Raw genomic sequence first — 213,239 nt, 5'->3', positions numbered from 1 at the left:
ATTTCTAGAAAGGGAACTAATAGGCAGGACTCTTCCCTGGGATGGAATGTAGCAGCCTCAGGAAAAAGAAAGAATCTGAAAATTCACCTGTGAGTGGAGCTTCCCAAGGTGAACTCTGTATTTATGAGATCTCTGCAGCCACAAGCCCAAGGTGGAGAATGCGGTTTCTTTGCAGGTTAGAATAAGATTTATTCTCGTGCTAGACCATTTACATTTCTTTCAGCTTAAACCAGAAATAGTTCCGTTTGGTCTGTGGTCAGTTTTGCACTGAGCATTTCAGCTCTACCTGAGAAAAAGAATAGCATCATGTTAGCTCTTTCATCCCTGTTGTCTGGGAAAAGCCATCACAGCAGCACGGATGGTGTTTCGCATGGACACAAACTGCCCAAGCTGGGTGCCCACATGCTGCCATGTCCCACCTGACCTAACAAGCTCAGAGATGGGAAAGTGGCGATCCATTCCCCTGGTTTGGCTTCGCACAGCTCTGCTCTAACACCATAATGTCGTGGGACAGAAAAGGATAGGGATGGGCACCCATGGGTGGGAAACAGGAGAGGTGGGGAGAGAGCTGCTTACAGCAGTTTAAGTGTCCCCATTTCCACATGTGCAATCACAACACTATCCTCAATTAGCTGCAGCCTATAAGAGGCGGTAGTAGGGTCCTGGAGCCCAAATCTATTTTCAAATCAACATATAATCATCCCGGACCTGCCACTACTCCCAGCCCCACAAGCTCAACCCTTCCCTGCTACCAGTGCCAGGTCTCAGCTCATCCTCCGCCGGCAGGTCACCGCAGGAGCTGCCGGGTGTCACTGCTGGCATGAGGAAGCTGTAGCTACAGGCACCCAGGGCAGAAGAGAGGGTACAATCACCATGGGTAGCTTAGCACAGCTGAAGCAGTATTGGAGCTGCGGTCATTTTTCAGGGCAGGCTGAGAGCAGTGGTAATTGCTGGAGCGCTACTAACTGCAGGGGAATTATGGCAATTTGCACCGGCTCAGCTCTGCCTTCAGCCAGTGGAGTCCTCAAAACCCAGCTAACAGGCTGCCACGTTGCTGCACTCCCGGCAGGGTGTCATTAACTCTTCTTCTCAGGGAAGCCCTTTTTTTCTTTACAGTTCTTGCTCTGAGTGTTTTTGATCTGGTGTCACTGTAGGCATGTTTAGACACTTTCTTGTTTCTTATGCCAAACTCCTGACCCAATTACAACTGTATTCACAGATTTACAATATGTTAAGCTAACTCTATTAAGACCCACCGTACAAACATTTACTTTTGGCACATTTGGTCACTTAGTGGATTACTGCTTCATTTTGAACCTGTGTACAGTTACCATCTCTGTTGCCTTCTCAAAGGAGATTCACTCCTTCCATGAGCAGATGGGCAAACACACCTTGGGCTGAGCCCTTGGGATGCTAATGAATTTTCACTCCAGGGAGCCTTCCTGTATGGGAAAAGCACACCTCCTTGACAAAGGGATTTTAACACAGATCTCATCTGGTTATAAACCAACAAACACAGAAGTAGAAGGAGTACAATTATTTGCCACACTAGCTTTGCTTTTTTTTTTTTCCTTCCAGCCACCTTCCACGACAGTGCTCCACTGGCCCAAATTGGTGCATGTGCCTCAGCTGGGTTGTTTCACAGTGCCCCAGAGGCAGCCTCCAGACATTTACCCCCACCTCTGAAGGGTGTGGTGTCACACCAGAATGAAGAGGGAACCTGCGATGAATTTCAGCAGGAGAAAGAGGACACCCCAACATCCTCCCCTGCTGCTGGAGGTAACCATAGGCAGTTTGGAGGAGTAACCTCACAGGGATCTGGCAAAGTATATTTCCTCGCTCTCCCATGCCTGTTTGCTGCTGCTGGAAGGCATGAAAAATACCCAAGTATTTTTGGTCTGTTACTCTGCTGTTTCCTAGATGCAAGCCATCAGGTCTCCTTGGTACTTTTAACAAACCACACAGCTACGGCTATAGAAAGAGAGAGCACACACCTGAGGGCGTACCTGATCCCAGATGCACTCTTCCCCTTGCACACAATGTAGAGCTCTTATGGTGTGGAGTTTGGGTTTACCGCAGCTCCATGCTCTCTCTTCTGGCCCTCATGCCACATCTGATGCTCCTCTGCCTGCAGTGAGCTCCTCCGGACACTTAACCTGCCAGAAAACTCTTCCTTTTTTCAGTAGAACTTGTTTTCTCCTGGTTTATCTGCCTAACCTGGCTCTTTGTAGTGTAAAATGAATGGTGAAACACCAAGGGTTGCAACATGCAGCTGAAGGTATGGCAATAGCATGGGACAGAGTCTGCCCTGACTCAGATCAGCCAAACCGCCATGAACGTTTCCCAGGCCAGGGCAGCCTGCACGCCTCCGCAGTGCCACCTCGGGCTCTCCCACAAGGTGCTGAGCACTATTTACTTCCTCTGACCTCAGGGATGCTCAGCACTTCTGGGAAGTAAGCCCTCAGTGCTTGGCTGACTTGGGACCAAAGTGACAGCAGACGGGCAGCCACAGCTGGAATCTGCGCACTGAAACACATGGAATAACTTCATTAAGGGTTTATGTGTATGTGGAAATCACAGTGAGGAGCCAGAACGGCCAAGCAGGTGGAGAAGAGCTGCCCCATAAACTGCATTTACAATGTATATATATTTTTAATTGGCTCAGCACAGTCCCTTCTCTCAACCCTTTCCCCAATAAGAAAACAAAACAAAATCCTGGAAATGCTGCAGTACTGTACTCTGATGTCATCTTCCATAAATCAAAGTGTTAATACACTGGGTCGATACAATGAGTATCAAACCAAGAATAACTGAACAGAAAGAAAATATCTCCTAGGTTACCACTTTCTATGTTTGAATCTACAAAGGAATCTCTCAAACCTTCCAGACAGAGGCAGCTTTTTGTTAGTCTTTCTTGCTTATCATGACAACCCACTGTTCTGCAGCTATTTGTTTAGCAACAGGCATGAAATATGGTCTCCTTTCATACCTGTAAGTTACCTTCATTCTGCTGTTACAACAGGAAATATGCAAATCATTTCTGCCTCTTTTCCTCTATATGTTTGCAATCAGGAAACAATTACTGGAAATAAAATAAATGAAAAACAAGGCAAGTCAGAGGCTGACTAGCAGTTGGACATACTGCTGAATATACCATGCTACAGATACCCATTTATTTTTGCCGTGAAAGATTGCAGCCCTTTCCTTTGTCTCAGCTTGTTAACAATGCAGTCTCTCCTCTTATCTACAATTTATCCTAAGGAACTATTAAAAAGAAGGATTGGAGGAGGCTTCCTGCTGCTCTTGTCCCATTTCATCTCACAGAGACATAAGGAATTGCTGGTCAGGGAGAGGCCACTTGGCCAAAGCAGCCTGTGCCCCATAGGTTTATCTCCTCACTGCCAGCGCAGCTCCCTCCAGCGCGCTGCCCTGTCACGGGAGAGCGATCACCTCTCAGGAGTGTGAAGATAAACAGATTTGAAGCCTTCAAGGCATGTTCCCAGCACCTCCTCCCCCTCACATGCACACAGGCTCGTCCTGCAAACGCCCCCACGCACAACGCAGCTTTGGGGATTGATACCGAGATGTTTGAGGGGTCACGCAAAGCTGTGACTTATACCAGAACGGCTTTACCAAGAATTCGGGCTGAACCGCTAAAGGCAACACTCCGGTGCAAGGAGCAAGCCAAGGGGGTCAAACCAAGGGGAGCCAAAAGCTGGGCAGCACAGGGGTGATTTCTTTTGATGCCAGAATTACTGCCTCCATCAGCTGCAGTAGCTGGGATTTTATCTCAGCTGGGCTGCAAGAGTCACTTGGGAGCCCATGGGGATTTCTCATTTTTTAGAGGATCTGGAAGAGCCGTCTGCCTGGTGCTGAACAGGAGTTGAAGGCAGGAGGCATGGCTGCATCACAGTGCCCTGTGCGGCCCGTGGGACTGAGGGGAAATGGAGCAGCCCACCCCCATTCCTCTTTTCCCCACATTGTTACTAACCTGGCTCAGGTCTCTGTCTGGCCCCTGCCCAGACACAGCAGGGCAGGAGGAGGAGATCAGAGGCTCTGCTGGAAGCACATCCACAGGCACCCTCAGTTTGTTCAATGCAATTCAGCACTTCGCAACTTGCAGTGCCTATGTTGAGTTGGTATGAGAGCTTGCCTTGCCAAGCGAGGAATCAGATCAGAGAAATGATCCTGATGGAAATAACTTGGGGGGTAGAAATACAAGGGGTTTTTTGCTGGAATCAAGTCCCTAGTTGAGTTTAGCATGTGGTATACACAGATGTGCCTGCATAGCGCATCAGGAGAGCAACCAGCAGTTAAGGCTGCTGGTAGTATAACTTGGTTTCAGCTGTGCTGTATCCAGCATCTAACCATTACCCCAGGATTACGTTTGCTAAATGCTAAACAACATTTTGCTGTCATTTATGTTCAGATACCTCTAGAAGGTCACAGTGGCCAAATGCTGGCACATGATAGAACTTGTATTGGGCAAATAATACATGTACGGAATACACACCATGTGCATGCCAAAATGTTCATCCTAAGCAACTAGGGAAAAAAAAGGGGGGGGCAGGGGGGGCGGTAGTTTTATGACAAGTTAGTGAGTTAAATTGGCCTAATGTGCTCAGTTGAGGACCAGGCCAGTGCAAGTCACTGCACGGAAATCCCATCTGGGGCGGCTGGGGCCACAGGGGCATCCCGTTCAGCATCAGCAAGCTGTTGCAGCATTGAAAGCATGATGCCTTAGCCTAACTAGATAAAAGAAAACCTTCAACGTGCAGAGAGCAGTCCAAATCCTCCCCCGAGTATTAAAACTCCTACTGGCTTCAGGAGGGGCAGAGATGGACAAATGCCCTTTCCAAGGCATCCTGAGCAAGCTGCAGCCCCCTCCCCATTAACACCTCCAGTGCAGGATAACCCAAGCCACATCCTGCAGCTCAGCTCCCCGTCACATCCCATCCTTGCTGCAGCTGCAGTCCAGTCTGTAGCCCCAGATCAACCCATTTAGCTGTTCAGTCTTCAAGTTAGATACAGCATGATTAGGATTAATTTCTTTCTACAGTGAGAGATCAACTGATCCAGCCTGTTTGCACTTTAAGAGTCAATTAAATAGGTAGACTTTTTCCAGTACAAAAAAGTATTTAGATGACTGAAATGTTGTTTGCTTTCCTAATTCAGGTTTACGTAAGCATGCAAAAAATTTCAATTTCACCTCTTTTTTTATCTTTAAAAAATTGTAGACTTTTATATAAGTGAAATTTTGATCTTAGAATGGTTTACAGTCAGACTTTGAATTCTCAGTGTGGAGAATAGTAAAAATGAATTATTTTGAAAAAAGGCATAATTTTTAGCTACATGTTAATAGAGCTCAACTATATTATTTTTGCCTTGGATGAAACAGCACCTCTTATGTTTTGATAGCTAACTTTCAACTATACTAAGAGAAGAGCAGCTGTAACATTCTGATAAAGCACAGAATTATTTTTTACTAACCTGTGAAGTAATTATTCTGTGAGTCTTCAGCACAGGATATACATGATTGCTTAATACTTTTTGCACAGGATGCCTATAATTATTGGACTGAGACCCAACATACAGCTTCTCAATCCCCTGGTTTTTGGTCCATTTCTGTAAGCCTACATTGAAAAGAAGGTATTTATTTAAAACTCTGCATTACAGCAAGCAATAGGGCATGAACAACTAATGAGAAATACATCTATTAAGGATTGACAACTAATTGCTGGGCAGCAATTCACAGAATGGGGGGGACAGACACTCATAACTCCACCAAACACTTTCTGCAACTGAATTTATTATATAACGTATCAGAACTAGAAAATAATGTGTTATAGCTATTCAAAGTAAAGAAAATATATTCACAGAAACCACAACTTCAGCTAGAGGGTAATTTCTAAGCTCTTCTATATAGCAACCACCCAGAAACTCTATTACCTGGGCAAAGGAAGAAAGCAGGTTTTCAGAACAAAGGGATGGCATGGCATGGCATGGCGAGGGTAACCTCTATTAAAGTGGCATAGTTTGTCATATCTGACAACCCACTGAAGAAAGTTATCACTAGTTAAGGGCCTGACCCTGCATTCCTTAAGCAGACAAAAATCCCTTTGAAGTCAATGAAGCATCCTGCTCAGATAACTATATCAGGATTTGGCAATTAATGAAAACTTTTAATTTCTTAAGTAGATTATGAAAGGTTTTCCCTGAAAAACAACTATTACATGTTACTCACAGCAACTCCTCAGCAGTGTGGGTTTGTTTCCGGCAGTTCTTGCAGCACAGTAACTGTTTCTCACTAACCAGGAATTACCAAAAGTCAGAACCACATCATTGTCTATTTGCATTGATCTGCCTGAAGTGTTCTTCTCTAGCTGATGTCTAGTTGAAGGTTTTGACAGCTTTGCATTCAAAAGGTCAGTAAGCAGTCCTCAGGGCAATTTGATTTAAACCTTTAGGATTTTGCATACTCCCAAGCAACAGTGCATAGCAGGACATGTGTGTTCACAGCCTCCGAAAGGTCATACTTCCCAGCCCTCAAAACAAAACCCGAGTCAAATATTTCAGCCTGTAGAAAATATCAGAAAAGCTATCAGACAATTATGAAAACATTTTCCATTAAATTAAACTCAAAAGGGCTTAAGAAAAACAAATTGTGATGTATGTTTTTAGACTGTGGTGTATGTCAACAGAAAGTTTTACATTCTGTCATATTTAGGAAGGCTGCCTTATCTGTCTTTCCTCAAGAGGCATGCTTGCTTACTTAATGCCTGTTCAGGCTTCCCAAGCCACTTTGCCTCCCCCCTCCCCAATATCCCAAGCCTCTCTCTGGGATGAAAACCTGAAACCTACAATGCAGAATTTGTTTGAAGTCTCATTAAGCAAGAAACCTCAAATTAAGGACAGCTCAGCAAAACAAAACATTTTTCTACAGAGTCACGTGGATGTAAACCGAGCACTGCAGGGAAGTTCTCCCTCATTATCCCCTTTGCGAGCTGTTTGTATTCTGATTAGCATGCTAATGATATATGTTCCACATAGAAAAAGCAATTAAGTCTCCACTTTAAAGAAAATGAGTACCAAAGCTTGTACTTGCATCTCCTACTGATTTTGTGATGCCACAGAGCAACACGGCAGCTGTTAAATGCTTAATTCCCATTTATAACAATGGAAGATGGTAGGTGTTGGTTCCCTTTTAAACATACGGACGTTTCAATAAGGTGCTTCTATGGCACCAGAGGTATGGATTCTTGTTATTGGTGGTGGTCTAATTGCAGATAAATAAGTAAGCTCCTCTCAGTTCACATCGTAAGAACTGCACGTTGATTCTTTTAAAGAAATCGTTCATTAAAAAGGGGAGATATTAAAATAAACAAACTGCCCTAAAAAAGCAGAATCTCATACAAAGAAAATCATTTGATAAGACCCTATGTGAAGAACCCAAGCACCACAACAAACTAATTAATGAGAAACAGAAAGGAAAACACAAATGAACAGGCAGCATGAAGAATGACAGACAGAAGAGCCTGGTCTTCTAACAATCGACATTCTTTTTGACCACACAAGAAACAGGTGAAATGAAAACAGTATTTAAAACTACACATATACAGTTTTAATTACTTCATATGTGTTTTAGCATGTTATCATCGTAATTATGTAATTCCCACTCTAGGGAACTGATAAAAGTATCATGTATTTGCTAAGTAACATTGAAGTTGCACTGAAAAAGGTACACAAGAAAAAAAGGAAGTCTGTGCTGATCCAGGACACGTTTCACATTGACAGTATGCCAGAGGCATCTGTGGATTTCAATGAGACACAGGCTGATTTTTGTAAAGACACCGTCAATTAGTGAAATAGCACAAAACTGTGCTATGGATTTACAGAACAAATCAAATGCCAAGGCACTAGGTAGCTTGCAAAGTAAGTTTATGTATGAAACGATGAGGTTAGAGAGGGAAAAAATAGGATAGAGAAGGAAAATGAGTAGCCTACGTTCATATATTTTGCCTAGGTTTGATGCGTAAGTACTCAACCCTGCCTCTAGTAAAAAAATAATTTGTTTAATATGCTACAGATGTGACTTAGTAATTTGAAATAATTTATTTAAGTCGTGTCCTTCGAGCAGCGTAAGTGAAGGCTCAGTGGCACTTAAAAGAAACCGTTGTTTTAGCTTCCTACTAACCCACAGCTCTGCCTCATGTGATGCAACAAGAATGCTGAAGACCCACCTGTAACACCCTGAGAAGTGAAAGATTTGATACAAGTAACACCCGGCCTAAAAATCTGTCAGTTGAGAGAAATGAATTTCGAAGAAAAAAACCACAGCAGCCACTGCCCTAAACCTCCAAGTTATTGTTGAATGCTTCTTGTTCATACCAAAAGTCTCATTTCTGTAACACCAGACTGCAAAGCATTTCCACATACATAATCACCTTTGGAATAAATGAAAAATTTTAGAGAAAGACCATTTCAGACCAAAACCCTTTAAGTCAATACAAATCAAATTATTGATATCGATCGAAAAAAAATCTAAGAGAACCTCACCCACAGCAGTCTAAGTAGACCTTTAAATTATAAACAGTTTATACTGCAAGCCTTCGCTGAGGTTAATCTATACACTTTACCTTTTTTTAGGCTAAATAAATTCACTTCTTTGACAGCATCATATTCATTTATTCAGAAACAAGAACACCATGCACTACACAACGGCAATAATTAATACACTAATAAATGTCACCACCATCCTTACTACACGTGAAACAAAAACGGTTTAACTCTGCCAGAAAAGTTAAGCCCCTAAAGTTTCCCAGAAGTTTTACACTGTCCTTGGATGATGTAACCCCACCTCGTAAGAAGCTTGCTGCCTGAGCCACACCCCTCTCCTTCCCGCCCCGCTCCCGGGAACGGCAAGAACCGGGTCTCGTCACGCCGCTGACTCGCCCGGGGGTCAGGACCCGGGCCGTGGCTGCTGGCGGCTGTCGGGGACGGTCCCCCCCCCGCGGGTGCCCCGGCACGGCAGCCGTCCCCGCGGCGGCGCCACCTGGCGGCCTCGAGCGGCTGGGACGGCGGCGGGCGGGAAGGCACCACGCAGCGGCCGCGGTATCGTGCTAGAAGGAAAACGCTCAAACACAGGGCAGGTGTTCAGTTCTCTTTTTCAGGCTCTAGTAAAGCCGGTTTGAATCGATCGGCATTTACCTGCAGAAGCCATAATCAATGGCAGGAACTGCTTTGCTTACAGCTCTCAGGCTTGGAGCGGCCCAGAAAACTACTACCAACCCACCCCCCCACCCCCCCCCGTGAATTTTCAGTGCAGTGTTTTTAAAGCTGAAGAAAGTGAAACTATTCCTCTTGCAGCCATCCTCTCCCTCATGTTACAGCCCAGTCCCTGCTCTAGAATTAGCATCTTGCTTGTCTCCCCTCAAAAAATAAGTTTTTTCACAGATCTATGCTTTTTAACCCGATCTGCACAAAATCTCTTACCAAATGCCAACTCTATATACTCCTTTTTTCAACAGATTGGTACATTTAGCTCTTACCTACCTGGGAAATTTTTCTGCCTTACCCCTCATCTGACACTGCTGGGTGTTGAGAGTAATGAAATGACAGTGCAACAGAGTTGGTCATTAACACACAAGGAAGCAGCTGTTAAATTCTCATCTGCAATGCCATGGTAAGTGGTCTGCAGCTGGCACACAGCCGTACTAGGAACAGTGTTCCTGGTGAAAAAAATAGGTAAGTGTTCATAGTAGCATCTTTGGAGTTGCTGCCCCCCAATCTAAGTGTATATGTTTCAGGGAATACAGAGGTGTGATGTGCAGAAAATACAAGTACAAAGGGACACGCAGCAGATCTAGGAGAGCATCACCCTGGCTGGCCAAGCCAGCACCCTTGTTCAGTTGTTCGTGACACCCTCCAGAAACCTCCTGATTGCATCCCCTCGCGCTGCCCTTCCCGCAGACATCAGGGTGTTTAGTCTGCTGTAAGAGCCAGGGTTTGCAATTTCAGGATTCCTTGAGCTGCTTCAAGACCACTCTGCCCACTTCCTCACAACAAACAGGTGGTCTAGGACAAGTCCTCACCAGGGTGCTTCCCATACTGGTGTCTCCCCTGACCCAGACCCACAAAGGTCTGTACCAGCCTGTCACCCCTTCCACAGGTCTCCCCAGAACCAAGCAGCTCCAGCCATATGAGCCATGTCTCTTGCTCCTTCTTGTCTTTCCCTGGCTGCCTGTGAGTGGGTTCAGGCACATGAGGTGGGCCCCCTTCAGCCTGTGGCATCCTCCACAAGGGCTGCCTCACTCCCATCACCCTGCCCCAGTACTTGCACCATTGACCTCTCTTCTCTTACTTAACCACAAGCTGTTATCACCATTCCCCAACAAACCTAGTTTAAAGCCCACAGAAGGGACTCTGCACTCTATCACCCACCAACTCTCAGCGTGAACGCTTGGTTCAGGCCCATCTGGCTCTGAACCCTTCCCCTAATGCAACTTGTTCCTTTCTTTGTCTATTACAGCACCATAGCAATTTTGTAAATTCAAACCCAAGGGTGGAGAAGCTGCCTTTCTTCTGATGCCACAAGTCACAAGCTCCCAAGATGGGTGAAGCTGGAAAATGTCCATCTACCAGCTGCCCAAGTAGGACCTCCAGCTGCCCCTTCTTACTCCCACTGCATGGTTTGGTCTTTTGCCTCTACAAGGTCTCTGCAAAGACCCTTATGACCTCTTGCTGTTCATCCTCCCCGATGCTACAAGTCTGCTCACTTCCCCTGTAGCTCTTTCATGGGGCAACTCAGCGTCTTGCCCACAACAGAGCTCCTGCAGGCAAGGCCAGCCCTGCCCTGGCTCCAGGGAGAGGCAACAGGTACTCCCTGCGGCCCGAGACCTGGCAGCAGCATCCTCCTCCAGGAGCTTCCACCCATGCGCCAGGGCTGCTTCCCCCAGCTGGCACTGGGGACCAAGCCCTGCGGCGCATCCCCATCACTGCTGGGCAGTCCATGCTGCCTGGAGCAGAGTTTCGGGGCCCCTTTCACACCTCTGCCGCACTCACCACTGAAGTCTGTTGGCTGCGCGCCTGCTGACCAATTGAGAAGGGTGTTCTACTGCAGGAGAGGAGCCTGACCCTCCCAGTAGCAGTCAGCTGGCATTTCTATGGGGCCTCCACATTTGCCCGTCTGCTGTGTAGTGTTTCTAGCCTGGCCATACAATGAAGGCTCACAGCAACCTAGAGCTTTTATAAAAACATGGTATTAATTTTTCAAAGACTGCATGTCTTGGGAGCAGAATGCTAGAAAACAGCGCTGCTGCACCTCAACACCTATATAGAAGTACCAGCGTATTGTGGTGGAACTGCTGCCCTACTGCCCTACTCCTACTACCTAGGAGTATTAAAATTACTGAATTTTTGCTATTTCAAGACTACTGATTTGCACTTCAAAGAACTGAGTCACAACTTATTAGAATAAACTTTTATTTACTGCTCTCAGGATCCTTATTTTATACTTCAAAGTATGCAACAAAACCTGCTACATTCAAATCTATACAGATTTACTGATATATCATTCATGTTTTACAAAACTGCATATAGATTTGGGAAATTTGTATAAGTTACCTTTATTTACATGTAATATTCTCAGCCCTAATGACCTAGTCAAAGAATAAAACAAAGTGGGATTTTAAATATCCCTTAAGACCCATTACATTTGTTACATAATTTACATATCTGTAGAGAGAGGTGTGCTACACTTCCTTCCTGCATATTTATAAAGACTGTGACTAAACGGAAATTTGCTGGCCAAAGCTAGGTACTGTCATTTCCTCAGATCATATTGGTAATAAAATGTTAAAATTAAAGCAAGCCAGGTATATAAACCAATTTTTTTCTTTTAGAACCAACTTTGCTAATGATTTTAACCAGCACTTGCTCAAAAAAAGTGTTAACATTAATACAAAAAATACCCACATTTACAAAAGAAGTCAAACTAATATTTATATGACAAGTTGATCTACAATAAATTGCACATTGTTGGTTATGACTTTGGTTATACTGTATTAACAAATTTGGTTTCTAGACTAACAGTGGAGAAAAAAAATATAAAAATGCAGCTATAGAAACTAGCATAACCTGTAAACATATTACAGAACCAAATTCTGCACCTGGTTACATGCGCATAACCTCCATGCAGTTCAGAGAAGTTTGCACATATCAGACGGCTGAATTTGGCCCAGAAAACCCTGTAAACATGTTCTTTATTGTTATGTAGTGCAATACTGCAAGAATGGATAATAAAGGCCTCTAACTACCAGTTAACTAATACTGATATCCATACAAATTTCACTTTAAGATTAATTCGTTGCAAAAGGCTGAATTGAAAATATTATCCATTGTTGAACTACAAATTTATCAAAAAAAGTTATGAACACTCAATAAACCAACGACAGTATACAAATTCAGACAAAAAATGGATATAATTTCTCATTACAATTCAGAATTATGCTGCTTGTCTGTTTTATATAAAAATCTTGGTTTCATTACACTGTTTTAACAAAAGCAAGTTAGAAACAGAAATCTAACAAATAAAATGTGTCAGCAAGTCAACGTTCTGCAAACTGATGGTCCTGGTTTTGTTACACTGTTTTAACAAAAACAAGTTAGAAAGAGAAATCTAACAAATAACAGCAAGTCAATGTTCTGCAAACTGATGGCTGATTATGCAAACAAACGCTTTCCAATGTTTTACCTAATATGCTAAATTATAAGGTGCTTTGGGCAGATCTGTAGCAAACGGCCTGAAGCAGCACAGATTATGATATTGCATTACATGAAGCTTGTTGTTTGTTTTTGTTTTAAAAACAGTTTAACAATTTCAGTTGTTCCTCTTAAAGCAGCAATTCAAATTTACACCCTCTGCAAAGATTTCTTCACAGTTTTACTTCAGCAGTTTACTGCAGGACAGTCTGTCAAATACTGTAGAAGAGGCAACTGCTTAAAACATTTTAGTTTTTTACTTACTTGGCACTGGCCCATCCAATGTGTGTATTATAGTTATTATTCCACAAAACTGTGGAAATGGTAAAATGCATTTTCAAAAGTTAGTGAATTTTTAATACTTACTTATTTTACAAGTGATACTATGAAGATTCAATAGCCATGTGACTAAATACAATGGTAGTCCCTGGAAAAATTCAAATTAGTTTGTAAACCCTTAAAATGAAATTGCAGCACTGGACTGACATAATTTATGTCTGTGTCTTAATCAACCCCATCAAACCCCTGAGTATTTTCAATTGCTAGAAGAAGTTTATCCCATAAATCTTCAAACGAGTCATATGGAGGCAAATCCAAGCGATTAAAGCTGAAAAACAGATGAAAACTCTTAAGTATTTTATCACTCTTACTAAAGGTCATAATTTACTTAAATTATATACTCACCAGGTATGAGCTCTCGGCAGTTTTTCAGGGGTACCCCACTGTTCAACTGTAAACAACTGTGGTCCATTTGAACCTGCAGAAAAGAATACATCAATTTTCACCCCATTGAGGTTCTTTTATAATTAGAAATTCAAATTATGAAATATTTTGTTTTTTTATAATCCAATTCTGACATTAATAGGACCTATCTATATGAATCTGTATTTACAGTCTATACTCAGTAATGGTCAATAATCCCAATTCACTTGCATTTTCAATTATTTCTTGCTATATCTTAATTTCAAGAGACTTTTACACCTTAAGCTCAGAAGTCTAAGACCTAAATGCATATGTGTAGTAGTTGGCATTGAAAATTTTATGCAGAAGACAGTTTTATACTGTGTAAGTTTTGCATGTACAAATTTAGACATGTTTATCACAATGTGCCAAGTTATATAACCTCACAGAAAGTATTCAATGTCCACCTTTACCTGTGCAACAACAAAGTAGAGTGAGAACTTTCTGAAACACAGTGACCATATGTGTACTCCAGGGATGCACACATGCACCTGAGAGAACTTTTTTGGCTAGCAAGTGCAACTCCAGCTACGCCTGTGCCTTCAGCAACCGTCCTACAGCATGTCATATCTGAAAGTTTCTTGGACCTCTCAACTCTCGCCAAGTGGATGCAAAGGGCATTTTATAACCATTTCCTTAAGCTGTTGAAAGCATTTGTGTATGTCTGGAGAAGACTGTGTAGCTTCAAAAAAAAAAAAAAAAAAAATCACTATCTTGTCAGAGAACAGGAGATTATCTCTGATGGTGGGTGTCCTCTGACTGTTCTACAAGGATACTATCAATACAGTTAGAGAATTGTATTCCAAGGCAGATGGCTACCCAAGAATGAGTAGCCTTCTGCTTCTGAAATGGAAGATGTGAAACATGTTTCAGATTAAAGATGAGCAGCAGTAATGAGAACAGGTTGATCTATGAATACAGCTGAGGTATAAGTGCTTGCGTAGAGTACCTCTAGACCAATGAAATGAATTTGGTTTTATAATGCAGACACCTTCCCTTTTTTTAATGACTCCTCCAAAATGTGGGGTTTTTTACTATATAAGTTATAATTGTCAATTAAAAAAAGAGTTCATTTGTGGTTTTATGGACACATGAAAGAAAGAAATGTGTACATATTCATAATAAAATGAAATGATATTATGATAACATGTAATAATGCACATTGTAGAAGTGGATTTGGAAGAAGATGTTAGCCAACTTATATACAGAGAAAAACAAACAAACCAACCAAGACAATTCATCCCACAGACAAAAATAAAACAAGAGAAGGAGAAAACCCTTTCACAACTACTAATATACACAAAAAGGTAGGAAATACCAATCAATGCACAGAAACTATGCTTCATACAAGTCTAGCGAATGAACTAGACAGATGAGAGCAGACACTGATCACTTCATCCTAAAATATTATCGGTGAGACAGTTATGTCAGTAGTTGTGGAAACACTCCCAGCTCCTCTTCTTTACTTTCTTCTTTGGGTTACATGTTTCTTCAACGCAGAAGGCTGGTTAGAGAAGGTAACTAGTAAGAATGCCTGAAATAAGGATGAAGCAGGGAAGCAGCTCTATGACTGACGGTACATTCTACCATGTGACAAGACAATAAAACTCCCTTTTAATAGCTAAGTAAGAATAAGTCTTTATTTTAGCTATCCAACTAATTAACTAGAGGATGACAAAGCAGGGTGGGGGGAAGACAAGAAATACCAGAAAGCCACATCTGTTCAGTGTCCTAGTTCTCAAACTGGGGTGGATTTGTCCCCGGACACCAAACACTCCCTTTTTATGAGCAGAAATGCCTCTCTGGGCCACAAGGGGGAGATCTCCCACTAGAAAGCCAGCTCTAGGACTGCAGCCCGAAGGTGGGAAGGGAATAACCACAGGGGCAGCCCGGTAGCAGCAAAAAGCCACGTACCAACACAAAGCACTGAAGAACCACCTACAGTTCTTCAAATACAAGCAGGTACTGGAAATGTGATTGTGATCATTACTGGGGTTTAGTGAGGATGGCATGCCAGCCACAGTAAAGTAGAAATAACTAAGAGAAAGAAACAAAGCACTGTGCAAGACAACTGCTAATTGTATTTTTCATTAATGAGTGAATAGAACTACAGAAACTGGGGCTTGGCCAGAAGGGAGCCAAAAGCTTCAACAGTTTCTTTCCCTGTATCATTCCTTAGTTCTATCTCTGGTAGTGTTTTTAGACAAATAGACAAAAATCTGGAGGCAGCAGAATTCTGATCAGGTTCCACTGCAATGAGCATGTGCTGTAACTCCCAACAGTACCAAGGTTCAGGTGCAACAGCAGACACCATGGTTCATGTCTGCTGAGGGCACTGTCCTTCCCATTGGAACTCAACTCATTTCATTGATGGAACGGAAAAAATAACCAAGTATTTACAATAAAAATGAAGAGGAAGAAATGGGGACACATGGTGGGTGGTATTTAGTCACAGTTCTAGTGTTTTATAAACAAATTACTGTCTTGTTTACAAAGAAGGAAATGTTTATTCAAATACACAAGTTAGGCTATTCAGTCATTTGCATATGATCTCAAGCCCTTTTAGCCTTAATAAAGTAGTCTAGCAGAAAACATAATAGCTGATGGCAGCTGAAAACAGACTTCCCATAAGCAAAACACCCCACCCTTTATGGGCTGTTCTATCTGCTTGCCCGCGGTCTTTCCACAGTGGGTTTTCTGGCTTTGGTATGAAAGTGTGCTGCCCGCTGCCATCTGCTTGTTTCAGTCTCTGCACTGTAGGTTCACTACTTTTCTTTTGGCATTATGTTTAACTCGTATCATTTCAGTGGTCCTCTTTAAAGTATACCCTTACAAAAAATTGTATCTGTACAACTGTGGCCTGTGAGCAGATAAAAGCAGTTGGGGAACTTATAAGAATCTGAAGTTAACTGCTGGTGCCACCATGTCTTTGTAATCAGATCTGAGATAACTCAGAATTTTCTTCAAGCTCAATCACGTGTTAAACAGGGATTTTTGCAGCTCTTTAGAACTTCTAAATCCACATTCATTTGAGAAGTCCTATACATTTAAAACTTTCAAAAACAGAATTAAAATGAAGCATTTATAGAACATGGGAAACGTGTGATCTAAGTGACTCTTCTCTAACTTTGCTTCTTATAACTGCCAGTATATAGTCATTTTTAAAGCAAAATTTGAAAAATAATGTGCCTATGTTTGAAGTCAAACATCATGACATTGTCAGTATCGTGTGCTGTTACTTAATTGTGAACATAATCATAAGTACTCACCATACAGCTCAGCAAACCCATTCATAGGTACGCGTGACGTGCCAGTAACAAATTGAAGTAATCTTATTCTCTTTTCAGAGTCCATCATTAAGACTGCCTATGTATGATAATGATTACAATTAAAGATTTATTTTTAAATTAAGGTTTTAAGCTAGCACATTTATGTAACAGTTTCTAACTCTAAATCATTATCCTTTATATATATACATTTTTTTTTTAGTGACACACATAGTCCACTTCTCTGCCTATTGCTAAAAGCTATGGAGTCAACAATTTTTCGATGGCACTGTAACAAGAGTATGGCTACTGGCTTAGCAGGCTGTTAAAATACTTCCCTTTAAGATTTGGCCCCTACTTTCTTTGAAGTTTCCTGATGTTATGAACTAGCAGCCAAATTCCTGTAATTTATTAAACAGAAGAGTTTAACACCTCTTTAGTGTAACCATGCCAGAAAAACCTACACAGAAATATTTTTAACCCCAGTCAGACATGGATTTTTTCATAAAAGCAAGTATCAGTAGCGTATTTACATTCTTACCATGCATCTCATCTTTAGTTTTCTTACTGTCTTTTCTCAGGAGTTTCAATGGCCAAATATTTACCTACCTATTGATGAATCACACGATAATCTAGCATAGCTGAAAGGCAGCAGCTTTTGAAGAGGTTTTAAGTAAAAAAAAAAAAAAAAAAAAAAAAGAACTTCACAATACCTTCCAGAACCATTGTATTACTTGATGGTTTATGTTGTAGCCATTTTTGTATTTTGTATGTAGTTTCCAGTCAGCCACATCCACATCTCCCAGTCCACACATTAATAACTACACAGATCAAAAACAAACAACCACCAAAGTTTAAGTGAGTAACATTAAGTTTCAACATAATTTGTTTTCTTTTCCATGACACACTTACCTCTAGCTCATTTTCATCAAAAATTTTAATCAGATCCTGTGGTATTAGTTCAAAAAAGCCCTAAAAAGACGAGGGAAGCTTTTAGAAATCAAGTCAACATTATTTAAGCATTTTTGTTCACTGAGAATGATATTCAGATGCTTTAGTAAACAGAGCCAAAGCAATACATCAAATACAGACGTTTGGACACCAGCAGTCCCCAGTTTGGTGATAGTACTTTTCATTCTGACTTATCTCACATCTTTATTGTGCTACACTGAAAGGTGTATATATAAGCCTGAATATCATATATGTAATATCATTTATGCAAATAAGGATAAACCAGCTAGTTTAATTTAATTCTGTTAGTTTGATTTAACTTTCATTTCTGCAAAGTTCATTAAATAGTTTGCACTACAGCTAAAGCTGTCAGCCAGGATTGATAAATAAGCAAATTTTTCAGTATGAATTAAACATCTCAGTAAAAATATACTAAAAAGATTTTTAAGTCTGAAATAATTCAAAGCTGACACTACAAACAGCATCACTGCCTTTTTTATAGCTGTAACAACATTATCTGTGGGTCTTCAGGATGTCCAAAAAAGCTTGTCTTAAGATTAGATGCAACAAATTCTGAGAAGAATTTCTTTTGTAATTAAAACTATACCTCTTTAAAGGCTGCCATTTGTTTCTGTACTCTGCTCACAAATCTCCACTGAATTACAAGACTGTAAAAAAACAAAACATTTAAAATAAAAGCAATTTATATACAAAGCAACAACTTCCTTTTGTTAATACAACTAACAAACAGCCCCTATCACCAGAGGGGCAATCCAGTGAGATACATTGTACATAGTGACCACTACTTACTGAATGTAGTCTCTCTTGTTCTTGTTGGTGACAACTATTTCTGATCCACCACTTTTCAGTTCATGTTGATGGGTCTAAATGCAATACATAGAATAGGTAGGTCTTAGATACATACGTAACAGAATTCATATGTTAATATTAGGTAATTTAGTTAACTCTTGAAGACTGCAGAATTTGAAAACTATGAGAAACAGAACCAGTTTCACAGGTCACCTGAATAAATAGAATTTGGTTGATTGTTTTAAAAAATGTATTATTCAGGGATGCCAGACTGCAATGGGGCAACCTTCATTTTTTCTGACCTGCTACAATAAGTCACCTAAGTTTGCACACAAGTTCTCAGTGATGTGGACTTCACTAACTGCATATTCAATGACTCACTATTTTTTCCAAATCTCAAGGAAAAACACTTACAGAACAATTTCAGCAATGGTCCCAGTAAAGAAGTGAATCAATATGCATTTCTGTTACATAGTTATTTATTCTACTAGAACCTCAGTAGACAAGTATCTGATTTTCAGTTCATTACGGATATACATTTTCACACTCCTGCTTAGGATCACTTTAGTTACCCAAGACCACAAAGGCTACTATCATACCTAAATCTAGTTGGCATCTGTAATTTGGAATTTTTGTTCAAGACCTGTGATATTTCTACATGACTTATCATTGATAGCTTTCTACACAAACTTGTTTATTCCATAGTTTTCTAGTACATCTTAGAGAAAAAAACCCTGTTGTTATCTCCCAGTGAAATTTATGATTCCAACCATTTCTAAAAGAGGTCATCCTTTCCAGCCAATCACATAAAACCAACCTCTACTCCAGATTAAGTAATGGGACTATGGATATCTCAGTCTCAGTTGCATTCATAGCAACAGCTACATTTCAATACAAGTATTATTTAAGAAAAAAGCACGAGCTATTTTTTAAAGCTCTGCTTATTTCCAAGTCCTTTATCACATCAGCCAGGCTCACAGAGCATTGCATGAGCATGTGCCAGCTAAAAGAAGCAGCTGAGTGAACAAACCAACACGACTGTGAATGAAGGGTTTTTCTTAATACCATACAGATAAAATCAGCTAATTTCACAGGTCAAATGTACATAAACATACTAACCTGACCAAAGAGTTCTTCATCAACTATAAATCTGAGGTCCAGTTCTGCTGGATCATTTTCAAGAATCCATCTCAGAGAATTGTAATATTCACTATCCTAAGAGAGAGAATCACAAAATAGTAAATACAAAATAGAGTAGCTATCCTTTAAGCCATAAGAGGCTCCATTACAGCCCAGGGAACGCTGCTACCTAGGATAATCCTGTATTCTGGATACAGAGGCTCTGCAATTGTACAAAGCTACAAAGACCCTTAAAGATGTATGAAACCTGAAGACTCAGCAATCTCAGGACTAAAAATCTCTCACGCAGCAAAATGGTGATAAAATGCCACAGCATTATCTGAAGTAATGTATTTTGGACTCTCCTGTCTCTCGTTCTGTATTTATCTTCCCTGTATCGTTAGGCATTACTACAAAGAGCCTTAGGAAATTAAAATTAAGATAAAGCCAATCGCATCCTGGGCTGCATCAAAAGAAGTGTGGCCAGCAGGTCAAGGGAGGCGATTCTCCCCCCTACTCTGTTCTCGTGAGACCCCACCTGGAGTACTGCGCTCAGCTCTGGGGTCCCCAGCATAAGAGAAAGACATGGACCTGCTCAAGCAGGTCCAGAGGAGGGCCACGAAGATGATCGGGGGGCTGAAGCACCTCCCCTATGAGGACAGGCTGAGGGAGTTGGGTTTGTTTAGCCTAGAGAAGAGAAGGCTCCAGGGAGACCTTATAGCAGCCTTCCAGTACTTGAAGGGGGCCTACAGGAAAGATGGGGAGGGACTCTTTATCAGGGAGTGTAGTGATAGGACGAGGGGTAACGGTTTTAAACTGAAAGATGGTAGATTTAGCTTAGATAATAGGAAGAAATTCTTTATTATGAGGGTGGTGAGGCACCAGAACAGGTTGCCCAGAGAAGTTGTGGATGCCCCCTCCCTAGAAGTGTTCAAGGCCAGGTTGGACAGGGCTTTGAGCAACCTGGTCTAGCGGAAGGTGTCCCTGCCCACAGAAGGGCGGTTGGAACTAGGTGATCTCTAAGGTCCCTTCCAACCCAAACCATTCTATGATTCTGTAGTACTGGGAAAAAAAAAAAGAAAAAAAAATTCAGGACACATCTATAAATCTGTTACTCAGAAACAGATAGGAACTATATTCTCTATTCTTACAGGACAGCAAAACCAGTAATAGATTAAAGAGACTGAATAAAAATCACTCTGCACACAACTACTCTAAATAAGAATCATTATCAGGGAAACAAACAAACAAACAAACAAACAAACAAACAAGAAAATTGTAAGGACCATGTTTTCCTCTAAAAATGTTACATTGTATCACTCATGAATATTTTCAGTCTCTGAAAGTATAAGAATACATTTCTTTTTAATAATCAAAAGACACAAACTAATTTAAAAAACAGGCCAAGACAGGGATCCCAAAGATAGTTTATATTTAATTTTAAGAACCTTAGTGTCTAAAAATATTTTAAGAAAACATCATAGAAAGTTTAGAGTCAAGTTTTCAATAACAGCTTAACTGACTTAAACCAGAGTCTAAGTGTCTCTGATTTTCATTGGAAGTTTTAATTCCCATACAACTTACAGACTTATAAAGGACGCAGCCTAAAATTTCTTTGAATCATGCACTTTCCACCTTCACAATGTCATTAAAGATACATAAAAAAAAATTAATATGTACCTGAAACCCTAACATACATGATAAAGCAAATTACATACCACAGACTCCATATCATGAAGTGTTATTGGTTTTTGGAGCATCATCTTGTAAAAAGGACGAATAAAAAAGGCTTTAAAAGAAGAACAAATAAATTGAACAGTATGTAACTTAAAATTCAAAATATGCACAATATTAACCTAAATATCGTATTACATAAAATAAATACTAACCATCCAGAAGTTTGCCATGGTAAACTGCCATTCCAGCTACACGACCTATAAACTTGAAATAAGAGAGGTGATCTTCATTGCAAAGTCCAGAGTTTGGATTGATCTGCAGAGTATAGTTATCTCTGAAGTTGAGAGAGGGAGCAGGGAAGAGAAAGAAAAACAAAATGTTGTATTATTGGAACAGTCCCACATTTGAAGTTCTGAAAGACATCACTGGTTAAATCAGGTATTACTTTTCATGAAGTTGAAAAAATAATCATATTTGGATTAATAAATCACTAATCTAATATTAAACAATACTCAATAGAAGATTCTATTAGCATAGCAGAAATAACAGTTTTGAAACACCACAAACTACCTTTGTAAGTCAGGCATATGCCAAAGAGAAGGGCTTAACTCCTATTAAAGTAGTTAGAATAACATTCTCTGCATTATTTGTTAAATACTGCCTCTTCTGTAAGTAGTAGAAGGTTGCAAGCATACGCTTGTCTATGCAAAGATGACATGGCTTATGTTAGACTGCTGAAAAAAATAATACAGGTATTGTCTCCACATTATTCTTCTGTCAAACACAGAACTAGGTGCAGAAAGTTGCAATTATTAACAACTAAACCCTCCTATACAGTTTGGGAGTGGGCGGGGGGGCGGGGGGCAGTAATTCCATTCTTAAAGTAGGTATGAGAAATACAATTGATCTGCTTTCCCTAACTAGTCTTCATGTCTTTCAGACCTGTATTACTTACGTAGCTGAGTATTCGAACAATCCATAATAAGGATTAAACATTTCTTTAGAGAGAAGGAAGAACCATTCCCTGGCTACTCCTCCATAGTCTAAACCTTTTTCACCATCAAATTCAATCCAAAGTCTTGCTTTAAGGAAATCTGCTCTCTTTACAGCTATAATCCTTCTATAAGAATCTTCGAGGATTGTTGTGCGATGAATTTTCATTTCAAATCTATTTGGAATATCACTCTACAAAAAAAAAAAAAAACAAACCATACATTAAAAAACCCCAGAATAATAGAACAAAAACCACCATCTTTTAGTCTTGTAGAGTATGCAGATTTTGTAAACAGACAAAGAATGGCACACAAATCCTTTTCTTAAATAATTTGGAAACATAACACAATATGATTGACAAGAGGCTCTATTTACATACAATTCAACCAGCATGGAGAGTTTCAGATACTAAGTTCTATTTCATACCAAGAAAATAGGGTTGAAATAAGTTCTTAGTAGTAACAGCATATGCTCAGTTGTTCTGCATACAGCAAGGCATGGAATCCTTTTTAAACACTGAAAATCCATCATATTATAAGCTTGATTTAAAAAAAAAAAACAACACAAAAACAAAACCAAACCACCTCAGAGTTTATAAATAAAATTATTTTGCAACGATTTTACCTGACTTATTTCACCTTCTAGTTCAATATTCTAACTATAAGACTAGGTGTCCCATTCTCTTACTTAAGACATACATGACAAACAAGTATTCCTACAACATTAAAATAAAAATCAGTCCACTTAAAATTTGATGTCACAGGAACAAATCACAAGGTTTATATTTACTATCATGTAGGAAAATACTTAAATAAAAATGAGGTTTTTATTAAAAAAATAATTTATTATTTTAATTATTATTTTAATTATTTATTATTAAACTCTGAGTTTTCAGAGTAAGCCCCTAATAAACCAGGAATAAAACTTTGCTGAATTATTAAATCGCTATGTGAAAACAGAGTATTTTCTTGATTTCACTTGTTCTCAGCCAGTTTATTTCAGCAATAACTTCAGGCAAAATTGAGAAATTCAGTGAAAGTGGGAACAGGAAATTTCAACCCGTGTTGCTCTATGACTAGATTAGGATCATGCAATGAAACTCAATATATTTCAAATTTCAAAAAACTAGTCACACACTGAATAGAAATAATGAATTTCTGAATGCAGAAATATTTAATAAATCAATCTGAAGAGCACATGTTCAGATATGCTTCCTTTTTATTTTCTTATACTCCTTAAATAATCTATCCGAAATGTCCCAAATAAAAAAAAAAAAAAAACCACCAAAAAACCAACCACCCAGAATGCTGCATTTAAATGTAATGCCTATTTATATCCAACAACAGCTTGATCCAAACTGCAAACAAAAAAATAATTCCTTGGGGTGGGGGAGCACATTATTTGTCATTTTCCAAGTTGCAAAATACTGTACAATATTATATCTCTAATTTATATGGTGGCTGAAATATATAGGTTTTTTTCATCATTTCAGAAAGCAGTAAATATCCCTAAATTTAAATATATATATTCATGTTTTTAGTTGCAAATAAACTTTTCAGAAAAAAAGTTCAAGCAATAATAAAATCAATTACTAAAACCAAATGTAGCTGATTAAAATAGTATTCAATAATTAAATCTCAATATAAATCAATCCATTACCCTAATTGTCATATAGGTATTTGTGAATGCTTAAAAGGCAATAATAATGTATGCTTTAAAATCTACATGTGTACTTAATTCTTAAATTACTACGATTATATTGTGTGGCTGAGTTGTCTATCACTTCAGATTAGGATAATGACATTTGAATGAATGCCAAGCTTGTTTGACTAGGAACACAAAAAATGAGGTGCATATATAATTGTGTGCAATTTACATGTCAGCTCAAAAAGCATAGGTTTCAGAAAAGCTAGAGATAGACTTGGTAGGTAAAAGGTGAAGCATGGGTCTAAACTCAAAGGCTATTATTATGTATATCAAATATCTCCCAAGGATACCAAATTTGATTGCAGTTGTGCAAAGACTCATTGTTATCTGGATATCCAGGCGCTATTTACAGTCTTTTATGCTATGCGTTATAAATACATCTGGCACTGCCACTTCAAACTAGAACTTGCAAATGAGATTCATAAACTTCAGATTTTAAGGCTGTAACAATTTATTAGTCATCTAGCCTGATCAAGATGACAGTACAGATTTCTATCTCAACAGTCTAAAATCTATTCTGAGAACTTCTATTTCCATATTCTGAGTTCCAAAAACTATTATATGCTAGATCAGCGATTTCCAAACTTTTCTGTTGCCAGCCTACATCCAGGTTCACCACTGTTTTAACCTTTTAGAATTTCTACTTTTTCAATTAGATTGCTTGCAGTCTTATCACTGCATAAAGTCACAAACCCTGCTATTAGATTAAATGCTAATTGTTACCAAGTCGCCGCTTCACAAATGTATTTGTGATCAGACAGTAAATCTACCTTCCTTAAGCAGATTACAAAGTTCAATTTCCTTTCACTGTAACCTAAGCTTTCCTTTGTTTAGGGGCATAAGTTTCTTAACTTTCTGCTGTATTCCTACTGATTACTAACCTGTTTCTTCAATTTCTTCCTGAAGAACTCATACTTCCGCTTATAGTCCCTGGAGTAAGGCACAGCCTTTGGGGGTGGGGGGGGTGGGGGGAGAAAAAAGAAAGAGTGCTTGAGAGACTCTAACAATAAATGTAATGTAAACTAGTCTATATTTGTGAGACATAGACAATGCCTTTAAGTTCTGAAAAAACAGGAATACATGTTTTACTAAGCATCAGGGAAGACTTTCAATTTATAAATATATGGACAGTTGAAAACATCTGGAATGAAAAGTACTTCTTTGTTCAGATCATTTGTTCTGATCAGTTCCATAGAATTTATCCTGTACTTTACTATTAGCTGATGTGACTGACTAAGCTCACTGACTGGCCCAGATCAAAGTGACCAAAATGCCTCTGGTGACTTACATAACGCATAGTCTTTCCTTGCTGTATCATGACAGACCTGGCTACAAACACCTCTGTTTTTCACGGACAGACAAGGTTGTTTACATATGTGAGCTATTAATAGACACAGGTATCAGCTGAACACTAAAACCCATCTATAATTATAATGTGTACCGTCTTCGCAATTAGTCCTGGTAATTTTGCACTTCAGATTAAGTATCAAGGCTAGATAATTATTTTTCAGTTGGAAATGAATTTCATTCCTTTAAAAGTAATTTTCTTTTTCTTTTTTTTTTCCCCCCCTTCCTCACCACCCTCCCTTCCCCCCCCCCCCCCAAAGTTTACTTCATGAACTGAGTTAGTTTTATTTTGGACACTGTGGATAAAAAAAAAAAAATAAAGTTTCTTACCCACTTCAAATCCCCTCCCAGTCTATAAGGAAACTTTCTTACTGCTATGGGAACTGAGTTTTCTTTCTGGCATTTAAAGACCATTTCCACAGAAAGCTTTCTAAACAGTCTTTAAAAAGAAATAAAAACGCCTTGTTCAAGCACCCCGGAAGTTTCAACTTCTAGACTGAGTACCTGATAAAATGACAAGAATTTGTTTGGATTCTATTAATAATATTCTTGAAAAATACATAAAGCTACATAAGAAAAGCTTACTGGTCCAGTTATTGCCACATTCTGCAGTCGAGGATCCTCCCATTGTGTTTTCTTTGTATCTGCAAGACATTTCTAATTAGTTCCATTAATTTAGATAATGTTCAGAAACAAAAAGATGAGTGGGGGAGAATACTATACTGTACATACTGTGGTTTATGAAGAATATTCTTCCATCGGTGTGAGTTCTCTCTTCCCACCCTGGCTGTAAGAAGGAGACACTTTTATTATGAATTTCTGACCGTATAGTTTGCATAGAACTCAACGTGATCTGCAGTTGGGGGCACTCCCCCTCTCCATCTACTCTCAGCACTGGAATTTAAAATAGATTATTTTTTGTATGAAAAAAGCAGGCTGCATTTTCTCACGTGCAAGTTTAAATACTTAAATTAGCACTATCAAAATTGTTGTATCTGCAAAACAAGTATAAAACCGTTTACTTACTGGTAACGGGCCCAGGTCTACTGGATCTAGGGAAGTCTTTCTCCTCAGATGAGCAGAAATTTTCAGTCTTGGATCTTCCTTTGAAAACAAAACAAGCAGCATGTTAAAATCCTTTTGTTGTTTTGTATTGCTTTTAATTCTTTCCTCTTTATTAATGACTGTGTAAAGAATATGCCTAGTACCAACTAGATAGTTGTTGTATATTCTGCAGCCAGGTAGTTCCTTGGGGATTCTCAGTCCTCCAGTAGTTTACAATCATCTTCTAATGACCTCTCACTTTTTTTTTATATATATATATATATAAAAAATCCCTCATTCAACTCAGTTTTAGCGTAATTGAGTCGAATTAATCTTTCCACATGGTTTCTGGCACACCTTGTGCTTCTTGGGTTTGGTGGTTGTTTTTTATTGTTGGTTGGTTGGTTGGTTTGGGGGTTTTTTGGGGGTAGGGGGAAGGTGTTTGTGTTAAATGAGGTCTTTCCATAATCCTGAAGAAATGAATATTCATTTTGAATCAATTTAATGCATTCTCTGTTTCTCTTTCACCTGACAGTAATACTGACCTACTCTTTAAATGCTTAAGTCCATCTATTAGCACTGTCTAGTGGTGTGCAGTGCCACTCTGTGGAACTGTAGCTGTACAACTCCCTCATCCATATTGTAGCTGCACCTGGCCTGCTTTCTTAAGAATTCACAGAAATTTGTGTTGTGCGCTGTACCATGTGACAAATTCAAAGTAATGGATTTCCTGTCGAAGGTAAGTTTACAAAACTGATTTCTGTTAACAGCGCATATAAGCTATCACAGTTTTACAGCTATGACAGAAGTGTCATTTAGGAGATGCTTTACATCTGCAAAACAGATTCCTATATACATCAGTGTTTTCCTCCTTCCAAGCTAAACTTTCAAGTACCAATACAGTTTGTAAAGTTCATATTTGTAAAGTTCATAATGTTCTACTCATGATAGGTATTTTAAATGACTTTGCATTTTTATTACATATGCTCCTTAACAGACATGACACAGCTATCTTGGCACTGAAGAAATCTACAGAAGCTTGCTGAAAGCAGCAAAGCTTTGACTTGAGAGGAACTAGAATTTCAGTCCATGAGAGCAGTTTTCCATTACCCATGTTGTAGTTTTGGTATTGTGGTCAATAAAGAATGGTCTCCCATTGGGTGCATGTCGGACTTCCCAGCCTTTAGGGAGAAATCCTTGCTCCATTTCAGGCTGCTGCTGAGAAGACTGTTGTGATGAATCACTTGATGTTGCTTGTGGTTGTCTTCCTATAGAAATACTTTGCACAGCTGACAACTGACCTGTTTCCATAGCAATCTATGGTAAATGACACACACACACAAAAAATCAAAGCCCTGTAGAGCAATATATTTTTTCTATTAACATATTTTTTTGACTCATGAAAGCAGTTTCATAAAGCAAGTGCCAGACAGTACATAGATTTGTTTAGTCTAATATCAACAACATTGACTAACAATCACTGATTATGCTACTGAGGTTAAAAGAAGTCTTTCAGGCTTCTCAGTCAGCTATCACTCTCCAGAAGGCTTTCTTAACAGTAGAGTGACTTGCCATAAATATTACTGTTCCTAACTCTCATTGCATTCTCTCAAGATATTTTATGTAGTGCTTTACCAGTTTGTGCCTTTAGCATGTTCTATTTCAAAGAGGTCTCTAAACTTTACTTCTATTATTTGAGATGTTTAAAAGGTTAAATGAATAAAAACATTAATAATTAGAAGATAGACAGTACCTGTACAACTGGCTTTATCCACGTAGTGGTTCTAGAATTGTGATCTATATAATATGACCTCCCTTTTTCATCTTGTCGTTCTTCCCAGCCTGGGGGTAATCCAGATGAAGTAGGCAGTAACTAAGTATTAGTGGTAACAGAAAAAAAACCAGTTAAGAAAACTATGAAACTGACTGTGAAAAGGCTTCCTCTGTCAAATTAAAACCACAAAACAAAACTATAATCCAGAAGGTTCATGATTTTCGCAAACTGGATAAAATAGAAAAGCAGTATCTAAGTCCTTACTGAATAGTATGATGTGACTTTTTTTTTTTTTTAAATTCAATCTCCTCTTCTAAAAGGATTCATTTATATACCTGGTTTAGGCATGGCTGATCCAGCCTAGTACTTCTGGCTATGAGCTCATAGTTTGCACTGTCACCATGAAAACATAATGTAAGGATGGTGGTACAGCTTTTAATTATAAAGCAAACAATTTGAAAAATAAACTTCATATCTTCATGGGAAGACTACTTCCTTCTGCGGGCTCTATCCATGCATTAAGCTAATGTTAAACCAAAAACACAAAGTTGGAACACGAAAGCTTTACAACTGAACTCCAATTTTACTAGACTCATAATTGCAATTTTGTCAGGATGGCTGCCAGAAGCAGAAGGCCAAACCTCATTTAAAATGTCAGCACATAATACATAGTTTAAAAAAAAAGTTTTACATGAAGAAAATCCTTCAGCTTCTCTGCCACACAAGCCTGTGTTTTTTGGAAAATGACGTACCACTGGATGTGCAGGCTGCTCTTCAACTCTGTATGTTTGCAGACTACCTCTTCTGCTGGAATGGTTCTTGAAGTAGTGAAGAGGAATGACATTATTAGCTATTATTGCAGCTTTAAGGATGGCAGCAAACAGTCAACAACGGTTATCACACTTTAAACTATTACAGGTTTCATCTTGAACAAAATGTCTTACTTGTTTTGAAACATCGATTTAATACAGTATTTTTGAAACTACTGTTTTAACGCTGCTAGAAACATCAAGTTCACAGTGTCTATTACAACCTTAAAACAGAATAATAGAGGCTTGTGAAAGTTCTGAAAACCCTAACAATAGATGTTTTAGCACATAAAACATTAGTTAATTGCACCCAGTTACATTACAATTGAATTTACAGTATAGAACTTACTGCGTTATCTTGTCAGTAGACTAAAGCCTGTGATATATCAGATCTAACACAACTTTTCAGAGAGTAGCTTAAGTTAATAACGACAAGATACGAGAGTCTGAGACATCCAATTTGAGAAGATCAATCAAAAGATTCAATCCGGGGACTTTGCATAAGCATCCACCTTTCTGCCTGGAGCCATATTTAGATGTCATCTGCTACAATTAAGCAACTGTATTTCATCTTGCTCCAGAATTTCCCCCATTTGAAGGATTTTTCCCTATCTAGTACCCTTTTAGAATACTTCAAAGAAAAAGCATGATTAAGTTGTTTAATATTTTTGGAGGGGTGATGGAGGTGAAGAGAGGCAAGACTGTCAATTCTAGCCAGCTCTTGCGAAAAATTTGAACATCTGCCTCTTCCTTTGCTTAGGCCACCCAAGCAAGCTGAAATAAGTTTTCTTGCTATCCATAGGATTCTGAATAGCAGAGATCAAATAAAGTCTTGTTACTCTCACTTTGCTCTTTCCAGCAACACTAGCGATGCCTTTGTACAAACTTAGAAGAAAACATAGTCAATTCCAAATTTACATTTGGAATGGCATTCTCAGCATCACAAAAGCTAATGATTTTATTTTAAATACCAAAATCTTATAGACTAGATGGTCTGGGTCACCTCTATAGGCTTTCCTCAATGGACAGTGGGTTTCTCAAGACACATATCAGGTTACAAGGCTGTTCGTGGAGCTCGGGTTTCACAAGACAGCTGAGCTTATTTAATTGCTTGCTACCACCAAAAAGACAAGTCTCACTCCTGGCTATGTACTCTGCTGCTGCTTCCCCTTTGCCACCATAGTATTTGTCAGACAACCTAGCATGCTGTTTCAGCTTGCTAAAACTGCAAAAAAACAGAGTTGGGGGAAAGAGAGAATAGTTTTCTGCTGGGTTAGCAAGCTGAACAGACTCACTGAGAGGTCAGACAAGTTTCATAACTGGCCCAAGGGCTGTGGAACTGTATGAGTGAGGTCCCTTTTTCACTGCCATAGAGTCACCAGGTTTACTCAGCCCAATCATAACACCTTATCCCAATATTCACAATGAAAAATGAGTTATCTTAAAACTTGTCCTAGTGGAAAAAGTAACCAATATAGCACAACTCCCTTAAAAATAAGCTTTCAGGATACAGACAGCTTCCTTCATCTGTAGTTTCAGCAGCACTCAGTATGACACTAGAATAAGGTAGATTTAGAGACGGAAAAATAGTTCATGCAAGTCTGTCAATCTCAGGCAGAAATTCATATAAGCAAAGTGGGGAAGAATAAAATGTTTGCATAGATGGAGTTCTACAGTAAAATGATTAAATTTTCTGCATTTGAGATGAAATTAAAAATATAATTGTTAATATGAAGTATTTATGCATCTAATTCTATCAGTAGTAACATTTTGTGCAAAATATTATAGGTATTTCTGTACATTAGAACAATGACAAAAATAACTTACAGTGTAGGCTGCTGACTGGCCAGTAGCTGAACTTCCAGAGGTAGTAAGTCTGGTATTCAATTCTTCTGCAAGATGAGTCTGTATATCACAATTACTCTGAGAGAGAGGTATTTGAAGGTTCTGATTGCTATACATTGTTGCCTCGTCTTCAGTTATAATTTCCCAGCTCTTTAAAAAGAAAATAAAGAAAAAACATTTTAAAAAAAGTAGGTCCAAGTTACAAATAGCTAAGCTTTTTGACTACATTAAAAAGTTACTTGCATTTCAGAAACACTTAAAGATTGTTTTTACCTCAGGGGAATCTCTGTTGTCTGTATTTTCTGTATCCTCTGATATCTGTCGCCGATGAGTGAACACATGCTGGGCCTCCAACTGCACACTACCAATATCTGCAACAGCTACATTGTCCCTATTGGGGGCAGGGGGGGAAGTCAGCATACAGTAGCCATATTTTATCTTTCAACAGTAAGCTAGGCTAACAGCAAAAACATACATTATAGTCATTTTGGCAGAAGAAAAAGAAACAGTCATGAGCTATAAAAACTAATGTAAACTGTTTAAAAAGAATAAGCATTCATGTCAACACGAAGTGTAAGTTAAACTAAAGAACCAGAAAGCATTCCAGGTATTCTTTTTGTAATTCACATGCTGGGGGGGGGGGGGGGGGGGGGATCTGAAAAAAAACAAAGTAAATAATTTAATGCAGTTCCTTCTGGGAAGGAGGAACCAGGCTCAGAGCTGGAAAATAATTTCCTTTCCATTACTATAGTTATTATCTCTTACAATTGCAACCAGTTTCTATTTGAATGCATACTTCCAGAGAACAGGAGGAATACCGTGCAGTTAAAATGACCACTAGCCAGTGATCATTACACATGGACTTGAAGGTTAAGCTATGGAAAGCTCTCTATTAATTCTTAAGCTGTTCACTTTCTAGTTCTCCTTGTTTTTAACGTAACTAGAGTGAACTAGTTACACTAGTTAATACAAGACTTGAATTTTCAGGCCAAAAGACATACTGAGCAGTTGGTCTTTTCCACTGTGTTCTTCTGAATTCATGATTGACATAGTAGGTCCTGCCGAGGATGTCTTGCCTTTCTTCCCAGCCTGAAGGCAGCGGAGGAGATTCCTGCTGCTGCTGTTGTGGCTGGCTAGCAGCATCTGGTTGGTCCAATATAATCCACCCAGGCTAAGAGATATAATATTAACTACCTTTAATATTACCAAAGTTGAAACAGTATCTCAATTTATTAAACCACCCCCCTTTTAAGGTGCAGTTCCACTACATCTTAAGCCGGTAGGATTGGCTCTGGTTTTTATTGTGTATACTTCTCAAGAAATGATAGGACAAATTATGCATGCAGAAATCTTATTTTTAACTCAAGTTCCTTAAACACATAAGCATCAAAAGTTGTTTATTCCAGGAAAATAAACAGCATTCATAGAATAGATTAAAAAAAGGAAATAAATTTCATTTCATACATATGCTGCAAATGTGCTAGTCAGATGAGCATACCATTTTGTAACAGAAAATTTAATAATCATCATTACCACTTTTGCTGCAAGAGTTGTTTAAGTGTTGAAGAGAAATCCATTGATCTAAATTGGATGTGCTTACAAAAGATTACATTTGTAAAGTAGTTATGATCAAAACTGCCCTATAAATTGGAGAGAGTTGAAATTCTAAAACCAGCAAGATGTCAGTGTCTGGCTGGCTGGGGTCAAACAACGTTAAACAGCAGTAAAAATACTGGGCAATGATACTTCCATTAATTCTAAAACAAGAAAAGTTACATAGACATATGGCAAGTCAGTACCAGAAAAAAAACAAAAGCCTAATGTATGTTTTCTTTTTTAGATATACTAACAAAGCCACTCCTTTAGTTGGAAAAACTGCTCCAGAATTTTTATGCAGACTTACAACTTTTATGTAAGATACAAGCAATTGCTTTCAAGTGGTTTGTTTCTAAAACACTATTTGTAGCTTAGTGATTCCTAACATTCATTTTTACTGTAACTACCCTTAATAGCTGAAGACATTTGCTAGATTTTTCGGCAATAAATACATCTTTTCCCACCTCTAATTCTTCAGCCTGTTCTGTGGTTTCTTCTTCAGACCCATTGCTTTTAGGCAAGTAAGTCATTTTTAATCTAAGGTGGCCTTTAACTCTTGATTTATGGCTGCAGAAAAGAAAATAAAGTGTTCTTATTGTGCGCTTGTGAAATTGTTACCTGGAAATAAAATAGCTGAAAAAGCACAGCTAGAGGATTATCCTTAAGTTTCTCAACACAAACTTGGCTTTTTCTAGTTTAAATTAATGAAGTTTTGTAATGGTATTGAGTTTTTAGACTTCTGAGTACACCTTGTACCACAACTGGAAACATTTCTTTCCAACTAACTCTTCTGAAAACTTCCCTACTATCCAATGCATAACAATAAAGAACAAGAAAATAAGAACAATGACAATTTAATTCATATAATTATAATAATTTGACTGTGTGTAGACAATCTATCAAGCATTATTTCAACCTACACGACTACTTTTCCTAAAACTCTAAGTTACAGCAAGCTCATATACTTCAGCATCTGCCTCTCTGTATTTAGGTTAATGCATCATTAGAAGCCTGAAAATAGGATTTCCCCATATTGATTTTATTTAATATTTTCACTTGGTAAAGAAATCTACCAAATTATCTCATCTGTTTGACTACTGGTATAAAAAAAAGATAGTAAGAGTCCTGAAAATATCACTAGTGAGTTAACTAGATACCTGCACATCGTCTTATTAAAATAAAGAAAAAAAACTAACACCCCCACACATCACTAAGGTCTAATGCTTTGCTTTTTTTTTTCCGATGAAGAAAAAGTGAATTAGATTTTCTGATATCCAGAAAAACATTTCATGTTGGATTATAAACATGTTCATTCAGATCGTATTTTGGTTTCAGAAAAGCCCACATCCCTTTGAAAGAGGAAGTAACCTACTAACTAACTTTCCAATACAATAGTTAAAGTAATTAATTTCAGAGTATTAACATGTTAATAATTCTTACTCATCTTGAGGTATTGGGAAGGTAGTAACCTTATTATTAATATTCCTGTCTAAGTAAATGCAAATATGAGCAAAATTGAAGAACATGCATTAACAATACTAAAGCATCTAAAAGTTACAATAAGATTTCAAGGCAGAAAAGTGCCTGAACCTGTGGCAGTATCTCTTACTACAAAGCACTGCCAAATTCATGTGGTAGCCACTACAAGAAGAGGTCAGATCCTTGACTAACAAACAACAATTGAAGTTAATTTATGCAGAGACAATAAATATTACTTTTCATTCATTTATAGGATAGGAAATGTTAAATTCAGAAAAATAGGAGATCAAAATGAAACTTGACAGTCACTAACTGTTAAAATCATTGATCTGCTAAAAATCAAGAAGTGTAAAATACTTTAAAAATACTTCTGCTACCAACGTGGCTGAGAAAGATCTATAGATCGCACATGTTCTGATGTTATTTCTAAATTGGAACCTATTATCTGAAAAATGTTAACGTGCATTTTATGTCTTTTATTTCTAACAAAAGTTGCTAAAAACTGTTCAGATTTAGGTTAAGAATCTACATGTTAAAAACAAACATGAAACGCATAACACTAATATCAGTGTCAAAGTGTTACCTATCATTTAAAAATTCCTTGGTTTTTTAACACAGGCCTTCCTAAACTTTAAGCAGCTTTCCAGTTTAAGTTTTGTCATGCTTATAATTAAGGTCACATGAAACTGCTTACGTGAAACAGGCAAACAAAAGAGACAGGAAGGCAGGAAACAATTTCAAGTTGAAAAGGGATAAAAGAGTTATGGCATAACATTGGTCACTGATTTCACTGTTCAGCAAAACAGTAAGTTGTTCAGATGAAGTTATAATGTGAATTATGTCATGGCCTGAAGAAAAATGGTTTATTCTTACTGAATAATCTGTAAGTATTTAAACAAATGCTGACTTTTTAGTAGAACCACAAATACCTTACTCCATTGATGCTCAAATTTCTTTGACGAAAACATAAAAATTTAGAAAATATTTTCATATGTACAAGTAATTACATACCAGCATTGTTTAGATATGAAAGTTAGAATTTTTATGTGGCATTTACTAACCTTCTTGGATGAAGAACAAAATCCTTAAATGTATATGGTCTCTCCATACTTGGATTTTCTGTCTGGAATAAGACAAGTTTTTTCACAAAAAAACTGTATCAAACACTTGAAGTTAAAGAAAATTATCAGAAATTTACAATGAGTTTCTTTAAAGGCCATATAACATTTTAGAATTTAAATTATAGGTTTAGGTTCAGTAATAGCAATACCAGTGCTAATCTTAGTAATAAGACTAATTCCCCAGTTAAAAAAAAAAAAAAAAAAGTATTACCTTTCGGTGTATACATATATTACAGTTTCTAAAGCACAGAAAAAAAACCCTGTTTACCCCGAAATCAAGAAATAGATTCCCAGTTTTCACATTTAAAAGATCTAACATAACTCTTTTTCCTCCCTCAGTATTTTTCAAATATTTTTACATAGAACATACATAAAAAGCCATTTCTAGCTTTAGGACTTGGGGATAAAACATAATCGCAGAAGAATCCATTCTGAGAACATCTTTGTTCCGATTCACAAAAGTGAAGTTGCTCAACAGAAAGAAGCACAGAGGTAAACAGACATCATTTTATAAATATACGTCCCAGGTACAGGTAGAGAAATACACATGAGGGATCATTAAAGAAAACAAAGATATTTATTTTTCTGGTTAACATAAATATTTATAATCCGTCTGAAGTTCTGCAGTTCTTACAGAAACATTTGATTTTTACAATACCATATATTTAGGAACACTTGTAAATCTTTTTTGAGGTTTTTTTTTTTTCCTTTTTTAGCTGTTTGTAAATTCTGGGGAGTACCTCTAGGCTCTCATTAATCAATACATTTTAACCGTTTCAAGAAGTACCGTATAATATGAGGAAAAACTTGCAATTATCTTATTTGTAGGCCTTTTAATTAAGAACAATGGTACATGATGCAATCCTTGAAGGTTGAACTAATTCCATAATAGTATTTTCAAAAAAATATCTAATGTGTGTCAACCTTTGATTGGAAAGAAACAAAAAAATCCAGAATCTAAAGGTTAGACGTTATTAAGTTAGAGATTTTAGAATTTTATTTGGAACTGTTGAGCTTTGTTACGAACCAGTCCTAAGATTAAGCTGACTAAATTTTACTGAATGTGATAACTATTACACCGAATCTCAGAAAGAAAAATGCTCTCTTGTATTTCAGACATTTCAGTGTAAGCTCTTATTAATACAATTTAGAAATACTACATTCAAGTTGAAGTGTTCCACCTTCACTGAATTAAAAAGCAGATCTTCAATCCTGTAACGATGTATGTGTGACACTGGTGTTATCTGCAAGATCAGGTTCTATACTTATAAAATGAATTGTCTTACAACTAAGGTAAGTACTTCTTTGAAATTAAAATGAAATTAAGCTTGGGTTTTGGTTTTGTGGGTTTCGGGGTTCCCCCCCCAACATTACATTATTTCTACAAACACACACACACACTAAGACACTGTGGAAATACATCACAGAGGAGAGAAAAAGACAGATGTTATCATCTTAATCTAAGTTTTATAATTATTTTTCTGACTTTCCAAAAACAAGAGTTGCCTTAGATTCAATACTAGATTACAGTTGGATTAATACATTTTTGTTTTGGAAAGAGCAAATCCGTATCTGCCAACTATCTTACCTTGCAGATGATTTACCCTTTTTACATGTCCCTGATTACTAGCTCTTTTTAGTTTTGAACAGTCTGCATTTGCATAGTATCAAGCAAGACCAAAACTGCATGTAATAAAAAATTTATAAACTGATTTTATTTATCCAAGATATATTTACTTATGTAAACGAAAGACTCAAAAAAGCCACCTATATTTGGGCCGATAAAGTACAATGGATTTATATGGCAAGACCAAGTAATTAAGAACAAGGAACCAGGAAGACGGAAACAAAGTGGAGACAGGAAAAAGTCAATGTTTGAGGAACTAAGAAAATAGCCATGAAAATACTCAAGTGAGGCTCTATAAATTAGTTCTAATTTATAGATTAGCATTAGTTCTATGCTAAAAAAAAGAAAGGAAATGCACCAATATCTCCAAAAGATTCCAGATATTGCTGTCCAGCTTATTAGTGAGAAGTGAAAACAGGCAGTCTTCTCCAGAGGGACATTATGGCCAGTCTTTCCAACCCACCTGACTGAGGGAGAGGAGTTAGGGTGCATCCCAGTTACAGTGGGAAATGGGACATATCTGTAACTGCTCCTGACACGGTTCTTACCGGAATGAAATAACAACTGCTCTTGGAAAAGTTTTGCCATGGTTGTTATCCTGTCTTTAAAACAGTTGCTGATAAATCTGTTAGTATTTGCTAATGTTTTGAGACCTCAGAAGAAAATGAAAAGGCTTACTTATTTCAGTGTTCTTGGTGATATTTCTTTAAAACTAACAATGTGCTTTGCAAAAGGAATTCAAAAACAAAAACTTAATAAAAAAGTATGAAGCAACACTAGCTGTATTTCCCACTTACCCTCTTCTGTATCTGTTTATGGGAATAAGGAATATTAGAAGTAAATCTGTAGACTTTAAGGAAAATATTTTAAGAAATATGACAATAATTACAATTTCTTCTTGTCTCTAACACTGTTTCAAACCTTGCATTTTTATTCTTCAAAAAGCTAAAAGCACTCCTAACTCTCATAGCAGCAGAAACCAATATCTAAACACAAGGTAACCTACATTTTTTTTTTTAATAAATATCAGCACTAGAAAAACCCTAACAAATCCACAAGAGAAAAACCAAACAAAAAACCCACAGAGCAGGAGAATTTAATCACTTCTATTATCAGTACGGTTAACTTCCTTTGATGACTAATACAGCTGCATACAGAATCATTTTTCCCTTTCACAGTCTTAAAACAAAACCAAACAAACAAAAAATACAAACCGGTAGCTGATAAAGAGGAATATCCACTTGCCCAAGAAAATCATCTCGAGTCTACAGAAAATAAAAACAAACAAAAAACAAAGTTTACAGTCGCAAAGTGCTTTAAAAAACATTGTTCCAAACCCCTGGTAGCATAGTAACACTTTCAAGTGTCTTCAAGAATTTGAAGACACTCTTGAATTACAGACAATAAAACTTATTCTGTATAGAAAAAGTTCTGATTAACCCAACACTCAGAGCCCTTGAACAGTTCTGCCTTCCTCAAAATAAATGAAGTTTGAGGGAGCTGGGGGTGGAGATTTAGATTGTTTTGTAAATCATATAGACTAGTGCTAATCAAACAGGAGAGAGTTGTTCAGCATCAGGACTGAGATTGTCAGCATCTCCAGCAGAAACATCATCTTAAAGGCAGAGAGTAAAGACACTTCTTCCTCTTAGTTGTTTCAGTAAAATAATTGTCTTGGTATATGCTTAAGCAACTAAACATTCATCACAGATTAACACAGAACTAAAGACCTTCCTCCTAGGAGCGCCTGACAATTTCTATAAGCCTAGGCAGCTGTTTAAAACAGGCATATATAAACGCTTTTTTTCTTTTCAAAATAATACAGCTATTATAAAAAATAAGAGGAAGTAAAAATAAGTTTCATCTGTGATAAGTGCTTTGGAAGTTCCAGCAATTCCAGCGATCCCAAGCCTGGCAGCAGGAGCTTCAAATTCAGCATCTCCCCTTAGCCCCTGCCTGACATTCCTGTTGACATCTGAAAATGTGCCAAAATTCATTATATCTATTAAAAATACCATCTGCCTATGCACATTGCAGAGTTTAGTTTTTAAACAACTAAAATCTGAAAGATTCTGCCCTGACTTGGATGTCTTGACTGTCCAACTACGACCAGACTATGAATGCAGCAACTTTGCAGCTGGATTCCCTCCAGCCTACACTGTAATACCAGGGGAGGAACTGATAATACATGGTATCACTGTACAGTTTACTTTTGACCATTCGTTTTTGCCTGCCAAAGAAATTAAGATTTTAGTAGTTTACGTAGGTAATTTCAGTATTCACCAATAGGCATCACCAACAGTCAAAGTACTTTACTTGACTTCTTACTGGATTATTGGAGCATATGCTGAGTTGTTTCAAGTTCATGATTTGAAAGCCTTTGCAAACCTCCACAAAAGCAGGAAAAAGTTTTATATGGGTCATTTAAAATGAAGACACATCACTGACTGTGTGCAGGGCATGAAATTTTTAAAAGGTATGTATAAGCCTATGGCATTTTTCAAAAATCTACAGTATAACAAGACTACGCTTTTTGCATAGACAGAGTAAGAATCTGTGAAAGTCTTCAACAGTGTAGCCTGTGCATCCTCTGGATTTCTAGTCTTCCTGATTTTTCCAGATAACAAAAGATTTGGTGCCTATTCTTTCCTAAATCTGTTGGTGTACCACAAGCTTTTATTCAAACTCATCACCCAAGGATTTTGACGGCCTTCTTCCGTAAGACTTTCCACTATGAGGCTCTGCATCTTGCTGACATCTATTCCCTTCACCTCAGGGCAAAGCCGTGTGTTTCACCTTTCTTCTAGCATGACTATATTTTTAATTTTCAATGCCAATGTTTTACAGTATTAAAACTCCAGCCCAATTTTACTCATTTTTTTGTCCCATTGATGGCATTCTCCATTCAAACAGTTCTGACATTAAAGGCTATAGGTATTTCTTGAAGCAGTTCTTTCTTCCTTAATAATTCTGGTACCTTTTTTCTTTAGCTCTGTTGTCCTAAGTTTGTCCATTTCATCTTTAAATCATACATGTATATGGAGAACCAGTGCCTCACATTTGTATAAGCTCTAATTTTTTACACCTCCAAAAAGCACAACTAGACTGCAGAGCTTGTCATAGATTATAACATGCTAGAAACCTAGAGATACATAACTTCAAATCTGAATATAAGACATACACATTACAAATTCAATTTAAAGGGGGGGGTAGTGGAAATAAAAATAAAACACCAACCCTTTTAGTTCACAAACTGGTTTGACATAGAAAGCTACAACAGGTTTCCATATCTGAAGAGTCTGAAGCTTCCCTGAACTACTGAAGGAAAACTTTCAGCTTATAGACCACAAGCTTCTGGAAAAATATAGCTATCATTTTTGCCTATGAGGTTGTGTTTTGTTTTTGGTTTGTTTTTTTTTTTTTAAAATGGCACGGCACATACCTTAGACATGTTAAAAGGCTTAGTATTTGTAAAGTTCTTGGCAATCCTCAAGTGGAACATGCTTTTCAAATAAATTACTGGAAGGTGGGACAAAATTCTGCTGTATTTTAGAAAACCTCAAAACATTGTGTTTGTTACCAGCATTATTCTAGTACAGGCTCCTGTTATTCACTTTATTATTCTGCTGTCTCTCCTGCTATTTTTAGCAGAGCTAGCCTCGATAACCAACCTCTAACAGTACTTTCTCCTCCAGCCAGAGAGTAAAATCCTCCAGTGGAGATTTTTGTTGACCTCCAAACAACTAATACATAGATCAGATAGCAGGAATACTCTTTAGCAGTGTGCCTCACTATGACAAGCTGACTAACTGCCTTCAAAGAAGTGCCAAAGAAGCTTTGAAACAGACATCACACACATTAACAATTAAATGTCAATGGAGTTGAAACTGGATCTCTGTTTCATGACAGCAGGCATCCCAGTTTTTTCAAGACAGACAAGTGGGTCAGTTGTTCTTGTCAACTTCTAATTTCTTAACAGCCAGAGAACTCAAACTTTCTGCTTGCCAAACCATAAGTGCATAAACCTCAATTAATGATATAGTACACTAACAAAGAGGCCTTTTATTTTACTGATTCATTGGTTTAGTCTATAGAAAGTTATTAAAAACATGTGAGGACAGACAGCTGCTGTATACAATACATTTAAAGAACTCTAGTGCAATGCCAAAGTGAGTGCTCAAAGAGGAAAAGCACTGAAAGAAAGTAATCCAGTCCAAAACTAATTTTCATCTATTTAATGAATACATACTTAATAAGCCTTAACAGTTAAGATTTTGGATTTTTTTCTACAATTCCCATCAGAAGTTGGATAGAAGTAGATTTTAAACAGACATGCTTATCCGAGTCACACACTTAAGAGCAGTACTGAGAACATTACCCATAATTTATCAGGTTTGAAGACAGTTAACTGAATCTAATGCCTTTCTTAATTACTCGATTCACCACAGTGCCTTTTGAAACAGCTCTTGTATAAGACCAGGGTGTTGAAATAACAGGTATTTTCTCTACCAACTTTTGTGACTAATTTTTGTTGATGTTAGTGCATGAATTAGAACCTAAGTATATTCCCAGTCTTTTTCTGACTAAACAGACAGCTAGTTGTGCATAAGTCGGTCTTTGCACAGAAATCTACAGCTGTATGGCAAAATGAGAAAGCACACAGCTTTTATTGGAGGGAATATAAAGTATCAATTCAAATTGAAAAAACAAACAGTGATCTGGACTATCGCTGCTTAAGAAAACAAGAGCTCAATAGATCCCTTATAAAACCAACATTCTTCTTGCTTAAACACCCAAACATCAACATTAGTTACAAGTTTGATGAGAATGAAAAAAAAAACCCAAACCCTCAACCCCAAACACTTTCCTGAGCTCCACTAGCAACTTCAAGTATTTTTCTTTTCATGCTGCACTGAGTGTATTATTTCGTTCTCTTGAACTCTAAATCGAGAAAAGTGAGCTTTTTTTCCTTCCATAAAATACTGCCAGCATATGCTATTCATCATGGGAAAATAATAGTTTCAAAAAAGCAAAATTCAATTATCATGTTAAGATCTTATAAAATTAATGAATTCTAAAAGTAGTGTGTTTTCTCTATCTTGCGAAGTGATAAATACTTTGTTGCATGGAATTCATTAAAGTCCCAGTCTCTTGTATTTTTAAGGGGGAGAGGTAGATGGTGAAGAGATTTTTTTTTTAATGATATGTAGGCACTTTTTTTTAGTTGGCATCTATGATCAACTATCTGTGATACTGAGATATAAGAACCTATCAGCATTTTCAAAATAGAGAAAATACGTACTGTTAGATCAATGGTTATTATGCAACATGTTTCTGCAGGACCTTCAGCCCTGCTGGCTGCTTCAACAGCAAGGTGTCAGCATAACATGCCTCAGCAGTTTTACCATCTGTTTAACAGACAGCATTTAGAAATGACACTGAAGTTATTTTCACTAATTCTCCCTCACTTCCAAAGATATTTTCAGAGACCTGCTTCTCCAAAAAGACCAGAGCAAAAGTGTCATCTGTTTCTCCATTTATAGCTTACACTTTTTATATAGAACCAATATCTTTACAGATAGCTTCCTTAAAAGTTCATATTTAGTCTACAGTAATTTTATAACAATATTCGTATATTACTCCACTCAATGTTTGCTACTTTGAGTACTTGTGCTTAGAAGTTCATTAACAAAGCAATTTAAGATAGCTTTTTTTTTTGCATACAAGAACTTATTTTCACATAGGTCACAGGAAGACAAAAAGTCATCTAATATAACCGAAGCATACTTAAGCACAATATAAACAGAGAACAAGTCAAAAGTTAGTAATGCGTATGTTTTATTCATCAGAAATTTGAGTTCCTTTGGTTTTATGGACAGATGTGCCAAATAAGCTACCATATAAAAAGCAGGAATATTACATTTTATGAAAAGTCAAGATCCAATCCAGATTTGGCCTCCTATGTTAAACCAGCCAACGCTCAAAAAAAAAAAAAAAAAAAAAATCAGAAAACAGTACCAAGTATTTAATTAGGTACTATTTCAACAAGCCATTCCTGACATCAAGTCAGTTAACTTCACAGTAGTAAAAAAAAAAAAAAAAAACCAAAAAAAAAAAAACACCCCACACAACAAAACACACTTTTGCATCTATTTGTGGAAGCTTTTGTGCCAAATCTTAAGACTTCAAATAAAGTCTGAAAAACAAACTCTTGTAGTAACAATTCCAGGTGCACTTTTACCTTCACCAATTAACAATATAAAGCTTAAAACACTCAAAAAATGTAAAACCCCATCAAACGTTAAACTGCACGTGTAATTTGCTCCCTGAAATGTGCAACAGATAAACTAGATATGACAGATGTTAACCACACTGGCTAATTAATACACTCAGCCAAAGGACTCAATACACAGTCAACTTTTTGTTATTCAGAGCAAGAGGGAACAAACAGAATTTAAGAAGGGGAAAAAAAAAAAAACCAAACAAACAAACAATTTTCCTCCAAAAGGCAGACAGGCAATTGGAGCATCTCTGCATCATGGTCTCACTCCTGGGAAGTTTATTAGGTCCAGTACAGTGCCACACAGATACACAAAATCAGGTTGAGCCTGGAAGCTGCTTTTTCCAGCCCTAAATATAATCTTGAACAGTCAGCCCAGGCTGTACAAGTAACTGACCCCTTCTAAGAAATTTCTGTGAACATGGACCTACAGCAGGGCTGGATGCAGACTGAATGGCCTCAGCCTACTCCAAAGTTAGTCCAGCATTTTTAAAAGCATTCTTAAGTCTACTGTTCTCAGCTACCGTTGATCCAAATTCAACATCAGCACTAACTCAGGAATTGCACCAGCGCACAGCTAGCAGCCACTGCCAGCCACGCTGCAGTTTTCCATGCTCTTCTGCACTCCGCCTTAGCCTTCAGCCGCCACTGACCTGAACAGGAGCCCCAAGCCTTACCTATTGACCTCTCCCAGCTCCAAGCCTAAACCTACTGCTGCCAGTCGTAATTTTAGACACTGATGACCTGGCTACAGCAGAACTTACTGGTTTGTCTTAAGCTGTGCTATGCTCAAGTTATAAATCCTATCTGTCCAAAACCAGTCTGCATGAACTGACCTTGGATGCCTCAACCTCTATGATACAGGGCAACTACAGCACAAATAATCCACCCACAATTACTTTTACAATAAAAGCAGTATTACAATTTATTTCAGATAAGCTCAACGACATTTCTTACTAAAGTAACATTACACTTCCCACATTAGACATGGGTTTTATTGGCCTATAATTTGCTGGATGTTAACCACTTTGGATTTATTCTTTATAAGTTAAATATTTGTCCCAAATCGAACTTACTGGAAACAATGATTACTACAACAACTGGCTAAGGTAGAGACTCTATTAAAAAATAAGTAATGTTCATAATAAATTCTGGAAACCTTTTTCTTCAAAAAGCCCTTGTGCTTTCACATTACCGAACAAGGCCTTCTCCCTTATGCGAGGAAAATCACAGATTGCCAGAGAAATCATCTAGGTCTAAAAGAATCCAGTTCTGTATTTCTTCCCACATTCTTCTTACTGAGTAGCTGGAGTGTCCCATTTGCATTTTAATACGCCCTAACTTCAGTGACTCCAATACAAGTTTATATGTAATTTCAGCCAGGAACTTGCTGATGTTCTTCTTAAAATCCGTTTGCTTATGTTCCAGTCGATACAGCTGAAAGCGTCCCAAGGTCTCAAACAATAATTGCATCTATCTGTAGACTTTTAAGTTTACTGTAAAGTGCCAGGATGGAAAAAAAGAGCCATGTACTCTCTTGGAACAGAAATGATTACAGATCCATAAACTAACACTAAAATGAGCTACAAACATTTGGCTGGCTGCATTCCCAAATCAGCATGTTCTGTTTGTCACAGAGAGCGAGGAAGAAAGTTCACTTGAAACAGAGACACTTAACAGAAAGGCAGGGCAGTCCCCTTCAGACAAGGGTGAAAGTCACTCATAAGCAAATGACTCGCCTGAAAAGGCCAGTCAGTTTTGCTTGCTTGCTCCATCTGTGAAATTAATCCACTTCTGGAACACAGAAGAACACTCTCAGCCCAGGGTGAAGGGAGAACTTGAAAGAGCATTTCTACCATTTGATCCTAGGTGGCTGCAAGGGCTGAGCAGGCACCAAAGAGCCTAGTAGGCAGATTAATGCTCTGCATGGCCATGTATCCTTTCCGTAGTAATGGCCAAGAGCAGATGCTTAAGGAAATAATAAAAGCAGCAGTTAAGAATAGTACTTCCTCTGATATATCCCCCAGTTTCTAATGAATAAGTGGTCATGGACTTTTTGATCCTGACGTTAAAATACATATTGAGAATGTAATACCCTTTGATGGACTTTTCTTCAATTTATCTAACCTCTTCTTGAAATCCATTTCTACTTTTGGTATGCAAAGCATCTTGCAACAGTGAGCTCAGCAACGCATAAGAGAACATATTTCTTTTATAAGAGTGGATTCTCTGTTTAAATTCACCTCCTCTGAACTATAGTTTTATAAAACTCCCTTTATACAACTTTTTTTTTTCTTCCCCCAAAGCTGAAAAGCCCTTGGTCTACTTAGTGTCTCCTCACATAAAACCTGTCCCAATCTTGTGACCCTTCTTGGTATTTTTCTAGTTCTGTTATACATGCTTTCTGAAAAAGGATGACCAGAAATATGCGTGCCATGCACATATGTGGATTTGTACAACTCCATAATGGTGTTTTTAATTTTGTTAGTTTATTCCTTTCCTAATAAATTCTAACCTTCTGTTTGCCTTCCAACTGTCAACAAGATTCGGGCTGACATTTTCAGCGAGTCACTCACCATGACAAAATATTTCCTGACCAGTATGGGAGGCCATTACCACGCATGCATCATTAGCTGTTGTTCCTCTGTGTGCAGTACTTGGCGTTTATCAACACTGATTTTCAAATTGTCCATTCTACTGTCTAGTCACTCACTACCATGAGAATTTCTGCAACTTCAGAGGTGACAATTTAATTCTCACTTTTGTTTCTTATCTTTTAATTAGTTGTCATCAATGAGGAAGCTTTTTTCCTGCACTTATGTCTTGAGAGTATTTTTCAGAACATCTGCTAAGGGTTCTTGTCAAATATTTTGAAAAGCTCAGTGTCGTGCGTTAACCAGCTTGCCCATCTTCGCATGTCATTGCTTAGCTTGATTTGTAAGACAAAACTTCCTTTTATGAAAGCAGTGCTCAGTCTCCCTCTTTGTAAACACAAAACGTGTCATATGTCTACTAATTCTATTCCATGTACTCTTTCTTCCAGACCGACCTGTTGCAGTAGCCTGTAGTTCCCCTTTTGGTCATTTTAAAATACCGGCATCCTACTTACCATCTTCCTTCAGTAAGGGAATCTAATAGATTAAAAGATTATTCATTGTAGTTAGTATTTCAACAATTTTATATCTGAGCTTCTTGACAATTCTTGGAGGAATAGCTGCAGGTACTATTAGTTTTGTTAAGGGCTTCTGTCTTATGCTATGCTGCTTAGAAAGACTATGATTTCTACATCACCGTAACATTTTCCAAGAAATGTTTTTGTTTAACCCGAAGTGTTGATCTAATTTCTCACAGAAAGCAAAAAGGATGCGCCATTAAAAAAAAAAATTAAAAAAAAATTATAGCAATGACCATGTTCTCAAGTTATTTGGCTAGTCAGGAGTAAAGGGAAGAAGGTCTCTATCTTTTCCTCGGGAACAAGTTTTACTTTAACACATTCTTAAACGTATACTAAGCCTTACGAGACAGAATAACTATAGCTTGTGGCTATATCAAAAAAGCCACACCACCAATGCTTCCCACTCTCATGGTACATTAAAAGGACATGAATCAACCTGAAGGATGGATAATTAAGTATTTATATAAGCTGTTTCAGAAGCTCTGCTCTGCATGGTTTTGCAGTTTTAGTTTCCCCTTTTGTTGGCATAAGAAACCTACCCAAACTCAGTTCAGCTGCAGACTATAAACAGAATGAGGTTAATCATAATTTCTGCAGAACACAATCAAATACAATTCCTCCTTAATATGTATGTGTAGTGTTTGCTGGTGACTACAAAGTGCTAGAGCTTTGATCTACAGGGTTATTCAAGTATTCTGCTACAGCCCAGACACTGTTCCTTACAGCATATTCTGAAAGTTACATATGGTTCACCTTGCCAAATACAACTTGCTAAAACTGACAAAGAAAAATTTTAGGGATGGAGCTGATATCAAATAATATTATCTGATTGCTTCCTTTGCTAATGCTTCCAAGTAGCAACCAGTCACAGCTAGTCTTGGCTGTAAGGTTTATCACATCCTTTGTGTGTAATCTTTTTTCCCCCTGAAGAAGATTGCTAATCAAAAGCTAAAGGCATGAAGAAAGGTGGAGGAGAAGCTGTAACAAAACTCTGCATTTAAGCAAGATGGAAAATAGAAGAAATTAGTACAAATTATCAAAGCACTACAGGTCATTGTTATATAAAGGATGAAAGCAGGAGATCGCCTACAACTAATTATAAATTGTTAATTATTGTGATTAACAGACAGTTTCCACAGTCTTCCTTTTAATGATTTGATGTATACTTCAACTTCTAAAATTTGTCTGAGACAACATAAATAGTATTATGTGATTTAAGTCTAACATAGTTGTCACCATGATTCCTCAGAAACACACCACCTTCCTTTCAACCCCAATTCTCCTTGACTGAACTGATAGACCATGACATAGCAATGTGCCATAAACAGTCCTGTAACATGACCCTTCAAGATATGCAATACTGAACAATATGAAAATTATTAGGTGATGAGGTTATCGTAGAACAATAGCATAAAGAGATGTCAATTTGTGCTTTGCCTTGTATCGCCTCTATAATCTTTTGCTTCACCTGCCCCTTTTCCACCTCACTTCCTTGCACAGATTTGGGACACCGATACCCGTGCCGCCCCTTCAGTCAATATGCAAAGATGGAGATGGCTGGAGATAAGCCACAGCTGTCTTCCCCTCTTCTTGTCACTTCTCCCTGGTTGGACCATTATTTTCTGTGAAGGAGTTTTGCTAAGACAGAAGCTCTATACTTAAAGAGGATGCAAGAGAGAAGACAACCTGAGACTATTCAGTGCTAACTTGTGGTGCAGCACTTATCAAGGGAATCAAGGTCTTCCAGGCACAGGTTCTGGTCCCCTCAGCATGTTCAGATCAGCTGGGAAGTTAGTTAGTGAAGAGAGACAGCCTCACACAGAGCCCCCTCAAATTACTGTTTGTCCAAAATTTAAATTTAGTACTGAAAGATTCATATAGCACCTCCTTTTACAAATACAAAAAAGTAGAGTTCCAGAACCTGGTGAAAAAAAAAACTCAAAGAGTTCCAACTAAAGCTTTTCTTCACACAAACCTGACAGTAGAAAAATGTTTTGGTTATTTTACACCTCTGAACTTTTTTTTTTGCTTCAAAACACGTATTTCATTCACTAGAGACAAAACTTGAGTAAAATTACTTGTAAACAAAAGGACAATAACACAATTATTCCCTTAATTGTTTAAGAAATTATTTTAAAGGTATACAATTGCTGAAATAGATTTGCAAGTACACTTACAATATTCACATTATCTAATCAGCAGCAATACTAATGGGGAAGGAATGGCTAATGTCAACAGGGATGCCAGCATAATATTATACTTGTGGAAGAGATTAACACAGCTTTTTTTGTTTGGTTTGGTTTTTTTTTAAGTTTGTTTATGGTCTACAAGAAATGGAACTGTAGTCACTGCTTCTGCCTTCCTCTGTACCTCTTAAAGTTTACATACGTAAAGTGACATGTAAGATGACTCCTACCCTCCCAATTCACACCTGTGATGTCAAAGTGCTTTAGTTGCAGGTTTATTTCTACCCTAAGCAAGAGACAGATGCCTGAAAAAACATTAAAAACAGAAATACAAAGTCAAGGACAACCTTCAGTGCTGCAACCATGGACTACCTCTTCTTCCTGCTTCTCATAAATAAAATTCCACTATCTACTGCAGAACCTATTCAATGTTTCCAGTAAAGATCAGCAGTGGTATGTGGGCCATCACCATTCCACATTTTTCAACTTAATTAAAAATAATCCAAGGCCAGTTATCACAGAAATGGTGATTTTTTTTATTTGATTTTTTTTTTTTTTTTTTTTTTAAAGTCAGCCTTTAACAAGCTGTTGATTATAGAAAGCAGGAAATCTGATATGAGGTGGGTGAAGGCTAGTAGCTAGGCACGTAAGAAAAGAATGCATAGACCTTTCGCTGCTTCAGACTCTGGAGTCTCCGGCCAAAGCACTGATTTGATTTCATGACTGCTCTGTACAGATAGCTGACATTACTAAATGCTACTCCAGTATCAACTTGTTAAATTTGAACCCAGACTCAGCATATCAGTATACTAGGCCAGACTAACTGGAGTCAAGAGAAATATTTTGGGAGTTGTTTATTTTTAAATGAGTCACAATATACCATGATAATTAACCAGACTATATAATTAAATGATTGCCATAGAATCTATTATATTTCTCACAAAGACTGTAATAGCAAATACAATACTATTTATCTGTTTTATTCCAGTGAATTGCTGAACTGCTATAAAGTCAACTATGGTTGTTGCTTGGTTTGGTGGGGGAAGCTTTTAAATTTTTTGATAACGTGTTTTATAGGATAGTCTATAAAAACCAATTTTACATAAAGACTGAAAGGACCATTCCAGGACTGAAAGGCTCCTGTGCCTGTTGTTGCATAAAGGAATCTGAAACAAGTATACTGCTATAAAACCTTTAGTGTCCAGTTTTCTGATGTCAGAGATCTTTTTAATAGATATGGCACAAATCTAAATATTTGCAAATACATGAAAAGTACAAGACAACTACAACAATTTGGGATTCAGACTCTCTTTTTTCTATTATTTTTTATTTTTAAACTTCTCTCTCTCATCTTCTAGTCAGAAGATGAAATCTTAAGAATTCAGGAAGCTTAAAACATGCTGCCACATTAACACAGTAAAAATGCTCAACTACCACCGAAGCATGCTATCAAGTGCTTTAAAAAGTTAAATCTCCTTATATTTTATGTCCATCCACTGTACACACCGCTCCCAGGAACTGAAACAAACTATTGTCAGTCCAGTGTCCTACAAGGTTTTCTGGGAAAGTCTGCTAACAATCTAATCCAGAACTTGGATTCTATGTAAATTGAATTTATTAAAATTCACTCAGTATTAAAATATAAAATATCTTACATATCAACCACCATTAAACACAGAGGTTAGCAGTGCAAGTTGATAAGAAATGTACTTGAAGTGCACGACAACATATTTTCCTTTTTACAGTATACTTTTTAAAAATAACTAGATCCAGACTACTTAAACTATGTCATAATCTGTTTGTGCTTATTGCAGAATTTACCATCAACTTTACAGTTTGATTTGGGGATGAGGAATCACCAAACAAGATGCATAGTGATTACCTGTGATCCACTATGAGTTTTATAATGAAGCTTAAACATAGATTACAGTTCTACAAGAAGGAAAGTGCATTTTCCTTCAAACTCTTTTTAACCAAAAAGCAATACAAAACTCCTAAGAAGTAAAAAGGTGTAGAATCATCAGGCACTACTCTAAGGGCAACAACAGACTGAAAATTACAGGCTAATACCTCCAAAGTAGTTATATTACTAGTTTAGAAAGGGACTGTCATAACTAGAGATCTTTGACATAAAGCTTTTTGCTTAAACAAGCATGTTAGTTAAATGGCAGTAGTGTCAATTCACAGAGAATGAGATCTTAAAACAATTTTGGTAAACATTAATTGTTGCACTTTTATCAGCATTCACAATTAAAACTAATATATAATATTCAGGTCATCGCAAGTCTTCACAATGTTATTCAAACAAGTCTTAAAATCCACATCTCGTGTGGCTTATGCCTTACTAACAATATAAACTGCTGTAAGAGTTAATAAGAGCAAACACACTTCTGCAGTTTAGTTGGACGTGAGTTTCATTACCAAAAAAATATATTTAATATAAGCCTTCTAGACCCAAGAACTATAATTTGAACAGTAATGTTGTTGGGAGAGGTATTAAGTTACAGTGTACTGCTCAGGCTGAAGTAGCGGTTGGAAGGAAAAAAAAAAAAAAGGAGAGGAAACTAAAAATTCCTGTGGTTCAGGGTGTATACAGAAACAAATGGTATTTACAGCTTCTCTGCTCAAATATTACTTATCTTTAATTCTACAAACAGCAAACTGTTCTGTAAAATAAAGCCTATTTGAAATAAACCTAAAGGACTCTACAATAATCCACTCTTTTTCACCCATTTTACATGCAATTTTAGTAATTACTATTAATTTATTGAGAAGTAGTTATGTATTTAAAACTACAAAAATTCATCTGAAGTTTAAATAATTCCCATGTCTAGATAACTAGACAAGAAAATCCCTTTGAGTTCATGTAAACAGGAAATTATTGTTTATAATATATTAAATACAGCTATTTCACTGTAAGACCTATTCACCTATGCTACTGTATGTACCATATTCTAAGAAACAAATCTAAAACCCAAATGTTACAGATAATATAAAAATTAACTTCCTAATGGTGACAGTTTGACACCATTAGGAAATTTTGAAATCATTGCGTTTAAGTCTTGATTGTAAATTTTATTATTTTCCAGTTAAATTTCAGCTGTAAAATGCTGTCAAATTTTTCTATAAACCAGAACACTCACCTTCTGGGGCCTCCACAAAGAAGTGCTAGACATTTCCCTTTTAGAGGTTCCGTATCTTTTCTTAAAACCAGTTGTTTTTCCTTCATTCCCAGGTTTGAACTGTATGTGCAACTGAGACGTCCTTGCACTATGACACTTGTATTTAAGGCTGGATAAACAGCAAGAAACTTTTTGACGTGATCCTTCCAACGAAACACTTCTTTGCAAAACATGGTGGGTTTTGCTCATCTGTGCATTCTGTCTTTCTAGTTCATTTATATTAATCTGATATTCTGAATCTATTTTTGAGGGTAAACATGCAGATGTGCTACGTGCCAGTTTTAAATGAGGGTATTTTGCACTGGAGTTCAGATTTAACTCTGGACTGCAACAGCCATTAACCATTTCATTGCTCGATGCAAATGCTCTTTGAGTGAGATGAACTGAAATACACGAGAAGCCATCAGATACTTCTTCACAAGTTGCCTGCTCGGAACTACTCAAAATTTGACTTTTGTCCTGTAATGATGTATTCAAGTAAAGCTGTCGAATGTCTCTGACTTCGCCAGAAGAACAAACTGTTTTAGACAGTCGAAGTCCGTTGACTGCTGTTGAAAGGAATCCCTTGGAAATGATTTGATCATCTTTTTGTACCAGCTCACCAGGAGAAATAATTAGTTTATGGGATGTTTGATAGGCACCTCTATGCGGTAGTTGACCTGAGCTTATTGGAGAAGCTGGAGGAGTTCCAGAAGGACTCCTAGGGAAAATAACCAGTGATGAACAACGTCGCAGTGGAATTTTAGTTTTCTTCCTCACTGACAAAGCATCTTGGTCAAAAGTAGTATTACTTCTACACAGAGTTTCCTGAGATGAGTTGTTCTTATAGGGATTACATTTGTTTGCAGTGCTTCTGTATGAAGAATCACCATGTATAACACTACTACAGAAAGTACCATCACTTGTCGAAGGAGTGCCACTACCACTGTCACTGATGACACTGTTACTATATGAACCTCCATCACTTGTGGTACTTGCACATGATCCGTAGTCACTGCCAGCACTGCTGAACGATCCGCTGTCACTGGCTGCAATACTGCCAAGACTGTCATTGCACAGAGCAGTATTGCTCAGAAGGCCATCATTAGATTGATGATCAACCACAATTCTACCGCCACAATTTCCTTCATTACCAATACCAATGAACGAAGCATCTTCACCAGTAGCTACAGCATCACCAGACCGAAAACATCCACTACACTTTCTAGACTGTAGAGAAATGTGCAGTGAGGTGCTCTTTTTTATTTGCAATGAAGAAATAGTTGCATTTTCTTCTTGATTAATTACTTGTTGCATTACAGGTGCATAAGCAACTTGTCTAGGAGTCAGTTTCATTTGTGTAACATTAGGTGCAGAATTCTGCAATTTTTTGAAGTACATACAATTGTTACTATCCAAAACATCTTCAGAGGTTTCCGATAATGGATCTGTGTTGCTTCTTTGGGTAGCAAAATGCAATCTTAACCGTCGTGCCATTTGTTCTCATTTCCGTGCATGTTAGCAAATGAAAACAACAAAGATCCTTCAGCAGAAAGGCTACAGGCAGCTGCACAGAACCTAGAGCTAGTACATCACAACAGTAAAAGCCCATAAAAGTTGCAGTCTTTGTCCTACTTTCTACAAGATACTAGCATTAAAAAAAACTGTACCTCTTGAAATAAGTCAGCCATTCGTTGAACTGCAGTTTCTGGACCGTTTTTGCTTGCAGTCAGAAAGCATTCATTTACAAAGCACTTATGCTCCAACGACCTCAGCTGCAACACACTGACAAACGCTACTGACCTTGTTTCAATTATACCTTCTGTAATTTGCATAAATGAATACAATAACAAACTTCCAGTACTTCCAAGTTTAAAACAGCAACTCCTGCTGCAGCTGCACTAGCTGAGTCAATGTGTCCGTACTTTCCTCAGCAGCGTATGACTACTAATATTTTTACCCATAGGTTTAGAATTACAGGAAGTTGGTAGGAATGAAGTCCCATATAATTGAGTATCAAGTCTAGGATTGAATTTCCAAATAGTAACCATGCTAGCAAACTGCTGAGGTCTGAATTATGCATAAACCAGTGAAATAAGACTCTTCCACCGTAAAAAAAAAAAGTCTTTCTGCACTATTTAAATAAAACTTGGAAGAAATCTGGCATTATCTCACAATCTACACGCTGTTAACCAATCACACTTTCTAAAGATTTGCACATAGTAGAAACCTCTCCTGCCAATTAATTCATAATTTTCAGTGAGGTGCAACTGAATTATAACCACAAGTTATTATAATTAATAATTTGGCATTTATTTTCAGCCAACCATGTTAACCTTTTATTTTATATTTTAACCTTTCCAAATTACAGCTATTAAAGGTAGAAAGAAACAAACTATTCTTACGGACTGAACTACCTCATCTTGTTTGCTGAAAGCCCACAATAAACGGACATTCATTAGAGTTCAATATGGTATGCAAATATATGACCAGCTACGCAAACTTCAGAACACTGAGCTAAGTATGCACAGAGATAAATACGATTACCAAGCAAAATTACAGAAGAAAGCTATTTTGTGTAATTATATACAAACTGTCTCACTAATTTATTTTTATTTTTTAGATAAAATGATCAGCATGTCAAGAAGTTAATATACTGTCAACTCTTACAAGAGTAATGGGATTGAGAATTCCTACAAAATGTTTCATTGGCTCATATCGTCTGAAAAGGTCCTTTGCTGGCACCTAGTGGGCCTTTTGAAAAAACACAGTCTTGAATCTTGCTGTTAAGTGGGGGGTTTTGTTGTTTTTTGTTGGTTTTTTTTTTAAATAGCCAAACATTTGGCTATGAATGTACTTTTGAATACAGAAGCCATATATGATGCAGTACTAAACGCTACCACACTAACATAAAATTACTTACTGCTGCTGAAAAAGTGCAAACAGAAGAGAACACTAGGCCATTTATACTTTTATAGGTCATACTACTAGATTTTTTTCTGCTCTATATTTATTTAACCTTTACTGTATTTTAAGTTAGAAGGCAGTAAAATTAACATTTATACCTCCTTCCCAAAAAAGGGCCAAGAATCAAATTCACAGTACCCTGTTTGCAAGCAACAAATTTGTTTTCTAATTATACTCCAGGGCTTACTTAACCTCCGTTACCTGGATTCCATTATTAGAATGCAGCAATAAATGAATACTAGCTTATTCATAAAAAGCCAACAAATACAATAGTTCATTTATTTCATTATGCTTTACCAACTGGACTTCTTGTAATGTTAGATGTTGGAGGGGGACTGGGATGGGGGGGAGAAGAGGAAAGGAAAATACCATAAAAGATTCTTTTGGTCACAGTTTCAAAAAGCTACATTTGAACTCCAAGCAATATACTAAAAAAAAAAAAAAAAACAAACAACCCCAAACCAAAACCAAACCACCAAAACACAACAAAAATCCCACCTTAAGATATGTGAGTGAAGAGTAAAAAATGCATTTCTTAAAGCCCCTTTTCTCCCCAACAACAAATTTATTAGTAGGACAGTTTGTAACATGTTACTGTGATATACAACAAATTGAAACCACTTTATTAGAGATACTGCTTTTAGTAAAAGACAGCAACACTTTCTCCCCTGATCTGAAATGTTTTTCCAATTTTACTAAAGAAACCTCTAAGAAAATGATAAGCTGACATATTTTGGTAATTCAGGCTTAAGATTTAAGTGAAATTTCTCAACATGTCGCTCTTCCTTAGGTGTTAACTGTATAGGTATAATCAGCCAACTACAGCTTCCTTAGTCAACAAAATGGCTTTTAAAATGCAAAATTCTGTCTTGCTGAATTAGAGTTGACATAAAAATAAATTAAAAAATAGCAATTTTTAAAAAGTACCAATAGCTCCATTCAAATCTTAACATCATCGACTTCTTCAGTATCAATAACATTTTGGCACTTCGTTTGAAAAATATATAATTGTGACAAGTTGTTGTAAGACAGGAAGAGATAGCAAAAAGTCATCTAGTCCCTTCACTGGTCCATCTCATAAGTGATCTCCTTGTCCTTCTTGACAGATTTTTCTAATGTATTTTTAAAGACAACCATAACTGAGGACTCCACAAACTGCTCAAGTCCTTTATTCTACTAACGGTTTGCAACAAGTCAGCAGAACAAACTAGATTTAGTGTTCCCTTACCAAAACCAAGACAGGCAATCTTTGAAAAGTTTTAAAGCTATTACAGAAAGATTTTAAAACTCCAATTGTTGATGATATAACCAATGCAGCAGAACTTTGAATTTAAGCCTAACATTGAAGAAAAGTTTTAAGCCTCGTTTTCAAGAAAGCAACATCTCTTAAAAACAAAAAGCAGAGACTTCAGGCTTCAGTTTATCTCCAAAAGTTACAGGGAATAAAAGCATTTGGGACAAATTTTTATAAAGAGGAAATTATCTGTTGGGAGGATGATCTCACAAATGTAAGAGAATTTCAGATTTATCAGCTTGCTCACATCTAGAGTTTAAACAGTTATCCAACAGGTAGAAGAAAGAAAGGCTGATTAACACTGAAGCCCACTAAAATAATGGAAGATGAAACACCTTCTGATCATAGCTGCGTATCCTAGTGAAAGGCACGTATGATTTCTGACACGTGAAGATTAATTAATAGAAGTCGGGGAGCTTGTCAATGCTAAACAACAATCACAGCTAAGGCAACAATTTGACTTACTTAAAACAGCTCAAGACATCTGGGATAGAAACTCAGTGTTTCTGAGAGCAAGCTAAAGAGAAATAGGGAGACAGCCTTTTCCATTCACTGAATGAGGAGATGGAAAAGGTGAAAAATACTGGGGTTATTGTAGAACTATACAGTGACTGATAAGGTCATGCAGATGACACCAAGTTGGGCGGGAGTGTTGATCTGCTCGAGGGTAGGAAGGCTCTGCAGAGGGACCTGGACAGGCTGGATCGATGGGCCGAGGCCAACTGTATGAGATTCAACAAGGCCAAGTGCCAGGTCCTGCACTTCGGCCACAACAACCCCATGCAGCGCTACAGGCTTGGGGAAGAGTGGCTGGAAAGCTGCCTGTCAGAAAAGGACCTGGGGGTGCTAGCTGACGGCCGGCTGAACATGAGCCGGCAGTGTGCCCAGGCGGCCAAGAAGGCCAATGGCATCCTGGCCTGTATCAGAAATAGTGTGGCCAGCAGGAGTAGGGAAGTGATCGTGCCCCTGTACTCGGCACTGGTGAGGCCGCACCTCGAATACTGTGTTCAGTTTTGGGCCCCTCACTACAAGAAGGACGTCGAGGTGCTGGAGCGTGTCCAGAGAAGGGCAACGAGGCTGGTGAGGGGTCTGGAGAACAAGTCTTATGAGGAGCGGCTGAGGGAGGTGGGGTTGTTTAGCCTGGAGAAAAGGAGGCTGAGGGGAGACTTCATCGCTCTCTACAACTCCCTGAAAGGAGGTTGTAGCGAGGTGGGTGTCGGTCTCTTCTCCCAAGTAACAAGCAATAGGACGAGAGGAAATGGCCTCAAGTTGCGCCAGGGGAAGTTTAGATTGGATGTGAGGAAAAATTTCTTTACTGAAAGAGTGGTTAAACATTGGAACAGGCTGCCCAGGGAAGTGGTGGAGTCCCCATCCCTGGAGGTATTTAAAAGACGTGTAGATGAGGCGCTTAGGGACATGGTTTAGTGGGCGTGGTAGTGTTGGGTTGACGGTTGGACTCGATGATCTTAGAGGTCTCTTCTAACCTTAATGATTCTATGTTTTGATCTCTAAATATAATCATACATAGGAAACAAAGCACCATTTCCAAGTTGATGCCAATAAAATGTTTTATTGGTTCCTCTCCCATAAGCACACTGGTCAAACAACTTACCTACTCTACATTAGAGAAAGAATGCTAAGGAACTCTCTTGGTAGAAACCATAAAGAAAGCATTGGCCTTCTCCCCCAAAAAATCAGGAATCTGACTTTCTAATCATGCCTCCTCGCTTCCAGGGGGTGGCAGTAATGTTCCAATGACTAATGGACGAAGTACTTCGACTTCATGAAGAATACACTGTAGCCCATAACATCATGTTGAGATGAACATCTGAGCACCCTGCAAAATCTTATGAAAAATCGTATTTAACCTGCCATGTAAGCCACAAATGCTGGTGATTCCCTTTAAAATTGTTTTTTTAAAAAAAAGAGACACCACATTTGAAATACTTGGGACAAGTAATACCACCAGTCAAGAAGTAAATCGTCTGGGGACTGTGTGATGCCCATAACCAAGAAACAAGCCTCTTCTTTCTTAAATCTAATTACTCTAGACAGTTTGTACTTATATTTACATACATTTTCACTCTTCCCAACTTTAGCAGAGCAGCACCTCCATAAAAGATACAATGGATTACTGAATATATGCAGAAAGCATTAGGAAAAAATAGTAAGTTTTTCATAGCCAACATACTATTCAAGCACAAAGAGATCCTTTATAAAGGCTATCAGAATGAAACTGTTTGGAGTACAAACTAAAGAACACTCAATCCCTCCTATTAGTTTCAAACTACTGCAGAAGGAAAAGGTATATATTCCAGTGAGAAGGAATGTCTGTGAAGTGGCCCTAGGATGCAAGTGTCATGATTGTACTGCTATCAGCCTTACTCGTTTACAATAAAACGTACAGACAGAAAGATAGGCAAATAGACATCTTCACATGTAAAAGGAGAGCGTGGTCAGAGGAGGAGTTTTGATTTCAGTGAGAAAATAAATGCACAAGCTATCCCTATCTTACTTATGACCTGCCATTCAGAGAGTCACACCTATCTACAAGATCATAATCCACTGTCCACTTGTTAAGATTTCCAAAGAAAACGCACACATGCTTTCTTTCATGCTACTCCTCACACACTGAAGAAGCTTCTCACACTGTGTACAGAGATACCTACATTGTCAATACTACTTTGTTTGTGGGAAAAATAAACATTCAATGTGGAGCTTTCAATATCACAGAAGAACCTGGCCGTATCATTTGAAAAGCACTACAAAAGAACGCTGAAAAGCACTACAAAAGAACGCTGAAAAGCACTACAAAAGAACGCTGAAAAGCACTACAAAAGAACGCTGAAAAGCACTACAAAAGAACGCTGAAAAGCACTACAAAAGAACGCTGAAAAGCACTACAAAAGAACGACACTTTTATGAGCTAAAGCACATCAGAAGTTAAGAGTGATAATATAACTGCTTCAGAACATTACAGAGTGTGGTAATGTCAGATAAATAAGTTAATCAGGTCTGACTTTAGCTTTACGTTTCGTTACAGAAGCTAAGATTGTTTGGTGTGGGTTTTTTATCCATGTTGAATCCAGATGAACTTACTTTAATTCAAGCCTTTAATACATTGCAGTATTAACACAAAAGGACCTACCAAGCGGTTTTCATCAAATACTTCAAAAAGGAGTCTGTGTTTCTGAGGATTAACCTAGGAAAAAGAAATATGTTAATAGTTAAAATATATGCTGAATTCCAGCATTTGTCTTCAGCAAAATCTCTACGTTTATGCAGAAGGAAAGAAATACATAAGACCTAAATTAAAGAGCAAATCTACACCTTGCTGTCATTTCACTATGCAACACATTTCTTTCGGAACCAATGAGCCAAGACTGGCGCTATCCCAAACTGTTTTAAAATCCATGTTCATGTTTTCAAGCATTCATGGAATAAAGAAGATAACATCAAGACTGAAAATTTAACTCTGGCACAAATAAAAATGTTAACAAATATATTGCTAAGGAAAGCAGTTTGTGAGCCTTTCTGAACATTAATTATAGACATATTTTTTATTTTAAGCTGAAGTAGTGAGAAAACATTTTTCCTAATGTGTTAATATAATATCCAACATAGGTAATAAGGCTGTAAAAAACCACTTACTCTAAATAAGAGTTCTTCATTCCACTTTGGGTTTAAGGACTATATGTGGGGGTGGGTGGGTGGGGAAAAAAAAAAAAAAGGAAGACAGCATTGGTTATAGTGACAATTCTATATCAGTGTCTTTTTTGATGTTTTACATCTGTTTTATCCCATGTAACAATCCGCTTAAGAAGAAAGTACAAAAAGTTTTAACCTTGCTATTGCAGGTATAAGTCATCAGAGTCTTATACTGTTTAATACAATGCAGAGTGGAGACAATTTATGCAAGTATTCTCAGATTTTGGCTAATGCCATGGATGCATAGAAGGGCCCATTATACAGTGCAAATCAGTTAATTTACGGTATTTCTTCAGTAATAATCACTGCCTTTCTCCTCAGTCCACATCGCTTACATGCAAACATGTTAATCCTGAAATTATGAACTCTTAACAAATGCCAAATCTCTCAACGTAATCTAGACAGATCAGGCACAGGTGGGCCAAACACAATATAAAATATAATCTGCTCAACTAAACACATCTTTCAATTGTGGCTATTTTTAAAAATACTAGAGATACTCTGAACTCTCATCATAGCTAAACTAACAATTATCAGCGTGAAGGGAAAATGCATGAGTGACCTCGTAACATAAATCACAGCCACTATCTGAGAACAATGATTTGGAAGAGTACTTTCCCTCTCACGCATACTATCTTCCATTTTTAGTTGATCTAACATAAGTTACCAGTACTAACAGTGACTTTTTTCTGCAAGTATTCTACAGAAATGAGTACCATCATGATTCAGGTGAACTGTGCAAATTCTGATTGCATTTGATGTTCAAACACAACAAACTGTTTGTGTTTCAAACATAAAAAAGGATAAAAGTTGCTACAGCAAGGAAGAGTAAAGAGTTGCTACAGCAAGGAAGAGCAAAGAGTTGCTACAGCAAGGAAGAGCAAAAAGTTGCTACAGCAAGGAAGAGCAAAAAGTTGCTACAGCAAGGAAGAGCAAAAAGTTGCTACAGCAAGGAAGAGCAAAAAGTTGCTACAGCAAGGAAGAGCAAAAAGTTGCTACAGCAAGGAAGAGCAAAAAGTTGTACAGCAAGGAAGAGAGATTCTTATATCATTAAAGATCTCAGAAAATCAGAACAATCCAGTATTTCCATGAATGATGTAGTTTTGAATCAGTACTCGCCTTACATTCCTTAGTGTTTCTCTACCTTTCACTAAAATTATTGAAGGGAAAAATACCAAAACAATGCCATGAACAGAGAAACAGAGTAGGTCATGGAACATTCCTTTCCCCATGTCCGTTCACTCAAGTGACATTAATTCTCATACTTCCTGTAGTATTAACTTTTCCTCTAGAGTCTGACCAAAAAACAAACAAAACCACCATACCCACAAAGACAAGACGGCTAACCTTTTTAATAGTTTTTGTCTGAACACTGGTAAGGACTCCATTCACTGGATCATACACTGTCACTTTCACATATGGGTCACTGGGAGGGGGAAAGAAAGGTAAGCATGCTGCTATATACCCTTTTTTGTCAGCATTATTAGCAGTTGAGTTTTAAAAGGCTTAAATTAATAGAAGCTATGAAACTAGGAGTTACAATTACTTTATGAACACCATACACATTTGTATTTACAATCATTTTCTGAATAGTTTTAGAGGTAAAACTAATCTAAACACTGTTACTGATTATGACCATACTAGCTATGCCATTTTATATTCTGTATATCACTAATTTGATTCTCTCTCCTCCTTCACAGTTCTTATTTCATGAGAGCAAATTTAATAAATCCTCATGCATTTCAACAAGACACACATGAAAAAAATCAGCTGTGATTGAAAAAGCTTGAAGTATTACATCTCGTTTTTAACAATTTGAAACACCTGGAATTTGAGGTACTTCCTTGAACATGCAGTATTTTTACTAAGTTTCACAGAGTTTGAGTTTAACCTGAATTTTTCTGTTAATGAAGTTGTCCTAATATGGTTGCTTAAAATGGCCTCAGACTGCCTCAGATTTTTTTTCTCCTTCCTGTGGTACAATAAACAACAGATTATATGAATATCTACTTTTCATGAACAGAGTCAAGGCATTCAATTGCTCAAACAGACTAGTAACAAAAGGTGACCAAGACTGACCGCCATACAGCAAAAAAAGCATACGGTTTCCACATATTTAAGTTATTATGAGAAAAGCTACCCTATTTTTGTTTAAAGTAAAAAAATTGCACGTGAAAAAAAAAACTGAAGAGAGACTGGCTTTAGGGAAAACATGAATATCACAAGAGGATTTTTTTCTAATGCTAAACTGATGTCACACATAACAATTTTGCTAGTGCTAGAATAACAGCATTCCTGTACGTATGCCAAAGCAGCTGATAGCAGAACTAGTTCTAAACCCATCAGTACTTTTCTAGACCTTCTGTATACGGGCCAGAAGAAAAAGTAGCTTTAGTAAAAGCTGCATGCTGCCACTTGCCAGTTCTACAAGATCCTACAAAGTATTTCAATTACACAGTCTGATCTTTCCTACGGCAGATGTTAAGCCACTTTGATTGTTACTTCCCTTATACAGATTGTTAACTTTTAAATTTGTACATACCCAGTCTGCAGCCACTGGCATGGGTTTACCACATCTATAGAATTGATGGATGCTGTTCCTCTGCATATAATTTGAGTTGGAATAGTCTTGTTTTTACCAGTGTTTAGTGTTGCGTACATTCCAAGTCTTTAAAGCACAGATGAGACAATTTTGACTATACCTGAACTCTTGTTATTTTAGCTGCAGTCTGCCTGAGGTAAAATATATACCTGTATCTATCCTCCATGGCAGAACTATTTTACCCTGCAGAGAATTAAACCTTCCCACACATTGTTTTGCCAATGCATAAGACCTGTCCAAGTAACTCTTCGGCAAGAAAACAATTATCTTCGTGTTTACATAGCCTCTGATCATTTTATAAGGTTACCAATTAAAACAGTTCTGAATTTTTGAAAAGAGGCACAGCAGGATTTACTAAAATCTAAACAGCTGTGGAAAGAAAATAAAGAAGCAGCTGTCCTTTAATACATTAACGACATATATTCTTACCTGGCTCCTAAGATATCCTTCTTGGCCAGGCCAATTCCAGCTATAACCTTCACCCTGACAATTCGTGTGTTCTCCTAAAATACAAAACAACATATTGAAGATGCATTCAGATTTATTTTTCAGATCTATTTTTAATTTATAAAGCTAAAGCAATTATTTGCATAATTTTGAACTTACACTGAAAACTATAGACCAAGTAATGCAGTTTCTTTTTCTGATAGAAACAGCTCTAAGTTTCAGTAGCAAATTTATTCTACCTTTACCCCTTCTGAAGTCTTATCACCCTTGTATCCACATATGATGGCAGACACAGAATCCAAAAAAATTGATAAGTCAGTACAGTAGGGTTTGGGTTGGTTGGTTTTTTTTTTAATTAATTTTATTTTGTTTCTCAGTGTTCTAAAGGAGTGTGATTTTTATTTGAGTTAGGGTGCTTAATCCCACAGGACAGGATTGTTAACCCAGCATACAACTGTTCCTGCCAACCTTCTTTCCCAAATTCTCAATTGTTCTGGCAGCAGCAGTCACCATTTTCCCCAGCAAGCCTTGCAATACACTTGTATCAGACTGGATGCAGTACGTATGTACCGCATAGCGCACATATGAAGATCTTCTCCTAGAGCAATGGTAAGAGCAAGTTGCTATTGCCACAATTCATACAGCCCAGTGACTTCTACCCCTCACAGGTGGGAGAGCATCTGGGAGCAGCTTCCACGAGCAGTTCCCGTGTTTCTCAGCAGGCAATTCTTAGCTGTCTTTTCTACAGAGTAGGCAAGGACCTTTGTGAGAACATGCTCTGAACAGCATAGCAATTTTTGGTGCGCATGGGCATAACCTGTTGGGACGCAAGGAATGGGTTGCCATTTACATCTCACTAGCCATTGAACTGAGTTGCATTAAACACTCAGACAAATGCATATGGACCAAGCAAGTTTTCACCTAATAGTATCTCGGCATTCACCAGAGGGTGGGAAACAGACTTTGACCTGATAAATTTATTTCCTGGGGGGAATGAAAAGGGTATCAAATTTATCAGAAGAGATTAATAAAGCAGTAAAGAACTCTGGAAAAAGGCAAAAATAAAGAATTCTTGCATCTATTTTTATTTTACAGCACAGAGAGGCCACACTCAAAATACTGGGATTTCTGAAATGACATGTCAGCAGGGTATGAGATTTTTAAAAACCAAAAAACTATTTCAGTTACACATTATTCAAATTACAGCTTCACAGGAGTGACATAAGTGATTGCACTCCTCCTGTTAATTAATATAGCTGTGCAGAGTCTTACACAGCTCATCTGATAAGCTACCGAATTCAAGAAGGGGAAAAAAATCCCAACAGCTGTGACCATGTCAGAGGAAGAAGACAAATGAGCACTGTTTCTCTGGAAAGCAAAAAGCTTTGCAGATGAAGGACTGTTTGTAGACAATGGCTAGTCAGAGACACTTGTGAGAAAAGCTGATCCAACCTAGGTGGTTAAGGAGTTAAACAGATACCAAGAGCAATGGGTGAAGCAGCAGATGTTGTCCCTGGGGCCTTCCTGAATTCCACATATGTTTCAAAGTGCTTTCAAAAGGAGACCGGTAGGAAGCACTCAGAAAGTTTGCTTTATCATTGGTCTCCTATATAACCACAGGGCTGGACTCCCTAACCAATACCAATTAGAGGGGTTCGTAAAGCTAACGGAGAGAATTGCACGCTAATCCTGAGGCAGAGACTACTGGCTAACAAGGTAAAGCTGAAAACAAACCATTAAATAAAAATAAAATCTAAAAAAAAAAAAAAAAAAAAAAAAAAGAAAAAAAAGCAAGTTTCTCCCCCCCTCTATAGTTAGAGGTGATTGCCAGGGGACCGAGATGAGCATCTACAATATCCACTTACTAACAAAACAGTCAATTGGCCAAGACAATTCCAGCCAAATCACAAGTCTATCTTCCACCTTCACCTCAAAGAAAGTTGTCTCCTACTAGGAAATCTAATAGTTCAGAAAATAAAGACCTAACAACCAACCTCATCCAGCACTGACCACTAGTAGGTGTCCTAAGCTTTCAAAGTACTTAGTCATGATGAGGCTTTAAGGCACATAACGTTACCAATATGTTTTATGACAGCAAGTGAACTGACCAGATTTAAGAAAAAATAAGTATAAAACTATGTTGGCATCAAATTAAGAAGAGCCATTTGTTAATATTTTTATATATCACAAATATCCACCCCGTCTTACATTCCAAAACAGTGTCCAATTTATCTTCTATCAATTACTTGGCTTCAGTGACATCCAACATCAGCGAGTTTTGGAGGCTACTCAAGCTGAAGAGTACCACGTGTGCATTTCCGCTCTCACTGAGCACTTCTGCACTTCACTCAGTGCACCACTACCCTCTCCCAACAAGAGGAGGGTCCTCAGTCACAGCCCATGGGACCCAACTGACAGAACCCAGCTCAAGAAAATCTCACCATCTCCTTCTCAGAAAAAGACAAAGAGCAGATGTTGCTGTAGGACACACAGCCCTAAGACAAATACCTTTTCTTGAATACCTAAGCATCTGCATTTAGTTGCTTAGACCACAAGCTTTTCTCAGTTATTCAAACATGAGAAAAGTAAAGACAATTAGATACTTTTGGGCACGGGCATCTCAGAGTCAGGCTTAACAGGGCATCAATGCAGTTCACAGGGACTCAGGGGAGATCCCAGAAATAGGATCCACATTCCTCAGATCTTAAAGTTGGCTTAATCATGTGGTTTGTTTACTTGTATCATAATACAGATCTGAATTTATCTGAATGCTATTTTACAAAAAGACAAGTTGCTTTGTATGTGACCTCAGGAAACTAGAAGCTGCAAACCTGAGGCTGGCATGCTGAAGGTTGACTTAAACATGCCTTGCTGACAGAGAGAGTATTATTTGTTTGGGGTTGGTGCCAAACTAGGACAGCTACAGGATTTTAGTTAGCCCAGCAAAACAACTAAGCAAGCTGACATCTGCTTATGAACTGCCATGTAGAAATATCCTTCTAGATTAACAAACAGTTTAAAAAAAAAAAAATCTGAATTGTTCACAACAATCTTCCCCACAGATCTCCTTTTTCACTTTCACTTTTTCCACTAACCACTCCCACCCACCAAAAACCCACCACACACCTTTCTGTGTAATTTTTAAACTGATATGTGATACTGAAGGGTCCACTTCTTCCTTTTCCCAGCTATAAAGACTAGAAACTTCAGCGGGGAAAAAAAAAAAACACCACACGCTAACGTGCAAGGACAATACTTAATCACAAGAGATTAGGTTCCCCGTTCTCTGGTCACACTAGTGTGCAAGGCAGATCAGGAGAAATTCAGACAGCTCGATCCAAACGCAGTCAGAAGTGCCTTATACTGGAAGGACCCATTATGCTATGACTCCGCACATCCTGAAGAGGCAGAGAGGCCTGCTGACAGGATACGGCTCTGCGCTGTGACCATATGACCTTTTCTCCCCACTCACTGATGACAGGCAGAATTGCTAAGGAACTGCAGCTCACAAAAGCTGCCCCAAACACACTGATCTCAGACAGCGATGAACAGCCGAACAGTTCCAAGACCGTTTGAAGCTAATTTCATGCAGCCAAAGATTAGGCAATGCAAGCTCTGCACGGAGACAAAGCATCAGATACTTGATTCTGGCATCTACAGGGAACAGGTTCAAAACCAAAATTTCATGGTTTCAAAGGCAATTTTGAACCTTTTCTTCTTCATCCACCTTGCTCAAGAGATCCTTATTTGCCCCTTTTGTAGCCACTTGTACAAGAAATGGTGGACCGGTAAGTGCTTCTGTAGATCCACAGGCAGCTGCAGCCTGAGAGTGTTTTCATGGTCTGAGACACACAGGCTGCAGCCTGTACCTCTTCTTTCTATATTGACTGTAGACGCTCTCAAGCTCGGCTTCCTACTCTTTTCCACCACTGCGGTTCTTCCAGTGGCTCTGGTGGCATAGGAAGGGATAGGCACCTAGTCAGTAACCAGGAACACACAGCTACGTCTAGTAGCACTGCAGCTTGTCTAGGAAACTGCTCTCTCAGACCAATTTATCTCCCTAAGAGTCTCTTCCTGGCCATAAATGCCTACCCGTGCTTTTGCAGTCCTGACATTAACTTGAAGGGGTCAGTCTGAATTTATTCCGTCTGTACAGCTGAAGAGACAGAGTATTCACTGCTGCTTTGAACACAATAGGAGTCTTACAGGTTTAATGCCCTAGTGCCCAGCTGCTCTGTAACAGAGATGCACTTCTGAGAGACATGCACACACAACAGCCCATCAAAGGCACCAGCTCTGGGCACAGAGTTGTACATGGGTTGTTTGTATAGATGGAGAAAGCATGTTGAGCTTCTTTTGACAACATTTGACTGCCAGCCACTTTGGAGGCTGGAGGGGGGAAAAAAAAAAAGAAAAGAAGAAAAAGCGAAAAGAAGGGAACACAATAATGGCCCACAACACAGCATCATATACAAAATATAAGCAGATCATTTCACCATTAAAACTGTGAACTGTGAAGCTGTTTCCTCTGAGAATACAAGTACCCCAATATGAATCAGGTAAAAACAGTGTGGGAAAAGAAGTATTTGTTAAACTACTGAGTCTGCCAGGGAGTGACGGCATACAGATGAAGTCCAAATGACACTGAGTGTTTATATCAGTTAGTCTGCTCCTAACAAATTCAAGGATAAATTATTTTTAGAGGTTATATAATATTTTTAAAAGCTGAGGGGTGGGATATGTGGGGGGGGATAAGGCTACCACATATTACAGAGACTGAACTGTCCCAAAATTCTTGGTCTGATTACGTCAGACAAAACATCCTTTACAGAGCTGAATCAGCAAGTTAGTTATCTTATTATGAACTTCCAGGTTTTATCATTATTCTATTGTTAATCGTATTAGTATATTCTAAAGAACATGTTCAAGATTAACTGGTCAAAATAGCTGGGTCTGCTAACACATGCCATTTTCACAATCTCTAACAATGAATCTATTTACTAACAGATAGTATGTAACAAGATGATGAAATAGAAGGTTTCTGAGCTGATAATCAGTAACTTAAACCTTTAAAGGCAATGCCTGCCAGCTTGTGATACATTGAACGGATCGTAACACAGAAATCCTTTTTATGTATGCCTATTGAAATAGTTTTAAAATGTGTTCTCTGCACAGCAAAGCAAGAGTCAAACTAATAAAGTGGCACTTCCAGAAGTGGACAGTGCTTCATTTCCACAAAAGTCACTATGAATCTACCTAGATTCAATGAATATATATTAGGGTGAGAAGTTCTTGAACTGTTCATTTTGGGCAAGAAAACAGCATTTGGAAAGAAATTTCAAGCTTTTAAGGAGTTTAAAACTTGCTCACAACTTTATCAGAATAGAATGGTCTTGCCTGGGTTACAGCTGTTTATAGTCAATGACTATAAAGGACAGGTATTAACACTGTCCATTCTCACCGCCATCCTTCCCAAATTCACATGGTAGGAAAATAATGCTAATGACAACTGGGAGAGTAACTCCTACTTTAGTGCTGGAAGTCCAAGAAAGAGCAGAAGACAGAAGAAAAGGCATATGCAGAAAGGGTGAGAAAGAAGGTGTCAATAAAGAAATGGTTACATGGTGATGACTATAGTACAAAACACTGAACAAACCAGAGAACGATGATGTGTGATCCTCGCCTGAGTCCCTGAAGGCAGACTCCAGTCTGTGAGCATGCGCACGTGCATGTGTACACCTGCATGTATGTGCGTGCAGTCAGAGTGTGTTGCCAGTTCCATGGACTGTAAGTGATAAAGTATTTCCTACACAAACTAAATGTGGTAAGATTCACAACAAGATTACAACAAAGAGTTGTAACTTGTCACCTTACAAGTTTTAGCTGCTGCCTATACCTGAGTCAGGGGACGGGGAAAAAAAAGCTCAAACTTTTTCATTTTGTGTATTGAAACGTTATAATGTTACGCCAGCAAGAGGCATTTACCTTTGCCAGTCATTATTGTCTGCAACATCCAATAATTCAACTATGAATGTATTACACTACTAACTGTTCTCCTTTGCTTGAAGCGGTAAGAAAAAACACATAACATGCTATTGTCAAATTCAGTGGCTATAAAGGCTCTCTCTGATGTTAATGTAAACACTTCAAGTCCAAACAATTTTACAGGAGTTTTCAGCAAGTTGCAATCTGTTTCCCAGGTTGAACAATGATTCCTGATACATCCCAAACCTCCAGCAGGTGACTGACTGGAGTTTGACTCAGATAAACAACTATCATAGAGAAAAAGCAGTTTGACATGTGTAAGATACATATAAAATTCAGATAAACTAAAATAATTACATAACAATATAAGAGAAAGGGTTTTAGCTAGGAGTAGGGTTCTTCAGAGTACATATTTGATTACTATTGAAAAATTAATTTTATTGGCTTTCCTATTTTAATCTTTGGTTCAAGTTTTGGTTTTGCTTTTTCAATATACTTCTACAAAAAAGATTCACACAGGATGTGAGGAAACACCAAAACCAGGATGGTTAATTTAATGTAAAACATAAAATGGTAGTATCTGCTGGACTACTAAACAGCTTTTTTTGAGGAAGCCAATATAAAAATGTCCGAGTAGTCTAACAGAGAGCACACTTTGTAGTAAACAATTGCTCTAGGCAATAACATCCTGTTATTCTTTTGTTGCAGCTAGATAGGTCAAGAATCAACTACCACTAAATCAAGCCAAGAAAAGATATAGTGGCATCAAAGGACATTACAACAATAAAACAGTCAGCAGCATCACCTTTTAAGATTCTGGTAAAATCAAGAATTATATATTAAGGCTTTCTGAAGTTTCATACCATGTCTGCATATAGTGCACAGATAAAAAAGAGAACAGAAAATTCAGCTTTGCCTATGTGCAGATAAGGCAAGGTGAAATAAACATACCAATAGTTTAGAAGTTCAAAACTGAAACCAGTAAATAGCCTGGCCCATTGAAACAGCATAAAAAGGAAGGGATGTTCAACAGGCTAAACGTGTTCTACGTCCCATGTAAAGCAATCCCTCCCATCAATGTACTGAGGTCCAGGAGGTCAGTAGAGGGAAAGGAGAAGAAAAAAAAAAAAAGAGATTATCAAATATTACACAGCGTTCAGCAGTGCACTTTACACAGACTGCTGACCTCATTAAGGAACAGCTATAAACAGCAAGAAAAGTTAGGACGCTTGCATGGGTAGAAGAGCACTAAAGCCAAGACCTTATATATACCTCATATACTTAAGGAATAAGTACTAGCATAAGAGATACACACCATGAATGTATAGTTTCTTTTACAGCATGCTTCTCAAATCTGTGAGACATCTTACTCAAGGTACTCAGCTTTACCCTACTAGTAGCTTCTATTTCAAGCACAAATCATTGATTAAAGACTGACATCATCACACAGGAGGCTCTGAAGCCTAGGAGCAGCTCGGAAACTATGCTGAAAGCTACTTACAGCTACAGTGACTACATATTTCAGTTGAATAGACAGCTTCTTGCGTCTGCCAATTTTAGTAGTTGAAACTGCTGTGTTTCTGTAAGTTAAAAACCCCCTATCTTAGCAAGTTTCCTAGCCTTTATCTCCCAACCAAAAGCACTTTACTTATTTCAAATTGCATTAAAAGTTTGGTTTTTGTTTTGTTTTCTACCTTAAGATCATTAGTGACCATAGAAGTTACGTTTAAGTGTTTCACAACAAAAACAAATTCCTTAATGGCATTTACTGGAGTGATAAGAAGTCTTTTCATCTCAAATAAACCTTTCAGAGTCTGAATAATTAAGGATTTGGCTCTTCCATTACCTACACTGAGGTTAGCACAGAATGTTTTCCCTTAAGCGGTCCAGAAGATACTGACATTCTTCACCCGTCTAACCTTAAAAACAACATTTAAAAACAGACCTTCCTCATATATTATAGAGAAAGAGGTTCTAAGAATTTTCAATATAATTCTTTAGATCTTAACCAAAAAAACTCCAACACATAATTATAAGATCAGGCTAGCTAAGAGCACTTATATATGCTATATTCAGCTTGAGCAATTCCAGCAGGAGATAGATGCAAAGTTGACAGCATGAGAAATAGGCCCAATGAAGTTATTGTTAAAACCTACCATCTCATTTGAAAGAAAGCATTTCCCACAGAATGGTGAGCCTTAGCTGAAGGAAAGTAGTTCCTGCAATATTCAGACCTTGCAAGTGTGGCAGACATATGTTAGGTGACCTCTAAATGACAGTAAGTTTTGTTAGAATCACCAGTTCATTTCATCAGGAGGTGGAAAGTGGGAAGGAGACTTTGCCATCTTGACCATTCCTTCACAACCCAGAGAGCACTCTCCTCCCCCTCTATGGCAACCAACAGAGCTGAACCATTTTTCTTTGAAGAAATTCTCTCAAAGCAAGTAAAGCAAGTTTTAGATTCAGGAAGATTCCTATTACAGAACTACATTAATCAATCTTGTAAACATAATGAAAGTCACTAACTTCCACCTGCCAGTTACAGTCATCTTACTAACTCACTAAAAGAACTTAAACATTAATTGTACCATAGGAGCATTTTGTGTTTGTAAATAAGGAAGTCTCATCCTTAAAGAAATGCTGGATGTTGCTACAGATTGTATTCAACACTTCTGATTGCAAATTAAGGAAAAGATTCAAGAAGATAAGAGTCCACTAATGGAATTATCCATTTGTCAAGAGAATTTTAATTTAACAAAAAAAAAAAAAAAAAAAAAAAACACAAACACACACACACACAAACAAAAAACCTTTCCAAACCAAAAAAAACAACAACAACCAAACCACTTTTCAACATGTGCAACCCAATATCCACAACAGTCACAGTCAGTGTTTGTTAGTTTAGTGTGAAAGGCTTTAAAAAACAAACCAAACCAAACCCAGGTGCATAAGATAACTTCTGGAAACCATCAGATCTACACAAATTATATTGCTGTTCAAAAAAAAAAAAAAAAACCAACAAAAAAAAAAAAAACACACCACAACCCACACACCAACCTACCAACAAACCCAAAACAAAACCAGAAAACCTCCCAAAACCCCAAACCAGCAAGCATCAACATTTCTGCAAGTGTCTAAACTATTCCAGATACACTGGATTCCAGATCACACCTTGCAGGAAAGTCCTTCACAGCCTAGAATAAATTCAGAGCATTTCTGAAGCACAGAGGCATGCATGTCTTTTTTTTTTTTTCTATTTGAGTGCCCTATATAAGAACAGAGTCAGATGGAGCAGACATCCAGTACAGAGGTGCTGGGGAGGCCATAGGATTTGAACAGGAACAGAAGCACTGGGCTGCCTCAAGCTCAGGCGCAAACAAGCCAAACAAAATTACTGTTTTTGTCAGAAGCAATCCAGAGGAAGACTAGTCCATGTCAGTCTCCAAAGTAGTGTCTGAAAGACTTCTGGTCATTGGCATCATCTCCAAGATATAGCAATATGAGAACAGTTGAGGGGTAAGGTGTGCAGAAGTAGAGAAGACAAACCACGTATCCAAGACATTCAGTTCACCAGCAGCAAGCTAAATAACCATAAACAACCTACTCCAGTAGTATATCCTAAAGGAATACGAAATACAGCTAAAGCTGTATTCTGGAAAAGAATGAAATACCATATGCTTATGAGAAATCTTATGCAGAAAACGAACACTTTTTCTACACAGAACAGCTCTCAAGTGACTGAGCAATCTAAAATGGCAAATGCATACGAGTGGGAAGTGCATTTTTGCCTATGAGAAGTTCCCATTACTAGTTTGATCCCTGAAACAGATCAAACATAATAGATACCACAGATGAAGAGGGATAGCTAACTTATATTATTTAGGCAATATAAAAAGAGCTAAGCAAAATAAGAAAGTCCTTAATTCAGGCTGGGAGTGCAAGAACTGACATACAGAAATTTTTAAATTAAACTGGCTATGAAATATATGTATATAGACAAGTGGCACCATTTTAATAAATGCCATTCCAAAGCCCTACAATGCAAGCAGGTATTTTAATAGAAAACAGAAATAAATACATTGTCATTCTGGACAGTTCTTTAACAACTATATTTTTAACCCAGCAAACCACTGAAAAATATAATTCCTTCTGTAACCAAAGAAATAACAGAGTAGCCGAGATATCAACGATTCTTCCTTCAGTCTTTGAAAGAACATTCCACAATTACTGTTAGAAAATGCTGTATCTAGTATTGCAGTCAATTGTCACAAAAACACAGTAACTGGAAAGGAATAGCTCAGTGTCAGAAAATGCTTGATCAAAGTGTTTAATCCACAGAAATCGAAGTCTTAGCAACCTGAAAGTTTTGTATTAGAAAGTCCCTCAGCCGAAAACCCTGTAGCTAAGGACACCCCACCTCAACAAGCGCATTTAAGAGCGCCAGCAAAGTTACCGCTGCTATGACAAAGAAAAGCAGCAGCAGTTGTGTCACTCCGCTCCTGCGATCTGAACCAACACTTGCAACTACATTCAAAGGTAGACGTATCCCAAGTATGCAACAACAGCCACAGTTACCCACTTCACAGGTCAAGACAAAGTCTGCAGTAGTTAATGCTCCCAACTGATTTTTTCAAGCAGCCTGAGCCAAAGAGCACTGTAAGAGAAAGTCTGACCTGGAGGTGGGAAGTATACTTTAAGGCATTTCTTTCCTCTTTAAAAAAAGTTAATGAGAGGATAAAAAGTATTTTTTTTTTAAATATTATTAGAGCTCTTTATTTTTCTATGTTGAGATCAGCCATAGCAAGGTGTATAACCTGTTCATTTGCCTTTTTTCTATATACTATCCTGCAATGTAAAATAATTCACAATAAAAAAAGAATTCAGAAGTGTGACCAGCATTCACTTTTAGTCTAATATTGTCCCTAGAGTATATTCATTTTAGCCTGTTATTGTATATTCATCCTGTTAGAACTTTTGATGACAGGATCATAAACAATTTCTTTCTAAGAGACAGACACCTTACTAAATAAATAAAATTGGTATTGCTCACAAACTATTTTGTATTTTCTCCTGTCTTTGTTTTTCAGCATGTGACCCCAGACTTCATTTTCCACACACTGCTAAGACCCTGCTCTTGAATACAGAATTATTAGTTTTCCCCATTGACTTTTCTACTGCCCATTATTTCAATATCCAACTAAATCATAAGAAGTCCTATGGGTGACAGAAGGATACTCTATCCATTTTATAGAAGAAAAACTGAACCAGAGAAATGAAGGACAACTGCATCTACTAGATTCAGGCACTGAAATTCAGATTCCTAAATACAGCGTATACAATAACCCACCGTATTCACAATAACCTCAGCTACAGCCTCCCTTTCATCCCAGCTTCTTCTTCATTTTGTGTCAGCAACATCATATTAGCAATCCTTTATTAAGTCCAAGTGACTAATATATCATTAACCAATAAATCTGGAATAAACGCATAACTTGGGGGGGCGGGGGCAAAGAAGGGGAGGAAAAATCCACACTCTAATACTGCATTCAATTGCCTCAACAATTAGACCAACTTCTCCTCACATTCCTTCATTATTTTATTTACCATTTATTTACAATTATTATATTTACCATATAATCATATGTAATAGCTGCAACAAGTAAAGAGGTTTTGCAGATAACACCGCTTTCTTTTACCAGACAATTCTGAATCATACCCCAAGCAAATCCATCATGCAGAATGGGTCACAGAGCAGCCCTGGAGAAGCAGCAGTGTGCAGACATAAACTATGAAAAGCCTGCAAAACGAGGGCGGGGGAGGCTTTTACAGAAAACTCCTTGATGCTTCTTTCTATATGATTTGGGTTTCTGACTTTATGTTTTTGTTGTGATTCTGTGTATGCAACCTTCCAGATTTAAACTCTGGGAAGACAAAAAAAGACAATATAGAGAGGCAGAACTGTAGTTTCCATTCTAGTACCCTAGGCAAAAGCAGCTGGCAGCAGGTTTCCTATAACCCTAAGATCATTCATTTTGTCATTTGTGCATGCAGAATCACACATGAAAACTATGAAGAAAACTGAGCAATTTCTTTACATGTGAATCAATAAGCACCAACTAAATACCAAAGTCTCCAATCATGAACAAACCACATTTTTCACATTTGTAACTTGAAAAAGTTTGGCTAAGCTTTTGAATTATGGAAAAAGTTGGATCCGATAGATTTGTTACATACTCAAACTTCCTCCCCCTTCCCACAGCTGTTCCAAAGGAACATGTTCACATTCAAAAGGATGAAGGGAAGATCAGAATTGTTCAATTTTGACCAGATTTCAAAATATTTTCCCCATAGCAAGGGAGACTAAGAAACAACTAAACTGACTGAAGTTTAATAGAGAGCCTGAGGCATGGAATGTTTTAGTCCAACTAGATAGCCTCAAAAAGTTACTCGCAACTGAAAATAGGATCTTGCAATGGGAAGTGCTATGCAACCCTTGCAGCATGCTGTGCTAATCTTCTGTTAGAACTCCTATGCAATACAAATATTAAGATAAAGAAAAAAATAAAAATCATTTGAGAGCTTTATAGTTACTTCTCCAGAAGTAAAGCAAAACTTGAGAAAGAGAGCCATGCCAACAGACTAGGAATAATATTTCATAGTTTTAATAAAGTGAATTCCTGCTAAAGACACAACAAGTGTGCATTGACACAGAGATCATCACTGCCTAGACTCAAAAAGAGCTGATCAAAGACAGTCTTAGTAAAATATCCCGTTGGCTCAAAGACAACGTTACTGACATTTCACACAGGTCAGCAAACAGCTTTCACATCGATACAGCTTTTAGTCTTCCTGTACCTGCAATTAAAAAAATAAAGTGACCTTCTTTCTTCTTGATAAAGTTAACTATTCCATTAATATTCTGCCCTACGCACAAGCCACAGTTACAATGCAAAAGCCCACCCCACCTGTCTACCACTCAAGCACAGTAACAGGTACCTCAGTATCAGCCACCTTCCAAAGATCCACGTGCTTAGGAACTACGACTTCACGATAGAAGCCGCTGTAGAAATCACTTTCAGTTACCCACGAGTTTATCGCAAAAAACACTGAAATGCACACAAGATTTCATACTCTCGCTAACGGCAATGCAGAGAAAAGCACCATCGCTCAGGCCCCAAACTACCTTTTGTACAATTTTAATCCACGCACCGCTTCAGTGGTTCAAATACCATCTGTGACAAAGCCTGAAACAAAGACTTTATTCTTCAGTACTGGGGGAGGGAGCGCGGGGAGAAGAAATCCCACTTTACCCATCTAGCACCGTCACGAGGAAGTTGCCCAACGCACGCGAATTTCTCCGTCTACAGGGGGAGGCTCGCACAGCTTTCAAAAAGCAGCATAGGCACAGGAATGCCGGTGCTAGGAGACACGGCAGCCGCCAGCTTACCGCGCTCCGCGCGGCCGGACGGGGCCGGCGGGGCGGCCCGGCAGATGGTGCGCCGGCCCCGCACTGCCCCGCTCCCGGGCGGGCCCGCCGGGGCCCCCACCTCACCTCACCCCGCCCTTCAGCCCCGCTCCCCCACCCCGCCGCCACGCCAGACCGCGGCGGGCCCGCAGGAAACCCCCGCCCTGAGGGAAAACCCGCACGGCCCGGCCGACCCCAAGGGGAAGCTGCCGCCCGCCATCCGCGGAGAAAGGAAGCGGGAACCGCGGGGGGGCGGTCACAGGCCTCACCTCCTCGCCCGGCAGCCCGAACACTTCAGCAGGAGAAGCCGCCATGGCCGAGCGGCGCGCAGTCCCCACAGCCCCGCCGCCGTGTTTACCCGCCGCCACCGCCCCGCCGCGCGGCCCGCCCACAGCCCCGCCCACGGCCCGCCGCGCGCGCAAGCGGCGGCCACCCCCCAGCACCGCGAGCGCGGGCGCGCGCCCCCCTCCTCTCTCCGGCCCCCCGCCTCGTCCGATTGGCGCAGAAGCCCGCGCTACCGCCCACCCGGGAGGTGCCAGCGCCTCACGATTGGCTCTTTCTCCGCTCCCCGCCCGGAGACACGCGCCGCGCGGGCAGCCCGAGAGGGCGCGCGGCCCCAGGCGGTGGGGCGGGCCGGCGTCTCTCGGCTCCGCCGCCCTTTAGGGCGCCCCGCGCCTCAGGCAGGCGTGCCGCGCGCACCGGGTGAGGCGCGGGGACAGCACCGGGCCTCCGCACTGCCGTGCTCGAGGGGCACCCTTAGCCTGGTCGTGGGGTGAATAAAAGCGTTTTTCTAAAAATTTCCCCTGTGTTTTACATCGTCGGGGTCTTTTCCGCATCCCTGAGGGCCAGACGCAAGTTGTGGGAGCTCTTGCCTAAACCCCTCACGTCCAGGGAACCTTCTGGAATTGCAAAAATTTGGGGAAAACTGAGAGGAAAAAATAATCATTGTCAATGCGCAGAAGGGACCTTGCCCGCTAGGACGAGGTAGTGCTGCCTTCCAGGGTACTGGGAGGAGGAAGGAAGTCCCTGCCATGTAAGGAGCTGACCTGGCATAACACCCAAGCAGGGAGAATGCCAGAGGAGAGAAAAAGATAAACTGTAAAAGCCTTGTCTGAAATCAAAGTGACAATGTTGTAAAGACTACAACTACCTGAAAGGAGGTTGTAGCGAGGTGGGGGTCGGTCTCTTCTCCCACATAACAAGCGATAGGACGAGAGGAAATGGCCTCAAGTTGCGCCAGGGGAAGTTTAGATTGGATGTGAGCAAAAATTTCTTTACTGAAAGTGGTTAAGAGCCCTTGGAACAGGCTGCCCAGGGAAGGGATTGAGTCCCCATCCCTGGAGGTATTTAAAAGACGAGTAGATGAAGCACCTAGGGACATGGTTTAGTGGGTGGTGGTGTTGGGTCGACGGTTGGACTCGATGATCTTAGAGGTCTTTTCCAACCTCAATGATTCTATGATTCTATGACTTTCCATTTTTTCAAAAGAAGAATCTCCCCCCTGCCCCGTTCAAACTCACAAGCGGTATAGCAACATGTTAGTAAGGGAGCATGACAACATTTGGGCTGAATGCTTGAGGTCATTCCCAAATCACCGTTCAGTGGTGCTTTCCAGCCATCACCCACATTCCCATTGGAAGGACCTGGTTCCATGACGTTTTTGTAAGTGGCTTGAATTCACGCTGCCTTCAACAGCTGCCCATGAATCACTCAGGAGTCCGTCCCTGCCCACTGGCCTTCCCAGCCAGCAGAAGACAACAGGAAGAGCTGTGCTAAAAAAAATATAAATAAATTAGCGTTTTTTAGTCTGAGCTTTGTGGCCGTAAGCCTTTCTACAAGCCTGAGCCAAACTCCTCCAGGCACTGCACAGCCTGCGAGTGCAGAGAACGTACCTTTGTCTTAGGATGAACATGTGGAAAATCACGTGTGTCGATAACAACAAACAAATGTAGCAGCACCTGTACTGGCAGGGGACCAGTGTCTTTCGCCATCTTTCAGCTCATCCAACCTGGCCTCTCACAACCTGGGTGACCTACTTCTCTCATCACCCGATGAGAAACTCTACCCTTTCCAAAACAAGCACAGACCCAGGCTCAGCTCTTTGGACTGTGCCCCAAGCAGATCACGAAACACTCAGGTAACTAACACCTCCATGGCAGGGCTCAGGCAAGCCTGTGCCAGTTATCACGCACACTTGCACTGTCCTCCCAGGGCTAGCAGGAAGAAAGGCAATCTCAACAGCAACATCAGTTTGTGCATGCTCCAAAATCAATGTAGACTGATGATGCAACCTATGAAATACCAGGTGAGTGTCTGAGAAACAAAGTGCCATTCAGGCAAGTGTCTTCATAGTCATGATCATCTATGAATATGAACAGGTAGATTTACATGGGGAAACAATGTCTTTTATTAGACCAACTGATAAAGTTTGGAAAAAAGACCCAGATAAGCTTTTGGGTAATTCAAAAGAAACAGTCCCCTTCTGTTTCTGGATCGAGCCTCTGGACACTCAATGTTTCTCTCCAGTTCCCTTCACTCAGCCTTGCCTACAGCACTCCCCCTGCACGAGCTTAGAGGCTTGTCCAAATTTAAGTGGGAGGTTCCTGGGTGACAGCCAAGCAAGGAAAACCTGCCTAAGTTACAGCAGGCACAACTTCCAGGTCCAGTTACTTTGTGAAGCACTTGGTTCTGTGATTGAGCCTAATGTTGATCAGTAAATTGTTCTAACAGCTTGCTAGAAAAAGCATGTGGGTTTGTGGCTGTCGAGCATGAATACCTGGTTTTGCAGTGCTGCCTCGTACACTCTGCTAGAGTGTACAAACCATGTCAGACAGAAAGCATCAGACCCCCAAAAGCTTATGTTTTTTTTCAAAATTGTATTGGTTAGTCTAATAAAAGATACTGGTTTATGTCTCCCTATAAATCTCCTACTACAACATTACTGTCACTTGCCTGAACTCTGCTTGTCTATTTTTCTGCAGTCTCAGCTTTTCTGTACACTAGAAGGCTATGAGAAGAACCACTCTCAAGCATCCTGAAGTCCTGTTTAACAGAGATTTTGTTTGTGAATATTTTATTAGCACATTAGTTATTCGGGTTTTTTGTAAGACATCAAAACTCAAACATTAAATTCTAAGTAATGTGTCATTTCAATAACTTTGAAATTTGAAATAATGCCCTTTTGAAGTTTACAACAGGGCATTAGCATACTCAATTTGTTATATTACATTTTTTAAGTAGCAGAGTGTAATGCAGCCCCAAATAAGATCTCACTGATTCATTTTTTGTGTGGAAAGACTACTGATTGTCCAGAACAGGCATTACAACACAGTCAAATCCCAAATCCATAGGTAGATGACCTGCTATCAACAAGGCTTGTGTTTCTGGGTTTGTTACCCAGAGGCATCCATGTGCTAAGATAAGGTCTATGTGCATTTTCAGTGGGATCAATAGTTATCTTCAATATTCCAGCAAGACATCTAGTGGTTCACTCAAAATAGAAGAATTTTAAATTAAAATATTATTTCATTTAAAAACAGGGGAAAATAAACCACAATCTGTTTGTTAACAAACACTCAGTTCTTATGTAAGATATGTATCTCCAGCATTTAATACTTTATGGTCTTACACAATTACAGACTAATAGCGGAAGAGAGCTCTTCTGAGAACTCTTCCTCTTTCTGCAAATAATTGATTTTCAGTTGCAGAGAATAACCTGCATTTGGATCATCTGAGTGCAATGGAACACTTTAATTGTATATCAAGACCATTAAAAATCTATTAATATTTTATCTCATTAGTCCATCCCAATAGTGAGTTCTCATCTGGCAGCAAAGAAGTTTGACTTCTCTTGCCATCTAAATTAACCTTCAGTCCCATAAAAGATCGAAAAATTACAAACTTTAAAAATATTTTCCATCTCTTAGATGATTGCGTTCAGCCTGATAGACCCAATTTGTGGTCTGAATTTTATATACATTTACAATATTTGGTTTGTGTCTTTCTTTATCCTAAATGTTTTTATAAGCTGAAGAGAATCCATACACTAATACAGAACTGCTTTGAAAAAAACAAAGCACTGTTTGTTCTTAAAGGAGGAAATAATGTGGGAGAAGGAGATTTGTTTCAGAATTTCAAAGGGTTATCATAATAAAATAAGCTTAAGAATATATATTAACTATAGTCATGGTTAAGTTACAAAAGCTAGGACATCACGTGACATCAAAGCATGTTTTATCTTATTAAATATAGGATACACTTTCGCTACAGAGGATTTTAAATCAAATTGGATAAATTATCTCCACTGTTATTCCTTTAAACCAAAGGAATCAGAGGTCATTTTAACTGCAATTAAACAAAAAAATCTGGATGCAAATGACACATACAGATTTTTGTCCTATTGTCTTTTGTTCTACTGAGTCATACAATAGAAAATGTTACGATGAACCACTCACAATGTAACAGTGGCAGGTAAATGGAAAACTACATACAAGAGGGAATTAATAGAAAAAATTTATATTGCTAGTGAGTCATTGCTATGACTAAGAGAAGTAAATACCTATTGATAGCCTAGTAATCTCAATTTCTCTACTACCATGGCAATGACTCACTAATGAGACTAATGCCAGAGATAGTTATCTTAAGCCAAGACTCAACACTCTTCTTGGCTCTACAGTTACGTGCAAATACGTGCTAGATCCCGGCGCTTAACACTAGACTTCAAACACCATGATAACAAGATGCAAAATTGATACAAAGATGAAAGCTTAAATTTTGTAAGCAAGAACTTCAGTCTGGTAAAAGTCACCCCAGACTGACTGTTGTCTCTGCATTGCATTGCAGTTAGACTGCTGTTAACGAACACTCAGGTTTTCACCAGCCCCTCGCTGCTCCTTTTCATTCTCAGTTCTCCAAAGTCATTGGTTCCATTTTCCTCAACTTTTCTTCTTTCCCTTAAAAGCAATATATCTTCTGTTTGGACATGTGCTACTTTCTGCGTTGCCTGCTGCCAAGCCGCTGGCTCCAGCTGTCTCAAACCCTGCAGCCCTATTTGTCCCTGTGGGATGACAGCACAGTGTGACCGTCACCCAGGGAGAGACCAGATGTGAACCAGAAATTCTCCACTCAAGTAGCTCCTTTTCAGGGCAGCCTGCAGACAAAATTTGACGCTCCTCTCGACGCGTGGGTCTGTGTTCCCAAGGCACTAACACCTGCCCTGGGCCAGCTCCCAACGTGCCACCCCCCGCACCACAGAGATCCCTGTCCCCCAGGCAAGCTGCTGAGATCGCCAGCTCTCACAGGGGGAGGCTGTGAGAAGGGAGAGATGTAAGAAATGTTCTTCCTAATTTCTGTGACTAGTATAATAGTTTACAAGCAATTTCTTTTGGAAATCTCTCTGGCTTGATGAGCAAGCCTGCATAGTAAGAAGAGCAACTGTGGTGGAGGTGGAAAGTCACACTCATTTTGTGCATATGCATTTGAATGAAGTGGTAAACACTTGTCTGAATCACCACCACTCAGATGTCATCTTTCTCTCCCTATTTTCAGCTTGAGGGGGAGAAGAGCTGCCAGAACAGAAATCTGGAGGTGCTGGGCTCCAGTCAACTGCTGTCACGCTGTTCCCAGCTTAATTCACCACCAGCGATCCCATGGTTAACACAGTCATTGTGGATATTTCTGCTAACCCATCGCAATGTTACAGAAGTAAGATCTTTCCAAGGATGACGTATCTGGGCTTTTCTTCTTTAAATACCTTGAGGTCATCATTCTCCATATGTGTATGAAGTAGTATATGCTATATGCTCTTTGCCAGTGCCTAAAACATCGCTAAGACCAGAGGAAGCAACTGTTCTGACTGGGCTCATGACTAGGCAGCACTCATGCACTCCTACCTTTACTCCTCTCTCATTTTTCACACAAGATGCTCCTTCTCATAGTATTTATCCCTTATTCCATTAGGAAAATGGGAATAGTAAGTAATTGCCATTTTAAGTTGGTTTTAATTACTTCTGAGGTTTTTTTTAGTGCTCAATTACTTTCAAGTACACAGATTTTCAGTGTGTTGTCCTTGGTCCACTGATTGGCTTCCAATGAACTTGAAAGTGTTGCCACTGGGAATTAGTTACTGATAAGGCCAAGCTAGGTGTAATAGCACACCATCCAAAAAGTGTCCACACATCTTCAGGTCTGGCTGGTGTAGAAAGTAATCCCACAAGAAAGTACTCCTAAAAAACAGGATGTCTGACAAGGATGTAGGGCTTTGTGCATGGTGTAAAAGGATACCTATTAGTGAGAAGACTATTACCTCCGCCAAACAAAGGGAAATGCAAATATCCACTTGTATTACATAGCTACCTTTTGTAAATGTTATTTATAAAAAAATGCAACTTCAGATAATTCCTAAAGCAGCAAAATAATTCTAAAGTTATGTGCAGCATAACAGCTCTTCAGCAATTTCTTATTAGTAAGCACTGAGGTCTCCTATTTTGCTCTTGCAGAGACAGCCATTTTAGGCCCCAGCATTAGTTTTGCTTTCCACAAGTAATCCTTGTCAGAGCTGATTTTAGTTATGACACCGGCAGAAGAACCTCTGAGCAGGGCCTCTTGAGCACAGGTGCTTTGTCTCCCTTCTCATCTATACATATGTAGCAGGAGAGATTGTTCTGATTTTTCAAAGCAGTTTGAAATAGAATCAAATGGCATTTTGTTCCAGTCAGAAATAACCATTGCTAATACAAAGCTTTTTTAAACAGCACTTTTCAAAATGCCTCTTCGTGTCTCAAAGCAAGGAGGAATTGGGCTCGATCTCTCTGGGAACCGATTATCACAGCCCTTGGAACAAGTGTCCTGTTGCAGAACTGATACGGAGCAGGCAAATTGAACACTCAAGGGTATTTTTGACAAAGGAGATGAGCAAGTCCTAATCAGTTAGTTTATAATGTAATACAGTTATACAGCTGTGTTTCCCATCCATACTAAAAAACAAAGAAGGATATTTGAGAAGAGAAAGCCCAATAGCTCTCTAAAGTAAGCATTTTGAGAAGCACAGATTTGTAGCGACGGGTAGGTCAGCTACCCAAGAAGGCTGCAGGGACAGTCACTTCTCTTGATTCCTGCTAGCCACCCTCCTCCATGTGGCGCTCAGAAAACCTGAGGCTACAGATGGACTCAGCCCCAGCAGCAGCCAGGTAGTGCCCTGTTCAATTTAGTCTTCACAAAAATCCACTAGCATCAAGCTAATAACTGGACATAAGGCTATCAACTCCTGAATAAATGGAGATGTATTTTCAGCTTCCTATGCATCTCCTTTTTCCTACCTTTAAGATACATGAAGGCTTTAAAAACAAGTTTAGATTATTTGGTGTAATTTCTATACTACTCTGAAAATATTTCTACCAAAAGTGGCTACTTGTATGCATAGGTAGGTTAAAGCTTCTCACAAGCTCCTGAGACTCATTTCCATCCTTGGGCCAATTTTTCAAGTACAATTTTAATGTTTGTGCCAAAAAAAACCCCATATGTGCAACAGAGCATGCTCCAGACCAGTAGCATACTGCTAACATTATTTGAACATTATTTGAAACAGCAGATTGAGATCCACTAACAATTTGATTCTAATCGGCATCATCTAATTAGGTAGTGTGGATAGGCAAAGTTCCAATGATGCATAACTTATCCTAATCCATATGTTATCCATATCCAGTTTATTAAAAGGAAGCCGACAACAGAGGAAGGATGATCCACAGAGACAAAAATGGACCTTTTTAATGATTGCAGAGCTGAGGCATTACCAGATATAGAAAACGGGTAGGCAGGCCCAGGAAGAACAGCCTCAGGAGGAGCCACGACAAAGCCGTTGGAGAATAGATATGCAAATATTCCAAGGCAACACATCTCCAGTGTTTACATCACTAGCAGGGTATCTGCTACATATTCAAAGCACATAGCAGAAGTGTTATGACCTATCAGGAACTAAAATCACTTGGTTATATATTCTGCATTATATCAAGGTGGTCTTCTATTCTGGGTATTTAAACACTGCAGTCTGCAGAATGAAACTGCTGTCTTTTTAGCACTGTATGTTTTCTAAGCAAATTTCTCCATGTCCTCAGTTCACTTTTGACTTAATTGATCTGGCCTTGCTTAGTTTATATTTTACCCTTTTTTATTCTTTTAACAAGTTCAGCAGGAAAAGCAGAAGAGACTAAAAGGTTGGAACTAGATGATCTTTAAGGTCCCTTCCAACCCAAACCATTCTATGATTCTACCTAATGAAATTGCAAATCATAATGTTAATTACGCACTAAGAGGTGCTGGTTTGTTGGTATGATAGCAGTAAAAAAGGCACTCAGATTCTCTGAAGCATTGCTTAAAATGCCATTTGCTAGAGCTAGCACTATGAAGAGAGGACAGTAGAGATAGTCTTACATCCCTTCACATCCCCGAGCTATGCAGCACTGAACAGGCCTCTGATCCACATGCAGATCCTGCCCATGGCAGGGTTACCCCACTTTGCTCATTTGAGCTCTTATGGGATTTTCTTACAAGAAAACAAGTCTGTTCATCATTTCTACTGCCAAGCAGAAAGGATGTTCACATGAGAACGTCTTGCTGCGCTTTTAGATAAAGGCAAGGACACACAGGTGGCATAATCGCCAGCACCAAGTGGGAGCTGCCTGCAGGCTCCTCTGTTATGCTTACCTGGCCCAGTTTACTCTGCTGCCGGAGGATAAGCACAGCACAACACAGGAACAGCGCAGCGCAGCACAGGCCTGGGCATACTCAGGCTAATTGTTAGCCGTTATGTGGATCATTTAACTGCTTGATGTGTAACAGTCTTGTGGTCCGGATGATTACAGGTAACTATTAGAAACACCATGTGGATTAAAAGTTTTACATGAACCACAAAATTTGCAAGTTTTATTGCACTCCCTTATAAGCATTATTCAGAAACATCTTAAGTGTACAGTCAGGTCACTGCTCATTTCTTTAGTTTGGAATTGCTTTCCAGAGTTATTCCCCAATTTGTAAGCCTCACTATACATTTTTCTCATATTTCGTCTCCTTATCCAAGCTTAACTCGCACCATTTGTAAGAGGGGGAGGAGGGCATCAAGATCCAAGTATTGGTTATCTCTGACTTACGCATCAGAGGAGGTCGAGATAATTAAAATTTGCTGTCAAATGAATTTGATGATAATCAAATATTACGCTTAAACTTTACCTGAGTGAGAGCAGCCATGCTACACAGTCAGATCCAGTTAGGTCTACTCAACGCTCCAGCCTTGATGCACATGTTGACAAAGTGAAGTTGGAAGGAAGCTCTGGAGGTCACCTAGTCCACTCGCCCAGCTCTAACGCATTGGGTTCAGATTGAGCTTCTAGCTCTTGGGTATAGGAGAGCACCTTTTGTGGAGGCAATTTCTTCTGCGACCACCTAATAATGCAGGCCTTCTTTCTCTGGAGAAGATGGTGGTATCAATGGCCAGAGACACTGTACAGACTACACAAACCACCAGCTAATTCAACACAGCAATCCTTATGACCCTAGACAGGGAATTCTGTTTACCAGCATACCAGCTGCATTCACACATGCGGATTTCTATTTCTGGAGATGCAGTTGTTTAGAATTTACTCTGGATGTCTTTATTAAACATATAAACATCTAGTCTTTTTGAAACCTACAAAGCTCATGACTTCAACATTTTGAGGTAGTTATTTTGATCACGCATCTAGTCTGACATTTCTACCTTCTTAAGTCTTTCCTGTTAGGTCATTTCCATTCACAGTCACAGATTTGTTTGCTTTTATGACCCTTTTTATTAACCATTAAGGCCAATTCTTTCCAGTCTACTGCTGAGAGGTTCCGATTAAAACCCATTATTACTTCAGATGAACTATCAATTTCTAAAATAGCCTTTTATATCTTCTACATTATACTCTATCTCATTCCCTGTGAATTTTTAATTTGCATTTTTTATGACTGTGGAACATGGAGAAAGCATGTCCATGAATTGTTTATTGAGAACTCTTTTTAGAGCACATTAATTTAGAATCCAGTGAGATATATTAATAGCATACCCTCCAATGTAGTGTTAAACTTAATCTGTCTTTCTGATGCTCATTCATGCCGCCTGATTTATGACTCCCTGATGATCTTTTTCTTTGCTGATTTTGTGCCACCATCAAATCTGCCACCTGTCAGCTCATCTCAGCACCTCTGTAGTCTGGGATGGAACCTAACTGTTAACCAGTGCTATCTTTTTGGCATGAAAACCTGATTATTTATCCTCATCCTCATTTTCTCGTAGCCAGTTTCTGCTCTGTGGCAACACTTCTCCATCATGTTCACGTAGACTGTGCTGGGAACACTGCTGGGTTTATATACAATTTTACAACCCAAATAAAGGACTCCATAGATCAAAACAGCGTATTTTCCCCTTTATGGCAGCAAGCCAACCTGCACCGTAACACTATCTTGTATGAGTGCTTTACTAGTGTCGAAAAGCAAAACCAGCCAAGCACCGCCACCGTGGATAGCTATACCAGCAATGGTATGTTGTATGCCACAACAGCAAGAGCCACCACCTAGCCACGAAACAAACACTTTGACCAGCACCCACAGCGGGATGAATGCAGCACCAATGAGCTGCACGTGACAACAACTCTAACCAGCACGACTACCACCACCACGTTCTGAAGTACAGCCTTGGCCAAAGTAGTATTTTAGTATTGCATAGTAAATTTGAACTGTCAGGTTCAACTGTAAGCTGCAGCTGTTTTTATCCCCCAAATGTAATAGTATCAGCACCCAGGAAAGGATCCCCTTTCCACTTAAAAGGGATACCTACAGAAATGGAATACAAAGATAAAGTGAATGGTCAGAAGCCCATTACCACCAACTTCTCTCAAGAGATGACTCTGAGAGCACAGACTGATCAAGGCATCCCAGCTAGGAAGATTCACCTTCATGCTCAGCTTTAAGTGTATGACTGGGCTCAGCAACAGCAGCAAGTCGGTATCGCTGGACAGTTGTGATCTGTCTTTGCACAAACTAGAAAGCTCTGTATTTTAGGTCAACCTTAACGCACATTTTTCATATAAAGAAAAAACTCCAGAAGTCATTTTAATATAAAATGTTTTTATTGTTTTTGAAAACATTTAAAAAACAATTTTTGAGCACTTTCAATAAAAAAAATAACTGAAATGCTACTGCAATATTCCACTACTGTAGTTTCAGCAGTTCAACAGACAACAAAACACTGGGGAAGAGGGGAGAAACTGGATTTCCTGCACTAAATGAAAACATGGAACAGGGATTTTTCTTTTCTTATGGTGCAGTAAATAAAGCACAGTATAGTACAAGACTGTTATATGAAGCTCAGATGCACAAGAAACGCTTTCCTTCTTTTCAGTTCAGAAGTCAGTGCTTATTGCAATTATTTGCAAATTATTTACTTCATGAATTCTTATCATGACAAAATGATGCAAAAATGTTTTTCAACACCAGAACAATAAAAAAAGAATCCAAGAAAGGAACGTATTCAACAATAACTAAGCTGAATTAGTTAACATAAAAAAAGTAAATAACTTGTGAATAACTATGCTCACCTGGTTAACACTGAACCAGTTTCAATACAGCAAAAGAATAAAAAAAATAAAAGTGGTTACAGGAATATATCTAGTACTGTACAAGATTAAGTCATTAACACTCATGCACATTTTGTGATCATGTATTAACATGGTGAAGCAAACCAAACTTAATTTTTCCTGCTGTAATATTCTCATGTAAGAGAATAAGAAATAGAAATATCTCATTGAGATCAATGCACATTGCTACATAAGACAATTTCACCTGTCACTTTTAATGACATTTTGCCTTTTAATAATGAAACACATTAAAAAGGTTATTTTTTTGTTTTGCCTTTTTTTTTTTTTTTTTTTTTTTTAATCTGTGGGCTGTATTTCTTGCATTTATCCTAAGGAATGTGCCTGCCACAGGTTCAACAGAATTTTAGTGCAATATATGAACCCAGAAAGTTTGCTGGACTAACCAACCAACCAAATTTAAAGTGTTTGCTGCAATACTGTACACAGGGTACAAAGTCACTAGTTTGTATACTTTAGCAAAAATTGCTATCAAAATAATTTATTCCTCATGTTAGTAGGAAGCCAATAATGTAAACAAGGGGTCAGAACTGTCTCAAATTCTTAGTTTTGGAGTATCTGACACAGACAGGCTTCCATTTGTTAGAATCACAGAATTTTCCTTTGGGTATTGCATACTTTGGTGTGCAGTAGTGCTCTGTCTCAATGTATAGTAAAGAACTAACTAGCACTAAGTACAGGGACCTAATGTTATTAATTATAACACCAACACACAAACACCTCTAAAATAATACATACCAATGTACAAAGCTGCACCTGTGCCTTGGATTTTACTTGAAACAATCCTTATTGAATTTAACGCTTCTTAAATTAAACATATATTTGCTTTAAATCCACTGATTATAGAATATTTCCGCTAATTAAGTCATGTTAGGCCCAATGTAATGCTTGTACTTAAAAATAATTTTAAACGCACTTTTAAAAACCTTTGGTGATGGCTGCATAATTTAGAATGCATCAGCTTTAAATCTACTCTTGCTTTTCTGAGAAATGTTCTTAAGAAACTAGTGGAGTTAGGCAAAAAACTTATTTCCCCCAAGCCCACATCAGTCTTCGTGTTAGTGACCTGGAGGCGAGGCCAAGCATGTCATGCAAACGCATGGGCTGCTGCAGCACATGTGCGGCTTCTCCCCGCAGCACTGGCGCTTGCATCCTCCCCCGTCACTCTCCATCGGAAGGTAGGTTTCGCCTATTCACAGTAGTGCTGGCACTTCACACAGGGTCAGGGGAAAAAAAAAAAAAAACCAACAAACCACAACAGAAGAGGTGCTGAGTGTCTCTCAGACCCAGAGAAGTCAACAAGGTAAGAGGATGTTCAGCACATCTCTGGCAAAAGGCTGTGGGCAGGTACAGAACTCAAGCCCTACCTCCAGCAACTTTAGTCTAGAAGAAAAATGGTTCAAGCCTTACTGACAGACACCTGGCAAGATAACAAGCAGAAGGCTACCATGCAGTTTTTAGTCTCCTCTCCATTTCCTTAAAAAAACCCAAACAAACAAAAACTTAAAAGGGTCACTTGGTCTTAAACAGAGCAAACCGCACCATCGCACATCCATGAGCTTCAAGGAGGGATCTGAACTCTCCGAGTTTGTTCCTTACGAAGTGGCAAAACTTCTGATGCAAGCACAGTGAAATCGGGCCCCCATAAGGTGCTATAGCTTGGCACAACTGTTCGTCCCTGCAGAAGAGGCCACAGACTGGTGATGAATTGGGGCAAGAGCAAGAGAAGCCATGGTACACCAGCACCTCAAGTGCCAATGCAGCAGCACAAGTTTAATCAGCACTGCCAAAAAAAAAAAAAAAAATGACCAGTACTTGGATCTCAAGTTATTATCTGAAGAAACAGAAGACCACCAAGACACTTAAAAAAAAAAATCTGAGCATCTTCCCCTTAAGTACATCTAGGGGGGCCTGTTGTGCCTCCCCCATCATAAATTCATGACTGCTCATTCAAAGAAGTAATGCAATGTGTTTTCTGTTTTGTAAATGTCAGTTCACAGGAGAAATAATCAATTTTATACTATGCTTAAGGGATGGTATTGTAGCATCCTCAGTGCACCACTTCTTTTGTAAAAGCTTGCCTGTGCAAATCCTCTTTCTAGCATCAGGGCCGTAGCTGGTTAAGTACCTCTCTCTCTTCACCATTAGAGAGATCCATGCCATGCTGATAAAACAAAAGGTATTTTTTGGTTCAAGTGAACTAGTGAGGCAGAAGTCTAAATCTCATTTTCCAGAGGGGCAGCTAAGGACTTCTTAAAAAAAAAAAAATTTAGATTCACCAGTCCTGTCAAATCACTTATGAAAGTGGAATTCAGGCTCCTAAAACAGTAAGTACTTTTAAAAGAAGTTTTACCAAAAGAAAGATCACATCTCTTACTGCGTATCTGTAAAGTGCCTGGCAGTATTATGGCTCTATATGAAATATTTTTAGATCAACCACATTTTCTAATACTTTAATCATCTTTTGTTTGAGAGAAAGAGAACGAGCACGACAGACAGAAAGGCTCAACCTACTGAAATACAGAGAAAATATAACATCTTCCTACACCTTCCACTAGGTTAGGAAAGAGCAAGCTTAAAAAAATGCATCTTTAAAAATAGTATTTTAATGAGCTCCAGCAGCTCTTTTATTTAAAAAAAAAGAGGGGAAATACCACGTTCCTTCTCTAGAGTTGATAAATAATTAAACAGTACCTATCACTTTAAAATAGGGTGTTATACCTAGATTAAATCTCAGTGCTCAAAATCTTTTTGCATTAATTTTACCTAATATAAAAACACTGAAGTGAGAACTAAAATATCAAGTATGTCATGAATATTAATGGATAAAATAACTACATAGATTTATTTCTCTTAAATAAAAAATTTAGTGCATCTTTCTTGATCATTCCTGTTAGTTTTTTCCTATCTCTGTGTTTTACTAGCGATGTCAATGGCACCAGTGCTAGAGAGATTTTCCACAGTTCACCACCGTGCAGTGCTCAAGACAGCTACACAATGGTCATGTCACCCGGTTCACTTGCACCTACTCCCACCACCTACCCATTTGCAGGCACCCTGCATTTCAGACCTGAATGACAAAGGTCAGTAAGGATCATCTACTAAGAACTAACAAGCGATACAAAGTATGGAAAGCCTACTAGCGAGCTTGACTTAAAACCCTCCCAAAGCCTCAACCATAGCTGTCACTGCTGGCTGGCTATTAACCACTTCTTTGTTTGCTACAATAAGAAATGCTGAATGGGAAACACTATAAAATTCAAATTTTAATACTGGCTCTTTGATAGCCCATCGTCTTCAGAAGTTTGTTTAAAATTGGTAAGACTGCCTTTTCCCTGCTGAAGAATACGCAATGGGTACAGCAAACTTTTTAAAAAATGCCACAACACATAGCAAGTGTTTCTGCTGCGGGAGGCACTTCCATTAAGACAAATACAATACATCTGTCTTTTAGATACAGTGTGCTACATACATACTATAAAACAAGATTAGCCCAACATTTCAACAGCAGGATGATCCTTACTCTCCATCCACTCAAAACCTGATGTAGTCATTGAGTTAATGGATTCATTGCAGATTTGTTGAAACAAGGGGTCATTTTTTAATTCCTCCAGTGTAGCATCATCGTCTTGTCCCTGCTGACGACCTGGATCAAACAGTAGATTTGTGTCTAAAGTGTTCAGATCATTAATGCTGCCTGAGAGCTCGGAAGACAACCTGATGTCGCTGGAAAAGACAGATGCAACGTTACTGAGATCTGATGCCACCTGATTCACCAGCTGCTGGTTTGTTGGCAGACTGTCCTCCCCTAAAAGGTCTTTTACAGTGCTGCTAAAATCTAATTGCTGCTCTCCGATGTCTGATTGTGCTTGGTTATCTCCAGAAGAAAAACTGATCTGATCGGTGCTGCTGTTTTTTGTGAGGTAATTTGGTGTTTGAAATTCATAAACTGAAGTGCTGGAATTGATCATATTTTGTGGGTTGGCACCAGGAAAAGCAGCGGATGTCTCCAAAATTTGAGTGAGATTCATCCTGGCTGTGTAATTTGAGGGCATGTTGTTCACTCCCAAACCTCTCACTGCATCATCGCTATCAGAATCAAGTTTGTTTAACAACACATTGGTTATTTTTTTAGTGTTTGTTTGTTTCTGAAGAGACGGGAAGGCTGTCTGCATCATCACAGTCAACGGGACTGACTGGCTTCTTTGCGCTATGTTATTGGCACTGGTGTCTACATGGATATTAGCAAATACATTGTGAACTTCAGGAGTCACTGGACTTCCAAAAGGTGTCAGGTTAGAGCGTGGTATATTTGAAACAGGATAAACAGTGCTTCCACTGAGATTACGCTGGCGATGGACAGCAGGGCTCACACTCCGGCATCTCAGACTGTTGTTGAGAGAGGAACCGGTCCCTTTGCTGTCCAAAGGAGCAGGAACAGCAAAGCCCTCTTGCTTGGTGGTGCTACTGACAGGGGCTGCCTGGTGCTGCACAGGTGAAACAGGAGTCACGCGACCGAAGTGAGTATCATGGTGGCGCGGCTGAGACTGGTATGACTGGCCAGGAACAGCAAAAGCGTGAGGTTTCCTGAAGCGGTCTTCCACCAGCTCCTGATAGCTCGTAAGAATGCCATGGTTTGCAACCGATGAATTGCTAACACCACTGTAGCCGTTATTCATCCACTCAAGCTTGGTTTTGTCGGGATGGGTAGCCATAGGCCGCTGCATTGGCTTCACAGGGCTACTTGATATAATGCTGGCATCATGGTAAGCCATGCTGGAGCTGATGGGAGTAAATGCAAATGGGTTTCGGCATTCCACAGGACTTGGAGGGACACTGCTGCTGCAGTTCGAATGCGGTGTGCCGATGGGTGTATGCCGGCTGCTTCCTAGAGCACTGTCTACGGGAGTCGTCTGCGCCAGCCTTGAACAAGGGCTCTCTCGGGACACGTTCTGAGATCCGGCGATCATTTCGGAGGTGGGTGTTGGAGTCGGGGTGGGGGTAGGAGTCGGGGTGGGGGTAGGGGTGGGAGTGTGAATCGGAGTGCTGTTGTTATGGATTGAATGGTAAAAGTGCACGCTGCTTGGATGAGATGACACGGAAGCTCCTTGGGCTGCGGTCTGACTCTGAAGTGCCATTCCTAGACAACCACCGTAAGGATGAGAATTATTCATGGACATTTGCTCCTCCATGAGCACCAGCTCCTCCACGATGCTGTCCTGGGTAAGGTCATCATCAAATGAAAAGAAGTTTTCATTTGCCTGAGGGACTGTATGTTCAAACTCTTTCAGCTCAGACTGCAGAGGTAACTGATTTGAAGACTGTGCTTGTATTTGACCCAAGGAGGAGTCCTGGATCTGGCTCTGTAACTGCTGGTTGTATGCATCCTGCTGTATCCCTTCGCAGTGCACTGGCTCCCATGCCGATTCCTGTAAGTCACTAGAGCCAGAGTGCCCTGCAATAGTCGTAACACTGATATCTTGCTGCTGTTCACAATTCACAGATGCAAAGTCGGAGGTTTTGGTGATATGGTGCCACGTATTTGGGTTAAAGCTGCCATCAAATTTTGAATCATTTTCTATGATAAACACGTTTCCTTCCAATTTTACTTTTATATCTGGAGATGATGCTGATGCAAGCTGCTGTCCTAAAGTAGAATCACTGGTATTTAAATTGGTGCTCAAAGAAAGGTCTGTTGCTAAGTTTGCTGCAGCTGCAGAAGGTACAGGTACCTTCACAGGTGCCTTGCTGGGAACTTGAGCAAGTGTTGCTGTATTGTCACTGTTAGCTAACGATCCAACCTTTGGAGACTTCTTAACACTGTTTGCTTTTTGACCTTCCACAGCATTACCAGCTGAAAGCTGCTCCACCAGTGGTTTCTTTACAGGTGGTACCTGGGAATCCTGAAGTGTAGAAGGTTGTCGCTTTCTTGGACTTTTAGTGCATGTTTTGTCTTTAATCGTACACTCACCAGTAGGAGGTGAACCGATGCTGGTGCTGGACAAGTTTTGAGCGGCAACTGAGAGCTTTAGAATGCTTTGATTATTGCCTGCTGAAGAAACTGGTGTGATCTCATTAGATTGTGTTTTATATTTGATCCCTGCTTCTTCAGCTCCCTGATCACAGCCCTTAACTGGTTTTGCCTCCACGACATCATCAGCTGAAACCTTCGAGGTTGCAAGCTCAAAATTAATTAGTTGAGCAGGAGGCAGGTCAGGGGTTGCCTTTATGGATTTAGACACGTCAGAGCTCTCTTGGCCTTGTACTGAGTTCTCATCCAGCATTGCTTCTGGTTCCATTTTGATCTTGACTGCAGGCGCAGCTACAACAGTGCTAGGCTTGGCTCCGGGAGACTGAAGTGAAACAACAGATGCATTCTTGATCTGTGGACCAGTCCTCCCTTCTTCCACTGCTCCTGCACTACTGCTAACTGAAGGCGTCTGTTTGACGGGCACACTACTACTGCCTGGGGCAAGAGATATTGCTGTCATTTTTACCACATTTAAAGAATTCACATGTGGAGCTGGCACAACAGTCTTGATTGGGCTACTGGTAAAGAGCACCGTCGTGGGAGAGCGGATGGTGAGAGCACTGGTATTTGCTGGCTTCGGTAAGATCTGTGGGTAGCGATGTCGGGCAGAGCGGTCACCAACTGGGCTGGCAGGAACATTCTGGGGAGTCTTTGGTGACTGCTTGACTGATTGCATGTGCTGAGTGACCACCTGAACATTGAGTGGCAGGACCTTGCTATCAGATGCTCCCATAGGACTTGGAGACGTCACCAACTGCCTGGTCCTTGGCACCTGCAGAGAGAGAAAAAGAAAAGGTGTGGCAATGAAGCAAGAAAGTCCCCAACGCCCACAGACGACCTCGTCCCCAAGCATTTCAAAGGTGAAGGACAACACAGCTCAATAACACCAAAGCTCGTGAATGTCAATTTGAAACAAAACAAGCTCTTCAACTATATACAAGACAATTTCTATTTGTTGGCCTAAAGCTTGGTAGACAGATATGCAGCCTCAATATTTAAGGCATGAAGCACTGGTCTACATGCTAGTCTGCTCTTCTGCTAATGAAGGGGTCATTCTCATACAATCTTTCACCACATGGAATAAAAAGGACAGACATACAAAGGTTGAGGAGAGGATGTGTTCAAAACACTGCTCATTGTTAAGGTTTCAGAAGTGAGTTAAATACAAACCCACTATCAGGCAGAAAAATTGGGTTACCTATTGAAATCGACAACACAGCTAACATCTTAAAAACAAATAACCTTCCCCTCCCCCCAGTTTTGTATGGCTGAAACACAAAGATGTTCCATGCTACAGACATTCATGCAAAAATAAAATTGTTGCTGTCACTAAATGTGCCTGGCCAATGAAAGGCAATTTAGATGCCATATTAGGGGCTCAGCGACCCACACAACCGGTGTCAGCTCTCTCGTCTGGTTAAACTTCATCTCAAGGGCAATTATTCCCACATATAACCCTAATTATTGTAGCTGAAATCCCACTGTCAACGACTTCAAAGACGAACTTGGCCTATGCTATGTGATCAGAATTCTGCTGCTGTTGTATCGATCCCATAACTCATGTGGTATAACAGAGTCATTGGGACAGAAAAGCATCAAGGGACCCAAGCCTTTGAACAGACACCATTTTTCTATCCCACTGACACCACTGCTTAGTTACTGGCAATTTATAACCCTTTCATAAGGTGGTTTCTCTAGAGAATTGCTGGAGAACATTACCGGTATTGGGCTGGGGACAGCTGCCACAACAATGCCAATAGGCGGAGGAGACAGAATTGCAGGACTTCCATTAGATATACTGGTCACGCCACTGGTTGCAGTGCCTTCTGTTTTCTTTGCTGGAGACTCTCCTGGCAAAGGAGACTGCAGTTTCTGTTCTTGCTGCTTCTTCTGGATCTTACGCTGCAGCTGCTGCTTGGCATCAACAGGAGATGGCAGAGTTTTCACTTGCGGTTGAAAGGAATTACTTTCAGCAGTAGGTATAAAAGCTGAGGGCTGGGGGATCCCTTTTATTCCTGAATAAAAAGAAGAAGAATGAATTACAACCACACATACCCTGTCTGCTGTAGTGCCACTTCTGTATCTAACCACACAGAATATATGGCAGGCATCTCCACAACCATTCTCAGAACACCTCCTCCATGAGGTGCTCCCATCCAGTTCATGCTCAAATCTATTCCATGTTTCAGTTTATTTCCACGTTTGTGGCAAAACCTCTATCTGTTAGACAAGCTGGGCATTAGCTGCTAAAATACTATGTACTAGCATCTTGTTTCTAGTAATCCCAAATCGCAACTTTTGTGTCAGCTAAATCTAAAACCCAATGCATTTCATTTAACTGACAGTAGAGGGCAGCGGATATGTTTTAGATGAACCTTTAAAATTCATCATCTACTGTGGTGTTGTTTTGTTATGAGGCAGCTTTAAAAATGAAAAATCTTTCCAGAAAGCTGTGGGTCTGTGTCACAGAGGAGCAGCTCTGAGCAGATTATATTTTCTAATGGCTAAGGCATTAAACACAATGCATATAATATCAAAATGGATCACAACCTGCGTGTGATCAGGGATAATGGTGAAAGAAGAGCAAGAAGAGAAGCGTCCAGGGAAAAAAGAAAAAAAAGAAGAAGGAAAAGGTGAAAAAAAACCCCTATGGAAATTAGAATGGGAGACCATTTTTTCTAGAGACAATGCCTTTGCTGATCACAAGCAAGTGGTGCTTCCAGGGAGAACAACAGGGAGTTAGTCTCATCTGTGCAGCTGGTACCAATTTCCCTTACAAAAATCACATCACATCTATGATCTTTTGTTTATTAACAGTCAAGAGGACTAGCATGCTCTCTCAGTGACCAACTAACTGTTGAACTGCCTCTCTAAAAATGCTTTAACACCGTTTCATTCATACTTCACAGGTTTCACAGTTTTAAAAATAACTCTTAATTATAAATCAAATCGACACCATTTTAGGGCAAGTATTTAGTTTTAGATACCCACTACATGCTTAGGAACTGTGGTCTGGGAGCCCAGCCTCACAGGAGCAGTCTGCATGTACCATGAGAGCTTGAACACTGCAACGTGTCTCCGCTTTCACAATTCCTTATTCACAGAGCAGTGAAATGCCCCAATATATTGCAATTACCGGAAAACAAGTCACCTATGTGGGCTGAATACTGAAGACAAGTAACATTTATGAGAAAAAAAAAAAAGATTTTTCTTTGAGGGTAAAAGTTTGCTTTTTCCTCAGTTAATGCAGAGAGACACTGTAGTTCCTTGCGATAACAAGGAATGGGAATATTTTATTTGCCATTCTAGAAAAAACCTCTCCTGAAATGACTATCCAAGCCACAGAGGCTTCCCTTTTCCTTGAAGGAATCCATCTTCTCTTGAAGGAAGTAAGGGGGAGCAGCTACATGAGTTGAAGAGCTGTATATATACATATACTGTTCCTTCTAGCAGCACGGCAAGCAGAACCAATGAAGCCAAGCAACGACAGGTAAAAAAGGAGCATACAGGCAGAAAAACCTGCCACTGCCACCTGTCAGTTCCAAGTTGCAATAAAGCAAAGGCAGCTGGAAGGAGAAAGAACATGATCTGGAAGGGGATCATCCCAACCTACAGCCCTGACCACCAGTTTCCATCTGAAATTGCCTGTCTTGAGTCAAGAGATTTGCCGTGATCCAAACACATTTTGCTTGACAGGCCAGGCCTGAGCAGAACTTGCCAGAGGGAAGTCGGGAGGGCATGCTGCACTTCCCTCCTCCATCCTTCATTTTTGTAACTTACTTCATCCACAGCCACAAAAGAACACTTTAAATGATTAAAGCGACCGATTTTGAGCATCAAGAGGGAAACAACACAAAAGTAGATGTACAACCAACCACATCAAATGTAAGCTTTCCCACAGACTGAATAGAACAGGAATTCATCTGATATAGCAAAATACAAAATAACACTTCTCTTTACCTTGATCCTTAACGAAGATTTGAAATGGAGTGCTGGAATCTCAGTCACACAACTGTCCCCGCAGAAGGCTCTCCTGTCCCTCTCAACGCCCCTCAAGCCCTTATTTCTAATGTGATCAATAACAACAGCAGCTGACATGCCTGTACTACCTGACACTGATCAAACATCTCAGGAAAATTTACACCTGACAGATGAGAAATTCCTGTAGAAAATCTGCTCTTGAGAGAAAACTAAGACACACAATTGTTTCCAAATTAGGGCAAGTTATCAGACAGAAACACAGCTACACCAGCAGTTGGTCTACAAACCAGCACTGTACCAGCACCAAACTCCTGGTCTAGCAAAGTACATAAATTCAGCACAATTACTCACATGCCCTGAAGTGCTTTAAAAGACTAGGGTCCTCATCGGAGGAATGGGAGAATCACAAACTAAACCTGAGATCACTGCTTATTTTCAGATCTCTTTACCCAGACTACCAGCAAGAAAAGTAATTTGCAGCAATGTGGACTAAAATCACGTAAATGCATGCTCAACACTCAGAGTCAGTGTTTAAAGTTTGCCCTGAAGAGAAGTGCTTCCTCAAACCAAGATGTTATTACTCTTTGAAAAAAGATCCCCTATTTCATCCATTCAGCATTAAGTTATCTCATTACCTGCTGGTGCCTCTGCCATTACTGTTAAAGCTGCCATTGACTTGGTACCGATATAGTGACTTTTTACAAGGAAACGAGCCAATTCCAAGACTGTATCAAAAGGCTGGCTCAGCACTTTCTGGGCCCATTCACAAACAAGCCGGCAGGCCGCAGAGACAACTTCCTCATCAGCACTTTGCAGCTGCCCAGACGGCTCTGCCCCATCCAACTAAAACAAACAAACAAAGGAGGAAAGGTTACTTTAATTATTAAGGGTCATTAAGGCATGAAAACAAAAATAGAGAGTAAATGATGATCAGAAACACACAAAAAGTTGAATAAGTATGTTCACAGTTTTTCATGAAATTGGGAGAATGAGATAACATCAATATCATTCAAAATGGAATGTCTTAACATTAATCTACTGGTTGTTTCCAAAGGCATTATATGGAACCGACATTTCTGGAAGAAAATCGCAGAGAGAATCCTAATATCTGGACCACCAACAATTGATGCTCCCTGCATCCGGAGTCTTGTCAACTCAGCAGCCACTGTTATGCAGGAACTGCTTCTTTCATTGGGGTTCCTCTTCCCTAGCACTGACTTTTTTTTTTTTTTAAATATACAGTAAAACTAAAACAGAATCAGAGTTAAAAAGATATAACTTGTGGGTGGCAACACTGTGAAAGTCTGCTTCACCTCCTAAATTAGTTTTTTTAATAGCACTGCAATTCGTTCTGAGCTTTACAGAAAAACATCAAACAATGATTCAGAATATAAGTACTGTAAAGAAAAATCTTAAAAACTACACAGCTCTTCACTTTGTTTTGAAAACTCCAGACAGAAAAACAACATAATAAATGTTAATTTGCAGAAATATATATAAATAAACAAGTATGTATATCATACCCCATCTCCAGTTTTATGAAAGTCAAGGTTGGGCAGTGTTGGCATATGCACAAAAGCCTTCTTCCTCAGTCCACTGTAGCAATATGTGAACAAGAATTAAGGTCTAAATCATCTCTGCTTGTTAGTTGGGGGATAGGAGGGAAGGGCAGTAATTACTCTGATACCCCTTTATAAGCAAACTCAACAACAGATCTAAGAATTACGGTCATTAACATAGTCTCATAGCCAGCCAGAATCAAAAGCCTTTAAATGGCTGTGTTCTTGGGCAGGTCATTGGGCTTCTCCATCTGCGCAGAGGAGCAAGTGATGCCGAGCGTGATGAATTTCATTTGATGACTTAGAACCACCACTAAACCATGCCAAGTAGTTTCAATTAGCTACTCCATATTTAAATCATTAACATATCTTTGGACTAAACTCCCTTCCTAAACCAGGCCTAAAACGCGATGGAGAATGCATTTTCAAAAGTTAATCACTATTAAAAAATGTGTTCCCAAATTTTGGTTTTACTTTATTATGAGTTCTTCTTTTTTGCCTCTTTTTGCTAAATTTCCTGACATTTCCGTCTCCTAAGGGACTTCCACACACTGAGGAAGTTCCCCATGACAAGATAAAGTGACCGATGAGGACATTTCTTCCTAAGATTGCACACAATTTTTGTGGCTCTCTCCCCACCCATGATAATTCTTCTTCTGTAAAAATATGGACACAAATACCCAGATTTGTTCTTACATTGATATCATCAAATCAGTACATGAAAATATACTCCCTCCATTACTTTTACTCACTTGTTTATAGGTCTAATAATCAAATCAGGCTTTTTTCCTCACCACAGCATTACTCTGGGAATTCACATACAGTGTCTCTTTTCTGTGACACACAAATCCTTTTCAGGATCACTAATATTTCACATTCTGTAAATGTGTCTCTGTTTCTCTTTCCTAGACCATGGAGTTTGCATTTGCTTGCATTAACCTGGATGGAGCATAATTACAGTAAAATAAATGTAGGAAGCTAGGTATTAAGGTAAGTGTGAGATAAGGTCACATTTTAATCATTCTGAATTAGAAACTTAGGAAACAGAACTGAAAGAGATCCCCTGGGTCAAGTGACAATTACATCATATGATTTCTTCATTGAAACTTCTCTAGCTCTATCCAGAACATCACTACCAAGTTTTGGACTCCACTGCTAGGTAATCCAACACTGTATTTTATGAAACAATTTAATTGACACATAACTTCTCCATTTACTACTACATGGAAGGTTTTTGTCTCTATGGACGACAAACAATTCTGGGCTGCACGCTAGCATTTAATTCTCTCTGTTAGTGCATGCTTCAGGTGAGACCTTGGCAAAGGCCAGTATTACAGTGAGTCCATATCATTACTGATAGTTCTTTTCAGTGGTTTTTAATTAGAGCCTACAAGCACCTTCATGCCTTTTGGCCTTTTAATGCTCTCCCTCCTTTGCTAACTGCAGTGGCTTAGCCTACCCAGCACGTCAGAACGGAGCAAGAGCTGACCCTAGGGGATGCAGCAGGCAGCAGGTATTACATTACTTCACGGTGGTTTCTAAGGATTCTCAAGGGAAGGTGTAATTCTCAACTTGGAAAAGACAAAATTCTTGCTGATGAAAAAACTACTTACTTTGAAAATCACTGGGGTTTTTGGGGTTGATTTTTTTTTTTTTTTAAATAGAACACCTCAGCATGCTAAAGGCTAGACAAACCACAGCTCAGTCTCAGAAAAGCCTGAGAAAAAAAGCCTGAGAAAAATTCACATCCTTGAAGCCTTTAGACTTGATTATTGCATTTCTTTCCTAGCAGAGCTTCTTGCCCCTACACTGAAGCAGCAGAATCACCAGTGGTATGAACAGACTCTTTTGCACAACATTTGCCCCTAATTCTTCACAGTGGCTGCCTATTAATTGTTAAACTAATCTGTCCCAAGATCTAACTCTGTATAGTTCTGCCTGTAACAATCATGTCTAGTTACACTATGACATCATCAGTTTTTTAAGTACTTTAAGGTTTGTATTAAGTTACAATTAAATGGGGTAGTGTTTTTGCACGCCCTCTGGGATGGGCTATTTCTCTAACACAGGGAAAGAGGGAAGGAAGCGGATTCCAACTTTGCACACGGGGAACAAGACTCTGCAGTCAAGAGGGAGAGACAGCGCTGCCCATCCTAGAAGCTCTTGCTCCGAACTGTCTTTCCTATCTCAGGAGGTCTGTACCATGCAGAAAAGGAAGCCATCTCCCACTTCTGACGACAGGACAAACCTCAGATTATGCCTTCCAAGTCTGAAGTCAGCTTTTTTGACGACTTCCCAGTTCCCTCTTCTCTTTCAAGCAATACTAACGGTTGAGGAGAGGTAGTTTTATGAAATATCTGTAGCACAGCTTAAGAAGGACCTTTGGCTTTCAAAGAACTTTTAAATTACTGATGTGCACAAGTATAACACAAAAGCAAGAAATGTTCTGATAATTCTGAGCTGTACTACCAATAAAATATTAGTTACTGCACGTATATAAGGCAAGTTCCTTTATTCCAATATCTCCCTTTGCACTAAATGATAAAGCTTCTTTGATTCCTCGCTGCTGTGACAACTAAGCATCAGAACCTAAATTTAAGTACTTGTTTCCAAAGTTATATCTTGCAACCTAACACTACAGCAATTAGTAATTTTTAAAGAACGTTGGGAAAGTGTCTGCATTTTTTAATTTAACATTACTTCTACATTTAGCTGGTAGTTAAGCCATAGTGACAGATGTTCTCCAGGCAAGTGCAGAAGAATGTACTGAGAAGTGTTCTAGCAAAGGATATTTTGATTTGCCTCTTGTGCCTAGACGACGGGCCTTCATATTTGGAAAGACATTTTTCATGATCTTTCCAAAGTCAGCAGCACTTAATGGGTGGTAGCCAAGATTGTCACAATAGCTCCTGAAACAAAGAGAAAGAAAGCGTGAACAGAACCAAAGTTAATACAAGAGGCCAGCCTGCATGCTAGACTCCATCAAAGGTTTTCAAAAGAAAACACTTATACCCATCCATATTTAGAACCACATTTAACATTAATGAAGCTATCCACAACGAATTGAATGCATTAAAAATGTATAAACAGAGCTATTAATATCATAGTTTTTGCCTTGTTCTCCACTGAGTTCAAAGGCAAGTCATGTGAAGACATAACAAGTAGTGGTATTATCTAGAGCAGAATTAAGATTTACTCCTCAACTTAGTTTGAAGCCTATGTTTCAATTCACTTATTTTAGGACATAATAAAAACAGAGACATTGTTCTAGCCAGAAGTATAGCCTGAGTGTGGCAAGGCCTGAAGTCCCGCAGGAATATTTGAAAAGCAGTAGGTAAGAGATTTGTCAGTGTCCAGAGAAAGATTCCACCTACACAACCTCAATTTAATAGAGCTTAGCAGAACTGAATTTAATAAAACATACCTTCCCAGGGAACCAGCTTCACCTTTATACGTGTATCATAAGCACATACTGAGGACCTAGTCCTCTTACCCCTGTACCACTACTGAACTACGAGAGCTGCTTAATTATAAACATCCTTAATTATAAACATCCTTATTAACAGTCCTAAATTAACAGAGATTTCAACTGCCCCTGCAAATGAAGATCTTCATGCAACTGAGTATACAACCTGATGATATAGGGGAATAATATTTTGCTAAGTTTACTTATTCTAGTAAAATGGGCACTGTAATCTGTCTTCAGTTCTCAAAAACAGCAGAAAGAATTTTGTTTCAACATCTATTCAGATGTTTCAACATCTGAGATATTTAAAAAATATCTTCTTGAGGCAGAGAACAAGCATCTTTGATTTTGCTGCAAAGCGTGAATGTTCTGGAAAATCACAAACATGTGAAAGCAGAGGAGAAAACCGGGAACTGCTCTGGAAGGTTTACCTACACAGTAAGTGCTTAAGGCTACACAAAAGACATGAATGCCATGTTGCCTTTTGTTCAAGAGTGTTGTGGTATTTCAGAGATGTTAATGGGCTAAGGCCCAAAACATACCATTAAAGCATTCTCATTCAGATTTCCTACAGTCACAAGGTCAGCACCAGATAGCAATGACCTCCTTTCCCATGAGAAGTCCTACCAGCAGTACGCAAAAACAACCTGTGTCTGAAAAGAAGAGGTGACTGTACACAGTCCTGTGTGGGCATCAGCAGGAGAGCAGAAAAACAGTAACTTTATACACCACGTTGCCTGCTTCTCTAATCAGGTACATACATGCAAACAAATCTCTGCTCATAAAGGAAGACAGAAAGAAAGAAAAAGCAGCACTCCTGAAACAGGTGTTTCATTCCAGCATCACCTAGTAAAAACAGTAACAATTAGCAATGGCAATTGTATCCACGCAGGCCAGTCAAAATGTCTTCTCTGAAAACTGTAGCTCTATAGAAAGCAGTATATATTTCTTGAGATACTTCCATTGCGCTTACTTTCTCTGTAAAAATACTAGTTACTACAGAGCAAGTATCTGCTGCTTTTACCTTGGCTGTATGCAGGTATCCTCCACTTGGAAAGTACCACCACGAATGTAATGATTTTGACGATGATAAACAGCAAGTTTTATGCTATTTGGTTCTGACATTTCCCTGCAGAGCTTGTGTGTACCCGCTTCCCCCAGCTACCGGGCCACTCTGTCCAAACCAGGAGATGTTGCCTACAACCTGGTATACAGTCAGCCATTGGTCTAGCTTCTGTATGGGACATCAAGAAGGTTTTTATCCAATTTATATACCAACAGATTTCATTTCAATGCATGTCAGTCACAGGATCTGGATTCCAGGTATGTCCCTTTGAAGTTAATACACAGGAATACTTCTGCCTCGCTGCACCCTCTTAGGAATCAGACATTGCTTTATGTGTAATAGATAGACCTCTGTGCGCCTTTTTTTTTCCCCTTGCATCTTGTCAGGCTCCAATGGATTTTAACTTTACTCTGAAAATTCCTAAAAGGTGGGTCTTTGTTGCTTACTGATGATCATTACAGGACTTTAAGTCTCAATTAGCACACAAAGGAGGGCTCTCTGAATTTCTCTGCCACAGTATCTTTGACTGAAACTCAACAATGTCAGCAAAACAAACGAAAAAAAACCCAGCAAAACAATAGGATTAGGGACCTACCAACCAATCAACTTTAAAGTTAAAATTATTCCCTCTCTAGGAGAAAATAAATAAATAAAATGCTAAAAAAAATAATCAGTTCCTCAAGTCTAGCACATCGGTTTCAAGATAATTACTTACTAGCAGCAAAACATACAGTTACATGGTCCCCTTGTATCCATGCTGGCAACTCCTGCAAGCTTGCAATTTCTGAGCTATTATCATCATGTAATTTCAGTTTTCAGACAGATCATCCCAAAAAGCCAATGAAGACAGTCAGGCTATGCAGCCCAGCTTACATAGCTTCCTGGGCAGAAAAACCATTATGAATAGCAAATGATAACAAAGCTATCGCATGAAACAACACAAAGATCTTGGCTTATCCAATCCAGCAAAACAACTGATCTCTAAAAATGGGTTAGAGCGAAGAACCTTAGGGAAGAGCTCTTAGGCTCTCATTAAGCTGATGAACAATGCTGGCACAGAAATGAGTCCTAAAAATCAGGTAGGAGGGAAACCAGATGTCTGAAAACCATGAGAGAAATGAAATTGCAGGTCAGACTCCCAAGAGCAGCGGCAGAAGTGGGAAACAACTGCTTTAGATGGAGTTTGATTGGCTTTTAAAAGGAATATAAAGGTAGTTGCTTATGACAGAGGACTGGACTTGACAACACAATAGGTCCCATCCTGTTCCTATCAGAGTTTTATATAAAAACACTGGTTAAGTCCTATCAAACAAGATTAGAATGTACCTTGTGTCTTTTATTTAACAGACATGGCATTCCTACACCTACTGCCCTCTTCTATGCTAGCTTCTGAATATTCTTCTTCTAACTTGTTGGTTAACACCCTTAACACTTAGTGCACATAATCTATGCATCAGGTGGCATCAAGTGGCCCAGCAGCCAGTAAAGCAAGGATTAATGATTTACAGACTAAAGGAAAGAGATACAGGCTGACTCAGAGACCTCCTAATCTATATTAAGCATATCAAGTGAATCTTCAGGGCACCAAACTTCAATATGAACTACTTTCTTCCCTTGCATCACTGTAGTAGAAGCAAGATAACAGGACCCAAGTGTTTACTGAAAGCTCAACGAATAATTTTGTGGGCAAATAGGGATTTTGTCTGCCTAAGTACTGCAGGACTGCACTTATGACTCAAAATCCTAAATCTCTAAACTCAGCTAGAACTATACCTGACAGCCTCCAGAAGGGTGTTTACTAATAGGGAGAAGATACCCAAGTAAAACTGACTTACAAGAAAACATTGAAAGGGTTTGATGGAAAGCAGCATCTATTCTCTGCAGGCTAGATAGCATGTTAGGCAGCTTCTCATGAGTTCCCATATTTTCCAGACTGTATTCCCCCACAACTCCCAGAGGAAGCTGGCAGAAGAACCGTGTGTGCCCAACAGAAACACAGCTTCTTACAGCCCAACATATTCTGTCAGTGCAAGCGGCATCATAGCACCAACAAGAGAGGTGAACTAGCTCCCATCTACCTCCTTTCTGAAATTCAGCTGCAAGCTCTCAACTTTCCAAGTGCTACTGCGTTATATTATGATGGATTTTTCATTTATTTTATCCCTTTCAAAAGGGAGATGAATCCATTCACTTTTATCCCGTTAGAGACGTGAACTCACAATTAAATAGAAGAGTAAGAAAACAGAAAGAAGAGTCACTGTTGCATAAACTCAGCGAGAAAAGGTTACTGAAATGTGGAGGAGCTGGAAACACTATCAACACTTGCCAATGGTGGACTTGTGTGGAGTGCATGCTTCTGTCCTTCCCCCTTCATAGGAAAAAACCACACCACCACACAAAAGATGATGCAGAAGCCCAGTAGTTTTGCAAGATTTATTTTGACTAAATTTACAGCAGGAATTGAGATGCTGGTATGATGCGGCACTCTTCTGAAGTCTTGTAACTTTGATTTATACGTGCAGAGTGCGTAAGCTTGCTCACTGTGAGCTCATGCAACATCTGTCTTTGCACATAGAGGAGAGAAATGGTAACTTGTTAATACGGAAGAAGTGAGCTTTGAGAGGTCTTAACACCCTTAGGTAAAGAAAAATGACTAATCAAAACTAACTCCTATCTATTTATATGCCTGTTCCCCACCTCCTACTCCCAAGACTACTCTTCCTTTGGTGTGCAATAACAACTCATGAAAATATTCAAAGAAACTGAATGTTTTAAAAACAGAACAGATGCTTTCAAAGAAGAACAGATTCCAAACATTTGATATTTTCCTGAATATTTGCTTCCCACCCTTATTTTGTTAGGAAAAAAAAAAAATACAATACACAAATACTTGATGCAGCTACATACAAAAGCCATCCAAATTTCACACTCCACAATCTGTAGATGATGATTTTTCCGGGCATCTGCAGCTTGGCACAGCATGGAAGCCAAGCAGATTTGTTGCTGAAGCAGGCCATAAATTATTTAATAAGAAATATATTTAAGAATAACACTTCCATCTTTCTCCCGCACAGCAGCTGCCGCTGTTGCTGTGTCTGCGCAAGTGGCTGCTGCTCAGGGATTGGACACCCCAGCACGTCTGTGCCATTGGCTATATTTCCAGGCTGCGTCACCACTCCAGTCGATGGCGAGATTTCAGAAATAGGTGTGTGCATGTTTATCAACCCCAGGCAAGCAAATGCCATCGTGTTTCAGTTCAGAGTAAAAAACTTGACCAGAGTTAATTAAAAGGAGGTATTCGCAGAAGACAACCCTGCAGTAACAATTACTAAGGGCTGAATCCTGTAGGCACTTAGGAGGTGAAAGGACTCAGCTCGCTGCAAGTTACTGTAATCGTTCAGATTATGGAAATACTCATACTAGATCATGAATCTGTTATTCATCTTCAGGCAAGGCAACTGGGCTGAGGATGATTCCCCCCCCCCTCCCCTGGGGAATGTTTTGTAAATGAATTCAAATCCAACTTCCGTCAGACAGCTCCCTCTCCCTTGCTTCTAATTGCTTTCTTGTTACATGGTAGCTTTAAGACATGACAACACAGACTCATAGTGGCCTTGGTTACTGGTTTTATACATATTCAGATATATTGCGCCTCTGTAGAAATCAGGTTTCCTGCAGGAAGGTCCAATATTTATGCATTATTCTGGAAAGAAAGGTGTGATGGGCTAGATCTTATGTGCAAAATAGCTGCATTTCCAGGAGGAACAATTCAACCCCTCATCCTTGTTAAGGCAGTCATATACATATGTATATACAAGCAGACCAAAACGTACTGTAAGACTGGTGCTTTTTACCTGTGCTGCTCTGTTCGCAAAACAAAAACAATATTCATACAGATATTTACTTGTTAAGAAATACTTGTACCTTTCCTTCAGCATATGTAATGCACCATTTAAACATCACACGTCTTATCTTCAGTGGCAGAAATAACGAATACAGTTTGCCTCACTGTAGCTAGTACGTTCTCAGGTACATTAGTACATAAGGCCTTGTTCTGCTATAGGCACTTGTACATGTACAACAGTGGAGTACCTGTAAAGCCAGTGCCACAGAACTATCTACGCTCACTAAAGCCATATGTATGGATCCACTTGGGAGCACTCACTTGTATTCATCATAAACCTCCTGCTTGGGAAGGGATGTCTCAGGGTGCTCTTCCAAGGTGTTCCGTATCCACGAGAAGGCGTGCATCTGCTGGGCACGGCTGGATGACATGGAGATCTGATCGCTAGTGAAAGAAGAAACAGTGCCGATGAAGACTTTGCTCCACAGCTCCTCCTCAGTTACAAGACTTAATAATTGTCTGCCTATGCAGGTGGAGAGCCACCAGAAACAAGGGCCAGTACCTCACACATTTAGCTATTCCTTGAGGCGTGGGCAGCAGTTATCTCCCTCTTTCATCTACAATTTAACAAACTGACTCCACACTCCAGTTCTTGACTGATATACAGCTATGAGTAGACAGTGATGGGTGAGAGTTCACCTACTTCCCCTCTTAAATTTATTGTTCCTTACTGATCACCTGTAAGCTTTTGCCCACTCGGTTTGCCAGCTGCCCTTTGGAAACACCCAACTTCCCCAGCAGATGCTCAGAGTGCTTCCTGTAGGCACCTGTCTGCCTGTAACCATCCTACTTGGGAACATATACTAATTTTGTGATGTTGTGATCTGCAGGCTGGTTTTCTAGACCTTCCTTTAGTCAAACAGATGTTACCAGAAATACCAGTAGTTCCTTCTTTCCCCCACCATCACATTTGTGTTGCTATATTATCACTTCCTACACAAAAAGCGAAGGAATGATCACACTTAGGCTGCAAAACACTTTCTCTGATGACTCTTGCATTTTAGGAGGTTTATATTTACAAGCTATTCATGCACTAAAGATTCAAAAGTTTAAAAAAAAAAATCTTCAGGAAAAGAAGAGTCCTTAATGTTTAATAAAGGCTGCTTCTGCTACCAAACATGACACGTGAATGGTTCCTCAGCAGGTAAGTGCCACAGGAAGTAAAGTAAGTTTTCAGTACTAGCTGCTCACCTTTACACACTCACACACATACCTTTTGTCTCCATTGTTGGGACCCGAAGGCAGCTGAAGGTAGAGGTAGAGTTTCTCTAGGTCTGTAAACTTCTCAACTTCTTGCTAGATAACAAAGGTGTTTTGGGTTAAAAAAAAAAAAAAAAAGGGTGGAGGGGAGGCAGGGAGAGAAAGAGCAAACAATAAGAGTTGAGCTTGACAGCTAAAACCTGTCATCCGACAGTGTATTCCTAAATAATATAAACAAGACAATATTTACTTATGTGAAAGAATGTGACGGTGAGCACTCTGGGACTAGAAATGTGATTTTCTGTTTTGTTTGCACACCATCACATACTAGAAAGCACTGGTCACCATTACAAAATTCACATGCAACAAAAGCAGAATCTGGAAAAATATCAGTAATAGATCTCTTCTGTAACGAGACATGTAACGTGAAAACTTTATCTTCCCAGAGCACACATGAAGCACCTCTGAGAACACAGAATCAAAAAACAGCTATGCTGTAACAACACAGGATGTCAGCCCTGATCCTGTGATCCACTATATATTAATAGTTAAGCGTCACAGACTTCAATGAAGACATTTTAAAATCTATCTATATACATACGTATTTTTTTGTTTCCTTTGGAAATCAGAGTTATTGAACAGGTACCAAAGACAAGCCATTCATTTAACATGAATCTCAGTGATGCTGGACTCCTCCTCCAGAGGATACCAGCTGAGGATCAGACACAAGGGGGAGTTTTACTTGGTGTATGCAAATAGTGATTGCTACATACGAACTAGCTTTTGGTCATCTGAAACCAGCTACACGGACTTAGAAATACTAGGAAAATCAGTTGTGGTAATGTGCACAGGCCTGCTCATCAGCAGTGGGACTAAAGCCATGCAGCAAGGAGCAAACAGATTCTCCTTCTGGAAGATGCTGCAGAAGCAATGCATGAGGTGGTGCACCATCAGTACAGAGTCAAAGACTCCCATGATCCCTTTTTAAATCAGAATACAGCTTTTGGATTACAGTTAATTCTTTCTTCCTTAACTGGTGTCTTACTGCCAATGTAACCTTTTCCAAAAGGAAGAGAAAATAAGAGAGCAGGACCAACAGGTAGTGAGACCTGGCTGTTTACTTCAGCAGTGAGCAGAATAGAGAGTGGGGAAACCAAAAACCTAAACTTCACTTCAAACCGGGGCTCCCTGCCCACCCCAGTCATGTCCAGATGCACCTCGCTTCAGCTGGCACAAAATTAACAGCAGTACTAGGGAGAGGTGAGCTCCCACTTCCCCTCTGCTGGCTTTGCACCCAACGCACGGGTCCCCTCCCTGACCCCAGACTCTGGGTGAGGACCAGTGGGACGTGCTGTCCAGGGAAGAGCACTGGGAGAGCGTGGGGCTCGCTAATCCCACCGCAGAACTGCTCCACAGAACTGGGCCACCAGCGATGCGACAGACGCTCTCAGAGCCAAGAGGAACACTTCCAGCAGCAGCCAGGTAACAGACACTGGATTTGTTGCTTTTATAAGCTGCAGCAAACCACTTTTTTTTTTTCTTCTCTGACAAACTCCTGAAATTTGCTGACACCGACTTCTGAGTGGCTCTACAGCAGCTTACACAGCAGTGGTGCTCAGACCACCAAATACCCAGAGAGGTATTTCTTAATGGGTGCATTTTGTCAAATTCTCCATTCTTCCTTTCCTGCATAAATCACAGCATTTGGACTGGTGGGTTTTCCTTTGACATTATTGAAAAGATCAACATTCTTCAAAGAAAGAATTTACAGAAAATTAATCATTTATTTATGAAAAGATAGAAATTTAAAAACTGCAAGAAAATTTGCACTTGTTTATTAGACCTCCTCTTCTTCAAGGAACTTGCCGCTTTTTGTTTCAAACGGCAAATGCCAAAGCAGCACACCAAAGGACATAGTTCAGGTGAGATTACCTTGCATGGTAAGCGCTAATCCATGCGGCAAAAGCATCCCAGGCAAAACAAAACAAAAAAACTCCCGGTGACTCTGACACTGAGGTGGAAGACAACCTCTCGCCTCCAAATCTAATGTGCCAGAGTGCAACATAAAGGGCAAGGTTTTAGAACAAACATTAAACCTTTCACCAAAAAATACTGAAGTAGTCTTAGCGCCCACTGCAGTTGAAGCAACTTCTGCTGTGTCCTGGCAGAAGGAAGTGGCTGTGTGGAAGGGCCCTGCCTGAGCCGTGGAGGCTCTGCTACACAGGCCTCGTCCTTCAAACCCCCTAATTAAAAATAAACAGCAAAAACACCCAACGATATATGTGTAGAGAAAAAATTTGACTGGAATTATGTCAGCAGAGCCTTTTCCAAAGGATGCAAGCGAGCCAGCCACTGTCTCATCAGCAAAACTGCATCCCTAGAGCTGAGGCAGCTGAGGAGTATGGCTTTCTCACATCCTCAGCAGAAGCAGCTGGCCAGTGATGTTATCTCACTGTTTTCACTCAAAACTCACTCCTCTTCCGCCTGCCCCCAGGCAGCACCTTCCTGCACAACTCCTCCAGCTTCCAGTTATGGCTGCGGGGAAGCCCTAGGGAGGCAGGAGCTCCGCAAAACAGGAGAGTTAACACGCAGCCAGGAGTCACAGGCAGTTCACAGAGGTAATCTTACCTGGGTGATAATTAGATAAACCTAAGTTTATTACATGAAACTGAATCTATTTAGAGAAAGTCATCTTAAAACTGAAGAAGTGGCAGCAAAGGGATGGAGTGTGACAGTCAGTGCAAGTAGATTCAGGAAACATCATGTTTTGTTTAGTTTAAAAATTTGTTTGTCTGTTTGTTTGTTTAGGCTGTTTTATCTAAACATTTCCAAAACTCTCAAAACTTGGTTTACAATCTCTTCTTCCACCTCAGCTGACATCCACCAGTTCTCGGTGCTAAAGGTCTGGTGAATTCAGTAATAACTCTGTAACAGCAACTGTTCAAAGTATCAAAACTTTCAAGTTTCTTAACACAATCAGAAAAGAATTTGGGAAAGTGGAGGAACATTTCAGCTGGCCTACTGACCAAGAAGAAAAAGATTCATTTATCCTGAGTTTTTCCTTTGTGCTAAGTTGGATGCACATGGAAATGAATAAAAAGAAACAAGAACACAAAATATACTATAAATTTTCTCCACCACCAGCCCCCAAATAGGTCAATAGTGTGGAAAAAATAGGTGAATAGAGTGGAAAAGAATCACAGCATCAAGAGGAAGACCGCGATGCTGGCATCATCTTGGACAGATTCTCCTTTGCGTAGCCCATTAAAGCTTATGCTACAGTAGTTTTAAAACCTATACAGAATGTAGAATGTCTGGGGAATCCTCTTCCGCTACTTAAAAGGATCTAAGTAAAAATTTTGCTTGAAGTTTCCTGAACTTGATTGACTGGTTCTATCAAATAAGAGGAAGACTGTCTAATTCTCCAAAGGCTATTTATAAACCATATTTCTTGAAGCTGCATTAGGAAAACGCATAAGCATGCTAAACTGCTTGCAGGACTGAGGTGTAAAGCCATCACAAAGCATGACGTCTGTTACTCTTGGTTTTCATGCATTATATTTATCTCCTGTAATTGGAACCACATTAAATAAAGGAAGATTCAGTGAAGATGGGGAGCAAGCAGTGTTCACACTTATTTTCACAACTTGGCTTCAATTTAGCCAAAAAATATATCAAGTACTCAAAATATCTGAGTGATCTTATATTCTGAGACAGAAAAACTAAGGACAAAGAATTAGAAACCTCAAGTCACAGCTAAGCAAAGACTTTCAGTAACATATAAAGGAGCAGAAATCTCTGATATTTTTGTTTTGACAGTTACCAAATATAGATAGTTCACTAAAAAGAAATGCACAAAATATGTAGCCAACAAATTAAACCAGAGATCCATTTATATTTGCATTATCAGTGGCCACATAGATCTGCTCCAAACGAATCTGTCCTTTTGCTGCCTAAGACACAGAACAAGGATCTCTTAGGAAAAGAAGCAACTTTTTCATTCTAACAGGCATTTTGATTGAGCAAATAAACAGCTGTGAAACCAACGAGGAAGGCCAAAATGATGTTGTTGGTTTTTTTTAAATAAAAATAGCAGGTTTTGACATCTGGTTTCATTCTGAGAGACAGTAACTAGACACTGAAACTTTTCGCAGCACAAAGACAAAGATCAGTTCAACACAGAACGTGGGTAAGGACTTAATCTGTGTTACAGGAAGCAGGAGTTTATTCATGTCCCTGCTTGAACCAGAGAACCTAGAGATTTGAATGTGAGTCTCCAGAATCACAGAGTATTGTTTAAGGTTTCTTGACCTTGGTGGATTGGTTCTCTCTATCTGGTTTTCTCTGACTGCTGATCTACTGTCAGGTCACAAACGTTAGTGAAGTTTCATCCTGAAGTTGTCAAAAGGGATTACCATGGGAAAACTCCAGGGAATGTGCTTTTTCTGGATTGTTTTAAAGAAGAAAATATTTAGCCAGGCCAAACTTTAAGTAAGATAGAGGAAGAATATACTAAGGAACAATTAGCAGAGTTACAACTTCTCTAATGAACATAGTGAAAAAACAGCATTCAAATTTGAACTATTTCATACCTCCACAATGAAGGCAGAATTACAGGTTATTTCTGTCCTCGAGTTCTGGTGAAGAAGAACTGAAGGCCACGGGCACTGCTGCAAGCTTTTTGCAAGACTACTATTTTAGAGAGCATGGACTGATCTTAGTATTTCTTTCCACATTTTGAGTATTTATAGATAACTGTAATCTAAGTAAAAAAGGCTATGCCAATGGCAATGTAACTTGCACCTACTGGCAGACTGGTTCTAAAACTTGTCATACTTCAGCAGAACAAACATCTATTATTTAACAACCAGACTAAGAATAGCAAAGTAGTCAAGCAATCATCTCCCCACTTTGTGAATAGAGAAACAAGAAGCAAAGGTTAATTTGCTCAAGGTCAGATGGTTTGCTGAAAATACGATCAAGACAGAAAATAGCTAATACTTGAAACAGAACCTATTATTCTAAAAAGCTGCTAATAAATACATTTGATATGCTTTATCTGAACAGAAGCAGAAACATATTTTAGGTGCTTAATATTCCAAACAAGCCCCCAAAAAATATGGCAGCTTTGTACTGACAGTGTCCAAGCACAGCTGCCAAAGCTTCATAGAGCTTCTGCCTGTCTCCTGTAGGGCCAAAAATACAAGTGACAAGCTGCCACCTTCTCCACAGCAGGACAGAGGCACATTGCTTCAACGGATCTTAGACACTGCTGCTGCCCACACTGTAACTATTCCAGCCATCAGCAGCTTTGGTTTTCATGGCCATCAATCCAGCACTCTCTCACCAGCACTGACCTCTTTTCAGAGGACTAAGGAAAGAAACCTTAACCTCCTTGCTGAGCGATTATATGGAGCATACCATTTTAAAAATCAGGTTCAAGAGTTCACTTAGTATGTGGCAATAAATATAACAAGCAAAGTCATAAGAGAGTCTACTGCTAGACATGTTTACTACAGTTAAAAAGATGTTATAATGAATTTTTAATGGCTGTTTACACCACAATTCTTGCTAATTATCTTTTTTGGATTGCACAGCATACAATGATTTTTTTATGATCTTCCAGAAACTGACAGTATGTCAGAATGTAAGCGGTGCAGTATAACAAGTGAAAGGCAGATAACTTGGGTCTCTTGTATGAGTAATTGCAGTCCCAGTGCCCTTATACTAGCTGTTTTCCGTAGTCCTCTGCTGCTAGCTACCTCCACAACAAAGACTATTGCCATCACCTCTGTTTCTTTTTCCCATTTCTCTCTTTCTTGTTATTCCGTGTTGAACTAGGCAGTCTATGTGCTAAAGAGCATTTGTGTGCGGCTCTGTGCACTGCAGCTGTGACTGGTGCTACCGAACATAAATGGCAACAAGCGTAGTCTGATTTTTCTCTACTGGTGTTTTTTCTTTTAAGATTGAACTGATCAAGTTTAAATGCCTTAAGGTATCATCAGCACCTCCTAATATAACTGAAAGCTAGTCCCAAATCTCCTCCTTACAGTAAGAAGGGAGACAAGGGACAGACATTGTCGCTTTATGCTTCATGAGACTGATTCAAAACCCCTGAAAATGTTTGTCTGAACCAAACATGTAAGAACGTGCACTTAAAGCAAATGTTCTGACCTGCCCATAAGCTTGGAGCTGGACTCTCTGCAGGCAGCTGGTACCCCAGTCACAGGACCGCTCTGACAAACCCATACACATTCTGCCAAAGAGGCAACCTGCTCATTTACCTTCTGTAGGACAAACTGGACAGGCCTGCAAGAAAGCTCCAAACAAGTTATTTAGAGCTATACAGTCACGGCCTTTTAGTTGAACATACTTTTAGATTTTATCTTGCAGCTCACAGCTTTCCAAAAGCATGTAAAAATGCAGAAACCATTTTGCCAGAATTCAGCTTTATTTTTATTTCCTGAAACTATTCTGATCTTGGATTTTTCTTTTTTAAACTACCTGAACAGCATTAGATCTACCTTTGCTAACCTAGAGTGGCCTTTCCACTGTTGACAGGACTCCTCTGAACTCATCAGCAGGACAGACAAGGAGGCATCTGGAACAGAAAATTAGACCATCAGGACACTGCTGCTCTGTTCCAAGTCAAGCTATGGAGACTGCTTTGCGTCCAAGAGCACTACTCAGAAAAATAGCTTGTCCATCCAGTGGATGAGATCTACACAAATGAATAGGCTCATACAAACTGGTAATCCCTACCTCAGTACCCTAGGTCTGCAAATCTGCAGAATTTAATGCATGAATAGTCCTAGTGTAACTCCACTTTCTTAAAACGGATTTCCAAGAAGCAGATGACTGGTTAACCTCCTACTTATTTACTCCCTCTCAGATGCTACTTAGGAACACCTACCCCACTTGCCATTTTTCACCACAGAAAAACCTGGTGTTAAAAGAGTTTTACAAGTGCAATTTGCCCTTTTGCCACTGAAGACTCACAAAAAAATTAAGATCTTAAGACACCTGCTTTGTGTCCACAAATGTCAATGAGGAATAAAGTGGACAAAAATGACATTTTGTATCACTATTTTAGTTGGATGCATCCAAGAATTTTTAGGCATAGGCAAAATTGGGCCCAAAGTTTGCTTGCAATACAACAATACAGCTTACTTTAAACCTCTTACCACAATAAATTAAGACAACATTTTAAGGAAAGAGAATTCAGTACCATCTGAATTGGCCTTTGATAACGTGACTTTAACGAGTATTCTTATTTAGCTCAGCCATACAGCTGAACAGATTCTATTTGATAGTATCCAGATGGTTGTCTATGCCATCTTTTTATCTTACCCGCTGGTCCTTCTGGATGAAATGCCGAAGGTAGAAAGTCAGAATAAGCAGTCCCTTCCAGTCTTAAGAGTTATGAGCTCAGACTCTGATTTAAAGAAACTTGCAACCTGCTCACTATTAAAAACAAACAAATAAAACCTCTTTCTGAGTTAGCGCTAGATATTTGCTTCCCAGAAAAAAATCTCTTATCCACTGTCTAGATCCTGTTATTTTAATGCACAAAGGAAGATGATGTTTATGCATTTCAAGGGCTTTCCTTCTTCAAAAAATGATATTATCTCTCTGTCCTAAGTAGTACAGCAGAGCTAGCAGGACCTGTAGTGTTGCACATTTCTGGGAAGGTACCTGAGATGGTGTGCAACTTTTGAAGTTAGCAAGATTTAAAAAAACAAACCAAAAATCTGATAATTATGACACCTGCAAGATTTTCACAGGCCAGGACATTAGTCTTCCAGGTTTTGTGCAAACATGCAGTTCAGTCTAGTTCCTTCCTTAAAATGTAGTACCAGCCATGAATTAACTGTTTCAAGGAAACAACAACAAAAGCAATAATCATTGTCATTAAAGGCCTGAAGAGCAGTGGACCTTGAAGGCACAATTAGCTCCTTGCATACTCTGATCTGTGCAATACATAATCTTGCATTTAATAAAATCATGCTTACAAAAGCAGTAAGTCACCTTTCTGTGCTGCATCTATACTGGCAGTTCTACAAGTGGCAATCATAGCCACTTGCTGCTGGCAATGAGAGGTCAATACTTCCACAGAAAACAAACACCAATCCCACATCATGTATTTTTTGGGCAATGGGAACTAATTTTGATCACATTCAGTGGTAGTACCTTAAAGCACTGCTAAGGAAAGGCTTCATAATAGCTGTCAGTCTCCAGAGCCATCTATTTTGGTCTTGCAGTTTATTAAATATTAAAAAGCATTCTGGAGTTGTACTTACCAAAATGCAGTCCACTTTAGATTGTACAGTTTTGCTAGACGTGAGGGAAGAAAGAGAGAATAGAAATCTTGAATTAATCTAAACAGCAATGATAAAAATATTACATATTAGAATTTCTATCACTGTACTACAAGCTTAATCTCCTGCTGTGAAATATCCTGCTAGTCTACGGAAGAATACTCATCCGGCTATTTTTTTGTAGAAAGTCACCCCAAACTTAACTGTTTGTTAGAATTCTTGCTGTTTTGCTCTGTTATATAAGAGCTGTATTTTTTTTAATGAGATGTTATTGCAACTGGCAGCTACTATTCCAAGTTGCAAAGCAGCCAGGATGGATGTCATTACTTTTATTGTAAGCTCTTCCACAATTCAGAAGCATTTTACTTGTTCATCTGTAAATGCAATTAACACCCCCTTCTCCCCACACTTCAGTAAATCCCACCACTTCAAGGCATTTATTTCTAGCTTTCCAAAGAGCTGCTACAAAGCAGACAATTGGTATCCCACTGGCAACTTAGGAGTTTTCCACGTTAGTCTCACTACCTCCCAGTTGGCTTACTAAGAAGACATTGGGTGGGGACTGAATTAAAGTATGCCATAAATAACCTCAGTCCATGTGCCAAGCAGTGCAAACAGTATGGAACTTATTATACTTCATATAAAACACACCCATAAGCAGCTTTTGTATTTCTTAAGGGTGCTGTATTTCACGTGCTTGGTCTGACTGCATTAGCTGAAGGCATTTTATCATTGTTCTGAAGAGGAGCAGGAGCTTTAACATGCAAGAAACAATAGTCTTTACTGCTGGACACCTACTGAACAAGCACTAAAAAACCATTTTCGGCATTCAGGAAGCAACTCTTTTCCTAGTAGAATAAAATATAATTAAATGTCCTGTTACCACAACAAAACATCTCATTTCCAGGTATTTAACTTTTGTACAGGTGCTACCACATACAACAGAAGACCAAGTAAGGTATCTGACGGATCTACTAAAATCGTAAGTAAGAAACAAGCAAAACAAACGGCTCTAGTGTCCGGTGGTGATAGAAACCAAAGCTATTGAACCAGCACCTACTGTTGTATCAGATGCTCAAAGAGCATCTTGTTACAACACCTCATTTTGAAACCAGACAGTCTAAAAATCTGTTCTGCAGGAGCTGCTAATACTGATGCCCCTTCCCATACAAGAACTGCATATGCTATAGTGACAGAACACAATAAAAATTTTCAACAGGTAAGAATCTACAAGTCCACTGAAGTAGATACATTAGCAGACATCCACTTCAGCTGACTGTGTAGGAGAAGACAATCAGATGGATGGACACTTTGGAACACCAAGGCAGGAGTAAAGCAGAGCTGTGGGTGATTTGTGAGAACAGGGAATGCTAAGGAGGGTAAAATGGGAGCTTTTCCTTGCCTTGGGGAAGACGCTCACATCTACCATAGCAACTGAAGAAGGGAACCCAAATGTCATCTCACTCTTCAAAAACCACCATCTTACTAGAAAAGTCAAAGGACACCAAGCATGGAAACCTGCTGCTGCTGCTGAGTTATCACTGCATCCAACCCAAAGCTGACCAAGGCATGCTGACCAAAGTCATACTGAAACAGACAGCTGCTCCAGCAGCACTTCTTTCACCCTGGACTCCACCTCGCCCCACTGCCTCCTGCCCCTACCAGGGTCTCACAATCCCTGTGCTGCTACAGATCCACAGTCTCTCCTACAAAGCAGCGCTCGTGGCAGCAGGCAACAAAGCTCAGGCATATGTGCCCATTTTTGTACCTAAATCTTTTCTATGGCTTCACATGATAGTTTAGCACAGAAAAGGAGCATGGAGGATAAGGGGATGCAGGGTACAGGCAGATCAAACTTAGTCCAAACACGGCCTCTACTCTACAGACTTGCAAACAACATTGTGCACTAGGCTTTTCAGGAAAACATGCTTCAGCCAGCACGGTTTCCCGTCCTGCTAGGTTCTGCCAAACTGCACCTAAGCACAACCATTTGCATTAACATTTTCTTCGTGCAAAGAGAAAGAGGCAAGTTGCCAGGAGGCAGCTGGGCAGGAGTTGTGACCTCTGCTCCCACACCACTGATCAACAGTGTCGAGAAGCCACAGCAGAAGAGCAATAATAAGGCCAGCAAATACACTTTCTCTGTGTTTCCTTTTCATCAACTGGTGACACAAAAAGGATAGTCAAGTTCACGTCCTCCAATCTGCAAGCAGATTTTGTGTCATTTTAAAAGGCAAAGGTCCTATGGCTTCAGCAGGGATAAGCATGCTGTCTATTTTTAACAGCAATTTTTTTCATCTCCTGCTCCATGCTCCCTAGTATACTGGGAGGACATCATTAAAATTTGTCAGTGGTAAACTAAGGCTTCTTTCATCCTAACCAGAGCACAGGCTAACATGGCTTGATTCTATGAAGCCTGCGCGTAATGATATAAATGCTTCTTATTTACCTGCCAGTGAAGTTGATCCATGTCAAAGTCAAGCAACGGCAACCCTGAGGAACCAGCCCCTTGACTGGGAAGGTGCTGGGACAGTGACCTCTTATGGCCCTGAGCACTGCAGAGAAAAGCTCCGTCTGCTGACACTGCAGGATGCATCTCCATCGAATCAGGAGATAAAAGGACAAGTGACAAAGGTGGCAAAGGAACAGCCATCCCAGTTACAATGTATTTGCCACTTTTGTTTATTTCACCCCACTTTTTCCTTCACTAACAGGACAGATGTGTTTTGAAAGCTGAAATTTGGTTTACAAATAAATAAGTCTGCTTCTGTCTCTGTCAAATGCATCCCTTACCTAATTACTACTGCAATTACAGTAACTGAAACCAGCAATCCCAAGAGCAAGGCTGAATCAGGCCCTACACAGAGCCATTTCTAATGTGTGGAGGCTGTTACCCACACGCTTTGCTACACATCTAGGAACAGCTGCAGGAGAGCAGCGGGAGTGATAATGTTCTCACTAATGAAAATAACCATTTGAATCTATTAGGGACCTGAGCCCATTGGAAAACTAAACTTAGAAACCATACCGTAAGCCAACAGCCAGCGTTGCTCCTCCTGGAGAGCTGGTCCTGGGGGCTCCCTGTGACTCGCCCCTACCTAGAAGCACAGCTGACATTACTCTCTTTTGTAGCTCTTCATGCTGACAGTCTCCCTGAAGTTAAACTAGTTCACTTACACGATCAAAAACTTAATTCAGGCTACTTCAAGCAGTTTCATCCAGGACAAGAAGGTGCCTTTTCCGATTCTGAGGGTAGCTATCTCTTACGAGTCATAACAAATGTGGCTGCTTTTACAGCTGCCTTGGATTTACCAGCTTGCACCAGATACTGACCCACCACAAGAACATGGGAGCATAAAACTATATATCAAAACTTTGCAAAAAAAAAAAAAAAGACACTATCACAACCAACGATGAAACTTTTGCTAAGTGGATACCACCATGCAGACTGTTGGAATGTTAAGGCACACTGAGCGACTCAAGAGGGACGTAGCCTTGTTCTACTGTCTACAGCAATGCTCCTCAAAAATGTCAACTTGCCCCAAACACCACCAGTCTGGATCAACCTGCTCACCTCTGAAGAACTACCATCAGCCACTCAAAAACAAGAGCCCAGCTTCTATTAATTAGTAAAACAGCAGAGAAAAGAGGGTTTCTTAGCCTGTACTTTAGAGAAGCATAGCAGGGTGGCTCCCTGCAAAAGCTGCTGTGTTTCATGGAGACCCCCAGTCCTACGTCCTCCCAGGGAACACACGTTGGCTCCTTCGGGTCTGCAGCGGAAAACCTTACTGGAAAGCCTCCAGCCCATCTTAGCCTCAGCTTTTGACTTAACCTTTAGGCCCAAGACCTTTGAGAGAATCTTGAAGGTAACTTTCGAAGGCTGCAGTAATTTAAGCTCCTAAATGCTGAAGCCACGTTGACAAACTCCTGAAAGTATCTTGGGGAAGACAAGGAGGGGGGAAATCAGACTAAAGCATTTCCTCAAACTGCTCTTCTATCTTATGCCAAAGTATGCATGTCTGCTTTCCCTGACCTATTTATGTATTTCTACTCAGAACAGCCCCATTTTAACAGCCCCGACTTGGCACGGGCAGAATGAGTAGTGTGTTTTCTCCCCAGGTGTGCAGCTGGGTTTACTTTGCACTGAGGGAGAGATGGAGGGGAAAAAGCTGGGGGAGAAGGCAAGGAGATGTATTTTTTTTTCGAAGCAGCATAAAACCAGATGCTGCCAACCTTCCTGTAATTAAGCAATACTTTACTTTCAGGAATAGGTAGCTGAACTATGCTGAACAATATGGGACTATCGTATTACAAGAGGTGGCAGAATTCAGTTGCTCTGAGCACACCGAGTATTTCCTTAATGCTGCAAATAGTAGAAGCCATATAACCACAAGGGATATGAGAAGCCTTATGCCTGTGAGACCAGAAAGAGGAAGGTGATTGGGAGGGGTAAAAGAAAGCCCTTGAACTTATTAGCTACTGCCTAGTTAACTCTAAGCCTTCTCAAAGCCTGCACAGCTACTGAAACTAACCCTTATCAGCTTTCCAACTGCAGATCGTCCACTCCCTGTGAAAGCTAGCAGCATAACAAATACTGGGGAAGCGCGTGCACGTGCACAGTGAACATACTGTATGAACACCCACCCGCTGAAGCACAACTCCTGTCCTGGGACATACTGTGCAGAGAAGGATGATGGCGAAGGGGCTCCCAGTTGTATCCCCGGCAGGAGTGGGACAGCAGCACCTGCAGGACACTGCGGTTCTGCTCAGGCAAGGGACTCCCCAGCCCCAAAAGTCACACGGGACACGGCTCATCATTCAGGCACTAACAGTGGACTCAATCCTCGAATGGAGGAAGATGTCAATAACAGCAACAAGTCCAGTTCAGCAAAATCCAGGGGACAAGTGGAGCCGCAATTTATTATGCAAAATATCGTAATGGTTTGACTAGGTGGTCAAACCCAGGAAGCCCAGACTGATTTTTTCATTAAAAGTTTCACACCGTGAGTGAAGTTGCCACAGATACTCTGTATCCCCTTCAGTCCAAGACTGCAAATATTTGCATAAACTGGAACACCCTCCCCAGAACAGCCTCTGTAGCTGTGTTTCATGTGCTTGGTACATTTTGGACAGCCTAGGGAAAACATTATTTCTGCCAAACCCTAATGCAATTTAGGAAAAGGAACCACTTTCCATCACTGCTAATAGCTGTGCCATACATCACGAAGACAGGATATGACTCCTGACCGGATAGCAAGGGTTCCCCACTGCAGGGCTCCCAGTTTCCAGTACTCATGTATTATGCTACTTTATTACACGATATATAGGACACATTAAGCAAAGTTGCAACTAGAAAGGAAAACCCCAGTGTATAGTTACTTATCAGCAGCATTGTTACTAGTTACATCTCAGATGGTAAGCCACCTACCCTCTCAGACAATTAACAAAGAGAGAAAGGAGGTTTATAAAGTTCTAAAAAAAGCTTTCTTTGGAGAAGGGGAAAAACCAAAACCAAACCAAAAAACCCATAAGTTTTTTCTCTTGAGAGTTCAGCACACGACCAGCAACAACTCAGTGCAGCTCCAGAGGAGGAAAAGGAGCAGGGGCTGTTCCGGGCCACAGGAAACCCTCCCAACCACTCACTCGTAGCCCACACATATGACCCTAACGCTGTACAGCGACACTGCTGCCCCAATATTTTTACTTAGATATCTGAAAACAAGCCTTCCGTATGAGAAGGATACCCAAGACAGCAGTTAGAGCTGTCTGCCAAGGAAGAGTTATTTTGGCCACGTGGCCTTTTAAAAATTACTCGGCTCTGAAAAGCCTCCATTTCCCACTGCAACAGTCGTTCCCCCATACAATCTCTGAAGGTTGTTTGTCAAACTATTTAACAACAGGGTCTACGGGTAGTCTTGAAAGGCTGCTTCTGTGGGGAGCAATACCACATGAGCAGCATTTGCCAGGCCTGCGTCTCCCAGGCACAGGAGGTATTTGGGTGTTGATAGCACCCAGGAGCTCTTTTTCCTGTGCAGTGTCCTGCTGCCTCTTTGCCTCTTGCAAAAACCCAGTTAGCTCCTGAGGAAAGCAAGTTAGACTCCACTACTAAATACCAACAGGGACAGTTTTGACAAAGTCATCTTTCTGAAAGCCATGTTAAAATAGAGAGGGTCATTATTAAACTGACCACACATCATTTTGGAAAGATTTAGTATCTCTTCCACAACTCTGACTATATCAGGTGACATTTAAAAAAAAAATATTTATTTATACTGCATGCTGTGAGGAACCACTCAATAAAAGGATTACCAACACTATTACAGTAAATGGTACTATCAGAAAGGTACTATTATCACATCCTTACCACAACAAGCACCATGTCCCAGCGGTGCCTGCAGGATTCAGCCCTTAATTCTTAATCTCACTGAATTAATGCTTCTCTTTCTTAGACTAACAGCTCTAAATATATCTTTATATAACCTTCCATTCAGAAGCACAAAGAAATGTTAAACTGGAGCCAAGGATCATCTAAGGAGAAAATTATGAAACAGCCACCTATGTGTCCTGCTACTCAATTAACAACATATGCCGTGTTACATTGTCTGGCTTGGCTCACATTGATAAAGAAGAAAAATGGCTGTAAAAGCATTTCAATTAAATATTTAGAAAGCAGAGCTGCAAAGGGTTGAAACATGCTTGAATTAGTGAAGTGATGACTATATATACTGCTCAGCTAATGGAGTAAGAGCTTTTGCTAGCACAGGTTACTGAGAAAGGAAAGCACACCCAAGCCGGGCACATCCGCAAGTCAACCCTGGCATCCCAGAGCGCAGGACTCCCCTCCCATCCGCACCTCTCGCCCTCCAGCATGCAGGAGCCAAAAATCAGGTGGCTTCTGATGCCACCTAGGGGCTGCCTCCCTGCCTGCACTTCTCTCTCCCCTGGGGATAATTCAATGTCATGCCTTAGAGACAAGGCACTTGAACCTAGCACAAACACAAGCAAACAGAAGCAAAACATTTAATACAAGACAAATTAAATCTTCCAGTATTCAAATGCAGATATATTCTTACTCCAGATAAAAGCTACAGGGACCATAATTGCATCTTGGAAGCACATGAAGTATTGTTATTTCCCTAAAGCATAAAAAATAGCCAACAGAATTGTGTCCACTGGAAATGTAGAAAAGTGTCCAACTATCAGGCCTCAAAAAGTAAACAAAGCAAGTATTCACCAGTTTGTAAATATTGGCTCTTTCAGCTTGAAGGCAGACTCCTCCTCAATCCAAGTCAAACCACTCTTCTCAGCAAAATAAGGAAGCAACAAGCACAGCAAGCCAATAAAACAGCGCAACAAGGGTGAGCTGCAACCATTTCATCTTCCCTGTAACCTAATCTACCTCCTTCCACTCGCCGAAGAGAATAAGCCAGACCGGTTTTCCATCAGACACAAGAAGGAGCAATGATGCATCACAGTGCTGGAAAAAAGCAGCAGTTCAGCATGCTATGACATTTTAAGTTAGTGCAGGTTAAAATTTGTCAAATGCATGACTTCAACATTTGTTACTAAAATAAATGCAATTAAAATATTTCATATAGGATAAAAATTTAATCACCTTCACCATTTCTGACACTATGATGATTTTATGAGTATTAAATAATACCAACTATACAAACAGCTGAACAAAGAAGGAAGATAAGGCTGCTAATGAAACACCCGAGTCTCAGACGTACCCCATTGTAATGAACTGCCAAGAAATAATTAGCCAGCAGACATGAGAATACCTACATCTGAAATGTAGGTCTATAAACATCCCTTTTAGCTCTCGAAGAAATCTAGCTGTATTCAATGCTAGAGGCTTGTTCCACAATTCCTAAAATAACTGGGAAGAACTTGCAACAACCACACACTGCCAGGTGCTCTATTCCAGCAACAAGACAGTCATTTAAGTTCCTGGGGTTTTTTTACATTTATTTAAATACAGTATTTTGCCACAAGTTACTTTAATGAACTCTTAGAAGAGACAAAGAAAATGCTTTTACACAGCTCTCACCCTGGTTCTTTCAGCATTGCTCTGAATTAAAATCAGTGCGTATTGTTATATTCAGGTAGGACTCTATTCAAAGGATGCGATGCTCTCTGTACGTATGTGGGAAGATAATATGACTTCAGAGGAGCTGCATCCTGTATTTATTACTAACAATCTACATGGGGTACTGCAAGGCATTGTTCTAAGATCAGTCTGCAAGGGTCAATTGCCTAGAAAGGCTAAATAGAAAAAGCACAGGGTGATCTCAATAAAGCAACATGAAAAAAGACTGCTCGAGTAGGAACTTAATCTAAAATATGTCCCACTAAAAGCAGAAAGAATGGATACAGTCGCCAGATAGGCAGGTTTGTGGCTAAATGGCAAATCATCCATCGCAATGGCTCACGTATTTCACAATGAAAATTTCTGGTTTTGAAACTAATTATGAAAAAACAAATCAATCTTTGATTACTTCTGAATTCAGTCTATAGAAAGCTAAAAGATCTGCTGTGGTATTTTCAGCCATGGTCAGCAGAAGCCTAATTACAACATTATTACTTAAGGCTAGTATTCCTAGGGGTCTGAACTGGAGATGCTATAAAGCATGATGAGATTTTTCTGAAGCCTTTGTCCCACAGGGCTCTAAGAAAGGATGCCTAGTGAAACTAAAGGGGTGACATTCCTCAGCAGCACTTAAAAAAAAAAAAGGGGGGAAGAAGAAAAAAAGCACACCTACAAAACACACATGCACAAAATCGTTTCACTTCCATGCCTGCAGAGCCAACAAGACAAGGAGGAGGAAGGCAGTGCCACACTGTGCATCACAGCCTGCCACAGGGCACAGACCTGGTCCTCTGCTGCCTTTCCCTCGAGAAATGGTGGCTACAGACAGCTGACAGCAAAGTGAAACAACGCTCACACTCACAAGAAAACAGGAATGGTTGTACACTCTGCTTATGTTTAATACACACCCATAAATGTACAAATCCGTATGGGGCTATGTTTATTGTACATAGTTATACAAAGCTCAGCTGAATCCAATATAAAAGCTTCCAGTGTTAGCAGCTCTACAGCAATGCTTTCCTACCATATGCATTTCCCAATGCTGGCGCAGGTGCCCGGATGGCAGATTTAAGCCTGCCGATAAAAGGCGTGTTTCTTCTTTATTTCTCATTATTTCCTTCGACACTTCCATGACCCACAGCTATCCTAGTTACTTTCTGTTAACAAACAGGTTTGCTACTGGTTGTACCTCTTCGTTACCCTATTCATTTGGTACCCAGGGAGGTATCATCTAGTTAGCAGTGCCATAACCCAGTGCTGTCGAAGCTCTTTTGTAGCTTTACCCTGAGCGAGTGCCAGCCTGCAGAGCAGACCAGACCCTCCTGCACTGCCAAGCCCAGCGCTGAGCCCCACGCACCACTCGAGTCCCACTAAGACAAGCCAGTACTCAGACACCACACGCAGCCACCCCCTCTCCAAAACCTGCAGGGTCCCACTGTCAGCCTGGAAAGGAGCCCCAGCCTTCACACCATGCTACCACCTCAATGCTACCTGGGGCCTGACACATGCTAGGAAGCAGAGAAGCATTTTGAGGGCTGCAGTGGGGCTGGTTAGCCCTTCACAGATGCTGCACTGGGGAGGTTCAGCTTAACCCACCGGGCTTCCCTGACACACGCTTTGTCCCTCCTCCATGCTGCAGACATCCATCTATCCCCTCCACATTGAACACTTCGCCCATAGGCATCAGCCTGTCTTTCTGCAAACAAATCCAGCTTTTATCTAGCCCCCTCCTCCCAGTGCTGCTTGCAATATCCTATTACCTCTGCTTCTGCCCCAATCTCTGGATGTCTGCATTCCTCCTCGCTCCCTTTCCTCTCATGGCTATCCACCACACAGCTCCTCTGCACCCTTTTTTCCACTTGAGGAACCTGTACCCGAGTGCTGACCTTGGTAACTCCCAGGGAATGCAATCCTTGCAACCTCTTAGGTTTCCCTGTGCTGAGTAATGTTCCGAGTATCTACAAGCACTCTCCAAGCATCTGCCTACTAAAAGGGTCACTTCTTTTGTGCTAAGTGGGCATGGCTTCGCTGCCACAGGAAAGGCAACTTCTCTCCCTGACCTATGCCACACTGCTCACTGGCACATCCCATAACCCTACTCCCATCCTTGTCTTTTTGTAGAGGTGAAAATTTAAAAGCTGAACATATGCAGGATGAACATGGCACTGCTGCCTGATGGTGACAGCCATACAACCTCCCATCGCAAAAAATTCCTCCCTCTTGTTCAGCTGCCACAGGTTCCTTCAGGCCTCCATCCTTCAGCCTTGCACCTGCACCCTGGGGCATTTCTCACTGTCCTGGTTTTGGCAGGGATAGAGTTAATTTCCTTCCTAGTAGCTGGTACAATGCTGTGTTTTGGATTTAGGATGAGAACAAAGTTGATAACTCACGGATGTTTTAGTTGTTGCTAGGTAATGCTTACACTAGCCAAGGACTTTTTAGTTTTCCATGCTCTACCGACTGAGAAGGCTGGAGGTGCACAACAAGCTGGGAGGGGGCACAGCCAAACTGGCCAAAGGGACATTCCATACCATGTGACGTCATGCTCAGTACGTAAACTGGGGAAAGCTGGCCGGGGGGGCCGCTGCTCGGGGACTGGCTGGGCATCGGTCGGCGGGTGGTGAGCAATTGTACTGTGCATCACTTGCTTTGTGTATTATTATTATTATTATCATTTTATTTCAATTATTAAACTGTCTTTATCTCAACCCACGAGTTTTTCTCACTTGTGCTCTTCCATTTCTCTCCCCCATCCCACCGGGTGGGGGGGAGTGAGCGAGCGGCTGCGTGGTGCTTAGTTGCCGACTGAGGTTAAACCACGACACTCACTCACCTCTGCTTACCAGTTTCAACCCACTCCAGGCACAGAAACCGTCTGGCCTCTGCAAATAAAAAGCTGCAAGTAGTCAGAAGTCTCTTGCCTACCTCAAAGGTCAGTTCACTGAATACTACAGCAGTATAACCCATCAGTTTTCTACCCTCTGTTTCTGGGGGTAAAAAAAAAATCCTAATGAAATCTTTTAAAATGGTTTTAATCCCTAAACTAGGATCTTCAGAAAAGTTCCAAACACATGCTACTCCAATTCTCAAGGATTTAATTTGGAAAGTTTGAGCTCCCCTAGTCTGCAACCCAGGTACTTGCAGACTCAAGAGCCTGTCTAAACCTGTAAGCTGCACTTGCGTAAAATTAAAGCTGCACAAAATTTAATTAAGTTAAAGCCGTGTAAGTTCATACCTGCATGCATCTATTTCAGTTTGCACCTACAAAGCTGGGTTTGAACACAACGGCACTCACTCCTAGGTGGTATCTTAACTGTGTCAAACGAGCATCTTACGGGAGCCTGCACTGCAGGACCGGTTGCTCCAACCCAAGATTACGTTTACCAGCTCTCGGGCTGAGGCATCCATCAGGCCTGTACAGCTTCACAGCAGCCAGAAGAGACAGCTCCACTGCCAGTGTTGCATAAACTGCAAGAGGAGGGCAGATGAGCATCATTCACTCAGTCACCTTCACTCCACCCACTGCCTCCACTACTAGGCCGCCTCTGCAGCCGTGATGAATGAACGAGCAAGTCTACCAGATTATTTCTTTCCTCTAAAATATAATTTATGAATGGAAATTATGAACAGCAGGCATCTGACCAGTACTTAACACCCCATAACTTTAGCGTTCAGTACTCCGTCTCCTCGGAACAGAAGACGATGTATGCAGCCAGTTCATTGCAGGCAGACTGTGCTACACCTGGTTCTGCCACCCCATCCTACTTCTGTAGTCAACTGGGGGGGATGGGACCCAAAGAACTGAGAACTTAGCCATTTTCTTCTCAAGTAACATACCTGCTTTGCAGGCACGGCATTGTTCATAAGCATTTTGATATCTATTTTAAAATTTTTCATATTGTCATGGTTTTCTTTTAAAAACATAGCAGAGGGCATGTGACCTGTCCTAGTACAAAGTACTGAAGCCACAGCCACACAGGTCACTGAGTTTAGCACCCTATTAAGACGATTTGCAGGACACCTGCATGGATTCATTATTCATAACACGCCCATTTCAAACATCCCATGGAACTGCAAAGTTACACCACAACTTACTTAGTAAAATAGTCAGAAACAGAAAAGGCTGTCCTGGATTAAGTCTAGAACAGATTTCAGAAAAGCTGCATTAAACTTCTTACTTTCCAAAAATCATAGCACTAGAGAATTGTATTTAAGATGGATGTAGACAGAAAGCTACTAAAGCAATATTCACTGAGATAACCGTACTGTTGAAACTCACCTGTAGGCTGCAGCATGTAACTGGCTAACATCTTTCAGCATCTAACATAATTTACTGAACTATGCTTGTATAAAAGTCTCACACTAATGTTACCCACAATTACCTGTCTGATGGGTCCTTCCAGAAGGAGACATTGTCTAAGAGCACTACAGAATTGATTGGTCTGGATTTTCATTCCTGTGAACCACATCACACGTAAACATGTCAGTGGGAAAGCAGATGTCTGCATTAAGGGAATGAAAATGTCTTTTCCTGATTATTAACACAGTTTGATTTCAATTTTCAAGGTGAGCTATATGCTGCTTTGCCATTCCCTTACTGACAGCTGAACTAATCAAGCCAAAACTGCAGCTCACCTTTGAGTTTGACAGATTTAGGAAGGACCATCTCTTCCAGAAGATTAGAATGTACTCAAGCTATCTCCTGATCCTACATTGGGCCTAATTTGCCACAAAGATACTGATATTTAAAGTATTCAGTGGTCACTAAGAACTCTTCTGAAGTGACAAATAACAATTATTAGGTTCTGCACTGCAAACACCCATCATAAATATTTTCATCCTGAACATCTGGAGCTATTGATTGACATCCCAGTACATAACATGTGTCTGAGTGTTCACAGAGAGAGGGCTTCCACAAACTGAACCCCTGTACACACAATCTAAATTTTGTTTTTCAATTAAGCTACAAGTTTCATCGACTTGAACGTACAAACCATGATGGTACATGAACCTCACATTCTTAATCCCTCCAAGAGAAGTAAGCTTCTAGCAAGAAAAAGATGCAGTCCATGGGGATATGTGAAATGAAAGCCAAATGGGGACTGCTTAAACTTATTGGTACTAAACAAAACAAAAAAATTATCTTGTTTTTCATTTTTATTCTCAGCCTGAGAGATCAAGAGTATTACCACTTTTTTAGATGTTATTAACCAGGAAAATTGACTACTTATAGTGTACATTCAGGCATATAGCTACAGGGTAATCAGACACCTAGCTTCTACTCGGAAGTAATCAATAAGAGAGCTGTCTGAATACCTTCATGGATCAGGGACTTAATTATATAGGTTACCAAATTTTCAGGGTCAGCATTTTTTGCATGATAAAATGACAATTTGCAAGATTAATTTTTAACTGAAATTTCACTATAAACTGCATTTAGAAAAACTTTTGTCCAATGTAATTAAACACACACAAACCACATTTCCAAATTGCTGTAAAAAGAAAAAAGTGTTTTTTCTTATGTCTACAGCACATTTGTTGATTACTTGGGATTTTTTTATTTGACTCAGTAGGCTATCTCTAGCTGTTAACTACAACTGATGGTTTCTGTTCAAAACAACCCTTTCCATATTTTTAAAACTAGATCTGTCAATCCCACTTCATCCACTTGTTGAATGGAAGAGGCAAATACACTTCTCTCTCAGCTGCCAATTCATTTCTCAACTTTTTATGAGTTAATCATTGAACTATACCACCGGAATCAAGCATAATGAAGGTAATTCTGCAGAGCAGGCTCCTGGAGCCAAAAACTGGCTTAGCTCTTCAGCACACTGTGGTTCCAGGTGTGCAGCTTGCGATTACTGCCAGTGAGTAATTTGACTGTCTTTTAAGTATCAACTAACTAACTTAGTTTACATGACCACTAATAGCAACCGTAGGCCCCAACACAGCTCATCATTTATAATGCTAACAGGCTTAATAAAAAAGATAATACAATCAAACCATAAAGAAAATAGGCAAACTTTTTATGTACCCTTAATTAAAGAAACACCACACTTTGTCAGAGCTTGGATGAAAGGTTCCTGTGGCATAGTCTCTAACTCCTGCAAGATTATTTCAAAACGATTTTTGGCCTTTGCTTCAGACAGTCCCATCACAGCATGAAGAGCTGCAGCTTTCATGCAAGGGCTGGGCATCAGCCAGCCTCACAGGTGCCTCACCCACAGCTACCAACTTTCATATAATCAGCACAAGGATCATGGAACCATCATTTACCTTTCATTGAGAAACACTGCGAGAAGCACAAAGCATCTGAATTTGAACAGAGTGTGGGAGATGGCAGTCGTAGGCAGATGATGCTGTGTAAGTACCAACAAGCATAGCTCGTTTCGGCAGGGTACCCATCCTGCCAGACAGCCTCCCTTGAGGGTGCAGCAGGGACACCGACAGGCATCTGCCACCTGTGTGCTCTTCCAGAGAAACTACTGCCTGCACACCACCAGCACGGACAATAAACCAGTCCTGCCAGAGGATGTCCAGCCTTGAAGCAGAAGCCTTGAGTCCCAATTTCAGATTGCCTCCAGACACAGCACTCGCACGGCATCCAGAACCACCTTGCCCAGTTCTTCCCCCGGCTTAATAAGCATCCAAGCCTCTCAAGTACTTTTCTCCACTGAATTAGCAATAAAACTAGCATGTGGTTCTGGAGGAAGGAGTTATCACTATTTTTCAAAGCAGATTAAAAAAGGACTTAAAATTCCATCCACAAAAAACAATAAACAAACATTAAAACTTTTCAATTTACAGGTCTTCAAACAGTTACCACTTGTGGTACTGAGTAACCGTCTTTTAAGTCTGTATTTTAATATGGCAACAGTTCTGAAGAGGAAGGGAGAAAGCACACAGGAGTATTTTCACTGAAGTCACAAAGACTACTCCAAGTATTTTCAGGTGATAAACAAGGACAAGAAGAAGGTGAGGAAAATGCAGCAGAACAAATTGCCCATCCTACTATTCAGCACACTTTGCTCACAAGCTAATTCTTGTTTGTCCGAGGGATGCTTGAGGCAGACACTTCCAGGCAACCTTGTACTAAGAAACAGTTCATATATTGCTGTTTATATTGCTGGCAGCTTTAAAAATAATTTAATTCACTGCTTTATAGGCAACCAAAGTAATGAACTGTAATTCCTGCACTGCTGTCCAGTGCAATCCAACTTTTTCACTGGCAGGAGTCCCAACAACCTTATAATGGCACTTAGGAATCTTTGACTAAGAAATACAGATTGCCTCCATGCCTGTGAGACCATCCATCAAAAAAGGACAGCCATAAATCATGGACCTTGACATTTAACCACAAATTTCCTCTCAGGGGGAGATACAAATATGCCTCATTTAATAAACGAGTTCTTCTCAGGAACAAGATTTTCTTCCCGAACTTGAAGTACCTGACAATTGGCAAGTGATACCATCCCCAGCCAGCTCCAGGGAAAAGCTAAGCGGGATCCGTCGCTCTGGAGGAGCACAGGTACACCCCAAGATACCCACATCCGTAGACACATCCCCTACCTCCGCAACCACCACGCACTGCACCATGCAGTGTGTTTATAGGTTATAGTTAGAAAAAGGTAACAGCTCACGTAGCCTGAGCAATAGATAAAGACTAGACCACTCACCGGGTGCGGTACCGAGCAGGTCCAAAAGGAGAGCCTGGCAGGTCTGCCACCCACAGGAGGCCCCTCTGCCAGGACTCCCAGGGTGCAGGTCCCACCCACAGAGACCATCCCCGGTCCCGCCTGCAGCAACACCCAGCCTCCCCACCCTTTGACTGGTACAACGTCACTGCAGCAACCACAAGCAATTAAAAACAAGCAACAGGGAAAACATTCAGGAAGTTTTGAATGTTTTTTCCACTGTCTTAGTGATTAAACATTCAACAACAGAAAACACTTGGCAGCTTACTGAAAGCCCATTGATGGCACAGCAGCCGATAACAAGCATCCTACTTTATGACAGGTAATCCTTTTTCCATTAAATCAAGAAAGTATTAAAATTGAGATACTGGCTAACTCCATTTAGAACAAAACAAAACAAACCCTCAAAATTCCCAAAGATCTGAGGGAACACAATAAAACACCCCAGCAGTTTCAGAATTTTTAGATGTACTTAGGGGATTCTTCTCACTGGCTTTAAAGTACCAATTTGTGCTGGCCTTCTGCTTGGGCTCCTTCTGTGTGAGAGCACTGCATTTTCATCTATTCAATTTACCTTTTGAATCACCTGCTGATAACTTTTCAAACATACAGTCCAGCATTCTACCTGGACTGCTCCAGAGGCAAGCTAGAAAGCTACCTCCATCTCCTCATCTTCGCAGTTTAAAAGTAAGGAGTTCCTTATTTATATATGAGGCTTTGTAATATTAGATATTAGAAAGGCTTGAACCAAAAATCCAAATTTGGATCCTGATCTGAATTTCGCAGCTCTGGCCCTTCTCCAAATACTTCTGTTTGGCAAGTGGCAGAGTGGAGTAACAAGAGATGGGAACATACATAAGTTATGGGATCTGTATAAAAACATTAAGCTCAACCCCTGCTCTCAAAACTACACAAACTCACAAAAAGAAAAAAAAAAAGACTAACAAACCCACCCCAAGACCCAATTAATTAAAGGATTAATCAGTGCTTCAGTATAAATCTGATCACTCAAACCTGAGCAGTACTGTCATCCCACCCAGTCAGAGTATTTTTTTGTGATTAATTTATATGGCATCCAGAAAATTTTAAGGGGCGGTTCTAAGTGTTCTTTTCAGATAGAGATGTGGATTCCTGCTCACCAATGGCATACAGACACATGCAAATCAAACAGAACTGCCCCAAATGGCAAGCAACCCAGCTATGGAGGCCTGGGATGACAATCCTGCAATTCTGTGCTTATTAGGAACTCATTAGAAGTGCTGCTCTGAATCACAATGTCACACCATCTGACTTGCTTCAACGAAGGGAACTCCTGTTGTGGAAAGTAAAATGTTTATGAAACAAGGAATTGCATATGTTTGATGCTGTGAAGTCAACAATTTAATACACCCCTATGCATTTTAAATGAACAGCAGTAAAACTTAGCCAAATCTTTTATTACCTGAATATTGTTTTTCCCCCATATACTTTATTAGATCCTATTGTTTCAAGAAACAGAGACAAACAAAATCCACAAGCAAGAGTGAAAAATCCACTCTTCCTAAAAGCAGATTTACAAAGACCTTTTTTCTGTAAAGCTATTCCGTCCAACTCAGAGCCAGGATATTCAATAAAACCTCAACTCCATTCTCAAAAGGTTATATAAAGGTCAGCATTCATTTTATTCAGGTTTATTTTCTAACCTTGTAAAAATGCCTGCAGACCAAATTGGCTTCCACACCTGCTGACCTAGAAACTCCACCACCATGGTGGCCGTGCCCCATTCTGGAAAGTTGCTCCTCCTCCCGCGCCGATCTGGCACTGACTGCTGCGTGCCGCTGACCTGCCCGCTCCCGACAATCGGGGGCATGGAGGAAGGCTTTCCCAATAGCAAGGGGATGCATTTCAACAGAGAGTAGTAAATGCTTTTTTAAGCCACTTTGGTGAGAAGGAATTCTTCCAGGGGGGCTTCCCCCCAAAAGGAGGGTTTCCTCCATACAGGAATGTGTAGTAATAGATAAAAGGTGTACCTGGACCTTGTTCAAGGGAATAGAAGATCTCCAAAACAACCCACGGAGGGGATGGAGCGGCTATCCTCCGCAGGAAAAGAAGTCAAGCTGAGAAAGTGGCAAATGGTGTAGGATTTATTTCACCCAGTTCAAGAGATCTGCCCCACAGATGGTTACACCCTGGCACACAGTTTAAAATTTGTTTACAGTCAAAGAGAAATAGGCACATAAAGTGACCAGATGGATTGTTTTATGGAAACGTCTTCCCTAGGAGATGGCCCTCACCTCACAAGTGCATTTTTCTCCACGACGGCTACAAGGGAGCTACCTTGACCAACTCGTACAGAAACAGATGGAGCCAAATGAAACAAATTCCACTTTCTATTCCTATCCATTTGGGGAAGCACAGTGTGAAGGAGAAGGACATGCTGCTAAATGCTTTGCCCAAGGAAGGCTGACCTTCCCTGAAATCATCAAGAACTACTCTAAAATATGGTCCACAGCTCAATTTTTTCCTATGTATTTGACTGCCTATACACTTACACTGCTTATTGGGAAATACATTCAGGACAGGCAAGTCTCACCCTCCCTGTAAACAATGGAACCATAAAGCCAGGGAAAACTGGGTTAGTGACAAGGAATTTTTGCAGTTTTACACAGCATCTCTTAGCTGTGGGGCTCAAAGTACTTTTCCAAAAGAGGTAAACACACTTCTGATGTTACATAGATTTAGTGAAATGAGTGCAGCCTGTATGTCATTGTCAATGATAATTATTAGCTCTTCCTCACAATAGTTAGCAATCTTTTATTGAAGAATTGTAAGTTTTGCTTCCCACCTCCAACAATGAATTAACCAGGATGAAGGAGGCAATGGTGGCTGGTGCATTTTGGCCTGGGGGCACAGAATAACCACAGAGAGTCTGTAATCAGTTACAGGAAATTTTAAATTCTCCACTCAATTTTGACAGACCATTTAACAAAATATAGAGGGTTCCCCCCCCCCCCCCCCCTTATTCCCTGCCTTCTTCTCCCAAGCTACAGAAAACTGAAAAAGAGTAAATGCAGATGGATTGGTCTACAGATTAATCCAACCTGACTCAAGAAATCTGTGTTTAAAAAAAAAAAATACATAAAGGGTGTTACAGGAATTTCAACTGCAGAAGAAAACTACCAAAAAGGTGTTTGCATTTGCAAAGACCCTGAAACACATACACCTTGAGCTTCTCTCTTCATTGCCAGGTATTTTATTAAAAATATCAAGACTGTCAATCATTTTTTCTGCTGACCTAACCATACAAATAAGTAGCAATTCCTATTATGAAAAATCTCAATGTTATTTCCCAAATTGCAGAACATTTGCTCTGCCAACAGCTAAGTGACGATCCACACTTGCTGACAATGCCTAATGAGGACTGATGGATGCAATTGCAGGGGGGAGTAGGAATGATGTAAGTCATAAGAAAGAATGGAGCCTTCCAAAGGTTAGAAAATATTGGTGTTACGATCAGCTAATCTGGTTTTCTAGCATGATACCAAGAGCCCAAACCTAACAAGGGCACAATTCACCTCCTACTCCCCCTTCAACACGAGACAAACTGAGCCTTAGGACATATAATTTTGGCACTGCCTGGCCTAGCTCATGTGGTTTTCCAATGCAACTTCTAGCTAGAAGAGCGATTTGAGGACAAAAATTTTGGATCTGAAACCCACACCCGATGTCCAACTGAAATGGCTGCAAAAGCAATGCTTTGTGTTTGCCACTCCACGCCGCCTGGTCCTCAGCTCGGTTTACACACGAGATATTGGAGGGGGAGGGAGGAGAGAAATTAATCTCTCGAGCAGAATTATTATATGCAAATCCTAACAGATGCCTTTAGGACAAAAAAAGCCAAGATGCAGGCAAGGTGAAAGAAGCTAGGGCCAACCCGTGCACAGATGCAAGCACCAGATTACTATTTATAACACTAAACAAGTACTCATTGAAGAATCATCACCAGTTATTTGCAACAGTGAACAAGAAAACAAACCTACCCGTTCCTTCAATGTTCACAGCTATGGACTGGATCTTAGATTAATACAGTGAGCAGAGGGATTAAATTGCCTAAACTGTGGGTCTTTTTCTTTCACACCAGCAAGAGCAGGCCCTCAACCAACACCTTCCTCCCTTGGTCATCTCCACAGCTCAATCCTTGTGCCACACTGCTTTTACATACGTACATCGCTGGCTGTCTTCAGCTATAGGATATTCTTTGGCAACTTAATGTAATATTGAGTAGACTCTGTCTTCACCACCGTATGTTTGGGTACAGAAACATCATATACAAATAACACACATTTGGTAATACAGCACCCTCACCCAAAGAAAATAATTGAAACCCATTAGTCTATACGCGCAGACAGCTGACTAGGGAAGTTTTCCCACCTCGGGCTCTAACGTCTGGACAAAAAGCTACTAATAAATATGAAAGCTTTAATGAATATAAGGGGAAATAAAACCAGGCAGGTTAAGGCCCAGTGTCCAGCGAAGACCAGGGCAATTTACAAACCCGGCAAACCTGACACTAATCAGCCAGGCTGGGCTCCCAAAGACGTGCTCTCCCCATCTAGACTTCTAATCCATCAATGGGAAAAGACATCTAATATTATTTCTGCCCATTTCAGTGACACTGTAAGAACACATCCGACTGTCTCAGCAACTCACATACGCAACACGAAACAAAAACAGACACCATTTTGCTGGATGTGTTCAAATGGGGCAGATGGGAAAAAAAATACAGTTAGACAGTGATGAACTTTAATTATTGTAACCAAAAAGCAGTTAAATACCTGTATGTGATGTTGAAATGCAAATAAATACTTCCTGATTTGTTTTTAAGCATAGCTAAGTAACTCTTATCTTCCCCTCCTCAGTCCAAACTAATGGTCACTTTATATGAAAAACAACAACAACAACAAAAAACAGACTGGTGTCCTAGCAAGCACATTTTTAAGTCTTCAGTACATACGCTGACCATGTCTGCAATTTTAACCAGCAGGACCTAACCTAGTGTTTCATTTTAAGGGACTCCACACGTTCACAATTACTTGAGCTACTTTTGTCAAACTACATTTTAATTTAATAAACAGAATAAATTAAGTATGAGTTGAGATAATGAGTAACTCATTGTCCCGCTCGAGGCCTACATCACACACTATATTTATATTTGTCTGTACAGTGGAAGGACAAGCACAGACTTGTTTGTGATGCTCAAGTCCAGTATTTCAGTAGCTGCTATATTTTGCTATACTACTATTTTCACTGACAATACAATTTGAAGACTGAAACCCTTTTTAAAAAAAAAAAAAAAACAAAACACAAACCACAAAAAAACCCCAACCAACTAAAAACATCCACCATGCACAAATATGTGTAAGAGAAAAGAAGCGGGAGGGAAACAATACAGAAGAGTACTAATCTAGATGTGCTAAACCCTTTGGGAAGCAAAGGAGGAATTGAACACACCAACCTGCCAGCACACACAACTGGCACAGCAGGGGAAGAAGGGAGGAAGAGGAGGGAAGGCAGAAAAGAGGAAGCTCTCTTCTGCACATTACACCTAGTCCTGTTAACAACAGAGCGCTGCCATTTTCACAAGCAGCCTTCCACAATCTCTCCCACTGCTTATCCATCACCAGTACACAGCACCCACTGAACAGAATAGCAGATCCGAGACTGCAACTACAAGAGACTTCCCACTGTTTACTCCGAGTGCGGTGTGCACAACTTCCCTGGCAATGCTCATCCTTGCTGCTCAAAAACAACCACCGCATCTACATGAAGATGCAAATTAACATTAAACTCCAGCCTCAAATGAAGACTGCTTGATCGCAGAATTTCTAGCAGTCCCAGACAAGAGATTTGAAGATACCACAGAAAAGGTTTTATTATGAAAAATAACCTTATCTTCAAATACCGCATTTCAACAGTATAACCCGCAGGGAATGGATACTGCCTGAAAGCAGCAGGGAAGTCCCAGCCCAGTGCAGGGAGCAGGTAGCCAGGGAGGAACGCTTGCGCAGAGGTGAGGAACATCTGTGAAAGTACCAGGAGACAGGGCTGCAAGGTGCTGGCAAAACCTCCGCTGGTCACAGGCACTTGGCACCAGGTGAGCCACTTACACCGGGCAAAACACTGCATTCCTTCGTACCAAACGTGGGCTCTGGCTATTCATCAAGTTTACCTGAATCAAATAAGCAGCTTTCATTTAAAAGGCTAACATATGCGCTGCTCTTCCTTGAAAAGAAAACCCATAATAAAAGCAAAGGTTTTACTTAGTAGCCATTTTGTCTTCAACTTGGACATGATACCTAATCTGAATGCAATGTAAACATGCTCTATGAGGCTCATTTCCAAACAGCACGTTCATGGAAAAAGAAAAAAAAAATATAAAAAGGCCATCACTAAATACCATAATAAATTAGAAGGGTGTGAAGATTTCGTGATTTAAACAGACAGGAAATTCTGCAGTTCATATTCCTTCTCTAGGTCACATTGCAGAGAAAACCAAAACAAAAGGTAGCAAGTGTGAATTAAGGACAATGAATTATTATTTACTGTTTAAATTTAAAAAAAAACCCAACCAACAACCAAACAATAAATGCAATTTCAGTATGCCATACAATAAAAGAATTTGAAGGAAAAATCATATTTAGATTCTCTTTCTTTTCCAGCTACATCAATTCAAACCATAAAAATCTAGCTATAATATGAAGTAATATGCAAGCTAGATCAGTATGTTTTATTAGGATGAGTACATGTTTATAAATATATATGTGGTGTGTATATACACAGGAAAACATTATATATGAGTAACCTATATTTACAACTCCCAGCTTTCACAATACTTTATCAGCCCCCTCAGCCAAAAGCAGCTTTTAAAAACATACACAAAATATAAATGCCGCAAGTGACAGCCTCTTGCGGATTTTTTTTTAAAAAGCAGAATATTTTATTTGCAGGGCAAGCTAAACTCAATTTATCTCTTTCCCCCAAATGCACACAAAATAAATACTCTTAAGTAAAATGTTAAGTTTGCTATGAATTTAGTTTTAATTTTTAGGAAAAAAAAACCACAAAACTGGATTCCTGTGCAGGAACTTGCAAACCATCATCACAAGTTTCAGTCAAAATTGCATTTCAGTTGCCAGACTGGAAACTCAGAAGAACACAGAGGTTTACAGGGAGGCTGGAAAAATGCACCCTTACTGCAACGCTCTGCATTCCCTGCTGCATCAACATTGTGCTAAGGGTCTCATGTGAACGTTAAAGAAAAAAAAAACCAAACAAACCACCAACGTAAAAACAGAGGGCCGTATAAGATGCCGACTAATTAAAAGGCCTTCAGCAGGTGAGAACGTCCGTCTGAACAGAGCCACTCCGTAATTACCATTATCGCTGAACACAAGCAGGCAGCACCACTAACCCACCCCCGGCACACGGGAGGCTGCCTCATTCCTGGAAAATAACAAGTACCAGGCACGGCAACAGCCACGAGCCTCCCGACCGCCTAACCGGCACACCTGCCCACGACCACGCGTGTTTTCCGCACGGCCGCCCGCGGGGCGCGTCTAGGGGCGCAGCCCCGCGGGGGGGGGAAGCGCGGGGGGGGGGGGGGGGGGCAGGCGGCTCCGCGCTCAGCTCCGCGCTTCCCGGCACAAAGGGGCCGCGCCCCCCCTACCCCCGCGCAGCACCCCCCCACCCCGCGTACCCGAGCGCTGGCCTGGGGCGCAGCCTACCCGGGCGGCGCGGCCCGGACCTTACCAGATGGAGCTGCGGATCTTGTGTTGCAGCGCGCTGGCCTCGCCGCCCTGCAGCCCCGGCACCAGGGCCGGCAGGGCCCCGCCGGGCGCAGGGGTGCCGGCGAGCCGCCGCGGCGGCTGCCCCTCCGGCTGCTGCTCCTCGGCCATGGGGGCGCGACGGCGGGGACGCGGAGCGGCGCTGGCCGCACTAGGCCTCTGCCGCAGCCCTCGAGTGAGTTGCCTTCCCCTGTTGCCCGGGGGACATCACGGGCGGAAAGCCGAGCCGCGTCCCGCCGCTACGCCGCAGGATGGCGAGCCCGGCCCGCGGCACGGCGCATGGCGGCCCGGCCTCAGCCGCCACCCCCGCGCAGGGTCGCTCCGCGCTCCCCCGCCTCGCAGCACCTGGCCCGGCCCGCCCCGCGCCGCGCCGCCGCTCCTCTCCCCGCGACCGCCGTGCCCGCCCGGGCGCCGAGTGCGCAGGCTCGGCGCTGCCCGAGCAGACGGGCCGCCCCGCGCCGCCGCCGCCGCGGAGGGGGCCGGGGGCGCGGCCGGCGGCGGCGGCGAGCCGCAGCCGGGGGGGGGGCGGCAGCCCCTCCGATAGCCGCGGGCAGGGGCCTGCGCGCCCCCGCCGCGGGGTGGTGGGTGCCTCAGGGAGCGGCCCGGCTCTGCGGGGGCGGCCCCCACTGCGCGCCGGCGGCAAAAATAACACGTGTGTGTGTACGCTTTTTGTAGATGGAGAGATATATATATAAAAAATACACGTAGATGTGCATGATTTATATAGGGTGTACAGAGCGCATAGCTGCACACTGGGGACACGTGAATCCCGCTCCTGCGGCGGCAGCAGCATTACATCAGCTGGCTGCACCGCAGCCACCCAGCTCTTCTTGGGGTGCTCCCTGCATCTTCCCCTGCCTCCCAACGTGAGCAGTGCTCCTCAAACGCTCATTTGTTAAAAAAAAATTAAATTCCCCACTGCTTGCATGTCCCTGACGAAGCCAGGCATCGACACGGGGCTTCGGCATGCCGGGCCATCGCTTGCCCTCAGCCTTCTCGTGTGTCCCCTGGACATAAATGGGGTCGTGGTGCCATTAGTCCCATGGGCCTTTACCCCCAGCTTTCTGTGAACAGCAAAGACAGCTCAAGCTGCCCCTGTGTTGCCCCTCTTTTCCCATCACTCCAATTCTGGTAGTGTTCTGATGGGAATTCACAATTTTTGCACTCAGTCCGCTGGGGCAGCACTTGGCAAGGGGATGGACGTGCAGGCACCCTTTCTGATGGTGGTATGCAAGGATAAAGCAGTGACTTCCCAGCCTACGCTAATCACAGAAAATGTGGGCCTAAAGACTACTGATAATGTAAATACACACATGGAGACATAGCATTGCTAAACTTAGGAGATGAGTATTTGTAAATTACCATGTCGCCAAAGCGAGACTTTTCAAAAATAAATCTTCGCTTACGTTTCCACTGCTCCAAAATCAGAACATTAATGGCTATGACAATGATGGTGATTTTCTTCTCCTTATAAAACCTCTCATCAGAACCACAAAAACTAAGCTCTCTTGTTCCTGCCTCTTATTAAAAGCATTTTTTTAACTTTAATTGGAAATTTCTGAAGGACATCCAAAAAAAGAAGAGAAAAATACAAGTAAAAATTGTCATCAGAAGTAGACAGAAAAGCAATCAATTTGAAATCCCTAACTGCTATGCTTTTTGCAGGAAAACTGCATCAATATGCATGTAAACTGGCACAGGAAGACAAAGGTGAATGTCCTTGGAGATATTTTGTAGTTTTGTGGCAATTTCCACTTAATACCAATTGTATCAACACAGCCAGGGTTGCCTCTGTTGAGATCTTTTATTGGACCCTGTGACATCTGCCTGGCCAGAGCTTAACCCACAGGGATCCCAGCCATAAAAATGTTCTGGCCGATGCATATCTATCAGTCCCAGATTGAAATCGATGGGCCTACACATCAGAATAAAGTTCAACAGGTGTGCATCATGTTTGCAGGATCATAGACTATTACAATACATTGGAAAAATATACATCATTTCAGTGTTGCTTTCAGTCCAAACCAGCAGTTGGAAGACAAATTTATTATTTAGTTCCTCGTTAATTTAGTTCCCAGCCATGTCAAATTGTAATCACGCTTATTTACAGCTGTATGAGCATCATATGACCAAAAAAATAAATTTGTCACATCTCTTCTGCAAAATCTGCCACGCCAGGCACAGGCTGGCACCCCAGGGCCACCACTGCCACCCCATAATTACTCCAGGTGTTTTAGGGCAGAATGTGATTAAACTGGCACAGAAATTAAATGTGGTGGAAGTGGTCAGTGGGCCTCAAAAGCTATGTCTGTACTCCCATATCTCAACCATCAATTCACCTGTTTTTGAGAAAAAAAACACTTTTTTTTTTTGTGCGTTTTTGGTGTGAAGCCTTTCAACTGTAAGCCAGTTTCTATTGCTGGATTTGAGTAGTAGGCCCAAAATAAGATTGCACAGAGATCAGGGTCGCATTTTGTATAAAGAAGAGATTTCCTCCTCAGGCCTAGCAGTAAAGAAGAATTTAACATTTTTTCCCAGCATGATACTTGAAAGAAATGGGGCTGTGTTATGAATAGCTACAGCAGAGAGGCCCACAATCTATTCTCCAAGAGCCTTTTCCATATTAGGAGTAATTCCCCCCTGGTGCTTTCCTCGCGTTCCCTCAGTGCGACTGAGCGTGGGGTTTGGCGCAGGTTTGTTACATGCCTGTTTTAACACAGAGTGAGGAATTTTTCCCTTTATGCAGTAGGTAGGCCCATAAATGGAGGCCATTTTAGCTGACTCCTACACAACCAGCTGAACTTGCCTTGTGTTTTCTACAGTCTCTGCACCTGTGCAAAATGGCTGAAAGAAAAATGGCAGCATCTTATACACAGTTTACATGATTATATACAACTAAAGCAAAGAACAAGTAGATCCACAATAATTGTGTAAACAAAGAGCTTGTGCTGACAGAATTAACTTGAAGACACTGAGGGGAATTACTTAACAGCTAAGAGACGAACCTCAACTCAGATGAACTGACTGGAGACCTCCAGGGAATATCCACCGAGGACCACTACAACCGTCTGCTGGAGTTCTTGTACCTAATGGCTCTGAACACTTTCATTTGACGCAGAGATTGAGCTCCTGGTCAGCACTGTATGAAAACACACAAAAAGTAACACAAAGGAGTTAATTTTAAGTCCCATTACTGTAAATGAAGGCATGCATGAAAGTTTAAGCATGTCAGAAACCTGACCAGTATTTGCAGGACCAGGATCGATCTTGTTCTTTCCCATTTTCCAAACGTCTGTTTTTATTGAAGAGCACAGCAGCTGAGCTCAGAGCAGGTAGGCTGGGGGCTTCCTGTCCTCCTCTCCCTTTCTGCAGACAGATTTTGCTCATCTAGAAACTCATGTTGCTGTATTGCTAAATGTTGCTAAATGTTGCTGATGTTGCTAAAATTCCTGCCTTTTCTAACTCAAAAGCTCTGGAAGCCTGCTGCGCCGGACAGATATATTCAGTTAGAGGATGATCTTCAAAAGAGAATGAAAGAGCCGTTTTGGGGAAAGAAAGAACTGGCTGTCTGCACGAAGACAATCTCCACCGTGTGGTCCTGTGACAGGTGGGAGCTAACTCCATTTTGCAAGGTGAATTCCAAAAGCTGTGTTTATTTTTTCTCCATTTCTGGAGCTTAGGATCTAACGCAAGCCCTCTCTGAGGGGAAAAGTTGTGCTTAAATACTGTCTAACCTATTTTCCAGGATTTTCTCTACTGTGCTTTAGTGTGGCTTTGTTTTGTTTTTCCTTCTCTGTTATGAATTGCCTCTGGCAGTCGGGAAATATAGTGTCTCATGCTTTCAAGGAGAAATGCCTTGCTGCCCTTTCTCCAGCTAGCAGCCAACACTGAGGGGAAGGCGCTTTTCCCTCTCTCCTGTCAAGAGAGGGATCTGCCACCCCTTGTCCAGCACAGGGCCAGAGACCTGCACGCTCAGAGACTAACCTGAGGTATGAGGCAGATAAATAATGAAATCTCACTATCTTTATCCTCAAAACAAACATAAAACATATTCTGTGAGGATAATTGACTTTAAAGGCTTGCTAAAAAAAGACACTTTCCAAAAGCTTTAAACGCTGGTTCAGTGAACTCCATTTTGATGCCTTTTTGCAACTCTCCTTCCCTAGGGATGTCTGTCTCCATGTATCCTGAGCTATGCCCAAGACATCTCCCTCTGGTTCTCTTTGTTTTGTTATCTCCGTTCATCTGTACAACCTGTAAAATGAAAGTGCAATAACTAGTAATTCACCTAACCAATTTTAACAAATACTTCAGCTTTTATGGTTTCATTTATTTAAAAAAAACCAAAACAGTTTACCTAGGAAACCTTCAAACTCATATCATACCAACTGACAGGAGCAACCAGGCTGTGTTCAAACCTGGCAGTGAAAAGGGGACTATTTTAATTATAATGAAAGCCTGCTTGGCCAGAAGTTTGCCAAGCTTTGCTGGGTCTTGCAGCATCTGTTTGGAACAGCTGCAAGTGTTGTGTGGTGGGCAGTATCGCAACCTGGCAAATAACAGGAAACATTAAAAAAAAACGTTAGGGAAGTCTGAGGTAGTCCCCGTGATCATGAGTCCTTCTCCAGCAAAGAAAGAGTGTTAGCTACCACTCTGACTAGTTACGGAAACAGTTTTATCGGCAACCACAGCTCCAGTTCTCTGTTTTGCCATCCATTTAGTCATTTATATCTCTGCAAGGCGGTTTTAAGGTGCTAATGAAATGGCCCAGGCTCACACAAGCCTGGCTATAAGCTTGCCATGGTTGGTCAGACGAGGAGTATGGTGTTTTGCTGGGGTAATACACAGATCATTTGCATTCTGTAAGTCATGATAACTAGATTAAACTCCCAAGGTCCATCCAGGTTCTTTGATGATACGGACAGTTTGAAACTTTTCATTTCTGTAGACTGCCTCCTCTACAGTACAATAAATCTTTGTCTCAATGTAATGTCAAATGGGCTTAGCTGCTGAGCTTGAAAAAGTTATGAGTATGGTCTTCCTATATACTGCATGCTTGTCTTCAAGCTGGAAGAAGTCAATAAGGAAGAAAAAGGCACCAACTACCACAGCCTAAGAAAACTTGGAAGGGGACAGTGGGTCATGAAAGTGGTGATTCAGACTGTCCTGTACAAGGCTGATGAGTAGGAAGGAAGAGCTGTCACTGAAAAAAATACCAAAGTTTGATACTTGACCGAATGAGGTTTTAAACAGAGACATCCTTCCATTTTCAGTGTTGTTGAATATTTGATGCTCCTGCAGGTAGAAGTTAAGGGAAAAATATTTTCAGTCAGACCACTACGCAGATGCCTGATCTTGTCAGTTGCCTCTTGTGCTGACCCAGAGGCTTGATTTTAGGGAGATTCTGACAGAATCAAGGCCAAGGAGAGAGAAATACATGCAAGTTTCACGTAACAAAGCAATCAACACTTCAGTCTTTCCTTGATTTTTTTGCTTTTGAGATCCAGTAGTAAACTGGAAAGGCACAAGCATTCAAAACTAAACATTGCCTACCTGCAGAATGGCTTGAGTGCAAGGAGGGGGCCAGCTCCAGTTCGCAGGGGCCTTGCCACCTGCACAAAATCATGACCCAAATAAGCCTCACACAGTAATGCAGTGGCTCCAGGTATCTGATAACAGAGGATGGGAGAGCACCAAATCCCCAAACGCAGAGCCACGTGGCACAGGAACCATGAGTTTCAGCTACGTTGGTCCAAGCTCTGGATCCCCAGATAAACTATGGACGTCCTTAATCTTACTGCTGCCTGAAGGAATCCTGGAGGATTTCCAAGTCCTACGGCCTCCTGAGAAATTTGTTTGCATTTTCTCCTGTATGCAAATTAGCAAGGCAGTGATCCAGCAATACACAAGTGCTTGCGATTACAGCATTGCCTTTTGATTCCCCATCTTATGAGCATGCGGTGTCTTGAAAGATCAAACACCAGCCTGAGGACACATTACGGATTTTTGTTCTCAGAGAAGTTGCCCCCCAGAAATGGGGGGAAAGGAAAATGCTACCTGCATATTGTGCCTGTAGAGCAGACAGGCAAACCCACACAACAGTACGATGCCATAGCCTCCCATTTTGTCTTTCTTCTTTCAGCTCTCTATCCCTGATAAGACAGTGGGGTCTCCTGTCAAAGATGAAAGCAATCACATCTCATCACTACTGGTTTATGTCCATCCGGTTTTAACACTACAGTTGTTCTTGGTCAAAACTCCAGCCCTCCCCCTGCTCATCTTCTGGCCGGCAGCTCCACCACCTCTGAGCACCACGTCAGGACTCTCTTGTCCATGAAGGCTTTTGCCCCAAGGGCTGCTTTCACAGACTCTTCACAACCTTTCCGCCAGCAGTCACTGCACCTCCAGCATCGGTGGCTGCTGAAGGCAGCGCTGCCTGTGCCTGGGAGCAGTGCTATCAGTGCCTCGTCAGGACGCAGCAGGAAAAGTCTGGCCTCCGCTCCCCAACCATCTGCTAAAACCAGGCCTCCTCTGGCAGGAGTCCAACACAAAGTAAACAGAGCTTCACAGCCAGATTTCAAACAACAAAATAACTGAGAAATATGGCTCACTGCTCCTGGTTTTCAAATTCAAAATATGAAAGTCCCTAGAAGCAAAAATCCTTTATGGATCCTAAGACCTTTTCGTTGCCAACTGGGTCCATTGCAGCTAACACTAGGGAGAAAGTGCAGTGATGTAGCAGTTTTAGTTAGCTACACGTAATTAACTCAATTTATGCATTTGCTAATTTTTAAGATTATTTCTTTCTCAAGATCAGTGATGGAGAAAAATTAAATTGTCAAACTGGAGACTTCAGCTTGCAATATTTGTATGGGAAACTGTACAGAGAAAGAAGAATTCTAAATCTTGCTACTGTATGATATTTTTCATGGTATAGGAGAGAGAGAAGGACTCAATTAAGTGTGAATGATTTTTTAAAAGAACAGATTGCCATGTCTTTTAAAATAGGTCAAGTTTTTGGCCTAGTTTCCTTTAGAGTGTCCTTTAAAGCAATGGGGTTTGAATATCCGTGATAATGCCATTGCTTTTTTGTTTTTAGCCACATCTATGTGTGGCTCTGGTTGTAAGGCAGAAATGTTCCAGTGTAAGACTACAATGCCGAAGACCACGTGTCTCAGGCAGTATTTCTGAACAAGTTACACGGAACAGTAAAATCTCAGCAGTGGCCACATTTCATCCTTATGTGTAATGTTATTCTGAAACAAGTAACTAAGAAAAAACAAACTATAAAAAAAGGTGATGGCCAGCGAAGCCAACACCTGCAGACCCAAATGCTGTCGAACTTGACCTATTAACTCTCCAAATTTCAGGAGGGCTACCACTATTGTTTGCTTTCCATCTTTAAATTGATTAAATCAATTAATTAACTTGATTTAAGTAGAAAGTAGAATTACAATAATGACATTTAGATTGAAGATACACAAGATAGTACTTATAAGAACAAACCAAGGCCACCTATGTTGAATGGAGATAAAATACAACGGTCAGCTGTCAAAGCAAAAAGAATCTGTATGTGTACATTTAGATTCTAAAAAAGGATGTTCAAGATATTTAAGGAGGGAGGAAATTCTGCATGCAATATTAATTAATATAGAATAAATACCATCTGTCTTCTATGTACGGAGCAGTCTGGTACATATATTTATGGATGCATCTTTGCTCTATCAACATAACTTAGGTATAATACACATGTATTTATGGTGTTACATAGACTTAATTATTCAACATAATACACATACCAGTAATTGCGGTTGGCCCTAGTGCAGCTATATGGAGTGAAGCAGGACGTGAGGAGGATTTCCTCCGTCCCAGAGCCCTGGAAAAAGGCCAGGTACAAATCAAGAGTGGTTGTCCTTGGGGAATACAAGGACAGGACTTGTCACTCTACCTACTCTCCCCTGAGGCTGAGGTGGGAGCTCAGCACATCCTTTTTAAGGTGCAGGTTCTTCTCCCCACTAAGCTGATCCATAAGGGATAGTGCCCTTCAGGCACAACCCATTTAAAACGTACCTTGTTGTAGTAAAACTCTGGATTGACCTAATGCGCAGCCAGTAATAAACATTAGTTGGCTCACAGTGTTGTACAGTAATAAATATACTGAAGAGCTTGTCAGTGCATGCTTCGGGAAAGAAGTACAATCTGGAACAACAGGGTCTACACATACACTTGGAATACAAATCTTTTGCAGGCTGTGGACTTCGTTATGAAAACTGTTCGTGATTCCAGTTAAGCTGTGAGTAAAGGCAATACAAAGGCTTGTCTGGTATTCATCTCACTATAATGTGGAAAGATAAATCAGCCTTTAATAATGGAGACAGTTTTAAGAATACCTTTGTTTTAATGATTAACATTATTTTGCACTGAGATTTGTAGTTGTAACCACCATCATGGACTGAAACCTTTGTTTTGTACCTCATCCTACTCTGCATCCTTTGCTGAAGAAACAGTGTGAGCTGTTACACACGTGGCTTTGTGCGCACAGTTTGTGACATAAAAAGGCTCAAGAAGGGGAAAGAGGATCTTTCTTTTTGCAGAATATCACAAAGTGCAGGAAAAGTCATCTAGAGAGCTCCCAAGGATTCTGATTTGTGAACAACTCTTTTTCACATATTACTCCCACTGCTTCCTGCGAGACAAGAATATTATGCACACAGATACGGTTTGAGTTTTCACACTGGCAGTTCCTCCCAATACTGCTCATATATCAAAATCACTTTCACTTCATAATAGATCATAAACTCTTCCAATGATAATTCTAAGAATAGTATCTTTGTCTGCTACACTCTAAATAATTAACAAAGATGCCAGGCAGATTTGTGCTGCATTTGATAAGTAGCAGGAAAATGTTAGTATCTCTGCAATGATCCCACTTCCAATAGCCGGCAAAGACCTATCCTACAAAGAATCCCACTGAAAGGTCTTCCTCAGCATGGATATGTGATTGCAGAATTACTCCGTAAGGACTGGTGGACTACATCTCATTCATTTATAACCTGAATGAAGTTGGGAAAAAAAGTCATGTTATCTATTTGCATTGAACAGGTTTATAAGCTTCACAGGGAGTTTTCCTCACCAGCATAGAGCTCAGTGGAGCATGGACATTGTTTTTTCTTATCAGGGTGAAATGTAAGAAACGAAAGGCTGTTTATTTATGATACTATACATAGGTCCAGATTCTTAATGCCTTCATCTACCTTTGTAAGGAAGTTCGCACTGTGTGGTCCTGAATTCAGCGGCACATCCAGATTTCAGGTGCAAAACAGAAGCTCTGAGTGGAATACCTGTTATACGGAACATACAGGATAATTACATTGCATGCTAAAGTAAGGCAACCGGCTCAGCTGCCTGAAGGATGGGATTTTATTCTGTTGGGCTGAAGCAATCTTCTGTGAGGTTGGAGCTGTCCTGGTTTTGGCTGGGATAGAGTTAATCTTCTTTCTATTAGCTGGTATAGTGCTGTGTTTTGGATTTAGCATGAGAATAATGTTGATAACACACCGATGTTTTAGTTGTTGCTAAGCAGTGCTTATACTAAGTCAAGGACTTTTCAGCTTCCCATGCTCTGCCAGGTGCACAAGAAGCTGGGAGGGGGCACAGCCAGGACAGCTGACCCAAACTGGCCAAAGGGATATTCCATACCATATGATGTTATGCTCAGTATATAAACTGGGGGGAGTTGGCCAGCGGGTGGTGATCACTGCTCAGGGACAGGCTGGGCATCGGTCAGCGGGTGGTGAGCAATTGCATTGTGCATCACTTGTTTTGTATATTCTTTTATCATTATTATTATTATTATTATTATTATTATTATTATTATTATTTTCTCTTCCTTTGCTGTCCTATTAAACTGTCTTTATCTCAACACACGGGTTTTACTTTTTTTTTTCCTGATTCTCTCCCCCATCCCACTGGGGGGAGGGTGAGCGAGTGGCTGTGTGGTACTTAGTTGCAGACTGGGGTTAAACCATGACAGGAGCCAAGAACATTGAAAAGAAAATGTTGTTCATAATCCATCTGGCTGAAATCTTATACTTATCCTATCTAGGCACTGGATCTAGCTCAGAGCCAAAATTAGGCTATCAGGAAAGGTACCACTGAGATGGGGATGAAGCCAGAGAGCTGTTGAGGGAACCCAGTCCATGGGCAGATAACAACATGAGAACAGGGGTGGGAGGGAAAGGCTGGGTAGCGGTTCCCATGTCAGATGAGTGTGGCAGTGAATGAGTCAGCAGTGGTGGTTATAGTCTTCTCGGTACCCACAGGGATCTTTGCGGTCTTAACCAACGTGTTTGGGTTGGACGCTCAGCCTAGCAAAAACCCCAATAGCAAGTAAGTTTAGATAGGAGAAGAATGGCATCCTTTATCAAGATGCTTTATCAATGTCTTAATTAGTTGAACACTTACAATATCACTATTCTTACAAATCAATACCGCATACAGCCAAGAAAGAGCCATTCCCATACTATCAGGCTTCTAACAATTCTCTAACAATTAAAAAGAAGAACAAAGGTATAAACTTCAGTACGAGAGAGCACTTCATGTTCTCTGTTATTTTTAAGTGAACCTAAGAGATGATTGATGTATTTAAATAGCTTTTTAATAAATATTATATGTGAAATTATGGAAATTTAGATAAAAGGTTCCATTTTACAACTGATATCATCTGGGGATAGGAGAAAAGCATGGGGGTTATAATTGATAAAATCCTGGACTTTACTGTTTGGGGTGGTGCTCAGAGTTTTTCAGCAGTTTTAATCTTAACAACCTCTAGCAGGGCAGCTCAGTTTACAAACCAGTGCACTTTGCAGCTGGATGTTTTATACCACCATGAGAAGAGTAAAATAAATAAAGCAGTAGGTCATCTTCCTAACTTGATTTTCCTGAGGCAGATCATTTTCTTTCCTTCATGAAGCAAGGAAAAGATCTCTCCCAACATCAGGAAGAAAGGAAGTAGGGGCAGCTTTCCCTCTGCTCTTCATTTTCGCTTTAACCCCTAGAATGAGTTGATCACATTTTGTTCATTAAAATTTCCCATGTTGGGGGGGTGGGGCATTTGTTTGTTTGTTTGCTTGCATCTTTTCTTAATTTCTCCTCTTTCCATTTTTAAAAAGTCCTCTCCCCAAATTCTAGCAGATCCCAAGCTCAAAAATCCAACTGCCTAACCCCAGCTTAAGAATATTGCTATTTACACAATGCTGTAAAGGCCAATTAGCCAAGTGTGACATCAACCCAGGAGTAAGCCTTTTCTCAGATACAGTCTGTGTTCTGTCCACATTCAGGAGGTAGGAGAAGTAATGTTTAGTCCTTTTATTAACATAGCAGGCACCCAACTTAGAGCTGTGCCTATTTAGGCTTCTAAAAACAGTTTGCACTGAACATGCCTCTGGCTTCCTGGCAGGGCTACTCCCATACCAGTAACTTGATATACTCGCTTATGGTCACCATAACACCAGCCAAGCACACGGAAATAAGAGCATCTTTAGAAAATACCTCAATGGGTTAAAAAAACAGCAGGGCACAGCTACCAAAGCCATGTCTGAGATTCTTCCCTCTGCAACACACAGAGGGGGCTTGGTACGTTCTGGCTGTTTGCTACTCGAAGAGGAAAAGGATGATGGTGCAGATGGCAACTTCTTGCACAGAAAATGTGTTTTCAGAATTTCAGCAATTGACTAGTTTAAGTTGCTTTATTCCTCCAGCACTGAGGTAGGGGAGGAGGCAGAAAGGTATCAGCTCTGCTAATGGCATGCAGAATGATTAACTAAATGCTACAGGCCCAGATTCTGCCCTCTTTGTACTGGTGCAGCTTATAGCAGATGATGCAGTTGCACAACCATGTTAGAGGACAAACACTGTCATGGCAGAGATACAGAGCTTTATTACTAGTAATTTAACTGTCAAAAAGAAAACAATATACTGCATAAATGCCTGGTAGGTGGTTAGGAAAGATTATGTTTTTAACATTATCCACAGTGTATTTAATCTCAAATTACAGATGCAGACATAGAACCCACTGATGTTACTTTTAAACAAATGGACTTGCCTCACTGTAAGATATTTTTGGGGGTTTTGTTCTGAATTTTTTTCATTTTGAGGGATTTCTTGAATAGAAAATTCTACAATCACAGCACACAGTTGCCTGTTTTAAAAAAATACTACTCTGCTTTTCAAATTTCCTCCCTTCCTTTCTGAAAGCATAGACAAATTAACGAAGAATCATAGCTTAGTCATAAAAACAATCTGTCAATATTTACATGGTGCTCTTTCATTTCTTGGTCTTTCTTTGCTGGTTTGATACTTCAACTAAGCCCAGTATGCATCATCAAGACCTGGATTTGGTAACTTGGGAAGATGGTATTTTGAGATGCATTTGCATTAGCAAGTGAAAATCCAAAGAGAGTGAGGAAAAGTGTCCTCAGTATGATTCAAAATAATTGCTGAATGAGAGGTCAGGATATAATAGGATGAAAAAAAAACCACAAAAAACAAAGAAAAAAAAAAGCAGGCAACCAGACTCCCAACTAGTGAGTCGAGCAGCTATGTACAGCAATGAGAAGGCCTGTCCTCAGACACTGACTATAAAACTTGAAATTGATTTATACTTCAGTTCAAATAAAGATGCAGCTAAGACATACGTATCTCAGGTCCATTTTAAACTCTTCTGCTCATCTGTGGTTTTTTTGATACCACTGTTTAGAGGTCTATGGAAATCTTTTTGAGAAAGAAGAAAATTGGAGCTTGAAAACTCCCAGCTACAACAGCTGGTGCCCCAGGCACCGTCTGGAAGAAAGAGCAGTTTAAGAGCTATCGGATTGCCTTTGCATCTCACTGGCATTACAGCTTCATAGTTCTGACTTACTGGGTATCAAACGTGGATATTGATAGATATTTCAGCATAAATATAATTTCTCACACCAGAAGTGGGGGCTTTTAGTGCGATAGGAGCAGGCCCACTGCTTTAGCAGGGGCATCGGAGCAAGGCGAGCGAATGCTCTGTTTCTTTTTCATTGCAAGTACGTAAGCGCTGCTGCTTCTGAAACCCAATTGCTATAGTATTGCAAAGAATAACTCAGAGCAAGTATGAAACCGAAAGTACTGCCACATAGACGCAGCGTATTTCTTTCAGAAGGTTTCTACCCAGAAGTGTGATTGTCAGCTCTGAAAGTCTCTCATCCATGCTTCCTCCCCACCCCCCATCATTCTGGCAAACCTGCAGTTTGGGGACTAAGCAAATAAATTTTATACCTGAAACAGCTCTATCACAACTGATTAAATGAGCATCCTCTCTCTTTCTTCACATTGAAAATCTCTCTTAAGATTTTTGCAGTTACTGGGGCTGGCAATATTGTACAGTCAGAGAAAGTATCTGGAACACAGCACGATGGAGGTGCTGTCAGGGGCACCATACCTGAATTCACCTAGTGAACTGGCATCTGAATCCTCCAGTTCAGGGAGCAAAAACATGACACAAGGCATCCCAAATCCCACAAGTGGCTCCAATTGTTTGTTTTCCAAACATTTTCAAGTGGTTTGCTTATTTTGAATTTCTCAGACACTTATGGATGACATAATCTTAGCATCAAATTATTGCCAAATGTGCACAAGCCTCTTCGCAGAAGATCTGGCCTGGGGGTGAATAATGTACTTTGTGCATTTGCAACACAATTACTAGGCAGAGCACAGTGTGTGCACTGCCCTGCTCTGCAGTTTGCCTCAATTCAGACACTCTCACTCAAGCTAGTTGGGTAAAAGAAGCAGCTTTACAATTTTCTCCACAGTACACTTCCCTCCTAAAAATCCCCCACATAAGCATTCTTACTCCTGCAGCTCCACCAATGCTAGCAAGTGTGGGAAGGCTGGCATTTTTTGGTACAGGAATATTTGGACCCACTCTACAGTATCTGCTCTGCTCCCTTGAACACATTTGCAATTAATCAGAGGAACATATGACAAAGGGTGGTCTGCTGTGAAAGGTACCCAGTGCACTTGGACTTAATATCCCCTCATTTCATGCAGATAATGATGCACTCTTCCCCCCGGACTCCCTCTTTTCCTCAAAACTGCTGAGCGAGGAAGACTGTAAGTTCTGTCTGAGGAAACTGAAAACACTAAAAGCTCTGATCTACTTACGAAAAGTCCTGTAAGAGAGCCAGGGTCTACATTATTATATTGTCTAATATACTGTAGTAAAACATTAAAATTGAAGCAGTTGAGTTCATTTTCAAATAGATGATGTGTGGAGATGAACGTTCTTCAGATTATCCTCATTAGTACTTTCATATGTTACATTGATTTTCATATAAACATTGTATGATCTTATGTGGTATGTAGTCAAATAGCTGGAATCCATTAAAACCATGCTCCAGCTGTGCAATCACTGTCCTCACAAAGATACATTTTTACATGTGGTTAATGCCAGGAAGAATCCACAGCTTCAATTATGAGAACATCAAAATATGTTGTTTATTGCAGAAAAAAGCATTTGCGGCAATTTAAAATATCCAGTCGATACCACACTGCTAAATCTAGATAATAGAAATCCTGGAGAAATTTGAGCTAAATCTGTCTGGATTATAGCTGTGGGATTATCTGAATGCTAAATTACTGTATATGTTTTACTCACAAACATGAGCACAGACAGTATAGGAAGATAGATGACTACGCAGATCGCAATAGAACACATCCCCAAGAGACTTTTTCATACACTAGGTAAACATCCCCTCTCGATTTATCAAGCATTCTGGATTGAATTAATGCTGTCATTTACTTTGCTGTTTCTGTGTAGAAGAATATGGTTTAACTTGAACAGCTCCTTTAGCACCAGAAAAACAACAAAGGTTTTCTCTGTGCATCTTTCACAACACACAGAGTGCACGAATATTAATTGGCTGCTGCGTTTGTATAACTGAATTAAAGAAAATACAACTGTAGTTTAGTGTGTAGTCAGAAAACCAAATTATGTGCAATATTGAAAGACAAGATTAACCCTGGTTGCCTTGTTAAACCTTCCCTTCCCCTTCCCCTCCCCCGTTGTTTACACACCAGTGTTTCTGGCTTTCTAAGGACATACAGTGAATGAACCTGGATTGACCTGACACATAGCATCTCTCAAACTTTCCCCTTGAATGATTCATGGATGTGTGAGCTGTGACCAAAAAAAGCAAAGAGAAAAAATGCAGGGTACTGTACAGGCTGAGTGAATTTGAAAGAGGTGATACTGTCCGAGTGTGCCATGCCCGAGTCTCTCCTTCGCTGCATGTGCACAGCTACTGATTACAAATACACATTCCTTCGGTTGCCAGATTAGCTCAGTTTGACAACTGCAAGTGAAATTACCTTCAGTTATGTTCATGCAGCAATTATTCTAATTCCTATTATTCTACCAATGTGTATTAGTTTTTATTGCTCTCTGATGCTTTTTTTTATATTTTGGGTGGCAACGCTGCACGTCCATGCACCACGCAGTTACATGGTACGTGAAGCCATCAGGAGGGCTTTCCCGGGGAAGAAGGCTAGACAGCAATTGCTGCTTCCTGTGAACAGCTATCAGCTGATGTAGATATGGCCACTTTCATTTCCTTCTTTCTCATTCAAATAACGTTTGTAGCTCTGTAGACAGATTAAATCCAATTTTGGGGAAACTGTCAATGTAATCCTTTAGTCAAAGTACAAACAAACAAACAAAAGAATTGGCCTTAGCCAGAGTTCAGCTGCACCCAGATTTTAAGATACATAGTTTGAAGCAGAAAACAAATTCAGAAAGGGCACCAAAACCTTGCTTTTTTACTGAGAAAGAGGGACTATTATGAATAGATGCCATGGAAATTTGGGCATGACAGCTGTTATTCTCAAACTGTGTGCATGTGCTAACAGATTCACAGTGTCAGCACTCTGGTGTTTGAGATAACACAACGTGGGTTCCATTCTTCAGTTTTTCTCCCTCAATCAAAGGAGTAATTTCTCACCATTTCTGCCACTATTTTGTCTGCTTTTGTGATGAATGTCTGAATACTAGTTGACCTAGAACACAAAAGCTTGGTTGTTGCATGGACTTTCTGTAGACTAGTGCTCTCACAGAGCTGAACCAGAGGCGGCAACAATGAAATATTTTAAGAGTAAAAGGTTAAAGCCACCTAGACACAAATATCACAGCATGAGTGGAAAGCTGAGTTAATGAACTCAGGTCTACCCTGTGTCAATGACTGCAATACACATTGCAAAGACTCCAGACCACACAGTCCCAAAGGTGGTCTCTGCATCATGGTCTCTGCCATAAAAATAATACGCAGAATAGAAAAACTTGAAAAATAGGTAAGGCAAGTGAAGGAGTACAGGTTGGAAAGGGCTAACATGAACACTTTTTTTAAAATCGAGCTGAACGCATGTATAAAAGTAAATTCTAAAAGAACTTGGAAAGAGACAGTATGGTTTCATACCATGTTACTAATTTAAAGGATAAATACTTTGAGGGATTGAAACATTAGGAAAAGATTTAAAGCAAAAGAAGAAATCTTATTAATCTCAAACAGTACAGCATAGCCATAGATCAAACAATAAAATAGGGTGCTTCATATTACTTGCAGGAATGCTAGATATGCTTCTCCCATCTCTCATATATTCATTATGAAATTCATTCTACTGTAGCCCAGACATAATTTAAACTATTCCCTCTGCCAGGACAAACCAAACTTTAAAGGCAAATATTAACTCAACTAACATGTCTTCCTGGAAAAATAAATATGTTTTGATTAGCCTGAGCAGTATTTCAGAAGATGGATCAATTTCCATTCAAAAGGAGATGAAACAAATTTAGAAATCTGATTCAGCAACGTAGTTAGATAACAGCTCACATGCTTAGCACTATGTATGAGCTTAACCACTTTCCTGAAACAGAGTTCCAACATTATAAATCTCCAACAAAACTCAAATCTTTGTCAGACGGGATCTACAAAAATATTATGCAAGTTGGGAAAAATACCTTTTCAGTTTTACACAAGTAGTGCTTTCTTTAGCATAGCCCCCTCAGATCAACAACTGCCATTGTCACGTAGGTAGCTTTGTAAAACTCCACTGACACAAACCTGGATGCTGCTCTATAAAACACTGAATGCTCAGAAACAAGTGGTCGGCACTTACCTAACAGTTGTTTGACATTGCCCAGAAAAGAGGTAGTTTATTTTAATTTCCTATTGAACCGCTGACCACATAAGGAAAAACACAATTATACATGGCATGGAATAACATTATATGCAGCTTTATGGTTAATGTCAACACAGTTGGAAAAGCTGCATGGAAAATAAACCACAACCTTAGTGAAGGTGGTTTCTCTACTACAGGCCAGCACGTAGTCATGGTGCCAGAGTAGCACAGGGAAAGGATGCACGATTGCTGTTCGTGCTGTACTGACTTCAAAGATAAAAAGTAAAAAGGAACTTATTTTTCACTGCCATTACCTGCTTTTTTTCTCTTTCACAAGCAATAGGTTACAAAGATTTTCCCAGTCCTTAATTTCCCATTGTGTGCCGGTTAAGTGATTTCTTCTCTTTGTCTTTCCATGTGCTTGATTTGAAATACAGTCATCAGACAAACCTCCACTAACTCTGCTCATTGCTCTTTCACAACTGATGTGCTAGACTCTCAACAGCTCTCTCTTTGCTGTCCCAGTTTGACTTTGGAGACCCTTTCTTTAGATCATTCACCAAGGCTAAATGAACTCTGACAACCCTTTCTGCGGATCTGTTTTCCTTTTCCTCAGTTTGTGTGATCTCTAGCATCATCTCCCAAATCAGCCAGAGAAAGTTCCTTCTCTGATTTCCTCTGCACATGGGACAGACCCTAGTTTACTGTGCCTCAGGCCAGTGAATGGAGCAGAAAGAACACACGAGTTACTCAGGCCTACAGCAAATTTGTTATACAGCAAGAGAACAGAAAACAGGAATGCTGTGAGCAAACCACTGAGAGTTTGATGCTGTCACAGAAACCCATAGTCCTCTGCTAAGACTTAGCTTATTAGAAAATATTAAGATTATTTTATCTTATTCAATATCTCCTTAATGTGATTTCAAATTGAAATTATTCCTCTTCTAATTGAACTAATTAATTTTCTAATATTTAAAATAAGGAGAAAGATTAATGGACTTCAGCAACTTTACATGACCAGCATCACACATTACTTTTAACAGGACAGTCCCTAAGAAAAGAGTCTCAGTATGTTTGTCGTCACTGAACGCATTAAAATTCCTGTCAGAGATAATGACTTCTTCTATAAATAACGCCTTTACAGTGAGTACAGCAGCTTTTCATATTGCACAATATCAGTTATGCGGGTTTTTTAGTGCGCTTTTGGACTTTAAGTTTGCACTAAGACTATCACCTACAATATAGCTGTTAGTTCAGCCTGGTTAAGAAATGATAGGCAGGTGATCCTCACAGAAATGAAGTCACCATTCTGGAGGTATGACATAAGTTTATGACAATCTCAGTCCAGAATTTTATTATTTTAAGTTTTAATTCTACTTAAGTACCTTTTAAGACTCAATATACAATGAAAAGAAGCACTACAGAATCATGTTTATAACCAGAGCTGTCTAATACACTGATTTTCGCATTTAAAAAATTATTAAATGTAACTTTACACTTAATGCTTAAGTGTAAATTTTTTAATTTACTGATACCAGCAACAGTTTTACAATTAATATTTTCACTATTCAAGCTCTCTGTTTACAGTGAGAATTCAACCTTTCTTTGATAGCAGACATTTGCTTTCATCTCTACATTCCACTTTCTGCTTCTTATGCAGTGGTACGGTCTTGCAAAATCTGAGTTGCCAACACTGGAGAAGAATGTCCAAATCTAAGTAAACAAAATAGTTGTTCCAATGGATCTTTTTCTTTTGATCAGGTTTTACGGAAAAGAACCCACAACCTAGTCTTTGAACTTAAACACCTTTGGAGTGCTCTTTTTACTCAGGACAGCCTAAGGCAAAAAAGCTGATTCATTCAAAATTAACATCAGCTGGTTTTTCTTCTCTCCTACCTTGTTAACCAAAGGTTCAGAGCATTTGAACACAGACATTCATTTAATAATGCTAATAAATTAGTTGACAATAAATTTTAAAGGCATGCACAGCCTTTTACCTGCCACTATGTTGCTTGCAGCTGTCCTATAACACTCAATGAATATACGACACCTAAATTAAAGTAGGGATGCAACTTTGTTTGGGAAAGAGGACATTAAGGAGCGATGGGACAGAAGCAAGGGCATTTTTCCACTTTGTTTGCATATGCAACTAATACATTTTGTATTTATGTATTTGTTTTTGTCAGGGATTTGAAATCTTAGGTGTTTTGTTTTGTTCCGTTTTTCAGAAGGCCTTCTCGGTTATCTGTTAACTGTTACCTGCTGAGGCATGAATCATGGGAAAACCGTAGCTGCTAAGGGAAAAAAAAATCTTGTGACCACACAACAAAAACCTTTAAATCTCTGTCAGATGGACCTAGCCTGGGAATTTAGCTCAGTATTCAGTCCAGGGTTATTTTTGCCACAGGTAGTTTCTTCAAAAGACAGATGTTTCACTGTGCCCGATTGTCCCACAGTAGTTATGTCCAAATCTTACCTCTGCATTCCCTCTCACAAAGCAAGTCCCATTAGAGAAGCCCTGCTTTAGTTTAAGCTAACTTGCACATTACTACTAAGGCTGATTGCTGTGATGATACCTTGGCAAAGTTTACGAACACACTCAATATATGTACCTTTCAAAAGACTCAGTCCAATTTGAGTTCATGTATAGAAAACAAAAGCCCCTGTGCTTTTCCTGGTGGCTATCCTCACATCAGAGATGTTCTCTAATGTTGTACTTGGATCTTAAATCTGAGGGACTCCTTAGAGTGCTGTGGGCCATCTGCAGCAAGAGCCAACTTCAATGGCAATTATGGGAACTCAGCATGCCTAAAAATCAGGCCTTGTATTTTTAAAAGCTATCAAACATTCTTTGTTAAAATAACATCTCTTTTTTGTGTGGCAGAACAACAAAAAGAAAACCCCTATGAATTTCTGCTGGCTCTGCAATAACAACAATTGCTGTCGGCATTTGTTTATGAAAACAGGCAAAAGATAACAAACTAACGTTCTCCCCCCAGCTGACGCTGAGCTACACATCTTTTACTATGGTTAGCGAAAAAGTTTGTACCTCCCCTAAGCTGAAATAATTTTCCAATGCAGTTTAACACACTAACAAGTCAAGTGCATTCATACTGGCGGTTGACTTTTAATCAATTTTATTACACCGGAACAAGTTTTCTAACAGAGAGTAGGCATTAGCAGGGAAGCCAACAGCTGAACTGGCAATATAGACTGAATTAGCATTTCTTTTATCAAGCAACCTAGAGTGAGCAAATGCCAAAACGTGTTATTCTACTTTAAGGCTAACATTGAATGCTTACACTGACACATTTAAAATGTTAGAACTTGTTTGTACTTGTTACATAATATTAATTTGCTTGGTGATGCCATACTATATTCACTGAATATTTTGGAACCATTATGTCTTACTCTGCACTGAATGAAAAGTTAATAACAATATGCAAGTTGATAGTAAAGGCCAGATCTGTTGTGGTGTTGTCAACACAGCAAAGTAATTCTGAAAGACCTCATCTGCATTCACCCTTGATACGCACACTCAAATATACAATGTGGCAAGCCCCATGAAAGCAGTATAAAAAAGTGTTTTCTAAATGAATTTTATGCTGTGTAGCAGAACATAATCTTCCAAGTGAAAAGGAATTGGATATAAGTGATGACACACCTATGCAAATCAAATATTCATAAAAAGAGCAAGAGTATTTGGCTCTTTCAGGCTCTAGGGTTTTGGTACTAAAAACACAATTGGATTTCTTATTGACAACTGCATGGACAGGAACAATAAATGCAGGCCAGTAATGAAGGCTGTGATGAACAGGAATAGCATGGATAGATTTGCACTTGCTCCTGTTATAACTGCAGGGCTCTGCATCTAGGTGACAAGATTGTTTCTTTTTCAAAATCTGCCCTGTCAATAGCATGCCTCTCTGTTGAAAAGTGAGTGGTTTCTTCTTAAAAGCAGCTTGCTACCTCTCTTAAATTTAAGTAAGATGGGGTTGTTTTCTTTAGACAGAGATCTAACATGTAAACTGACAGTCTTTAGGAGTCCCGGTGATCAAATATAGGGAAAAATATTTATCCCAATTTTATTTCTAGTTTGCAATAAGTAAAATGAAACTTGGGGAGGAGGAGTCACTGATTTGTTTCAACTTACGCAGCCTTTGCTTGAAATAGGATGAGGAAATCATCTCATTAGGAAAAAAATTTATACTTCCAGAACAGACCAATGAACATTCGACAAAACTGTCTGGTAGTAGGGTCTAAGGGACTGATTTTGGTCTACGGATGACATGGAAAATTCTTTCTTTTTTTCTATTGTAACTTCACACATGACAATATTTCAGGTAGGAAATGGTATAAGATTTCTAGTTTCAGTAAAATGAATTATTACTTTGTAGCTTTGGGAACAAGCTAGGAAAACAGCATTTGTATATGTTGCGGCAGCCCTTTAAGGGTACTCTGCATTAGAAAATGTTGTGCCTTACACAGTAGGAGGAATTTCCATCATCAGTGAAGCATATTTCCCTTTTACTTTGACATTGCCATGATCTGAGATCCTCTGAACCACTGTACTGGAGGACCATGTGCTTTTTTATTAATTTTCAATGTGGCAGACCGTTGCATTGATAAACTAACTACTGTTTTTTCCAAAAATACCAGCTACTGCTACAATGAAAAATCATACAATTGTCATAACAACCTGGTAATATTACAGTGGCCACTTTGAAGAGTGATCTGAAGAGTATTTGCCAAACCTTTTGATCCCTAGTAATCAGAACAGAAGTGCCCAAAATCCAGAGATTAAAGGATTAGGCCTCAAGAAAGACTTGTGGTATTTCAAGAAAATGTGACTGATGCTCACCACTTATTTTTTACAGTGCTGATGAGATTTAGTGTTTAAGGTCCTTTCCTGTTCAGGCATAAAAGCTGTTGTAATCAGAGTATTACTAGGGAAAACTACTCTGGTTGGGGATTCAATATGTTTAAATTGTTGAGCCAAGGTTATTGTTTGGATTAGGTTAGGAAGGATGACACTGAAATAAGTAAGCCCCAATAGTGCAGCAAAGCAGAGAAGAACAAAGAAAAATGTTTGTATTTTTAAATAGCAATCTGGATAGCCCAAGTATGCTGGGTATAGCTATATAAAAAACCCCCAAACTTAGACTAGCCTAGAAACTAGGTATTGTATATGTCTACACAGCTACTAGGAACAGAATAAACATTTCCATTGCACTGAAATCCATATGAAAGCAAAACCGGAGACACTGGAGATCGAAGAGACTTATTAGGTCAGCTTGCCCATCCCTCAGCCTCGTTGTCCCTCAAAATCTGCATGCTTGGTTCCCACACACCTCCCCAATTTCTGCCACACGAAACTTGACATGAGCAACTAACATCCATCAGGGTCATTCTGCTAGAAAACAAAAGATATCAGGCTATACTGATGATAAACCAGCTTAGGATATTTGTCAGTAAAGTCTAAAGATCTTTTGCAGACTTCATATATCCAAACAGCTAGCAGTTTTTTCATAAGAAATACATGGCTATTAATAATACTTGGTCGTCTTTGTATTTTAGGGAGCCATTAGAGACACATGAGAAAATATCAGCACAAAAATACGTTCCGATATACAATCATGCCATTTCAAACACCACTGGATTATTATTACTGATTAGGGGGAAAAATCCAACAGCTGTCTGGGGAATTCCCTTGACGTCTGGGTTATTGATTTAATAGCTACACATTGCCTAGATCCTACCACTCCACTAATGTTTGAAAATGCTGTACATGAGTTTACATTATTTTTTCCCTATTATTGCACAAAAAATATGTATTTTAGTCTGATTTTTAGGTGAATTCAAGATTAGCTGTTACTTCCACTCCACACAATAGGAATATGAAATAGCAGTTGTATCTTTTAAAGTAAAAACTAAGGTGAGTATTTAGAGCTAAAAGAAATCCAAGTTTTCAGAAAGCTGCTAAGTATTAAATTTCACCTACAATTAATTCCAAAATTCTGCTCTTCCCTCTCTCCCCTCCAGGAAATTTGAACTAAAAAAATGAAGCAGAAATTTAAGGTAGGGAAACTATTCAAGTGTGAAGGGGCTGTAATTGTTACAGTTGCTTAGGTTACGGTGATGTGCTTTGGATGTAAGTTTGACATCCTCTCTGGTACATTTAGAATAAATAAGTAAACAAACAAACAACTGCCTGCTAGCTTTAAATTCTTTGCCTTCATCTGTGAGTGCTGCAGTCAGCCTGTCTCTGGTTTACTTCCTTATGACTGGGTTCAGCCTGCACAGGCTGTGGTTTTTGTTCCGCGTGAGGCTCCCTGTGCATGCCCTGCTCGTGAAGCACACTGATAAGAGGCATGGTGTGAACGGCAGCTTATGTCACGTGGACCATGAGATATGGCAGCGCTGTGTGGCACACTGCTGCAACGGAAGCAGCCCTGCTGGTAACACAGATCCCCTTCAAGTGTGGATTGGATCGCTTTGGATTCTCGTGCCTAAAAACATGGGTGTTGACTGAGAAAAGTACCAGTGTTCAGACCCAAGAATGTAAATGTGGTGCGCTAAACAGTCTCTCCATGACCGCTTAACCCGGAGCAGGGTAATCTAAGTAGTACAGACTGTCCTGGTCAAATAAACAAGTGTACAAGGAAGAATGACACACTTTGTGTTATATTGCCTCAGTGAAGCATCCCTCTTTTCCAGGATGGAGGGTACAGCAGGCAGCAGCAAGTCCTGTAAAAGACCTCTCCTTCTAGAGGTGGAATCAACAGAGGTAATATTTTACTACAGGCCTCTCTCATATATATAAGTTTAATTGAATTTAGCTCTACCACATACCAAAGGCAATATATAACCCTTAGCATGATTTTCGGTCTAAAAATGGTAAGCATTTTTGCATATGTATGATGCTATTTATTTGCTTAGCATGGACTTTATTAAAAAAAAAAGAAAGAAAAGAACAGAAACTTGAGCAAGGGTATCAGCTGTTGTCTGTTTGGCCTGATACACTTGCAATGATTTTTATGGAAGAAAATGTTGTCCTAAACCCCTGTCGTTCCTCTGTTTCTGACAAGTAATGTGATATACAGTGAAATCCTGTCCCTTCCTACAATGTTGGCTGTTGATAGTACTCTAGGTCTCTACTAAATGTCACAACTTTTATGAGAAGCATGGAAAATTCTGTATAATGAATCTTTAAGCCAATAAGAAGATATTATGAACAAAAAATGTGTTTAAAAGTGTAAAGATAATAGCTTAATATAAAAATCTCGTGCTTTTATATTTTTACTGGGGAAGAAAGGGAGATCACAAAATTTGTGCCTGCAGAAGGAAGAGGGCCATAGGTAACAATTAAATAATGCATGTTCTTTGGTCTAATCAAAGGTAAACACTGTATATTGATCCTCAGCAGTCTGCTGCAAAAAACTATTCTAACATCATACCAGCCACGCACACCTTTGTCCTGAACCACTCGTACCAGCTATACGGATTGAGCTCTTTTGTTCTGTGATCTGCCTCCTCCTTCACTGGAAGAGCAACAATGGCAATGCAGTGAACCACTTAATTTGGAATCTAACATTTCTGTTAGAGCCATTTAATTCTGGGATCTTATAATCCTCAAAAAACAAAGAAAAATTGAAACACTTGGAAAATACAGAATGATGATGTACTACTCTAATCACGGAGGTCCCAAGCAATACTTCCAAGTACAGCTCATCGTGATCACAAACATCGATCTGTTTGAAATCTGCATCTAATCTGATGTACGCTTTGTTTCAAAATGACAAAAACATTTTAATTTTACAGTCATGATGTTTGAGTCAACTTTTAAAAAATGATTAAATGGAAAATGGGAATCTGCAAATAAATAATGTTGGATAAATCTTATACCATACCAATGCTATGCTTTCAAATGCTTTTTTTTTTCCTTTCAGTTAAACACTGAGATAAATTTTCCTAGCTCCTTATGGATCTCACTATTGGTTGTTATCTCTAATATAAGCCTATTCTCTACCCAGTTACCAACTATGTATTAGAGAATTAACCACAACTGTTAAGGTCACATCAGGTCAACTTTAAAGTGATAAAACCTTAATGGAGAAAGGGATCAAGAATGTAACAAAATCTCTTATTTCTGTTTTCTACATCTCTGGAGAAATATTTTAAAGTCCACTAAGAAATGCTTATCTAAACACACTAATCTTTTAATATTATTTCAAATATAGGTAACTGAATTCTAAATCCAGTTCATAAAATATTTCAATAAAATAAATCATATTAAATAAATCACGTAGTGGTTCTTAGAAAAATTGCGCAAACCTGCAATCCTAATATATATGTATATTACTCCCAGGGGGCTCTAAACAGAAAGAACCTTCCGTTGCTGTGTTTGTTAACATATTTAATCATTTATGATATAATAAATTACCCCTCTTTTGTTTATTAAGACTTCGCTAAAAGCTGGCTAGAAAACAAGTGGCTCTAATCTCTCTAATCTCAACCAGTGATTTTGTTGCCTCAGTATCTAACTAGCGGAGATCCTCTAGCTAACACTTTTGGCATTTTTAAGGTGTTATGATCTTATAGCTATATTGGATGAGAACTTTAAAAACAGTAAGAATATTACTAAGATGATATTTTAGTTCTGCAAAAAGAAATAGTACTTTTCTTTTGAAAAAAATATTTGTTGCTGTTAGGAAAGAGCATGTTTCTCCTTGTAGCTTTCACCCTGCCAACCTTGTTCCCCTTCTCTAGCTCCTCTGTTTCTCTTAAAATCACCCAGAACCTCACTAAACCTCACTAGAGAGGTTTCTAAAACCTCACCTTGGTTATGATGCTTTAATCCCTCATGGAATCTACAACTTATTTCTTAACAAAATCTGTCTTCCCCCCTGTGGAGGTTTGGTTTCTACTATTGACCTCGCCCTTTCTTGTTTCACCAGATCAAAAGCATAACTGATGGAGTTAAATTCTGCATATCTTTTTTTGAAAGACCACCATTAACCTCTTGCTATTCTTATTAGTTAAAAAAAAAAAAAATATATATTGTAATGGACTGACTTCCTGGCTGACAATTTTTTCAAAATCTCCATAACTTTTTTCATAGGCTTGCTCTTTCCCCCTTTGTGTCAATACCTTTGTATCAACATTACTGTTAAGCACTTTCATTTTCTGTATCGGTATTTCTATTTTTTGCCTTCCACTAATCACATTTGTCCTTTCTTTCATTTCACCTCCATTTATCCCATTACACTGCATGTCTCAGTGCTCAAAGTTAATCTCCTCCAAGCATTTCTTCTGTTTTGCAACCAATACTTCTGCAGAAATCCTTCAACTACGCACAGACCTTCTACTTCCAGTCAGCTAAGCCCTTCTGATTTCCCCTGTGCAGTTCTCTTCATTAAAATCATATACAGTCCATGTAACTCAGGGTATAGAGCTGTATTATTCTTGCTGTATAGATACACAGCTACCTATATGGGTGCAGGACGGTGGGGCTGTTATCGCATGGAGGGGCAACATCGGTTAGAAACTTGGGAAAGGAAACCAGAGTAAATGAGCAGGTGAGTGGCAGAGTGATGGATGAGAGAGGGAACGGGCTTGTGGGTGACCGGGAAGGAGAAACGCAGCAAAATCAAACAGTGCAGGGGTGAGGGACAAAAATAATGGAGAGATTCAAATGCATGGCAGAGGACAAGGCTAAAAACAATCACAGAAAACTGGGAACAGAAAATGCAGAGAGACGGCAGCACAAAAGAGCAGTAAATGGGGTGGAACAGGTGCCGTAATGCTGCAAACGCAGAAGTTTAATACACTGAAATGAAGGAATGGTGGCAGGACAATATGTAGCAAGGCCAAAAAGCTCGAACAGAAAGGCTGTAATAAATATTACATTATTACATACATGGCATTATGCTTATTATTGTAATAAATATTTATTACAATAATAAGCATAATGCCACCTCAGATCCTATCACTTCCCCCGAACCCATGGCAGCCCAGCACCATGCCAGGAGCCCGCTGATCCCTGGCCTCTGGTCAGGGGTCCGGTCCCCGTGCCCTCAGACTGCAATCGCTGTCACAGGGGTCCTGATATGGTGTCACCCTGGCACCAAACTGTGCTAGGGAAAGGGGGACGAAGCGTTTCAGTATCCCACCGCCTGGCAGCAAGGGCTGAAACGTGTCTGCCCGTCCCTGCCCTCCACACCCAGTAGCTCCAGGAGGCTTAGCCAGGGCTACAGTCCGCGGTGGGGAGGAAAGCAAGCCGCGAGAGCGGCCGTCCCTCGGCCCCACGGCGGAGCAGGGGACGCAGGCAGAGCCGCCACCCCGCGGCGGCAGCCGGTTGCCCTGGCGAAGGCGACGCCACGCAGCAGCCTCCGCGCGAACAAAATGGCGTCGGGCGGCAGCAGCGGGGTCCGGCGGGGCGGGGGCCTGCCCGGGGTAAGGCGGCGGCTCGGGCACGGGGAGACGAGCGGGGGCAGCGGGAACGGGCGCGGGGAAGGGTGGCCGTGCCGTGGCCGCCGCCCCCCCCCCGGCTAACTCGTCCTCGCTGCAGATGCGGAGACCGCCCGGCGGCTCCCTGCCGCCCGCCGCGACGGGGACCGGTGTGGTGAGCGGCGACTTGCTGGCCAAGGAGGAGGAGTACAAGTAAGGAGGCGGCCGGGGTCGGCGGCCAGGCTTTGTCACCTCAGCGTTACCCTGCTCGCTGCTGGCTGTCCTAACGGAGTTTACAGTTAATCCGCTGTATCCGAGTCCCTCAACTAGTTCCTCCAAAGCGTACAGATGAGAGCACCAAAAGCAATGTTTTAATTTTCTTTCGGCACGGTACAGCCCTCCTGCCGCCGTTTCACACAGGCATCTCAGGGCTGTGCACTGCTCTAGGCCTCGCTTCGATCCCACAGCATTAGACGTAAGATTTTTCTGCATTTAAAACACTGACATTACTTATAAATTATGAATATATAAGTGCTTAAGCCTGTTAAAAAAAAAAAAGCTTAAAAGCTCTAAAGCTTGTGACAAATGCAATGAAAGCACATTTAAAAGCACTCGCTCTGTTACCCATCAGTTCTCAGCCCCTGTGAATGGTGAGGATGTACAAGGAGCCATGTCTCAGACACTCAGTCACACTGCATGAAAAGCTATAAGGTGAAGCATGCAAGAACACAAGCTTATTTTAACCTGTACATATGTATAGTGACACATACATGATTCTTTGTCCAACCCCTGCTGCTAAGTATATGTAAGGTATGGACTGTTAAAACCAGAAAGCGTTGAGGAAATAAAGACGTAAAAATGTGTATTAAGGAATGACATGGCCAAAATCAAGGACACCCTTTACCACTCAGAATTAGAGTCTAAACCTTACTGTTTAATGGGTATAGGTGTTTTATTAACTATTGATTTGACAGAAACCCAGGAAATTGTTGAAACCTAACTTTGTTAATACCCTGAAGTATATTTCAGTGTTCCTTTGTAGGATTTATTAAAATTTCACTTAGGTCAGGCAGAGATACTGTCATGCTTATATTTATTTCTTTTAAAGCTTTCAAAAACTGAGTGACAGGCATTTTTATTACTCTTGCAGGCGACTGAATGCAGAATTAGAAGCAAAAACAGAAAAACTGGTGCGTCAGGCTGAAGAAGTAATGGTGAGTAGGTTATACAGACTGTTACATTACTTAGCCTTGGTTCACATGCACACAGGGTCAAGTTTCAAAAGAAATTATTTAGACCATGACAACTAAAAGTATTTTGATTTCAAATGCAATCTAAGCTTTTAATTTATTTTTTTCAAAATTGTAAACTTCTACTAAAAACACACCCAAAAGTAGTTTTTATATAATTTCATCAGGTAGGTAGATGTTCACATAGATCCGTAGAGCATTTGTGCAGACATATACATAAAACCACATAAAAAACTTGTTTATGATGTTTAAGAAAAGTATCTGTAGGTGGTTTTATGTCTTAAATAAATAAATTAGTATTTGAAAACCAGATACTGTTGCAATAACATCCTAGTGAAATAGGATCTACATTATTCAAGCTGAAAGAAAAACAAAGAATAAGCAACATAAATAGAAAATATGTAGTTAGTAAGAAGGAAACTTTCTTAAAATAGATTTCCTGTTTGTTGTCAGTATTATCTTTTAACATTGGTGTGGCTGTGTACCAGACAGAGTCAAGTTTTTATATGAAAATTGGACAAATTAAAAAAGGGAACAGGGGAGGTATGGTTTATACCCAAAACAGTTTGGAGAAGGTGTTCTGCATATTAGATACATTCATTGTAAGTGCACTCACTCAAATAAATAAGGCTTAAAAAGCAAATTATTAAGTCTTCTGGAAAGCTATACTTATATGCACTTTTCCTACTGTTGAAACTTCATTTTTATGTCCTGTGGAAACATACGCTTCTCTTGAGCTGTGGTAAGCTGAGGCTAACTGCTTGGCAGATGAAGCATCCAAAATAGCATCTAGTCTCTTTCCTTTAAAAAACAGCAACAACAAAACCACTTTTTTTTTTTTTCCTTCTCTAAATACAGCAGAAGATCAAATATTCTTAGGACACTTAATATACCACATGGCACTGCCAGATTGCACAGATATACATTTAACAACAAAAGAAAAACAATTAAGTTTTAAAAAAACAACAAAAAAAACCAACCAAAAAACCCCCCAAACCCCCAACAAATGCCAAACAGGACAACTGCATTTTGTTCTGGAGGATGCTTTCTAACTGTAACTTAGCAACATAGAAGCTATCTGAACATTCGGACTGAATTGTTCTTTAAAGTACATACAACATATCAGTGTCCAATTATGGTCATATTGCATGAATAAAGATTTATTTTTAATGCTTATTGTGCAGTATGGGAAATGGAAAATTTGTTCCACCTGCTGTGCATTTGCTACTCCTATATTTCAGAGGAAAAGGACGGAGGGTAATAGCATCTCAGATGATATTAAGCTGGGGAAAAGTTTTATAGGCAAAAGGCAATTACATGTTGTGGAGCAGAAATAAATGTTGGGGGATAGCAATGGCATTTTAATTTTTAGCCATCTTTTCCTGCGTTTGAGAAGTTCTTTTCCACAGTAGACTATAGTTTCCATTCTTTTCCATAGTAGACAATAGTTGTTGTGATCTGTGATTTAGAAATATGTAATTAATCTTTAATGGATTATATTCCCCCCAAATTGACTACTTTTTTTTTTAAATAAAGAAAGGCCAACAGGAGATACTATCTAGACCAGTTTCAGTACAGATCAAGTCACGTGAAGACGACAGACAGAGGTATGTGCTTTACAACTGCTGCATACAATTCGTGGGGAATCTTTCACACTGATCCTGCACACCCTGACTTGTGCCCTCGTCATGCTCCTGTTTTATCTATCTTTGCAGCATACTAGATTGGTGGAGTCTAAATTTTTTTCCTATTATTTGAAACAATTGATACTAAGTAAGTGTTGTTCCTTGTTATTTTGAGGAAGTCTTAATTTTGGTGAAATGTTCTATCTAGGATGCTAAGTAGTGCTGACATCTGTAAAAAAGCAAGGTAAGGTAACAGGTTTCTTCGCAGTACAAAACAGTAGACACTCAGCAGTAGATGTTTTTTAACCAGTTCAGCTGACAAAGCAAAGAAGTAGATACTGGTGCACATTTAACTTGGCCTAAATGTTCCTGGGACAGGAAGTGCTTGTTAAAAAAACCAAACAAACAAAAACCTAAGGCAGACAAACATTCAGCCGCCACCCCCTGGAACCTGGATATCATTACACTTCTGCGGCCGACACATACCTTTGGCCTGTATGAACATACGTATGACTGTGGGTTTTGGCCTATATGTTCAAACCCATTAGCTCTAGAGCGGATGCATAGCCGTATTTACTTAGTTGTTCAAGGGTTTGTACATTGATAATACAGGAAATGGCTGAATTTAAGATAGACTAATACACAGTTTATCAAGGATCTGATCTGGTAGGTTCCTAAATTTGTGATGCCACTGATCTGGATAACAAAGATACAGGGCCAGACTACAAGGTGCTTCAAATGTTAGCTGCAGTTGGGAAACTGTTTTGAAATAGTATATATGAAAGTCTGCTAGAGATGATCAGATAATTACTTTTGTGCAGAGTAAAAGCGAAAACAAAAAGCGAGGGTTTTTTTATGAACATAAAAGGTTTTTTCAGTACACAAAAAGGTCTGAGAAGAAGTCTGTGATAGAAGCCTGGCTATACCAGTGAAAGTTTGCTACTATAGTTAAAATTATTCCTGAGCTATTTTAAAGCCGTATCTGTCAGTTCGGGGGGGAAACTCCATGTGTTATCAGTATAATCATGCTTTGCAAACAAATTCTGGATCTTGTTCTAGTTTTATGTTCTGTTAGATGGATTTGGAACAGTAGGCAGAAGATTTTTAAGAACTTTGAACTGGAGTTGAGTTATAGGGCTGTTTTATGAAGTAACATGATTGGAGGATTCAGCCCCGCAAAGGGAGTTAACAGCTTTGATGGTAATACATTTGAAATGGGAGTGCTGGAAGAATTAGAAAAAAATATTGGCAATTAGCATGTCAGAGTAGCAGCTGATCTACCAATTACCTACATAAATTAAAACACCTTAAAAGAACCACAGTCTGTGTTCTGGTAAACATTTATGTGAGGGAAGAATTGAAATCCCATGCTGTAGTGAAAAAAACTAGAGATGCGTGCTAGGAATTAGGCACACTGATTATCCATGAGTGAACACTGAGGCCATTCAATTAGATTAGTTACAAGTATTTAATTAAAAACTTTTTTTCTTTCAAAGTTGTGCAAGCAGATAGGCCGTAAATCTAAAGGAAGCACTTGAGATACTTTTGAAATATCCATTTGAAATTTCCATTGATTCCTTTAAGGAGAATGAATGCTAAAGCAGCTGGAAAGAAGGGGAGAAATTGAAGCAAAGAAAGAGGTAGTATCAGGGGAAAAGAAAAAAAGACAGGTTAAAAGAAAAAAAATGAGTAAGCAAAGTAAAAAAAAAAAAAAAAAAAAGGCAACAAATATTTAAGTCACTCTCCAGGTCAGTGTATATTTTAAAATAAGTTGTTCTGGAGTTTTTATAGGATAATTTTTGCAGAGAAGCTTGAGTTACATAGCGGCAAAGCAGCTCCAGTGACATCGCACTGAAATCAGCTTTTGTTTACACTTTCACCCTTCAGACCATTGCCAGGCTTATGGCTATGGGAACTGTACGCGCATGGGCAAGCATGGTATAGGCTTTGAATAGGATTAGCAAACACAAAGAGTTTGCTCATGCGCATGCATCTCATGTTTACATGCAGAGATGGAATTGTTAAACATTAGCTTCTGTTTCAGTGTTGCCACAATCCTCTAGCTACTTATTTGTATACCTTTTCAGGATTTACACATTAATTTCACTTACCAAACAACTGTAGAACTGTATTACGCGGTTTTAAGAATGCGTTGTCACGTATGGGGAAGAGGAAAGATTTAACTATTAAGGTTAAACAAGTTTGAGGAATTTAGTGAACAATGAGGTGATTTTTTTTGTTTTGCTTTGTTTTTTGAAAAAGGCCCTGAGACAACAGATATAGTAGAAACAAATTAGTCTATTGATGGAAAGAACATTATTGTTTTCTTGAGTATAGAAAGTGTTGTATTTTCATATTTTTCAGAATAACATATAACTGCTATTTCTGTGGCAGCAAATCCTCACCTTCTGCATGCTCCTAAAGCTAGCCAATAGGAAGGAAGCATGAGGAAAATAGGGTAAATAGACAAAAACTAATCATCCTATTCTTGAAGTCTGTTGCCAACCACACACAGACGATTTCTCCAGGGTTTGGTTTTTTTTTTTATTAATCTGGAGCACTGTGCAGATAATTCTTGTTGATGAATGGATGTCTGAAATTTTTAAAGGCAAGATCTAAACATTTGCTCAAATCAGCTGGGCAAAAAAATAGAGGTGACGATGTACCTGAAATATAGATTTTATTCCAAATCTTTTATAAGCCAGCATTTTAATTGAAGTAAAAAATTATAAAGGGTAGTAAAAGAAGTAGCCTTTCAGTGCGATAACACAGATTCGCATAACTCATTCTGAAAGCAAAAAAGTTATACATACGACAAGAAACTTGACCTCAATAGTACACAGCATGCTAAAACTTTCTGCTTGTTTCCAGCAAATTTTAAAAATAATCATTTAACCTGAAGTTCAGTTACTAAGAAGCATGGTTTTCAGCCAAATAAGCAGATAAGAAAGCTGGTTTTTTATTCCCGTTTTTTTCATCTGTAAAATGGATACAGTATTTGTAATATGTATTTCAGAGAAAATTCTGTGAGGCTTAATTTATAAATTGCTCCCACCTCATATTCACTTGATAGTCTCTGTCAGTTGACTTGACAACAGTCAATCTGAGCATATAATTGCACTCCCTCTTAGTATGTAGGGGACACTGGTTTATATCTTCATTTTCTTTGTATTAATTCAGGGATTTGTATGTCAGGTAGGCGTATTAACCGCTGAGCTGTTGGTGATCTTTGGTAATGGATTGTCAGTCTCTCTTGTTGAAGCTGATAACATTCTGCATACTGGCCAAGTACGCCCTGGTACAGGGAATCATTGATCTAATAAGCCAGTAGTTGCAGCAATTGCCTGAATTGCAAGAGGCGAGATTCAGATTCTGGTACGTAAGTAAACTCTTGTGTTAGATACCCTAGACTCACCAGGTGATTTAGATAGCAAATAAGGTAGAATAGAAAGACAGAGAATGAGACTGAATTTATGATTGAGCTTAGTATATGTTCCCACCTTAGCTATATTGTTTATTCTAGACATATAAAATGTTATTCTCCTGATTCTGACCGGGGGGTTGAATTTTTATTGTAAAATGTTTATTTTGTTATACATGTTCAGTGAATTTTTTTTTTTTTCTGCAGAGGTCCACTCTGTCCTGAAGTTTCATCTCTTACACACTCACATGCCAAGGTATCAAAGTCAAAACTATCCTGTTTAATTTCTTTTGCTAGTATAATTTCCCCATATTCTGGTTTTGAGGCTGTGCTACACTGGGGACTTGCATGGGTGGGAAGCCAAAAGGAAATGATGTTCAAAGCAGTGCTACAGGGACAGTGTTACCAGGCTTTCTCAGTGCCACTGGTGGTTAAATGGACTTACATCACGTTTAATTTTTGTGTTCTAAGTTTCCTCATCTGTAAAGCATTGACAGAAGTGTTCAGTGTTTTGAACATCAAATTAAGAGCAAAATAATAGAACATAATTCATTTCTTCCTTTATCCCCTTCCCTTCTCTACCAGTATAATACTAAAGGCAGTACTGCTGTCTTCTAGATGTAATAATAAACAAGCAGTCAAAATAACTGAATACAGGAAGGGAAATATAATGGAGAAAGGAAACTGAGATTAGAAACAAACTCAATAGTCTCTAATTGCAATTACATTGAATCTTTTAGGAGGTGAGCTAAAGCTTCCAAAATACTGTCTTCAGTTATTTATCAGAATACAGTAGAAAAAAAGCCTAATTTTTGAAGAATTTGAGTGAAAGTAACAAATATATTGTTAGATCTTCCTTCTACAGGGACTTTATAAGATTAAAATAATGCATAAAAATAGCATGTTTTTGAAGGTATGATAAGCATTTTTCAAAGAAATGCACTCTGTTGACAGTCCAGTAGCTAATATCTTGATAATAGCCGAGAGCCTTGCTTATGCATAAATTATAAGTATGTATGCAAAAACTCCCACAAGCAAATGACTATTGGATGTACTATAATTTGGGCATACGGACATGAAATTTGCAAGATAAAGATGAGTGCAAATAAAACTGGAAAATTGTGCTTTTGAAAGTTTGAAAAGCATACTTTGAAAAGTATCCTTGAGTCCGAATATATGACACCCCCCAAAAAAACCCCAAAAAACAATAGAAAAAAGTAATTCCTAACTAATTTAAAAAAATCACTGCTTTCTGAAAAAAATTTGTAGCTAGCAAACAAGAAGAAATGTGCTTCCATGCCCACGGCTCAGAACAGACCGTACTCTGGAAGTAAGGGAAAAAGAACAACTTTAAGGTATATTATACACATCTTTTTGTTTGTAATAAAATATTTTTAGTTGCTATTTTTGTCTATCAGGTTGTTTTTATTCATGTATGTTTCTACATTTATATATATATTTGTATAAATAAATGTATCAAACTTTTGATCCTCCTCAGTCAGCTCCACCACATAGCTATCTCTGTTTACTTGCATAGAGCACCAAAACGTATTAGTGAACATATGTGATTAATATTACAACAATGAAACTGTTGCTTTCTGCTCAAGCACTTCTCAAGGCTGGCAGTTAAACTGTTAACTCCTTCAGTGAAAGGATGCCTAATGAGCATACATGTGGGAAATACATCATCTGAGGCAACATGAGAGAGCACACTTAGGTGGTGCAGAGCGATTTGTGATCAGACTTGTGATGGGAAAGATGAGGCCCTCGAAGGTCTCCCCTATTTTGGTGAATCTTGGGCTCACAGGACAAGGGAGAGTCAGTAATAGTACCACAGCTTTCAGGGGTTTCAAGCTGAAAAGCTTCAGCTCTGTAGATAGCAAATTCAAGGTTGTAAAAGCAAGAAATGGAGATCTGGACAAAAGAAAAGAGTAGACAAATGCATAAGATCCTGGGAGCAAATTAAAACTGCCACAAACACCAAAATAGGATGAAAATGGTCTGCAACGTGGCAGAACATGGAACTGACACAGGCTGAGGTTGTCTTTCAGGACTTGGGAGTCACTTGTGGACCCTTTGGACCTCCCTTGGGCAGTTCAGGGGAGGCTGTCATGCTGGCACCACATCATGAGGTTTAGAAGTGCAGATACAGGACCTGCAGAGTGAACCCAAAGTTGTGGGACAAAGTTAGCAGCTAGGAGTTTGGAGCCTGCATTGGGATGAGGATATATTGGAATAAGAACTTAGGAGCTTCAAATCCTGTGGCAACTAATGTCATCTTTTTATGAAAGAAAGCTGAGGAGATACCCTATGTAGCAGATGTCACATACCTTGTTTTTGGTTTTATGACAACTTTGGTATGCAACTTCTAGGATCAGTGAAGTTTCCTAGGCCAGGCATAATGCTACAGAAATTGTGGTAGTAAGGTAGGAGTATAGCTAGAGAGGACAGAGCTCTAGAAAAGTTAACATGCAGGGGGGAAAAATAGCAGAATTTAAGGCAGAGGCTAGTAGTGAAAGCCAAGAGAACATTCCTCTGTTTCTTTCTTTTACTCTGATTTAGTTATGAAGCTGTTGAACGAGAAGACCATGCCAAAAATCTTTTCAGTAGAAAATGGTACTGTTTCTCTGCCTCCTACATTATAATATGTAAAATCCTGTAATTGTTTATGTGGAATACGATAAAGGTATCTTACATAAAGAAAATGAGAAATTGCCATCAATGCATCTTTCATATGAATGCGAGCAATGAAGTTGCATTAGGTAAATAACTGTATACTCTTAAAAATAGCAAATTTGCTATATTTTTGTAATTTTTTTTTATTATAAATTTAAAATCTAGGGTTTGCTTTTTTTTTAGTTCAAAAATAAGAAACCTGGAAGTACAAAGTGCTGATGATGTTGCAGTACTGGAGGATTGCATAGATTTTTCTTTAGCAAAGACAATAAGCAAAATTGAAGAAAAACTAGAGAGAGGAGGCTTACCAGATTGTCTAGATGATGATATTATTCCAAGCGTTGGAAATGAAATTGGAGCAGGTAGGTTTCCTCCCATGGTTAAGTACTGTTATTCTTACTTCCTGACTGTTAGAAATGGGTTCTCCTGGGGAAAAAAGGAAGAATTTCTGTAGAAATTCCAAGGAAAGTTCTAAAGCCCTTAAGTTAAGGGAAAAGGAGAAGAAGGTTTTTCTTCTTTATGTAGTCCTAGAGGAAGATAAGGTCACATATGAATAATCATGGGGAAAAATGAATTTTTATCTCCATTTCCACCTTTGTAGGAAGACATTTGAATGGTTACATATGTTGAGTATGTGCATAACATTTGACTCATTTCACTGGGGAAATAGAAATACACGATGCTAATTTTATTTCCAAAAGGATGAGCTTCAGTCTTTTGCACAGATTCTGCCTTTAGAGGAAAAAGCCTTTCCTCAGATCTTGCTGTGGATCTTAGTAAGTGGCTTAAATGAAGTAATGTTTCAGCTACAGTGCTTGAATGAGAATCCTCCAGGTACTTTCCCACTCCAAATGGTGTGTTTATGTTTGTCCTAGAAATAGAGGAGGAAAGGCGATTGCAGCATTTGCCAGCGAAGCTAAAGGCATGATGCACATCTGTCTTCTTGGCTCTGGTGTGATAAAAGTGGGTTTATGTAGTTTCTTACAATGCCAAAGCAAGCATGAAGTCAGAGATTCACTGCAGTAGTATAAAATGCCCAAAACCTCTTCTTTTAATCTAACAGCTTGATGTCAACAAGCATGCCAACACAGAAATAGTTTGATTTCTAACCTCATGTAACTCTGCGCAGGTTTGTCTGCCAAAACAGATCCTCAGATATCTTTTTTTATAGTTCTGAAAAGTTTCTGAAACGAAATTGCTTTGTACTGCATTGGAAGCTTACACCAAATAAACTCAAGGTAACTCAAGAAGAGTTATTACTGGTGTCTAGTAATCAGGTCTTGTGGACCAAGGGCATGCATTTGAGTATTGAGAATTGTTTCTGTAACTTTAATGATGAAATGAAAATACTCTGGATTGATTTTTGCTTTTTACATTTGATATTGACTATTCAGAACACTCTGAATGCCTCCTTAATATGCTAAATAAGTTATTGCAGAGCATGCTAGCAGTGTCAAACTCACAGAACAGTTACAGTTTTCAAAGGAAGTAGATGTAGATACTAAATAGGCCCTGTTACAGAATGGGCTGATCCCTTAGCGGGAATCTCCTAGTAAGGGATTCCTTAGGCTTATGTGCCTGTGCTAGACTTTTTAGGCCAGCATGCTGATAAGATTCCATAGCATTGTCCTTTCCCTGAGCTTCTTGCAGTGCTCTTCCTGGACTTAGGTTCCATATCTTTATTTCATGATCACAAGTTATCACAGCGCAGCCATTTTTCTTCCAACACAGTAGCTTACACATTATTTTTCTTGGGCTGTTTTGGGGGGTTATAACTCAACTCTGCAGTAACAAGCAATGATAGAAGCACACAGACATGTAGAAGGCTGAAGATGAAGCTCTATTTTTATCTAATATACCCTTACACATATGAACAAAATACCTGAATGCGTTGTCGTGCTTTGTGTTAATCTTCAGATTATCTCAGGAGTTCAAGACACCTATTCTTTCTTGTAGGGCAAGAGAGTCTCTCAGATGTCCTTTTCTTGTTTACCATTCCCTAAAGTGTTGGTTACTTTATAACCTAAGACCATCCTATTAAGTGATACCCCTCCCCCTTATCAGCCTCATCAGGTGATTAAAATTGACCAGTTAGGAAGCTAATTGCTTAATTAACTTTACCTCTTGTGAGAATTCAAACTAATTTTGGATCATAGCCACCTCCCGAGGCTGATCTGGTTCTACTTGTGCTCTTGGATTTTCAACAAGGTTTACTACTAAGTGCTCTTAATGACATAGAGCTGTCTAAGACAGAAGAGAAGGTGCACAAGTCCATGGGACCCGATGAGATCCATCCACGGGTCCTGAAGGAACTGGTGGATGAAGTTGCTAAGCCACTATCCATTGTGTTTGAGAAGTCGTGGCAGTCCGGTGAAGTTCCCACTGACTGGAAAAGGGGAAACATAACCCCCATTTTTAAAAAGGGGAAAAAAGGAAGACCCGGGGAACTACAGGCCAGTCAGTCTCACCTCTGTGCCTGGGAAGATCATGGAACAGATCCTCCTGGAAGCTATGCTAAGGCACATGGAGGATAGGGAGGTGATTTGAGACAGCCAGCATGGCTTCACCAAGGGCAAGTCCCGCCTGACTAACCTAGTGGCCTTCTATGATGGAGTGACTACATCGGTGGACACGGGAAGGGCTACAGATGTCGTCTATCTGGACCTCTGTAAGGCCTTTGACACAGTCCCCTACAACATCCTTCTCTCTAAACTGGGGAGGTATGGATTTGATGGGTGGACTGTCCGGTGGGTGAGGAATTGGTTAGATGGTCGCATCCAGAGGGTAGTGGTCAACAGCTCAATGTCCAGATGGAGGTTGGTGACGAGTGGCATCCTGCAGGGGTCCGTATTGGGACCGGTACTGTTTAATATCTTCATCAATTACATAGACAGTGGGATCAAGCACACCCTCAGCAAGTTTGCAGATGACACCAAGCTGAGCGGTGCGGTTGACATGCCAGAGGGACGGGATGCCATCCAGAGGGACCTGGACAAGCTGGAGAAGTGGGCCCGTGTGAACCTCATGAGGTTTAACAAGGCCAAGTTGCACCTGGGTCAGGGCAACCCCTGGTATCAATACAGGCAGGGGGATGAAGGGATTGAGAGCAGCCCTGCCGAGAAGGACTTGGGGGTACTGCTGGGTGAAAAGCTGGACATAAGCCAGCAACGTGCGCTCGCAGCCCAGAAAGGCCAATCGTATCCTGGGCTGCATCAAAAGAATCGTGGCCAGCAGGTCGAGGGAGGTGATTCTGCCCCTCTACTCTGCTCTGGTGAGACCCCACCTGGAGTACTGTGTCCAGCTTTGGAGCCCTCAGCATAAGAAAGACACGAACCTGTTGGAGCGGGTCCAGAAGAGGGCCACGAAAATGATCAGGGGGATGGAACACCTCTCCTATGAAGAAAGGCTGAGAAAGTTGGGATTGTTCAGCCTAGAGAAGAGAAGGCTTCAGGGAGACCTTATTGCAGCCTATCAGTACTTAAAGGGGGCTTATAAAAAAAGATGGTGGCAAACTTTTTAGCAGGGCCTGTTGTGACAGGACAAGGGGGACTGGCTTTAAACTCAAGGGGGGTAGATTTAGACTAGATAGAAGGAAGACTTTTTTTTACACTGAGGGTGGTGAAACACTGGCCCAGGTTGCCCAGAGAGGTGGTGGATGCCCCATCCCTGGAAACATTCAAGGTCAGGTTGGACGGGGCTCTGAGCAACCTGATCTAGTTGAAGATGTCCCTGCCCACGGCAGGGGGGTTGGACTAGATGACCTTTAGAGATCCCTTCCAACCCAAACTATTCTATGATTCTATGAATTTGTCTGTGGACTAATAACTGAGTTAAAGAGGAAACAAAATGGTAAAAAGAAACAACCAGTTTTTGCAGGTAGTGGTATAGTCCTAAAGTGATCTGTCATGGAGCTTACGTTGTTCAATATACAGAATAATACTCTGGAAAAAAGGAATGATAGCTGGTAAAGAAATTTTTATATGAAACAATGATTTTAAGACAGTTAAAACTGACATTGAAGTGTTGTAGAAGAATCTCATAGTACCGAGTGAGGTGATAGAATGGAGGTTTATATTCAGCATTAAAGTTGATTACATTGTAAAGTACATTACTTCTGAGTTGGACTTTGTTTAATTATTACTAATTAAGATGTCTCCAAAAGCATAAGCTTATGGCTTGTTCACAGTGGAAAAGGCAAATTGATTGTTAGAAATCCTTCAGAAGATAACAGAAAACAAAATATTGTGCCGTTATCATAATGCTATTATATAATTGATACTACCCCATCTTGAGTATGACACACAGTTCTGCACACCCCATTTCAAAACCAGGATGTAGAACTAGGAAAGATACAGGAAAGAGTATATAGTAGCAATTAGAAGCGTGGAACAACTTGAATTTGAATCTTCAATTTGAAAACAAAACAATTGAGAGCAATATGAAAGATTCTGTAATGAAAACGGTAATGGTAAACGGAAAGCTGTCTTTTTGTAATGCAAACACTAGTAAACGCCACATTAAATTAAATTAAACAATACAAAGTGTTTTTCTTTCACATAATGCATAATTAAATTAGCCAACTCATTGCCACAGGATATTGTGAATGCCAAACTACAATATGTTTTATGAAGAAAATCAAAGAACTTAATAGTATAGAAGTACATGAAAGAGTATTAAACTTGATGGCTTCAATATGGTCTCCATCTCAGGATAGCCACTAGTTACCAGAAGCTAGCAAGGATGTAACAGGGGGAAAAAAGTCAGTCTGTATCTTATTTTTTCATCGTGTATTCCTAAATCCTACTTATTATTGGCCTCTGTAGAGTTACAACTTAAGCTGCAATTGACAGTTGATAAGGGAAGGTGGGTGAAATAAAAATAATTCCTATTACAGCAAATGAACACATATACCCATCCATCCCTTCACATTCAGCTCCAGATACTCCTCCTCCACTTTATTCTTTTCCCCTGGTACCTACTGTGAATAATGGTTATTCCTGTGTTGCTCAACTTGATCCTCATACTGTTTTCCATGCTTTGTGCCTGTGGAAGTTCAGGGGGAGTTCCTTGTGAATGCTCTGGGGAAAGGGTGGGGAATAGGGAGTAAAAGAACATACTGTTCACACACAGCTTGTTTTGTCGTGACAGTACTATGTTTCTTTTCTGTCCAAGAGCAAGAAAGTACTTCATTTGGAAAAAGCATCTGATTAAATTGGTTTAATTTTAAACTATTAATTGAATAATGTTAACAGTGTACTTGAAAAAAGCATAGACTACTGTGTGGGAGGAGTATTTACCTATTAGGAGGGTTTTGCAGTCTACGTGTAATTCCTTGTGAGCAGTTTAAAACTACTTTGGGTGTAACTACACAAATTGCAGCTACAGATTGATTGCAATGTAGACATACCCTACAATATAGTTTTCTTGACTTCAATCTCAAGGAATGCTGTAATGTATAGCATAGTACGATGAAAGTTTCCAATAAGTTTCAATTTTGAGAATTACGAGTCTTTTACATTTTAAAGATGTCGAGTTCAGTCATTAAAAGGAAAAATCTATACAAAACTTTGCCTAAGAATGAGAAACTTGCAACATTTTTTTAGAAATCTGAGGTTTTATTTGTCTATTTCTCTTTAATAATTATAAACAACATAGAGTGTTTTTAAAAACAAGATGATGAAAATGAGTTCTTACATCAGTCTTGCTTCTTTTCTGCATTGAATAATGAGTGCTTGTGGATATTAAATGTAACTTTTTATGTTCACAGAAGCTCAAATCAGATTTCTTAAGGCAAAGTTACGTGTTATGCAGGAAGAGCTGGATAGTGTGGTGTGTGAATGCAGGAAAAAGGTAAGAGCTGAGTTTTCTTATCTGTAGAAGTGGAGTAGGTTCCCCTTTAAGAAATGATCACAACAGAATTCCCTCACTTTTCCTTTTCAAGTATTAAGAACTAAGATTCTTTTTTTTTTTTTAATTTCCTAAGAATTTAGAGTCAAGAATAGTAATTTCTGTATAAATGGGGTCTTGGGCTAAAAGCTTGTGAAATATACTTAATGAAAAAGAAGTTGAGGCAGGAAAGAACCACAGGGAATGAAGACGTGCCCCAGCTGTAGAGGCACTGTGGTGCTGCAGAATGCCCTAGCCATCACTGCTGGGAAGGAGAGCGTTTCCAGAGCCTGAGAAAGAGGAGGAGGATACGGTAGCAGTCAAATACAGATTTTGGTACACAGAGAGAAGACGAATGGTGCCCAGAGCTGGGTGATGGGAGGAGAGGGATGTTTAGGGCAGAATGAGAAATAAAAAAGCTTGAGAAATTTAGTCAGGTGCTTTGGGTGTCCTTGGTGGAAAAAAGTGTGGAAACTGCTGATCTGTGATCCACTTTAAGTGGAATATTGTAAGCAAAACAGAAGTCAGGCTTTCTCCATTCTCAAGATTACACTTGCTGCGAAGGACTGTGTTTGGAATTACATATTTGGACAGATCAGGCTGAAGTTAAGGCAGTGTGAATCTACACTGATATTTTACTGTTAGAGTGTACTACAAGTGAGTTTTATGATCTGCACTGTCTGGCAATATGTTTTCAGGTGATGCTCAAACATCTCTTGAACTGTAAAACCTTAAATAGTTGGTGTCTGTCTGCCAGAGGGATCACCTTTTTTTCATGCATTTGTAATCAGGCAAGGCTTTTGAACTAGCTTTCCATTTTACACAATTAGATTATTCTTAGTTGTCGTCTCAACTTCAGAATGCTTTTTTCCACCTATTCCCCAGGCCCAAATGTGATGATGACATTCAGAACATACGGCAAACCACTTACATGTTTTCTCTCAAGCTTTTAATTTAGAGTTTAGGAGCAGGGTGATACTAAATAAGTTTTTTGAGATAGGTACCTGGAGAAAATCTTTAGAAGGAATTACATTTTGATATTTTATATCTGTACTTTATTTCATTTTTATCAATACAGTTGCTTCTGCATTTCAATACTTTTATGCTGTGATCAGAAGAAAGTTGTTACATTGCATTTTAAAGACATTTTCATTTTCAAATCAAATGCAATTTTGTCAGTAGCTATTGAACTTCTTCATTCCATGCCAAAAATACTGCAGAATTCAGTTACTATAGCAGATGACAGAAGACAACCTTGTACCTATTCTTGTCCTGCTCCCATAGCACTCTGTATGTAAATGTATCATTTTTGGGTACTAGTTTCTCTGGTGTGAAAATAAAGTTATTACATTCAGAAGGTCACAAAAATTTCATATTGGCAAAGCGTTGAGATAGCTGCTGGGTTTTGTTCCAATTCACAGTCCAAGTATTATAAGGAATGAGTAAATCTGTTTTAGATATAAAGAAGTGGGAGTTCCTAAGGTGCATGCGGTCACATGAAACTTAAGGTAAAGCACATACATTTCCCAGGTGAGAAGCATGTATTCCTAGGGGCTGAGAGGACAGAAGAGAAAGACTTGTTTTCATAGAAACGCCATTTCTGTATGTGCCTTGATTTCTTAAAGAAATGAAGGGCATAATGTATCTCTGAAATAATCTACATTAGTATTCATTTATAATGTTTACAAGGTTATAAAAGAAAAATGCCTTGAAATTATAATGCTGAATGTGGAATGTAATTGCCGGTAGGTCATGAAGCTAATACAGGATTCATTTGATGTTAAGAGAATCTCGAATTTGAACACTTGATGTATCCTGGATCATTAGCTTGCTTTTAAGTCAAAACCAGATAATCTCCTAAAACATAATGGATTGATTTATCACTAATTACAGTCTCTTCTTTTTCCCCGAATTTTTCCTAATGTGCACATTTAGCTATTCTCACAAAAATGTCACAAAATATCTATGTGCCACTGTTATTCATATTATTCTATAACATTTTGATAGTTCTCAAAACCTTTGAACTATGAGAAATTAAATGTTTTACATACTGCTACAAGACAGTTCCGAGTAAAAGACCGCAGAAAATTAAATGAGAAAAGTGTTAGCGTTTTTTGAGGTATTTTCCTGGTAAATTGATGTTTAGTTTTCTTAGTTTGTCTTAGTTGTTTCCTTTCTTAAAATTGTTGTGAAATCCATCATGAAGGATCTAAACATTTAAAAATAACATAATTTTTAAAAATCGGTACCTCCATATCTACAGTATGTGTATTTTTACTGCCTTTTATTTACAAAACATTACTATCGCATTATCCTACTGCTTCCTTGCAATAATTTAGCTGGGTTTTTTTGCTGATTACTGTCGAACAGAACGATGAAAATCAGAATTTAAAATCTCGGCTTAAAGATACTGAAGAAGAAAACACCAGACTGCAACGAACAATCAGTATGCAACATTCTCAGACTGAAAAGTACAAAATGTTGTCACAAGAAGCAATCAAAAAAAGTGGAGGGTTACAACAAGAGGTCATTGCGCTAGAAAAGGTATTGCAGATATTAGTCTCATTTATCTCACGAAAGGGAAGAAAACGCATCAAATCACCCTCTGTACCCTAATTTGATAGATTCATATCCAGTGATCCCATTAGCATTTCAATCTCTGATAATAGTTTTAGAAATTGTATTTTTAAATGGTCTAATCACTTTTTTAAAGGAAGAAATAATATTTTATGCTAATTGATTGTCTTCTGCTTCTACAGTCATATATTTCTGTATTTTAAAATGAAATTCTTCTATAAAAGGCCTGCAAGAGACAAAACAACCTTTTCAGAAACTGCTGTCAAATTCAAAGGCATCTTGAAAAATACAGGGAAATTTTATTTTTCTGGTTTTAATTATCATTGTTAAAAATTACTTCTGGTAATAAGAGTTTTATTGTAAACTGTAGAACCTGGTGAACATTTTGGAAAAAACCACCTGCAGCTTATATTAGTATCTTCTGCAGGTAGAGGAAAAGATGTTCTTGAAAATGGACTGTTTGAAAACCAGCCGCTCCAATTTGGATGAATCAAAATTAACCTGGCTCCTGCTGTAGGCCACATATGCAAAATTGTATACATGCCTAGTTGTAGCAGATGGCCTGCATACACAGCTTTGTTTGTTTGGAACTTAATCTAAGAGCAGCATGTGTTTTTCTTTAATTACTCAGAGCTAGAGAGGTTGACTTCAAAATCATGTAATACATATAGTATTGTGTAGTACATGTAATATAACCAGGAGAACGTTTCACTTCAAAATTTGGGGAAAACAGAACACAACTCAGCCTAACGAAGTCTCATTATACTTCCATTAAATCATACTATGCATTTGTTTAGGCATGCTTTCATCTTAACGTTATGTAGTTCTGGCATTTAAAAACTAAAATGTTCTAAGTTTGTGTGTTCTTTTTGTGCAGATACTTGGAGGTTTTAAGTTCCCTTAAGTAAGTACCCTGATTGTTGATTCTATCAGGAAAAATATTCAATAGTAGTACTCATGCTACTCATGGGCTCACAGTAAATTGGGCTAAGAGACTTACAAAGTCATTCAGTCCGTTCTTTTAAACCAAGACAGGATAGATTATATCCAAACCATCTTGGACATAAGTTTGTTTAACCTGTACTTAAAGCCTTCTGTGATGGCAATTTCCATAATTTCCTTAGACAGTCTATGCTGGTTCTTGTACACAGTCACAGTTAGAAAGTTTATCGCGGTATGTAGGAGATGTCGTGATGAAAAGTTTATTCACTTCTGCTGTACGGCTACCATATCCAAGTCTGGTCGCTTTCCTCACTTGTCTTTGCTCTGGATTTACCATCCTCAGTTGCTTCAATTATTCCTAATAGGTTGTGTTTTCTAGAATTTCTCAAGGTTACTGATCAGACATGATCATGAGACATAGTGGCAGTTCTTTAAAATACTGAGAAGGCAAAAAAGGCAGGTATATGTAATGAATGGTTCTCTGCTAATTCAGGAGTTATTTTACATATTTTTTCTGATATAAAAAAATTATCTAACCGCCAAAAACATGCATTTAGAAATCATTTTGCAGTAACTGCTTAAATCTCCTATAGACTGAGATCTGAAAACTGTTTTATTCTTTAGGTATGAAGTATTATTCAACGCTATATAATTAATGTAGTTGTAGCTTAATTCTAGACATGTTTAAAAACAATTTCCTGTGAACATGGCACTGAATTTGTACTGCTGTGCCGCCAAACTCTCAAGACTCATACTTTCAGTCTAGCGAAAGTTTTCTGTATAGTTGAGATAGCACAAATGTAACATCTGATTTTTGGGCTTTTATTACTTTTGTTGTGATTTCTGTTGCAACATAAATAATAGAAGACTTACATCGTGATACATGCTTTCCCAAGCTTCCTTAGATTATCAACAATTTATGCAATTTCATTAATCCCCCAGCTACTTTTTTTGTATGTGCCTAGGCAAAGATTCTCACCTAGTTTTCACAATTTGCCTGAAACATGGTAATTAGTTTGTTATTTTTACATTTCATTCTTTTGGTGTTTGGGCTCGGTGAACATTTCTGCTGGAACACCCACCTCAGACAGCAGCTAAATTCTGATGCTCCCCTAAACTTCCATCCTCTTCTTTCCAGCATTCCTCTTTTTTTTCCCCCATCTAGTTAATCAAATAAATGATACCACCTCTCCTGTCTTTTTTCACCACCTGTCTACAAGAACATTCCTTCCTCTGTGTTCTCTCTCACTTGTTAATTCAATCTAGCTAATAATGTTGGATAAAGGTCAAGGAAACACCAAAGTTGTGCTCTTAGTCCTTTTAAGGCTTTGTGCAGGGATTTTATAATTTGCCTTGAAGAAGGGCTTGATGTTAAGCAAACATACTCTCTCAAATGTTTTTGGGGGTGGACAGGTGTTGCTGAGCTTTCTAAAGATGGAAGTGCTGTGTATGCTTGCTACTGGGAGGAAAGAAAGCCTGCTGGGAGGGTTACTCCTAGACAAGCTCCCTGGTGTCACACCCCCTACTGATAATCAAGTGCCTCAGCTACTCCAGGACAGTGGAGAACATCCAGAGATTGAAATGGGATGCAGTTTTAGAACATAGTTTTTTCCCCTCTTAGAGAAGCATTACATGAGAAAATTAATCCAGCTTTTATTTAAAGTATTGAAGAATTGGCAGAAACCTTGCGTACTTACCAAGTAAAATACTTATTTCAGGCAGTTTTAAGATGAAAAACTTGCAGTTGAATATATTTAACAATATACCCTCACTGGATGACTTGCAAGAAATCCTTGATAAGGTATTAGGTATGACAGTAAATGTCAAAAAGCCCTAAAAGAATTATTAGAATTCTTCCATTAAATGATACGATTAGCTGATACATAATTTACATTGCATGCAGGCTATTTTTTTTGTCATTAAATGCTTGAAAGGCTATATTCCAAAGCTTTTCATATTAATGCAGAATGAAATACATAGCACGAAAGATTTAGTTGACCCTATTCACAGCTCCATCATCTTGATACAAGACAAAGAGGTTTGCATGCTGTGCAGCTTGTTTTCTTTGGAAACATGGGGGTGAGTTTCCAGCAAACAAATTTACATTCCCTGATGATGCACGTGCACGTGTCCCAGGGAGGAGCTCTGCTGCCCTACTAGCCAGGCTTTTACCCATCTTTTTTTAATCAATCAGGTGCACAGGTTAGCAACAAAATAAAATGTTGAAGCAACATCTGTTTTTGTGAACTCTTGAAGGAGGCACATTCACCAATAGAATTCTGGAGGATTAGCGAGATGCATCTTACTCTTCTGTTTTCTTCATCCATTTTGGAGAAGATTCAAAGCTTACCAGAAATACGTGTTCCAGTCATAAACTTTACCATAATGTCTGTGCTGCATACACTTGTCAATTAGTATGTATTTCTTGGATAAGTGATGTGGAAATTAGAAGTAACCACCACAAGAGCTGGTGTGGAATTGAGAAAATAGAACAATTACTCGGAAATAACACAGCCTGAGGGTAAAAGGTTAACAACAAGCCCCCTCTCTACCCTGATTTGGTTAAAAGAATCTTTCTGTGCCTATGACTAAAAATTTGATAGTCTTAAAAAAAAGTCTATCTCTTTTTCACAAATGACAAGATGTGCTCTTTCTGCCAGAACTGTTTATTTCTTCTACTTTGCCTTTTATCTATATTCCCTGATCTTTAATCTCATTATTCTGTTCCTCAACTTGGTCTCTTTTTCTCATTTCCCCACTTACAGCACTGTGAAATACTATCATCGGAGACAAAAGGGAACTGTTTTGATTGTTGCCATAAACACTTGATGAGCTATTTTCTGCTAGATGAAATAGTTAGTACCCTCAGCCATCTTCAGTAGGCTGTTTTAACTTTTTGTTGGTAATTGCCTGTAGCAATCTCTGGGGAAAAGAGGTAAAAAGAACAGGTGGGAAGAAGCAGCTGGGAATACCTGCCACCGTTCCAAAATCTGCCACAGAGTGAACATACCGACATGTTTTTCTCTTTTTCTGACTGAGCGTACCAGGGTTTTCAGTCAGTCCTGTGGTCTTACATGATCAGCTCCACAATTATTCTAAGAGAAGTTTAAAACAAAGATGAGAAAGATCCCTCTCCAAGATTTCAAAGGAGAAGGGGATGTTTTAATGGTGGAATTAATGGTCTTTGAGACAGATTCTACCTGCAGGCCAAAGAAGTCCACAGACTCTTTAAGTTTTCAAGGGTGAGCCTTGCTGTAAATGTGTTGTCTATATGGGAGTCAATAAAATACCATTATTCATAAAGTTTGTTTTTATCCTTTGCTTCTTAAATAGGAATTGGAGAATCTAAAGCGTGTACAAAAGCAGGCCGCAAGCAGTCAGAGTGCAACAGAGGTTCGCTTAAACAGGGCCCTGGAAGAAGCAGAAAGGTATAAAGTGGAGCTGAATACACTGAAGCAAAGTAACCAGGTACAGTGGCTTCGGAAAGCAAGTTCCAATCTGTAAGCACTCAGTAATGCTAGAATGAGACAAAAGGCTTGATCAGCTTTGGAAGTATTGGGTCTCTTACAGACAGTCCCAAAATTAACTTAGAGCAAGTCACTAAAGGGCTTGATAAGTTATCTCGGATGACACTGCTGCAACCTGTGCAGGAGGAAGAAATGTACAGAATAAAGTTATAGCCTTTCTGATTTTCCCTATTTGTGTGAAAATTAGATGTGTTTAGAAAAAGGGAGAAGTACACATACACACCTAATACATACACAGGCAAACCATTGCTATTATCTTTGAGACTTTCTTTTCTTAAGTTTTGATGTGGGAATATTTTGATTAATCCCATTTCTTTTCAGAAATGTCATGTGTGGCTACTGTTTGTCATTTTGTTATGTAATGCCAAGTTTTATTGATTAAAGCACCACTTTCGTAAGTAATACATTTCTCCTTTTCTTCCCATGGTAGGATGTAGCTAACCAAGAACTCAAAACAATTGAAGAATTAAAAACAGAAAACAAGAAACTGCAGAAACAAAAAGGAGAGCTAATGACAGGTTTTAAAAAGCAATTGAAGTTAATTGATATTTTAAAGAGACAAAAGGTAAGGACTAGAGTACTGTTATATTTCAGTTAACAACCTCTAGCTAAATGTGTCTGTTGTCAAGTAAGGTAATCACGTAAACCAGAGCCCCAAGGCTGGGAAGTTTCAATGCAAGGGAGCAGCAGCCTCACTTTTATTAGTGCATATTGCTAACATTTTGCTTTATAGCAAAGGCTGACCTTCTTTTGAATTTACTCCATTCCTCACTTGGAACATATCCTATCAGCGTGAAGGATTACTACTAACAAGCTTTAGGACCGAGAGTATCTATTTGTTCAAGAATAAATACTGTTCAGGTAATAACAGCAACTCCCTTCGGTGCTGTGTCAGTAGAATCCATTTTAGCATGTGAGGTTTTTTGTTTTGTTTTGTTTTTTACTTTTTTCCCTGCAGCATATTACTTGTCATATCAGCGGCTGCAACAGCGTGCCCTCTCAGGAGTGAGCCATTACATTTCAGACCTACGTTCTTCCTGGGTTCTCAAAGTGTGTCCTTCTCTATTAACATATTTTCTTTTTATTTATATTCTGAGGTGTTCTATTAGTGTATAATTCTGCCCAGGTGCAGATCTCCTTGTGTGTCAGGCAAAAAAGGGGGGGGGGGGGGGGAAGAGAAAATACTTATCCTAGCTGTGAATTTACTAGATTGAAGGAGGGGAGTTGATCTAAGTATTTAAAAGTATTTAAAAGACGTGTAGATGAGGCTATTGGGGACATGGTTTAGTGGGCATGGTGGTGTTGGTTGACGGTTGGACTCGATGATCTTAGAGGTCTTTTCCAACCTTAATGATTCTGTGATCTCCATCCTTTTGTAATTCCTGGAATATCATGCATACTTTGAGTCACACACAATGTAGTAACATCTGCATGGCCGTATGGGTGTTCCCATCCACAGTGCACTTACAGCTACCCTTATTTTTAAAGTTGTTTGATTCTACATTCATTTCATATCTCCCTCCATTCCTCTCCCTCAGGGCATAAAGGGGAGGGCAGTGGCTACTGCCTTTTAGTTTCTTTAGTAGCCGAAGCTGAAACTGAATAGAGGTTAGATAGTAGAATACTTGCTGGCAATTCATGCTGAACAATTAGCGATACGGCTTTCATAGAAAGGTGGTGTAGCGAAAAGTGGATTAATACTTCCGATAGAACATAGCTAAAAATGTATTTAACTATCATATTTGATAAAGTTGTACTGGTGTCCCAAAAAGGAGGGGTGTTTTACTTGGAAGGAGAAACTTTGGACACTGCAGAGTGGGTAAACACCTTATATTTCTCAAAATATATTTTCAGCATAGACCTGTCAAATGAGCTTTCATGGTAAAAATTGAAAGAACCCGTGAGTTTACATGAAAGGAAGTTAAAGTGAGAGGAGTGTATACTAAGAGATGTTGCCCAAATCAAACCACTTTCCACTTACTGACGCATTTAGGTCTTATAGTTCCATCACACCTTTCACTTACTAAATACTTGGGATTGCGTGCTATCATTTGTATCAGTTTTCCTTCTGAGGCTGCGCAAGACATGCAGAGCTATAGGCTTCACAATTGTCTAGATACGATCTTAATATCATAGAGTGGTTCACCTCTGATTGCTTACTCCACCGCATCTAATGTGATTCATTTTGAGATGGAATTGATGCGATTCTTTCTGTGCTCTCAAACCAAAGCTGTAGGAGAGCTAAAGCAAGCAATGTACGGTGACTTGTTGAGCAGAAGGGCCAGCCTTTGAGATAAGAAAGTAAAGCATTTGATTTACCCTTTGAGTACTGCAGTGATCACCAGACATTTTGTAAACACTCTTGAAGCTGTTGAGCCTCCATAGAGAAAGAATAGTTCTGTATGAAGTGGCAAGTTCATGTAACAAAATACACATACTTACCCTAAGAATTGGGAATTGCAATATGGAAATACACCCTTGAATCTGGAATATCTCTCCAACACAGGACAAAGGAGGATAGGTAATTGGAATAAGAGGAACTAGGGCTGCTTATATGTTTCCAGCAGAAGAGAATTTTTCTGGCAGTAACAGGATGCAGAGAAGATCTTGGGGATTCATCTAAGAGAAATAGTGCTAGCTTAGCCTTTGGCTGGCCCTTCTAGCTCTTCAAGTTTATTTTGAGAATGAAAAAACTACAGCTTTCACTCAAAATACACTCTATACATGAGGTAGCTCATTGTCCTCTGGAACATGAATTCACTGAAGTGGGTGTCAAAGAGCAGTATTTCTGTTTGACTGTGAACCAAAACCATAGTCTCAGATAAACTTCACAAAACTTCATTAAATATATTTTTAAAAAATTATGACTACTGTATCAGAACTGCAGATAGTAGAGGAAGCCACTTACCTTTTCTTCTAAAAAATGGTATTTACTCACAGAAGAAGAATGCTGTTAGTTGTATTTTCAGAACAGACTATGATTGGAAGAACCTGAAAGAGAATGGCGCTAACTCTGCCTTTTATAACTTCTGGAAGTAGGCACAGGGGAAGGGCAGCTAAAGCTTACATGTGCTCAATATATGTAATCACCTGAAGAACTTACAAGTCTGCTTCTCACAAGCCTTTTGTTGAATGAATGAGGAAAACCTAATTTGGGCCATTTGTGTAGTATTTGTGTGGCAGATTCACATGCATGTAGCAGGTACAGCAAGCCTGAAGGTGAGAATACGCTACCACATGAAGAATGATAAGAGGAAAAAAAATCCCCAAAAGGTATTAAATATCGATAGTAGGATGAGTTGCAGCTGGCAGCAAGTAGTTGCTGGTGTTCCAGTTGGTCTCTTCAGACCATTCTCCGCTTGCCTTGAGAGAGAGAATTTAATAGAAAATCTCAGCTTTAAAAGGGATTAAGGGAACTTAGTGTGAGCTTTACAGAGCTGGAGGGTGTTACACTGCCTGTGGGAACTGTGATATGCTTTGTTGTTGTTTTGAACTGACAATAGGTCTAAATACTAAAAAAAACCCCCACAACAGACTCCTTGTAGACATGAATTGTTTCCTGTTCTTCAAAACATAACCATTTTATTAAAATTTGCAGTAAAAACTATTTAGCTGGGACACTTTCCACTTTGAATGATGATAGGTAAAGAGATTATACTCTGGTGTGGGGATGAGGATGTGTGGCACAGCTGTGACCTTTGCTGTGACATCAGCTGGAATGCAGGGAGCTTTCAGGGCTTTCCGGCTGCTGAGCCTTTTTGATTGGTAGTTCTCTGCAAATACACTGACCATTTAGTACTTGTTTTCTCATCAAACCTCGAGGATCCTGATGACATTTTTCCAAGCAATTGCATTATTTGAACAGAAAATAACTTTGTTATACATTAAAAAGTTCTGTTTGTTCCTTTCAATGTTCCATTTAAAGTAATGTGTTATATCATACGTAGTGGAAATACAAATTCAGACTACTGTATGATTTTTAAACATATACATATGTACATGTGGGGGTCCGTGTGTATATGTGCCATAATGGACCATAGATGTATGGTGTGATACATTGCAACACAGCTACCAGTGGTTAGCTCCAGGTATTTCTCATTAAGGTGTAATACAGTTACTCTTTGTTTTATGCTGATTGTTAATTTTTAATGGTGTTATATTATTTTGTTAAAATCCTCATTTAACATTAAATCACGCATATTAGAGGCGCTAGCACACTGAATCTTCATGATGTATTGGATTTGTAATAGCTTTAAAGTTAAGCTGTATATTGATCAGCTTGAAAGAACGTATACCAGTTTTCTTATACATGTTCTTCAGAGGTTACAAGAGTTGTCGGATTTTCAGTAATTTCCATGTCTCATTAAAACTGAGATTTTTTTAAAGCCATATAAGCAACTAAGAAAAGCTATTGGTCCTGTTTTACTAGAGCTGAAGTTGCAATGTTTAGCATAAAATTTATCACATTATCCCTACGCTATAAATTTTGGCAGAAAAAGATGAATAGCAGCTTCAGCTTCAACAGGTGAACATCCATCAAAACCATAGTATGAAAAAACAGAATGATAGATTTGAAGTCCCTTTCAGCTATCCCAATTATACAGGATTTTGTATTGGTCATTCACACTATTTTACCTTCTGCTCCTAATTTTTTTTTTTTTTTTTTTTTTTTTTTAAGATGCACATTGAAGCTGCTAAAATGCTTTCTTTTACTGAAGAGGAATTCATGAAAGCTCTTGAGTGGGGAAATTATTGATTCCATAAAAAAACCAACTTCTGTTTAAAATACAAGTCAGATGGTACATTATTTTGGCACTTTATATGAATGCTTGTTAATAGTTAATAACTGTATATCCCAGTGAATTGATTTGTTGATTTTACTTACGTTTAAATCATTTAACTTTTATAAGCCTGATAGCTTGTGTTGTAATATCATATGAAATAATACAAATTTCTACTGAAGTTTCAGGTCAAACTGTCCATTCTGTAATGAGTGGCGAAGCACAGAGCGTGCAAGGAATATTCCAACAAGTGAACTTTGTTACCAGTTACAGTTTGCTCTGTTTTAGTATTTAAAACTACACCTTATCTAAGGTAATATTCAGTCCAAAGAAGTCAGGGTTTAGTCTCGGAAAATTCCTTGTTGCAACAGAAATAAATCAACCAGTGATCCAGTTGAGAAGAAAATGTCATGTCCTTTTTGAAACGCGTGGTTGGAAAATCGGCCTTGTCTGTTCTCTGTAACAGATCTCCCCTCAAAGCTAGTTGGTCTGGCATCTAATTTAAGCACCAACAGCTCTTTTATAGAAATGATCATAACTTGTTTTAGCTATAGCATCTTACACCCTTGGCTGGCAAAAAAAATACATGAGACTTGCCCCTCACTATCCAGATAGACTCCACAATCTGATACAGTTGTATTGTTTAAAATTGCTACTTTAGTCAAGGTGAAAATATTAAATCTTTCCCTGGCCATCAGCTGCTGCTTTGGGATACAGTCAGGAGCTCCACGTTCACAGGTGCTCTACAAGCATTACATCCTTACAGATTTTATTATGTCATCATTATAATCAGGAACTAGATAAAAGTTTGAGTGTAGATGAGCTGAGCGTATCATCTGTATGTTAATGAACAGGAGCAATAAAAACCTGTGCTGCTTGCATGAACCTCTGTTAAACCTCAGCTATTTCAATGGATTCCTCCTTTGGAGTAATTGAATAGGAACACAGCACATAAACAGTAAGTTTATGCACTGAAAGGTGTAAACAGTGATTCTGACCTGAAAATGGCAAAATGTCTCTGCTTAGATCCTACTAGCAAAGTAACATGAACTAACAGTGAAACAAGTAACTCAGACCTACCCCTTTGAGATGAGGCAAACTACATTTACATTAGTATTTTAATAGTGTAATGCCAAGGCAGATAAATCTTTAAATTACAACCAGAAATAGTGCATTAAGAGAATCTTATAGTCCATACTGAAATACACGTGTGAATTTACCCGAGCTTAGGTTTCTGCAGAGTTGCTGGAGAAAACATTTTTAACACTGCTGCATCACTAACTGAGAATAATTGAGAAATCCGTAACAGTTTATTGATGAAAAATGCAAGTACAACATACACTTAAATAAAACTAGCTGCTCATCAGTTTAGAACTCCAGTCTTAAAATGGAGACTTTTTATGATACTAAAAAGGAGTTCCTCACTGTTAACAGCAAATGGAAATTTTCATTAGAAATCAGATGACTCCTAGTGGCAAACCAGGAGATGAGACGGGGGAAATTTCAGCTCTCTTCTGAAAATGTATTACCTCTTCTCTTCTGATAAGCCAATCTAAATTCCTCTCCAAGCGTGTTAATGTCGTCTTCATCTTTGAGTATTCCCTGCAATAAGGGGAAAGAAACACATGTCAGAAAGTAAAAACAAAGTGGAGAGATTATTATGGATCTCTGAAATTTTCAATGGAAGTGAACGTAATAGCTTGTATCCACGGTACCAGTGTTACCTTTAAAACAAACCACCCTGAAAACCATCACAAAACTTCAAAAGATGAGTTTCAAATTGGTGTACTTGGTGATAACCTAGAACCGCCTCTTTTGTTCTTCACGCAAATGATTATGAGAACCCATAAAGATTCCAACATGAGCACTATACAAGAGACAACATTTATCTACAGTCTCTTTCTAATAAAAGTGATTATAGTCAGCACAGCATAGGTGCAGGTTTAGTAAAATCAAGCAACTGCACTGAAAAGAGGCACTGGCTGGGGTGGGGCTCTATCTCCACCTTTAGTTGTGTTGAAATTAGTCCATGCAAATAAATTATTTTGGAAATCAACCGATACTGAACAGCTTAATCAGAAACTATGTCTTGAGGAAGGGAAGCAGGGGAACCCAGAAATCTAAATCTCTAACTGAATCTCAGTTAATTTTAGGGCTAAAAATGTGTACAACCCACAGAACATACCTTGCAGCATTTAGAAAAAAATAAATTACAAATTGCATTTAGACCGGAGACTTTAGAATTAGGTAGCTGTCGTAGTTTAACCTCAGTCGGCAACTGAGTACCACACAGCCGCTCGCTCACTCCTCCCCCCGCCCCCGGTGGGATGGGGGAGAGAATTGGAAGAGCAGAAGTGAGAAAAACTCGTGGGTTGAGATAAAAATAGGTTAATAATTGAAATATAATAACAACAACAACAACAATAATAATGTAGTAATAATAATAATAATAATGATAATAATAATAATAATAATAATAATACACAAAGCAAGTGATGCACAGTGCAATTGCTCACCACCCGCCGACCGATGCCCAGCCAGTCCCCGAGCAGCGGCCCCCCCGGCCAGCTTTCCCCCAGTTTATGTACTGAGCATGATGTCCCATGGTATGGAATGTCCCTTTGGCCAGTTGGGGTCAGCTGTCCTGGCTGTGCCCCCTCCCGGCTTGTTGTGCACCTCCAGCCTTCTCAGACCATGGGAAGCTGAAAAGTCCTTGACTAGTGTAAGCACTGCTCAGCAACAACTAAAACATCGGTGCGTTATCAACTTTGTTCTCCTCCTAAATCCAAAACACAGCACTGTACCAGCTACTAGGAAGGAAATTAACTCTATCCCTGCCAAAACCAGGACAATATCCACCCCTTATTCTATACCATCTGCGTCATGCTCAAGTCTCATATTTTCCAGTACATTTTCATTTATCACCACCCCTTTTCCTGGGTTTCTTATTTTATATATACATATATATATACACACACACAGAGGTATCATTCCCTTAGTCTATGGGCCATCCCTCTAAAGTGTTCGGTGAGTTCATTTAGTCCATGACTTCAGGCTCCATCTGTCATAATGATCTTCCAGGGCAGGAAAGGTGGAGATGGTATGCAGTGTTGGATGGTTTCATGTGGAAGTCAGTTCTGGTACCATCATCACTGTGCTTTGCTTGGTTTCATCGAAGTTATTCTTCCTTAATCTGAGTGATTCTTATTATAATATCATTAGTATGGCATATAATATTACGTAGTACTTAACATCACATAATTCAGATCATTGGCTGTTCTCACCCAAAATCAAATCCCCTTGAGGTACACATCAGACTTCCCCATCCTTCCGCATTATCCACCAAGTGCACCCAGGTCCTTGAGCAAAAGCAATTCCACGGATGGGTCTGCCTCTGCCTGAGGCAGGAATAACCCAGACTGTCTTCCCCAGCATATTTTTTATGTGCACTACAGGGACTTTATTCCCATCTACAGTACGTAAAAGTTCTGACTGGGCAGGGCCTGCTCGATTGGCAGATCCCCGAGTGTTGACTAACCAGGTGGCCTTTGCTAAATGTGTATCCCAATGTTTGAATGTCCCGCCACCCATTGCTCTCAGTGTAGTCTTTAACAGTCCATTGTATCGTTCAATTTTCCCGGAGGCTGGTGCATGACAGGGGATGTGATACACCCACTCAATGCCGTGCTCTTTGGCCCAGGTGTCTATGAGGTTGTTTCGGAAATGAGTCCCGTTGTCTGACTCAGTTCTTTCTGGGGTGCCATGTCGCCATAGGACTTGCTTTTCAAGGCCCAGGATAGTGTTCCAGGCGGTGGCATGGGGCACGGGATATGTTTCCAGCCATCCGGTGGTTGCCTCCACCATTGTAAGCACGTGGCACTTGCCTTGGCGGGTTTGTGGGAGTGTGATATAATCAATCTGCCAGGCCTCCCCATATTTATATTTCAGCCGTCGTCCTCCATACCAGAGAGGCTTTAACCGCTTGGCTTGCTTGATGGCAGCGCATGTTTCACATTCATGGATAACCTGTGCAATAGTCTCCATGGTCAAGTCCACCCCTCGATCACGAGCCCATCTGTATGTTGCATCTCTTCCTTGGTGGCCTGAGGTGTCATGGGCCCACCGAGCTATAAATAATTCACCCTTATGTTGCCAGTCCAGATCCACCTGAGCCACTTCAATCTTAGCAGCCTGATCTACCTGCTGGTTGTTTTGATGTTCTTCAGTAGCCCAACTCTTGGGTACGTGAGCATCTACGTGACGGACTTTTACAACCAGGTTCTCCACCCGGGCAGCAATATCTTGCCACAATGCGGCAGCCCAGATGGGTTTGCCTCTGCGCTGCCAGTTGCTCTGCTTCCATTGCTGCAACCACCCCCACAGGGCATTTGCCACCATCCATGAGTCAGTATAGAGATAGAGCACTGGCCACTTTTCTCGGTCAGCAATGTCTAAAGCCAGCTGGATGGCCTTCACTTCTGCAAATTGGCTCCATTCACCACCTCCTTCAGCAGTTTCTACAACTTGTCGCATAGGACTCCACACAACAGCTTTCCACCTCCAATGCCTTCCCCACAATACGACAGGACCCATCAGTGAACAGGGCATATTGCTTCTCATTTTCTGGTAGTTTATTATACATTGGAGCCTCCTTAGCACGCGTCACCTCCTCCTCTGGCGATATTCCAAAATCTTTGCCTTCTGGCCAATCCATGATCACTTCCAGGATTCCTGGGCGAGTGGGGTTTCCTATTCGAGCCCGTTGTGTGATCAGTGCGACCCACTTACTCCACGTAGCACCAGTTGCATGATGTGTACGTGGGACCCTCCCTCTGAACATCCAGCCTAGCACCGGCAGTCGGGGTGCCAGGAGAAGCTGTGCTTCAGTGCCTATCGCTTCTGAAGCAGCTTGAACCCCTTCATATGCTGCCAATATCTCTTTTTCAGTTGGAGTATAGCGGGCCTCGGATCCTCTGTATCCCTGACTCCAAAACCCTAGGGGTCGACCTCGAGTCTCCCCTGGTGCTTTCTGCCAGAGGCTCCAGGTAGGGCCGTTCTCCCCGGCTGCGGTGTAGAGCACATTTTTTACACCTTGTCCTGCCCGGACTGGCCCCAGGGCTACTGCATGAACTATCTCCTCTTTAATTTGTTCAAAGGCTTGTCGTTGCTCAGGGCCCCATTTGAAATAATTCTTTTTCCGGGTCACTTGATAGAGAGGGTTTACGATCAGACTGTAATAGGGAATATGCATTCTCCAAAAACCCATGATGCCTAAGAAAGCTTGTGTTTCCTTTTTGCTAGTTGGTGGAGACATGGCTGTTCTTTTGTTGATCACATCCATTGGGATTTGATGACGTCCATCTTGCCATTTTATTCCTAAAAATTGGATCTCCTGTGCAGGTCCCTTGACTTTACTTTGTTTTATGGCAAAACCAGCCTTCAGCAGGATTTGGACTATTTTCTTCCCTTTTTCAAAAACTTCTCCTGCTGTGTTGCCCCACGTTGGGCACCAAAAAGGACTGTCGTGGTTTAACCTGTCAGCAACTGAGTACCACACGGCCGCTCGCTCACTCCTTCCCCCGCCCCCGGTGGGATGGGGGAGAGAATTGAAAGAGTAGAAGTGAGAAAAACTCGTGGGTTGAGATAAAAACAGTTTAATAATTGAAATAAAATAATAACAACAACAATAATAATAACACTAACGTAATAATAATAATAATAATACACAAAGCAAGTGATGCACAGTGCAGTTGCTCACCACCCGCCGACCGATGCCCAGCCAGTCCCTGAGCAGCAGCCCCCCCCGGCCAGCTTTCCCCAGTTTATGTACTGAGCATGACGTCACATGGTATGGAATGTCCCTTTGGCCAGTTTGGGTCAGCTGTCCTGGCTGTGCCCCCTCCCAGCTTGTTGTGCACCTCCAGCCTTCTCAGACCGTAGAGCATGGGAAGCTGAAAAGTCCTTGACTAGTGTAAGCACTGCTTAGCAACAACTAAAACATCAGTGTGTTATCAACTTTGTTCTCCTCCTAAATCCAAAACACAGCACTGTACCAGCTACTAGGAAGGAAATTAACTCTATCCCTGCTGAAACCAGGACAGTAGCACTTTTCTATTTAACCATTTTGAGTGAAGTAACATGATGTGTGACCGCATGATTCAGACACGGCGTTGAAGCAGAGAAAAGAACAAAGTAGAACATCAATACCATGGAACAGGTATGATCCGTGGACACTCTGAAATAGCTAAGACTTCCTACAACAGTAAATTCAAACCAGAAAACGATCTAAAAATATTGCCAATTGGAGTTATCCTTTAATTAAATCTACATTAGAAAATTACTCCCTCCAAATTTTACAAATTCATGCACCAAATTAGTGTATTAATATTTGAATAAAAATTATACTCTGCTATATTTACAATGTTTTCCAGTATTGCAGAAAAGAATTTATTTAAATAGTTGGATAACTCCCTCCCTACTGTAAATGCATTTTTACATCCCTAAAGCAGCTCTCTGTTCATTTGTGTACCATCAGGTGATCTTTCTGATTATGAAGTATAATACAAAATAAATTGTAGTTTATTCTTGTTACAATAATTGTTTCCATCTTTTTAACTTTTAAAAACACAAGGATGAACAGAGTGAGCTTTGAAATGCTTCTGTTGGCACTGCAGCTTATTGCACTATAACAGAGACCAGGCCTTGTTTCCATCGTAACAGAAGACTTAGGCAATAGAGTAAGAAATTGCTCCCAAAACCCCAACTGACAAATTTGGTGGAAATGGGGTTTAGATATGGTGGACCCCTTTCTAGCTGCAAAAGCCCCACTTTAGAACTTACATTCCATATTCCGAAGACTGGATGTGCAAAGTGCTATAGAAGCTTTCAGCAAGTTCTGTACAAGGCATCAATATTGCAGTAGAGCCCAAAGCCTCTCATACAGAAAGAATATTTTTGTAAACTGCTTCCCAACTCAAAAAGAAAAAGGGAAAAGGTGGGGGGGGGGAAGGGGGGAGGAAAGGGAGAAAAAAGGAAAAGGTTAGCACAGGAGAGCTGACACAATAAGGACACCCACTGACTTCAGGAACTTAACACAGTTCTGCAACTTCAGCTATCCCAAGAGAACAGTGATTTACAGGACAAACATTTAAAGCATTTAAAATACAATTCACTTACTTGAGGAAGATAACCCGATAATTTAGATGCGTACTCTTTCAGGAGTTTCTGTCTCTCTTCTTCAACGATTGCACAGATGTTTTCTTGTCTTCTCTAACTGTCTTCAAGTTCATGCTCCTACAATAAACAAGCAAGTTTTTGTAACTGTTCAGTTTCAGCTCTGTGAACATTTGCTTCCACCAATATCCACCATAGTATGAAGAGAAAACATGTTTTCTGAAGGCTTCTTCCTCTTCTTGTATAGTTTGTCATGCTACCTTCTTGAAAGCAAATTGCTCTTCATATGTTTGCCTTAAGTCTAGGTGTTGCCTTATTCTCTTTTCAATTTCTGCCTATAAAGGAAATTTAATAAAATGCTGTATTACTGAACATACTTTGGAAAATTTTGATCATCATCAGCCAATCTACTTGATTTATCTTGGAATAAACTTACCGTAGCTGTTACCTTCAAGCATAAATAACTAGAGCAAGCACTCCATATCTGACAGTGCTCTCCAGTATTGACCAGTTTGGCAAATGTCTCAAGATTCTCAAAATTAAGTCCAAAACAAAAGGAGTTTTTTTTTTTTCACTAGCATGAAGTGAAACAACAAGACAGTCGTCCTGAACAACTCTCTAAAAATAACAGTATTATGTATCTCAGCCTGTGTTACATTTTGTTTGTCACCCATAGCAAGATAAGATGGAGTGTGGGCGGGCCCATAGGAAAAAGCAAATGGACATACAAAAAGCAAGCAGTTAATTAACCTACTTAGCTTAAACCTGAACTTGAAAGTTACTGACATTCTCCTTCACGAGATAAATAAATATATAAAGGGGACAATAAGGGTATTAAAAACCTTCAGTTGTCTTCCTGGTTGAAATAAAAACATAAATACATGAGAGACGGCAAAGGAAACTCAAAGGACAGAATTTTCTCTCCAAAAACTAAGTTAATATACAAACTGCTTGTCTGACTAAGAACATTTAGGAAATAGTGTTGGAAATAGACACTTTGTGCCAGAACAGAATTGAAAACAATTCAAATTCATTTAATACACCTAAAACCATGTCAGAATTAAGCTTTTTGCTTTGAGACAGCTCACAGACCAAAATGGGCTCTAGGAAGTCCCTCAAAAACATCCCAAAGTCACAAACACCACCACAGACCTAGCAAATGCAAAGTGTGAAAAAAACCCCAACCCAACCCAGTCCATGAACAACCCTGCCAGCATTGTTAGAGGAAAAGTTGTGGCAATGGGAGTTACTTGGCCTCTGAAGAGCATCCTCAGATGCAGAAGGAATTGCATGTGGGATATACTCTCACTAAATGTTCTTTAAGCATCACAACTCCAGTGACAATTTCCAAAGACTGAAGGAGCGCGGCTCCATCACAAAGACACCAGGAGAAGCGAAGGGACAGAGGAAGACTATGTAAAATACTGCCCCGTACATTCACTTTACTACTTATTTTCTAGATCAGCGATTGAAAATGGTTTCATTTTCTCTTTAAATTTCCATATCTGGTCTGTTTAAATTAGATTACCCATAGCTACAAGTGCTCCATAAATTATGTTTTCCTGCACATACACTGCTATTTTTATTTTATAAAAGTTTCATCCAGACCAGCTCTGCTAACCTGAATGTTCTGCAGGAATTACAGTACAGTTGCAATACTCCTTTCCACTTGCATTGTCCTTTAACAGTTTATGCACAGGTACACATAACATACATATGACATATGAAAAAAACCTGGTATCTGACAAGTACCAAAATATCCGTGTATATATATCTGCAGGAGAAGTCCAGGGAAAGTGAAGTATTTCCCCCCTCAGTACATAGCTACTACTTCAACTACCTGCCAGTGCCTACCATCTCCTTCTTCCTTTCTGTCTCCACTTGTTCTTCCAGTTGCAGCTCTTGGCGGCTTTGTTCCAGTTCTTCACACTTCTGTTGTTCTCTTTTCAGATTTTGGGCAATCTACTACAAAAAGGAAGGATTTCTAAATGAAAGACAAGATTGTACAATAATTTTTTCTACAATTTCAATTTTTGATACCATGCTTTCAAGTCTTTGTTTTTTCTCCTCAGTGTCTCGAACTTTAGCCACCCGATCTTCTCTTTGTCACTGAACGTTGGCAAACTCCATAATTTTCCTATTTTCTTCTTCCATCTCTTCCCATTTCCTTCTCCTTCAGATAGCTTGTTATTTTCAAAATTCTTCAATATATGTTTGAGTTGCTCTCATTTTATCTCACTTCGTTTTTCCCTGTAGAAGATGAAAAAAAAAGTTTAAATAGTTATTTAACATACTGCAGAGTAACATTAAATAGACCATATACTCATTATTAACAATATATTCCAGAGACTAAGATTTAAATGACTCTCCTTACTCATTCTGCTGGAAACTAGATGCCTAAATTGAAAATACTTACCAATGAATTGCCCCCAAAAAGGAATCTCATGTCTTAACACCTTTCTTCAGGAGGACAGACTGTACACATAGGTGCTCCCTACTACTCCATTTTATACACGCTCCATCAAAACAGAAAGGAGAAGGAAGCCCAAAAGCCCAATGGCACCAGAATCTCCTAAACTATTTATTTAGTTATTTATACCAAACTCTTCCCCCCTCCCCACAACCACCCTGCCCTCAGAAACCTCCTTTCCTATCCCTGTCCGTGAGACAGGCATACAACACGTCTCATGAAGAGGTAGGGACATGAGGTGAGGCCATGTCCTGGTTTCGGCTGGGATAGAGTTAATTTCCTTCCTAGTAGCTGGTACAGTGCTGTGGTTTGGATTTAGCATGAGAATGAAGTTGATAACACACCGATGTTTTAGTTGTTGCTAAGTAGTGCTTACACTAGTCAAGGACTTTTCAGCTTCTCATGCCCTGCCAGCGAGAAGCTGGGAGGGGGCACAGCCAGGACAGCTGACCCAAACTGGCCAAAGGGATATTCCATACCATATGATGTTATGCTCAGTATATAAACTGGGGGGAGTTGGCCGGGGGGGCGGGGACCACTGCTCGGGGACTGGCTGGGCATCCGTCGGCAGGTGGTGAGCAACTGCATTGTACATCACTTGTTTTGTATATTCTTTTATCATTATCATTATTTTCCCTTCCATTTCTGTCCTATTAAACTCTCTTTACCTCAACCCACAAATTTTACTTTTTCTTTTTTCCGATTCTCTCCCCCGTCCCACTGGTGGGGGGTGAGTGAGCGAACAGCTGTGTGGCGTTTAGCTGCCTGCCAGGTTAAACCACAACAGGCAGAAATCTGAAATGCAGTCACTTCCAGCATGATGGGGCCAATGGAAGCACTCCTTGAAATAAGCTGGATTTCATATTTGGGGAACAAGGACATGAGATTGACTGGAATGACAAGAACATTCTGATGTTTAAACAGCAAAATCCATGCAAGTCAGTCTCTTGTTAATAAAATGTGACCAAGAAAAACTAAAAAGGGCCTTAATCTATGAAATAAATGTATACAAATTAGTTTTCTATACAGAATTATATCAGTTGCTTTGTTTTAAATTAATAAATAATAAAAATTCAAAGTAACTAACATTTGGTCTTCCTCATAGTTCTTTCTTACAATTTCATCAGTCATGAGTTGCTCTCTTGGAAACTCTTCGTAAGCATCCTGCCTCTTCGGCTCTTGTTCATCAAGCTGTTTCTCCAGTTCTTGCTGATACATTATTTTCTCCTTGTTTTGCTTCAGTTCTGCAGAACTTTCTTCTTTTACTACCCTTTCATACTCTTACTTCATCTTGTGGGCTATTTCAGCCTCATGCTTCTATAGAGGGGAAAAAGCAATGCAAGATTCCTTTCTACTCCCACTAATACAACTTGTAGTGAAAAAATATACAGTATAAAAAGGAATTATACTGTATTACAAAAATTGAATGTTTTCCACCTCAATCTATAAATATTAGTTCAGTAAGTAGAACCCTTGAAGAGAATCCTCAATATCTAAACAACTTGAGGAGAACTAACAATACTTAAAGGAAGCTACATATTGGACGAAGACACAATAGAGCATTCAGCATGAGTGAAACTAACTCACATTGGCATAATGACTGGAATGTGGTTTAACTATGTAGAACATCCTCAATAAATGTGTTGTCTTTACAGCAATTTGCATAAACTGAATTTTGTATAAAACATTAACATAATCAGAATCATCTGCCTGATCACCAATATTATTCTATACATAAATAAAAGTTCACAATTCTTTCTGAAGTTATGCAGATATGTTTAACAACAGTAACAAAATTTTCAACAATCTGCTTCTGAAGTAAGGATTTACCACAATAAGCACTTACTGTACAAAGTGTATCATAGTTTTAACTTGGATAAATATTACAAAGCCAGTAAAATAAAAACTATATCCATTCATACAGCTTAATTCACTACTGCTTTGACTGCAACAGCAAAGTAAGCCTTTTTCTTACGGCTGGTTATTACCGGCTAATTAGTCCTTCATAACACAAAACATATTTTCAATAAACACTGAATGCCTAAACCTAACAATATTTTATATAAAAAGGCCAGCTTCAAAGGAAAAAATTTCAGCACAATCCATACAAAGTTACAGCACTCAGGTGCTGGGAGACGCTGTAAAGTTAATTAACATTTTCTCATACTGTAGAGCTTCTTTTTCAGTGATCTGTGCAGCTCGCTCTTTATTCATATAAGCGGATTTTAGCTTTTTTCCTAACTCCTGAAGTTCAAGACTGGGGGGGGGGTGTGGTGGTGTGTGGAGAACTTTATACATGAGGAGGTCAGTACCTAGGAAAAAATTGAAATTACCATCACTATTTAAACACAACTAAAAAAAAAAATATTTTAAAAGGGAAAAGCCCAATTTTAGGTGAAAAATACTGCTCTAGTAAAAGAGCAGAAATCGAAAAGAAAATCTGTCTCAAACCAAGAACTGTCTGCATTTGTACATACGCTATCAATAGTTTTGCACACTTTACATCTAACTATATAAATGTATATATACATATATAAATATGTACACTTATAAATCTAAGTGTACACATATATATAAGCATATACTCGAAAATTTTGTGGATCAGAGAGAGTTTTTCTCTTATTGACAAAATTTGCTTAGTAATTTTTTATCATATCTTGATCTTAAGTAAGTTTTCCTTCCAGGTCAGATTCATTTCCGCTTCTGCTACAACTTTCACAAAGTCTGACTTGTCTCCACTTAACCTACATCACCTCGGGCTGTTCAGATGTCACACCTCTCTTCTTCTCGTCTGTCTCGCATTCACCTCCCACTCTCTTTTCCGATACTGTTCACTGACATCTGGAGTAACCTCTCTGATCGCAGCCTTCTCCTAAGCACTTCTCTTAATTATTTCTTGTCTTTCCTTAGCGCCCTTGCTTTTTGAATTTTCTTTTTATGTCTCCGTTTTAGTTTGCCAATGCTATTTTTTAGTTTCTTCCTTATTTCCTTAATCACCATTGCCTTTAAAAGTTTGTCTCCTTTTATCCCATTTGCTGTATTTCTTTTAAGTATTTGTTGTCTTTCCTTAGTGCTTTTTCAATTTTCTTTCTCCATCTCTTTTAGTTTGCTGTCCCTATTTTTTAATTTTTCCCTTTATTTCCCTAATCCCCGTCACTTTTTAAATGTTCTTTCTACGTCTACTTCTTTCCCTTTGATGTCTTTATTTTTAATTATTTCTTCTTTTTCCTTAGTGCCATCACTTTTTAAATTTTCTTTCTACATCTCCGTTTTAGTTTGCCATCGCTATTTTTTCCTTAGTTCTCTAGTCACTGTTGCTTCTAAAATTTTCTGTCTACTTCTATTCCGTTCGCTATCTTGATGTTTTAATTATTTCTTGTCTTTAGTAGTGCCTTTGCTTTTTAAATTTTTTTTCTACATGTTTTAGTTCGTTGTCCCTATTTTTTGATTTTTCCCTTTATTTCCCTGATGCCTCTCACTTTTTCAATGTTCTATGTCTACTTTTTTCCCTTTGATGTCTTTATTTTTAATTATTTCTTCTCTTTCCTTAGTGCCCTTGCTTTTTAGATTTTCTTTCTACATGTTTTAGTTTGCCGTCACTTCATTTAATTTTTTCCACTTATATCCTTAATTGCTATCGCTTTTTAATTTTCTACGTTTATCCCATTCGCTTTCTTTCATTTCTTGCCTTTCCTTAGTGCCCTCACTTTTTAAATTTTCTTCCTACATGTGCTTTAGTTCGCTGTCCCTATTTCATAATTTTTTTCCTTTATTTCCCTAATATCCATCACTTTTTAATTGTTCTGTCTATGCCTACTTTTATTGCCTTTGCTGTCTTTTTTTAAATTATTTTTTGTCTTTCTTTAGTGCCCTCGCTTTTCTATGCCATTTTAGTTTGCCATCGCTATTTATTAATTTTTTCCTTATTTTTTTAATCACCGTTGCTTTTAAAATTTTCTGTCTACTTTTATCCCGTTCACTGTCCTTGTTTAATTATTTCTTGTCTTTCCTAAATGCCGTCACTTTTAAAAATTTCTATCTATGTCTGCATTTCAGTTTGCTGTTGCTGTTTATTAGTGTTTTCCTCTCTTAATCCTTTGGCTTGAAAAATTTTCTACTTTTTTCTCATTCGCTGTCTTTTTTTTTTTTTTTCTTGTTTTTCTTAATGCTATCACTTCTAAAATTTTCTAAGTCTCCGTTTTAGTTCGCTGTCACGATTTTTTATTTTTTTCCTTATTTCCTGAATGACCATTGCTTTTAAGTTTGTCTCCTTTTATCCCATTCGCTGTCTTTAGTTTGCTGTATTTATGTTTTAATTATTTCTTCTCTTTCCTTAGTGCCCTCGCTTTTTAAATTTTCTTTCTCCATCTCTGTTTTAGTTTGATGTTCCTATTTCAGAATTTTTTTCCCCTCTATTTCTGTGACAACGCTTCCTGCGAGCGTCCTCGTGTTCCATGGCCATCCTTTAGTTCTGCAGCAGGATTTGTATCTTTCTTATTCAGAGACAACTCTTCCTCAGGATTTCATTTTGCCCCAGAGCACTCTTACCTTCCCTCATGTCGGATGCCTCGTCCGGTCTCCTGAGGACATCTGTACTCTGTTCAAATCCCCTCCCGAGTACCTCATTGCAGCAGCAATCCTTTGTTTGTCTCTATGTCCCCCGCACCCCAGAGCGCTCTCGTTCCTGTCATGACACCTCCTGAGACTGTCCTCGTGCCCCACGGCACCCTTTGAGCTCTGCAGCCCTCTTTGCGTCTCTCTTATTCAGACAGAACCCTTCCTCAGGCTTTCTCTGTGCCCCAGAGCTCTCCTACCTTACTGCCATCTAGGATGTCTCCATTCAGTCGCTCATCCCTTGAGGACGTCTGTACATTGTTGGGGGGACACCTTCTTGAGTTCTGCATTGTGTCCCAGAGCCACCTTCTGTCTCTCTTTCACTCTCAGCACCCTTCTCCCGTCATCATGCCTCCCGAGGCCGTCCTCCTGCCCCACAGCCGTCTTCTGGCTCTGTAGTGCACTTTGCAACCTTCTTGCTCCCTGACAACCTTTCCTCATGCCATCTTTCATCTCCAGAATGCTCATGTTGTCCTCTGTGCTAGCTAGGATACCTCTGTTCAGTTCCCGGTCCCCTGAGGGCATCTGTAGTCCGTTCAAATCCCCTCTGGAATTCTTCATCATGTCCTCAAGCCTTCTTTTGTCTGTCCCTCTCAGAATCCCCCTGCTACTGTCACGATGCCTCCTGAGGTCTTGGATGTTCCCCACAGCACACTTTTAGCTCCGTAAGCCCCCTTTGGACTAGTTTTGTTGCAATCGCACCTCTCCTAAGGTCTCCGTTCCCAAAGAAGAGCATGCTTTTTCTTCTCTTTGCCATCTAGGATGCCTCCTGAGACCTTCCTTGTGCTCCACAGCATTTTGGTAGCACTCTACCTCCCTTTCAAATCTCTCTTATCCCTCTGAGACTTTCATGACCCCTCTGCTCCCAGTCACCGTGCCTCCCAAGACCTTCTTTGTGTCCCACAGCCCTGTTTTTGCTCTGTAGCGGACTTTGATCCTCACTCATTACCTCCAGATCCCATCCTCGGGTTTGTTTGTGCCTCAGAGCGCTCTTATCATCCCGTCTGCCAGCTAGGGTGCCTCCATTCCGTCCCCAGCCTCCTGAGGACATCTGTACTCTGTTCAGATCCCCTCCAGACTTCCTCCTTGTGCCCCTGAGCCTTCTTTGGTCTCTCTGGCCCATTCAGGACCCCTCTAATGGTGTCACGATGCCTATCGATGCCTTCGAGGTTGCCCTTTGCACACTTTTAGCTTTGTAGCGGACCTCGGACCTCGCACCCTTCTTGTTCCCTCAGAAGACTTCCTGATTCCATATCTATGACCCAGCCCAGTCATTCTGTCCTCTCTTCCCCCTAGCTGTGCCTCTATTTGTTCCCTGGCCCTCTGATGACACGTTTTCTCGGTTCAGATCCCCTCTGGATTTAATCGTCGTGTCCCCGTCCGTCTCTCTGGCTCCCTCAGGACATTTTTTCTCCCAGTCACGATGCCTCCCGAGATCTTCCTTGTTCTCCACATCCACCTTGTAGCACTTTGAGCCACAAAGCACTCATTTATTCCTGTACACTATCTAGGAGTCCTGTGTTCAGTCCCCACCCACCCGAGACCATCTGTACTCCGTTCAGATGACCACCCGAGTTCCTCCTTGTCGTCCCCAAGCCTTCTTTTGTCCATCAGCCCTCCTCAACACCCCTCTCCCCATAGTCACGATGCCTCCTGAGACCTTCCTCGCTCTCCACAGCACCTTGTAGCATTTTATCTCCCTTTCCATCTTTCTTGTTCTGTCAGAGCCTGCCGTCTTTCTTTGCTATGCAGCGCTCCTTTATCTTTCTCTCTGCCATCGAGGATGTCTCTGTTCAGTTCCTCTCTCACTCAGTCATCTGTAGTTTGCCTAGATGCCCTCCTGAGACTCCAAGGCCCTCGCTGTGTCTCCGAGCCGTCTTTTCTTGCCCTGCCCCCTCCTAATTCCTCTACTCTCTGTAACAATGTCATCTGAGTCCTTTCTTGTACTCCACAGCACTCTTGTACCACTTCAGCTCCCTTTCGATTTTTTTCGTTGTGTGCTTCAGAGCACTCTTATCTTACTCTTTGCCGTTTAGGATGCCTTCATTCAGCCCCCGGCGACATCTGTACTTTGTTGAAATTCCTTCAGAGTTCCTCATTGTTATCTCTGAGGCTTCTTTGGTCTCTCGGGCACCCTCAGGACTCCTCCGCTCCTGTTGCCAAGCTCTTGTGAGACATCCCCTATGTCCCAGAGCCCCATTTTAGCTCAGGAGGGCACTTTGCACCCCTCTTTTCCCCTCAGAACCCTTCCTGACTCCGCATCTGTTACCCTGGTCGGTCTTTCTGTCCTCTCACCCATTCGGTGCGCCTCCATTCGGTCCCCTGAGGACATCTGTGCTTTGTTCCATTCCCTTTTGAGCTCACTGCATCCCCGAGACTTCTCTGGTCTCTCCGGCCCCTTTGGGACCTCTCTAATCCCTGTGACGATGCCTCTTGTTCTGTCAGAACCTTTGCTGAAGCCGCCTTTGTGCTCCACAGCAGTCTGTTTGTTTTCTGTCTTATAGTATGTTTCTAAGTAGTACCCAAAGATGTCTTCTTGTTGGCTCAGACCTCCTCTTGAGTTTTTCAGAGAAGGTGATAACCTTCATCTATTTTTATCGATGCAGCTCCCGCAGTGTTTTTTGTTGTGTTTTGCAATTCACTTTTGTTCTAGCTACTTCGGTCTTAATTAGGCTGCTTCATACAGCTTCTGATACATTTCTTGTATTTCCATGGGGTTTTTTGTGTTTTCTGCCCTTTGGTACTCATCCAGTTCTGTTAAGGGAGTCAGTCGGAGAGGCCATCGAGGTGACTCTGAATCGTCGGTCACTTACAGTAAATATTTTACTTTGCAACCAGAGATATTTTTAAGAAGGCATTCTTATCGGATCTAATTTTGCTTTGTCATTCAGTCCTGTCCAGAAGGTAGTTCTGGTAGAAGTTAGGTAGCACATGTGGTCTTGCTAGAAATGAAGTGTAACCCCATAGTGTTTTGGATGTTTTATAGGAAACTAAAGCACATAATTTTTGATAATAATATCGTTATTGTATTTAACGAGCTACTTTCCTACATAGCTTAGCATGACATCTATCTTTTTCTATCTACGCCCCAGAAAAATTAAGTTTAATTCCCTACCCGGTCGCATTTCTGTTGCAATAGATGTCATTGTAGTAAGAGAGCAGGTAGCATCATTTCCAGTAAGTGTCGGTTTCTCTGCTCAGCGCTTTGCACACTGTAAACTCAAGGCAGATGAGAAAACTCCCTGCTGTTCCTTTGGCAGCCTTTATGCCTTCGGGTGGTTGGTCCCTCCCCTTTCCCAGGGGGTTGTGGGAAGGGTGGTGGGTGGATCGCGGGGTATATGAGCCACAGCCTCTGGTCAGGGAGCTCATTCTGCTCCTGGGCTTCTCTGGTGTCAGTGCTCTGCTGTTCTTTCAGTTAATTGCAGTGTTTGAGCTGGTTAAGGTAATTGAGCAGATGTGTTTTGACATTTAGAGAAATAGAGGTGTCTGAGGTGAGAGCTTCAGCACCAACTAAGGTTAGGCAGCACATATAGTGGAAAGTACGCTTGCATGTACTCTGGCCTCCCTAGCCCCCTCTTTCCCAGCTGGCATGATTTTTTTTTTTTTCCTCCCCTGTACCTCCTTTCTCCATCTTGCTCTGAGCAGCTCCCTGTCCCCATATTTTAGGTCCTCCCTCTCTGCCCTGTATCCCATGGCTATTTTTTCCTTCTCCGTGTCTCTGTCTGACTCCTGGCACTATTTTTGCATTCCTCTTTCTCTGTCCTGTAGCCCATTGGTGTTTTCTCTGGCTCTGTGTGTCCGGCTCTTTGTCCCTGTTGTTCAAGGTTTTCCTTCTCTGTAGCACGTTGTGAGTCTATTTCTTTCTCCGTCTCTCTTTATCCTGCTCCCTGCCCCTCATTTTGAATTCCTCCCTC

The 213,239-nt window shown here is 39.9% G+C and overlaps 4 protein-coding genes across 10 annotated transcripts; 1 reads left to right on the top strand and 3 right to left on the bottom strand.

Annotated features, from left to right (window-relative positions):
• Nucleotides 1–11,464: 11,464 nt before the first annotated feature.
• On the bottom strand, nucleotides 11,465–76,272 carry NEDD4 (NEDD4 E3 ubiquitin protein ligase). 3 transcript variants are annotated; one of them, XM_076347702.1, is made up of 29 exons: nucleotides 76,205–76,272; nucleotides 62,468–62,541; nucleotides 60,784–60,862; nucleotides 59,380–59,418; nucleotides 58,877–58,930; nucleotides 37,880–37,930; nucleotides 34,979–35,040; nucleotides 32,903–33,005; nucleotides 31,844–32,013; nucleotides 31,116–31,233; nucleotides 30,825–30,992; nucleotides 28,941–29,006; nucleotides 28,168–28,287; nucleotides 27,525–27,731; nucleotides 26,397–26,474; nucleotides 26,103–26,157; nucleotides 25,956–26,014; nucleotides 24,905–24,970; nucleotides 22,279–22,508; nucleotides 21,536–21,657; nucleotides 21,365–21,435; nucleotides 19,647–19,742; nucleotides 18,528–18,601; nucleotides 18,325–18,385; nucleotides 17,679–17,738; nucleotides 17,480–17,587; nucleotides 16,770–16,866; nucleotides 13,444–13,516; nucleotides 11,465–13,366 (listed from the first exon to the last, which is right to left on the bottom strand). In XM_076347702.1, the coding sequence occupies exons 1-29, from the start codon at nucleotides 76,247–76,249 to the stop codon at nucleotides 13,264–13,266; spliced, it is 2,709 nt and encodes a 902-aa protein (XP_076203817.1). In that variant the 5' UTR covers nucleotides 76,250–76,272; the 3' UTR covers nucleotides 11,465–13,263. The 3 variants fall into 3 exon arrangements, with proteins under 3 accessions (XP_076203817.1, XP_076203818.1, XP_076203815.1); XM_076347703.1 differs by lacking the exon at nucleotides 37,880–37,930; XM_076347700.1 differs by lacking the exons at nucleotides 58,877–58,930; nucleotides 59,380–59,418; nucleotides 60,784–60,862; nucleotides 62,468–62,541; nucleotides 76,205–76,272 and adding an exon at nucleotides 51,450–53,343.
• Nucleotides 76,273–87,888: 11,616 nt separating this feature from the next.
• Nucleotides 87,889–140,757, bottom strand: RFX7 (regulatory factor X7). The gene is made up of 9 exons (XM_076347699.1): nucleotides 140,701–140,757; nucleotides 117,109–117,142; nucleotides 108,822–108,904; nucleotides 107,870–107,992; nucleotides 101,965–102,081; nucleotides 99,137–99,221; nucleotides 98,249–98,456; nucleotides 95,352–95,647; nucleotides 87,889–94,404 (listed from the first exon to the last, which is right to left on the bottom strand). The coding sequence occupies exons 4-9, from the start codon at nucleotides 107,977–107,979 to the stop codon at nucleotides 91,090–91,092; spliced, it is 4,131 nt and encodes a 1,376-aa protein (XP_076203814.1). The 5' UTR covers nucleotides 107,980–107,992; nucleotides 108,822–108,904; nucleotides 117,109–117,142; nucleotides 140,701–140,757; the 3' UTR covers nucleotides 87,889–91,089.
• A 27,581-nt stretch (nucleotides 140,758–168,338) lies between these two features.
• TEX9 (testis expressed 9) lies at nucleotides 168,339–196,055 on the top strand. 5 transcript variants are annotated; one of them, XM_076347694.1, is made up of 12 exons: nucleotides 168,339–168,389; nucleotides 168,505–168,596; nucleotides 169,534–169,597; nucleotides 171,170–171,240; nucleotides 174,887–174,935; nucleotides 175,949–176,034; nucleotides 177,539–177,717; nucleotides 183,123–183,205; nucleotides 185,612–185,785; nucleotides 190,094–190,228; nucleotides 190,718–190,852; nucleotides 194,966–196,055. In XM_076347694.1, the coding sequence occupies exons 1-12, from the start codon at nucleotides 168,339–168,341 to the stop codon at nucleotides 195,041–195,043; spliced, it is 1,197 nt and encodes a 398-aa protein (XP_076203809.1). In that variant the 3' UTR covers nucleotides 195,044–196,055. The 5 variants fall into 5 exon arrangements, with proteins under 5 accessions (XP_076203809.1, XP_076203811.1, XP_076203810.1 ...); XM_076347696.1 differs by lacking the exon at nucleotides 185,612–185,785 and having other exon boundaries at nucleotides 168,350–168,389; XM_076347695.1 differs by lacking the exons at nucleotides 168,339–168,389; nucleotides 168,505–168,596 and adding an exon at nucleotides 168,649–168,858.
• Nucleotides 196,056–196,550: 495 nt separating this feature from the next.
• MNS1 (meiosis specific nuclear structural 1) lies at nucleotides 196,551–209,889 on the bottom strand. The gene is given in 7 exon segments (XM_076348658.1): nucleotides 196,551–196,670; nucleotides 202,245–202,402; nucleotides 202,435–202,576; nucleotides 204,096–204,203; nucleotides 204,282–204,491; nucleotides 205,795–206,028; nucleotides 209,599–209,889. Coding segments are annotated over 7 exon segments (1,242 nt in total). The 3' UTR covers nucleotides 196,551–196,571.
• Between the last annotated feature and the right edge of the window lie 3,350 nt (nucleotides 209,890–213,239).

The sequence above is a fragment of the Aptenodytes patagonicus genome, chromosome 10, assembly GCF_965638725.1.
Source record: "Aptenodytes patagonicus chromosome 10, bAptPat1.pri.cur, whole genome shotgun sequence".
Lineage (NCBI taxonomy): Eukaryota > Metazoa > Chordata > Aves > Sphenisciformes > Spheniscidae > Aptenodytes > Aptenodytes patagonicus.
The sequence above is the reverse complement of the archived record's forward strand: the minus strand, read 5'-3'. Positions and strand labels throughout refer to the sequence as shown.

Bases quoted from the DNA above. Each gene is read 5' to 3' on its own strand.
- RFX7 (XM_076347699.1), bottom strand. From the start codon at position 107,979: ATGTCATCCAGCCGTGCCCAGCAGATGCACGCCTTCTCGTGGATACGG. The intron at 102,082-107,869 runs GTGAGTGCTCCC...TCTTTGTTTCAG, and splicing joins GAGGTTTATGATGAATACAA to GAGCTATTGTGACAATCTTG. The intron at 94,405-95,351 runs GTAATGTTCTCC...CTCTCTCTGCAG, and splicing joins CTGTCCCCAGCCCAATACCG to GTGCCAAGGACCAGGCAGTT.
- TEX9 (XM_076347694.1), top strand. From the start codon at position 168,339: ATGGCGTCGGGCGGCAGCAGCGGGGTCCGGCGGGGCGGGGGCCTGCCC. The intron at 176,035-177,538 runs GTATATTATACA...CTTTTTTTTTAG, and splicing joins GGAAAAAGAACAACTTTAAG to TTCAAAAATAAGAAACCTGG. The intron at 183,206-185,611 runs GTAAGAGCTGAG...ACTGTCGAACAG, and splicing joins TGTGTGAATGCAGGAAAAAG to AACGATGAAAATCAGAATTT.
- NEDD4 (XM_076347700.1), bottom strand. From the start codon at position 52,964: ATGGCACGACGGTTAAGATTGCATTTTGCTACCCAAAGAAGCAACACA. The intron at 37,931-51,449 runs GTGAGTGTTCTG...TATTTTCTGTAG, and splicing joins CTTTGTGGAGGCCCCAGAAG to ACTCGAGATGATTTTCTTGG. The intron at 26,475-27,524 runs GTAATGGAAAAC...TTGTTTTCAAAG, and splicing joins ATACCAAAACTACAACATGG to GAAGATCCAAGACTGAAAAT.